This window comes from Carcharodon carcharias, chromosome 9 (genome assembly GCF_017639515.1).
Source record: "Carcharodon carcharias isolate sCarCar2 chromosome 9, sCarCar2.pri, whole genome shotgun sequence".
Lineage (NCBI taxonomy): Eukaryota > Metazoa > Chordata > Chondrichthyes > Lamniformes > Lamnidae > Carcharodon > Carcharodon carcharias.
Genome location: NC_054475.1, coordinates 128652956 through 128941313, shown reverse-complemented (window position 1 = coordinate 128941313; position 288358 = coordinate 128652956).

Below are 288358 nucleotides of genomic sequence, written 5' to 3'. Positions count from 1 at the left end.
GTGGCAGCCAGCTTCCTGCCCGCCTCTGCCGAGCCCGCCCAACAAGGGCTAAATTCTACCTTTAAGGTTTAACACATCTGACTGCAGACAATAGGTAACCTCCTGAAGAAAGAAATGGCTGGAGGAAGAAGAAAGGCACCATCCAGATACTCTGATAATGCTTTGGAGGCTTTAGTGCAGATAGTGGACAGGAAAAGAGACATTAAGCTGGATTTTTGCTCCCAAGGCAGACAATGAGAGCCTGGAAATTTCCCAGCTCGCTGCACCCACCTCAGGAAAACATTCTATCAGGCCAGATTTGTGTTCCAGGGGATGAGTGCGGGATGGACTCAGGCCCGCTACCCCCAGAAGCAGATCAGAGGTGGCCGCAGGGTCTGCTGAGTGCTGCTGAGAAGGCCCACCACACATCTCTGGGACTGCATCCAGTTGTTTTGTTATCCCTTTAACCTTTCATCCGCACCCATTCCCCGTGGCCCCTTATAACCCCCAAGCCAACTTAATACCAACTCATGACTCCGACCCATCCCCATGGTCCTTTTTAGCCCCCATGACCTCTCACCCAGTGTCGACCATGAGCAATCCTCCAGAGCCATGTTGAGATTAAATAAAATAAAGGTCTAAATATCTATTATCTAAATGTAGTACAAAACATTTCGATTCATGAAAGCCTATTCAAAACTTTAAAAGCCCCTCAAGTACTTCACCTTTACAAAAAGAGACTCATACCCATAAGACCACATCAAAGATAATTAATCCTCTTTGCGCTGTCAATCAAACTGTGAATTTACACTCCCCTGGAATAATTGTGAAAAGCAATCAAGCATAAAAAATGACATAATGATAACCCTCGGAGTAATGCCAACAAACAGCTATTGTAACTTGTCCAATGGATCTTTTTTCAACTCTCAGTGACACAGGCAGGCTGTTTCTTTTATTTTTAAAGGAATAGGGATTTAAATAACTTTACAGTTTGAGGTTTTTTAACTCTCGCTGACACAGATAGGCTGTTTTTTTATTTTAAAAGGCCTGGGGGTTTAAATAACTCCACAGTTTGACAGATCTTGATCGTATCTACCCTTCATGAGTCTTTACATATCTTCCATAAATTCGTAATTTCCACATTGTAAGTTAAGGCCCTTGCTACAGCGAAAATTTGGTGTGTTTGAAATCAACACTAAGTTCACATGGCCCTGCTCGATTAGATTCCCACCTGTGGGTCATGCCATCCCCTTTCTCCTAATGGCAAAAATATGATCTATCAGAAATGGAGTTGGGGCTTCTGAATCCAGTTCATACATGTCATTTTTAAAGGTCCACAGAGTCTTCCTGGCCCATCGTGTCCCTCACTGGGCAGGGAGAAAATCTTTCAGGCATCACCTTTGCCACAAATGCTATGATGCTGCAGAGAAGCACAGCTCCTAGGAAAGCAGCAAAGCTGAAACAAAGAAATTCAGTGGCCTCACCGGAGTTGTCACAATAACAATACTGTCCTCTTGCTCTCTGCTCACATGTCCATCAAATCTAGCTCAACTCGCCAAAATATTCCCCCCCTCATTCCTTTTAATCTCCATCAATCAACGTATAATACTTTACTCCACCTCCTTCTTCTCTGCCTTACCATTAATGCGAACTCCACTTCCCCACATTTCACATCTAACACAACACATATGAGTTACTCTACCATGACAGACTCATCCACTAACACCTCATAAGGGTGTCACTAACACTCTTTTCTTACTTGCAGAAGGAGCTCTCTAACATCTACAAACAGGAGACTGCCATCAGAAGAGACTGAGCTTGCCTGCATGCCCTCTTGCCCATCGAAGTATGCTGATCATCACAGACAGGGCTAGAGTTATGAACATGATGATTGGCAACCCTGGAAGAACACAGCCTTTCTGAAGATATACAAGTGCTTGATCTGACCCACACAAGCTTTAGTTCAGAGACGGGCATCATGAGTACAATGGAGGCTAGGCTAGTGAGCAGATTGTCACCTCGTGACTCACAGGTGCACGTGGGCTGGGATATGGAGGTAGAATGTTACAGATGCCAGGAAGGCCATTGGATGGTGGTAGTAAGGATGGTGATTAAAATGATTGTACGACTGTTGATGTATTGGGGATCGGAAGGAGGGTTCAGGCAAAGCACTTTTTGATGAGCTTCTGATTAATATCGTGTCTGCTGTTCATACACCTCCTCCAACTATTTTTTGTGCTGCAAGCATAGGATCCTTATTTAAGTGTCTCATTCAGCCTCTCTAATAGCTTGGATGTGCATTCTGGATGCCCATGGAGCAGCCTGAACAACTCTGATGGGTGGCACACCTTCAGTTCATAATGAGCACATGCCATATTGGATGGTTGGGCACCAGTGTTACACCTGAAAATGAGTGCAACGCCATTTGATCTCCAGAGCATGGAATCACAGAACATTCTTCATTTAGTTCATAGTTTTGTTGGTATAAGTTGTTTTGGAACAGGCATTTGACCTAAGTTAGAGTTTAATTTTTCAGATGACTACCAATTTGAAATACATTCAAAAATAGTCAAAAGAGTACAACAAACACAACAAAAATGAGGGAAGTATACAGAGCTGCATTCAATTTGCAGGGATTCATTGGGCATAAGTGTGATGAACCAAATGGTTTCCTTCTGTTCTATGATTCTATAATCTAAGAAAAGGCTCTCAGCAATCTCCTCCCACTTCCAAACAGTTCTAGATTCCTAAATTATATACCAGATCCAAATCTAGCTATTATTTCTGACCACCAGCCAGAAGGCTTGGAAGTCATCCACCATTACTTAGCCAACTTTGGATGTAAAACTCTTCCAAGGTATATCCCCCTGCTGGGGTAATATTGGAGCTATGGTAATGAACTGAACTTGCCCACATGTATCATTCTTCAAGTAGTGACATATGTGCTCAAAGGTGAGGAGGAAGAAAAATTAGTCTTATGCTGTCACCAAGGGGGAGCACTCAGCAATAAATGTTAGGCACATGTAAAGAGGATTGTACATTCTTCGGCTTAATTGAAGGTCTTGTCAATTGTTGCCTTTTGTACAAAAACATATGGCAGAATATTGAGCACGATGGGCGGTCATGCACCTGACCCGGCCAAGCGTAAAATGACGCATGATGACATCAGGCAAGCATCCCAACATCATCACGTAGTCCCACGATATTTCATTCAACAGGTGCGCGCCAGAGTCAGTAGCCCACCCGCCAACAATTAAAAGACCTATTAAGACCATTAAAAAGTCATTAAATTCAAATTTACATTGGCTTTCCAACCTTACAGTTGGCAGGCAGGCAAAAACATCAAGCGGCCTTTGCACTTTTTAGGAAACCTCAACCATGGGCAAGATGGAGTTTCCTAAAGCAAATAAAAGTAAAATAAAAATTTTACACTTGAATTAAAAACATGTCCCTGCTCAGTGCTTCAGAGAGATTGAAGTGCTCTTTCCCGCACATGTGTGAAGCTTGCGCTAGGCCCACTCATCCTGTTCCCTCCGCCCACACTGGCAGCACTGCCGCTTGCATTCCAACATGGGCGGGCCTAAATTGGCCCGCCCATGTAAAATTGTGATCTGGTGCCAATTGCGGGCAGCAGTCGGCTTCCCGACAGCCCCCACTGAGCACCCCCATCAAGGGCAAAATTCTGTCCTTGGTTTTTTTAAGGAATCTTCATCTTGATATGCACTTACTAGGGTTGCTCCTTCTATTCCAACTGCTTCATACCATGTCTCTTTGGATAAACATGAAAGAGATGGAAGTGAAGAAACCTCCTAATGAGTTTGTGAAACATCTATTGTGGTCCTATTCAAAGATGTCTTTTTGCTTAATCCTGCATCCTCTGATCTACATTCTGCTCAGGTGCCATCAGCGATGGTGACTGGAAAATGTATCCCTTGGGTACCATGTTAATGATGTCCAAGTTCTGGTAGAGTCTTTTTATTAGAGTAAAGCAACAGGCCATCTGTGATTATAAACTAAAAAAATTGAATTTGAATTTTTGTAAATCTGTGTTTTATAGGTTCCAATGTTTTCACTTCCCCTTCATTCTTAAACAAGACTTCCATAAACATTTTGTCCTTTTCATTCTGAATAGTGGCATGTCTTGGCTCGCAAACATTCTCTAAGGAGTTAGTGTAGAACAGTGATTAGGAACCTAGTCACAGTATTGATAATGTCTGTAACAGATGTCATACTGAAGCAATAAAACTGTCTGGGACACTGCCTTTACCCTCGGGAGCATTGAGTTCCCTAAGTGAGTAGGGAGGGGGAGGATAGAAGCTGGAAAAAATCAAAATGTTTGTCTGTCTCTTATTGTCCAGTTATTTCTGCAGAAACTAGGCTAAATTTGCCAGTCAGAGGAGCTTGGAAGCAATAGAGTATTAGAAATTACTGCTCATTTTCCAAGAGGCAGCAAATATTCATTAATCACTAATGGTCTTGACATTTAACCAAATATCGATCTACAATTGACAAAGGAAGAATAGTTACTATTGCATGCATCATGGAAAAAGAAAACACTTGCATTTGTGTTGTGTAGGAGATTTACGAAATTTGTACAACAGGCACTTGCTCCGTACACCATTGTACCCAGATGACATAGGGAATCACTGAAAGCTGGCTCCACTGTCATCAACACTACTTGTTTTGCTCTTCAATATTGGGTTCTTTACCACAATCAGTGTATTCCTTGCCTTGTTTCAGTTATACTGGAAATAACAGCTCAGAATTTGTCTTTAGACTTTCTCCCTGACCATTCGTTTTGCACGTTATACCCTAAAGGTTGCTGGAAGTCCAAATTGATAATGGTTGAATTGTCCATGCTGGCGTCAGGCATGCTTAGCGATGTGAGTGGACAATATGGTGAGAAGGCCAAAAATTGATTTCATGACATCGTGAAAGCAGTTTGCGATCATCCACTCAGCCCATCAATGGCGGGCTGTGTTTCCCACCATCGGACGTCGGGAACCTCATTGTCATACATCTGCATATCTTTATAAGGCTATCCCACTGGACACAGACTCCCTTATGCTGGGTTGCCCACCCACGTTGGCGTGATTGAACGCTGACGTATTTCACAACTACACATTAGTGACATCCACCTGGCGAAGCTGCTACTTCGTTCGGGAGTTCGAGGTTTCTTTGCCAATCTTGCTTCGGGCAGCAATCGCAGTCATCATCACCAGGCTTCACAGGCAGCACCACATCACTTTTAGGAGGGCTCATGAGCAAGTCTCTACCTACCAGACCAGCCATAAGACGGGCTTTGTATAACTGCAAGGCTGGGTTTGCTTGGGGAAGGGGCCTCAGGCAAGCGAAGGGGCTGCAGACTGAAGGCTGTACTGAGGAAGGGGGGTGTCCATGGTTTGTTTGGGGGCACAAGTTGATCTGTGCAAGTGGCCTCAGGATGGTGAGGGCTGAGCAAGTAGTCTCCAGAGCAGATGAAGCCAGTTGGAGATGTGGGGGTGTGTGTGAAAGAGTAAATGGCGATGTCTCTTGAGCTGGCAGTGAGTGAGATGCCAGTGAATGTGTGATGAGCTTGAGTGTGTGAGTTTAGAGTGATGAGATGGTTGCTATACGCAGGTTGCACAGATGAGATCATTGATCCTCTATCTGCATTGGATGGCCAACCTCTTCTGTGCAGCGTTGGCACTGATTGCCACTGCCATTGCCTACCAAGCCAGAGTGGTAATGTTGGTCAGGGTGGGGGTAGGGGGCATCATGGCCAGCTTCCACTGCACCCAAAAGGTGCTCGAGGGACACCTCACTAAACCTGAGGGCTGCAATCTTCTCGCCTTTTGGGGCCATGTCTTATTTGCAGCAGTCCTGGGCTGGAAGCACTGAGAGGTGTGCACGCAGCTGTACTTTAAATGTGGCAGCCAGCGTGATGAAGCAGTGAGATGATGGCTTGGCGGGTGAATCAGAGATTGCCCACCATGGAAACAACATGTTTCCAAGGAATGCATAATTAACGTAGCGGGTTTAAGAAAATACGGCGTGAGAAGCAGCCGTTGTGGCCAGCAGGTAAAACATCATTTTACCTGCCCGCTACCACACAGTGCAAATCTGGGATGATTCCATCCAATGTTGCAGCGAAAGCAATGGGGAATCCAGGACCTTGCTGAAATAACAGAACAATTTGTCTATCTCCTTAAATCAATGAGATTTAAGGATTGAGAAAGAAATAGAGGAGTGACAGAGAAGAAAAAAGGTTGAATTAGAATCAAACTAGATACAGAAAGGGAAATAAAGTGAGCAAAAGAAAGATTGAATTATGAAGGAGAGAAGAGCTTACAGAAAGGAAAGGTAAGAAAAAAATTAGGTTAAAATTTTAAATTAAGATCCGCTTAGCGCAATTGATTATTTATAGAAATGAGACTCCACAGCCCTGATTTTCACCACAATGGAGAGCCTCTCTTTCCATTTTCATCAGGGTGGGCTGTGTTTCACAGAGGCAGCTGGCCAGTTAAATCAGCAGCTGACCCCACTCTAGTTGGACTTCCGTAGTCTAGGACTGTGAAACCTGATGTGTGCAAAATGGAATTGCTAAGAGCATGTCTGAACTTGGTGGATTTCTTGGCTAGCCGGGGCAGTCACTTTGAGAGGTAGGAATTTCCAAATTTCTTCCCTTAAGCCAAGGGAAGGGCTCCAGTAGTCCATTTGCCCCTACTGACTTGTTCACCCAGTTGGCAGGAAGAACATTGTGCTGGTGAAGGGCACATAGCATTTCATGTGAAGGAACAGAGAAGATGGGCATGGAATCCTCACACATGTATGCCACAGAAGCAAGTCACTGTGAGCAGCTGGAGGCCAGACGGAGGGCAAAAGGTCAGAAGGAAGAGGCTGCTGTCTGAGCATCAGGAAGGAGGAGGAGGAAGAAAAGCAGGTCAACCATGCACCAATGTGTGGGAAGGGTGTACAGAGCTAGGACATCCTACCTCAATATGACAGACAATCAGTGTTGAAGGCAACTGATGCTAAGCTGTGAGGTGGTGACAGACGTATGTCGCTTGGTCCAGCAGCAACTCAAGCCATAATCCATTGACCCCATACCCTCCCAGTGGCTGTGAAAGTAACCATCATTCTCAACTTCTATGCCTCTTGACCTTTCCAGGGATCAACAGAGACTTGTTTGGCTTATCCCAGTCAGCAGCAGCACAGCTGCATTAGGTTGCAGCTAATGTCCTGTTTGCTCATGTGGGGATCACATTAATTTTCCTATGATTTGGCTCTCAGATGCTGAGAGCCAGGCTTTTGCTCAATTAGCAGGCTTCCCTCAGTCACTGGATGTTACTGATTGCAGCCATGTTAGCATAAAGGCCCCTACTTTTTCACCCTGAAGTCCTTCCACTGAATCAATGTGACCACCACAGTTTCTTCCTTCATGTGTGTGCATAGTTCCCTGACAGCTACCACGACTCCTTAATACTGTAGAGGCCCAAACCCCCTCAGCTATTTCAGCCACCAATGCAGATCCATGGTTGGCTTCTAGGGAAGAAGGGCTTCCCTTAAGAACTTGGTTAACGACTCCCACTAGGAGCCCAAAATAGAGGCAGAGCTCAACTGTAACAGCAGGCCTGTCTTCATTAGGACTCCATCAAACAGGCAATTGTCATTTTAACGATGTGCTTCAGGTACCTCGATTGCTCAGATGGAGCTGTGCAATATGCCCCAGCAAGGGTATCAGGAATAGTAGTCGTGGGCTACAGGCTGCACAATATTGTACAGTGGAGTGGCATACAAATCGATGGCGACGCCATGGTCAGAGCTCCAACCTCTGAAGAGGAGGAAGATGATGATGAGGAGGAAGCCCCTGTCCATTCAGCAGATTCCAAAATGAATGAGGAGATCTCCAATGGCGGAGCTGCTGAGAGGCGTGGCCATATAGCCAGAGCCGACTTTGTGCAGCAGCGATCATCACCAGCTGGGCCTTTGCGCAAAAAAGTTTCTCAAGCTCCTCCCATATCACAAGTGCCATCAGCCAGTCCGTGGTTACACACTTCCACCTAAAGAACCATGTAGTTGTCTCCAGAATTACTCAAAGGAATGCCCATCCCCTACAAGGAAAAGTGTAAACATCAATGAGTTGGACTCAGTCACATCCATATGACTAAAGCTCTCACCAACCTAACCATATGCCTCATCCTATTGCAAATCCACATGGTAATAAGTCATCCACAACCTGGCCCCCTCACATGAAGATCAATGACTGAAAATGGGGGGCCCATGATGCCAAATTGTCCATAATGAAACCATGCCCACAAAACTGAGAGTGGCACAATGTCAGATTTAAACCCTATACATACTGATAGAATTGGATGTTGTAGCAGACATGCAGATGAGTCATCTCATATATAAGGAGCCTATAACTGTGCAAAACAGGTTTTTGAAAGAACTTGAGCACCGCTCATCCTGGCCAATGGTCCAGTGTCTGACGTGGTCACCACATGCAATATTCCTGGTTTCCATATACCTCTGCTTACTGCACAAGGCACACCTTGTGACATCTGGAATGCCACACAGCCAAAGAAGTGGGCACAGCAGACAACCTGCATGATACTTGGCCTTTCAAGCTGTGATGCCTACATCTAGGCCAATGTGCGACACTGCAGTGCAGATGAGTGCCTTGCACCTAGCACTTATGCTTTTGAGGCACTTGCTGTCCAGCATCTGTTCATGGACTCTGATCATTGAGCCTCCCTTAAATCCAAGCTTGGATGGACAATGAAATATACAAGGATCGTCTCAATGTCTGAGCTTTTGAACCCTGGAATCTTATGTTGTAGACCAGAGAAGGAAGAAACGGCCAAAGCATCATAAGTCAACTGACAACCTTGATCCTTTTGATGGCAGCAAGCCTACCTCACTGCTGTGACCGCCTTCATAATGTTACCATTCTTTTTGAGCTCTCTAGTGTACAAAACACATCGAGTCATGTAAGTGAATATATTCAAAACATCTCAAATGTGCTGCATACAATGTGAAAAGTGTAACCACGGTGAACCCATTAGTGTTCAAGGTGAGACAGTGCCCTATCCTCTCATACACTTCTATGAAGTGCCCCCTCATGTTGCCTCAGAGGAGGTCAAGGCAGGCTGCTTGCTTCTCTGTCTAAACAGCAATCAGGAGCATGGTGGCCTGCCTTGTCATGCAGGCACCTGTTGGGGACCTCCTTCAGACTATAGGCTCTACATCTCTACATCATCAGCCATGGTCACTGGTACATGTACAGCAGATGAAGGGTCTGGCTGAGGGGCTGGGGAAGTGAAGGGAGATGGGGGTGCTGAGGAGCATTTGATACCTTTACCCTCTCAGTGACCAGCACAGCCCTGGGTTGGCCTTCAGGTGGAATTGATGGACCTGGCTATTGGTGCACAGCAGTCAGCTGTTCCAGCAACCACTGTGCCAACAGAGCAACCATCCTGTTAAGGGTATGCAGCTCCTCATGTATTCTATGGGTGTCAGTGTTCATACTTCGAGCAAATTGATCCAGGCTTGTACCCATTCCTGAACAAGATGCCACTCTTGCATCCACTCCAAGTGCTGCTGCATGTATCTCTGCATGAGATTGGCCAATCTCTCATGGTTGGAGTTTATGTACTTGAGTCCCTGGGACAATGTGGAGCTCACGACAGTGATGGACTCCTCCATTCACATTCCTAGAGCCCCCACTGCCTCAGGGAACTTTGTCAGATGTCCACACAACTGCCGCTGATTGTCCAAATACTATCCAAAAAGATGATTCCTGAGGCAGCACATTCCTGCGCACTGGACTATCATTATGACTTTCCTCCCTCCTTTGAGGGATATTGTGCATAGATGGCTCCGAATCTGACACCTGCCCTGCACTCTGGTGTGGTGTCTTCCACCCTGTGCCACTTACTCAAAACACACACTACACCCCTCCAAACTGCTTGTATCTGAATTGGCAGAGTGTGGACTACTCAAATTTGATGCTGCTTCTTTGGACATCTCTTCCTCCTCTTGATGCCACAAGGATGGTCTGGTCTGGGGCAAGTGAGGGAGCAGAGCTGGGACCTGTGTGAGACGCACAAGGAGTCATGTCAGTATAGCCCTTCTCATTGTGAATGCACTCTCTGATGCACAGCATTACCTGAACCAGGTTCAGGCTGCCCTTATGATGCAATCCCAAACTTACACTTGCACTTGCTCTCATGCCAACGTCCCTTTGTGCTCAGCAAAGTGACAGCATGACCTCCACCATAACTATTATGTGCCAAGATAATTTCAACATCACCTTTATGACCTGCTAATGCTGATTCACCATCACTAACAGACAGTTGCTCAGGCAACCTGGCAATCTCCATTGTCACCTGTCCCATGGGATAGATGTGTCTCAGCCAGGCTGACCCATGCCCAGTCCAGGCATCTCTGTGGCATTTTTCTCCCTTTTAGTCTGCAATAACAACATGAATATATCTTAGCCTAATATATAGTCCCTGGAGGGAAATTGCTCTTCACTGTGTCTGTGCTTCACACTGCTCATTCACATATGTTCTGTGCATACCTGCATGAGCTGTGTACACATACAAGCCTCAGTGCTGAAGCAGAGGTATGTACCATGTCTCGCACTTAGCTGCAACATGCAGATGTGACCCTTCCCTTGGACCTCTGAATGGATGAGCTAAGCTACTCACCCTGCTGAATGTAGTGGTCATTGAACCTTTTCCGGCACTGATTCCATGAGCACTGATGGTCTCCTGCTGCACTCACCACAGACACAATTTGAATCCCAGCCTCCTTGGTTGCTGCAGGGTCATCATGGTGATGGTAGGATAGGGGACTGCTCTCCCCTTCTGGACCACTTCCACCAAAATGCGAAGGTTCTGGTCAGAAAATCATGGGGTAGCTGGACTTATCCCTTGCCCTGCATCTCCTTTGTGTGACATTCTATGAATTAAAATGGAAAGAGAAAATGTTGTGAGCCATTCAGATTACACAGCTCTCATTTACTTTTGTGTCCTTACATGCATTAACTATTTCCACCATATCATCTTTAATTACTGGTAAGGTTTGGTGGAGAGAATGGCTCTACACAAATGCTTGGTGCCATGTATACTGCAGCTGTGACTCCGAGGTAACATGCTGGGCTCTGTGACCACCTACAGCCTACTGGTTTCCTCCCTCTTAATCACACTGTTATGCTGTGACAGTATGCAGCTGTGAGGGACCTGGTCAAGGGTCAAGAGTGTGAGTGCATCCTGATAGATGGGTGAAAAGACCGCAAGTGGATGGGATAATGAGCTGGCAGTGGTCATCATCCATCCACCCACTGAGTCTTGGCTGCTAACTTATGACTGCATAGTATCAAGTAGTGGTGGCAAGCGACACCATCTCCATGGCTGTGTCTTGTGAATCCACTCCACGCAGTGGTTCAGTAGAGTAAACTTGATTATGCAGCAACAACGACAATTCGTCCATAGAGAAAGCCCTTGATAGGCCATTCGTTCCAAGGTCAGCTAACTGTTGGACAACATTTACAGCTTGGACACTCACCTGACAAGGCAATGATGTCTCCTCTGAGGCACAGGGACTTCACCATGGATGACCTACCTCTCAAATGGGTCTTTTCTCAGCCTGCTTTTTATCTGCGCCTGAGCTGCCCAACACACGCCGGACCCACTTCTGACTCCTCGCTACTTACATGAATAACCCCACCCCCCCACCCCCTAATCTCATAGACTCATAGACGTCTACAGCACAGAGGAAGGCCATTCACAGCCCATTGTGTCAGCATTGGTCAACAAAGTTCTGACCACACTAAACCCATTTTCCAGTGCTTGGCTCATAGCCCTGGAGGCAATGCAAGTGAATATCTAAATACTTCTTAAATGTTATGAGAGTTTCTGAATCAAACATTCTTTCAGGCAGTGAGTTCCAGACTCCCATCACCCTCTGGGTAAAAAGCTTTCTCCTCAACTCCCCTCTTAGCCTTCTACTTCTTACCTTAAATCTATGCCCCCTGGTTATTGACCCTCTACTAATGGAAAAGGTTCCTTCCTATCCGCCCTATCTATGCCCCTCATAATCTTATACACCTCTATCAGGTCCCCTCTCAACCTTCATTGCTCAAAGGAAAACAACCTCAGCCTATCCAATCTTTCCTCATAGCTCAGACCCTCCAGTCCAGGCAGCATCCTGGTAAATCTTCTCTACACCCTCTCCAGTGCAATCACATCCTTCCTACAATGTAGTGACCAGCACTGCACACAGTATTCCAGTTCTGGCCTAACCAGCGTTTTATACAGTTCCAGTATAACCTCCCTGCTCTTGTATCCTTTGCCTCAGATAATAAAGGCAAGTATCCCATATGCCTTCTTAACCACCTTATCTACCTGCCCTGCTACCTTCAGGGATCTATGGATATGCACACCAAGGTCCCTCTGACCTTCCGTACTTTCCAGGGTCCTACCATTCATAGTGTAATGCCTTGCCTTGTTAGCCCTCCCCAAGTGCGTTACCTCACACTTTTCCAGGTTGAATTCCATTTGCCACTGCTCTGCCCACCTGGCCAATCCATTGATATCCTCCTGAAGTTTACGGCTATCTTCCTCACTGTTTATCATCCTACAAATTTTCATGTCACCTGCAACCTTCTTGATCATACCCCCTGTCCCACCAAGCGCAGATATATTCTGTCCCTCAGAATTCTTTCTATTAACTTCCTCATCACCCAGGTTAGACTGACTGGATTTTAATTTCCTGGCCTATCCATTCCTCTCTTTTGTAATAATGGGATAACGTTAGCAGTTCTCCAGTTCTCTGGCCTCAACTGTGGCCAGAGAGGATTTGAAAATTACTGCCAGGACCACTGACATCTCTTCCCTTGCCTTCCTCAACAACCTGGGATATATCTCATCTGAGCCTGTGGATTTATCCACTTTTAAGGCTGCTAAACACGTTAGGACCTCCTATCTCTCTATGTTAATTTCCTCTAATATTTCAAAGTCCTCCACCCTGATATCTATGCCTGCATTGTCCTTTTCCATTGTGAAGACCGACACAAAGTATTCATTGAGGGCTGCATCCATGTCTTTTGGTCCACACATAGATCACTTCTATGGTCCCTAACTGGCCCTACTCTTTCCCTAATTACTCTCTTGATCTTTAGATATTTAAAAAAAAACACTTTGAGTTTTCCTTTATTTCTACCCACCAATGATTTCTCATGCAATTTCTTAGCCTTCTTAATTTCCTTATTAAGTTCCCACCTGCACTTTTTATACTCCTCTAAGGACTCTGTTGTATTGAGCCCTTGGTATCTGCCACAGCAACCCCCCCCCCCCCCCCCCCCCCCCCCCCCCGCATAACCCCGCAACAGGGGAAAAATTCTACCCCACAGAGCTCTGAAGAAGAGTCATATGGACCCGGAATGTTAACTCTATTTCTCTCACCACAGATACTGCCAGACCTGCTGAGTTTTTCCAGCATTTTCTGCTTTCATGTCAAGATATGCTGTTTGCTCAATTTGCCAATGCAGATGGATTTTTCTGTCCAAGTTCAGTAATGTGAGCTAGTGCCAATGATTTTGCAGATAACAATTTTTGCATCTAACTTGCAGTAGTGTTTTGATATTAGTATCATGGCAGGGATGCTGAGAGAAGCCAATTAACATTTGCAAAGACTGCACACTCTGCAGCCCACCTTTTGAATATCCAATTGCGAGTAAAGTTTATACTGAGAGTATCACAACTGATTAAAAGATATTGATCACATAGAAAATAACAGAAACAACCAAGATCATGCTTCCATTGTCATAGCAACACAGTTGGAAAAGAAGCATGAAGGAGTAGCTTCAACTTTTTCTGTGGACTGTTTCATTAACAGATTTTTTTATTGACAACATCTTTTAAACAACTTAAATAAAAGAGCTACCATGGAAATCTAGAGAGCTAGACAAGTATCCTGCTTGTGAGGTAATTAATAAGTAAATGTTTCTGGACTGGAGTGAAATGCCACATTACAATTGACAAGGAAATGACAGCAGCACGACTGTGGTTCCAGCCCCGCTCCCCAGTGGAATTGATAGTAGTCATCATTGTAGAAGGTTTCTTGCTGCAAGGTTACTCATTATGACTGAAACAGAAGAGTTTGATTAGCTGTATACATCATTAGGTTTCCCCTTGAAGAAACAGTAAAAGAAAGGTTGACATTTATGTAGTGCTGTTCATGATCTTGGGACATCCCAAATTGCTTTACAGCCAACGAATTAATTTTGAAGTGAAGCCATTGTTGTAAAACAGGAATGAGGCAACAACTTGTGCACAGCAAGATTCCACAAAATGTGATAATGACCTTTTACATCCACCTGAGAGGACAGACAAATCCTTGGTTTAACATCTCAACCTAATGCCAGCACCTCCAACAAGCAGCACTCCCTTAGCACTGCACCAGGCCATCAGCCTAGATTTCAAAGTCTCTGGAGTGGGATTTAAACCCACAACCTTGTGACTCAAAAACAATAATGCTATGAACTGAACCACAGCAGACACCTCACTCAATGGTTGCTAATTGAGAAAGCAGTTGAAGCTGGTATTACTAATGATGAGCACTTACCGATTTTACCAATTTACTGTTTGCCTGCCAGCCTCCAACCTTGCCCTCTTCCACAGTTTCACCTGTCACCTGTTTAAAACACTTCCTCGAAAGTATGTAGAGTTTTCTGCATTATTACTCCTCCCTGGATTTTTGTTTTGCATTGGTTGTAGGTTAGATTTTCCTTTGGTGGGAGAGAAGACAATTTTCAAGGCATATGGGTGGCATGGGCAATTTTTCCATATATCTAAATGATAATGAGTGTAGGGTGTATTGGCCCTTTAAATCAAGTGTCCTTGAAGACTGACAGTAGCCCCTGAGGCAGACAGTGTGAATATGTGGAATGGTTTTGAGAAAAGAAGGCTGGGGTTAAATTGGATTGTGTCTATTTATGGACACAATGTAGTGACACAGACAGCATGCACTATAAGTGACCAGCCTCAACTTAACATTTTGGTCTATCTCCCTGCCTCCACAGGCAGCTCACCCAATTTACACTATTGAATATTTTTTCTTTGCTTATGGAATGTAAGTATCGCTAACTGGGCCATCATTTATTGCTCATCTCTATTTGCCCTCAAAAAGGTGGAGATGAGCTGCCTTCTTGAACTGCCGCAGGCCCTGTGGTGTAGATACACCCACAGTGCTGTTAGGGAGGGAATTCCAGGATTTTGACCCAGCGGCAGTGAAGGAACGGTGATATATTTCCAAGTCAGGGTGGTGAGTTACTTGGAGTCGAATCTCCAAGTGGTAGTGTTCCCATCTGTCGTGTTTCACAACTGCACATAAGGGACGTGTGCCTGGCGAGCTGCAGTTCACTTGGGGCTTCGAGGTTTGTTTGCCTGTCTTGCTTCAGGCAGCACTCACAGTCATCAGCACCAGGCTTCGCAGGCAGCACCACATCACTTTTAGGGGGGTTAAGGGCAGGCTTCTATCTACCAGACCAGCCATAAGTTGGGGTGTCTTTGTATAGCTGCAGGGCTAGGGCTTGCTTGGGGGGAAGGGGGTGAAGCATCCTCAGGCAAGGGGAGAGGCTGCAGGATGAGATCGGTACTGAGGAAGGAGGGTAACCCATGGTGTGTGGGGGGTCACAAGTTGATCTGTGCAAGTAGCCTCAAGATGGTGAGGGCTGAGGAGGCAGCCTCCAGAGGACATGAGGCCAGATGGCGATGTGAAGGTATGTGTGAAAGAGTCAGTGGTGATGTCCCTTGAGCTGGCAGTGAGTGAGATGCCAATGAATGTGTGATGGGCTTGAGTGTGTGAGTTTAGGGTGATGAGTTGGTTGCCTTACCCTGGCTTCATGGATGAGATCATTCATCCTCTATCTGCATTGGATGACCAACCTCTTCTGTGCAGCGTTGGTATTGATCACCATTGCCATTGCCTATCAAGCCAGAGTGGTAATGTTGCTGCCCCTCCTGAGCCCAAAGCAGGAGTACAGGACATCATGACAGGCTTCTACAATGTCCAAAAGATGTTTGAGGGGCACATCCCTAAATGGCTGCAGTCTTCTTGCCTTTTGTGGCCATGTCTTATTTGCAGCAGTCCTGGGCTGGAAGCACTGAGAGATGCTCATGCGGCTATACTTTAAATATTGCACCCAGCATGAAGAAGCAGTGAGGTGCAGGCGTGGTGGGTGAATCAGAGCCCGCCCAGTATGGAAACAGCATGTTTCCCAGGATTGCATAATTAGTGCAGCGAGTTTGGGGGGATACGGCCCACTATTGCAGCCGATGGGTAAAACAGCGTACTTAGTGCAAATTGAGGACAATTCCACCCACAGTCTAAGGAGACTTGCTGAGTTCCTGCAGTTCATCTTGTAGATGGTACACAATGCTGCCACTGTGTGTCAGTGGCGGAGGGAGTGAATGTTTGTGGATGGAGTGCCAATGCCAATCAAGCAGGCTGCTTTGTCCTGGATGGTGTCCAGCTTCTTAAGTGCTGTTTGAGCTGCACTCATCCAGACAAGCGGAGAGTATTCCATCACACTCCTGACTTGTGCCTTGTAGATGGTGGACCAGCTATGGAGAGTCAGGATATGAGTTACTCACTACAGAATTCCCAGCCGCTGACCTGCTCTTGTAGTCACAGTATTTATATGGCTAATTCAGTTCAGTTTCTGGTCAATGGTAACCCTCAAGATGTTATTAGTGAGGGAGTCAGTGATGGCAATGTCATTGAATGTCAAGGGAAATAGTTAGATTCTCTCTTGGTGGAGATGTTCATTGCCTGGCACTTATGTGGCATGAAGATTACTTGTTAGCCCAAGCCTGGATATTGTTCAGGTCTTGCTGAATTTAGACATGGAATGTGCGACCTGGTGAGTCACCAGCAGTATTACTAAGCTCCCAGGAGGAGTGTAGAGTGACTGGGGCTAAGTGGTCTATTGTGAGCATTGTAAAACTCGGGAAAGCACCCCTGTTCTTCCTGGTTCCCTAGCAATTCTTTCTGATTGTTTTTTTAAGCTTTTGGTAGCTGTTTCAGCATCTGATTAAGAGACCTGATCAGGGCAAGCTCTGTGTTTACTCAGCTGAACACAATCCAATTTGGTAGAGAAGGCCTAAAACAGGCATTAGGCTCATTACTAACCTAAGAGGCCTAACATTTGTTTTAGGAGTCCTCTGAAAAATTACCTGATCGAATATTGGAGCAGACATCTTTCAGGTATCCTGCTCAGGCTGTTTGGAGAAATGCCTTTGTACATGTTTGCTTGTTGTAGGCTTGACTTACCATAGGCATGTAACCTTTGAGTCATGTGACCTCTGATATCATTCCTTTGCGAGTAAAGGATTGAGGCAGAAGCCATTTTACAGTGCTCATAATAGACCCCTTAGCCCCAGTCACTCTACACACCTCCCGAGAACTTAGTAATACTGCCGTTGACTTAAGGCCTCATATTCCATGCCTAAATTCGGCAAGACCTGAACAATATCCAGGCTTGGACCACATGGAACTTGGTGTGAGGGGTGTGCAGCTGAAAAAAGAGTGTATTTTAATTGCTGGAAGAGAGCCAGCCACTGTAAGAAACAACAAAGAATAATTAAAACTTCAGTCTGCAACTTTGTACAGGACATTGACTGTTGGCTGAGCCAGTGAGGCTTTGAATATTCCAGTACCGGCTCCTATAGAAATGAAGGCAAATATGAGAATGAATTGGAAATTCTTCCAGTCTCAACGGCAGAACTATGAAATTGCCATAGTGTTTCACAAGAAACTTGAACAAATAAGAATAGCAACTCTGTCACCAGTGCCACAAGTTGAATTGAACCCTAGACCTCACTGAGGAGAAGAAAAGCCAGTCTTGTGAAATCTTGGACACCTTGAAGGCCCACTTTAAACCCTCTGCTAATGTTATTTATGAACGCTACGTGTTCAACACCAGAGCTCAGGAAGAGGGGGAGAATATTGATCACGCCTAGCTGAATCTTGTGAGTTTGAGCAACTGAAGGATGATATGATTGTCTTAGGAACAAGAGATTCCGCCATGAGAGCACATTTTCTGAGAGAAGAGAAACGTACTCTCAACAAACCTGTGCAGAAGCTCTGAAGTGGCTAATCATCAGCTGAAAAGTATTTGTTGATGGGAAAACCGATGAGGCTATGCACTACGTGGAGAAGCAGTTCAGCTCTTCTAAGCATAAGACAATGGAGAAAAGGAAGAACTTTTACAGAAGGGCCAGATGAAAGATCAAGGCCAGAGTACTGGAGACAAATATTGCAGAAGACACCATACAAAATGTAAAAGGAAACATGTCCAGCATGGGAAAAGCAGTGCTCTAATTGCAAGAAGCTGAATCACTTTGCATATAATTTTTCAGGAAAGAAAAAAAGCAAGCCTCTAAAGATGGTTCCTGGAGAAATGTGGGATGATTATTCTGATGAACCACTCTACATCCTAGAAAAAGTTGGCATCCTTAAGTCCCTAGGTAAAAAGAAGGTTTGTAACAATTGGAATGATGACTGCAGAAGGAGAGCATCAAGTTAATGTGAAGTGTCTGATTGAAACCAGTGTTACGTGCAATGTCATGAGCTTCACAGGCCTTTGTGGATGGCTCAAGATGCTGGTCCAAAAATTAAGCCATTGAAGATAATATTGAAGCTATATGATGGAATATTGCTCATTCCAAAAGGGCAAGCTAAGGTGAGAAACCAGTACAATGGGAAGAAAGAAGATATGCAGTTCCAGATCGTAAACGCTAAGAAAACCCCTTCATCTCAGCTGAAACAAGTCAAAAGCTTGGACTGGTAATACTCCATGTACCAGAAGAGATTTGCAGTGTTTCACATGGTGCCAAGCCATTGATTGCTGAACAAATCCTGACAAGTTACAAAGACATTTTCACAGGTTCTGAGAATGAATTTTTAAAAAAATATTTTGGGGAATATTGTGTTATTCTGTAAAGAAGGCTGGGGCCAGGATTTTCTGGTCGTTGGGAGGGCTCGTGGGGGTGAGCGGGACCAGCCGTGAATTGGACCGCTGCCCATGACCGACATTTCACGCTGGCTGGCCAATTGATGGATAGCTGGCGTGAATCGCACACTACAGCACTCAGCACTGCCTGTATAGGTGGGGGAGTAGGGCGAGCACGGAACTTCACGCATGCATGCTGGTGCACACAGTAAGAGCTGCTTCAGGGAGCTGAAACTTTTTGAAAATAAAAAATAAAGAATTTAAAAATGTTCATTACATGCCCCCTCATGTGACTCTGTCATATGAGCAAGGTCTTGTTACAAATTAGTTTGAAAAGTTTTTTTTAAATCATTGATTGAAGCATCATCCCACCCATGGATGAGGTTTCGCAAAAATCCAAAGGCTGCTTGGCATTTTTGCTAGTCCGCTGACCGTTAGGTTTGACGGGCCGTGAAAAATTTCATTTAATTACATCTTTAATGGCCTTAATAGGTCTGTTAATTGTCGGTGGGTGACTCCCGCATGTGACCACTGACCAAAATATCGTATGAGTACGTGATGATGTCAGTACACTCGCCCGATGTGTGCCCGCCCAACGAGCGCAATATTCGGCCCTGTGTATCTGTGCATGTTTGGGTGCTTTAATTAAGTTGAGCAAGAGGTTGATAGGATTCAGGCTGTCTGGGCGTTTGGAAACATGAAAAGGCTAAAGGTGTTAAGTTTGAGGTACAAGCAAATAGGTTACTTCTAACATTTGCATTTTTAGATAAGTTTGGAGGTTGTTCAAAGGAGAGTCAGAGGTAACAAGGAAAATGTTTGCTTCTGCCGGGAGTCCATGGATAAATAGCAGTGGGGATATCATATTTTTAATGACCAAAAACAAAGACAAGATGGTAACATGAAAGATCTTATGTTTGGAAGGGTTTAAGTTTCAAAGCGGTGTGAGAACAATGGGACTGAGATGAAAGGAGAAAAAGGTATATTAGAGCTATTGTGGATAGCTGTTGAGGTGGAGAGAGCTAGGAATAGCTATTGAGCTGTATAGCTGTTGAGCCGTTAAGCTGGAGATGGATGGAGATAGCTGGAGCTGTTTGAATTATTGAGAAGCCTTGGGTTGCAGAAAACAGTGTTATTCTGAATTGAATTCCATAGCAAAAGGGAAGAGGGTAAAGGTCATGTGGTACACCTTTATTGAAGCTACAGCAGGTCGCCTTGTGTGATATTTAAATATCTAAAAGGGAGTTTTGCCTTGACCAAGTAGAGTGTTTAGCGATTAGGTTTTGTAAGACTAACCTTAACTGTGTAACTGTAATCTTGTGTGCTTAAGTTTTCTTTTTTTTAATAAGAATTTTACTTTTAATTTTTTTAAAAACCCAAAAGTGTTACTTGACCTCTTACTGCTGAGATTGGTACATTTTCTTCTCGTTATCAGAATACAAATAAAATGGTTATAGACCGTAAGCCAAGTTTCTCTCTAGGATTTGGTTTGCACAGCAATTAACACCAGCTGTTGTCAGAACAAGGTCTTAAATGTCTACCTGGTGAATATCATCTTGAAGCAGATGATAGTGCGAAACCAACTCAGCATCTTCCAGGCAGAGTTTCTGCTGCCCTCAAATCCAGCCTGAAAGACAAGATAGAGGAGCTTGAAAAGATGGGAGTAATCAAGAAAGTTACAACTCCTACAGTCTGGATTAGCAGCATGGTGAAAAGCTGAGACAGTACTTAGATCTAAAGGACCTCAATAAAGCTTTGGAGAGACCCCACTACTCCACGCCAACCATGAAAGAAATTTTGCCACAACTTGCCAAGGCAAAGGACTTTACTACCATAGCTGTGAAAGATGGATACTGACAAGTGAAGTTGGATGAAAGCAGTAGCTTTCTGACCACGTTCTGGTTGCCATTTGGGAGGTACAGATGGTTGTGCATCCTGTTTGACATTTCCACTGCTCTGGAAGAGTATCAATGTGAACAGCATGAGATAGTCAATGATCCCCCAGGAGTAGAAGTGATCATGGTTGATCTGCTAGTCTATAGATGTGGAGATAAAATGGAAGAAGCCATAGCAGACTACGATCAGAACCTAGTGAGACTGCTAGCGAGGGCTCGCCGGAGAGACCTGAAGTTGAACAAAAAACAATTGCAGCTGAAGATGGCAGGTCAAGTAAATAGGTCGTGTGCTGACAGTGAAAGGACTTTCCCATGATCCTGATAAAGTGAGGGCTGTGGCAGAAATGCAGCGACCAGCAGATGTGAAGACGGTTCAATGGTTTGTAGGATTTGTGAACTACCTAGCAAAGTTTTTGCTCAATTTGTCATCAGAGTGTGAACCTGTACACAAGATCTCTGAAAAGGATGTTCAGTGGTATTAGTGCTCAGAAGAAAAAGCAGCTTTCACTCACATCAAACAACTAGTGACAACAGCATCAGTGTTGAAGTACTACAGTGTCTATGACTAAATCATCTTGCGGTGTGATGCCAGCGAAACAGGACTTGGAACAATTCTCATGCAGCAAGGACAACCAGTTGCGTCTGTATCCAGAATGTTAATGCAAACTGAACAATGCTATGCCCAGAATGAGAAAGAGTGCCTGGCTATTGTCTTTGCATGTGAGCATTTTAATCAGTACCTGTTTGGCAGAGACAAAGGGCAGAATTTTGCCCTTGATGGGTGGACGGGCCCTACCGGCTTGGCAGCAGGCAGGCAGTCAATCGCCGCCGCCGAAGTGGGCCCCGCCGCCATTTTAAGTGGGTGGGCCAATTAAGGCCTACCCAGCGGACTGCCTGACAGGAGCGCTTCCTGTGTGGGCAAGGGGGGATTTCCCCAACTGTCAGAGTGCGCTCTTTCACGCATGTGCATGAAAGAGCGTACATCTCTCTGAGGCAAAGTGCTGCCTCAGGGAGATCGCTGAAAGGCTGGCTAATATAAAAAATAGAACAATAAAAAATTCATTAACATGTCTCCCTCATGTGAAAATGTCACACGAGATGGGACATGTTAATGAAATAAACAAAAGCTTTATTAAACGTTTTAAAAACTGCTATCAAACTTCATCCCACCACTGGATGAAAATTGTAAAAAAAAATCACCTACCTGCCTACCCATTGGGCCCATGCACCGAGCCAAAGTTCACACGGGCCCCTCAAAATCATCGACAATTGGCAAATTAAGGGCCTTAACAAGGCCTTTAATTAATGGCATGCGTGCATCCCGCTGCATAGCGTGCCCGTCGACCGAAGTATCGCGATGCCATGCGCTGACATCAGGACGCTCACGTGACGTCAGTGCGCGACATTTTAAGCGCTGGCATGTGGGCTCTGCCACCCGTACACCAGCCAGACGATTCTGCCCAAAGTGATGGTAGAATCTGACCGCAAGCCACTTCAAAGCATCTTTCTCAAACTGCTTCTATCTGCTCCAAACTGTCTGCAAAGGATGTTCCTTTGCAGTGATATCATTTGGAAGTGAAGTACAAGCAAGGGAAGAAGATCTGCATTGCTGACATGCTGTTGAGAGCCGCACTCCCTTGGAACTAAGTTGATGACTCTAGTACAGAGTGTGAAGTCTTCCAGATTCAATGATGGTAACGGCATGACATGAGCTGGAAGTCATCGACCCAGCAGACACATTGGCCAGAATTGTCCACCCCAGTTGACAGTAGGTCTAATGGCGGGCGGGCAGGGGGAGAATTCTGCAGGAGGAGCAAAAATTGGTTTCACGCCGGTGTGAAATCACAGCCTGATCATCCAATGGTGTCCACCATAGTGGATTGGGAATCCTGCTGGAGGCTGGTATGAACCCGATTTGCATCCCGCTAATGGGATGTGAAGTGAGGCCCAACCAAAATCATCTCCCCATGCCTGGTGGCAAGGGGGCAAGGTTGAGAGGGAGAAGAAGGGTGTCCTGTTGGAGGAAAGAGTAAGGATGGAGGAAAGAGTAAAGGAGGTGTTGAATGTCCAAGTGAACATACAAGGGAGGGGCCTGTGGAATCAATGACAGCCTCTGGGGAGTGAACTCAGGGTAGGTGTGGTAGGATGAAATAGTGAACGTGAAAGGTGGAAGAGGGACCAGGTAGGGTGGAAGGGTGAGGGTACATCGGTACCAGGAGAAGGAGAGATAAGGGTGTTTGGTGGGGACGTGGAAGCAAACACGGACCCTGGAGGTGGGACAGAGGAGTTCTGGGAGGTCAATGTGGATGGGTGCGTTAGGAAGGTAGATAATGTATATGTTCACCTGGACATTCTGGAATATCAAGGGTTCAGGCTGTAGGGTAACAGTGAGGAGGTTGAAGGTGATGCCGGGGGGTGGACTGTGATGGGGAAATGACATGGATGACTGGGGGAGGGGAAAGGATGGGGAAGCAGTTCAAAAACTTTACTATGACCATTTCACACAAATCAAAAGTGAGCAGAGACTTTTGTTGGATGGGCACAGGTGCTGCATGGGGGTGCAGCAAAGATGGTGGGGCAAAGATGCAAGTCGGCTCAGATAGACAACTGAAAGAGAACCCCAGCAGGCAGCATTGAAAATGCTCAGGACCATAAGATGAGTGTAATGGATGAAGAATCCGCGTGCATGGGAGAGTGCTTGCATGGGTCTCTGAGAGGTCCTATCACACACACACTTCTCCCTCCAGAACCACTCGTGGCCTGGCTCTGTGCAACTGAATTGCTATTGGGGGGGTGCAGGGGGAGGACTCAGGAAGCCTGTCAATGAAACTGAAAGACAATGTTGCGCATTACTCAGTGAAAGTGAATATATTTTCAGATTATAAAGTGACAAAATGTGTTCACCTGTGCAGCCACTTGTGATCAGAATTTCTTAACTTTTCTAGGCCTATCCCTTCTTCTAGATGCTGCCCTGACATCTACAGCAGGGGCCGAGACAGCCTGTGCAATAATTAGCCCTGTTGCCTTTGATGACTTCAGCATGCATCCTCTGGAGAGCCGAAGTATTGAAGGCCCCGGCTTGCTTTGGCTGTCCTCCTGTGCGCCAGCTACTCCCTCTGTGGTGTCAGAGGACGAGGTTGAGGGGGTCTTAGGCAAAGGGGCCTCTGAGGGAGTGGACAGCCTCTGAGAATCCTAAGTGAATGAGCCAGCTGTGTCCAACTGCTGTTCCTCTTCTCTTCTGGTGCCTGAAGGCCCTGGCCTGACTCCTTGAGGGGAAGGAGCACCTGATGCTCCATTTCTTTCTCACCTTGCCACTGTAGGAACTCACCCATTGCTACCTCGATGGAGCACACATCTGCACACATCTCCACATTCTGCTGGACCAGTGTCTCCATGGCATCTTCCATCCTTATCATGGAGACCTCCATACAAGCACATGTGGGCACGACTTCATCAACGAGCAGGCGGACGCACTCCTGCAATGTGTGTGCCACTCCATTGAGGTCTTCCAATAACTCTGCATGATGTTCCCCCACCTTCCGCTGATTCTCCACAATGAGTTGGAAGGCCAAATCCAGAGGCTCATCATCTGACTCAGGCCTCATAGATGCCTCTTCCCCAGCAGTCCTCCAAGTGCTGAGGGAGTTTGGCTGAACCTGCCTCCATCTGCTGTAGCCACATGCCTGTACGATGACCACCAGATTGTGAACCTAAGCCTGCTCTAGATCTAGGTCCCACCGAGGTGTGTGTGGTGCAGGGTGTGGGTAAGCACTGTGAGGGATCTTCCAGGCTGCTGATTTCCAGTTCTTCAGTTAAGGAGGTGTCCCCTTGGCTGGTGGCAAGGACATGGATGGGGCTGAGGGATTGGCTGGCTGAGGATGTCAGTTGCTTGCAAGAGCAGAGGACCCTGTGAACCAAAGTAGAGCTAATTAGTGCATGGCAGCAGACTCAAAAGTGGGAGAGAGAGCACTCATAGTTGCATTGAGGGAGGGATGATCTGGTGCAGGATCCTCACGTGGGAGTTCCCCACTGATCTCACCATCGCCACAGGCACAGTCCACATATTTACCAGTCAGCGCAATGGCATGCTCATCAAAGTGAATGAGGGGCCAATCCACCCCTGGTCTGTGACCTCTCCCACCTGTTGTGAGCCAGCTTGTCCTGCGTGAAAACAGATGGTGAGATTGTGAGCAGGGCACCTTCCATGGCAAAGGATAAGGATGGGTAGAATGTTTGTGTGGTGAATGGAGACATGGATAGGATGAGGACGCAAGCCCCAGAGGATATGAGCCTAATGGAGATGTGAGGGTGTGTGTGAGAGCTAGTGGTGTTGTCCCTTGAGGTGTGAGATCCCTGTGGATGTGTAATAGGTTTGTGATTGTGTGAGTTGAGAGTGATGAGATGGTTGACTTACCCTCAGAACAGATGAGAGCATTCATCCTCTCCCTGCACTGGATGGCTGACCTCCTCTGTGCTCTGTTGACACTGACCGCAACTGGCACTGCCTCCCAGGCCAGATTGGTTACCCTGGTGGACGTCCTGTGGCCAGAGCGGGGATAGAGGAGCTTGCAGTGGCATTCCACTGTGTTCATCAGGTGTCCCAGAGAGAGGGCTGCCATCATCATTGCTTTCAGCGCCATCTGTCACCAGGAGCAGTCCTGGTCTGTAGACTGCGTTCTGGTGGTTTTTAAATATAGCACCCGGAGTGAGGAAGCGCTGAAGTCATGGTTTGGCGAGCAAATCCGAGCCCGCCTGCCAGTGATCCAGCATGTTTCCCATGAATGTATTATTAATGAGGTGGGATGTGCCAGGAAGGGGATGATATGGCGTGAAAATCCACCATTGTGGCCGACAGGTAAAACGTTGTTTATCATGCCGCGTACCATGCTTAAAAATCTGGGGCGATTCCGCCATTGAATGTGACAGACGAGCGTTTTGCTCAGGTCAAGCAAACTACACAATGAGATGCAACTTTCCAAGTGCTACAGGAAGTAGTGATGAAAGGATGGCCTGAAATCATCAAAGACACACCTATTGCTATGAGAGTATATTGGGCATAAACGGGTGAGGTATTGCCCAAGATGGCATTTTGTACAAAGGAACTAGATTCATCATCCCGAAGGAAATGAGAAAAGAGATGTTGAAGCAGATCCATGCAAGCCATCAAGAATTTGAGTCTAGTCTGAGGAAGGCAAGTGAAGTGCTCTACTGGCCAAATATGAGCAATGTGATTCAATGACATAACCGTTAGGCTGGGTCTGCGGCAGGTGGTGAGGGAACCAACAAGGGGGAAAAGCATACTTTACCTCAATCTCACCAACTTGCATTCCACACATGCATCTGTCCAAGACAGTATTGGTAGGACTGACCACCTCACAGTCCTTGTGGAGGCGAAGTCCTGCCTTCATGTTGAGGATGCCGTGCCTTGTGTTGTGTGGCACTATCACTATTCTAAATGGGATGGGATTTTGAACAGATCTGGCAACTCAAGACTGGGCAACCATGAGGTGCTGTGGGCCATCAGCAGCAGCAGAACTGTACTCGAACACAATCTGTAACCTCACGGCCCTGCATATTCTCCACTCTACCGTTACCACCAAGACAGGGGATTAACTATGGTTCAATGAAGAGTGCAGGAAGTTATGCCAGGAGGAGAACCAGACGTTCCTAACAATGAGGTGTCAATGAGGTGAAGCTACAGCACATAACCTACTTGCATGCCAAACAACATATGCAGCAGGTAACAGAGAGAGCTAAGTGATTCCACAATGAATGGGTCAGATCTAAGCTCTGCAGTCCTGCCACATCCACTTGCGAATAGCAGTAGATAATTAACCTCACTGGAGGAGGAGGGTCCACAAATATCCCCATCCTCAATAATGGAGGAGCCCAGCACATCAGCGCAAAGAATAAGGCTGAAGCGTACGCAACACTCTTCAGCAGAAGTGCCTAGTGGATGATCCTTCTCGGCCTGCTCCAGAGGTCTCCAGCATCACAGATGCCAATCTTCAAACAATTCGATTCACTCCACGTGATATCAAGAAATGGCTGAAGATGCTGGATAGCGTAAAGCTTATGGGCCCTGACAATATTCCGGCATTAATACTGAAGACTTGTGTTCCAGAACTTGCCGCACCCCTAGCCAAGCTATTTCAGTACAACTATGATGCTGGCATCTACCCAGCAATGTGGAAAATTGCCCAGGTATGTCCTGTGCACAAAAAGCAGGACAAATCCTACCCAACCAATTACCGCCCCATCTGTATACACTCCATCATCAGTGAAGTAAAGAAAGGGGTCATCAACAGTACTGTCAAGTGGCAGTTGTTTAACAATAACCTGTTCACTGATGCTCAGCTTCGATTCTGCCAGGCCCACTCAGCTCCTGACCTCATTACAGCCTTGGTTAAAACATGAACAAAAGAGCTGAACTCCTGAGATGAGAATAACTGCCCTTGACATCAAGGCTGCATTTAACTGAGTATGGCTTCACGGAGCCCTAGCAAAACTGGAGTCAATGGGAATCAGGGGGAAAACTTTCCGCTGGTTAGAGTCATACCTAACACAAAGGAAGATGGTTGTGGTTGTTGGGGGTCAGTCATCTCAGCTCCAGGACATCACTGCAGGAGTTCCTTAGGGTGGTGTCCTTGGCCCAACCGTCTCCAGCTGCTTCATCAATGATCTTCCATCCATCAAAAGGACAGAAGCAGGGATGGATGCTGATGATTGCATAATGTTCAGCACCATTCATGACTCCACAGATACTGAAGAAATCCATGTTCAAATGCAGCAAGATCTGGACAACATGCAGGCTTGGGCTGACAAGTGGCAAGTAACATTCGTGCCACACAAGTGCCAGGCAATGATCATCTTCAACAAGAGAGGATCTAACCATCACCCCTTGACATTCAATGGCATTATCATCTCTGAATCCCCCATGATCAACATCCTGTGGGTTACCATTGACCAGGATCTGAACTGAACTAGTCATATAAATACTGTGGCTACAAGAACAGGTCAAAGACTAGGAATCTTGCAGCGATTAACTCACTTCCTGACTCCCCAAAGCATGTCCAGAATATACAAGAAACAAGTCAGGAATGTGATGGAATACTCCCACTTGCCTGGATGAGTGCAGTTCCTACAACACTCAAGAAATTTTACACCATCCAGGACAAAGCAGCCCACTTGATTGGCACCCCATCTACAAGCATTCACTTCTTCCACCACCATCGCACCGTGGCATCAGTGTGTACCACCTACAAGATGTACTGCAGGAACTCACCAAACCTACTTAGGCAGCACCTTCTAATCCCACAACTGGTACCATCCAGAAGGACAAGGGCAGCAGATAGATGGGAACACCACCACCTGGAGGTTCCACCCCCAAGCCACTCACCATCCTGACTTGGAAATATATCGCCGTTCCTTCGCTGTCGCTGGTCAAAATCCTGGAACTCCCTCCCTAACAGCACTGTGGGTGTACCTACTTACATGGACTGCAGCGGTTCAAGAAGACAGCTCATCAATACCTTCTCAAGGGCAATTAGGGATAGACAATAAATTCTGGCCTAGCCAGCAAAGCCCACATCCCTTGAACGAACTAAAGAAAGACCACAGCGGCCAGTGCAGTGCTTGTAATGAACTTCAAGCTAAGCAAGTTAAGCATCCAGTCATGATTCATGAAATCACAGATGAACAACCAATAACAACCTGCATGTGTACCATTAGAAGACCTTAGTGCTTTAAAGTTTATGTGTGCAATGTGTTATGGAGACAGACAAAAGTAAGGCAGACTAGAATGAACGGTTTTCTGTTTGTACGTGATGACTTTCTTTATAGACTGTGTATGTGGGTAACTTGCAACTGCAAATGATGGTACATGCAGTGTTTTTTTTCTTTTCATGAAAATGGGGATGTTTGGAGAAATGTATTTATGCATGGTTGCCTATTGTATATTGTGGTTTGCTGTATTCATGTGACCCCTGTGCTATGTGGCCTCTGATGTTATCTCTTTGTGAGTAAAGGATTAAGGCAGGTGCCACATGGAACACAATTGGTTGAGCCTCGAAATAGACCCTTATGATGTCTGTTTTATACCAATTAAAAGGAGCAATATCTTCTCTGTTTGAGTGTTTTCAGAGGTTACCCCTTGAAGAAGTAGATTCCCCTGACACCTAGACATGGAGAGAGACAGCATGAGAATGAAGATGTGGCTGAAGTCTGTCTCACAACCTTTTATTGAGACTGCTACTTCAATCTCCAACAAGATTGTTATCCTGTCTCTGATCAACCAAAAGGACCAAGAATCTGGAAGTCCTTTCAACTGCTGGGGCAGAACTTTACCCTTGGCATGTGGGTGAGTGCCCGACACACCTGAGCATGAAATAAAGTGTGTTGGCGTTGGCCGAGCGTGCCGATGTCTATGCGCATTCTCGTGATATTTTGCTAGGCGGGCGCGTGATGAAGACAGAGGTGCACCCGCCATTAATTAGGTAGCCAGTTAAGTCCCTTCAAAGACCAATTGTCTCCGACTTTACATAGACCAAGCAATTCTCAGGCCATCGCATGGGCAAAATGGGCAAACGGGCAGGCTACAATTTGAAAAACCTCATCCATGGGTGGGATATGAGGGATCAGTGGCCTTGACAAAGCGATTAGCGAGGAGCTTTGGATAGCACTTGCTGCTGGTTGCTTCTGCAAATGGGACAGCTTCATTTCACGTCAGAGCTGCATTCAGAGCATTTAGGGGCTTCAGTTCAGGACTCAGTGTTGTCTTCCAGGCCCCCAGAGGATTCACATCATGTGGGTCTTCCTGGTATCAGACAGCTGTTCCTTACCCTGGTAATGGAGGTTGTGGTCTCCTCTGGAGGCACCTCCTCTGAGGACAAAGAGAGGGGCAGAAGGGAGAAGAGGTCATGTGTCCTATTCAGCTTCCAGGGGAGTGACCTGTGGGAGGAGAGGCAGAGGCACAAGTAGCACAGGGCCAACAGGAAGGCCAAGGCAGAAGGGGCCGCAGAAGACACTAATACCCTGCTGCCAGGGTTTACAGGCAGCGATGCAACTTCCTCAATATGTCTGAGTTGCAATGCCAAAGGAGGCTCCATCTCTCAAGGGACACAGTGACTTCCATTTGCCAGATGTTCGGCCCTGAGATCAGCTCAGACTGGGTGGGTGGTTACCCCATTCCAGTGGCTCTAAAGGTCACAGTGTCCCTCATCTTCCATGCCTCCGGCTCTTTCCAGGGCTCAGTGGGGGATCTGTGTGGAGTCTCCCAATCAGCTGTCCACAGTTGCATCAAACTGGTGACAGAAGCTCTGTTCAGGCGTGCATTGACTTTCATTCATTAACGTATGGGCGAGGTCAGCCAGACAAAGTGAGCAAGATGCTTCGTAGTCATTGCTGGGTCCCCCCCCCCCGTGTTCAGGGTGCAATTGACTGCACACATGTGGCTATCAAGGCCTAGTGGGTCAGCCAGGTGCCTTTGTCAACAGGAAGGGCTTCCACTCCATGAACGTGCAGATATTGTGTGATCACAGGATGCAGATTCTGCAAGTCTGTGCAAGGTACCCTGGCAGCTCCCATGATGCTTACATCGTGAGACACTCCCAGGTGCCGAGGCTCTTCAGTGCTCCAGCCTGGCTGAATGGATGGCTGCTGGGTGACAAGAGCTATGCCCTCAAGAGAGGGCTCATGCCTCCTCTCTGCCGCCCAAGAACAAAGGCCGAGCAGCGATACAACAGGAGCCATGGTCTACAAGGGCGGTGGTAAAAAGAAGCATCGGTCTTCTCAAGATACGCTCCCAATGCCTGGACCATTCAGGGGACGGACTGCAATACCCCCAGAGCCTGTGTCATTGATGGTGGTTGCATGCTGTGCTCTCCACAATCTGTCACTAGAAAGGGAGGATGCAGTGGATGAAGAAGACCTTGACGCAGTTGCACAGGCAACAGATGATGAGTTCAGTAGTAAGTCTGAGGATGAGCACGGTCAGGAGAACACGGAGGGCATGGATGCTGACCTGGATAACCTCCATGAAGGCAGGGACACCTGGGACACTTTGATACAACCACCACATACCAGGACTGCTGGCTCCATACTCGATCTCTGACAGGACCAGTTCCTTGGTCAACAACATACACTATATTCCATTGCAATAAAATTTAAGGACTCACATGTCCATCATAACATCATGGCTCACCCTGCACCTACAAAACAAATGAAGCATCCAGAAGCCAGTTGCAAAAACAATATATCATTTACTGTTGACTGACAAACATTGCAGAAATTAAAATTGACCAGTGTTTTACACCACACCATTAAAAAAAGAACAGAGAAATGGGAGAAACAAGTATCACCCGTGATCAGGCCATTTTGTGTTTAAGGTACTTTAAGTTTTCACTTACGGATGTTACATCTTGGTGCTCCCCCCTCGCTGGCATTGGCATGGGGGGACAGCCTGCTCACTCTGCTGTCTTGTTGGTCTTGATGACCTTGACGGGCGTCCTCTGGCCCATGGAGCTGGGCTGGCCTCACCTGGGAGGGAGCGGCCAGTGCCACGGTTGGCATCTCCTCAGTTGCTGCAGCCTCATCAGGTGCCACAGTCACTGGCAGAGGGGCAGAGGAGCTGCTGCCATCATCCAGAGCACCCTGAGAGGAGCCCGCAGAGATGACAGGCAGCTTGTAAGCCAAAGTGAGGCCCTTTTGAACCTCTCTGCTCACCATTGATGGATGGGCACCTAGCTGGGACAATGGGTGCCCAGTCCATCTCCCACACCGACACTGACTGGCTGAGATCATTGCCGGTGTGACGGCTTGCAGGTCCAAACACATCCCCAGGAATTGCTGATTGAATCCCTGGAGGAGCTTCTGTATGAGAGTCATCATTCTCTCCATGGAGGAAGCATTGCACTCAGCCATGAGGGTCAATGAAGTGCTTATGCTCCGCATGGACTCCTCCACAATTTTCACCAAGGCACGCATTCCCTCATGTATCTCCACCAGATCCTCCTGCACACCATGCTGGACATCCAGCATCTGCTGCCTCATGGGCAACTCCAGAGGCCCATCATCAGCCTTCGATTGAGCATTGCCTTGGTTCCCAACAGTCCTCCTACTGCTGGCATCCTGGGCACTCACTGCCTCCACCTGCACCTCAAGAGAGTGTGAAGTGCCCTCACCAATGTGCACCGAGATAATTGACGGCAATCTTATGCCCACCAAAGTGCTGGTATCTGTGCTGATGCCTGCTTGACAGAGATGGTGTAACGCTGGTGCGTACTCAGCATGTTGGTCTTCAGAGGTCAGCAGTGGGCCTTCAGGCTCCTCAGAATGAAGGGCTGCTGGTGCACCTAAAAGGGAGAAGAAGGACATGTCATTAGTTTAACTCATTAGAGTGTCAGTGTGCATGCCTGGCACCCTGATGAGACAGGAATCAGCATCATGGGTATTCCAGCTTCGAGGCTCACATCAATATAGAGACTACAATGGAATGGTTGCAAAAAAACCCCATATTTCTCACCTCAGTGCAATGCAATCTTACTTCCCCTCTGGTACCCCAACCTCACCGCAGCTGCTTGACCAAGGTACATGGAGCCTCTCCCCCTTGGCCAGATCCTGCCTCATTGACATTTGCCACTCACACTGTAACACCTCTGAGGTTGACAGTGATTACCTGTTCTGCAAAGTGACCCATGCCAACAGGGTACTCACACTTCCCGATCACAGGAGATAATTAAAGCGCTTCCAGCACTGCTCCCATGTGTACCTCACCATGTCGTGGCTGCTGACCCTGGATGCCACCTCCTCCCAGGCCTTTTTGGTGGGTGGGGGTGCCTCCTCCTCCCATCCCTGGGGAGAAGTGTTTCTCTCCTCACTGCCACCTCCTCCAGGAAGGCAGTGAGGCACTCATCTGAGAAACATGGGGCCAACTGCCCCACTGACCTGACCTCCCGCTTGCCATGTCCACCCTCTATGGTTTCCATTCACAGGACTTCCGCGTCCTTCAGTGGCAGCCTTCCAGGGGCTGCCGAGGCTGCATTTGAATCAGCTGCTGGGTTGCCATTGGACCAGGCGGACATTAAGCCCCTGCCTGCCCATTTGCGCTCATTCACAGGCCGTGTCTCATGCTGGGCAGGCCTTAATTTGCCTGCCCGCGTAAACTTGCGGTGCGCTTCCGATCGCAGGCGGCAGTCGGCTTCCCGACTGCCCCCGCCCACCCCTGCCAAGCAACCCCCGCCAACGGTAAAATTCTGGCTCTGAGGCTGTTGTTTCAAACGTTCATGCAAATAGATGTTGCTGCCCTCTAACAGGTTTCTGCCTTTTAAAGTCTTCCCAGAACTTGGCCTCCCTACCTCCTCCTTACAGGAAACCTACAAGGAGTAATATTGCTGCTCCAAATTGGCCATGCATTGCAAATAAGAGACATTGGGAAAACATTGCAGTCATCGATGTTCCACAGTCAAAGTGCTAACTCAGGCCTCCCTTTCTAAAACAAAGAATAGTTAACACAAAGAGGACCCAGAACCAATATTAGACCAAATACAGATTTTGAGAAACAAATCACAAAATGGCTGATTTAGTGCCATCATTTTAGGTTTGATATTTAATAGCTACAGTTGTCATTAATTTCATTTGTCAGAAGTAATGAAACTATTTTAAATCCAGAATATGTATTTTCTTTACTTCCAGATTTATCCTGCTCTGCTTGCCCAATGCTTAGCATCTGAAAAAGTGCATGAATATAATGTGGACAATAAAATTAATGATTAAGATCCTGCATTTGAACTTTGGAACACTAAGTTCTGATAATGGATCCATTAACTGGCATACTTTAAAATGTATGTTGTTAGGTCAAGTATTTATTGCAAGGCTATTGGCTTCAGGCTTGTGACCTGTGATGTCTATAAGTTAATGAGATCCTAGTGACCTTTTAATGCTTTTCTGTCATATTATAATGTCTGTAACGTTTTTGAGAAATATCAAGATGGTGAGGTCAAAATGTAAGTAAAAACCATTAAATGGAAAACATTCACCATCAGTTTCCATTATACCAGTAATAAGCTATGCTCTGTGTCAGCACTTGGCCTATTCTTTCCCTTCTGATCACAGTTGGTCTCTTTACCAAAAACGTCTCTTGTGCTCCTGGTCTCACACTTAGAACTGAACGACCAAGGTTTGAAGAAGTCAAAGTTGAAGTTTGGATCCTGAATATTGATTAATTTTGACCAGCTTTTATTTTCTGAGGTCAAAGTGCTAAAGCCCTGCATTGCCAGCTGATCTGCTGATCTCCAAACCAGACAACACTGAGGTATATAAGCTTGCTCCCAGGTGACATTGTTGAACTAACAATATCACTTGAAAGGGAAAATTTCATATGATTTTACTTATACATTTTTTTCTTGAGACACATATTATTTTGAAGACAATTATTTTCCAATCACGTTTACCCAAACTATCCGGGTTCAGCAATATTTGAAATCTGACCCGAACTTTTGATCTTCCTACACATGTTGCACCACCCAGTCCATCGCTGAGGGTAGGTTTATTCTGCTGTGCACCACCAAAACCTCCTTCACTGAACAGAGATAGTTTACAGTGAACCACCTTGGCACCATCAGAAAAATATTTTCTCGGAGCACTGGCCACATATCATTTCAGAAGAGAGATCTACACTCTGCACCCTTCAGTTCCCCACCAGGAGACATAATAGAAATATTAGGTAGTAAGTAATATGGGCCACAATTTTCAGCTCGGCAGACGGGCGCAATCAGCGGGTGCAGGATCAGCCAGGAAACGGACCACGGAAAATGATTGGCCCCCTGACCACGATTTCACGCTGGCTATCCAATTAACGGCCAGCCAGTGTGAAGAACGTGCTGAAAGCTCAGCGCTGCCAGGATGGGGCTGGGAGGAGGAGGGGCGATGATGTCAACGAGGGCAAGCGCTGAGAGAAAGCTTCCTGAAGGCAGAGAGCTGCCTCAGGGAGCTGAATAGCCAAAACCCAGGAAATATAGATTTTAAAATCAGGAAAAAAATGTCCAAGCATCACAATCAGGCACCTGAACATATAGATTATAAAATTGCTGTCCACAGATTTCTATTTTTATTTTATTTAATAACAGAAACCTCAGTCCACCCTTGGATGTGGTTTGATGAAAATTGTAAAGGCCGCCTGGCCGATTCACCTATCCGCCAACTAAGGTTGGGCGGGCTACACAAATGACAGGCAATTGCGCCGTTAATGGACTTAATTGCCCTCTTAATTGTTGGTGAGCGCGCTTCCAACTTTTGCGCGAAATATCGTGCAAGGATAGGATGAGGTTGGGACACTCGCCCAATGTCATCCCGTGATTTCATGCCCGCCAGATCAGCGTAAAATTCAGCCCCATGAGTTTCACAATCGTGCCACAATGCCAGTTAATTGATAAGTTAGATTGATAGCCAGCTAGTCCTGAGATCTGATAGTAGAGTAAAATCAATATTGGCTGAATCTCTTGCTATCCACCTTCACAAGATCACAAGGTAGATGCAGGTAAAGAAAGGTAAGAAAAAGTCATCATAACGTCTGGTTGTTTCCAGAAGTACTCTTTCCAGAAGTCCATGTACTCTTTGTGTAAAGAAGAGCCTGTGACATAAATTGTCACCTCCCCTGCCACCTATTGAACTAACAGTACTAAAATAGGCTATTAGGCCCAACAGGTTTATTATGCCTGTTGTCATGCTCCACTCGAGTCTCCTCTCATCGTACTTCATCTGAACATATTAGCATATCCTTCTCTTGCTTTCTCCCTCTTGTGTTTATCTAGCTTTCCCATAACTGCAACCACACTACCCGCCTCAACTACTCCATGTGATTTACAAGTTCTACATTCTAACCACTCTCTGAGTAAATATTTCATTCCTGAATACTTTATTGATTCATTATATTGTATGTATTATCTTCTATTTAAGTCTCCGATCTTTGGGTAGATCTTCTCTATGGCCTGAATCTTCTGGTCAATGTGACGGGGCAGGCCCTGCTCGCCAACATGTAAAGTGACGCGTGGTAACGTTGGGCATGTGTCCCGACGTCACCATGCGTCATTCTGATTTTCAGTTCGGTGGGTACGTACCGGATTCGGCTGTGCACTCGCTGAACTGTCAAAGGCCTATTAAGGCCATTTAAATAGCAGTTAAAATAATTAACAGAGCTGCCCTTCCAACCTTAAAGTTGGCGGGCAGGCGAAGAGCCCAGAGGGCCTTCGCATTTATCATGGAAACTCATCCATGGGCTGAATGAGGTTTCATGGAGGTTTTCAAACTTTAAGATACATTTTAAATAAAATTTGTAGACATATCCCAGCTCATGTGACACTGTCACATGAGAGGACATGTCCAAATAATTTTTAAAAATCTTTTATTCACTTTTTCACAATGAAATTAAACTTCCTGATGCAGCTCCATGAAAGAGTGCAGGCCCCGACTCAGCCTCCTCCCCTTGTCTGCACAGGGAGCGCTCAGTGCTTCAGGGTGCGCGTCACGCTGGGTGGGCCTTAATTGGCCAGCTCACAGAAAATGGCATTGCACAGCCAATCATGGGCAGCAATCAGCTGCACACCCGTTCCCACTCAGCCCTGCACCCCGACGGTGGAGAAAATTCTCCATTACATCTAACCTCTTCATAATTTTAAAGGCATCTATTAGGCCACTATTCTGACTTCTCTCTTCTACAGAAAAGATCCCAGGCTGTTCAGTCTTTCCCAACAATTATAGCCTCTCAGTTCTGCTATCATCCTTGTAACTTTTCTTTGTGCCTTCTCCAGTGTTTCAGAGCCACTGCATGCAAGTTCACTAGCATATTGCTCAATGGAATAAGCATTTCTGGCAGGGGGAGTCATATATTGCCCAGACCAGGTAAGGCTAGCAGATTTTCTTTCCCTAAAGGACATTAATAAACCAGATGGGATTTTGCAACAATAGGCAATGGCTTCATGGTTATCATTGGACTTTTAATTCCAGATTTTCTGCCATGGTGGGATTGGAACCCAGGCCCCCAGAGCATTACCCTGGGTCACTAGAACCAGTAACAATACCAATATGTCACCACCTCCCCATATTACAGTACAGGAGGAACCTATTGAGCTGTGCCAGTTCTCCACAAGAGCTATTTAGCTAATCCCATTTCCTTGTAGCCCAGCTTTTTTTTTTGCTTATCCAATTCCCTTTTGAAATCCGAGATTGAACCTGTTTCTACCGTGTTCTCAAGCAGTGCATCCCAGGTCCTAACCACTCATAAAAAAGTTTTTCCTCATGTCGCCATGGTTCTTTTGCCATTCGCCTTAACTCTGTGACCTCTGGTTCTCGACACTTCTGCTAATGGTAACCCCTCATGATTTTGAAAGCCTCTATCAAATTTTCTCTCAACCTTCTCTTCTCTAAGCAGGACAACTCCAGCTTCTCCAATCTATCCACATAACTGAAGTTCCTTATCCCTGAACAATTTTCTTAAATCCACCCACTAGCTATCTAATTAAATCTACCCACTTGCTATGGGGAGGTGGTGGCATAGTTGCATGGTCACTGACTAGTACTCTAGCAGCCCAGGGTCATATCCTGCCATGGCAGTTGGTGAAATTAGAACAAATAAAAATTTGGAATTAAAAGTCTGATGATGACCATGAAACCATTGCTGATTGTCATTAGTAACCCATCTGGCTGAGTAATGGCTTTTAGGGGAGGAAATCTGCTGTCCTTACCTTATCTGGCCTATATGTGACTCTTAAATAGAATGGCAATTAAGGATGGGCAATAAATGCTAGTGACACCTACATGAACAAATAGAAAAAATCTTTGTATTCTTCCTAAACTGTTGTACAATATTCCAGTTTAAAACGGTTCATCATATTCATTGTATTCTATGCCTTCATTTGTAAAGTCCCATATGCCTTTTTAACTGTTTTCTCACCCTGTCCTTCCTCCTTCAATGGGTTATACACACATTCTCCCCAGTTCCTCTGCTGCTGCAACCCTTTTATATTATGGGGAAGACTTTCCCCCCGTTGGGGCTAAGTTGAATTGTGGGCGCGCACAGGCGCGCCTCCGATCAGCATCCCCGATCGGGGGCACGGCCCCATTCTATGTGGGTGGGCCAATTAAGGCCCGCCCAGCGCGACATCCACACAGAAGCGCTATCTGCTCCATGTGTGGGCTGGGGTGGGTGGATTCACTAAACCCGAGAACGCGCTCTTTCACGCACGCGCACGAAAGAGCACACTCATCTTCATGAGGCTAAATGCTGCCTCAGGGAGATTGGCTGTTCTGTCACAAATATTAAAAATAGAGAAAAAAAAAAGTTCTTGACATGTGCCCTCATGTGACATTGTCACGTGAGTTGGGACATGCCCATAATTTAAAAAAAAAATTTAATAAAATTTTTTTGAAACTGACATGAAACCTCATCCTGCCCGTGGATGATGTTTCATGCTTTTTCTAATTCCCGCCGGGGCTCCTGGCCTGCCCACCAACCTTAAGGTTGGACAGGCAGGTCCATTAATTAGCTCAATTGGCCATTGACAGGTTGGCGGGTGCACAGCTGATTTTGCTGCGCCCTCACCTACCAGAAAATTTAAATGGGGCGTGGTGACGTTGGGAGTTCCGCCCGACCTCACCATGCATCATTTTACGCATCGGTCATTTTACGCGTCGGCAAGCAAGCCTCGCCCCCCGCTCGCCGATGGGAAAATCCTGTCCTTTGTATATCATGAACTTTTAGTCAATACTTTTTAAGCTGGACATAATCAGACCACTAAAATGGCTGCTGCAAATCATATGACCTTCGGCATTTTGATCTTTAGGCAGTCCAAAGTCTCAAGCAAATATATAGTTAAGTATAGACAGTCACAGCCATCCAGGGAATTCACATATCCCTTTGCTAAAGGATGGATCAACAAAACAGGACTATAGAATTCCAGTTGACCTGACTCTCTGTTTCGTCCAGGACAAAAGGGGACATAAAAACTCAATGTGTGTAGATAGATGTGAATGGATCCTATCAACCTTCCATTGTATTATGATAGTTTCCCTCACCCAAACAACCAGGGTAAATCTCAAGCCATCAGATGGGCTGCAAGTCATCTAAGCAGCCAAGGAAATAAACAGCAATACTTTGAAACTTGAAGATCCTAACAAAGAGAGAATGACTATCCAACTTGTTCCACTTAAAGTTCAGCTGAGAACCAAACTCCTGGAAATTCAACTACAGGAAGACTCACAGCTTCCTTGTAAAGCCAAGAATCCTTTGCTTTACCAGACCTTCACTTTAACTAAAGCACCAACTTCATCCAAGAAACTACAAGTCTGCCATAAACGAGACTTAGATAATTATAAGATGTAACAATATATTACCTTCATCTGTATCTACTCTTTGTGTGTTTGAGAGTGTGGGTGAGATGTGTGGAGGAAAATGTCGTGTTAAATTTGGGGTAAGTGTGTGATAATAAATAACCTTCTTTATTTTTTAAACTCATGAACAACGTGCTGCTGGAATTATTTAATTGGGATACTCACTCTGAGCGTATGAAAACATTCACCGCTTGGAAACACATAAATTCTGTCAATTCGATACTGCATCCAGAATATTAATTCTTTGCAAATGAGCCAAATCTGACACTAAAAATGAAATTGTCAGTGGAAGACAAAAGTATCATAGTCAAAATTGTGAACCAAAACCACATATAGGTTATAGCAGTAAGCTTTATGAATACTATTGTTATGGACAGGAAGGGGGTTAATTTCAACAGCACTAATCCCTCCTCTAAGTGCTCATGTGGAAACAAAAAGGTGTTTTTGATTTGTTTCCCTCTTTATAAGCGGTGGCATATTTCCTAACCCTTTGGTTTTTGTGTGCTCCAATTTTCCATTAATAGCCCCATAGCAAATCCAGGATGGGATGAATTCAAGGGGTTAGCTTATCTGTGCACACTCAAAATGCGGGAAGGAGGGTTTGCAATGTCACCTCCTCTCCACACTCAGACAGTAAAGAGAGGGATAGAGAAAAAAAGATTTCACAGTAAAGAGACCACAGAAAAAATAAATATTGGTTCACATGAGTTCCAGCGTCCAGAATAAAAGTCCAAGAAGATATTCTTTAAGGGAGGATGGCGGGCTGAAAACCAAGGTTATAAAATTTACTTTTCCACGTGTTGACTTCACAAGGTGGCAAAGGCATGCAGAGATAAATCAGTTTTGTAGGCAATGGTACAGAACTTCCAGCAGAAGCAGGGTAGATGGGTCCAGGTGTCCAACGTGGCCAGAGCTCCTTCCGTGTGGCCTGCCAGTCAGATATCAAAGCAGCAGAATGAGCGATTCAGCTCAGCAAGGCAATATTACTTGTTCCACAAGCCAGAGGCCTAGGTCATGTGATCTCCCACTTCTCCAACAGATATTCAACAAAGGATGTGCATCCATCATCTGGAGTTAGGCTTGATCTCAAAGACTGCTAAGTGTCCCAGCCATTATGAGTTGAAAGGAATGCTTGAGGGGTTTTTTGTCTTAGCAGACCCTCTATATCCTGCAGGCCAGTTGGGTTATCAAATGCAAATGGCCTTTGTATGTTTCTCTTGGAAGTTGGGCTATGCAGCCTCCAGCTGATCATTCATGGCTCCTCAGAGATACGAGGTGTGAGTTTCCGCTAAATTGCAAAGTGGCTTATTTTGTTCTGGGGTCACGGACAGCACATGTTCAGCCATGGTCCATTTTTAAAGCTTAGAAATAGCAATGAGTATATAGATTTATAGATATTACATATATATATATAGATATTACATACATACATATATATATATATTTATAAAAATCTGCAGTGCGAAGTCTTAGTCCATCACACTTTAAAAGAAAAAAATGACTAATTTTAAAGTAAAAACATTTATGCAAGGGTAGGACTTAACTTGGCCAAAATTAGCGTATTTAAACACAGAACAATTAAAATCCATAAAAGCAGATAGAGCTGAATATGCATAATAAAGCCAAAAGCCTGAGGTACTAAAGATGGTGGCTTAGCATCTTGGATCACCTCAGAATCAGAACAGGTAGAGGATCCATAACCTGAAACAGATCAGGTTAACTTAGCCAAAACTTGCCTAGAAGAGCAAAGGCTAGAGTTAGACTTTCAGGCAAGGGAGAAAAAAAGAAAAAGGGATGCCCAGAAGAAAATGGAGGAGAGAGAAAAAAGGAAAGAGAGAATTCAAAGAGAAAGAGACAGAGGAAGTGTTTTCCAGCCAGAAAAACTTGAGGGAGAGAGTTACAGGCATAGAAAGATAAGGCATTAAAAGGAAGCACTTAAATTCTGTCCATAACAGTATTTTCAAAAAATTTATAGTGCTTCTCCTCACTCTTCCAAGAAAAATGTACCACTTCTCTGCATGAATTTTTACCTGCCATGTGTCCTCCCCATTCCACTAGCCAGTCCTTTTCCTCTTGAAGTCTGACACTATCCTTCTCACAATCCACAATACTTCCAAGTTTTGTGTCATCTGCAAATTTTGAAACTGTGCCCTATACACCCAAGTCTAGTTTATTAATATACATCAAAAAAAGCAGTTGTCCTAGTTAGTACCCCTGAGGCACCCGGCTGTATATCTTCCTCCAGTCCAAAAAAGCAACTGTTCACTACTACTTTCTGTTTCCTGTTACTTAGTTAACTTCATATCCATGCTGCTGGTGTCTATTTCATTCATCGGCTTCAACTTTGCCGGCAAGCCTATTATGTGACACTTCAAAAGCCTTTTGGAATTTTATGTAGACAACATCAACCACAGAAACCTCATCAACCTTCTCTGTTACTTGATCAAAATATTCAATCAAGTTAGTTAAACACAATTTTGATTAACAGCCCTGTTCTGGCTTTTCTTAATTAGTCCACACTTGTCCAAATGATTGTTAATTTTGTCCTGGATTATCGTTTCTAAAAGCTTTTCCACCACCGAGGGTAAACTGAATGGCCTACAGTTACTGGGCTCATCTTTGCACCCTTTTCTGAACAAAGGTGCAACAAGTTGCAGTTCTACAGTCCTCTGGCACAATCCCTGTATTCGGCACTCTGCGATTTCCAACTTTACTTCCCTTAGTATCCTCCGATGCATCACATGCTGACTTACCAAATTTACGTACAGCGGGTGTGTCTAATACCACCTTTTTATCAGTTTTTAGCCCATCCAGTGCCTCAACTAGAATAGCTTATAGGAGACTGAAGGGAAGCAGGGAGAGGAGCATTGTATGTAGTATGGCTGTCTAGATGAGGTGAGTAATAGTGGCAAGCTGTCAAATTCCAACCACCACAACTCTGGTGGTCATGAAGTTTTCTTCAACATTAGAGCCATGTCCTGGGAACTTATCCCATGACACTGACTTTCTCAGTGATCTCTTCCCACTGACAAAAGCTTTGGCCAGAATCCTTTTTGTCAACTGGGAGAAGCAGAATCTCCTCCCGCCCATTGAAATGCTGGACAAGGTCCTCCAAAGCTACACCGGAGAACTTAGCCATCAACTCTTCCAGATGGTTTAGACAGGATTTTACTGCGGAGTTCGGGATGCTGACATTGGGATGACATGGGGGTCCCACACTTACCAAGACTGGGACCAGCTCTGCAATTTTCCCAAAGGCAGGCTCCGAATTGGCTACTTGCTGGCTCACCATCCAATTAAGAGTGGCAGACGGGCTCCCAATGCTACCAGCTCAGTCAAAGGGCCGGTAATTCGAAAGATTCAACAGCCCTATCTGGAGAGGTGGGCACTGCTGAGGCAGCTCAAAGATCATACTGCATTAGTATGAAGGCAACTCGGAGAGGTAAAGATAAAATTAAAAATTATGGAGGGCACATGGCAGGTCTCCCCAAGGGGCCGGGGGCCACTCTGCTACCAGTTCAATGCCAGCATGCTGAGAAACATCAGCTCTAATAGAGGCCTTAATTATTTAAATTGGCTGCCCACTTCCCAGCAGTAGCACATGCATATCTGGCCCCAATACTGGGAAACTTCACCGGTAGTGGGAATGCATCAGGGAGCCATCCCAATGTCTACCGTTCCCCCATCACCTCCCAGCCTGCCAACCTGGGGCGTGAAAAATCCTGTCCTTTACTTCTTTGAAAATGTTTCCTTGCTGCCTATAAATAGACTGCACCTTCCCTTTAAGAGGTGCTGGCTGCTTTTAAGTGGCATCAGTTAAACCTGATACCCGACAACACCCCACAGCCCAACTCCCAAAACAAGTACATAGCCATTAAAGTGAATGCACAGCTCTGACTGCATTCCTGACTAATAAGAAACAAAGGAACAGGTGCATTTATATAGCACTTTTGAAGCATACAATGTACCACACAAGTGCCAGGCGAGGGCCCATTGACACAACAGAAAATCTAACCATTGTCCATTGACATTCAATGGCATTATCATCGTTGAATCCCCCACTATCAATATCCTGAGTGTTACCATTGAACAGAAGCTGAACTGGCCGAGCCATAAAAATACTGTGGCTACAAGGGCAGGCCAGACTCAGAATCCTGTGGCCAGTAAATCACCTCCTGACACCCCAAAGCCTGTCCATCATTGACAAGGCACAAGTCAGGAGTGTGATGGAATACTCCCCACTTGCCTGGATGAGTGCAGCTTCCACAACACTCAAGAAGCTTGACATCATCCAGAACAAAGCTGCCCGCTTGATTGGCACCCCACCCACAAACATTCACTTGCTCCACCACTGAAGCACAGTGGCAGCATCTGCAAGATGCATTGCAGAAACTCACCAAGGTTCCTTAGATAGCACCCTCCAAACCCACAACTGCCACTATCTGGAAGGACAAGGGCAGCAGACAGATGGGAACACCACCACTGAAAGTTTCCCTCCAAGCCATTCACCATCCTGACTTGGAAATATATTGTCGTTCCTTCACTGTCACGGGGTCAAAATACTAGAAATCCCTCCCTGGCAGCACTGTGGGTGTACCGACAACTCATGGACTGCAGCGGTTCAACAATCAGCTCATCACTACCTTCTCAAGGACAATTAAGGATGGGCGATAAATGTTGGCCTAGCCAGCACACTAGCATTCCACGAATGAATTTTAAAAAAACACCAGGAGTGTCAAAGATCTTTACAGGAAATGAAGTACTTTTGAAGTGTAGTCACTGTTTTTAAGGTAGGAAATTTTAGTCTAATGAAAATTAGATGACATATTAATTTACTTTGGTCCTTGTCATCCAAGCTCACGAAACTCATGTGCCTCCTCCTTGCTCATTTTCAGGCACAATCGAAATTGATGAGCCAGGCCTCTGGCCATTAACTGGGCAATTCACAGGAATATCACAGCCTGGTTACTGTTCCCCACAAAGTGCTGGCTTCTGACCCCCATTTGACATACGAACATACAAAGTGGCATGAGTAGGCCACTTGGCTCCTCGAGCCTGCTCCACCATTTAAGAAGATCATGGTTGATCTGATTGTAATCACAACACCACAATCCCATCTACTCTCTTAACCTTTCACCCCCTTGCTTATCAAGAATCTGTCTAGCACTGCTGTGAAAATATTCAAAGGCTCTGCTTCCGCCATCCTTTGAGGAAGAGAGTTCCAAAGACCTTCTGAGAGAAACAATTTCTTCTCATCTCCGCTGTAGGCAAGCAACCCCTTTTTAAACAGTGGCCTCTAGTTCTGGATTCACCCACAAAAGGAAACATACTTTCTATATCTACCCTGTCAAGTCCCTCAGGATCTTATGTTTCAATCAAGTCACCTCTTACTCTTCTAAACTCCAGTGGATACAAGCCTAACCTATCCAACCTTTTCTTATAAGACAATCCATCCATTCCAGGTATTAGTCTGGTAAACCTTCTCTGAACTGCTTCCAACGCATTTACATCCTTCCTTAAATAAGGAGACCAATATTATACACAGTACTCCAGATGTGGTCTCATCAATGTCCTATATAAACTAAAGCATAACCTCCCTACCAATGTATGCAATTCACCTCACAATGAACAATAACTTTCTATTCAAAACAAAAACAGAATTACCTGGAAAAACTCAGCAGGTCCGGCAGCATCAGCAGAGAAGAAAAGAGTTGACGTTTCGAGTCCTCATGACCCTTCACCAGAACTTTCTATTAGCTTTCCTAATTACTTGCTGTACCTGCATACAAGCCTTTTTCAATTCATGCAATAGGACACCCAGATCCCTCTGCAACTCAGAGCCTGGCAATTTCTCACCATTCAAATAATATGTTTCTTATGTATTTTTCCTGCCAAAATGGACAATTACACATCTTCCCATGTTATACTTCATCTTCAAAATTTTACCCACTCACTCAACCTATCTATATCCCTTTGTAGCCTCCTCTTCACATCTTACTTTCCTATGTTTCTTTGTGTCATCAGCAAATTTAGCAACCATACCTTTGGTCCCTTCATCCAAGTCATCTACCTAAATTGTAAAAACTTGAGGCCCCTGCATTGATCCCTATGGTGCACCAGTAATTACATTGCCAAACCAGAAAAAGAGGGCATTTATACCTACCCCCTCTTTCTTGTTAGCTAGCCAATCTTCTTCCATGTCAATATGCTACCCCTTATGCCATGAGCTTTTATTTTTCACAATAACCTTTGATGTGGCACTTTATCAAATGCTTTCTGGAAATCTAAGTTCAGTACATCCACCGGTTCCCCTTTATCCACAGCATATGGGCAAAATTTTCCCCCTGGCGCGGGCAAAGTTGAAGTGCGAGAGCGCATAGGCGCTCCACACGGAAGTGCTATGAGCTCCCTGTGCGGCCAGGAGGGTATCTCTAAACCTGAGAGAGCGCTCTTTCACGCATGCACACAAAAGAGCGCACTCACCTCCCAGAGGCTAAGTGCTGCCTCAGGGAGATCGCCTCTACTGTCAAAAATATAAAAAATATAAAAAACAAATCCCTGAAATGTCCCCTCATGCTGTCACATGAGTTGGGACATGTCCATAATTTTTAAAAAAAACTTTAATTAAATTTTTAAAAACCTACATGAAACCTCATCCTGCCCATGGATGATGTTTCATGCTTTTTCTAATTCTCGCCGGGGCTCCTGGCCTGTCCGCCAACCTTAAGGTTGGAAGGGCAGGTCCATTAATTAGTTTAATGACTCTGTCAATGGCCTCAATTGGCCATTGGCAAGTCGACGGGCGCACAGCTGATTTTGCTGCACCCTCGTCTACGTGAAAATTTAAATGGAGCGCAGTGACATCGGGAGTGCCACCCGACATCACTGCGCGTCATTTTACATGTCGGCGAGCAGGCCCCGCCGACGGGAAAATCTTGCCCTTTGTTACTTCTTTAAAGGACTCCAATAAATTGGTTAAACATGATTTCCCTTTCACAAAACCACATTGACTCTGCCTGATTGCCTTGAATTTTTCTAAGTGCCCTGCTATAACCTTTTTAATAATAGATCCTAACATTTTCCCTATGACAGATAATAAGTTAACTGGCTTGTCATTTCCTGCTTTCTGTCTCTCTCCGTTTTTGCATAAAGGAGTTACCATGAAGTCGCACATAAAAGCAGCGTCCAAAAGGCTGCGAGTAAAATCCTGCCCACTGCTTCTCACCCATTGTGCAAGAAATGGTGAGAATGGGACCTGATCCCAGATATCTGACAGGAGATGCAACAAAGGAACCCATAAGAAATGACTCTTGTCTGGTAAGGCGGGTGAATGTGTCTGCAGAAAACAGCAGTGCAGGAATCTTTGGCAGAGAGGTAAGGGTGCATGAACACTCTGCAATTCTGTGTGATTACCTCTGTAGATCGAGCAATATTTATGCTGGCCTTTCCCTCAGGAAATTAATTCAGTGGGGTAGAAAGTATTGCCAACAATTTTTGCTAACAATTTTTTTATATTTATTGATCTTTTACTCTTTTATCTTGTGTGTCTTTTCTGGGAAGGAATGGAAATAGTAAAGTAATTTCTCCTGCTTTCCATCCTTCAATCACTATAAATCAAGAATATTAAAGCAATTTTGGAAAATCAACTAACTAAATTACAAGTGTGTATTATGTTGGGAAGACTCCTTCATAAGATAAATTATCACTTGGGCTTGATGGATCAAATGACTACTTTTTCTTTCATATTTTCATTTTTCATTTCAAAGTTCCATTATCCTATTTGTGCTACCATACTCTGGGATGCAGCAACACGAATATGACCCTGACTCTTTATCTTTAGCCCTTCAATTAATTTTTAGTTTAAAAAATTGCAAACACTTCATGAAAAAATTGGAAAAATCTGAATCCAATTAAATATTAAACACTGTCATGTTGAGTGTGTCTTTTGGGCATTCTTAAATGGGGATCAAGGGAATGGGAGTGCATGGAAGGTTAAGGTGGTAACTTAAGAGTTTATATTCTGTAGATTTGCACTTCCGGCAGACTTAAAGAGGACTCTGGGGATAACAATAGGAATCAAACACTCTCCTTTTAAAACGAAAACTTAAATGTCTGGCCAAGCTTGAGGTCCCAGTGTCTTGGTTTCACTGTTGTGGCAGCAAATCAAAATGCAGCCCAGTCCTGGAGCCATGTTGTTTCGCATTTTGATCTGCCCTGCTTTGTTGGTTTAATAATTCTCTATAATTTGGTTAATTAAGGTCCATACTTTGAGAAATGTTTGCAATTTCCTATGAGCGTTTGTGGTTTTCAGATCTTCCTCTCTGGGCCTGAGGCTTAGATTATATTGCTGGTGGGAGAGTTCAGAATCCTTTCCCAACAGAAGTGTTTTCTTAACAATCACCCTTAGAAGTTAACCCATTCTCACTTGGAGCCTTTCACAGTACACAGTCACTGCTTCTAGTGAGTCAAATCCTTTCTGAGCACATTTTCAAATACATTAGTTATTATGTTGAAGCTTTCCAGTGATTTGGATAAATAGGAAGAAGCATACAAAGCATTAACATCTATCAATACTTTGAAAAACTTTCAGGGTGATATTATTCTACACCAGCAGCATAAAATGGGTTGGTAGTGAATTGGTGGCTGATTTTTCACCACACTCGATCTTCTTTTCACTGAAGTTCACAGAATGAGAATTCAACTTCTTTTTGACGACTCATCTCCTAATCTCACTGTCACTTTTATTTCTTTGAATATTTTCCAAATCTATGGCAAATAACTGCCATGGTGAAAAATTGCTACAAGCCTGTTTCGCACTACAAAGAGGGCGAAACCAGGCTATTTAGGAGAGAAATCAGGCAAACCTTCTTCACATAAAGGATAATGGAAATTTTGAATTCTTCCCCTAAAAGGCAGTGAACGTCTGGGCAACTGGAACTTTCATAAGGAGCGAAGGCAGGTAAATGGAGTTAAGGTAGATCAGCCATGATATAACTAAATGGTGAAGCAGGCTTGCAGGGATGAATAGCTGACAAGCTGAGGTCTAACAATTTCAACCCCTTTGTGTCTTTGTCTTTGTAAGGATGTAATAGTGCAGATTACAGAGTCCTTCAGCATTGCTGAGAGTTTATGTTAACCACGTGACCTTATAATTAGAGCAAATAAATTGCATTCCCACAATCAAGTCCACAAGAACACACAATGCAGTCAAATTTTTTTGTATTTACCCTGTCCCAATTCCATGGCTTTTACCTCACTTCCCTCATTTTAAATTATTTATTTTTAGCTGTAAATTTTTAAATTATTTTTACAGTTCTATATGTTATTTTTCTACCAAATGATCAGGTCCCGGACAACATCATTTCTCTCCTCTGTTTGTCTCAAGCACAGCCATATGCTAAGAACCCAACCTGCTCAGCCTTTCTGCTCTGCCAACCTGAATCTGCAGCCTCCTCCCTTCTCCTCCTCTCTCCTCCAATTTCCTCCCCTCTTCTCCTAGCTTAAACACACACCAAGGTTCTTACCCATACACCATCTGTCTTCTTGCTCCCCAATCCATAATTTGTCTCCCTTTTTTATGTGGCCATGCACTGAGATCCTAACGCACCTAGGAAGACAACAGCCAATTTCCATTAGTGAAGGCCCAACTGGGGCCATTTTATGGTGCCTTCGGCATTTTGTCAACAGTGGATCAACTCCCACCACATGATAAGGTCGCCAGTTGGTGGAGGCGACCTTCCCAGTTGCAGCCTAAAAAGTAAGGATTTACAAGGAAAAGAGAGGGAGCAGGCAGGGAAGGCAGCCCCTGTAGCCCCAGAAATTTGCCAGGAAGGGTTCATGGGCTCTCTCATAAATTTAAATTTTGTCTTCGCCTATCTGCTGTAAGCCCCAGGTCTCCACCCTGCCTCAATAGCAACCACCATTCCTGGTGGCACTGCTGAGCTGCCAGCTCTCTGATTGGGCCAGCAGCTCTTACGGGCAGGCTGCCATTCAAAATAGGGCAGCAGCTACCTAATTGATTGCTACCCATAAAATGTTGGGGAAGTCCCACTGCCCAGCTGAGCGTGCCAGCAACAACCATTTTTTCCTGACATCGGAATCCCCCCACTAAATGTAAAATCTTGGCCTTAGTCTTTTCCCTGTGCCTTACTGACTCAGACTCCAAAGCTTAACTTGGTTCGATCTCAGCTTGTCAGCCATTCATCCCTGCAAACCTGCTTCATCATTCAGTTATCTCATGGCTGATCTACCATAACTCCATTTACCTGCCATTGTTCCTTATGAAAGCTCCAGTTGTCCTAACATCCACAGCTTTTTAGGGGAAGAATTCAATATTTCCTCTATCCGTTACTTGAAGAAGGTTTTCCTGATTTCTCTCCTAAATAGCCTGGTTTTACTTTGAAGATTTTCTGGCCTCTTTCTTGATTCCCGCACTGGAGGAAATAGTTTCCCTGTATCTAGCCTACGCATCCTTTGAACATTTTAAATGCCTTAATTAGATTACCTCTCAATCTTCCATACTAAACGCTTAGTTTAAAGTCTAAAGTTGACATATTGCTGTGCTCCCTTCAAACTGGCCTTTGCTTCTTTTGGTGCAGCAGTTGTGCTCCTGTTACAGCGCTGCCAGAGCATCTCTGTGACCAGGGCAGAAATCCTGCTAGGAGTGGCCCTACACACCTAACAGCCCGAATGCAGGAAAATTGGCTATGGTTGTGGCAGATTTGCGACCATGGTTGGAAGTTCAACCCCAATTCTCCTGGGGCAGGAAAAGGACAATCAAAGTTAGATTGTGAATTTCAGCAGTAAATAGGTGGAATTGAGCTTACAACAACATGCAGAGTGAGAGTTGACAGAGCAGAAGACCAGAAATAAGGAAGAAACAAGGCAAATTCAAAGATTTAAATGAGGGAGCAGGCAGGGAAGAGGGAAGCCACTAACAGAGCGGAAGAGTGTGAAACAGAAGGGACTTGCAAATAGCTTACATCTCCTTCTGGAAGTCATCTATAGGAGACCAAAAAGCAGCCCATAAGCAATTAGGATACCTGTCAGACAGAACAAAAAACTGAGGAAAGCTACCTGGAAATCACAGGCCAGATTTTGCTATGAGCAGCAAAACTAATGATGCTAGTCATTTATTTGACTTGCACTTGTCCATAGACTTTCAATGGCTTCTGCATGGTGAACAGCTGTCAACCAGTCAAACAGCTGTCATTCTCCATTGGGCATCTGGGATCTGTGTATTCAGGATAAGCAACTGTTTATCTCCCCAACTAATCAGATTGAAGAATCATTAATGAGCAGCTCAAAGTCTGAACCAAGAAATGTCATTTAGAATATTTAATCCAATATCGAAACAGGTATAGAAAGCAAAATTTTGGATAGTGGTGAAAGGAGTGCAGTCAGAGCCATGTCTGTGGCATCATGGGTGTCTCAGCTGCACAGGAGGGGAGGAAGAAGAGTGAAAGAGTAATAGTCACAGGGGATTCGATAATCAGGGGATCAGACAGGCATTTCTGTGGCTGTAAACATGACTTCATGATGGTGTGTTGCCTCCCTGGTGCCAGGGTCAACGATGTTACAGTGTGGCTGCAGGACATCCCTCTGGAGGAGGGTGAACAGCCAGAGGTTGTGGCCCACATTGGTACCAATGACATAGGTAGGAAGAGGGAGGAGGTCCCAAAAGCAAACTTTAGGGAATTAGGAAGAAAATTAAAAAGCAGGACCTCAGAAGCAGTAATCTCAGGATTTCTCCCAGTGCCACATGCTAGTGAGCATAGGAATGGGAAGATTGAACAATTGAACATGTGGCTGGGGAGTTGATGTAGGAGGGAGGGCATCAGATTTCCACGGCATCGAGACGAGTATTGGGGCAGGTCGGACCTGTACAAGATGGATGGGTTACGGCTTAACAGGACCGGGACTAATATTCTTGCAGGGAGATTTGCTAGTGTTGATGGGAAGGTTTTAAGCTAGCTTGTAAGGGGACGTGGGAGCCTGATGGGTAGCACAGAATGGAAAGAGTAAAAAAGCAAGTGAAATTAGAAGGCAGGTGTAATGAAGGTGAGCAACAACTAACTTAGAATGCGGAATGATGTTAAGAGCACCCTACCTGAATGCACACAGCATTCGCAATGAGGTGATTTAAAGGAACAAATAGAAGTAAATGGGCATGGTGTAATTGCCATTACAGAAACATGGCTACAGGTGGCCAAGACTGGATATTCAACATTTAGAAAGGGCAGGCATAAAAGAAAATTAGGTGGTGTTGCTCTGATAACAAAGGATGAGATCAGTACATTAATAAGGAAGGATCTCGGATTGGGTAGAGCTAAGAAACAGCAAGGAGCAGCAAACATTGGTAGGAGTTGTTTATAGGCCACGGAACAGTAGTGGTAGTGTGGGGCATGGTATTAATCAAGAGATTAGAGAAGCATGTAGCTGGGTAATACAGTAATCATAAGCGACTTCAATCTGCATCTAAATGGGTAAACCTAATGAACACTAATGCTGTGGAGGACAAGTTTCTGGAGTGTGTTAAGGATGGTTTTCTAGAGCAGTACGTTGAGGAACCAATGAGAGAACAGGCTATTTTAGATTTAGTATTATGTAACAAGAAAGGGCTAAATAATAATGTTGTAAAAGAGCCTTTAGGGATCAGTGACATTAATATGGTGGAATTTTACATTATGTTTAAAAGTGAGGTAGTTCAACTTGAAGCCAGGGTGTTAAAGTTGAACAAAGGAAATTCTGAAGGTATGAGAGGCAGATTGGCTGAGGTGGATTGGGAATATACATTAAAGAGTATCCCATATGCAATGGATAGTCTTTAAGGCGTTATTACATAGTTTACAGCAATTATACATTCCTTCAAAGCACAAAGCTCCAAAAAGAAAAGTCAATCAACCATGGCTAACAAAGGAAGTTAAGGGTTGTTTAAGACTAAAAGAAAAGGCCAATAAATCGTGATAAACCTGAGGATTGGGAGCATTTTAGAATGCAGCAAAGGAGGACCTAGAAACTGATAAAGAAAGGGAGAATAGAATATGAATGTAAACTATGAAGTAACATAAAAACAGACTGTAAACGCCTCTATAGGAGTGTAAAAAGGAAATATATGGCTAAGACAAATGTGGGTCCATTACAGGCAGAGTCAGGAGAATTTATAATGGGGAATTGAGAAGCGGCAGAGAAGCTAGATTATTACAGTGTGTCTGTCTAAACTAAGGAAGATACAAGAAATCTCTGAGAATTAGAGATCCAAGGGACTAGGGAGATTGAGGAATTTAGGGAAATTAGTATTAGTAAGAAGATTTATAGGGGAATTGATGGGACTGAAGGTTGATAACTCCCCAGGACCTGACATTCTGCATCCCAGAATGTTGAAGTAGCTATGGAAATGATGGATGCATTAGTGATCATCTTTCAAAATTCTATAGGGTCTGGTAAATTTCCTGCAGATTGTAAGGTAGCAAATGTCACCCCACTATTTAAGAAGGCAGGGAGAGAGAAAACAGGGAACTGCAGACCTGTTAGCCTTACATCAGTAGTAGGAAAAATGCTGGAATCTATTCTAAAGGATGTGATAAATGGACACTTGGATAATAATGACCTGACTGGGCATAGTCAACATGGATTTATGAATGGGAAATCATGTTTGATGAAACTGTTGGAGTTTTCTCAGGATGTTATGAACAGAATTGATAGAGTGGAGTCAGTGGACGTAGTGTAACTGGATTTTCAGAAAGCTTTTGATAAAATCCCTGACAAGTGGTTGTTTTTTTTTATTCATTCATGGGATATTGGCATCGCTGGATAGCTGCCATGTTTTGCCCATCCCTAATCGCCCTTGAGAAAATGGTGACAACTCAACTTCTTGAACTACTGCATTCCATGGGTACAGGTGCATACACTGTGCTGTTAGGGAGGGAGTTCCAGGAATTTGACCCAGCAACAGAGAAGAAATTGCAGTATAAGGCTCAATTTTCTATTTGGCGAGTGGGTGGAGCAGGACCGGGCATGGATGGGACCGGACCCTATCGCCCCCCCCGTGATCAGGCCCATGCCGCTATTTTACGCGGGTGGGCCAAATAAGGCCCGCCCAACGTAATGCCCAACTCCCGAGGATAGCGGGAGTGGGTGGGCAGCGATGAGAGTGCATTGTCCGCTGGGTCCAATGGTGATCTGGCGGCCTGTTTATATGAAGCACTGGCAGCTTTTGCAAGGCTGCACACAATGTAAAGTGGAAGGGCTCACCAGAGGGCTTCTGTTGAGCAGGCCAGTCCGGAGGGGAGGCCAGAGGAGCAGGCAAGGCTGGAGGGTAGGGTGAGGGACCAGTGTGTCCCTTGTTTCTCAAATGACTGCCTTGCTGCCCTCCTTGAGGAGGTGGTAGCATGGTGGGAGGTGCTGGTTCCCCAGGATGGGAGGAGGAGGCCCCCCCACATGATGAAACTAGTAGAGTTGATGAGGGGGAGCCAGTGGATCTGGTTTATTTGGACTTTCAGAAGGCTTTTAACAAAGTCCCACATAAGAGCTTGATGTGTAAAATTAAAGCGCATGGAATTGGGGGTAGTGTATTGAGATGGGTAGAAAACTGGTTGGCAGACAGGAAACAAAGAGTAGGAATAAACGGGTCTTTTTCCAAATTGTAGGCAGTGACTGGTGGGGTACCGCAAGGATCGGTGCTGGGACCCCAGCTATTCACAAAATAAATGATTTAATTGAAGGGGCTAAATGTAATATCTCCAAATTTGCAGATGACATAAAGTTGGGTGGGAGGGTGAGCTGTGAAGAGGATGAAAAGATGCTTCAGTGTGATTTGGACAAGCTGAGTGTGTGGGCAAATGCATGGCAGATGCATTATAATGTGGATAAATGTGAGGTTATCCACTTTGGTAGCAAAAACAGGAAGCCAGATTATTATCTGAATGGCTATAAATTGAGAGAGGGGAATGTACAATGAGACCTGGGTGCCCTTGTACACCAGTCACTGAAGGTAAGCATGCAGGCGGTAAAGAAGGCAAATGGTATGTTGGCCTTCTTGGCCAGAGGATTCGAGTACAGTTACAGGGATGTCTTGCTGCAATTGTACAGGGCCTTCGTGAGACCACACCTGGAATATTGTGTGCAGTTTTGGTCTCCTTATCTAAGGAAGGATGCACTTGCTATGGAGGGAGTGCAGCGAAGGTTTGCCTGACTGATTCCTGGGATGGCGGGACTGATATATGAGGAGAGATTGAGTCGGTTAGGATGATCTTCACTGGAGTTCAGAAGAATGATGGGGGATCTCATAGAAACCTATAACATTCTACCAGGAGTAGACAGGGTAGATGCAGGAAGGATGTTCCTGATGGTGGGGGAGTCCAGAACCAGGGGTCTCAGTCTGAGGATATGGGCCAGACCATTTAGAACTGAGTTGAGGAGAAATTTCTTCATCCAGAGAGTGGTGAGCCTGTGGAATTCATTACCACAGAAAGTAGTTGAGGCCAAAGCATTGTATGTTTTCAAGAAGGAGTTAGATATAGCTCTTGGGGCGAAAGGGATTAAAGGATATGGGGAGAAAGCGGGAGCAGGTTATTGAGTTGGATGATCAGCGATGATCATAATGAATGGCAGAGCAGGCTCAAAGGGCCAAATGACCTACACCTACTCCTAGTTTCTATGTTCTATGTTCTATGTTCTATGTTCTATAAAACGTGCCTGAGAGGAAGTGGCGGAGGCGGTGAGCTCCTGCGATGTGGTGCGGCCCACCTGGATCCAGTGTTACAAGCACTTCAACAACTTGTTGCGCTCTGGCAAGGTGAGTATCATGTCGGCATTGGTCATGTAACCCAGCAGGTTGGCTTACCCCTCTGCTCCCCCTGCCCTGCACCTCCCAAGTCTGAATGTAGTGACTGCATTGAGTTATTGAGAGCATTTGTCCTTTGCTGGGTGGGCCAGCAGATACTGCCCATTCTGAGGTCACCCTGAGAGGGTGATGCACAGATGTGTATTGCCCCTGCAGCATGTGTTACATGGAGTCCCACATGACTGGTTTGGGGGCAACCTGGAGGAGCTGCACCTGGGCGCTGTTCTTGAACTGCAGGATATGTCCACGTCAGGGTGATGACAGGCTGGGAGGGGAGCTTCAAGGTGGCATGGAATGAACCATCCGCTGCGCTCTGCGCTCCACATGCTTGTGCCTCCTTGCTATGGAAGGATATATGGTGTGGTGCCTAATGTGATGTAGCAGCATGTGTCCAAGGGGGAAGTTGGGGCTGGGGTGGGGGGGAAATTGGGGGGTGTGGAGCAGGCCTAGCATCTTTGTGTGAGTGTTCGGCAGCAGCGGGGTGAGGATGCTCTGGAGCCCTGATATGTCCCAATCTGGTTGGAGTGGGCGTGCACAATTTTCACTCATCAATGCTCATTTTTCATTTTCAGGAGAAGAATGCTCATAACGTGGCAGAGTGTGTGAGGACTGGTGGCGGCCAAGCGCAGTTAGTCATTCTTAGCCACTTTGAGCAGGAGGCCCTGGATCTGGAGAGGTGCCATGCGCCCAGGTCCACTGGTGTGAGTGAGGCTGGGATGCCATGGCCGGCTATATATGTCCAACAATGAGGTCAGCATTGTTCTCCCAACAGCCATGGCAGTGCTGAATGTTAGTTGATTTCATTTTGCAACATGGTTTGACCACTGGTTATGAAAGGATGAGCGCGTAGTGATCCGGGGGACAGGGATGCACTGTGTCATTGTCTCCACGTTAACTGATCCACTGTCCTTGTTCTTCCTTTCAGCATCATCGGAGCACGGCCGGGAGGAGGAGCAGCAGAGGCCCCCTCTCACACCTAAGCGGCCAGAAGTCTCACCAGCGCCACACCATTTCTGCGAGGCAGGCACCAACGCAGATACTAACACCTTGCAACATCGGCTAGTGTCCTGGGGCACAGTGGTGAGGGTACTTCACAGTCGCTGAAGGAGCTGGCAGAGACAGAGAGTGTCCATGGTGCCAGCAGTCAGAGGACTTCAGAGGATTAGGCACATGCTCAGTCAGTGCCTGATGATGTGCCTCTGGAGTCGTCCATGACATAGCAGGTGCAGAAAATACGGCCAGGTATGCGAGAACATCTGGGGGAGGTACATGAGGCTATGCTTGGCTTGGGCTCTGTGGCGGAGGAGTCGATGTGGATGATCACTGAAGCAATGAGCCACATGTCCGAGCGCCCTCCACGGAGAGGATAGCTACTCTTTTGGAGAGCCCGTTCCAGGAGACCTGTCAGGGCTTTCTGAGGATGCACTCTGATCAGCAAGCCCTCACATTGGCATTGACCTCAGCTGCTCAGTGCCAGTGTGGGAGATGGTTTAGGCATCAACTTTCCCAGCTCAGTGCCCATTCATCCACGGTGAGCAAGGAGGTCAGAAGTGACCTCAGGTTGGTGCAACAGCTGCCTGGTGTTTCTGTGGGCTCCTCTCAGGGCACTCCGGATGAGGGCGGCAGCTCCTCTGCCCCTCTCCCAGTGACCGTAGCATCCATGAGGCTGTGATGACTGGGGAAATGGCAGCTGTGCAACTGGCAGATCCCTCCCAGTCGGGGCCAACACTAGCTGCATGAGCCAGAGGATGTCCGCCAAGGTCATCGAGGCCAACAGGACAGCAAAGTCAGTAGGCTGTCTCAGATGCCACTCCGAGCGATGGGGCAGCACCAAGATGTAGCAGCCGGAAACGAAAACATAAGGCACCTGGATTTTTCACTGGTGCTTTTGTGTTGGCCCAAGTTGAGGTCCTAATGATTTGTTTTGTTTTGTAACACAATTCTCTTTTTTTTGGAATAAGTTGGTTTGCTTGACATAATAAATTCAGATATGTCACCATGGCAGAGGGTGCTTCTTTTCTTCTGCATGTGTATGGTTTCCAAAACTGTAATTAGTGCTTTGTTGGATATTCAGCTTTATTAACACGGCCCTTAGTGACTGTTCCTAACCTAGGAGATTTTGCACTTAGGTATCAAGTATCGAACCTACAGCTCAGGCTTGTCCTGGTGGTCCATCTGTAGTGTGCTCGCTGAAGGTAAATTGGATTAAAGTCTTTCCCATGTCCCTGCCTCCCTTGAGTATGGCCGGGTCAGTATCTACCCCCTCAGCATTTACCTGTGCATGCCCATCCTCGGACTCACTGCTGGACTCATCATGTGCAGCCACAGCCACTTCATCAATATCTTTATTGTCCACTTCGTCCCCCCTTTCCAGTGCAAGATTGTGGAGAGCACAGCATGCAACTGTTATCACCAAGACACGATCTGGAGGGTACTAGAGTGCGCCCCCTGAGCAGTCCAGGCATCGGAAACGCCTCTTGAGAAGACCGATGGTTCTCTCCACCATAGCCCTTGTGGAGCCTTGGCACCTTTTGTACCGTTGCTCAGCTTCTGTTCTTGGATGGCGGAGAGGCTTCATGAACCACCTTCTGAGGGGATAGCCCTTGTCACCCAGCAGCCATCCATCCAGCCGGGCTGGAGCACTGAAGAGCCCCGGTACCTGAGGATGTAGGCATCATGGGTGCTGCCTGGGTACCTTGCACAGACTTGTAGAATCAGCATCCTGTGATCACACACTATCTGCACGTTCATGGAGTGGAAGCCCTTCCTGTTGATGAAGGCACCGGGCTCACCTGCTGGTGCCTTGATGGCCACATGTGTGCAGCCTATTGCACCCTGGATGCGGGGGAAGCCAGCAATGGCCCCGAAGCCTCTGGCTCGCTGTTCCTGACTTGCCTGGTCCCAATGGTAGTGGATGAAGGTCAATGCAAGCCTAAACAGAGCATCTGTGACCTGCTTGACACAAGTGTGGACAGCTGATTGGGAGACACTGCAAAGATCACCCACAGACCCCTGGAAGGAGCCAGAGGCATAGAATTTGAGGGCAGCTGTGACCTACAGAGCCACTGGCATGGGATGTTCACCCACACAGTTAGCGGAGATCTTAGGCCCTATCATCTGACAGGTATAGTTGACTGTCTCCCTTGAGAGACGGAGCCTCCTTCGGCACTGCACATCAGACATATTGAGGTAGCTGCTTTGCTGCCTGTATATCCTGGCAGCAGGATAATGGCATCTTCTGCATCCCCTTCTGCCTTGGACTGCCTCGTGGCTCTGCGCCCCTTGTGCCTGCGCCTGTCCTCCCACAGGTGACTCCCCTGGAGGCTGAATGTGCATTCCTGGTCTCCTCCACCTTCTAGCCCTCCATTCCTCCTCAGAGGAGCTGCCTCCAGTGGACAGCTCAGCTCTCATTCCCAGGCCAAGGGAAGGCTTCCTGAAACTTGCAAGCCCAGAAAAGATTACTCACTGTAGAGGGCTGACCTGAAGGTTAACACTCCAGAAAAAGCAGCTGGTATGCGTTTTGAAGCACTGCAGATCACACAGACAAGTTTCAAAAACTTTCATAAAGAAATACTTGACCGTGCATGCCCGCAACCCCAGTGAGCCCTCTTATCCTGCCCGTGGATGAGGTTAATACAAATGTGTCCTACCCATCTGCCCGTTGCACCATTGCACTGACCCGAAGATTGCACGGGCACTGAGGAATTGGCATGGATTGGCACCTCAAGGACCTTAAGTGGCTCCATTAATTAATTGCAGGCGCGCATCAAACATCATCGCGTGTCCGCTCAGCAAAATATCATAATGGCGCGAGGTGACGTCGGGACACTCACCCGACATCACCACACATCATTTTATGTGTGAACGTGTGGGGCCCAGCCCCACATGCCAAAGGGAAAATTCTGCCCATAGTTCCAAGTCAGGATGAAGAGTGCCTTGGAGGGGAACTTCCAGGTGGTGGTGTTCCCATGTTCTGCTGCCCTTGTTCTTCTAGATGGTAGCAATTGTGAGTTTGGAAGGTGCTGCCTAAGGAGCCTTGGTAAGTTCCTGAAGTGCATCTTGTAGATGGTACACACTGCTGCTACTGTTTGTCAGTGGTGGATGGAGTGAATGTGGATGTGGTGCCAATCAAGCAGTCTGCTTTGTCCTGTATGGTTTCAAGCTTCTTGAGTGTTGTTGGAGCTGCATTCATCCAGGCAAATAGAGAGTGTTCCACACACTCCTGACTTGTGTCTTGTAGATGGCTTTGGGGTGTCAGGAGGTGAGCTACTTGCCACAGTTAGCAAAATTAAAGCACATGAGATTGGAGGTAATATACTGGCATGAATTAAGTATTGGTTAACAGGCAGAAAACAGCGTGTAGAAATAAATGGGCTGTTCCCCCATTGGCAGGCTGTGACTAGTGGGATACCACAAGCATCAGTGCGTGTGTCTGTCATGAAGCAGTTAATGTAAATAATATTATTGGAAAATATTTTTCTTTTAAAATAGAGATTTAGTCTGTGGGTGTGTCTTAATTGGATTAAAGCCAGCCAGTCTGGATGCTTTGATGTGTACTAGTTTTGACATGTAAGACAGGTGAAGTGCATTTGTATTTTTTGAATAAAGCATTCATGAAGGTGAGTGAAATCTGGAACCTACCTAGCAGAGACTAAGCAATATGTTTTTATTGCTAATAAAATTGGTACTATGAAAGGGGTTTTATTGTTATAAGAGGCTGGTGATACAATGAGAATTTACATTCAATGAGCTGTGCTAGGTATAAGGATAACAGTTTTTGTATGTGCAGAGCAGAGGCAATGTAAGATCAAAGTAGCTGTAAGCCTACAACTATCTCCACAGGAACCAAAGTGAGAGAAACCTCATTTTGAACTTGTAAGGTGAAAATGCTTTGCCTGGTGTCTGCTTAAAAATCAATGGGTTGCTGTTGCCTTAATGGAGATTAATTTTGGAATTTGTTAAAAATTATGATCATAATAGCTACATATATGTATTTAACTTGTGAAAATTAATAAAATGGTTCATTTAGTTCAACATAAAACCTCTCGAGAACTGATGGTCTGATTCCTGAATTTAGAGTTGCATCTCAAATATACCACTTAAAAATATAGGTTATGACAGTGTTTAAAGATTTCCTCTGGGATTTTTAAAGAACTCAGCTTTACCGAAAGGCTGTCTCATAACAGGACTCAGCTGTTCACAATATATATCAATGATTTGGATGTGGGGACCAAATTTAACATTTCCAAGTTCGCAGATGACACAAAGTTTCCTCATAATATTTAAGAAGTATTTGGATGCACACTTGCAATGCCATGGCATACAAGGCTATGGGCCTAGTGCTGGAAAATGGGATTAGAATAGCTAGGTACTTGTTTGACCAGCGCAGGCTCGATGGGCTGAAGGGCCTTTTTCTGTGCTGTAGACCTCTACGACTCTATGACAAAGCTAGGTTTCTTATATGTGTTGTAAGGAAGATGCATAGTAGCTTCAGGGGTATTTGGACAGACTTAGTGAGTGGGCCAGAACATGGCAGATAGAATATAATGTGGAAAGATGAGAGGTTATCCACTTTGGTACGAGGGGAAAAACTGTGCAGAGTATTTCTTAAATGGTGAGAGTTTGGAAAGTATAGATGTACAAAGGGACCTAAGTGCCCTTGTCAACAAGTCACTGAAAGCTAAAATGCAGGTGCAGCAAACAATTAGGAAGGCTAAAGGTATGTTGGCCTTTATCACAAGAGAATTTGAGTACAGAAGTAGCAAAATCTTGCTTCGATTGTACAGAACATTGGTTAGACCGCACCTGGAGTATTATGTGCATTTGGTCCCCTTACCTTAGAAAGGATATAATTGCCATAGTGGGAATGCACAAAGGTTCACCAGACTTGTTCCCAGGATGGCAGGACAGTCCTGTGAAGAGAGAATGGGGAAATGGGGCCTGTATTCTCTAGAATTTCAAAGAATGAGAGGTGATCTTATTGAAACCTACAAAATACTTAAAGGGATAGACAGGGTAGATGCAGGTAAAATGTTTCCCCTGGTGGGGAAGTCTAGAACCAGGGAACACAATTTCAAAATAAGGGCGAAGCTACTTAGTTAAGTAGAAAATCTTTCACTCTGAGAATTGTGAATCTTTGGAATTCTCTACCCCATAAAGGGATATGTGGATAGAGTAGGAAAAAGGCATTGGATCATCAGCCATGATCATATTGAATGGCAGAGCAGGCTCGATGAGTTAATTGGCCTACTCCTGTTCACATGTTCCTATGTTCCTAAAATAAAGTGTGTGAAATAAAGATTTAGAGAGAGAGAGATAAAAGAGTCAAAGCGAATTTATTCGCTATCCACAATAACAGTGCAGCAACAGTGCATTTAAAAGGGGAGCCAGATAGGGAGGTGTCGTTTTGCTTAGATTATGGAGGAGTGTGCATTGCAGACAGCAACTTTCATATGCACAATCCTAAAGTTGCTGTCCAATTTGCACACGGGACATTAAGCACCATTAGACTCTCTGTTATTTTCGCAGCAAAATCTGTCTCAATGTTTAAAGTGATTAACTTGATCAGGAAAGTATTTGTTTGGACTTTCATCTTTTATAAAAATGGGTTCTGCCTTCTAATACATTTAACGATCGATTTTTGTTATTTAAAAAAATAAATTTGGCACCGAGCTCAGTTAAGCCTCTCCTAAGGCAATTACAAGAAGAAAACACGGTAGTTTAGGAAAGCACCATGAAATTTACACAACTTACTCACTGCAATGTGTCTTTTCCTATAATTTGGAATATCACTTCCACTTCATAGTGAAACATAACCCTGTGTTTATGAGCTCGCTAGCTGGCAAATTGCTACTACTAAAGGAATCATACACTACTACTCTATAGATCTGAATGTCTTCATTGGTGGTCCTTCCACCTAGGTATTTGACTGCTTTGGGGCATTTAAGGCATTTGATGCATCATGCTTCCCTTGGCAATGTTCAACTCCTGTACTGTTTTATCACACCAGCATTTCGAGGCAAAATCTGTCACTATTGTCTCACTTTGAATGCACCAGTCTGTACTTGCACAGGCGGGATCCTGATGCTGCTGGGCCAATCAGAGGGCCAGCAGCTCCGTAGCCTCAGCAACACCAACAGGAGAGGTGGAGGCTGTTGAGACAGGCAGGAGGCCTCCAGGGCATCTCCAGGTAAACAAATTAAAAATAAAATATTCAGGGGCTAAGGGTTGTAGGGAAAATCCCTTCTGGGGGAACCATTGGGGTAATGGGGGCTGCCTTCCTTGCCCATGGCACTGTCCATGCCCATGGCATCTCTGCCTCCAATTCCTCTGGCTGCAGCAGGGAGCCTGTTTCTAAGGAACTGACAGCCTCCCCACATTCTGGGGGACCCCCTGCCACGAGCAATGCCCTTAATTAGGACCTTAAACTACTCTATTTGAATGCCCAACTCTGTGGAGCAGGCAGCCAAATCATACAGTAGCCCATCACTGGGCAACATCCCCAGCAGTGGGGGAGATTTGGGATGCTGAGCCGACACTGCTTCCCGCTATTTTACTGGCCTCCCCCGCCTCCATTCCTGCCACGCTGGTGCCGGTAAACTTCAGCCCATTATTATCTCTGTATCATTTGCTGTGATACTGCCAATTTCCTTGCACCAATTCACACAGGACACAAAGGGCTTTCTATTGGGAACATATCTATATCCTTCCTAAAGGTAAAAGAGGAGCAGTGACAGAGGAATGCTAGCTGGCACCTGGGTCACTCATCACCCATCTACAAATCCCCCCAGACTAGAAACTACAGGCTGAGGCACACATACCTCTTAGAGGACACTTCACTTTACAAGAAACATCATGGCTGAATTATGCTGCAAGCTACAAACTGACCTATAACCCATCTCCCCCAAAGGCAGAGTGCACTGCCAATGATTATCAAGATCACAGCTGGCCTTAACCTTCTTGCAAGAGGTTCATTCCAGGCTGTTGCTTAAACCTTTACTTGCATTAAGCAACCAGTTGTGCACAGATGCATGAAGCAAGTAATGGATATATTATTTGCTAGAATAAGCAATATTACCTCTTTCCTTATGGATAAGGAGGCACCGTGAGAGGGCACTGCAAATTTAGAGAGCAGCAGGATTTCTGATATCCCAGAGAATATCTGATTGCACCTTCAAGCTCCCTTACACTAAGCCTGCCTATTGGCCTGAAGAAGGAAGATGCCATTCTCTCAATGTACTGACTATTTGCCCTGAGCAGAACTGCCTTTATAATGTTCACTTTCTTAAGAGCTGCACCAATGCCCTGTGTCAAGTTAGTGCTGGAGTACTCCATGCTTCTTGACAGCAGGCTTTCTGGCAAGCCTGATAATGCACCAAATATTTTATAGTGTATACCCATCAGCTTTTTTCTGTATCCATCCCATCAAAGTCCTCATCTGAGTCCCCTGCAGCAGCCCTCTACGCAGTGCCCACAGACTCCCAACGCTGGCTGCAAGTACTTGTACCCTGTACCTTGATGTGCTGATCCTTCCTTTGTGCTACCCTCTACAGTTTGCACAGTGCCAGTACCTGAGTTTGTGACTGTGAGTGTGAGATTGAGTGACGGTGTTTCTTCATTGTCAATGCCCTCTTGCACTCCATGCTCCTGCTCCTATATTTGACCTGGTGGCAATTCTTGGGCTTCCAAAAAGAGAAAGACACAAGGGTAAGTAGTAGTGGGGGGGAAAGTGGGGAAAGCAAGAGGTGCATGCAGGCACAATCTGCAGTTTGTACATCGGAAAAGATTATGGGATGTGAGGAGGTACATTTGTTAGGAACATACCACCACTCTCTATGGTTTCAGCTCAACTGCCAGACATGGCTTCAGTTGTGACCACCCCAATGATTGCCAGCGCTGTCTCCTCCATGGCTAAGGATGTGCAGCTGTGCCTGTCCCCTGCCAGTTAGAGGCTGCAGCCTATGATTATGTATCGCCTTCTCCTGTAATAAAGAGGCAAGCATGTCAGTGCATATGGTGCAATATGCCTGTCATAGTTGAATAGCTATTAGTGTGCACAAGCTGAGAGATGTGAGTTTGTGGCTTGCAGCGATACTAAGTGTGTAAGGGTGAGGTGAGGTTATGACTGTTAGGAATAAGTCATAATTAGTAGAGAATGTTTGTAGATAAGTGAAAAAGGTGTGGTGAATGGAGCAGTGTGTGAGGCCAGCGGTTCATTTGTAAGGTTATGTCATTTGAAGATGCGTTCACTGACTCCTTCCACTCGTGTGAAATCACTGAACTTCTTGCACTGCATCCAGGTCCTTGGAGCTAGATTGCTGGCATTAACAGTGATGGTTATCAGTTCCCATTGCATTCTCAGTGTCTGTCTAAAGGGTCTCCTAGCTCCCTGTGGGAACTGGACCACTCTTGTCCTCTCCACCTCCTGCACCCAGGACCCCAGTGCTGCATCAGAGATCCTTGGAACACACTCTCTAACCTGTTGCACCATTTTCATTCTTCTTTCTGCACAGAGGCTCTTCCACAAACAGTTCTAGCACCTGCTGCAGCCAGAACATGCTTTCCCTTTAAGAGATGCAGGCTGCTTTAAGTAGAGCAGGTGAGAGCTTTAAGTGGTGTGAGCCTCATGCAAACTTGGGCTCCCTGCTGAGCTGTACTGTCATTCAGCAGCATATTTAATGCTGGGCTGCTCACTACCATCATTTAACATTAATAGGCAGTACAAAGTTTGTGTGCCACCTGCATTACTGCAAACAAGTCTGAGTTAATTACGCATCACAATTCCTGTGCACATTATTGTGCCTTATCAAACTCTGCCCACCGGAATTAGAATAAATGGGTGTTACTAGGATTAGGGGTAAATTGGAAGCAGTGTACCCAAGGGGTCACTGCTGGGTCCAAATGTTGTTCTTGGTATATTTCAATGATTTGAATTGGGACATAAGGGCACAATGCTGAAAGTTATTGAGGATAAACAAGTAGGTGATTTGGCAAACAGTGCAGAGGACTTCAAAAAGACATAAACAGGTTGCTAGAATAACACCAGGAAGAAAATAAAACTTAAAAAGGATAAGAGTAATACATTTTGGGAAATAAAACAAGAAAAACCTATATAAAGGAAAGGCGATGAAAGATGTATATTAACAAAAACCTATTGGTTCAAGTACATAATTGCCTGAAATGTTGGGTACAGGTAGGTAAAGCCATAAAAAACTGATCATTTGGAGTTTCATAAATATGGCATAGAGTACAAAAGAACAGACATAGTAATAATTTTTTACAAAACTTTGGTTAAGCCACAGTTAAGTGTGTGTACTTTGGCTACCCCACTATAAAAAGGATATTAGAGCAATTTTTTTTTCATTCATTCACAGGATGTGGGCTTACCTGGCTGGACCAGCATTTATCGCCCATTTGTAGTTGCCCTTGAGAAGATGGTGGTGAGCTGCCTTCTTGAACTGCTGCGGTCCATATGGTGTAGGTACATCCACAGTGCTGTTAGGAAGGGAGTTCCAGGATTTTGACCCAGCGACAGTGAAGGAACAGCGATATAATTCCAAGTCAGGGCGGTGAGTGATTTGAAGAGGAACTTCCAGTTGGTGGTGTTCCCATCTATCTGCTATCCTTGCCCTTCTAGGTGGTAATGGTCGTGGTTTTGGAAGGTGATATCTAACGAGCCTTGGTGAATTCCTGAGGGTGAACAAGGTAGATACAGCAGTATGATGCTAAGGATGGGGAAATATAGGGCAGAATTCTTAGCTCGGCAGGTGGGCACACACCTGACCCCATCGGATGCAAAATTGCACAAGATGATGTGCGGCAAGCATCCTGAAGTCATCCCACACTCGTGATTTCAGTCGGCGGGCGCACGCAAAAGTCAGAAGCGTGGCAGCCACCAATTAAGAGGCCAATTAAGTCAATAAAAGGAATAATTGTCTCCAATTTTTTGTGGTCCGTCCAATCTTATGGTTGGTGGATGGGTGAATCAGCTGGGTGTTCTTTATAAGAGCACAAGACATAGGAGCAGAAATTAGGCCATTCAGCCCATTGAGTCTGCTCCACCATTCAATCATGGCTGATAGGTTTCTCAACCCCATTCTCCCGCCTTCTCCCCGTAACCTTTGATCCCCTTAGCAATCACGAACCTATCTATCTCGGTCTTAAATGCACTCAATGACCTGACCTCCACAGCCTTCTGTGGCAATGAATTCCATAGATTCACCACTCTCTGGCTAAAGAAGTTTCTCCTCATCTCTGTTCTAAAAGGTCTTCCTTTTACTCTGAGGCTGTGCCCTCGGGTCCTAGTCTCTCCTACTAATGGAAACATCTTCCCCAAATCCAATCTATCCAGGCCTTTCAGTATTCTGTAAGTTTCAATCAGATCCCCCCTCATCCTTTTAAACTCCATTGAGTATAGACCCAGAGTCCTCAAATGTTCCTCATATGTTAAGCCTTTCATTCCTGGGATCATTCTCATGAACCTCCTCTGGACCCTCTCCAGGGCCAGCACATTCTTCCTGAGATACAGGGCCCAAAATTGCTCACAATATTCTAAATATGGTCTGACCAGAGCCTTATAAAGCTTCAGCAGCACATCCCTACTTTTATATTCTAGTCCTCTCGAAATAAATACCAACATTGCATTTGCCTTCCTAATTACCAACTCACCCTGCAAGTTAACTTTAAGAGAATCCTGGACTAGGAGTCCCAAGTCCCTTTGCACTCCAGATTTCTGAATTCTCTCCCCATTTAGAAAATAGTCTATGCCTCTATTCTTCTCTATTCTTCCTATGAAAGTGCATAACCTCACACTTCCCCACGTTGTATTCCATCTGCCACTTCTTTGCCCATTCTCCTAACCTGTCCAAATCCTTCTGCAGCCTCCCCGCCTCCTCAATACATCCTGTCCCTCCACCTATCTTTGCATCATCTGCAAACTTAGCCAGAATGCCCTCAGTTCCTTCATCTAGATCATTAATGTATAAAATGAAAAGTTGTGGTCCCAACACTGACCCCTGCGGAACTCCACTAGTCACCAGCCGCCATCCTGAGAGGGACCCCCTTATCCCCACTCTCTGCCTCCTGCCAGACAGCCAATCTTCTATCCATGCTAATACCTTGCCTCTAACACCATGGGCTCTTATCTTACTGAGCAGCCTCCTGTGCGGCACCTTGTCAAAGGCCTTCTGGAAGTTCAAGTAGATAACATCCATTGGCTCTCCTTTGTCTAACCTACTTGTTACCTCCTCAAAGAATTCTAACAGATTTGTCAGGCATGACCTCCCCTTGATGAAACCATGCTGACTTTACCCGATTTTACCATGAACTTCCAAGTATTCTGAAATCTCATCCTTAATAATGGACTCTTAAATCTTATCAACGACTGAGGTCAGGCTAATCGGCCTGTAATTTCCCGTCTTTTGTCTCACTCCCTTCTTAAACTGGGGGGGTTACATTAGCTATTTTCCAGTCCTCTGGGACCCGCCCTGACTCCAGTGATTCCTGAAAGATCACCACTAACGCCTCCACTATCTCTTCAGCTATCTCCTTCAGAATTCTGGGGTGTAATCCATCTGGTCCAGATGATTTATCCACCTTCAGACCTTTCAGTTTTCCTTCTACATTTATCATGAAACCTCATCCAAGGGCGGGATGAGGTTTCCGTTATTAAATGACAGACAAATAAAAATCTATAGACAACATTTCTATCATGTATATGTACAGGTGACTGATTGTGATGCTTTCACATTTTTTCCTGATTTTAAAAACTTTATTTAATGCTTTTCAGGTCTTCAGCTCCCTAAGGCAGCTCTCTGCCTTCTGGGAGCACTCTGTCAGTGCTTGCCCACGCCCATGCTAACATCAGGGCCTACCCTCTTCCTGCCCCACCCCTGCAGCACTGAGCTTCTCAGTGTGTGTTTCACGCATTAATTGTTAATTGGCCGGCCAGCTTGACATCGCAGTCGGTGGCCGATTGCAGTCGGTGACCCATTCCCCGGCAGATCCCAGACCTGTCAATCACGCCCACCCGCCTATTACCTTAATACTAAAAATTCTGCCCATAGTTTTGGAGAGGGACTTCAGATTCTGGGATTATTTTTCTGGAGCAGAGCAGGCTAAGAGCTCACTGCATAGAGGATAGCTAGCATTAATAAGTATTATTTCCTTTCATTTCAATTGCTAGAGCAGGCTAAGAGCTGACTGCACAGAGGATAGACAGTATTAAGAAGTATTATTTCCTTTCATTTCGATTGCCATTGAGTGTCAGAGCTGAGAGGCCAGGAGAATTTTTTTTTCAAAGGGTTACTGGAGCATGGAATGCTTTGCTGCAAAGAATGTTTGAGGCAGAGGTCAGTGCATTATTTGAAGGGAAATGGGATAAAAATGTAAGTCAAAAGAAGATACTTGTCTATGGGAGAGACCAGGGTAGTGAAATTAGTTTTAGATAGCTCAAAGAGCCCACATAGACACAATGGGCTGAACTGCCTTCTTCTTCAGCTGTTGCACTTCCATTTATATTGTTACAAGGAAGTGCTTTTTTTAAAAAAGGATGCAGTTTCTAATTTTCTCTTCTGGCTGGGTTTTAAAAATAAACTCATATCCTCTTAAGACAATGGGGACTTCTAGACAGCTACAATATACAAGCTTGCATTCCAACAAGTGGGATGAGGCCGATCAGACACTCAACCTCCTTAAGAGTTTAAAAGACCCCATTTCCTTTTGGCTTTACGCTATCTTTAAACTTTTCACATATCTCAGAGATGAGAAAGAATTACCCAGAAAAACTCAGCAGGTCTGGCAGCATTGGCAGAGAAGAAAAGAGTTGACGTTTCGAGTCCTCATGATCCTTCGACAGAACTAAGTAGAAATAGGAAAGGAGTGAAATATAAGCTGGTTTAAGGTGTGGGGGTGGGGTGCGTTGGGTCGGGGGAGAGAAGTGGAGGGGGGGTGTGGTTGTAGGGACAAGCAAGCAGTGACAGGAGCAGATCATCAAAAGATGTCACAGACAACAGAACAAAAGAACACATAGGTGTTGAAGTTGGTGATATATATCTAAACGAATGTGCTAATTAAGAATGGATGGTAGGGCACTCAAGGTATAGCTCTAGTGGGGGTGGGGGGAGCATAAAAGATTTAAAAATATTTAAAAATAATGGAAATAGGTGGGAAAAAGAAAAATCTATATAATTTAGTGGAAAAAACAAGCATAAGGAAGGGGGAAGAAACAGAAAGGGGGTGGGGATGGAGGAGGGAGGTCAAGACCTAAAGTTGTTGAATTCAATATTCAGTCCGGAAGACTGTAAAGTGCCTAGTCGGAAGATGAGGTGTTGTTCCTCCAGTTTGCGTTGGGCTTCACTGGAACAATGCAGCAAGCCAAGGACAGACATGTGGGCAAGAGAGCAGGGTGGAGTGTTGAATTGGCAAGCGACAGGGCCCAACCTCGGAACTCAAAATTCTGGCCATGGAAATCTGCTCCATACAACTACGCCCAGGAAGACAACTGAGTAAAATAGTCACAACATGGAATCACCGCATCGAGACCAGCCAAAGGACAGCTGACCATATGTTCCTTTACTTTATCTTCTTCACGAACTGGAAAGAATGCTTGCTATCCACTTACTCTGTCATCTGTACGAGTGTGTGTGTGTGTCTGTGTCTATGTGTGTCTGTCTGTGTGTATCTGTGGGCCATATGAATGGTGCTTGTAACTTACCTAGCTTTTTTTTAAACTTTGGGAAATATTTTCAATAAACTGTTATTTGTTTAAATTAAGAACATCTGTCTGACTAATTCTTCACAATCTGAAAGCATAAATAGTGGGACTTCTGCAGCATTGGCAAAGCACATTCTCTCTATAGGCTCAGACTTTGTTCTGATATGGCAGATTATGCGTGTTACACCCCCTTTAAGGCAGTGATTCAAAAATAGATTTTAGCTTTTAAACTAAAGCTACATCCAGCAAATTAACCCAATACCCTGGACAGTGGAATTCAAAGTGACTCTCTCCAGCTTCGGTGTCTGTAGACAGCAGGTTTATGCACAAATGCTGGAAGCTTCACACCCTTCTGTTAGATCTTAGCATGCCTTACCCTGACACATAGCCTCATTCTCCTTTATTTATGTTTCTCCCTTTCTAATATGTAAATTCCATTGTTTCATAAGTCTTTGAAACTGTATCTCCCTCATAACATAAAAACTTTCATGTTGTCACTATTCTCATTAACCTTTTTGAAATTCAAACCTTTCTTCATCTATCTAAAACTGAAAATTTTCTTTACACGTTACATGCTAAGACCCAAACCTTGTTTACTCATTAGGATATTAAAGACAGTTCTACACCTTACTTATTTTTATAACTTCAGCTTGTAGTCTGCTTAGCTACAAAATGTAAATAAATCACACGGACAGAACCACACAACCCCCCATAAACCTACTTTACAATAAACCAGAGCAATATTATGAAAATTATCAAACTCTCATGACACCTCCCTTCTTATTGAAAAATGAACCATCATAATTTAAAAAGATGACTTCATTTTCTTAACCCATCTTACACTACCTTCTATACTTATCTATATGCTCACATTATTACATTACCAGATGCATGCATTAACATAACTAGATATATAAATATCTATATACACAGAAATTCTTGGTATCATCAGAAGTCATTTCAGTCCAGTGTCCAGGTTTTAAATGTCCAATTTACATTTGAGCTTTAAGCTCTCAACAAAGCATCTGTAATTAGATTTTCTCATCCAGCCACATGTATAATCTATAGATTAAATGGTTGCAGTAATAAACTCCACCTGAATAGCCTTGGAATTCGGTCTCGAAATCTGTCCAGCAACTTTAAAGGATTGTGGTCTGTATATACAATTGTTTCTGACAAATTGTTCGCAACATAAACCTCAGATGCTCCAATGATAACATCATTCCCAGAGTTTCCTTTTCGATTGTTGAATATTTTCTCTGTTGTACATTCAGCTTTCATGAAAAATACCCTATCAGTTTCTCAATCACAGTTTCATCTTCTTGCAACAGGGCGGCCCCAGTGCCTATATCACTTGCGTCAACGGTCAACTTAAATTGCTTGGCATAATTGGGTACTGTCAAAACTGGTGTCATAGTCAATATAGTTTTTAATTTGTCAAATGCCTTTTGACACTCCTGTGTCCATTGAAACTTCGTGATCTTTTTCTAATAGTTCAGACAAAGGAGCAACCACACAACTAAAATTTGATTCAAATTTCCGGTAAAACCCACTCATATCCAGAAATCTCGAAGCTTCTCCTTTTATCGTAGGCATGGGGAAATCCAAGAAAGCTTTAACTTTCACATCTCTAGGAGCCACCATACCATGTCTAATGGTATGGCCTAGATATGTAACTTGCGCTTTCGCAAAATTACTTTTAGCCAAGTTCGTCACCAAATTAGCTTCTCGCCATGGACTAAATAATTCTTCCAAATGTTTTAAATGCTCCTCCCACGTTTGACTGAAAAATATCAAGTTGTCTATGTAAACAGCACAATTGCTCAGTCCTGATATTACTTTGTCAGTCTTTGAAATGTCGCAAGTGCATTTTTCGTAACAAATGGCATGACTTTAAGCTGATATGGTCCATCTGGTGTCACGAAAGCTGATATCTCCTTTGCTCTCTCTGATAACAGTACTTGCCAATATCCTCTCAGCAAGTCAATCTTTGTGATAAACTTTGATTGCCCCACTTTCTCAATGCAATATTCCAACCATGGTATAGGGTATGAATCTGCTTTTGTCACTACATTCACCTTTCTATAGTCCACACACAGTTTTTGTGTTCTATTTGGTTTTGGTACCAGTACAATAGGTGAACTCTAGACTCAATGATGTCACTTTGAAGCATGAATTCAATTTCTTTCTGTACTTGTGATAACTTGGTTGGATTTATAACAACTATAAGGATGTTGCTATACTCTTCTACACTCACATCATGCAGAACTAAATTTGTCCTTCCCAGCTAAATTCCACAAATAGCTTTGTGTGACTGCAATAACTTTTCCAAATCGCTTTGACACTTGTCTGGAAGGTAACTCAATATTACATTTAAATTTTCAAGTACATCCCCATTATCTAACTTTATTAGTGGAAAATCAATTTCAGATTCCTTCATTTCTACCTCATTCTCCTTATGTACCACCACTAATGCCTCCTTTTGGTCCTTTTCCTTGTCAAAGTACTTTTTAAGTATATTTGCATGACATGCCCTCTGCTTCTTTCTTCTATGTGGAGCATTTATTAAATAATTTACTTCACTCAGTTTCTTTTCAATCCTGTAAGGCCCACTAAACCTTGCTTTTAACGAGTCAACTAGTACTGGTAACAAAACGAACAGTAGGAGTATCCCTAATAGCAAATAACAAGAATGGAATTCCCCATTCCAATCCTGTGGATAATCCTGGCTATACATCCTCATCATGACTTTTAAAGTTTAATGCCATCTTTCCAAAGCCCCTTTTGATTCAGGATGATAAGCTGTTGACTTAAACTGTTTCATCCACAAACTGTTCATTACTTCCTTAAACAACTGTGAGATGAAATTTGAACACTGATCTGATTGTATTTATTTTGGTAATCTGTATCTTGTAAAAAATTTAGTCAACTCTTCCGCTATTCTCTTTGTTGTAATACATCTCAAAGGTATCACTTTAGGAAATCTTGTAAACACATCTATTATTGTCAGCGAGTACTGATTTCCACTTTTAGTCTGAGGGAGGGGTCTGATACAATCAATCATGACCCTAGTAAAAGGTTCCTCAAATGCTTGAATTGGTACTAAATGTGTCAGTTTAATCATTGCTTGTGGTTTTCCATTACTTGACATGTGTGACATGTTCTATAGAATTTACTGCATCTCTATACAATGCAGGCCAATAAAAATGTTATTATATTTTTGCCTGTATCTTTCTAATCCCTAAATGTCCCCCTATTAGAATTCCATGAACTATTCTCACTATCTCATTTCTAAATCTAAATGGTATAACAATCTGATGCATTTCCATCCATTCTTCATCTGCTGAAATCTGATACGGTCACCACTTTCTTTTTAACACATTACCCTTAAGGTAATTACATTCTGCAATACATTCTGCCTCTGTTTCTGAGTAAGCTGTCTGATATAACTGTTTTATTTGTGGATCCTTTTTCTGTAAATTTACCAACTGCCTTGAGCTAAACATTTCAACTGCATTCTCTACCATTCTTTCTTCCTGAACAATCTTATCAAAGATAGTGTCAGCTTATTGAACTTCAACACTTTTCCCCTGCCTTTTAACTTCCTCTTCTTCCTGTTTCAACCTATGAGCTTGTGATCTTGTTACCACACAATCTGGAAACAATCCGGGATGCTCTGGCTACAAGAAGGTCACAGGCTGAGTATTCTGTGGTGAATGACTCACTGTCTGACTTCCCAAACCTTTTTCAGTACCAACAAGGCATAAGTTAGGGGTGTGACGGAGTACTCTCTACTTGCCTGGATGAGTGCAATTTCATCAACACTTAAGAAGCTCAACACCATCCAAGCCAAAGCAGCTTGCTTGATCAGCACCCCACCTTCCAACTTAAGCATTCACTCCACCACCAGTGCACAGTTGCTGAAGTGTGTACCATATATGGGACGCAGTGCCACAATTCCCCAAGTTTCCTTCAAGACCACTTCCAAACATGCAACCACTATTCATCTAGAAGAACAAGGGCAGCAGACTTATGGGAATATCACCATCTCCAAGAGACACACAATCCTGACTTGGAACTATATGGCTATTTCTTCAATGTTATTGGGGCAAAATCCTGGAATGTTCTCCCTAACAGCTCTGCGGGTATACCTAGACCACAAGGACAGTAGCAAGTCAAGCAAGCAGCTCACCACCACCATCTTAAGGGCAGTTGGGAATGGGCAACAAATGTTGGCCTTGCCAGCGATCTTCACATCCCATCTACGAATATTAAAAAAAATCATTAGAGCTATTTGCTTGTTTACAGGCTAAACACTGACATGTACCAATAGGATCAAATGGCCTATTTCAATGTGGAAACTTCCATGTATTTCTACATAAGCAGCATACAAAGAGTTTATGCTGCATTTGACCTAGGAATGTTTGATGGAAAATCATATTCAATCTTTATGGTGCATTAGCCTCTGCTGCTCCTGACTCGGAAGTGTTTGTTTTTTGGAACAGCTGAATCTAACACATCCTGTATCTGAATTAGGAATGTTTCATGAGACACATTAAGACAGCTTTATGTTGTACCTAAGTTATGGTGAGGTGAATAGCAGAGATGCCCTTATGGAAAAGCTACATAGGTACATGAGGGAGACAGGAAAAAGAAGTATGCAGGTAGCGTTAGGTGAGGTAATGTGGGAGGAGACTCATGTAGAACACAAGTACCAACACAATTCAGCTACACTGAATTAAAACACAAAAATGTAAAGAGAAAGGAATACAGGTAATTAATACCTTTTGTAAAACTACAAATCATCTTTCTGAATTATTTTGCAGAAAAAAGTTCTATGTAGAATCCCATGGCTCTTCATTGTTATTCTGATAGATTTGTGTGTGGGGGTAAGCCTATTACAAATAAAATGATTTTAGGATTAAAATGTCACATTTATTGCAGAATACTCTTCATTCTATGTAAGGAATTCACTCTAATTTTATCTCTCACTGTGCAGCAATATGTTTGGCATGTTGAAGAGTCCACCTTTATCTCTGGCCTTGGCTTCACACACTATTTCCACACTCCATGCTAGCACCAAATTACACTTGTAAAGTACTTGCAAGTTTTGGATTAACAGATTTTTTCCAAAACAATTTAAATGTAACTTTTTTCTTTTCTCCTGGTGCTATTGACTTGCTGCTGTGGTACGTTTCCATATGCATCAGCCAGCCCCATTACCTTTCTCAAATGGCTATTCTGAACCCAGAGAATGAGTATTAACAGGTTATTCCACCAGGGGGAGCATTGCAGCTCAGACCAAAATTGTTTGCAATTAAATCATTACACTTCCTCTCCATCCCCCACCCCCCAAACAACACACACCCACCCCCAGAAAAACTTTCCAGTGTGAATCCCTGGCATGTTCAAGAACTCTGGCTGTTTTTTCTGACTCACTAGCCAGGACTGTTGAGATAAGTTGTAGCATACTAATTCTTGGTTCAGCTGAGGTTGACTAATTCAGCATCAAGTGCTAAATTAGTGCTAAAAATCTGAGATCTCTGTACCTCAGCATCGCACTCAAAACAGGGTTGTTGGCTTTACAGCGTTGGCTTGACGCAGCAACTTAATTTAAAAATGGGCCTACGGCCAGTGAGCTGAAGCGCCTGCCTGTTTTATCATGCACAGGTTAAATCAAGTTTTAATTCATGGCACCCAAACACATGTGCTAACAGGCCCAATTTCTCACCAAGCTGTCCACACATATCTATCTGGAGAGGACACTGTGTAGCAGTGATTACAGTGTGAAAATACAAATTAAAACTCTTCCTCTTATGTTATGGGATTGTCATTATTTGGCATAAACTACGCTTTGTCACTCAGAGGCCCTAAAGTTACACAATGGGATACCAGTATACAAATATTTAATGTGTTCATCAGAAATTCCTTGCTCCACTATTTTAATAGTGGTGTTATCCCATTTAAAATAAAAGGGTGAATAGATAATGAAAGATTCAAGGTTGCAAGCTCTGCATGCCAAGGGAAAGTAAACAAAGCACAATAGGATTGTAGTGTAAAGAGTTAATGTATACAGACAGTATCCATCACCAGTGATGAAAGATCATGTGACAGAGTGAGAGATAGTTCTACGTGAAGTCTCGTGCTGAACCTTACCCTGTAGATAGTTAGAAGAATGTTTAATAAAGCTTAAAGTTTACCAACAGCAGTCTCAATCGACCGACCCCAGGACAACCTCAAGTAAGTTGCACAACAATGATAGCAGATGGTGACAGGGTTAAAGACAATGGAAAAAGCACAAAGGAAACAGCCCAACAACTGAAAAGGCAGCAAGCAAAACAACTGTGAGGAAAGGACAGTGTGGGAACAATTAAACGTCAACAGAGCTTGAAGAAAGGCTGGAGAGAAGAAGAGCCATGGAGAAAATCTTACCCTTACCAGAGTGCTTTGAAGACATGAAAGTCCCGGATCAAGCCGGGAAGTGGCAGAACTGGCATCATAGGTTTGCCAGATACAGAACCGCTTTGGAATTAGCAGAGAAGCCTAGTAAGGAACAGGTGAAATAATGGACAGACAGGGCATAAATGAAGAAACAACAACACATGCGATGTTATAAAAGCTTTTGATACATACCTTAGCCTTAGCAAGAACACAATCAGGCAAAGGGTGAAGTTCAATAGATGTACCCAAATACCAGGAGAGAGTGTAAATTCCTTTGTTAATTATTTATATCGACTTGCTGAGATTTTGTTTTAATTTTTTTGTTCATGGGATGTTGGCATCGCTGGCTACAGTAACATTTCTTTCCCATCCCTAATTGCCCTTGAGATGGCTTCTTAAACTGCTGCAACCCATCTGATGTTGGTACACCCACAATGCTGTTAGGAAGTGAGTTCCAGGATTTTGACCCAGCAACAATGAAGGAATGCCGATATATTTCCAAGTCCGGGTGGTTGGTGAGTGACTTAGAGGGGAACTTCCAGGTGGCAGTGTTCCCATCCATCTGCTGACCTTGTCCTTCTAGATAGTAGAGGTCGTGGGTTTGAAAGGTGCTGTCTAAGGGAGCCTTGGTGAATTCTTTGCAGTGCATCTTATAGATGGTACAAGCTGCTGCCACTGTGCCTTAGTGGTGGAGGAAGTGAATGTTTAAAGTGGTGGATGGGTATCAATCAAGTGGGCTGCTTTGTCCTGGATGGTTTTGAATTTCTTGAGTGTTGCTGGATCTACGCTCATCAGGCAAGTGGGGAGTATTCCATCACACTCTTGACTGTGCTTTGTAGATGATGGACAGGGTTTGGGGAGTCAGGGGGTGAGTTAACTTCTGCAGAAATCCCAGCCTCTGACCTGTTATTGTAGCCACAGTATTTACATGGCTGGTCCAGTTAAGTTTCTGGTCAATGGTAACCTCCAGGATGTTGATAGAGGGGGATTCATCAATGGTAATGCCATTGAATGTCAAGGGGCGATGGTTAGATTCTCTTTCGTTGGAGACGGTCAGTGCCTGGCACTTTAGTGGCACATGTGTTGCTCGTGAATATGGGCCCCTGGAAGATGAATTGTTGTAGGAGTCCTACTCTTAGAGGATGCTTTAACAGATTTCCTACAGTCAAGGGAGGATTTAATGCTATCGAAAGCTGTGCAGTTAACAGGCAGGCTGAAGTGAGAAGAAGAAAATTGTGTATTCATTCGAGGCGACAGGGAGATTTCATGGAGAAAAATGACAGACACAGTGCAGTCTGTAGGACATAGAAGTAGCAGTGCACCTACTCAAAATCAGGGAAAGAGTGAAAAGAGGGTGGCATGCGCCATTACTCAGCATTCTCACTGTGACGGAAAAGGTTGCATTGCTTCGAAGAATGTCCAGCCAAAAATGTGGAGTGCCATTCTTTTAAGGGGAGAGAACATTATATGCATGCTGCAGCAAAAAGCTCCTATCTCCAAAATTTAAGGAGAAACCAAATGAAGCATGTAGCACTCAAGAAATTGAAGATGCAAAAGATAATAATGCAGGAGACATTCTTAGGAGAAATGAGAGGATCTAATGAGAACTATTGGAGCGCAGACATTATGATCAACGGACATAAAACAAATTTCAAATTAAACACTGAAGCCGGAGTTTCAGTTCTTTCAGATATAAAACAATGGCTCAAGCAATAGTTTCCCCAGCCATCAACCATACAACTCCACAGTCCAGGAGGCATTCAATTGAAGGTCAAGGGACAGTTTACTGCTAAACTTCAGTAGAAAGGAAGAGAAATCACAGAAACTTTGTACATGACCCATAGCCAAGAGTGTTTACTCATAAACTGAAAAGCATGCACAGATCTACAACTCATCTATTAAGTGGATGAATTGGGATCCCATGACAAACTGAAGGAATTCAGGACAGAACTTCCAAACTTATTTTGAGGTCCTGAGGAGACTGAAACAAGTGCTCTGAAGCGGGAGCACTAGAAGCTAATAGAATCAAGTGAAAACCTTGAGAAAAACAGGCATTAGATTTCCCAGGAACTAAGATGAAGGAATCACAAGTTTATTACCAGGAAGGGCAGCTTGCATTAAGCAAGAAGTGGATGGACAAACTTGAGCACAAGAGAGACAAGCCTGAACAAGAGAACATAAATTTTGTTGAAGCTGTGGAGTCCTATACTTCATTGACCACAATGTTTCTGCCAGCAACTACACAGAGGCTAAATGAAATTTGAAAGGTACAAAAAGCAGGTGAACAATGCTCAAAAACAGGAACACTGCATCAAAGGATGGCCAGAATACATCCCAGATAATCTCATCCTGAAGCAATACTTCGATGAACAAAGACTTCTCAGTGTCATGGACGAGTAGATGAGTTGTTAATTTATTGTGAAATTGGTCCTCCAACTCAGGATCCTTCAGAGAATGCACCAGGATAGCTGGGCTTAACAAAGTGTTGTGCTAGAGCATGAAATTCTGTTTGGTGACCAGGAATCTCAAATTCATTGGAAGAAATTATTTTGAGCTGCATCACCTGTGCAATCCATTGCCAGGACCAAAGGGAACCACTGATGGTATCCCCATTTCCATCCAGACTGTGGGAACGTTTCAGGATGGATCATTTTGTGCTGGGAGGGAAGACGTATCTCATAGCTGTTGACAGTTATCCAGGATTGAGTTTACATGGCTACATGTACCACCTCAGAAGCTGGTTTTACATTAATAAAATAAATTTTTGTCACACCCAGCATTCCAGACCTAGTCGTTTCAGACAATGGCCCACAGTTTGTCAACAAATGTTTTAATCAGTTCACACGACTAGCTTACCCAGATACCCGCAAACTAATGGGGAGGCCAAACAAGGAGTAAGGATGGTGAAGTCTTTAATTAAGAAAAATGAAGATATCAACCTGGCAGTGTTGAGTTACTATTCCACATCATTCCAGAATAGTCTGACTCCATTCAAACTTTTAAGGGGAAGATGACTGTGGACTTACCTTCCTACTCTCCTACACACACTTATGCCATGCCTCAAAACAATAGCTATAGAGAGAGTAAGAGCGAAGGAGGATGAGTATTGTGCAAAGCAAACCAGAAACTATAATAAATGTCATAGAGTACATTAACAGAACTCCAGGCAAGGGAGTCAGTATGGATTCGCGAGCAAAATGGCGAAGGCCAGGTTTTGGAAAAAAACACTTCATCCATGATCTTATCTTGTGGAAACTGAAAGTTGGATAGTGAGAAGAAACAGAAGCACACTCATATCTATAAGAAGAAGACCTTCAATGGAATAGACCAGTTACTCAAAAGATCATGAAGGCAGCCTGAACAAAGAGCCAATAGTCTCTGATGGTAAACACACTGCTCCACTGAGCTTCAGAGAGAACATGGGGAAGTTGAATCTGATACATGCTCTGAGAGAGCTGAGAACAAGGTCAGGGAGATTGGTGAAACCAACACAATGGTTATCCCTGTGAACCAGGGATGAAGGCAGAGATTTCAGGGGGAGATATAGGTTAATGTAACAAATATATTGAATAGATTCAGAGACTTGGGGGGAAATGTAATGTAAAGGGTTAATGTAAAAGTAATGTAAAGTAAGAACACATTACAACAGAGTAGGCTGAGAGTTGGTTCCAAGTCAAGCCTCATGCTAAGCCTTATCCAGTTCATAGTTAGAAGAATGTTTAATCGAAGATTACCAACAGCCATGCTTCCAGCAGTCTCTATTGAACCTAACCAAGGACAACCTCAGCTACGACCCCCAACGATAATAACAGAGGAATATGCTGCTCCCTTCCAGGTTGGAGCATGGAATGCAAACTATCAGGATTATATAATAGTTATGGAAAGACAGATAGATTCCTGGAATCTTGTTCAATCCCTTTGAGGGCCATTTTTCCAAAGGAGATTAAATGTATAGCTAGAATCCTTGATAGGTAGAATGATGATCTGAATGGCCTTAATTGTTTGAAAAGCAGAATATTGCAAATACTGGAAATTTGAAATAAAAACAGAAAATGCTGGAAAAAAACTCTGCAGGTTAGGCAGTGTCTGTGTAGAGACAGAAGCATAGGGCAGAATCTTCTGTCCTGGAGTCCAAGTCTGGTGATAGGCAGGAAATTTGGAGTAATTTCCGCTGGGCAGCGGGACAGCTGAACATGCATGGTCTTCCTCTGTTCAACTCTTTAATTATGCATCTTTGAGGAGCACAGAGAATCTTGTGGCAATGCGGACAGGAAGTTTCTTGCCCCAGCGTTAGCTTATCGAAGGTCCTGGCAGCACATTTAAACAGCATCTGGACAGCCTTTCACTCAATGCAGGATAGAAGCTCTGCTTTACTTCTCCAGAGACCTTGAGGCCGCAGCTTGACCTAAAGCAGCTGGCAGATGTGAGCAAGTGCATCTCAGGACATATGAAGGCACCTCCTACATTGTCTATTGCATGTTTCTAGATAAGAACACCACCTGCAATGCACTCATGGTCGGGCCAATGCTCACTGTTGCAGTGTTCGTCAGCATCTTGACCTTCTTTAGGCCCCACTGCTTCTTGCTGTTCAAGTCCTGGCTTCTCTTGGCCCTGTGCCAAACTACAATGGGCCTTCCTTCTCCTCATTTGGATGAGAGCTCGTATCAAGGCAGGTTGCCTGCAGCCTGCATCATCGATACCTCAGTGAATCTGTGAACAAATTGAAGTGATAAATATATTGAGCATATTCTTTCCAAATTCCCCTCCATCTCAAAGCCAGCAGGCCAACACTAAGCCCTTCACCTGGCCTCTGTCCAGACATGGCAACCTCACCCCACCCCTTTCAGGTGAAGGACATTCGGCAAGACCAGTGATGGGTGTTCCTCCTGTTCATGCATGACTGCACATGGAGACATTGCTCTTTGACCCCCCAGGGTGATGAAACTTAACTCTGATAACACCATTTTGCTTGTCTCCATTGCCCTCAAGACTCAATAACCATTGCCTTAGCAGCATGGATAAACTAACCACATGAGCCTTTGTGAGCCTTGACCATTCACCGGGAGGATGTAGGTTTGGAATCAGGAGTTTGCTGCTGTCCACCAGCTATGCCCTTTAGAGGCATCCACCTCCCTCCCTCCCTTCATCTGTGCCTCTGACAGTAGCAGATGGCAAATGGCACAGAATGAATGGCAGCTCCACACCTTGCTGGGATCTCAATGTTATGAGACCAAAGAGTGGGAAACAAACCTGTTGCCATGTGGGTTTCACCATAGGAAAGAGAACACAACTGAATATGATTGACATCCAATTCCCTCTTAATTATTAGGGTGTCATTTTAGTTCGCCGTTTATGCTGACCTTGAACTCCAACCACCTGAAAAGCCCCACACTCGACTTCAAGGGATCTCACTTACTGACTAACTATGTGGTCAAAGTCAGATTTGACAAATGGTGCTCTTCACCTTACAAAATTGGCCCACCACCCTCTGGCCTCACCCACCAGCTTCCCCAACATCACCCTTGCCCCACCAAATATCATCATTCCTCTACCCTCAGGCACCCTTGATCCTCCCTCTGTTACCCTGGGCCCTAATACAATCATCTCCATTTGCCTTCCCTCCCCTCAGAGCCAACATCCATTACCATGTCCCTGCCCACCATTACCCTGCTCTCTCCCATTATCCAAGCCACCTGTCTTGTCCCCCTTTGTGACCCGTTTGTGAAACCTTCATCTACCAAACTGTCACCCCGAACCTGCCACCCTACTGCATCCCACTTCCCACTCTGAATGTGACTGTTCCCTTCTCTTACAAGGACACTGAATTCAACCCCAGGACCCCACCATCGACACCACCAACTGCTCAATTTCCTAGATACTCTTATCCCACTTCCCCAGACCATCTCCCCCCAACCTACTCTGGACACTCTCTCCACCTAGCCCAGTTAGCCTGTCTTCCCTGTCCAGCCTTCGATCCACCCTACCCCACTTTCCAGCCTTCGCCTGCCTCCCGTGTCCAGCCTTTGCAACCAGGGCTCGATATGAGTGAAGGCGAAAGCAGCATCTACTGACATCAAAGTCATGGAAGAAGTGAAGCTCGCCCGGTGCACACCAGTTATACACAGTTGTAAAAATGGACATTCTAATTTTTTTGCTGGCAGGGAAAATAATTTAAAGGTGAATTTAATTCTGGCATGGTGGCCTTTTAATGAACATGCATGAGATGCCATTGCATGCAAATGACGTTCAAGAAATTGTTCATCAGGAAGCTTGCCCCATTTTCCACCCACCTTGAAAGTCAGGAGAACAAAATTCCAACAGTTAACCCACCATTAATTTGGTGGGAGGCAAAAAAGCTGTTTCCCATCCACCCTGATTCCCACTGCTGGCAGGACCAGAAGATTCTGCCCATAGTTAACTTTTTAGGTCTATGGCCTTTCATCAAAACTGGAAAATGTTAGAGATGTAATAGATTTTGAAAAAGGGGTGGGACAAGGATAAAAGGAAAGTCTATGATAGGGTGGAAGACAGGAGAGATTGAATGACTGAAAAGTTAATCTTTCAGGGACAAAGGGAATGGACATGGGGCTATAAATACAACAAAGAAACAAAATATATGCATAAAGCAAGTTTGCTGCTAACTAGGAGAAAAGTGAAACAAACAGAGTTTACAGTCTGAAATTGTTTAATTCAGCATTGAGTCTAGAAGGATGTAAACTGCCTAATTAAAAGATGAGGTGTTCTTCCTGAAGCTTATTTGAGCCTACTGCACTGTTCCAGTGAGCCCAGACACCCATTACTCTGTTGAAACAGCTGCTTCCCAAGGAAAACATTGCTTTATTGACAGCTCTTTCTCTCTGATCTATTCTGTCAATTGCACAACCTTTAAATAAAGAATTCAAGGTAAAGAACTTTCAAGTGCTTGTAGTTTCTGCTACTGATAGTTTAAATGGTCTGGATGATTGACACTCTAATATGGTTGTAGCATAATTAATTTTTATGAATGAATGACTGTTTTTCTCAGCATTTTCACAAACGCTATTGTTACTATAGGGTTCAGTGGTTCTGCAAACAGTGTATACCTGGTGAATTGGTATAGAAGTGCCATAGTTTGCCATGGAGGGTATGAGGCACCATAGAGGTGTGTGGAGGGGAATAGGTTGGAAAGGGGGCATGGGTAATGCCTTTTGAATTTAACTTACAAGAGGTTCCCTCATCCAGACTATGGTTCACGACACCTCTGAGGGGTTGTGAACCACGAGTCTTTGCAAAGCTAGCCCAATGCCATGAAAATTGCGGAGGGCTAGGAGATGCCTATCCCCGCATTGGAGCCAGTCAGGTTAGGAGTGCAGTTTGTGGGCCCGTGACCCACACCAGACTATACACAAATCCCACACTGGTGAAAATTGGGTCTGGGAACGGGGCCAGAAATCCCGGAATCAGGCCCGACTACCATTTTTAAAGGTTTGCAGAGTCTCCCTGGCTCAGCAAAAATTTCAGCCCATTAACTCTGTTTCTCTACACAGATGCTGCCTAACCAGGTGAGATTTTTGCAGAGCTTTCTGTTTTTATTTCAGACCTCAATTGTTCCATTTTTTTGTGTTGCATTTAATGTTTTACTTATATTGAACATATGAGACTTGAAATTATTCTTGATGATTACAGAGGACAAAAGCTTAGCAGGTTCATATGATACTCCTTTGTCTGCAATATCAACAGAAGTGTTAATACATTTTATTTAAATGGCTTAATGTCCTGATGAGAAAGGAATGGTATTAAAAAAAAATACAATTATGCTATTAATAACGTTAACTTTTATTCTGCATTTTAATAAAATTGCTCTTTTTATCCAGTACTCTTTCAGTTAATTTTTAAATTTCATTTAATTTGGAATAGAACAATATGCCTATTGTTCTATTAAATATATTCCTTTGCAGATTAGATTTGAGATAGGAGATTATGAACACTTCCTTCAGTTTCAACTCAACATGCATCATTAAGGCAATCTGCACTGAATCTGCAACCACCACAGAAAGTAAACCTTCTTAATAAGTGTGACTAACAACAGGAACTGAAGAAGTGGAAATACAATGAACATTGTAAATCTTTACTCAGTGTCTGTCCTTACAGTACCCTGTTTAGAAATGCCAGCTGGGCAGTAAAAGAGCCTCTTCAGATTTGATAGCAGTATTCAAGTCTTGGGCTTTGTGGAGGGTTAAGAGCCATTGAGAAGAATTACAATTATCCAAGGAAACAGGGCCACCGAGCATGTCAACCAAAAGCCGTATAATCCAAAATGGATAGCAAAGAATATGTTATCAAAATTTTGGAAATTAAAATCCCCCTGAATAAGGGGGAAAAATGGATTGGATAAAAATTTGCTTGGGTCAGGAATCTGCCAGGAATTCTTTCACATCCGCTGCATGTAGACAGAGACCATATTTAAGAAAAAGAGAGAGAGAGAGGAAACAGCTAAATTATGAATGCCAAGGATTAATTGGATCTGTTACACTCTCCATCTAAAATAAATGCAATGAATACATCATAGTAATAGCAGTTTATATTGAACAGGGGATGGAGCTGAGCCAAGTAACCCTTGGCAATCATTAAGGAAACGCTTATCTTACATTTTTTTTAACTCTCTGTCTAGTTTCATTAACAATAAAGTGGTTTTAATTTCTGCAAAACCATGCCATCCCTGTTCCTAAGATAGTTTCATGTAGCTGATTCCATTTCTTACCAAACATTGAGAACTTTTGTAACTGATCACATTATGGGTTGAACTCTATTTTATCCATTCACAGGATGTGGGCATCGCTGCCAAATCCAAGTTGACTACATTTAATTGCTCTTGAGAAGGTGGTGGAGAGTCAACTACTTGAACCACTGCAGTCTATGAGGCAAAGGTCCTCCCACAGTTCTTTTAGGGTGGGAGCTTCAGGATTTGTCCCAGCAATGATGAAGGAAGACTGATAAACTTCCAAGTCAGGATGGTGGGTGACTTGGAGAGAAACTTGCAGGTGATAATATTCCCATACACCTGTTGCCTATGCCCTTCTAAGCGGTTAAGGTCATGTGTTTGTGAAGTGCTGTCAAAGAAGCTTTGCCGAGTTGCAACAGTACTATTGTCAGACTGCTATTGGAAGGACACTCACCCAGGTGGGTAGAGCATGTTCCAGCACACCTGTGTCTTGTGTCTTGTAGGTGGTGGACAGGCTTTGGGTAGTCAGGAGGTGAGTTACTCTGCGGAGAATTCCCAGCCACTGACTTGCTCTTGTAGAAACAGTATTTATATGGCGGTCTCAGTCAACCCCTAAGATGTTGATGATGGGGGTTGTAGCAATGATAATACCATTGAAGGTCAAGGATCTTTAGATTCTCTCTTGTCGGAAATAATCATTGCTTGGTACTTGTGTCTTACATCAGAGGTTAGGTAGAAGCAAGAGAAAAGACGAGTATTAGATGAAAGGGAGAAAGGGTAACACACCAACACTAGCAGGGCATAAGAACTAAAGGAACAATATTGAAATTTGTTGAAAACATCTAATTCAAGATATGCCTCAATAGGAGGAAGATTATGAAAGACTGAAGAAGTAGATAGATAGAGAATATTGAGAGAAGAGCAGGATGGGTTGATAGGTGGTAAATGCAGTTCAATGTAGAAATATGTGAAATAACACATTTTGGAAAGAAGAGTAGGGAAATTAAATATATCTTAAATGGTAAGATTTTTATGGAATATAGTAGGAGAGGAACCTTGGTTTGCAAATATTTATTACAGTAAAATTGGTAGTGCAAGTTGAAATGGCCACAAAGAGCCAAACAGATCCTTGCTTTGGTACTTGAGAACATAAAAGCAGGGAAGTAATATTGAACTTGCACAGAATCATAGTTGGGCTACAGTTCAAGTATTTTTTACAGTTTTAGACGCCATGAAGGAAATAGAAACATAGAAAAGATGAAGCATAGATTCACTGTAACACTAATAGAGATGCAGGTTTATAAGATATGAAGGAATCATAACTACTCAAGTAGTTATGAGTAGTTAAGACTTTTTTACATTGGAATTAAGAAAATGGAAGTGCAAATTTACAGAGGTATTCAACATTATGAAGGCTACAGACCAGGTGCTGGAAAGTGGGATTAAAATGAATGGCCAGTTTCTTTTTTTCTTCTTTTTTGGCAGTGCAGACATGATGAGCTGAGTGGTCTCTTTCTGCATCATAGCTTTTCTATGGTTCTATTATGATGGCAAAAAGAGTGATGAATTGTTTCTACTGGTTAGCAAGACAGTAATATAAGGGCCCAAAAGTAAGACAATGTCATAAAGATTTCAAAAGGAAGTTAGAAAAAACCTTTAAATATAGGGTTACAAGAATGTAAAATTATCTGCCACATGCCATTTTTGAAACAGAATCCATATTTTCTTTTAAAAGAAGATTAGAAAGTTGCTTGAAAAGCAAAAGGGAACAGGTGAGCAGGAGGAGTGAGATTAAATACAATAGGCTAAATTTTGTCAGGGTGGCAGTAGCCCCATGATGGGCCAGAAAGCCAGGGGCAACCCTAGGCATTTTTCTGGAGCCCCAGCCCAATTCTGTGACCATCAGACAATTAATTGTCTGATGTCAGGGGTCCCATCTCTTTAAGGATGAAATCATACCTGTAAGAGTTGTCAACCAATCAGAGCACCAGCGTCTTCAGTCCCAGCAATGCTACCAGGAGGAGTGGCCACTGCTCAGATTTCATCCACCTCAGAGTAGCAGCATGGATGGTGTCCAGGAACCAAGGTAATTGGGGCCTGGGTCCTAAGTGTCTCAGTCAGTCAGTCAGGCCCCATTGAGAGGTTGGTGGAGTGGGAGTTGGGGGGTGGGGGGGGGGTGTGGTGTTGGGGGGGGTGGTTGGCCATTGATGAAATCAGGAGTAATTGTTTCTGCAAGAATGGCCCCTGTCTCCAGTGACCCTCTGTGGGCCACACAATGCCCAAACAGGAGGTCACTGAGATTAATAGACTTTTGGATACGAAGTGAGCCATTGGGTATGGGAAAAGAGTAAGAAAATAAAGTTGAGGTAGAAGATCAGCCATGATCTTATTGAATGTCAGGGCAAGTTCAAGGGGAAATATAGTCTGCTGCTGGAGTGGCACTCACCTTCCTGATACTCCTCCTGGTAGCACTGCTTGGACTGAAGACGCTGGTGCTCTGTTTGGTTGACAACTCTTAGAGGCATGACTTCATCGATAAAGAGATGGGAGCCCTGACGTCAGACAATTAATTGACAAAATTTGGCCTATTGTGTTTAATCTCACTCCTCCCGCTCACCTGTTCCCTTTTGCTTTTCAAGCAACTTTCTAATCTTCTTTTAAAAGAAAATATGGATTCTGTTTCAAAAATGGCATGTGACAGATAATTTTACATTCTTGTAACCCTGCAGAGAGGCAGAGGCCCCTCACCTTACCTTCTGATGGAATGACAGCAGGAACAGGAAGACATCCTTAAGTGGCTTTTAATTGGCCACTTAAGAGCCTCAACTTGTCTCTGGGCAGGAAGGCCAAGCTCACCCTTCCCCGTCCGTCAAGGAATTGCACAATGTCAGGAAGGTGAGTGCCACTCCAGTAGCAGACTATATTTCCCCTTGAACTTGCTCTGACATTCAATAAGATCATGGCTGATCTTCTACCTCAACTTTATTTTCTCACTCTTTTCCAATACCCAATGGTTCACTTAGTATCCAAAAATCTACTAATCTCAGTCTAGTCTGTGGTCTGAACATTCACAACCCTCTGGGACATAGAGAATTACAAAGATTCACAACACTTTTGAGTGAAGAAATTTCTTCTCATTTCAGTCCTAAATGGTGATCCTTCATCCTGAGAGTCTGGCCCCTCATTCTAGATTCTCCATCCAGGGTAAGCAGCCTCTCAGCATCTACCCTGACAAGCCTGGAAAAATGTTTCAATAAGATTTCAGAGAATTTAGGCTCTATATTCTGAAAAAGATTATATTTACGATTTGAAATCAATGCTATCAGCAAGTCCACATACAATTATTCCAACAGTCTGAGGCTACTTACAACCCCTAATTCAACCATTGACCTCTTACTTAAAGGAGCACTAAGCTCATATGCGCCCCATGCTTCCCATAAAGAAAACAATCAAGCTGCGTTGTTAGGTATCTCTATCATCATTAATTCCTCTTCTCAACAAAGGTCGATCTTTTTAAAGGTATTAATTGACCCTAAATCAGCTACTTTCTTTGGTAGCTAGTTATACATATACACTAACCTATGGGGAAAGAATATATTTTTCTCACAACTAATCCTGCTCAGGTCTTCTGAATTTTCTACCTTTTCATGTCTAGCATCCAAGTAGCCTGATTACTTCAACCTTACCTATCCATTTAATTATTTGAAAGGTATGCCTCCTCTCAGTCAGAATGCAAATACTAACAAATACTAGAGACAAAGAGATGGAGCCAACAAAACACAATGGGGGCAACAACAGCATGAATATTAACTCCCCCAAAAACAGATGGATTGAGGTAAGAAGTTAAAACTTTTTAGAATCTCAAACATATACCCAATCTGCCTCCAATATGCCCCTTTCGGGTTTAGCAGAGGCAGCACAAGGGCTGGAAATCAACCCTTTCCCAGTAGACAGATAGCAATTTAAATATTTAAATGAGGCTGACAGCTTTAGATTGACCCTTGCTGATTGTAGGGTATGGGGTTAACATCAGGAGCACCTGATATTGATGTAACTACTGATGTGACTATGATTCAATGTCACATGATCAAGTAACTGAGATCTGATGAGAAGCAGATGTGCAACCTCGTGTGGAGTACTGAGATATACATAGATCTGTAAATAAACAAGAATGTTGTTTTTAATGAATAACAGTCTATGGCAGCATTCTTATGGTAGCAGGCAACCCAAAACAATCCCATTTAGACACCAAACGCAAGACAAACCATGGTGGTAGTGGACAACACATAAAGATCCAGAAAGACTCCAAGAGTAGATTGCAGACCTGAAAGACCTACAAATCCTTGGGGAAAGGACAAGAAGAAAAAAGATTTAAGACTCACTTGAGAACAGAGCCTCATGGTGCTGCAGATGCAAGCAGACATACAGACCCAGACTCCAGATGGCAGTGAGTACAGATCACAATCTACAAGCCAAACTACTGAAGCAGCAACAGGTGTCGAGCTTAGGGTAAACATGGAGTTTACATTGCCATGCCCAAAACTGTTTGAAAACACTGAAGGCTCACAACAGGTTCAATACTGGGACAATTGGAGGAATCTATTCTATAGATACAGAACAGCTTCAAGTTTGCTCAAGAAGGACAAGAGGGATCAGGTTAGTACTTTATGTAATAGGGGCCATAGAAAATGATGTTATTGAAAGACAGCCTGTTGATGAGGCTTTAATCTCATATGATGAACTCCTCCAACCACCTGATTCATGCTTCAGTGTTCAAAAAATATTGATCACTGGGCGGGCAAAATTTAATAAGAGAAGGCAAAAGCTGGGTGAATCCATGGATTCATTTATAAATGACCTACACAGACTCTTGGAGAATTGCGATTATGGGATCCTCATGAGATGAATTAATATGCCATCGTACAACAGTCAGGATCTTGGATGCAAATGAGGAAAGATTTAACTCTCACAAAGGAAGTGCAAGTAGTACAACAGACTAAGCTTAGGAAGCAAAGCACAACAGTTGTTTGTGGGGAAAATGATGTTCCTTGGAAAAAAATGAATGAAGCCATTCAATATGTTGAACAGAAAAGAGAGAGTGCAGTGAAGCAAAACCCCACAAAATCAGGAAAAATTATGCCAACCGCCTTCTTAAGATGTTCTTGGTGTGGCAGGAAAAGACTGCATATGCGGGCAGAATGCCGAGTAGAGAGAGTTGAGAGCCACTGTGGAAAGTTAGGACACTTTAAAAATGCTTGCCAATCTAAAATGCAGGTAGCTCACAAGAAGAAACAGAAAATAACAAGGTCGAATCAAATTCAAGAGCAGAAGAGCCACAGAAAAAACAAATAACCTTCCTAGGAGAAGTTAACGAAAGAGAAAGTAATTACTGGAGCATTAAATTAGAAGTTGATGGTCACTCCGCAGAATTCAAGCAGCAAGTATTTCAGTGTTATCAAATGAAGTAAAGTAGCTTAAAAATATCACTTTACAGCCATCGCCCAACCAGTTGCAAGGTCCAAGAGGGACTATGTTGAAAATAATAGACCAACACTTGGCAATATTAAGATACAACTATGAAGAAATTATTGAAACCTTGCATGTTTACAGAACCAGGAATCATCATTATTGAACAGAAAAGCATGCTTGCAGATGAGGCTGATTTACAAGGCTGATGAAATTGCTGATGAGCAGTATAGTAATGTATTCAGAAATGAATGACCATCCGTATTTTCAGGCTTAGGAAAGTTGAAAACAGAATATCATGTAACCCTAAAAGTGAATGTTAAGCCTATATGTCTCTTCACAGTGAGGAACAGTCAAGATAAAGTCAAGAACAAGATTTAACACGTGTTAGAACAAGGGTCGTCTCTCAAGTAACCATACTGTCGAAATGGTGCTCTGGAATGGTCACAGTACCAAAATTAATTATCCAATGTGGACTTGACTCAATTAAACAAGTCAGTAGAGTGCAAGATCCACCCGATGGCATCAGCAGATGAAAGTCTCACCAAATGAGCAAAAAGCACCGTCATCACAAAATTGGTCTTTGGCAGTTGCCTCTGGACAAAGAATCCAGAGTGTTAACTACTTTTATCACTCTGTTTGGTCATTATTGTTTAATAGGTGACTATTCAGAATTGCTTCTGAACCTGAGATATTCCAAAGAACAAAGTCTCAGATCCTGGAAGGCATCGAAGGAGTAATATGCCATAACAACAACATTCTCATACATGGATTATAGAGGGAAGAACTTGACCATCAAGTGAGAGCAGTTCTCAAAGTTCTACAAGAAGCAGTTTTGACATTAAACAACAGATGTGAATTTACAAAGCATATGATAAAAATCTTAGGGCACATTGTGCAAGCTTCAGGAATTACTGTTGACCAAAGAAAGAAGCCAAGGTGATTAGAGAGTTCCTGTAGCCTAAAAACATCACAGATTTCCAAAGATTCCTTGGGATGGTCAACCAAGTAGGCAAGTTCCTACCAAACTTGGTATAAATCAACAAAACATTACAACAGCTGTTGAGATAAGGTCAACAGTGGTGCTGCAGCATGGACCAGCAACATTCTTTTGACAAGATTAAAAATCTCCTAGTTTCACCAGAAATTCTAGTGCACTACGATCTAGAATTGCCAACAGCTGTAGCAGTGGAGACATCATCTACAGGCCTAGTTGCAGTGCAAAATAAGTTCAAAATAATGGACAAAGACCTGTTTATTATGCCTCAGGTCTCTCACAGACCCAAAGAAGAGATATGCAACTATTGAGAAAGAGGCATTAGAAGCCTCATGGGACAATGAGAAGTTCTCTGATTATGTCATGGGATTAAGGTTTAAAATTGAAACTGACCACAAACCTTTGGTTACTCTTTTTGACCTAAAGGAAATTTCAAAAATGCTAAGACTCATGAGATACAATTCAGTTACTGAATTCATTCAAAGGAAGTACCAGGCGACAGCAGGTACATTATCAAGAATACCAGTGGAAGGAGTCAAACTGGAAGATTTAAATATTATTGAGGAAGCGGGAGCATATACTTCACCCATTACTAAATGCTTAGCAGAAAAGAAATTACAATAAATAAAACAAGCACAACAGTAGGATGACGAATGCATTCAAATAAAACAGTATTGCCAGAATGGATGACCAGATTATACTCCTAAAAACCCAGTACTTCATCAATATTTTGAACAAAGAAAACATCCCACAATCATCAATGATTTCTTAGTTTTAATGACAGACTAGCCATCCCAAAACACTTCAACTCAACGTTCTCCAGAAACTCCATCAAGGTCACTTGGGAATAGCCAAGCATGAGCCCAGCAGACAGTCTGGCGGCCAGGCACCAGTCAGTCCATTGTAAAGTTAATCATGAATTGGCTTACATGTGTGGTGAATAGCCAACAGCAGACCAATCTCTAGTATCCTCCACTTTTCCTTCGAGACCATGGCAGTGACTGGGAATGAATTTATTTGAGTTCAAAGGCAAAGTTTTCATCATCATCATTGATTCGTACTCCACATGATTGAAGTGAGTAGACTGCACAGCATCATAGCAAAGGCAGCCATTGCAACACTAGAAAGAATTTTCATGACACATGGCATCCTGAACATTGTGGTGTCAGATAACCATTCTCAGATTGCTAACAAACTATTCCGTAACTTTGCACAGTAACATGGGGCTGAATTTTACATACTCATCGCAGTGGGGGTGGGGCCATAAAATGCAGCAAGCCGTTCAAAAGTCCAGTGACTTTGGCGAGACTGGAAAATCCCACTGGCGAAAGGGTCCATAAAATTCCACCCATGGTTTCTTGCATGTGACTAGTTCACCTAGATATCCTCAGTCATCGGAGAAACAGGAAGAGGAGTTCAAAACATGAAGGAATTGATGAAAAAGAACAGAGATATTAATTTGGTTCCATTAACTACTGAAACTTACAACTACAAAACGGGTTCTCGCCATCAGAAACATTGATGGAAAGATGGCTGCAAACACAACTTTCAACTCTGCAACAAAAAATACAAGCTAAGATTACCTCATGATCATGAGAAAGTTAGGATGCGTGAGAAGCAACAAAGATATTCAAGTTCAAAATTTCAACTTCAGGCACAGAGCACGAGCTTTGAAAGTGCTACAGTCCAGGGAGAGAGTATGAATATGAGATCAGCAGAACAAAGGCATTGTAATAGAAAGACCTCCACAGTCAAGATTTTACAGAACTGAGATGGAGAAGGGAAATATCAGAAGAAGTGAAGAGCTTTGATATCATTGGGAAGGAAACCAATGGAACTTTGGACATATTATTTCAATCCAGATAGAGACAATAACCTAGAAACAATTAGAAACTCCACAATCACCCATGTGGAAGACATTCCTATCGAATGGCAAGAGGGTGCAATTCATCCTCAACCTCAAAATAAAATCAGGACCAGATCAGGGAGATTGGTCAAGGTGCCACAGATACTAATCCGTGAAATCTAAGACTTTTTGGGGAGATGTAGGAGGATGTATATATTTAGAATATAGTCTTGGGGGGAGATGTAGAGTAAAGGGTTAACATCAGGAGTACCTGATGCTGATGTGACTATGATGTTACATGTCATGTAATGTCACATGATTAAGAAACTGAGATCTGGTGGGAAGCAGAAGTACAACCTCGTGTAGAGTACTGACATGTATATTGATGTGTAAATAAACAAGAATGTTTTTTTATGAATAACAGTCTATGGTAGCATTCTTAATGTAATAGGCAAACCCTAAAGAAACCCTGTCTAGACCCTGAGTTGAAAAACTGAGCAGGTTTAACTCTAACTGGCCACATTTCCCAGGTTCCCAGAAGCACACCAGCTCAAGGGAAGCGAGGAAACAGGTAACACTGCCTGTGGACCAGAAGGAGCAGGAGGGCTTCTCCTCGGCCTTCCAAGCTTGACCTTTAACTTGGCTTGACCTTTTCCCTATTAGGTACCCCTTCCACCAACACCATCCTCCCATACAAAGACTCCCCTGGGATCACATTCACTGGGGATTGGGATCAGACACCCACACCCCCAGTAGTAGCTCCAGGCTACAGACCTGGGGCTGTGGCCTTCTCCAGAATGATCATGGCCAGACTGAAAACAAATCTGTCCATTAGGCTGACTTCTGGGTGGAATTAAAATGTAGCAAAACCCAGTTTCCAGGTTTTCCATTCGAAAATCTATGCCCCACTGCCAATCCACAATGCAACCTGCCCCTTTCAATATTGAGTCCAAAGGAAGTAATAGGAAGGACAGCAAGAATCAACCAACAAAGTATTGGCAAAGAAAAGAAGGGGAAAAGGGAGAAAGAATATTTTTTGACAGAAAGTAGACCATGAATAGAAAGAAGGAAAAAGAGAGAAAGAATGAAGCGAGAAAGGCAAGAGAGAGAAAACATGCTACCATCTTATACGTTGATAACCTGTTTCAGCTGACAGACCAGGCTGGATTTTCCTCTTCAGGCTGGATCTCCACTCTATGGTGTTCTGGCATGGTTGTGGGAGGGATTTTGATATCAGCAGTGAAGCAGCAGTTAGAATTATGACTTCACTTTCCCATTCTTTCAGCTGGATTATGGAGAAAAATCCAGTCATAAAGTTTAAATTCCATCTGTAAGAAATTACCAGTTTACTGCTTAATATTTAAATAACAAGTTGAGGAGACTTGTATATGCCTTTAACATATTTAACTTTTTTAAAAAAATAGGTATTTAACTAATATCAAATGTAAAATTAACCCTAGCCCTAATTTAAGTAATAAATGGCACAAGAGCTGCAGTAATTTCACTGCTGTAGAGATGGTGTGCCATCTTCAGGCAATGTACTGTAACACTTCTAATGATCCCACTTGACAAGATGTAAACTGTGGCTGAACTTCATGTGAGACAATAAATGGGCTTCAGTACCTTAAACACTGTCCTTTCACCTTTTGGGCCTGTCTTTGAACCCAGTCTGGCCTGAGAAGAACATTTCCTCTCTGTCAACTGTAGGGAAAAATAACTGAAATTGTGTCAATCAGGATCATGGACATGGGTTCGAACCACAAAACTAACTGGGAGTCTGATTCAGAAAGGCCATAAGATGGATGAAAAATGTAAGACTAGTGCATTACAGGATAATCTTCTGAGGCAACAAATGCCTTGTTGGAACATAGTAGAGGGAGCTTTACTCTGCATCCAACCCTATGATTATACTTGACCTGGGAGTGCTTGGTGGAATAATGTGAAGGCTGTATTACCTGATTCTAGCCTGTGCTGTCCAAACTATATTCCGGACCCAACAGGGAGAGAACAAAAACAGAGTTACCTGGAAAAACTCAGCAGGTCTGGCAGCATCGGAGGAGAAGAAAAGAGTTGACGTTTCGAGTCCTCATGACCCTTCAACAGAACTGGGTGAATCCAAGGAGAGGGGTGAAATATAAGCTGGTTTAAGGTGGGGGGGGGGGGGGGGGGGGGGGGGGGGGTGGCGGTGGTGGGGGTTAGGTGGGGGAGGGGGAGAGAAGTGGAGGGAGGGTGGTGTGGTTGTAGGGACAAGCAAGCAGTGATAGGAGCAGATCATCAAAAGATGTCACAGACAAAAGAACAAAAGAACACAGGTGTTGAAGTTGGTGATATTTTCTAAACAAATGTGCCAATTAAGAATAGATGGTAGGGCACTCAAGGTATAGCTCTAGTGGGGGTGGGGGGGCATAAAAGATTTACAAATAATGGAAATAGGTGGGAAAAGAAAAATCGATATAAATTATTGGAAAAAACAAAAGGAAGGGGGAAGAAACAGAAAGGGGGTGGGGATGGAGGAGGGAGTTCAAGATCTAAAGTTGTTGAATTCAATATTCAGTCCGGAAGGCTGTAAAGTGCCTAGTCAGAAGATGAGGTGCTGTTCCTCCAGTTTGCGTTGGGCTTCACTGGAACAATGCAACAAGCCAAGGACAGACATGTGGGCAAGAGAGCAGGGTGGAGTGTTAAAATGGCAAGCGACAAGGAGGTTTGGGTCATTCTTGTGGAGAGACCGCAGGTGTTCTGCAAAGCGGTCGCCCAGTTTACGTTTGGTCTCTCCAATGTAGAGGAGACCACATTGGGAGCAACGAATGCAGTAGACTAAGTTGGGGGAAATGCAAGTGAAATGCTGCTTCACTTGAAAGGAGTGTTTGGGCACTTGGACGGTGAGGAGAGAGGAAGTGAAGGGGCAGCTGTTGCATCTTTTGTGTGGGCATGGGGAGGTGCCATATGTGTGGGTTGAGGAGTAGGGGTGATGAAGGAGTGGACCAGAGGGAACAATCCCTATGGAATGCCGCCAGGAGGGGTGAAGGGAAGATTTGTTTGGTGGTGGCATCATGCTGGAGTTGGTGGAAATGGCGGAGGATTATCCTTTGAATGTGGAGGCTGGTGGGGTGATAAGTGAGGACAAGGGGGGACCCTGTCATGTTTCTGGAAGGGAGGAGAAGGCATGAGGGCGGATGCGCGGGAGATGGGCCGGACACAGTTGAGGTCCCTGTCAACGACCGTGGGTGGAAAACCTCAGTTAAGGAAGAAGGAGGACATGTCAGAGAAACTGTTTTTGAAGGTAGCATCATCAGAACAGATGCGACGGAGGCGAAGGAACTGAGAGAATGGGATGGAGTCCTTACAGGAAGCGGAGTATGAGGAGCTGTATTCGAGGTAGCTGTGGGAGTCGGTAGGCTTGTAATGGATATTGGTGGACAGTCTATCACCAGAGATTGAGACAGAGAGGTCAAGGAAGGGAAGGGAAGATTCAGAGATGGACCATGTGAAAATGATGGAGGGGTGGAGATTGGAAGCAAAATTAATAAATTTTTCCAAGTCCAGACGAGAGCATGAAGCAACACCAAAGTAATCATCGATGTACCGGAGAAAGAGTTGTGGAAGGGGGCTGTAGTAGGACTGGAACAAGGAATGTTCCACATACCCCATAAAGAGACAGGCATAGCTGGGGCCCATGCGGGTACCCATAGCCACACCTTTTATTTGGAGGAAGTGAGAGGTGTTGAAGGAGAAATTGTTCAGTGTGAGATCAAGTTCAGCCAGACGAAGGAGAGTAGTGGTGGATGGGGATTGTTCGGGCCTCTGTTCGAGGAAGAAGCTAAGGGCCCTCAGACCATCCAGTTCCCTGGCCCCAACTGCTTCCTCTTCACCATGTACGTCCAATCCCCCTACACCTCCATCTTCCACCAGGATGGTCTGTTTTTGTTCTGGATTTCCAGCATCCGCAGTTTTTTGTTTTTACCAACTGGGAGAGATGTTTGATGAAACAGCTTAGGAGGAACTTTGCTTTACATCCAGCTGCAATTATATCTAAGCTGACGGTATTAGTTAGAGCAGTGCAAAGTTTGGTTAGAGGCTGAATGCTTACACTCGGGGCTGAATTTTGCCAATCAGACAGATGGTCTGACATCAGCTGGAAAAGTGGTCGCCGTCACACACAGGACTTAACCTTCATTTTTAGGGGCGGTAGCCAAGTGGCTGCTGCTGGGAATGCAGCCTTATGCAGTGTGGCAGGCCGACCCCATGAGCTGCCAGACTAATCAGGGGGCCGGCAGCCAAGGAGCTTCAACACCACCACCAGGAATGGTGATAGCTTCAGAGGCAGGCAGGTCCCTGGAGCCTGCAGCGAGTAGGCTGAAAAAAATTAATTCAAAGTTAAATGTTCAAGTGATGGAGGAGAAACCCTTCTGAGGAAATCGCTACCTTCCCTGACCACGACCCACTCCATGTGTCAAAAATACTTCCCCCTCCCGGGCTGCCGTTGGGAGGCCACCTCCATTCAGCTGGCATCCTCCCCATGCAATCGGGCGTCAATCCGCCATCGGCAAAATGCTGACAGCCTAGCAATATGACCCTTAATTGTACCTTTGCATATTTAAATTGGCTGCCCACCTCCTTGTGGAAGGTAGCCTACCAGATTCTGGTCCTGCTCTCAGCAAAATTCCCCAACAGTGCGACATGGTAAGGGGGCTGATCAGCCACGGCTCCCTGTGATTTTACTGCCCCCGCACCCCACTGCCCCCCGCAGCCTCCACCACACTTGCCACCTCCTAGTTGTCAGTAAGATTCTGCCCTATGTGCCTTAGATGGGAAAGTGTTCCAGTTCGCCGCACTGGCAGTTTTCCCCTTTGTTGAGCTCAACAATTAAAACAACAACTTGCATTCATATAGTCCCTTTAACATCGAAAAATGTCCCAAGGTGCTTAAACATCTGATCCATTAGGATTTGATGCATTACCAAAACAAGAAAGCTTCTGTGCATTAGCACACATAAATCAGCTTTGAAAGTCAGCTATCCAGCCAAATATAACAGATTTACATTTTATGAATACAGTGAACAGGTGTAATATTAACAAATATTCAAATATATACATTTGTTCAAACAGTGCTGTTCAAAGGATTTCCAGCATCCGCATTATCAATCACAAATATTAATTTTATAAATTAACTTTCTAAAGTTTCACTTAATTCACAGCTTTCCAACCATTCACAATAAACCCACCAATAGTTTATTCAACATACAGGAAATCCCCACTACTTATTTTGATGACATCATTAATTGTTTGAACTGACCTAAATTCAGAAGTGTTGTCAACTCATGAATTAAAAAAAAATGAAAAAGAAATTGCCCTCCCACTCACGTCAGGGTTCCTGCAGATGTCCCATATTTGTGGGGGAGTTTTAACCTGTAAGGGAGTTGGGGTTATGGCGGGGAGGGGTGCGGTGGGAGGGGTAAAGAGGGGTGCAGTTGGGTGTCAGCACATGTGGAAAGAAGCAAAAAATATTGAGAGGTTAAGAACTCAACTGGAACCCACTGACTTCCACATTTAATCATTGTTGTTTCGGAGACATGCAGGAAACCCCATGGCACATTTGGAAAAGTGGTGTAAATATATTAAAAACCTGTAGACAGAATATTGAATCCTGTATTCTTGCTTTCACTCAGTGGAGTTTGTGAAACTCGCCAGGATCAGCAAGGAGAGAGCACAAAGGAGATTGATGGGGCTATGAAATTGACAGGCTGGAAAGCTTTTAACTACTAAACCAGGACAGCTGCTTTTTGCCTAAATGAAAGGCTCTTATTCACAGGACTCATTCTGAACATGTTCTTTCATGACCCTGCAGTTGATTTCCAACACTTTGGAGGCCATTTCTGCTAACACTTGGAGCATGGATAACCTCTGTCTAGGTTCCTTTAAATAGGATTATATAGGAGGTACAGCACAGAAACAGGTCTTTCGGTCCAGTCAGTCCATGTCGGTGTTTATGTTCCACTCGAACCTCATCCCATCTTTTCTTATCTGAATCTACCATCATAATCATTTATTCCTTTCTCCCTCATATGCTTGTCTATTTCCTCTTAAAAGTATCTAGACAATTCAATTCAACCCCTCTCTGTGGTGGCAAGTTCAATATTCTTACCCACTTTGGGTGAAATCTGCTCTTGGAGGTGGCGAGCTTGGAGGAGGGAAGGGCACTTAATTAGGCAGGGTGGTACCTAAACCTGCAGCCTTCCTGCCTCAGGAATTAAGTTCTGGGTGGGAAGGCCCATGGTCAACTTCCTGCCCCACCACCAGTTAAGATGCTTAAATGGCCAGATATTGACCACTTAAGGGCCTCTTCACACCACTGCTAAGATTAACCCAGGCGGGCCTAATGACACGCAGCCTCCACAACTGGTAAAAGGGTGCAGACCGCCTTTCACCTGAGGGGTGGAGGGTGTTCCCTCAATCAAAGGCACTCAGTGCTTGATCAAGGGCATGGGCATCGGGCAAGGAGGTACCTGCTGAGAACAACCCACCCACCCACAACTCCCCTGTCCCCTCTCCCTGTGCCCCCATGAGAAGAACTCCCCCCTCCTTTGCTTACCTTTCTCCTGGGTCCTGGGACAATGGGGGGTGCTGTTCTGACAGCAGCCGTAGCCCTCTCTGTGGCATCAGCAATCACAGGAGCCTTTGATTGACCAGCAGCTATTGGTGAGTGGGACTTCAGCCTTTGGGAGCTTGATTCTAGAGGAATTCCCACTGGTGTCCACAGATCTTACTGATTAGCATAAAATCCAGTGAGCCTTCCATAGAAAAGGCAGCACAGGTATCTCGCCATCTCTCCAGCCGGGAGGCGAGGCATTCACCGCCAATGGAGGATTCTGCCCTAGGGGTGAATAAGTTTCTACTGAATTTCCGATTGGATGTTCTGGTGACTATTTTATATGGATGGCCTCTGGTTATGCACTTTCCCACAAGAGGAAACTTTCTCCCTGTATCCACTCTATCAAAACCTTTCATAATTTTAAAGACATCTAATAGGTCACTCCCCAGCCATTTTTTGTCAACAGAGAATAGACCAAACCTGTTAATACTTTTCTGATAGTATACCCATCTATTTTAATATTCAAGGGATGTGGGCTTCGCTGGCTCGACCAGCCTTTATTGCCCATCCTTAATTGCCCTTGAGAACGTGGTGGTGAGCTGACTTCTTGAGCCATTACAGTCCATCTGGTGTAGGTACACCTACAGTGCTGTTAGGGTGGGAGTTCCAGGATTTCTACCCAGCGACATTGAAGGAATAAAAATAAATATAAAAACAAAAAACTGCGGATGCTGGAAATCCAAAACAAAAACAGAATTACCTGGAAAAACTCAGTAGGTCCGGCAGCATCGGCGGAGCTCCGCCGATGCTGCCAGACCTGCTGAGTTTTTCCAGGTAATTCTGTTTTTTTTTGACATTAAAGGAATATCAGGATGGTGAGTGGCTTGGAGGGGACCTTCCAGGTAGTGCTATTCCCATGTATTTGCTGCCCTTTTCCTTCTAGATAGTAGTGGTCATGGGTTTAGGAGGTGCTGTCTAAGGAGTCTTGGTGAGTTCTTGCAGTGTATCTTGTAGATGGTACATACTGTTGGCACTGTGACTTGGCGGTGGAGGGAGTGAATGTTTGTAGATGGAGTGCCAATCAAGAGGGCTGCTTTGCCTTGGATGGTGCCAAACTTCTTGACTGTTGTTGGAGCTGCACTCATCCTGGTGGGATAGAGTATTCCATCACACTCCTGCTCTTGTGCCTTGTGATTGTGGACAGACTTTGGGGAGTCAGGAGGTGAGTTACTCACTGCAGGATTCCTAGCCTCTGACCTGCTCTTGTAGCCACAGTATTTATATTGCAAGTCTAGTTCAGTTTCTTGTCAATGGTAACCCCCAGGATGTTGATAGTGGGGGATTCAGCGATGGTCATGCCATTGAATGTCATTGGGCAATGGTTAGATTCTCTCTTGTTGGAAATGATCAATGCCTGGCAGTTGTGTGGTGTGAATGTTACCTGCCACTTGTCAGCCCAAGCCTTGATGTTGTCCAGGTCTTGCTGCATTTGGACATGGACTGCTTCAGTATCTGAGGAGTCGCGAATGGTGTTGAACATTGTACAATCATTAGTAAACATCCCCACTCCTGACGTTATATTGGAAGGAACGTCATTGATGAAGCAGCTGAAGATGGTTGGGCCTAGGGCACTACCCTGAGGAACTTCTGCAGTGATGTCCTGGAATTGAGATGATTGACCTCCAGCAACAACAACCATCTTCCTTTGCGTTAGGTATGACTCCAACTAGTGGAGTGTTTTCCTCCTGATCCCCATTGGCTCTAATTTTGGTTGGGCTCCCTGATACCACACTCAGTCAACTGTGGCCTTGATGTCAAGAGCAGTCACTTTCATCTGGAACTCCCACCCTAACAGCACAGTGGGTGTACCTACACCACAGGGACTGCAGTTGCTCAAGAAAGCAGCTCACCACCACCTTCTCTAGGACAATTAGGGATGGGCAATAAATGCTGACCTAGCCAGCAATGTCCACTCCCCATGAATGAATTAACAAAAAGCTCATAAAGCCATTCATTGGCATCTCACTCAGTTCCAGCTCAAGGGACCTCACCATTCACTTGTTCACACAAACCCTCACATCTCCATCTGGCCTCATCTCCTCTGGAGACTGCCTCCTCAGCCCTCACTACCTTGAGGCCGCTTGCACAGATCGATATGTCCCCCCAACACACACCTTGGGTTATCTCTCTTGCCCAAGCAAGCCCTAGCCCTGCAGCCATTGAAAAGCCACCCCTGCTTTACAGCTGGTCTGGTAGGTAGACCCCTTCCTGTGAGTCCCTCTAATACCGATGTGGTGCTGCCCTGTGAAGCCCTGGCACTGATGATTGCAAATGTTGCCCAAAGTAAGTTAGGCAGACAAACTTCGAAGTCCTGAGCCAAGTGCAGGTCACCAGGTGCACGACACTTATGTACCATTGTGCAACACATTGGCATGCAATCATGCTGATGTGAGCTCATACCCAGCGTGGAGGGATGATTCTGGCGAGCATGGCTTATAATGTGATGCTAAAGCATTGAAATTAGGTTCCTGACATGTGGCAGTGGGAAACACAGCCCGCCACTGACGGGTGGAGCGGACGAAGATAAACTGGTTTTACGATGACGTGAAACCGATTTTTGCGATTTTCCAATATTTTCTACTCACAGCTGCTATGATGCCTGCCGCAAACTGGAGTGGAATATCCTGGACAAAGAACCTCACTAATTTATCTATCTCCATGAAAATTGCACACGTGGCCTATTCATAGATTAAAATGCAAATTAACTGTCTTTTAATTCCAAAGCTCTGTTTAATTCTGGGAAACCACATGAATAATTTATCTTCATTACTGGAGTAACTGCAGGCGCCATGTCTCCAGTTCCTTAGCTAAGTAAAACCGCCTGCCATTTTATGCCTCACCTTTTAACTCTAACTTTATCCAGTAAAAACATTACCTTTTGAATTGTAATTATTAAGTCTGTGTGGTATGCCAGCCTCTTGATGTTTACCAGAGTTTTTCCCCAGTGAACTTACATTTAAAACTAAACTTCTAAAACTAAAAAATGTATGAACTATGACATTATGCATTTGTAACACTCTACCTGACCTGGACTCTCAGCTTCCAAGTAATAAGTGACTTCCCTACTCTACCTAACAAAATGCACTGCCTCACATTTATCTGTATTGAACTTAATTTGCCAACTATTTACCCATTCTGCAAAATTATTAATGTTTTGCTGTAATTTTTTGCACCCCTCCTCAGCATTGATAATTGCCCCAATTTGGTGTTATCCTCCAACTGAGAAATTGTATTATTGATTCCAAATTCCAAATTGTTAATGTCAATTATGAACAGCAGTGGTCTCAGCACTGATCCTTGCAGAACACCACATCCTACTTGCTGCCATTTTGAATAATGACCCTTTATTCCCACTCTCTGCTTTCTTTCTTGAAGTCAGCTAGCAAACCTTTCTGCCACTTCCCTCAACTCCACATTCCCTGATCTCATTCATTAGTCTGTTATGCAGCACCTTATCGAAGATCTTTTTAAAATCCATATAAATTACATCTACTGCATTACTATTGTCTACTCTCTCTGTTACCTCCTTAAAAAATTCAATAAAGTTAATCAAGCAAGATTTTCCCTTTTAAAATCCATGCTGACTATTCAGTATGATACTCATTTCTAGATGTTCTTCTATCCTACCTTTAACAGGGATTCTATTATTCCTACCACAGGTAGAAAAAGTAAGTTACCTTGGTCCATAGTTCCCTGAATATGTTCTGTTCCCATTCTTAAATATATCATTCACATTAGTTATCCTCCAGTCCTCTGTCATGACACCTTTTTCTAACTAGTTACTAAATATGAGCAGTAATGCCACTGCTTTCACGTCCTTGGATTCTTTTAAAATACATAGGTGTAAGCTTCCAGTTCCGGGGTTTTATCCTCTTTGAGTTTGTTTGGTTTATTCAATACATCTACTTTTTTTATTTTAAATGCATGTATCTCATCATTCAAAGTCGCATCTACTTGTTCTATCTCCCTGGTAAATGCTGAAGCAAAATAATTGATTAATATTTCTGCATCTCTCTATTGTTAACTGTGGTATGATCTATTATATCAGTTAATGGTCCTATTCCTCGTTTTTTAATATATTTTAATACTTGTTATATGTTCCTTGATAATTTAATTTCACAGTTTCCCTTTGTTTTTCTACTGATTTTTTAAAAATTTCTCCTAATTTTTTTTCTTATTCTCTCTCATCCTGCACTCCTGTTATCTACGTACATAATGTATGTCTCTTTCCTAACCCTCAGCTGTTCCCTTATGCCTTTATTGATCCATGGAGATCCACTAGTGTTTAGTTTTTTCTTTCCTTTCAGTGGAATATATTTTTCCTGCACCCTGTTGAACACTGTTTTAAGCATTTCCCATTGTCGTTCTACAAAATTGTTTGCCAACATTTTTGCCCGTTTTATTTTCCCAAGTTCTATTCTCAGTCCCCCAAAATCAGCCTTTCTCCAGTCTATTAACTTGGTTTGATGATTCTTATGTCCTTCTCTATCATTATTTTAAAGCTTATTATATTGCAGCCACTACTGCTTAGATGTTCCCCTACATTTACTTCTCTTATTGGTTCATTCTCCTTACTAGATCCAACAGCGAATCTCCCCTTTTTGGGCTTTTCACATGTTGGGCTAGAAAGCAGTCCAGCACACATTGTAAGAATTCCATTCTCTTCTCCCCTTTACCTACCTCTTCTTTCCATTTAATATCAGAATCGTTGCAATCCCCCATGATCATTGTTCTACGGGCTGAATTTTACTTCTCCACCCCACCCAGAAAAAAAGCCTGTCCCGAATCGACTGACTTTAAACAAGGCTGGCCTGAAGTAATAATGTGCTCGGGATGGCTTTAGGGTTGGGCTTTCACCACTCAGTGGAAGGAATTTCTGCCCTCGAGAGCTGTCGACCAATCTAATTGGCCAGCAGCTCTAGTAATCCCAGCAGTGTTAGAACTGAGCTGCGGGTGCTGTTGGGATTGCAAGGAGTACCCACGATGAAGAGGACATGGCAACCGGACTTTAGTACATCTGAGGTTTTGGATGAGGAGGGATGGGGGGGCCTGGGGTGGGGTACAAGGGGAATGGTTGGGCGAGGATTGAAGGTCAGGCAGGAAAGTACAAAGGGAGAATAAGTTGTTGGGGATGGGTGACCCCAATACACAGAGGTTACCCCGACACCTCACCCCACCCTACAAAGGAGGTAACCCACTTCCTTCCTGCCCACTCTAGTCTGTCTTCCACCAGCTAGTATATTATGGCAGCGGAGATGGATTGAGAGCCTTAAGTGGGCAATAATTGGCCACTTAAGGCCTCAATAGGTTATTGGGCAGGCTACCTAGTGGGTGCCCAACAGACCCTTCATATTATGTGGACGGTTTGGGCGTGGGTGGGAAGGCGGTGGGCTCATCACCGGGTATATTTTATTGCCCCACACACCCAACTACTGAAATAGGCCCGGTAGATAAAATGCAGCCTTATGTTTTTTGCTCCATTCCCTAATTTGTCGGCATATATCTTCCTCTGCCTCCCTTCCACTATTAGGTGATTTGTAGACTTCAACAATGGGTGCAATTGATCCTTTTTACCTTTTATCTCCAACAAAATGGATTCTACTTTTGCTTTACTGAATGCTGCATCCATTTTTTCTGCTGCTGCTATGTTAACCCTAGTAAGTACAGCTACTCCACTTCCCCTTTATCCGCACTATCTTGTCTAAATATATGAAATCCTGCACTGTTTACCTCTCAGTCTTTATTTTTCTTTAGCCATGTTTCAGTAATTCCCATGTCGGGTTCCTCCCAATGTATGATTGCTTTCAGTTCCCTGTTTCACTAGAGACACTCAGCGGAATCATCCCAGATTTGTACTAAATGCAGTAGCGGGCAGGTAAAATGATGTTTTACCCGTCGGCCATGATGGCAGGCTTTCACGCCGTATCATCTCAAACCCACCGCATTACTTATGCATTCCCGGGAACACACCGTTTCAAAGATGGGTGGGCTCTCATTCTCCCACCATGCCATCACCTCGCTGCTTCATCATGCCGGGTGCCATATTTAAAGTCTAGTTGCGCAAGCACATCTCAGTGCTTCCAGCCCACGACTGTTGCAGGGAAGATGTTCATAAAAGGCAAAAAGGCTGCAGCCCCCAGGTTTAGCAGCATGTCACTGGAACACCTTTTGGATACTGTGGAGGCCTGCCTTGATGTCCTCCACCCCCACTCCGGCTGCAGGATGAGCAGTGGCATTACCAACTGGGCTTGGGAGGCGGTGGCAGCTGTGATCAGTGTCAACACCCTTCAGAAGAGGACAGCAACCCAGTTCTGCAAGAGAATGAATGATCTCCTCTGTTCCACCAGGGTAAGTCACTTTTCCCACACTCTTAATTCACACACTAACAAACCCATCACACATTCACATGGGTCTCACTCATTGCCAGTTCAAGGGACATCACCATTCTTTGTCTCACACACACCTCCATAGTCCTCATCCCATCCATGGGAACACTCACCACCCTCACATGCCAAGCATACTTATCATCTTATGTGGCAGGTGTCCTGCTTACACTCTCTCCATCTCTATTCAAGCTGGACAAGCTGACACACAAGAGTGAGAGGTCACAAACCGCTGGAAGAATGCCTGAAATCAAGGTCCTCACAGACTTAGGAAACAGAACCATCCAGCTGGCCGGTGACAATCTGGACCATTCCTGTGCTGACGGTGAGGTTGGCAGTGCTCTACCAAATGAGGATCCAGCAGTGCAACATCCATCAGACAACCATTCCGTGAGTGATGTGTCCTGTTCCAAGACACTGCCATGCAATAATTATCTCCCCTTGTTTCCTCAGGCACATCTAGAAAACAGCCGATGGAGTCCATAACCCAGGCCTCCAGTCAAGCCCCGAAGAAATCTCTGAAGAGGAATCTGGAGGCACCCTCCTTGAAGTCCCGTCACAGCACTCACCCACACCCTCCACCAGAGCAGAGACACACACATCAGTGGGATCTAGCTTTAGAATAGCCTTGGGATCACAATCTGTTGAGCATATCACACTATCTGATCCACAGCAGGTGGTGGTAGGGACCTCCCAGGTCCCCAGCACTCAGAGGACTGCTGGAGGCCAGAAATTTGCTGAGTCCAAGTCAGATGATGAGCCTTTGGACTCAATCATGTCACAGTTGCTGGAGCTGCAAAGGCAAGTTCAGGAACATCAGGAAGGGATGTCTGCTGTACTTCTCAGGTTGCAAGGCACGATGGAGGAGTCTGTCACCTTCAGGCTGAGGTGATGGTGTTTGGCATGCCAATGCACTGAGATCAACACTGGTAGGATGGTGGCTGCCAGGGAGACCTTGGTCCAGGACATTGGTCCTGCACTGCTGCGCGGGCTCAACTCCATCACTGATGCCATAGCTGGCCTCCAACAGTGTGTGCGCGAAAGGAGTGCAGAGCAACTCAATCTCATTCCCCTTCTCCTTGGCCACCCATAGGAAGGAGGATCAGCAGGTGTACTACCTGGGGCCATCCACTCAGGTGACACTGAGGGTGACCAGCCCATCTGAATCCTCTCTTCCTGTGATCTCAGCAGCTACAGCTCCACATGCTGAAGACAGTGCCACTGCCACACAGCAGGACCCCGAAAGCAGGCTGGGACCAGGTCTCAGCCCACAAGAGGATGCTCGCCAAGGTCATCACAGACAGGGCGTAGCAGTCAGCAGGCTGCCTTACCTCTGCTGTGGATGTCAGGGGAGCATCAAGACCTAGCAATAGGGTTAGAAAAGTTAAGAAGATATAGTTGCACAGCCTGTACATACTGTATGCTTGTACATACTGTTCCCTATTACCAATAAACTCCCTAGAATGTCTTCCTGCCTATGGCTCTTTGTTCTGATGAGCAGTGTTTGTGTCACTCAGATGCGAAACCTTTCTTCGCAAGACAAAGGCAGGTGTCTTGGCCCAGGGCCTCTTCCCTGTGCTTTGGACAGCCTTCAGACCTCACACTCCCTGGACACATTACTGATACTTGCACCTCGATGGTGCTCGTCATTGCTGCCAGAATGTAGTGCACAGATGTCACAGATTTCCATCATTTTCTCTGAATGCTCTCAGCACCTTTAAGGTAGGGCTGACTCCCATCTCTTCACCATCTGTGACCAGTGATGCTGTGCTCCTGAAGGGGTCAGGTGCTGAAGGCAGACAAAGGATCAGCTGCTTCTAAAATTTCATGGCTGCATCTCTATGATATGACCCTGATCACAGAGAACAAGCGAGCTGCCCTTGGCCACACAGGAGTCAGGCATTCTCAGAGGCTATGTGAAGACCAATGGAGCGTCCTCACTGTATGTCATCATCACCCTCCTGCAATCGAGCAACTATTAGGGCCTCCACTGTATCTCCATGAGAGGAATATTATCACAGAGTGTATGCACACTGCCTTAAGCCAGTCTGGAATCAGACATTCACAGATGCAATGTGAGGATCTATGTAGTCTTCTCATTGCATGTCGTCATCATTCTCCAAAGATCTAGCAGCTATGAGGGCCTCCCAAGCATGCCAGCCTCACCTGGTCAGTGCAAGGGCCTCATCCCCCTCATCCCCATTGGTGTCCTCCTCATCGGAGGAGACCTCCAGCTCCTCATCTCTTCCTCAGCCAGCATCTCTCTCCATTGCAACTCCAAGTTGTAAATGGTGCAGTAGGCGACGACAATGCATGACACCCTATGTGGATTATATTTCAGGGCTCCACCAGACCAGCCCAGGCACCGGAACATCATTTTCAGAATCCCGATGGTCTGCTCCACCAAGTTGTGAGTTGCTGCATGAGCTTCGTTGCATCTTCACTCTGCTGCAGTCTGAGGCCACTGCACACGTGTCATCAGCCTTGTCCCTGAGGAACCATCCCTGCAGCTTCTGTGGACCCTGGAATACATCAGGGATCTGTGGCCAACTAAGAATGTAGGAGTCGTGCACACTCCCTTGGAAATGTGCACAGACATGCAGGTGGTCGCACACCAGCTGCACATTCAGCAAATGGAATCCCTTGTCGTTCATGTAGTTGACCATGTGTTATGACGGAGACCTGAGCACCATGTGAGCACAGTCAATGGCACCCTGCACCTGTGGGAAACCTGAGATCTGGGCAAATCCAATCGCTCTTGCATCCTGGTTCTCCTGGTCCCGGGCAAAATGCACAAAGTTGAGTCCTCGCAAAGATGGCATCCGTGACGTCATGGATACATTTGTGGGTTGTAGGGGTTGGTGGTGTGTGTCAGTTTCACTTCTGACTTCTGAGCAGTCCGAATTGCTCCCACTCGCTGGGTTCTAGACCTTGGACTTATTTGGGGGCTGTGACAAAGTGCAGCAGACAACTGGTTTTGGTGCAAGAAAAAAACTGGGTTTATTGAAATCACAAATGAACTTATAACATTAGGATTACACTGAGATTATACAGACCTACAAAGTACACTTAGTTAAGAATGGAGAACACACGGCATAACGAGGGAAAATCACGCTACTAATCCCCTTAACCTTGTCCCACCCCCAAAACCTAACTAAATTGAACTAGGAGAGGTCATGGATCATGCTTACCAACCCAGGGTTCCTTGACAGTTCAAAATCCAGCCAGGTAAGCCGGTTGCAGTTTTGTGGCATGCTCTTTGTGTCCTATGGGTCCTGCCGTCCCAACGTGGTCCTGGTCTGTGGAATCTGCGAAGGTTCTTCAGTTGGGTGGAGTACGCGGTTGTGGATGGTTGATCTTCATGGAGGTCTGCGGTTGCGGCCTTGTTGTCTTCGGTTGAGCCTGCCACCCCGTGCCCCTCACCGTGATGTTGCCTGCGGGCCTGCAAACCTCCAGATCTCCTTCCTCCGCTTGGCTCAGCTACAACTGCTCCAAACTGCTCACAGCCAAAAACTGCTCACCCTCCTGTGTCAGCCTCCCCTTTGTAACTTGTGGCCCAGTTATACTGTTTTTTTCAAATTTCTTATCTGAAAGCAAATCAAGGTTAGTTCTTTGTCTGATTTGGGCTTCTTCAGGTGATTGTTGTCTCATTGTTTTTAATGGGCTCGCATGATGTTTATCATTGTCTTCCTGTCCCTTCAGTCTTGAACTGAAAGCCATTGTATCGTTGGAGTATTGATGGGTTGCATCCTTGTATTGATTGTGGCCTTTCTGCATTAGTAGTTAGTAGCGATTATTTATTCAAGATTTTGATGGGCTTTAGTTTCGTGTAAGATAAAGTCTTTCTCTGGGTTGATTGTTTTAAAAGGAAGAATGCATATTCTGTCTCCTCTCATCCTAGCCTCCTGTCTGCATGGTTCTACACTTAACCCAGCAGTTGCTTCCTCTGCCATAAAAGTCCAAAAGTTAAATCCTTGTTGATGATATGAAAAATGTGGGAATTTTGAGAACCCTTCAGGTGGAGGCTTGTGATATAACACAGGGGTTACCTGGAGCTCTGAGAGAAGCCATGGTGTGGAAATTGAGTGCCGTGGTCATTTTCATAGCACTGGCAGTGGATGCTCTCCATGACCCCCAGCACGAAATCCTGCAGCAGGTGACAAATGTAACCAATGAATTCCCTAGACACATGCAGTCTTTGACAACAATGGCTCTCAGTCATCTACAGGAATAAAAGGTGATATTTATAGACCCTGGGTGTCGCAAAGCGCTGACCAGTGATGGCTTGCTGTAGCTCTTTAGCAGCGTGTGCGGGAGCCCCAGCCGCTTCTTCTTCCTGAGGGTGCTGCTCCTCCCTCTGTGCAGCCAGGAGCCTCAGTCACTCTCTCCTCCGTCATCTTCGCTTTCTGTATGCCACTCGTTCACCACACTCCATGTTCCTGATATACTCTTCCTGCAGGTTGAAAATGAGAGACACGTGGGTTAGCATAGGTGTAATAAGAACCTGTCCTGGTTAAGTGTAAAGGCCACTTAATGCAACACGGAGAGTGCTGACCACTTGGACTTGGATGGCCAGAGATTAGCGCGCGGCATGGCTGCCTGAAACCCACTCGCTTCCACCCTACTCCACCTGACCAATTGCTGCAGCTTTGCCCATTGGACTGCAGGCTGCGCTCTCAGCTCAGGTGCAGACATTCTCCTAAACCACGCTGCATGGTTACCTTGAACTATGGGGGAGACTGGTCCAAATCGGGATGACGACATTGCAAGGGGCTGTGGGTGCCTCCACCAGTGACTGCTCCATGGCCAGCTTTAGCAAGGAGATGATACAGTGTGTGCAGTCATCCAACTGTTCTGCAGCCCACTAAAATGCTCATTACTTTGCAGTCTGTGCTTGAGGGGTGAAAAGCTCTGGAGCACTTGGTGGTACTTTGATGTCTCTGTGTTGCCTGAGTGGGCGGATAAGCTAGAGTCCCAACTCCAATCACATCCATGTGGCTGCGCTTGAACTGTCTTAGTTGCAGAGGAATGGTCACTTTACATCATGTGTCCCTAATGCGTGGCCTCTTCCCTTGCCCACCCTACCCTCCACCCCAAATGCTTGCACGCTATATTCAACCGCAGGGCAACCCCAGCCACTCCTCCCAGCACCCCCTTCCCCCAAGTCAACTCAACCACAGGGCTGCCCTTGCACCCCGCCCCACCCCCAAACTCACCTAAACTGCAGGGCTGCCCTTGCCACTTCCACCCAACATACCTCAAGCTTGAAGTCCTGGTGAATGCTGCGCAATGTTACTGTGTACTCACCTCTGAGTTCTCTTCAAAGTGCAGCCCACCAAGTGCACACCTTTTATCTGCTGTTGCAAAACACGTCGGCATGCTTTCACGCTCCAGCGGGGTTGGGGGTTGGAGGAACAATTCCGATGCGCAGGCCTAATAATGAAATGCAAACATGTTACAATGACGTTCCCAACATCCGATGGAGGGAAACGTGGCCCTCCATCCGTGGGCTGAGCAGACAATCGCAAACTGGCTTCACGTTGTGAAACCAATCGCATTCATGCCACCGAACATGCTCAATGCCAGGCGCACAGAAAATCCCAACCACTGTGTGCATTACTGTACAGATATTTTAATTCTTTTTTAATTGGATTTGCTCTCACTTACGTTTAACCATCTTCTGAGACTCCCATTTTATATATCTACTTATTCTCTTGACATCAATGTTCTTCCTAACTTAATTTTTTCCTATGTCTTCCTGTCCTGTTCTTGTTATATGTTGGCTGGTTATTTTTCTAGTAGATCCCTCCCACTTCTTAGTGTTTAGAGCATTTGCCACTTCCATATTAACCCTTTTCTCTAGGACATAGATCCTATCCCGGTTCAGTGGAAACCATGCCATCAGTTTGGCTCTTTCCTGTCCCAGAACTCGTGCCACTATTCCATGAATAGGAACTCCTCTTTTCCACACCAGCCCTTTATCTGTATTAATTCTCCTGATCTATCTGCTCCTATGCTAACTTGGACATGGCTCGCATAATAATCCAGATTTTTTTACCTTGAGGTCCTGCTGGAAAACTGTTAGGAATTAGGCTCCAAGTTAAAAAGCATCCTGTCCTTACCTTTGTTGTTTGTTCCAGCATGGACCAAGGCAACTGGATTTACCCCTTCCCTTTCCAAGTTTCCCTCCAGCCACCATGAGATATCACTTATCCTGTCACCAGCTAGGCAACATATTCTTTGGGATTGTCATTGTGGCTGCAAAGGACACTATCTATCCTCCTAATTATATTGTAGATTCTCCGATTACTACCACATTCCTATTTTGCTCTCCACTCAACAATATTCCCTCCCACCTCCCCCACCAGATAGCCTTTTGAGCCACATTGCCTTGGTCTGCATTATGACTGTCCTCCCTGCAATCTTCACAGGTAGTAAGTATTTTGTACCTGTTAGACAGGACCTCCTTCTCAATCTTTCTAAATCCCCACTACTCGGCTCCCTATCAGTCACATTCTTCTTTCCTGAACCTGCATTTTCCCTGGGATGTGACTATATTCTGGATGAAATTGTCAAGAAATTCCTCCTCCTCCTCCCTCATGTGTCAGAGTTTCTTCAACTCACTCTAGCTCAATGATTCTGAGCTGGAGAGGTTCAAAATGGAGACATCTCCTGCAGACAAATTTGCTTCGTATGGCCTGGCTGTCCACTAACTCCCACATTCTGCAGTCCAGATATTCAGTCTACTCTGCCTTCTCTTAGACTAGCCTTATTTTATTTATTTAATTAATTAAAATCTTTACCCAAAGATCATTTGTAGTTATAGCAAATAACTTAATTCGTATTAATATTAAATATTAATTTAATAGCCTATATACACTTTCCTGGCCCTAGTTTAAACTGTTGCCCTAGTTTAGAGAAGAAAAGAACCTTAAAACTCGCCAGCCAATTACCCATCTGCCTACCTAATTAAGGTCTCTGGACTTCTGCTGTCAGGTCTTGCTGTCTCTCGCTCCCTCTCTCAGGCCACTCCATGTTCTGTAACTGACCAGAACAACACCTCTTCCCTCACTGCACCATATTCCCTCACTCACCAAATTCCCCAAGATAAGCAAGTAATCTGTCTAGCCACATTCTATTAAGTAAAACTAGAAATCCTTTGGCAGTCAGATGTGAGTCACGTTCACTTGCTCTGATTAAATGGGAAACCCAGAACTGGGATGTTAATGTCGTGGCTAAGTTAAAAAGCCATGGAAAAGCCCACTTCTTGATCCCTTGGATTCCCAATCAGCTGCCAGCCTTTTTAAAAATTCATTTATGGGATGTGGGTGTCGCTGGCTAGGTCAGCATTTATTATCCATTCCTAACTGCCCCTGAGAAGATGGTGGTGAGCTGCCTCACCCACTGGAAACAGGTATAGATATTAAAATGCTGGCCTTGGTGTCCACACAAGCCAACTCTGTATAGCATTCTTCCTGCAATAATTTATTTGTATTGCCATCTGCTATTCCCTTCCTCTGTTGGCTGGCCATATCGGATGCCTACAATAGGGTACCCTAGAGTAACAACTGTGCTAAAGACTTACTAAGATGAATTTAACCACATTATGTGATTGCGGTCAGGATATTCTGTAATAGGTATTTTGGAAGAATGATTGGACTCTGTTTTGCTCACACTAACACATTCGCTGAGCATGGCAATTTCTTCTGGCAATAGTTTTCAGCCCAGTTTTACTTTGGAATGTTAACTGCCTTAGTCATTCACCTGCTCCTAGACTCTTGTCTGATGCATCCACTTGAATCATAAATTTTCAGCTAGGCTAAAACTAGATATATGTGCAGCATCTCTTTTACCTACTTAAAAACATTGCTGCAACCAAGCAACCAGAGCATCTTGTTCAGGAACTTTTTTTCAGTAAAGCTGTGAAGTTATATCTAATATATAATCCCAATAACACTGATAAATATTGAGGAATGTCTTTATTGTGGGTAGGATTATTGTCTTATATTCACACACTCTCCCCACCAACACAATTTCTGAGATATAGCACCTCTGCTGTACGAATCTGGAGTTTTTCAGTCCAGCCTTTATAACTGAGTAAATAATATCTTGGATGTAAAAATCAATTTTTGAATAGTTTTAGTAAAATTATTTAGAACAGTAAAAGGGTTGAGCAACACTTGGACTTACATAATAATTTATCATATTGTCAAAGAGCTACACGCAAGGAATTACTTTTTATGGTGCAGCGACTGTTGTTATCTAGACATGCAGAGCAGCCATTCTGCACCAGCTGTGCCCACAAAGAGCAAGAAGGTGAATGACAAATTAATCTAAAACAAAAAAACTGCGAATGCTGGAAATCCAAAACAAAAACAGAATTACCTGGAAAAACTCAGCAGGTCTGGCAGCATCGGCGGAGAAGAAAAGAGTTGACGTTTCGAGTCCTCATGATCCTTCGACAGAACTTGAGTTTGAGTCCAAGAAAGAGTTGAAATATAAGCTGGTTTAAGGTGTGTGTGTGGGGGGCGGAGAGATAGAGAGAGAGAGAGAGATGGGGGAGTGGTTGTAGGGACAAACAAGCAGTGATAGAAGCAGATCATCAAAAGATGTCAACGACAATAGTACAATAGAACACATAGGTGTTAAAGTTAAAGTTGGTGATATTATCTAAACGAATGTGCTAATTAAGAATGGATGGTAGGGCACTCAAGGTATAGCTCTAGTGGGGTTTTTTTTATATAATGGAAATAGGTGGGCAAAGGAAAATCTTTATAATTTATTGGAAAAAAAAGGAAGGGGGAAACAGAAAGGGGTTGGGGATGGGGAAGGGAGCTCACGACCTAAAGTTGTTGAATTCAATATTCAGTCCGGAAGGCTGTAAAGTCCCTAGTCGGAAGATGAGGTGTTGTTCTTCCAGTTTACGTTGAGCTTCACTGGAACAATGCAGCAAGCCAAGGACAGACATGTGGGCAAGAGAGCAGGGTGGAGTGTTAAAATGGCAAGCGACAGGGAGGTTTGGGTCATTCTTGCGGACAGACCGCAGGTGTTCTGCAAAGCGGTCGCCCAGTTTACGTTTGGTCTCTCCAATGTAGAGGAGACCACATTGGGAGCAACGAATGCAGTAGACTAAGTTGGGGGAAATGCAAGTGAAATGCTGCTTCACTTGAAAGGAGTGTTTGGGTCCTTGGACGGTGAGGAGAGAGGAAGTGAAGGGGCAGGTGTTGCATCTTTTGCGTGGGCATGGGATGGTGCCATAGGAGGGGATTGAGGAGTAGGGGGTGATGGACCAGGGTGTCCCGGAGGGAGCGATCCCTACGGAATGCCGATAAGGGGGGTGAAGGGAAGATGTGTTTGGTGGTGGCATCATGCTGGAGTTGGCGGAAATGGCGGAGGATGATCCTTTGAATGCGGAGGCTGGTGGGGTGATAAGTGAGGACAAGGGGGACCCTATCATGTTTCTGGGAGGGAGGAGAAGGCGTGAGGGCAGATGCGCGGGAGATGGGCCGGACACGGTTGAGGGCCCTGTCAACGACCGTGGGTGGAAAACCTCGGTTAAGGAAGAAGGAGGACATGTCAGAGGAACTCTCTACCTCTCCGCCCCCCACACACACACCTTAAACCAGCTTATATTTCAACTCTTTCTTGGACTCAAACTCAAGTTCTGTCGAAGGGTCATGAGGACTCGAAACGTCAGCTCTTTTCTTCTCCGCCGATGCTGCCAGACCTGTTGAGTTTTTACAGGTAATTCTGTTTTTGTTTTGGATTTCCAGCATCCGCAGTTTTTTTGTTTTTATCTCTGTGTTTAATTGACTGCCACTGCTCTTCAAGAAATGCCTACCTCCTTGAAGAAGTTCTGTTCCTCTCTGCGACAAGATTTCCGTATCTCTCTGTTGTCTTGCTCACCTTCGTTGCTTTCCATTTCCCTCCTAGTGTTTGACAAGGTGTTTACTAAAACCCGCTTTCACAGCCATATCTCCTTTCTCAGTGACTGTCTCCGTCTCCGACTTACCCCACGTGGATTTCAACTGAAATTCCACCCCTAATGTTTCGAACCCACCCAGGATTACAGGTATCTCCGGGACATAAAACGTTTCTCGGACTGCTGTTCCCGTCACATTCTGAAATCCACACTCAGTGCCATGCGCCGCCATATGAACACACTCGACCTCTCCCTCCAGCAGCACCGCCGTACCCTTTTTCAAAGCTGCGCGTGCCCCCAGTTTCATTTTATCCTTCGGCTCATCCGACGCCTCAACAAGAAACTTTTTCTCTTTCTCTCAAGTGCTAAGGAACACAAACTCCAACAACTCATCGACACCAACACCCATCTAGGACCCTCCACCCCTGCCTGTCCCTCCGTCCCCACCCTTTCTTCCAATCCCAACCCCAGCCGTGTATTCACTATACCCCCTGACCTTCCCCTCTCCGATGCTGAACGTTCAGTGCTCAGCAAAGGATTTAGTTTCATACCCTTACGCCCTCACCTCAATGAATTTCGGGCTCGGCATGATACTGAACTCTTCTTCCGCCGTCTTCGTCTCCGGGCTCACTTCTTTGGGCAGGAGTCCTCTCCCAGTTCAACGGATCCTTTTACCCATCTCCAATATTCTCCCTCCACCTGGACCCCTCCCTCTGGATTCTTACCTTCTCTCGATCTTTTCATTGAGAACTGTCGGCGCGACATTAGTCGTCTCAATTTCTCTGCTCCTCTCACCCATTCTAACCTGTCTCTCTCTGAACTTACTGCACTCCATTCTCTCAGGTCCAACCCTGACATTGTCATCAAATCCGCTGACAAGGGTGGTGCTGTTGTTGTCTGGCGCACTGACCTCTACCTCGCGGAGGCTGAGCGTCAACTCGCAGACACTTCCTCCTACCTTTCCCTGGACCATGACCCCACCACTGAACATCAAGCCATTGTTTCCAGGACTGTCACTGACCTCATCTCCTCTGGGGATCCCCCTCCCACAGCTTCCAACCTGATAGTCGCCCAACCTCGGACGGCCCGCTTCTATCTCCTACCCAAAATCCACAAACAGAACTGCCCCGGTAGACCGATCGTCTCAGCTTGCTCCTGCCCCACAGAACTCATTTCTCGTTATCTTGACTCCCTTCTCTCTCCCCTTGTCCAGTCCCTTCCCACCTACATCCGTGATTCCTCTGACACCTTACGTCACATCAACAATTTCCAGTTCCCTGGCCCCAACCGCTTCCTCTTCACCATGGACGTCCAATCCCTCTACACCTCCATCCCCCACCAGGATGGTCTGAGGGCCCTTAGCTTCTTCCTCGAACAGAGGCCCGAACAATCCCCATCCACCACTACTCTCCTCCGTCTGGCTGAACTTGTTCTCACACTGAACAATTTCTCCTTCAACTCCTCTCACTTCCTCCAAATAAAAGGTGTGGCTATGGGTACCCGCATGGGCCCCAGCTATGCCTGTCTCTTTATGGGGTATGTGGAACATTCCTTGTTGCAGTCCTACTCCGGCCCCCTTCCACAACTCTTTCTCCGGTACATCGATGATTACTTCGGTGCCGCTTCATGCTCTCATCGGGACTTCGAAAAATTTATTAATTTTACTTCCAATCTCCACCCCTCCATCATTTTCACATGGTCCATCTCTGACACTTCCCTTCCCTTCCTTGACTTCTGTGTCTCAGTCTCTGGTGATAGACTGTCCACCAATATCCATTACAAACCCACCGACTCCCACAGCTATCTCGACTACAGCTCCTCACACCCCGCTTCCTGTATGGACTCCATCCCATTCTCTCAGTTCCTTCGCCTCCGTCGCATCTGTTCCGATGATGCTACATTCAAAAACAGTTCCTCTGACGTGTCCTCCTTCTTCCTTAACCGAGGTTTTCCACCCACGGTCGTTGACAGGGCCCTCAACCGTGTCTGGCCCATCTGCCGCGCATCCGCCCTCACGCCTTCTCCTCCCTCCCAGAAACATGATAGGGTCCCCCTTGTCCTCACTTATCACCCCACCAGCCTCCGCATTCAAAGGATCATCCTCTGCCATTTCCGCCAACTCCAGCATGATGCCACCACCAAACACATCTTCCCTTCACCCCCCTTATCGGCATTCCGTAGGTATCGCTCCCTCCGGGACACCCTGGTCCACTCCTCCATCACCCCCTACTCCTCAACCCCCTCCTATGGCACCACCCCATGCCCACGCAAAAGATGCAACACCTGCCCCTTCACTTCCTCTCTCCTCACCGTCCAAGTGCCCAAACACTCCTTTCAAGTGAAGCAGCATTTCACTTGCATTTCCCCCAACTTAGTCTACTGCATTCGTTGCTCCCAATGTGGTCTCCTCTACATTGGAGAGACCAAACGTAAACTGGGCGACCGCTTTGCAGAACACCTGCGGTCTGTCCGCAAGAATGACCCAAACCTCCCTGTCGCTTGCCATTTTAACACTCCACCCTGCTCTCTTGCCCACATGTCTGTCCTTGGCTTGCTGTATTGTTCCAGTGAAGCCCAACGCAAACTGGAGGAACAACAACTCATCTTCCGACTAGGGACTTTACAGCCTTCCGGACTGAATATTGAATTCAACAACTTTAGGTCGTGAGCTCCCTCCCCCATCCCCACCCCCTTTCTGTTTCCCCCTTCCTTTTTTTTCCAATAAATTATAAAGATTTTCCTTTTCCCACCTATTTCCATTATATAAAAAAAACCCACTAGAGCTATAGCTTGAGTGCCCTACCATCCATTCTTAATTAGCACATTCGTTTAGATAATATCACCAACTTTAACTTTAACACCTATGTGTTCTATTGTACTATTGTCGTTGACATCTTTTGATGACAAATTAATCTGTTGCTTGAATGAGATATTTTAATCAAAAACATTCGTAACCTTCTTTGAATAAAGCCTTTGCTTTTAAGAAGACAATCAAATTTCCAAGGAATAGAATATATAGCATATAAACCATTACAATCACTTGTCTATATCACCCAGCTTCATTAACAGGAGGGCTTACCACTCCCTGAATGTGCAGCTGGTCTGTGTTCACAAGTAGAGCTTCCTTCATCTGTGTGCAGACTTTCCTGGTATCTGTCATGACACTGTCATTTCTTACAGTCAAGCTTTCTGCAGCTGCTTCATCTCACAGTGGATGGATTTTAGGGAGGTATCCTTTGAGGAGATTGCTTTTCATCCCTCTACAAGTGACACAACAAGAGGCACAGAGATGTTACAATGAGAGTCACTTGTTAACCAGAATCTTCTTTGAGCAGTCCATTGGACTGCTAAAGATGTTCTTTTGCTTTCTGGACCGCTCAGGTGGAGCCTTGCAATATTAACCAAAAAAGAGGAGTGATCCTTAAGGATGCTGAGACAGTGGAAGGCCTGAGCTCATCAGAGGAAGAGCAGAATATAGGAGAGGATGAGCAGAGAACGAGGAGGGGGATCCATTGTTGCGCTAGTTGATCCAGCTGAACATGGAGGTGTCCAGATCTGGGATATGAGAATGTGGTCTTTACAGGAAACCATGATGTGAAGAATCATCTGGTCCAGCAGAGGTTCTCCTAATATACTGCAAGGCCCTGGGGACTTACCACAAGGATGTGAATGCTCCAAACCTGCACTTTGTCAAGAAATGACAATCATTCTTCAGGACTATGCAATATTCCCCTCACAAAGTGCTGCATTACTGCCTAGAGCCTTTACTGTCACCAGTGAGGAGCCACCTTTTTTGTTCACACACAAATTACTGTTTTGCATAATCTCAGGATGATGAGAAGAAAGTTTATTTACAGTGTGCTCTTAATTGTCTATCAACAGGTGGCATCTACATAACACCACAGTGACCCACTCAATGATCTGCTGAACTATGTGTCCTCCACACTCAAACAACTCTATGGAGTACGCCCCTTGTTGCCTTGGAGGATGTGGACGCAGCATGCTCATTTCTGTGGCTTCACAGCTGTGATGACTTTAGTGGTCACCCTTGTTTTGGAAGGACCCATTCAGGCCTCTCCTGGGACTGCTCTGCCTGCATCTCTGCAGAGGAAGCCCTCATCACTAGGCCCTGCTGCACTGATGCGCCCTCTGTCAGAGAGGCCAAGGAAGCCAGGGATAACGAGGGTTCCATGAAAGGTGTTCTTCTAGGTTTATGTGTGTTCCTGGTCAGTATAGAGAGGTGTGGTCCTCTAGCACATCCTTAGCCTTTGGTTGGCCATGCTGCTGACTTGAGTCACTGGGGCACAACTGGCATCCCTGCCAGCCAGCTCTGGGCCACCTGTGCAAGTGATCTGCCAAGCGGTTCATGTATTCCACGGACATGGTTGCTCAAGTTCTGAACTGACTGGTCCAAGTGACATAAGCGCTATGCATCATGTGCAGGTTGTACGTTGCTCCTGCATGTACACCAGGTGCTGCTGTATATGAATCTCCATGAGGTTAGCCACCCTCTTGTCTGAGGAGCTATGTGCTGGAAGCCCTGGGACATGGTAGAGCTCAGCTGCTGCATGGACTCCACCATTCATTGATGATGAGCACGCATAGCCTCAGGGAACTTTGCCAGGTAGGAATGCATCTGCTGCAGCTGCTCCAAGTACTAAGCCCCAATCTGTGACTCCTGAGACCCTTCATCAGTATATTTCTGAACATAACTGTGACTGTCCCCTGCACCTCTGACAGGGACTATCCACAGAATCCTTTGCCTCAGATACCTCCTCCTGCACACAGGTGCTGTGCTCCTCACCCAATGCCACCATCTCCAACTGTGCTGAAGGACCCACCATGGTGAAAGTATTTGCACTCATGGCTGGTGTGCTAGTCAGATATGATGCTACATCTTCAGACATCTCTTACCTCTCTGCCTGTCCAAAGAACAACAGTGGGGAATAGGGTCTAGAGATGCTGTTGGAACCTGTGTGAGACACAAGAGGAATTGATGAGAGTTAACCTCGGAGACCCTGAAGGCTTTGTTGTGCTGAAGCCTTCCACATCACCCAGTGCTCAGCATGCTTTCAAACAAGGTATCACATGAACACCACCACCAGCCCCACCCCCACCAACCAACACCCCCCCCCCCCCCCCCCCCACCCCCCAACACCCAAGTAATGCATACAATTCAATGACCATTTGCATTATGTTCCCATTTCTCCTGTGAGGACATGGCAAAGAGGAAGATAAGGCACTAAGGTCCACCATGGAGAAGGGCAAATTTGTCCATAACGTCAATTGTAGAACGTTGCCATGCTCATGTTATGGTACAGCAGATGATAAATGCTGAGCTGCTCAAATCCCAGAGGGAAACTTGAAACAACTGTTTTGCAATTTGTATTTTTTATTTTGAGATGCGTGCCTTGAATTTAGTAGTAATAAGTCTGCTGAGTCTTAGAGGTTTTTTACAAAACATTTATTAACAAAGTAAATAATTTTAAGCCATACATAGGTCTACAAATTATTACTAAAATAACTCCTAGTTAATCTGACTCCCATTTACACCCCCGTTAAGGCAACAGTAAAAACAAAATAGATTTTAACAAACCCAAGCAAAGCACACAATATCCTGGACAGGGATATTCACAGTGAATACTCTTAGTTTCAGTTCCTATAGGCAACAGCTTGGTACATAGAGGCTGGAGGCTTTTCAGACCTGTTAGATTTTAGAAGCCTTCCTCTTATACATAGCCTTTTCTCCTTTATACATATTTTGCCCTTTGAATGCAAATTTCATTGTTTCAATATGTCTTTGGGCTTTATCTTTCTAATAATAAAAATATTTCATAGTACCAATTTTATCAGTAAGCTTTGGGAAAAATAAACACACTGTTTGGCTTCTTCCGGCTAAGTATAACATTTCACCTCTCTTTTGAAATTCAAACTACCCTGGCTTATCTAAAAATGCAAATTTTCCTTTACACCTCACGTTCTAAAACTTCAGCCATGTTTACTTATTTAGCATTTCAAACCTAGCTTCTGTTCTGATGCATCAAAGCCTTCAGACCTGCTGTCTTTAATTCAATTAAGTCAAACACAGACAGACACACACAGACACATGGGGCAGAATATTGCCGTTGGAGTGTGGGGGCGGGCCTGACATACCGATGCGTGAAATGACGCGAGATGACATTGGGCGTGTGCCCCGAGGTCATTGCACATCATTTCAATATTGTGCTCTAGCGTGTGCTTGCCGAACTGTCAACGGCCTATTAAGGCCATTAAGAAAGCAAATTACCCTATTAACAATGCTGCTTGCCCTATCTTAATGTTGGCAGGGAGGCGAAGAGCCCAAGCGACCTTCGCATTTTCCAGAAAACCTCATCCACTGGCAGGATATGGTTTCCTGAAGGTTTTATAAACTTAACAAATAAATTTTGTCAACTTCACAAACATGTCCCAGCTCATGTGACACTGTCACATAAGGGGACATGTTTGATTAATTTTTTACTTGATTTTTAAAAAACTTTTATTATCTACTAAATCTCCCTGATACAGCTCCGTGCATCAGGGAGATTGCAGTGCTCTTTCTCACACATACACAAAAAATCACAGGCCCAGACTCTCTCTACTCCCCCTGTCCGCACAGGTAGCACTGAGCACTACCGGCTGCGCGTTATGCTGGGTGGGCCTTAATTGGCCCACTTGCGTAAAATGGCAGTGCACAGCCAATCACGAGCGGTGATCGGTTCTGCACCCGCCCCACCCGATCCCACCCAGCCCGCCCACCATAGGCAAGATTCAACCCATGGACAGACTGTCCAGACCCCACTTTTCCTGCTTTACAATAAATCCCAATAACCTTATGAAAATTATTATATCTTCATGACACTCACCTGTTCCCAGAAGCATTAGCTTCAGAGCTCCTCCATGGACTAAGCAAGTGTCCTGCGCACGAACTATTCCAAAGCTGAGGAGCAACATGTACCCTATGGTTCCTCAGCTGCTGTGATTGTTTAGGATCTAAGTCCAGGAGTCTGTCCTATTTGGTAGGGGTCACACTCACCTTTCCAGACCAAATAAGCCATCAAAGTATTTGCAACACGAAATCTATCTTCGCTGCACCGCTCCAGGGCACTGACCAGGTTGGCAATTTCCAACCAAGCCTTTTTGCGTGTGGCTGGGAGTATTTTTCTCCCCTCTGAAAAGAGGATGTCCCTTCTCTCTCTTACAACATGCACGAGTGCCTAGAGGTCAGAATCTGAAAACCTGGAGGTACCCCTGCCCTGGGTCTCCTAGCTGCTGGTCTGCTGCAACATTCTAACATTGGAGTGGAAGAGTTACAGATGTCAAATGTGTATCCGATTTATTCAGATATAGCATCAGCAAGGAAATATTGCAAGAATTTGAGCAGCTAATCAGTTATAGGTAACAGACAAGTGATGGGTACCTCAGATGTGAGAGTGGTTGTTTCACTATTAATGTGTGAAGGCCATCATGGAATGGCGTCCTGCTGTGTGGCAAGGTTTATAAGTTGTTGACCGTATTGAGTTCCTTAACCCCAAGGGATGTTGTGCAGTTAGCTGTGCCAAAGGCATTGTACATTCAGGGGCTTCACAACATTAAAATTTCCACATGGGTTATTTTGGGAAATGCATTTAATTCAGATCATATACCCACAGAGCCCTCTAAAAACAGCTGGCCTCTTTAATTTCATTACCCTAATGTCACTTGCATTATTTGTACATTACAGTTTACACCCAAATGCTAGAGAGAAGAGAAAAAGCAAAGCACCCTATCATTCATACATAGTATCTGAAGAAAACCCTGAACAAGCAAGGTAAAGATTCAAACCAATGTACTTAGCAAAGGCTCTGGGCAGGATTATCCAGCCTTAACACCCAGCAGGCATTGTCGCGAGAGGGACAGGAAAATTTGGAGAGCCATTAAAAACCAACAGCTCTCCAAATTTTCCCATCCTGCCCATAATGATGGCCGCCGCTGACAGGACCAGAAAATCCCAGTCTTTATCTTTGAATTCTTGGCCCATTAGAAAGGGGACTTTCCAGAGCATGTTGTAGACAAAATGCAGCAAAGAAAGGTAGCAGGACAATATTTTAATTGCCTTCCACACACTTGGCATTGCTTCAATCAGAGTTCTAAGCAGTAGCCACAACAATGGCTGCCAAGGTGGACCTAATATCTTGCCCACTCCAGGGTCTCCATTCCCACTTCCTACCTGCCTGCTTAGGCAGTAAATCTGTCCATCCCTAAGCTCATGAAAGCCCCAACCCTGGTCATATCACAACCAATGCTGGTTTTCTGAGAGAAACAGATTCATGATACACAATTGAATCCGTCTCCTGTTTCCCATTGCTAATGGGAAAATCCAGCCCAAAGTCTCTGATCGTTTAATGGACTCCTAAATATCAAATCCATTTAATCAGGAAAGTGATATGTTTAAATTCACAGTCTCACTGAGTGTCTCTACTGTAATTATTGCAATCCCTTTTCTGGAGGCTTGCTTGTTCTGTGCTTCCTAAAGGTAGAAGGTTTGTGTTAAAATCATGTGGTTTATAATATTGTTATGTTTCACAGCTTTGTCTTTAATTTAAGGTCAAACATAGGAGGTCATGTGACTTGTTCGGAAGTCTGCTTGGCAACTAGCCTGGACCAATCAAAGGGAGGCCTGGTCTGTGTTACTGGGCCGATGGTGTTGGTGTGCGCAAGGGCAGAAGACAAGGGCAGCAAAATTTGTGTTCATTATGGGCAGACTCTGAGTCTCCCAAAGTCCTAGAAACGTGTTGAAAATATTGGGTTGTAAACAGCTGTGCTGTAAACTGTCCATTTACTTTTAAGGTGAAAGAGAGTTGGCGGTCAAGCTTGGCTAATCAGCATTTCGACCTGAATGCAAGGCTAATGTGTTTCATGCTGCAATGGGGAAGAGTGCAGAGGAAGCCATTTGTGAGATCAAGTTTCAGGCTTCCCTACAAATTAATGAATATCACAGACAGACAGCAGTTTTGTGTTGTCAGCTGAGAGAAAGCTATTTAGCTTTATGAACTACCACAGCTAGATGCGGGAGGGTGACAGTCTCTAGTGGAAGAGATGCATCCCAGAGCCATCCAAGGATTCAGGGAGATGCATGCTGGTCTGGCCAAAGGGGAATAATCATCAGGACAGGCTTTACTGTAGGTAGTGGCTTAGGGAATGCTCCAACTTCTAAGGGAAGTCCCTGGAGGCAGTCATTCAAAGGTACTACTCAGCAAAACAGGAAAATGGGAACCGATGGGAAGCGAGGAGCATCTGTGGAGTGTTTACAATAAGGACTTTAATTCTATGGAGAGTGTGATGTGTGATAAGAATAAAAGGGGCACACTCCTTTCTGTCGTTTAAAGTATAAGTTGCCTACAAAAAGAAAATAGAGTTTAGTGAATGATGTTTTTTTTATTCATTTGTTACAGTAAAAGTTTCACAGTGTATAATCTTGTCATGTCATTCTTTCAGTTAGTAACTGGGAGTTTGATTTTTTTTTAAAGTTATTGATCTCTAAGGAAATAGCGTCATTCTTCAAGAAGTGTTCAAATCCACTCAAGATGGCAGAATGACTCAAATTCTAGATTTATTCTATTATTCACAAAGTCCATCCAATGTGTATGGATGGCTAATAAAAATCTTTCAGGCCACTACCAGGACTCTTCCGTTCAGTACAAATGAATTAGACAGCGCACATTTTAATATTTATTTTTCCCACAACTTGTCCTCTTTTCTCTTTCTTACCTGATGATGCTTACTCATATTGGAAAATGGCACCACAGGTGACTGCAGTTCTTTGGTCCCTGATCCAAGTTCTCACACTAAGCCAAGACAATAAATATGAAGAGGTTGCATCTTTCCACTCTCTATATAGACATAAGCATGAGAAACATGTACTTAGGCAAGATAAAGGTAAATGATGGCATGAATCGAATGGTACCAAATATATGTCATCATCCTGAAAGCAAAAAAAAAAAGGATAAGTTCACTGGAATTGTTTTGGGTGTGAAGACTTTCAGGTAACAAGAGAAATGTCAAATTTCTTTATTTTGCATGGACAAAATAATCCAACAGCTAAAGGCATTAATACCAAGATGATCTATTTTTGATTACTAATTCAGACACATCATTTTGGAATCAATTCAATGTTCAATAGAAGGGCTAATCTTTTACAGTCAGAAGCTGTACAATATTATATGGGAACAAATCATTTTCTTTAAGCTGTTTTGTGCAGGAGTTGTTATTAAGATACACATCAACCATACTGTGCAAGGTTCCATAAGACCATAAGACATAGGAACAGAAATTAGGCCATTCGGCCCATCGAGTCTGCTCCGCCATTCAATCATGGCTGATAAGTTTCTCAACCCCATTCTCCTGCCTTCGCACCATAACATTTGATCCCCTTACCAATCAAGAACCTATCTATCTTGGTCTTCAATACACTCAATGACCTGGCCTCCATAGCCTTCTCTGGCAATGAATTCCATAGATTCACCACTCTCTGGCTAAAGAAGTTTCTCCTCATCTCTGTTCTAAAAGGTCTTCCCTTTACTCTGAGGTTGTGCGCTCGGGTCCTAGTCTTTCCTATTAATGGAAACATCTTCCCCATGTCCACTCTATTCAGGCCTTTCAGTATTCTGTAAGTTTCAATCAAATCCCCCCTCATCCTTCTAAACTCCATCGAGTATAGACCCAGAGTCCTCAAACATTCCTCATATATTAAGCCTTTCATTCCTGGGATCATTCTCATGAACATCCTCTGGACCCTCTCCAGGGCCAGCACATCCTTCCTGAGATACAGGGCCCAAAACTGATCACAATATTCTAAATATGGTCTGACCAGAGCCTTATAAAGCCTCAGCAGCACATCCCTGCTTTTATATTCTAGTCCTCTTGAAATAAATGCCAACATTGCATTTGCCTTCCTAACTATCGACTCAACCTGCAAATTAACCTTAAGAGAACCCTGGACTAGGACTCCCAAGTCCCTTTGCACTCCAGATTTCTGAATTCTCTCCCCATTTAGAAAATAATCTATGCATCTATTCTTCCTACCAAAGTGCATGACTTCACACTTCCCCACGTTGTATTCCATCTGCCAGTCCTTTGCCCATTCTCCTAACCTGTCCAAATCCTTCTGCAGCCTCCTTGCCTCCTCAATACTACCTGTCCCTCCACCTATCTTTGTATCATCTGCAAACTTAGCCAGGATGCCCTCAGATCACTAATGTATAAAGTGAAAAGTTGTGGTCCCAACACTGACCTCTGCGGAACTCCACTAGTCACCGGCCGCCATCCTTAGAAGGACCCCCTTATCCCCACTCCCTGCCTCCTGCCAGACAGCCAATCTTCTATCCATGCTAGTACCTTGCTTCTAACACCATGGGCTCTTATCTTACTGAGCAGCCTCCTGTGCGGCACTTTGTCAAAGGCCTTCTGGAAGTCCAAGTAGATAACATCCATTGTCTCTCCTTTGTCTAACCTACTTGTTACCTCCTCAAAGAATTCTAACAGATCTGTCAGGCATGACCTCCCCTTGATGAAACCATGCTGACTTTGCCCGATTTTACCATGCATTTCCAAGTATTATGAAATCTCATCCTTAATAATGGACTCTAAAATCTTACCAACGACCGAGGTCAGGCTAATTGGCCTGTAATTTCCCATCTTTTGCCCCACTCCCTTCTTAAACAGGGGGGGTTACATTAGCGATTTTCCAGTCCTCTGGGACCCTCCCTGACTCCAGTGATTCCTGAAAGATCGCCACTAACGCCTCTACTATCTCTTCAGCTATCTCCTTCAGAACACTGGGGTGTAATCCATCTGGTCCAGGTGATTTATCCACCTTCAGACCTTTCAGTTTTCCTAGCACCTTCTCCTTGGTAATGGCCACCATACTCACTTCTGCCCCCCAACTTTTTTGAACTTTGGGGATGTCACTCGTGTTTTCCACTGTGAAGACTGATGCAAAGTAGCTATTCAGTTCCTCCGCCATTTCTTTGTTCCCCACTACTACTTCTCCAGTGTCATTTTCCAGCGGCCCAATGTCCACTTTTGCCTCTCTCTTACTCTTTATATATCTAAAAAAACTCTTGCAATCTTCTTTTATATTACTGGCCAGTTTACCCTCATATTTAATCTTCTCCCTTCTTATTTCTTTTTTAGTTGTCCTCTGTTGGTCTTTGTAGGCTTCCCAATCCCCTGGTTTCCCACTGCGCTTCGCCGCATTGTATGCTTGCTCTTTAGCTTTTATGCTGTCCCTGACTTCCCTTGTCAGCCATGGTTGCCTTGTCCTCCCTTTAGTATGCTTCTTCTTCCTCGGGATGAATTTTTGCTGTGTTTCCCAAATTACTCCCAGAAACTCCTGCCATTGCTGTTCCACTGTCTTTCCTGCTAGGCTTATCTCCTAGTCAATTCTGGCCAGCTCCTCCCTCATGCCTCTGCAGTTGCCTTTATTCAACTGTAATACCGTTACATCTGATTCCAGCTTTTTCCTCTCAAATTGCAGGGTAAATTCTATCATATTATGGCCACTTCCTCCTAAGGGTTCCTTCACCTTAAGCTCCCTTATCAAATCTGCCTCATTACACATCATTAAATCTAGAGTTGCCTGTTCCCTTGTGGGCTCTACCATAAGCTGCTCCAAAAAGCCATCTCGTAGACATTCCATAAATTCCTTTTCTTGGGATCCACTACCAACCTGATTTTCCCAGTCTACTTGCATATTGAAATCCCCCATGATCACTGTAACCTTACCTTTCTTACACACCTTTTCTATCTCCTGGTGCATCTCGTGCCCCACATCCTGACTACTGTTCGGAGGTCTGTACATAACTCCCATTATGGTTTCTTTACCTTTGCGGTTCCTCAGCTCTACCCACACAGATTCTACATCATCTGACCCTACATCATTTCTTGCTATTGATTTAATTTCATTTCTTACTAACAAAGCAATACCACCCCCTCTGCCAACCTGCCTATCTTTTCGATAGGATGTATATCCTTGGATATTTAGCTCCCAGTCCTGATCCCCTTGCAGCCATGTCTCCATAATGCCCACCACATCATACCTGCCAACTTCAATCTGCACCACAAGCTCATTTACCTTACTTCGTATACTGCATGCATTCAGATACAACACCTTCAGTCCTGTATTTCCCGTCCCCTTTCTCACTGTCGTCCCTTTATCTGAATTATTGCTTTTTATTTACTTTAATTTATAATTATTCAACTGAATAATTGCTTTTTACCCACTGTGTACTGTACATGTGCAGGAACTGTTAATGATTCACGCTTATTTTTTCAAAAGATCTTCTAAGGATCATTTCTACAATTTGTAACTTGACAAAATGTGCTCTGTAGTGTCAGATCTATTCATACAAGTAATTGAATCATGGTAGCATAAAACACAGGAGGCCTGGGCTGAACCTTTGAAAGAGCTAGCCAATGAGTCACATTCTTCTACTTATTCACCATAATCTTACAAATGTTTCCTGTTCAGTTATTTATCCAACTGTCTGTTTAAAGTTACTATTGAATCTGCTTCCACCACTGTTCCAGACAGTATATAGCAGATCTCAACGGCTCACTGTGTTAAAAAATATTCTCATCCTTCCTCTGGTTCTTTTGAGAATTAGCTTAAATATGTGTCCTGTCATTACCAATTCTCTTGCAAGTGGAAACTTTTTTTTCTCTATGTACTGCAGCAAAACCCCACACTATTTTAAACCTCTCTATTAAATCTCTGCTGTAAAGAGAACAATTTCAGTTTCTCTAATCTATCTACATATCTGAAGTCCCCTATCCCTAATGGCACTACAGCAAATCTCCTCTGCACCCTCTTCACGATCTTGTCTTCCTTCAGAAATTATGGTGCCTAGAATTGGCCTAACCAGAAATTTATCAAGATTTAGCATAGTTTCTTTTCTCTGGTGTTCTGTTCGTCTATTGATGAAGCCAAGAATCCCTTTTTAACAGTCTTATCAAGTTGTCCTCCCATAATCAAAGATTTGTATATATAACCCCCAGGTCATATACTTCTTTAAAATTGTAGTTTAGCTCAGGTTGCTTCTCTTCACTTTTCTTTCCAAAATCCATCACTTCCCCACATTAACTTTTATCTGCCATTTATCACCACTGTTTTGCTTTCTGTCCCTAATCTCATGGGTTTAATTTTTGTAACAAGTTTATCATGTGCTAATATATCAAACACTTAATTCCATCAAGGTTTTCAAACAAAATTTGTCTTTAACAATTCCATGCTAGCTGTCATTTATCAACCCGTGTCTTTCGAAAATGACAATTAACTTTTCCCCAGATTACTATCATTGTTAGGCTGATAGGCCTGTAATTGCTGGATTATCCCTCTTCCCCTTTTTTGAATAGACATGTAACAGTTTCAACCTCCAGTCCTCTGGCACCGCTCCCATATTTAAGAAGGATTGAAGGATTGTGGCCAGACCCTCTGCTATTTCCATCCTTATTTCCCTCAGCAACCTAGGAAGCATCCCATGCAGATGGGGTGGTTTCTCCACCTTGCACAATGTCAACATTTTAAGTGCTTTCTCCTTATCCATTTTTTATCCTATCCTATTTCTTTCTTTCCTCTTATTCTACTGTGACATTGGAAGCATCTTTTTGTTTTGTGTGAACAGATGCAAATTATTTATTTATTACCTCTGCCACACTCTGCCTCCAAGGAAGGTCTCCCCCCCCCCCACCCCCACCCACCCCCCTTTTGGTCTCTAGTCAGCCCTACCTTTCCTTTGACTATCTCTTTACTAGTTATATATAGTGTTCCATTTAATGTTACTAATCTTTCCTCATACATTCACTTTGCCCCTCTTATTTTCTTTTTCAGTTGTCTGCTGTATTTTCTGCTTGATTCTCCATTGTATTTTGAATCTGATATTTATCATTAGCCTCCTTTTTTGTTTCGTTTTAGTCTCTGTATCTTTAGACATCCAGGAACTTCTAGCTTTTGATACCCTTCCGTTCTCTCTCATAGGAATGTATTTAATCTGTACCTGAACGATCTCTTCCTTGAAGGCCTGTCATTTCGCATTTGAGTATTGCTGAAAACGAGAGACTTTTGGTCGAAGCTTTTCATCTTCCACTCATCAGAACAATTCGCAGGAAAATGCCAATGCCAGGGAAAGTGACAAATTTATACAGCACTGTCACTCATGGGAATTTACCTGCTTATTCCACTCTGTGGCTTTTATTGCATTGTTTTGATTTTTTTTAAAAAGCAAGCACAATTTAAAAAAGTAAAAACGGGCAAAAAAAATTGGAACGAGAAGAGATTGCTGATTGGTTGGAATGTGGTCTCTGACTGGTAGTGGCATTGCCATGGATAATGCACCAGTTGATGGTGACCAACAGTTAACTGCCAAGAATTGTTTGAAATTTAAATTAAATTTAAACCAGGCAACTTCAATCAAGACATTGCCCTGAGGAACTAGCATTTGGCTGTTACTTATTTTGTTTAGCTGAAACAGGCAAAATGTGTGTACATGTTCTTTCTGTCTGCAAATGTGTATTAATGTATGTAGCTTATAATAGATGAAAATGCTCCATACTGCAAGCCCAAATGACAATCTTAAATTGGCTTTCAGCATAATTCTTAGCATACTGAGGATTATTTAGTAAATGTTATCCAATTGCAGAATCACATCTAATATTGGACAGTGTTTTGAGCTTTCCAAGCATGGGCTGGTTGGGTATGGTCTGTACCTTGTCCATTGCAATCAGCGAGGTGGTCATGTTGTTCAATACGATCCACTAGTCTTTGGGACGTAGGGCCAAATGCCTAGCATCATACTGCGACTTAAATTCATATACCATATCAGTCATTTGTGTGATACGCAGAACTTATTTTTGGCTTGATGGCAGCATCCTGTTAATGGCAAATACCACTCATGTTGCTACTTCATAGTAGCAGAGTGAAACAGCTAGCTTTACCTGTTACTCAAATTTTTAAGATACCTTGCCCTTCCGGGGTAACCTGAGGTAGACAGGGTGTTTTTCAGGGCCGAAAGTGACAGCCTTGGGCCCATTCAGGGGTTTGTGCGATACAGCATGAAATAATCTGTCTCTGATGTGCCCTATTTCAGCATCAAGTTTGCATTGTGAGCAAATGGATTGGGCCCTATTTACAAGGCTGCCAATAAGGCCAATCTTATAGTGCGTAGAACTGTAAGAATCCTAACACGTATATTGACCAGAGATGGTAGGCTTGCAGTAGACTGTGGTAGAGAACCCCCAGCAGATTTCTCAACTAGTCTGTCAAGCAACGCAAGTTTATTTGACTACTCAATTTCAAAGGCGAATTTGGAGCCCATTAAGACATGCAAGGAAATTATTACATGCAGCTGCGGATTTAAATATAGCAAGCGTATCATCCTCATATCAGAAATATGCAAGGAATAGGAGATTAGGTGTCATTCCATCGAAGACTCATTTATCATAGAGCCCAACAAAGATGTTTGCGAGAGCTGGGCCTGGAGGGGATCCCATGGCCACACCGTCTAGTTGGGCATACATGGTGTTATTAAAACTGAATTCAACCGTACAAATTGCAGAATTCATAAGCTCAATGAATGCTGATTCACACCATGGTGGCAGGTCTAGATTGCCATGATATAGTGCTGGAGCACAAGTATCTATGGCATCCTTAATTGGAACATGGGTGAATAGACTAGTAATGTCAAATGAGCACATGGACACAGTATCACTGTCGATATGCAATTCCTGTATGGTCCTCGCAAGTGTGAAGCAATCCTTCACCATGTATTTGGAAAACTTGCTCAAAACTGGTTGTGACAATTCGCCCAATCATTTGGCCAATTCATGTTGTGCAGAACCGGTCACAGGACATAAAGGGGCATCACTTTTGTGTGTCTTAGTCAGCCCATACAACTGTCAGTCACCATCAACTGGTGCATTCACCATGGCAATGCCTCTACCAATCAGAGTCCAACAAGTCAGCACTCTCCTCTCATACAGTATAAACATGTTGTTTCCCCTGATATTGACATTTTCTTGTAAATTGTCCTGATGAGTGCAAGACAAAAAGCTTTGACAAAAAATGTATCTTTTTTTCAACAATACTCAAGTTCTGTACTACCAAACATTTCCCATTTACTGTTTTACCTGTTTGCAATCTACCTAGGTTAGATCCGTTTCCAGTTAAGTGCACAAAATGCGGTCTCATGGGATTGGGGGCAGGGGGAGGCAGTATGAGGTGGTTTTGTCACTAGACTGGTAATCCAGAAACCCAGGGATATTACTCTGTGGGGATCAAGTTTCGAATCCCGCCATGGCAGATGTCGGAATCTGAATCCAATAAAAATCTGGAATTAAAAGTCTAATAATGACTGTGAAACCATTGCTGATTATCATAAAAACTCATCTGGTTCACTAAAGTCCATTAGGGAAGGAAATCTGCCGTCCTTACCTGGTCTGGCCTATATGTGACTCTAGATCCACAGCAATGTGGTTGACTCTTAAATGCCCTCTGAACGAGGGCAATTAGGGATGGGCAATAAATGCTGGCCAAGCCAGTGACGTCAACATCCTGTGAATGAATTTTTTAAAAATCATCATGGATTGAGAATTTGTTAATCGACAGAAAACAAAGGCCTGAATTTTCCAGCCCTGCCCGCCTGTGGGATCTTCTGATCTGGCTGAAGTCAATGGACTTTTGGCTGGCTCACTGCATTTTCGGGCCCCCCTGTCACTGTGAAAATTCCGCCCAAAGAGTAGGAATAAACACATCATTTTCAGGTTGGCATGGTGCAACTTGCAAGTGTATCAAGCGTATTGCATCCTAGCTTGCTGACAATGCATAGCTAAGTCAGAAAGTACCTGTGAGGAGGATGCAAAGAAGCTACAAGGGGATATCAACAGATTAAGTGATTGGGAAAGAACATGCCAGCTGGGATATAATGTGGAGAAATGTTAAGCTATCCACTTTGGGTGGAAAAATAGGAAAACAATATTTTTTAAATTATAAGACACTGGGAAATGTTGGATTCCAGGGGCATGGTTATACTTGTGCACAAATCACAGAAAGATAACATGCAGGTGCACCAAGCAATCAGGAAAGCAAATGTATGTTAGCTTTTAGTACAAAGTAACTGAAGTTTAAGAGAAAGGAAAAGTTATTGAAACTGAATGGGGCCTTGGTGATTCTGCACCTGGGGTGTTGTATATAGTTTTGGTCTCCTTACCTAAGAAAGGATTTACTTCACTAGAAGGACTGCCATGAAGGTTTCTGGGATGAGGGGATTGTCCTGTGAAGACGGATTGAGTGAATGAGGCCTATATTCCCGAGAGTGTAGAAGAATAAGAGGTGATCTAATTGAAACATGCAAACTCTTAAGGGCTTGAGAAGATGGATGCTGGGACGAAGCTTCCACTGGCCAGGGAAACTAGAATTAGGGGTAACAGTCTCAGAATGAGGGGTTAGCTATTTAGGACTGAGATAAGGAGCTATTTCATCACTCAAAAGGTTGTGAATCATTGAAATTCTCCACTGCAGAAGGTTTTGGATGTTCAGTCATTGAATATACTCAAGACAGATCCATGGGTTTTGGGTAATAGGGGTATCAATAGATATGAAGAACATAAGAGCATAAGAAATAGGAACAAGGGTAGACCATTCGGCCCCTCAGCCTGCTCCACCATTCAATAAGATAACGGCTGATCTTCCTCTGTTTCAATTTCCACGTTCCCATCTAACCTCAATGACCTTTGATTCCCTTGCCTAACAAGAATCTATCTACCTCTGTCTTAAAAATATTCAATGACCCCACCTCCACCACCTTCTGCGGCAGAGAATTCCAAAGTCACACAACCCTCTGAGAGAAAAAAAAATTCTCCTCATCCCTGTCCTAAAAGGGCAACCCTTAATTTTAAAACAATGCCCCCTAGTTCTGGACTCACCCACAAGAGGAAACATCCTTTCAATGTCCACCTTGTCGAGTTCATTCAGGGTCTTGTGTACTTCAATCAAATCACCCCTCGCTCTTCTAAACTCTAGTGGAAACAAGCCCAGTCTGTCCAACCTTCCCTCATAAGACAACCCACTTATTCCAGGTATCAATCTAATAAACCTTCTTTGAACCACCTCCAATGCATTTACATCCTTCCTTAAATAAGGAGACCAAAACTGCACACAGTATTCGAGTTGCAGTCTCACCAATGCCCTGTATAACTGAAGCATAACATCCTTACTTTTATGTTCATTCCCTCTCATAATAAAGGGTAGCATTCCATTAGCCTTCTAAATTACTTGCTATACCTGCATACTAACTTCTTGTGACTCATATACTAGAATACCTAGATCCCTCTGCACCTCTGAATTATGCAGCCATTATCCATTTAAGTAATACTCTGCTTTTTTTTTTTTCCTGCCAAAGTGAAAAACTTCACATTTTCCCACATTAAACTCCATTTGCCGGGTTTTTTCCACTCACTTAGCCTATTTATATCCATCTGTAACTTCCTCATGTCCTCTTCACAACATACTTCGCTACCTATCTTTGTATCAACTGCAAGTTTCGCAACCATGTCTTCACTCCCCTCATCTAATTCATTGATGTAAATCATAAAAAGTTGAGGCCCCAGCACAGACCCCTGTGGGACTCCAGTCATCACATCCTGCCAATCCAAAGAAGACCCATTTATGCATACTCTCTGCTTTCTACCAGCCAGCTAATCTTCTATCTATACTAATTTGTTACCACCTACACCATGTGCTTTTATCTTCCATAATGATCCTTGATGTGGCACCTTATCAAATACCTTCTGGAAATCCAAGTACATTACGTCTACAGGCTCTCCTTTATCCATTGTGCATGTTATTCCTCCAAAAAAACCCAATAAATTGGTTAAACATGATTTTTCTTTCACAGAACTATGCTGACTCTTCCCGATTGCCTTGAGCTCTTCTACGTGCCCAGCTATAACCTCCTTAATGTTCGATTCTAATAATTTCCCCATGACAGTCATCAAGCTAACTAGCTCTGCAGAGCGCATATCTGTTGTCCTTTCTCAGGAAGACAGCTTTCATCCTCCCACCACTGCCACTCTGCCAATACCCTTGCTGTTGCCCCATAGCAAACCAGCCAAGACCGCTGCCACCCATGCCATGCAGTCTGCAGTCAGGCTTTCTAAGCCCAAGCCTGCGTGATGTCACCCAAGGCCATCTGCATCCTCCTCCACTAAAAGTCAGAACCTTCCACACTACAGCCATTGAGGCAGCAAGTACTAGGACAAATAAAGTCATAGAAAGGGCAAGCACTAAGGGAGTGCACAAGGGTGATTTATTTGCTTTGTTTTTAATTGCAATATGGCATGATTTCATTTAGAAATGTGGTTTGGAATGTTTATTTTGTGAGGGATTTTATTTCTGTATTGTGCCAAGTGAATGCCGTGATGGTCAGTGACAGAGGTAAGTAAGGTTTGGGACAGTTGGTGAATGGGGAATTGAAGTTTTAATTGCCCTCAGACTTGAATGAGTATGCACTATGCCCTCATAAATATGCCATCAGGTGCTATTTGCCCTACAGGTACTGTGTGAGTATGTTGCTGACACCCTATTGGAGCTCATAGGACATTATTAACACTCAAAAAACAAGCATGAATTAGCCCAACTTCTCACCCTTTTCCAGACTTTGTTTCCTCAGTACTGCTCTCAGACATCCTTCTCTACAAGCACCATCCAATGATATTCTTATCTCTGCCCAACACCTGTCTTGGAGTTTTCTCTCTTCCCCATCTTCTCACCCAGGGTTGCACTCAATTTTTCATTACTTCAGGGCTCTAGATCCTATAGCAATTCAGATTTTGAGTATGGTCTAAGGGTTTTCTATTCAAAATTAGGGCATCAACAACAAGGAATAAGAGTTTTGAGTGGCACTGACTTGGGAATCCCAGAGTTGAATGTGGAGCAGGTCTAACAGCAGCGCAGAAACAGAGGAGTACAATGCTGACTGTCCATTTTGAATTCAGACAGCTGTTATGTGTTTGTGTACATATTGTAACTATTTGCTGGCTTGGAGGGATGGCACTTCAACATTCTTTATTTCTTTGGTCAAGGAGAAGTTTTGCTGATTTTCAAACAGTATCTCTGTGCACATGTCTATGTGTGTCTAGCACAAGCATGTACACCATTTCCCAATAGTTTGTGTAGAGTGATTGCCCAATACCTCTGTTGGTGCTTCTAAGTGCTTGGATCCAGTTCTTAATCGGTAGACATGAGATAGAATGAATTAGTCCAAGCTCAGAATTTTTGTCTGGGTCCGAATAGCTCCAATATTCCCTAACAATCTGAACGTAATCATAATCCACCACTAAGATCACATCTGTAGGCACTTTTACACAGAAAGTGGAACCAAACGCATTCATTAGGATTAATTGAAGCTGATCCCTAGAGCAACAACGCACTATCAATTCTGATGAGCACTGAGCAGATAGAGTAGGCCTTGCATGTTTCATATATTACATGGATATAAAAATACATTTTAAAGCAGCATGAAAGAATTTAATGGCCGTGAGTGCCCATTGTTCTGAACGTCATTAACACATAACTGAGGTTGGTATGCAAACTGAGAGATTCCCATTTTAACACCTATATGCTAAAATCTTTCTGATATGCATGAGCTGGGTTCTGACCTTTAGCATTGTGTACCAGCCTTCTCCCAGGAAGATGTAAAGTCTATGGGGTCTTGCCAGAGCAATAAGAGGACAAAATAAACTCCTCTATCAAAAGCACTCTTAGCAACAAAATCACTGGTGTCAAATTGTCTTAGAAATGGGTGATTGATTAAGAGTGGCTCCACTTAAATTAATAGTCATCATGGAGACATCAACAAGCTTGACAATACCACAGGAAATATTAGAAAAATAATGATAGAGAAGCATGGCTAGAATACTGACAGCAAATGCACTGCAGTCTTTGATTCAATCTCGGTTCTCTACTAATCGAGCTGATCTCAGCCTAAAATTGACCTTAGCATAGATGGTAAGGAAGAGAAAAGTTAGCCACTTTTCTGTTCCTGATACCAGAGCTCAAGTAACAAAAACAGAATTACCTGGAAAAACTCAGCAGGTCTGGCAGCATCGGCGGAGAAGAACAAAGTAGATGTTTCAAGTCCTCATGACCCTTCAACAGAACTAAGTAAAAATAGGAGACGGGTGAAATATAAACTGGTTTAAGGTGGGAGGTTGGGGGGGAGAGAAGTGGGGGCGGGGTGGTGGTTGTAGGGACGCAAGCAGATAATCAAAAGATGTCACAGACAAAAGAACATAGTTCTGTTGAAGGGTCATGAGGACTCGAAACGTCAACTCTTTTCTTCTCCGCCGATGCTGCCAGACCTGCTGAGTTTTTCTAGGTAATTCTGTTTTTGTTTTGGATTTCCAGTATCCGCAGTTTTTTGTTTTTACTCAAGTGCTTCAGCTACATGGGAAGATTAGACAAAATTGGGACTGTTCTGCTTAGAGCAGAGAAGGTAAGGCGAGACTGAATAGGGGTAATCAAAATAATAAAGGGCTCTGATAAAGCAAGTAGGGAGAAATCGTTTCTTCTGGTAAATGGGTTGGGAAAAGTTACGTTCTTCTATTTATTGCAAATGTATCAATCATATGACAAGGATTGGTAAAACAATAATGTGTGTTCTTAATTAGAAGATGATGCTATAAAACTACAGTGTGAACTGGGAGGTTGAGAAGGCACATCTGTCTTTCAGGACTGCTGCTGTATACTGAATACAAAGTCATGGGGTTACACATCCTGTCTAGTGGTGGGCAATGATAGACAGCAGTTTAAGATATATACCGTTAAAGGCACATTTACATCATATCACAACATCTCCCTTTTTCCTAAACTTTACCTTCAAAGAATCAAACAATTTACTTGACAGCAAAAGAAAATAACATTGTGTCTGAGTATACCCTTATACATTGCAATAACTTACAAGTTTGCCGTCCAGACTTAACTACAGTGATTGTAGTTGGAGACTGCTGTATGTTTTCTGAATGCTGGTTAGGGTTCTATATTTGTGCTGCGTCTTAGACTGTGTTCAGTTCGCAATAAGTTTATCAGTGTTTCTGGTTGTGGTATTCCTCTGATCTGGCATCTGTTTCATCACACTGTCATGCCATTTGGTGTTCGTACTTGAAGTGATATGAGTTCTGTGCACATGCTGATGATTTCTGCTGGATTCCATGTGCCATCAGTTGGGTGTTGTTCTTGAAGTTTTTGAATGACATTCAGATTGGATGATTCATTACCCACATGCTGGTAATGGACGTCTTTCATCTTCTCCTGTTGTTCGATTAGTGCATCTCGTACTCCTGGGAGTATTGATGAGTGATGACTGGGTAGGGTTGTCCACGCTTTTCTGCCAGATAGTGATTTTCCATTAGCTCCATAGCATGATGAAGTTTGCAAGTTCGGAAAAGGTATACGTATTCAGTTCAAACTTTGCCACGTAGCCTGTTGGTCGATGAGCTGCATTACAGAGTTAGTTGGTCTTCTCCCATTGTAAGCATGGGATTTTCAAAGGCACTGCTTGTGGTCTGTGGTCCTCATCATTGGTTTGATGATACCATGGGTGGTGACCAAGGACAGGTCTTTGCATGGCAACAGGCCTGTGATCACTGGATACCTGCCACAGAATTTTACTCTCGTCAGGCAGGCACACGCCCAATCCAAACGAGCGTAAAATGGTGCGCGATAAAGTCTGGCGAACATCCCGCGTCATTGCACTCTCGCACGATATTTCAGTCAATGGGCGCGTGCAGGATTCGACAGCGCACCCTCCGACAATTAAGTGGCCTATTAAGGCCGTTAATGAACTAATTGACTCGAATTTTTCACTGCCTGCCCAACCATTCAATTAGTGGGTGGACGAAAAGGCCAAGCAGCCTTTGCATTTTTGGTGGAACCTCATCCACCGGTTTGATGAGGTTTCGACCAGTGATTGAAAAGTAAATTAAAAACTTTTAACACTCATATTTAACATGTCCCTGATCATGTGACAGAGTCACATGAAGGGGCATGTTTTCATTCTTTTTAATATCTTTATTTTTATTGTTAAAAATCTTCAGCTCCTTGAGGCAGCTCTGTGCCTCAGGGAGATTTTACTGCACCCACCCCACACATGCACCACGATATTACGCACTCGCGCTCCTCCAACCCCCACCCAGGCAGCGCTGAGCACTTCAGTGCATGTTTCACACTGGCTGGCCGTTAATTGTCCAGCCAGCATGAAATCCATGTCAGGGCCTGGTTGCGGGCAGCGTTTGGCTTCGCAACTGTTCCCGGGCCCACCCACCACGCATGCCTAATAAGGGCAAAATTCTGCCCCTGCTGTCCACAACATAAAATATCTGGGGTGACCATGGTGAGTCTTTGTAGCAACACTTGAATGGATCCCATAGACAGAATCCCCATGCCATTATACGTGGTGAGTTTGGCAGTGGTTGGTTGAACATTTTCTGTGGATACATACATTCCAGTGTGCAAAATGGAAGGATGGCTGCACCTGCACCGGTACCCAGTCCTGCATGCAATTTGTATTGTCCCTGCATCTGTGGGCATATAAACTGGATGGTACCACTTGCCAACACATTCTTTGATGGTCACTGTGTGAAATTTCTTCTCACTTTGTGTATCAGTGGTCTAGTTATCCTCACCATCTGACCATAACCCTTCGCTAAGCATTTCGTGGACCTTGCCTCGATGCTTCTGGTATGTGCTTTTCTTTGGTTAGAATGCAGTATCTGTCTGGCCTCTGGTTGTGGCTTCTTGTGACATCAAACCATCTATTCCAGCCTTACCTTTTTGCATTGGGCTTCCAGCGTCCTCCAGTAGCACATGCCTTGTATAAATCGTTAAAAGCTAGGAAATTTCTGGGTGCATATATGAGACTGCATCACCCACATTGCTTACTAGTCTTGCTATCCTGCCAATGGTGGATGAATTATGCATAGCCTCTAGGGTTACTGTTGCATGCTGAAAACAAGGTCATGGGGTTACACTTCACATCCTGTCTTGAGGTAGGTAATGATTGGCAGCAAGTTAAGATATGGTCCCTTCAAGGTATATCTACATCATATCACAACAGGAACCAGAGATCACAGGTTTCAAATAATTGGCTAAAGAACCTACTCACTGCATAAAAAAAAAACTTCTTCCTTATATCATTCAGTTCTTTAGTCAATCACTTAAAATCTGTATTGGTTCTCCCACCAATGGAAGCAGTTTCTCTCTCTACTGTGCCTAAACCCCTTATGATTTTGAATACCTTTATCAAATCTCCTCTCAATCTTCTCTTCTCTAAGGACAACAAACCCAGCTTCTCTAATCTTACCACATAATTGAAGTCCCTCATCCCTGAAACCATTCTCGCAAATCTTTTCTTCACCCTCTCTAAAGCTTTTGTATCCTTTCTAAAGTGCAGTGCCTAGAATTGGTCACAATGTTCCAGTTGAGGCTGGACCTTAAAAAAAATTTCCTTACAACTTCCTTGCTTTTGTACTGTATGCCTCTATTTATAAAGTTTGGGATCCTGTAAGCCTTTTCTCAACCTACCCTACCTTCAAATATTTGTGCATATACATCCCAGCTTTCTCTGTTCCTGCACCCACTTTAGAATTGTACCCTTAAGTTTATATTACTTCTTCTCATTCTTCCTACCAAAATGCATTTCTGTGTTAAAGGACATAGGGAGGTTGCAGATAGATATAGAAATGTCGAGTGAATGGGCAAATATCTGGCAGATGGAATATAATGTGGGAAAATGTAAAGTTGTTCACTGGCAGGAAGAATAAAAAAGCAGGGTATTACTTAAACGGAGAACAGCTACAGAACTCCAAGGTGCAGAGGGATCCAGGTGTTCTCATGCATGAGTCACATAAAGTTATTATGCAGGTAAGCTAAGTAATTGAGAAGGCTAATGGAATGCTATCCTTTATTATGAGAGGAATTTAACAGAAAAGTAAGGATGTTATGCTTCAATTGTGCAGGACACTGGTGAGACCACATCTCAAATATTGAGTGTCATTTTGGTCTCCTTATTTAAGATAGAATGTAAATGCATTGGAGGAGGTTTACTGGATTGATATCTGGAATGAGCGCGTTGTCTTATGAGGAAAGATTAGACAGACAGGGCTTGTTTCCACTGGAGTTTAGAAGAGTGATGGGTGACTTGATTGAAGTATATAAGATCCTGAATGATCTTGACAAAGTGGATGTGGAAAGGATGTTTCCTCTTGTGGGTGAGTCCAGAACAAGGGGACACTGATTTAAAAGTATGGGTCACCCTTTTAGGACAGGGATGAGGAGAATTGTTTTCTCTCGGAGGGTTGTGTAGCTTTGGAACTCTCTGCCTCAGAAGATGGTGGAGGCAGGGTCACTGAATATTTTTAAGGCAGGGGTAGATAGATTCTTATTAGGCAAGGGAATCAGAGGTTATCGGGGGTAGATAGAAACGTGGAATTCCAAACACAAACAGATCAGCCATGATCTTATTGAATGGTAGAGCAGGCTCAAGGGGCCAAATGGCCTACTTCTGCTCCTATTTCATATGTTCATATATAAATTGCCTCTATCATGAGCAAACCCATTCCACCAGCTTGTCTACATCCTTTTGTAGCCTATCACCATACTTGTCTCAGTTCACTATATTTCTGACGTAAGCCTTGTAGGTAATAATAGTGCTATAATTCTAAAATCTGCCAGTTTCAAAAAATATAAATCAATTGAATATCAATTGGTGTGGAAGGTGAATGGATACATACAGCTAATTTGGGGTGGAGTGGAGATGGAAGAAGATAGCTTAACGGGTTTAAGTATTGGGTGGAAACTGTTTCCACCCAAGTAAGAAGATGAACTGATAGACTTATTTATACTCAAAATTCAATTTTCTGCTTGGCTGAAGTTGATGGGAAAATTTGTTGATACCCGACAGATAAGCACACAGTTTGTTCCGGTACTTCACATCTACCTACTACAAACTCCAGAATTGTTAAATTATAACAATACTGCTAACCAGTGCTACAAATATGTAAAATTAGAGGGTGCCTTTCTGGCTTTAAGTGCTGGGTGTACAGGTTAAGTTTTACGTAAAGAACCTGACATCATTACAATGTTGGTGCAAACATAGATAAAAGAGCAGAACTCCTCAGGTGAGTTAAGAGCGACTGCACTTAGCATCAAGGCATCATTTAATTGAATGTGGCATCAAGGAGCCTGAGCAAAACTGAAGCCAATGGAAATCAGGAGGAAAACTCTTTGCTGGTTCAAATCATACCTAGCACAAAGGAAAATGGTTGTAGTTGTTGGAGGCCAATCATCTCAGTTACATCGCTGCAGGAGTTCCTCAGGGTGGTATTCCAGGCCCAAGCATCTTCAACTGCTTCATCAATGACCTTCCTTCCATCATAAGATCAGAAGTGGGGATGTTCGCTGATGATTGCACAATGTTCAGCACCATTTGTGACTCCTTGTTACTGAAGCAGTCCATGTCTAAATGCAGCAAGACCTGGACCATATCTAGGCTTGGGCTGACAAGTGGCAAGGAACATTCGTGCCACACAAGTACCAGGAAATGACCATCTCCAACAAGAGAGAATCTAACCATCACCCCTTGACATTCAATGGCATTACCATTGCTGAATCACCCACTATCAACATCCTGGGAGTTACCATTGACCAGAAACTAAACTGGACTAACCATATAAATATGTTGGCTACATGAGCAGGTCAGAGGCTAGGAATCCAGCGGTGAATAACTCACCGCCTGACTCCAAAAAGCCTGTCCACCATCTACAAGGCACAAGTCAGGAGTATGATGGAATACTCCCCACTTGCCTGGATGAGTGCAGCTGCAACAACACGCAAGAACTCGCTCCCTAACAGCACCGTGGATGTACCTACACCACATGGGCTGCGGCAGTTCAGGAAGGTGGCTTGCTACTACCTTCTCAAGGGCAATTAGGGATGGACAATAAATGCTGGCCTAGCCAGTGATGCCCACATCCCATAAATGAATAGAAAAAAAGTCTTACATTTAGCATGCGAGCTTCAGGTATCGCCATCCATAGCTTCCTTGGGGTTTGCTAATTGCCAAAATTATAAAGAGGTAGAGATAAAGCCACTCATTTCTGATGATCTATCTAACCTTGTTAATATTGATTCTCCCCAAGAGGTTAGATATTTAGAAGCAAATGCCAATCTACAGAAACTGCCTCTCAAAGTTAGCTTCTAACTGACCTTAGGACACACTCTTAGGGTAAGTTCCTTCAAAGAGTGTCTGAGATGGGGCTATAAAGGAACAGGTTTAAACACAGCCCCCTCATAATGCAGAGTTCCAGATTCAGACTACCTGTGGGTAAAAACACGAGAAATTCATCAGAGAAATAGATAGGCTCCTGTTGGTTAGGTAATAGCTTTCCACTTTCTGACCAACTTAAATTAAAGGAGATGAAATGATTTGAATGTCTCCTGAATGTGGAGCTGAATGCAGGATAACCCTCTTCTTAATTTTAATTTTTTCTGAGATGTTAAAAGTAACATTCCAAAATAATGTTTAGATGATATCATGGGCAGAATTTTGCCCTCGTCGGGTGAGCTCGGCCGGTGGGGGGGTGAGAGGGGTGGGCAGGAGCGGTCGGGAAGCTGACCGTTGCCTGCGATCAGGGCTGGACTGCGATTTCATGCTGGGGGCCATTTAACGTCTGCCCAGCATGAAACATGTGAATCAGTGCTCAGCGCTGCCTGTGCAGGGGGCGAAGGGGAGGAGGGCAAGCATGCAGCTTCGCACATGTGAAAGGGTGCGCACTGGAAAAGCTCCCTGTTGAACAGCTTTGAAAATGGAAAATAAAGCATTGTAAGATGTTAAAACAACATGTCCCCTCATGAGCAGGGACATGTTAAAAATTAGTATGAAAATCTTTTATTTTCTTTTTAATGACGGATCGAAAACTCATCCCGCTTGTGGATGAGGTTTTGCAAAAAATGCAAAGATGCAAAAAGTCAGTTGGATTGTTAATGGTCTTGATAGGCCTATTAATTGTCAGCGGGCGCGCTACCAACTCCCATGTGCGCCCGCCAACTGAAATATTGTGCAAAGTCATTGTGCATCATTTTACACTTGTTCGGGTCGGGTACACGCCCACCTAATGAGCGGAAAATTGTGCCCCATGTTACTGAAATAAATTGTAAAGGGGAAGAAAAAATGTCATGGGGCTGATGATGAGGTCTAGGTACAGTGATGTTGGGTTAATTGCTGATCAGGTGATGCAATTGCCTATGCCCCATGTTATAAGACAGTTAGCACGTTTAAACACATTTTTGAAACCCAGAACAAATAGAATATGAACTATGATGCACAGGAAGCACCGAGAAGTTGGGTCATGTTTTCCAAGGATAGCAACTCCTATAGGGCTGTTGCTGATCACTCTTGGAGAAATAGTTTTCAAATATAACATATGGCAGAAGCAATGCATGAAGGTAGAACAGCACTATTCCAAAACGTTACTGCAGTAGATGCTACAGAAAAGCGGGAACATAGTTAACAGTAAGGACATCCTCCAGTCTCCATGGACTCTCCACTTGGCCTGGATGAGTGCAGCTCCAACAACACTCAAGAAGCTTGATACCGTCCAGAAAGCAGCCCGCTTGATTGGCACCCCATATGCAAACATTTGCTTCTTCTACCACTGACGCACAGTAGAGCAGTATGTACAATCTGCAAGATGCACTGCAGGAACTCACTAAGGCTCCTTCGACAGCACCTTCCAAACCCATGACTGCTATTATCTAGAAGGACAAGGGCAGTAGACACAAAGGAACACCACCACCTAGAAGTTTCCTCTAAGCCACTCACCATCCTGACTTGGAAATATATCACCGTTCCTTCACTGTCGCTGGGTCAAAATCCTGGAACACCCTCCCTAACAGCACTGTGGGTGTACCTACACCACATGGACTGCAGCAGTTTAAGAAGGCAGCTCACCACCATCTTCTCAAGGGATGGGCAATAAATGCTGGCTTAACCAGCAATGCTCACATCATATGAATGAATCAAAAAAAAGTCATAATTATTTCCAGAGTAGTGTTGTTGGAGATGACAGACAGAATTAATACTGCCTCACCTGTTACTAGAACTGTGGGTGTAGGTTTGGAAGAAAGTTATGAGATTTGTAAATTTGAGAAGACACGTGTTCAAACTTTGACTAATTTAATTGTATTGTTTGGTAATACTTCAATATAAGCATGTACAACATCATAGACAGACAAGACCTAACTATTTTCCAAATGTTCATAAGCTTCCTAAATGCACAAAACATGAAGGCCAAAAATTCACCCAATCTACAACAGAAAATCTAGAGGATTGGGAGTGGGAACCACTGCTAGGCCTGTGACTTCCTCCCAGAATCAGAATAGCATTTATTAATTGTAGTATTTCTGGCAGGCTCTCATTCCAGTAAGGACACAACTTCAATGTTTACCGAATGGATGGGAAGCAGTTCAGGAAAGGAAAGTTTCTACACTGGCAGGGCATCCAAGGGAACAAGTCAACTACCTCAAGAATTTTTTTTTTAAAATGCAATGACCACAAACCCACCCCCACCACCACCCTTTAATAGAGGGCTAATTTACCTAATGCTCCCAGCAGTTCCTGGGTGTTCTAGGCCTATAGCCAAGCCTAGACTTCCCACTTGCACCAGCTACTTGTCCAAAATACCGAGTATCCTTCTGGTGTCCACACTGCAGGACACTCAGATGGGTAGGAGCAGAGGAATTCCAGCTCAAAAGTCAGTCTATCTGGCTCCATTTCTCTTGATGTTAGGGATCTGCTGGAACTTTTACTGCCCTAGCTTCTCCCAGAACCGCACAATAATAAAGGGTCAGCGAATGTTGCACAGTCAAATAAAAATCTTGAGAATGAACAATGCATCTTTAATACCAAGGATCTGAATGAAGGGAAGCAATATCACAGGCAGCACTGTGCATTTAGAGTGAAGTGGTGTTAAATGCTTTATGGAGATATCTCCAAATTTGCCAAAAATATGGGGTCCTAATGAGTCTCAAGGCACAGCACTTGTATAAGTTATAACTGCCACAGAAGATTCTAGATTGTACTATCATTCACCTGGTCCATTAGCCAGTTGCAAGGCAACAGGCATGTATGTGCAGAACACAGGGACTGGTGCCCAATGCACTGCAACCCTGCAGGGAGAAGACTGCATTCATGGCCTCAAAAAAATCGTATGGAAGGATATTTTTTAAAATTGCATTCTCAGCTTTAGGCAACAGTAACACACAGCAAAACTTCGCATGGTTGTCATGTTTGATCTTCTATACATTTGGGAAGAAATTATTCAGGGTGAAATTTTTAAAAACTTGATGCGCTGTATTTTAGCTAAATCAGTAAACTATTTGTTTTAAAATAACACTCGCCAGGCATTTATACAAGCATGTTCAACAAGTCATTAATAATCGCAACAATAAGAAAAAGGTAGAGATTCTGGGAATGCACACCAAATTCTTCAGGAAAGAAAAAAGATGGGTTAACATTTCAGCTGGAGAACATTCATCAGAGTGGAACACTAACACTCAGAATATTTCCTACCCTGGGTTGTCACTGAAAAGCACACCATGTCAGTTCAAATGAAATATAGCTTATTTACTTTTGTTTCCTCAGTGACCACTTTACTCATGACCTTGTCAAAAGAGCAAACAGAGACAGTGCACCTGAACTGCAACACAGGCGAGACGGATTGTCTAATGTATCATGTCAGCTGTGCTGTGTTAGCCAGTCATTTATACTCCCCAGCAACCAACAGAGTGGAGCGTGAAATCAGTATTGACAATGCTCTCAATCTCACTCAGTCACAGATCAGCAAAATGGAACGTTGCTTTTAACAAGCTAATCTCACTAACACCAGCCCATCAACCTTTGAGTTCTTTTGTACTTAGCAGCGTGACATGTTGCTTAGTGGAGGTCAGATGAAATCTGTACTTGATTAAGGGAAGCCTCTGGAGTCTGAATAACTCGAGGAAGATCAATACTTTCCTATCCCAATACTGGCATTTTCCTTCCTGGAACTGTGCTGCAATTTTCCTTGATTTTTCTGTGTAAAACTATCCGGTTCCGTGTACTATAATCGTCACATTTACATCCATTCCATTAATTTTCATTTTTTTACCCTCCTTCTTTGAATGTGTTGACCCTTGCTGGGCATAGCATTATCAGCAACAACTCCTCTCGTTCAACTTGGCCATTGTTGATTGCATGGAATACAGACTAAGCTTGCTGGTAGGCTCAAATTTAAAATTCTCATCCTTGTGTTTAAATCCTTCCTTGAGCTCAGTACATCAGCACTACAACGCAACCCACTTCCATGAACTCTACAACTCACTATCTCTGGTATTTTGTGATTTCTTTTATATTTTCTTGGCTAGGCCAGCATTTGTTACCCATCCCTAATTGCCCTTGATAAGATGCCGGTGAGTCGCCTTCTTTAAACATTGCAGTCCATGTGGCGTAGGTCACAGTGCCGTTAGGAAGGGGGTTTGGAGTTGTATAGAACTTTGGTGAGGCCACAGCTGGAGTACTGTGTGCAGTTCTGGTCGCCACATTATAGGAAGGATGTGATTGCACTGGAGGGGTTGCAGAGGAGATTCACCAGTAAGTTGCCTGGGATGAAACATTTAAGTTATGAAGAGAGATTGGATAAACTTAGGTTTTTTTTGGTTGGAGCAGAGAAGACTGAGGGACGACCTGATTGAGGTGTACAAGATTATGAGGGGCATGGACAGGGTGGACAGGGAGCAGCTGTTCCCCTTATTCGAAGGGTCAGTCACAAGGGGACACAAGTTCAAGGTGAGGGGCAGGAGGTTTAGGGGATATGTGAGAAAAAAACTTTTTTACCCTGAGGGTGGTGATGGTCTGGAACGCGCTGCCTGGGAGGGTGGTGGAGGCGGGTTGCCTCACATCCTTTAAAAAGTACCTGGATGAGAACTTGGCGCGTCATAACATTCAAAGCTATGCTGGTAAATGGGATTAGGCAGGTAGGTCAGGTGTTTCTCACGTGTCGGTGCAGACTCGATGGGCTGAAGGGCCTCTTCTGCATTGTGAGATTCTGTGATTCTGTGTGCTCCAGGATTTTGACCCAGCAACAGTGAAGGAATGGTGATAAACTCTAAGTCAGGATGGTGTGTAGCTTGAAGGGGAACTAGCAGTTGGCTGTGTTCCCATGCACCTGCTGCCCTTATCTTTCTAGGTGGTAGAGATTGCGGATGTTATGTTCCATCTCTGTTGACTTGCTTGCTCAGCAAACACAGTTGCACGCCTATTTAGTGGTGAGTGAGTTGGTAAAGAAGATACTGCAGGTGCAGAGACCAACATAAGATGAAGCACATGCTTTTTATTAACACAAGGAACAGAGCACTAACAAGTGTGCTTCTCCAACCAGACCCTATTCAAAACTACTGTTAACATTGTAGCCCATGCGACATATCAATCGGGTCTTATAGTCACATGGTCAATCTGCTCATATTCTCTTAAAGGTCTATTGCACCTCAGGTTACCGCATCCCTCCCACTTTACTCGAAAGTACAATTTACAATCTTTACATTATATCAACAATTTTCATAAATAAACTATTTACAAATTCAGTCTCTCTGGAGGATTCTTCAAACATGTCGAACGTCATAGTTCTACAATTTCAGATGGTTTATTTGAGGCCCCCTTCTCAGGAGTTATCTGTCTACTAGCTCTCCAGTAAGGAGCCGGTAAGTTTGTTTTTTCAACTCTCTCAGGCTCAACGGATCCTACAAGCGCTTTCAAACCAAGTGGAGTCCCTTCTGCATGTGGTGCATCCTTTCTTGTAGATCTGTTTCCCTTTTCCTGAGGTGATCTATGTGTCTCCTAATTATCCGACCTTCGACCGATATGTGATAGGAAAGGGGTCCTGTCATCGCACTAACTTCACCTGATAACCATTTGGGCCCATCTCCAAAGTTCTCTGCAAAAACTGTGTTTCCAACAGTGAAGTTTCTTTCATGATTGTGGTAATTGTGTCCATTTTTCTAGGCCTCCTGACTTCTCTCTACCCTCCCCCTAAATTTAGCCTTATGAGATTCAAACGTGTCCTGAGACATCTCTTCATCAACAACCCTGCAGGGGCAATACTGGTGGTCGTGTATGACGCAGTCCTAAAGCTGAGTAGGAAAAGTGAATCTATTTGCAAAAGAGTCTCCATCCAGTTTTTCGTTCCGGACTTGAAGGTCTGTACTGTCCTCTCGGCCAACCCATTAGATGCAGGGTGGTATGGCAAGGTCTTAACGTGTGTTATGCCATTGAGACTTGTAAATCTTCAGAACTCCCTGCCAGTGAATGCCATTCCATTATCAGACACTATTATCTCTGGTAACCCGTGTATCGCAAAACTCTGACGCAATCTGTCAATGGTGGTGGCAGGTGTGGGTGATCTCACTTCGTATACATCCATCCACTTCAAGTGAGCATTTATAATCGGGAGGAACATTGTACCCAAAAAAGGCCCCACGTAGTCAATGTGGAGGCGGACTCATGGCCTTCCTGGCCATTCCCAGGGATACCATGGAACAGAAGGGGACAATTTCTGTACCTGTTGGCACTGCATGCAGCTTTTAAATAAGTTTTCGATTCCTGTATCCATCCCTGGCCACCATAAGTAGCTGCACACCAACATTTTCATTCTAGAGATGCCGGGGTGAGTACAATGCAATTCAGTCAAAAATGGCTTTCTTCCTCTCGGAAGCACAATAACTCTCGCTCCCCACAGCAAGATGCTATCCTGGCAGGTGAGCTCGTATCTCCTATTAAAATAGGGCTTCATTTCATCAGACTTTGGCTCATTAGACCATTCCTGTAAGACTTGTTCCCTTACATGACAGAAAACTGGATCACGGTCTGTCCACTCTCATTTGTTTGGCATGTACTGCTGACAAATCCAGAAAGTTTAATGACAAGACAAGTTCTTGAGGAATTGGGACATTCACATTGCTGTCTTTTAGAGGTAATTGGTTCAGTGCGTCAGCATTTTCAACCTGGCTTCCCAGCCGGTGGATAAAAGTACATTCGTTAAGCAGCTAGAGTCAGTGCCCACCTTTGGATGCATGCAGAGGCAATTGAGGGCAATATCTTACACGAGCAAGCCTAGTAGTGGCTTGTGGTCAGATACAATAGTAAAGTGGCGACCAAGGGTGTATTGGTGGAACTTAATGCTAAATACAATGGATAAGCCTTCTTTCTCTATTTGGGAGTATCTTCATTCTGCCACACTGAGTGTTCTTGAGACGTAGCCGATAGGCCATTCAGAGCCATCTGCCATCCGATGGGAGAGTACTGCCCCTATTCTGTAAGGGGATGCATCGCAGGTTAAAATGAATACTTTCTTTGGGTCGAAATGTGCCAACAGGGCCGATGAATGTAGCAACTGTTTTACTGTCATTAAAGCCTGTTGTTGTGGAGCTTTCCAAGTCCACCTGTGGTTTTTCTTGAGTAACCCGTGTAATGGAGCTAGTAGTGTTGACAAATTTAGGAGAAAACAGCCATAATAGTTAACCATTCCCAAGAAGGATTTGAGTTCTATGGCGTTTTTTGTTGCTGGCGCTTATGAATAGCTCTCACCTTGTCCTCTACTGGGTGAAGGCTCTGCGAGTCGACCTTATGACCCAGATAAACCACTTCTTTTGCTTGGAGGTTACATTCTCTTTTCAAACGTATTCCAGCTTGTGAGAAACGCTTCAATAGCCAGGTATTCTTCATCAGTTAGTCCTGTTACTAGGACACCATCGAGATATACCACAACATGGGGCAGACATGGAAGTAAATTTTCCATTGTCCATTGGAAAATGACGCAAGCTGATGAGACTCCGAAGGGTAACCTGGTATATTGGCATAACCCCATATTTGTGTTGAAAGTCACAAAATCCCAAGAGGCTTTTTCTACCACAACTTGCTGGTAAACATAGCTCATGCCAAACTTCGCATATGCAGATTCCCTTGCCACTCTGGAGTACAGTTCATCAATTTTCAGTATAGGATGCCTGTCAAGTCTTGCCACTTCGTTAACAGTCAACTTGGAGTCCCCACATATTTGCCCACTCTGGTCAGGCTTTAGTACTGGCTGTCCATTTGGAAAAATTTACAGGTTGTAAGACTCCCAACCTTTCCAGCCTGCCTAATTCAACATCAACATTTTCTTGTAATGCATCGGGGATTGGCTTCACCTTCAAGAATCTAGGGGTTGCCCCAGGATCCACGTGGATTTTAGCTTGTAGCCCCTGAATCTTCCAAAGCTCTTCCCTGAAAATGGCAGCATATTTCCATAATAGTTCTTGCAGGTCTTTCATTCTGAGTTGAAAAATCTCAGTCCACTCCAACTTTATTTCCTTAAGCCAGTTCCAACCAAATAGACTTGGACATTCCCCTGCTACCACTATTAGGGGTAAATTAACACTGAATACATACTGCACTGGAACATTGCATATACCTCTTACTCGTATGCCTTCACCAGTACAAGTCTTTAACTTAGCATCTGAATTTTCCAGATTTGATGGGTGGTCTCCTCCATTCAGGTATTTGAACTTATGTTCCACTATAACTGTCATGGATGCCCCTAGTATCCACCTTCATTCATATGGGTTTCATGTTGACTTCCACTGTCACGTAGATTGACTCTGTTTTACCCATTTTTTAAGTTGTGTAGTGATTAAATATCTAACTCTGTTTCTTCTAGTTCCTCTATTATGTGGATTTCACAATTTCTACCTTATTGCTTAATGTTTTGTCTTAACCTGTCTTTACAATATCTTTACAATAATGTGCCCATTACGATGGCAGTAGAAACACTCGATTCTTTTAAGTTGTCGTTCGCTTGTCTGGTTCCACTCTGCCATTACTATTGTGGGTTTTTGCTGTTAAACCATTGCTTTTTGCTAATATGCTAGTGGTGGCTGTTTCCTGCATTTCTGCGGAGCCCTGAGCTTCTGTGTCATTTCTAACCGGTGCTTTCCTCCCGGCATGAAGGACGGTGCCATTGTGCTCCCATGATTGCTTCTGAATCCTTGACTGTGCTCTCCATCGCGAGCACCAACTGCAGCGCCTTGCTAAAGTCTGAATTCGTTTCTGGCAACAACCATTTTTGAATGGTGTCTTCATTAATCACACATACTAATTGGTCTCTTAACATATCGTTTATCAACATCCCAAACTCACAGTGCTCTGTTAGTTGTTTTAAGGCTGATACATAGCAAGTGACTGTCTCTCCAGGTGTGTGACACCTCGAATTAAATTTAAAATGCTGCATTATTACTGAGGGTTGCAGCTAAAAATGGCTTTTCACAAGATTTACCAACTCAAAGTTCTTGGAATCTGGGGCGTTGGGTGCCACTAGACTGTAAATTAGGCCATATGTTTTACTGCCACTTGTTGATAAGAGGATCGCTTGCCGCTTCTCCTCCCCTGATATGTCATTTGCCAAAAAGAAGAATGTGAGGCATTCAATATAATGTGATCAGTTGTCGGTGATCTGATCAAACTGTTCACTATGGCCGAGCTGTGATATACTGGAGGGAGATAACTTCGACGACTACGATGAAAGCTGTATTTACAATCATCTTGCAAGGTACGGCTAATTTACTTCTATTTAATTTTCACAGCCTTCTTTGTTGTTGTCGACTGGTCATGCTTTGCCTCGTAGCCAGTTGTTATATTCCTTCTCTGTGCTTTGCTCAATGAACATGGTTGCACGCCTATCTACTGGTGTGTGAGTTGGTAAACAATATGCCGCAGATGCAGACACCAATGTAAGCTGAAGCACATGCTGTTTATTAACACAAATAACAGAGCACTAACACATGTGTGCTTCTCCAACCAGACTCTATTCTAAACTATTTATTAACATTGTAGCCCGCGCTACATAGCCGTTGGGTAATACAGTCACATGGTCAACCTGCTCACATTCTGTTAAAGGTGTATTGCATCTCAAATTACCACAGCAGGTTTGGAAGGTGCTGTCAAAGGAGACTTGTCAAGTTGCTGACTGTATTCTGTGTGTGATATACACTGCATGCACTGTGTGTCGGTTGTGGAGGGAGTGAATGTTTAAGGTAGTAGGTGAGGTACCAATCAAGTGGGTGGCTTTGCTCAGAATGGCATCAAGATTCTTGAGTGTTTTTGAGCTGCCCTCATCCAGGCAAGTGGAAAGTATTCCATCACACTCCTGATTTGTGCCGTGTAAATGGATGAACCCTGGGGGGATCAGGAGGTGAGTTACTTGCCGCAGAGCTGCCTCTGACATTAGCCACAGTACTTATATGACTGGTCCAGTTAAAATTCTGGTCAAGGGTAGGATGTTGATACTGGGGGATTCAGCGATGGCAATGCTATTGAATGCCAAAGGGAAATTGTCAGATTCTTGCTTTTTGGAAATGGTTATTGTCTAGAATTTCTGTGGTGCAAATGTAACATTGCACTTGAATGCTTAAGTTTTGCTGCATGTGGGCACGGACTGCTCCATTACAATGTACAATGTGCAAATATCCCTACTTCTGATGGTGAGCCTAGGACTGGAAAAACTATTGCAGTGATGCCCTGGAGCTGAGATCTGATATCCCTTCACCTCACCATTAATAGCCAATTTTCACCACCTGACCCCCACAACCTGAAAATCTCTTTCTAAATCCCTCTGGCTTTCCATCTCTTCCTTTAAGACAAATCTTAAAGCCCACCTCTTCAACCAAATATTTGGTCACTCCTCCTAATACCTCCTCCTTTGGCTTGAGGTACAATTTTATTTTCTTTATATTATTGTGAAGTACTTTGTGATATTTTTCAACCTCAAAGACACAACATTAAAAGTATATAAATACAAGTGATCATTGTAGTAATAGCAGCGGTATGCAGGTGAACACCAACAGCTCGTCTTAAGTATATGGTTGAGTGTAGGGGGTGGTGGTGTGTGTCAGTTTCACCTCTGACTTCTGAGCGGTTCAAATCGCTACCCCTCCCTGGGTTCTAGACCTTGGACTTAATTGGGGGTTCTGACAAGGTGCAGCAGACAACTGGTTTTGGTGCAAGAAAAACTAAGTTTATTGAAGTCACAAATGAACTTATAATATTAGGATTACACTGAGATTAGACAGACTTACAAAGTACACTAAGTTAAGAATGGGGAACTCACGGCATAATGAGGGAAAAATCACGCTACTAATCCCCTTACCCTTGTCCCACCCCCAATACCTAACTAAATTGAACTAGGAGAGGTCAGGGATCATGCTCACCAACTAGGGTTCCTTGACAGTTCAAAATCCAGCCAGGTAAGCCGGTTGCCGTTTTGGGGTACGCTCTTTGTGTCCTCTGGGGCCTGCCGTCCCCACGTGGTCCTGGCCTGTGGAATCTGCGAAGGTTCTTCAGTTGAGTGGAGGACGCGGTTGTGGGTGGTCAGATCGACTCATGGAGGGCTGCGGTTGCGGCCTTGTTGTCTTTGGTTGGGCCTACCACCCCGTGCCCCTCGCCATGATGTTGCCTGTGGGCCTGCAAACCTCAAGATCTTCTTGCTTAAACTCTGTTTCAACCGCTCCCAACTGCTCACTGCCCTGTGTCAGCTTTCAAAACTGCTTACCCTTCTGCTAGCTAGTTTCTCTTTCTCTCCTTCGCAACTGACTGGGCCAGTCATACTGTCTTTCGAATTTCTTATCAGAATCCAAATCAAGGTTAGTTCTTTGTTTGATTTTGGTGGGCTTCCCCTGGTGATTGTTGTCTCATTGTTTTTAATGGGCTCGCATAATGTTTATCATTGTCTTCCTGCCTAGTATCTAGTTTTGAACTGAAAGCCATTGTATATGTGGAGTATTGATGGGTTCGCATAATTGAATTGATTGTGTCTTCCTGCCTTAGTAGTTAGTAGCGATTATTTATGCAAGAATTTTGATGGGCTTCAGTTTCATGTGAGGTGAAGTCTTTCTCTGGGCTGATTGTATTAAAGGGAAGAATGCGTATTCTGTCTCCTCTCGTTGTCTGGTTTCAGGCAAAACAATCCACACTGCACTCAAAAAGCCCGGGCATGTGCAGCCCCAGGCCTTCATGGGCCCAGCCTCCTGTCTGCAGGGTTTTACACTTAACTCAGCAGTTTAAAAGTCCAAAAGTCATATCCTTGTTGATGATATAAAAAATGTGGGAATTTAGAGAAACCTTCAGTCCCCCCTGTGATACCTAAACCTGAAAAAAAACAAAATTCCCGAACCTCTATAGTCAATCTTCCCCTGTAATTACCTAGCTAAAATCTCACGACACATACATTCCCCATTCTTTAAAATGTGGTGTACATAAGCATACATAGGCAAAATACAGTTATTTACATACATCCAGACACTTAAGGGGTCCAACACCCCACTTGGTGCACATACATCTTTATTAAGAGAAAACAACATGTAAAAACCTTTATTAAAAATAACCAAACGCACAAAAAAAACAATCTTTATTCAGGAACACAAAAAAAATATATGAAAGGTTCAAACAGGTGTATCTCTCTCCACCTTAGCATAATGCTTCTTCCAGATCCTTTCATTTTGGAACTCTAGGATTTTGCCTTTTCCCTTGCACTGAGAGCACAACAGGTACAACACTATTCCCAGCTGACTAACCACCAGGATGTGGGAAACCATTCTGACTCATGAAGGGACCTCTATGTTTTCGAAAATGTCCCACCAGGTTGGGACTGTGATACCTTGAATCTCTCCTTCTATCTCGTGTGTTTTCTGTTCCAAAGTATAGAAATACTTTTGTGATAACTCTACAGCTTTTAGTAGTTTAGTAAGATGTTCTGGTAGAGGGGGAATTTCGTAACCAAAATGTGTGACAGAGCTTTGCAGGTTGGTAATGTTTTCCCTAACAGTGAGGTGAAGAGTGGAGGGTTCAGGAATGGGGACAATCTGTTCCTGGGCTACTTGAACTTCTGCCTCGCATTTAAAACAAAAACTGCTGTCACTTACCAAACACCGGAGGTGCTGTCCAAATTGGTAGTGGGGCGCACTTGTGGTGATACAATATGTGCCACCCTCTATATATGCTACCTGTGGGGGAACAAGGCCTTGTGCCATTACCTCCATGGTACAGTTTATAGGCCATGCACCAGCAGTTTTAAACCCGCACTGTGGTCTGGAATAGGCATTCAAGTGCTGAAGAGACAGTACTACGTGTCCACCCTGGCTCTGGCACCCAGAGAGGTCTGTACCTGTCATCATGTGCTCCCACTTTATGAGGTAAGATGGGATCACTGCGAAACGGATATGTGTACCCCCTTGAATGACTCCAATGTTCTCCAACCTATATACCAGTGCAAGTCAGGCTGTCCCACCCATGACCATTATCCACACTACTGTACCCATGATGGTGTGGTTGGAGTGCCCACAATCTACTGGGACAGGGTAGGCTTGAGAGGCTAGGCTGAACTGACATGGGCTTAGCGAATTCTCAAATGGGTTGAGGGCTGTGAGGTGCTTGTTGCTGATCCAGGAGGGGACTAAACCTTGCTTTAAATCCTCCAGGTTGCTGCGGCCCTTGCCCAGCAACCATACTGCACGCAAACCTCATTCTGTGCAGCCTGGTCTGATGCATTCCTATCATCTCGAATGAGTGCATTCACTCTTTTGGCGTGCCTTTCCAGCTCAGCAATAATCTCCTTTAAATGGACTGTCATGGCCTGGTCCTTGTGTAGCTCTGAGCCTATCGTATGTTCTCCTCTGTTATGACTTTTCCTAATTGTGTTTTTAAACTGTTTATTTGTGTCTGCAATTCTCTGTCATCCAGACTGTTTATCACAGAGGATCCTGTATTATATGCTGTGAAAACATCATTCCCGGTTCCCTCCTTTGTCTCCCCGCATTGCTAAAGTACTCAGTTTGGGAAGTGTACAGTTCTGTTTTGTCTACATTGGCAAAATCAAACTCATAGAATTTCCTGAACATTTCTCTTAACAGGACCTGGTATAGCTGTTCTGTCTCCTTGGGGCACCACTCAGGTAAGTGTACCTCTGTGAAGTTTACAATCATGGAAGCTACCGCGTAGTGTATAGTACTACCACGTAGTATATAGTGTCCCCTGGTATTGCACCTTTTCGGTTGGCACTAGTACCAGCCCATTCCCTGATCCCTTGGTGGTGGGAGGGCACTTCTCCATATGTGTCCTTACTGTCAGGGTCATGGGCAGGGGCTTTTGGGCGTGTGCCACGAGTTCCGTGGCCTTAACTGAGGCTGGAGAGGATGGGGTTATACAAGTGTGTAGGTGGGGATCCCATTCCACCCCCTTTCCCTTGTTCAGCCACGCTGCGGAAAAGATAATTGGTACGCCTGTGGGGCAGGTCTTCCGCGATCCCCACATGCAGATATAGATTCCCTGTTCCGATATCCACCACTTGTCCCAGCACACGCTCACCACCCCCCCCCGCCATGGTTCCCAGTAATCGTCCAATGGATGTCGTTCCCCAATCGCTCCCAGTCAGCTGTACCATCCCCCATGTCTCTGCTCAGCTTCCTGAGCCACCACCACCTTGCCAGGGGAGTCTGTCCTCTGCAGGTCAGGCACACGCAAAAGTCATATCCTTGTTGATGATATGAAAAATGTGGGAATTTTGAGAACCCTTCATGAGGCCTGAGGACCAATTGCTACATAGCCATGAATCAGGCTACTCACATAATGCCAAGCCTGGCCAATCTGATTTTTATTTGAAGGAATTACTTTTAACGAGAGTAATATTGTACTGCAGGCTAACAAGTCAGCTATTCTATGCACTGATACTATGAGCTGTTAATGATCAGTTAGTTGGGGGCTTTTTTCATTGTTTCGATGGGGGTAGGAATATTGACCAGCACATCATTGGTCTCCTCCAAATGGCATCTTGGAATCTTTTCTGTTCATCTGAATATCCAGATGGGCTTCTGTTGAGCATCTCTTCCAAAGGATGGCACTTCCAACAATACAACATTCCCTTAATATTCCATTGGAGCACCAACCTTGATTGTGATATTCCCAGAATGAGGTTGAAACCATAAACCCTGACACAAATTTTACAGCATTACTTGCTCACCCACACTGTAGTAGCAAAACAGGCCTCCCTACTCTGACTCCCTCCTCTGACAGTGGCCCATACATATTTGAACTGACAGATATTAAATAATGTCAATTGGAGCTGTGAAAGCCATGGAAGAGTCAGTCATTCATACTTGCTGTTCATTGGAACCAGTGGAGAAAGATTAAAAATGCAGAATTGTCTGATAGGGTGAGTACTGTCTGAATTTTAAAGAACACATTGTTAGGTCGGATTCCCTTTAATTTATGTTGGAGATTAGGAAACTCTGGTGCTGACACATCCCTCAATTGACAGAGATGAACTTGAATGCACAATGATGCTCTCAGCCTCCTGCAGTGCCCATTCTAAGACAGGGATGAGTAGCTCCAACTAAATGTTTCATTAAGCATTTAATACAAATTAGTTACATTATTATTAGTACATATTATTTGCTATTTCTCTGCTCCAGCAAGCTTTGCTTTTAAGAAGGCGAGGAGGGTGGTTCCCTTTTTCAGTTAATAACCTTCTCCAGCACAACTCACATCTTTCCCCTCTTATGCAGCCAAAATCTCAGGGGAAATTGGGCTGAGGCTAGGGAATGGACAGACGGCAATCATAGCCCAAACCTCCATGACAGGTACACTGCAACACGATTGCACACTGAGCCTCATGAACACTGCACATTCCAAGGAATTTCACTGGGAATTTGGGTTTTATCTTTCTGCTGCACATCACCTCAGCTGTTTTGTGTTATATCTGGCAATTGTTTTTTTCCTCTAAAAAAGTGATGAGACAACAAATATTCAAAGTATTATTTTGTTCATCCTATCATTACATCATTGGCGGCCTGGTTGAGGAATCATCCAATGTTCCATTTACTTTTGAGGTGAATGTTAAAGGTCCCATGGTAATATTCAAAGAAAAAAGCATCAGTGTCTCAGCCAACATTTCTCTCTCAACCAACATCATCTGAAACAAATTATGTTGTCACTGTTGCTTGTGGGGCATTTCTGGCATGGAATGTTTTGCCTCCTTTACTGACAGTTACTGCATTTCAAAAATAATTGTATATGTATGTGAAGTGATTTGTTAAGTAACTGTTTGAAAGCAAATATTTTTTTGTCATCTTGTAACAACAAGCTTCAGAAGAAAAATGACTTAATATATATCCACTTTACAGGGAATTTTATAAATGTGTGCCATGCATTCCATACCGGTCTATCATGAAGCTGATGTGCATGGTAGTTGGTAGCTTTCTTCTCAATATTTTCCCTATCATCCTTTCATAGATTTTTAAAAATATTCATTCTGGGAAAGTAGGCATTGCTGGCAAGTCCAGCATTTATTTCCCACCCTTAATTATCCTTGAGAAGGTTGTGGTGAGCCATATTCCTGAACCGATGGATATACGCACAGTGCTGTTAGGGAGGGAGTACCAGATTTTGACCCAGCGATGATGAAGGAATGGCGGTATAGTTCCAGGATGGTATGTGACTTGGAGAGGAACTTGCATGTTGTGGTGTTCCTCTGTTGTCCTTGTTCTTCTAGCTTGCAGAGGCTGTGGGTTTGGAAGGAGCCTTGGCAATTTACTGCTGTGCGTCCTGTAGACGTACACACTGCTGGCACTCTGCATTGGTAGGGGAAGGTGTGAATGTCTAAGGGGAAGGATGGGATGTTATTCAACTGGGTTGCTTTGTCTTGGATGGTGTTGAGCTTTTTGAGCGCTTGGCCAGTCTGTGGAACAGCCTTCCCAACTGTGGCATGAGTCTCCATGGGCAGAACTTTTTGTCCCACGGGGGCGCGTGCCTGACCTGAACGGGGGTAAAATAGTGAACAATGATGTTAGGTGAGCGTACCGACGTCATCACACACTCATGTGATATTTCGCTCAGCAGGCTCACATGGGTGCTGGACTGGCGCCCAGCATTAATTAACAGACCAATTGATTGAAACTTTTCCTTGCCTGTGAGATTTTCTGCTCATCGCACGGGCAAAATGGGCAGGTGGCCAACAGCATTTTCACAAACCTCATCCAAGGCCAGGATAAAAATGGTCAGCATCATTGCCAGTGCGAGTAGTGAGGAGTTTGAATTTGCAGCTGGTTGCTTATTGGTACTTGTCAGTTTCATCTCTGCTCAGGGCTTTATTCTTAGCATTTCCAATCTTCATTTCAGGGCTCATTGCTATCATCAAGGCCTCTGGAGCATTCAGACAGCATGGTATCAGACAGCCTTCCCTTACTCTGGTAATGGGGATTGTGGTCTCCGCTGGAGGCACCTCCTCTTAGGAGAAAGAGAAGGGCAGAAGGGAAAAGAGGCCAGATGTCTCAGTGCAGCTTCTAGAGAGGAACCTGTGGGAGGAGAGGTGCAGGCACAAGGAGAGCAGGACCAGTAGTAGTCCAAGGTGGAAGGGGCCACAGAAGACACCACTATCCTGCTGCCAGGGTTTACAGGCAGTGCTACAGCTACCTCAGTATATCCAAGGTGCAATGCCGAAGGAGGCTTCAGCTCTCAAGGGAGACAGCGACCTCATTTGCCAGATGATTGAGCCTGAGATCAGCTCCGACTGTGTGGGTGGACACCCCATGCCAGTGGCTCTGAAGGTCACAGTGGCCCTCAACTTCAGCTGGCTCTTTCTAGGTCTCAGTGCAGAATCTGTATGGAGTGTCCCAATCAGCTGTACACAGTTGCGTCAAGCTGGTGACAGAAGCTCTGTTCAGGTGGGTACTGACCTTTATTCTTTACCGTATGGACAAGGCTAGCCAGGCCGAGCGAGCCAGAGGCCTTAGATCGATTGGTCAGTTCCCCCGCATCCAGTGTACCATTGACTGCACATGTGGCCATCAAGGCACCAGCGGGTCAGCTGGGTACCTTCATCAAGAGGAAGAGATTCCACTCTATGAACGTGCCTTTATAGTTTCTGGTGCCTTGGTGGATGTTAGATGATCCATCCGGTTTTATTCTTATTCAACTTTTCTATAAGGGTTTGATACAACTATGTAGATTGCTAGGCCACTTCAGGTGGGCATTTAACAGTCAACCATATTGCTGTCAATCTGGAGTCACATGTAGATCAGAACAGAGTTCCTATCCTGAAGGAAGGATATTAGTGAACTTGATGGGTTTCTATGAAAATCCAGTAGGTTCATGGTCACCATTACTGAGACTAGCTTTTTATTCCAGAATTATTAATGAAATTTAAATTCCCAAGCTGCCATGGTGGGATTTGAAGCATTAATCCAGGCCAGGATTACTCATTCAGTAACATTTCCACTCTGCTGCTAATTTGTTAAATAATTTACATTTACGTGAAACCTTCATTCCCAGCAATCTGAGTAATCTTGGCTACGATGCAAGCATTCTAAAATTGCAAGCCGTGCGTAAATTGAGACAATTACCTATACAGGTACCGGGTTGTAACTTTCCACTACCATTGTCATTGCTGGGGTCCTGCAGTTTATAATGGGGCCTGAATTCATGCGAACCAATGACATTGCAACCGTATCACAGATCAAAAATAATGCAAGTCTTTTCTTTTGAATTCTGTGGCAATTATTTTCCTTTCTTTTACTCTCTTATCTCTTAAAGTGACTTACTCATGTTGGGGAACAGTTCCAGACATCCATCATTCTCCACTAACTCAATTAATCAGCCATTTTTCATTTCAGTATTGACAGATTATTTTACTATGTTTGCCATGCACAAGCAGGTCCAATTCTGTCCCCAACCAGCTTCACACATGTATACTTTCCAGCAGGATTGTCCATTCTTCTGGCCTCAAATGTCAGCAGTGCATATCTCCCGGTAACTCTGAAGAAGAGTCATGTAGACTCAAAACATTAACTGTATCTCTCTCCACGGATGCTGCCAGACCTGCTGAGTTTTTCCAGCATTTTCTGTTTTCGTATCTCCTTGTATATCATTTCATCAGCAATCCTGAATCCAGTGCAGCACAAGTGCAAAGTAAAGCTCCTTCGACATTACCCCCAAAAATGTTCCTTAAAGCAGTCAGCATTTATTTCTTGAACAAGAACAAAAATACCTGGAAAAACTCAGCGGGTCTGACAGCATCTGCGGAGAGGGATACAGTTGACGGTTCAAGTCCATATGACCCTTCATCAGAACTAAGACATGTAGAAATGAGATGAAATATAAGCTGGTAGAAGGGGATGGGACAGGAGAGCTCGATAGGGGGCCAGTGATAGGTGGAGGCCAAGAAGAGACTGCCAATGATGTCAGTCTCTATCATTGGCCCCCTATCAAGCTCTCCGGTCCCACCCCCTGCTACCAGCTTATATTTCATCTCATTTCTATATGTCTTAGTTCTGATGAAGGGTCATACAGACTCGAAACATCAACTGTATCCCTCTCCACAGATGCTGTCAGACCTGCTGAGTTTTTCCAGGTATTTTTGTTTTTGTTCTAGATTTCCAGCATCTGCAGTATTTTGCCTTTAACATTTATTTCTTACTTGTTACAAACACATGGCACTATGGGCAGAATTTGAACCTGCAAGGTGTGGGGAGGTAGTGTGGTGGGTGCTAGTGTGAGCAAAGGGTTTAAGTTTCAAACAATGCCAGCATGCCAGAAACCCGACTTGATCCCACTCACTTCCGCCTTTTGTGTGTATTTGGAGGTGCGCAGGAACCTTTCTGCACCCCCGCCATGAGAATGATGTGTCTGATATTTAATATGTTAAAAGGTAATTAAATTGAAATGTAACCCAACACTATGGCTTTAACTGCCAGCACATGCACTTCCAGGGTTTCAGGAGACTCGTACTTTCACGGCAGGTCGTTGCTGACTCCTGCAGCCTCCTCCAAAAGACCTCCTTCCAAGTGGACCTGGTGGGCACAATTGCCAGTGGTGGTTAAGGTCACCATAGCCCTGAATTCATTTACTTCCAGCTCCTTCCAGGGATTTGCCAGCAATATCTGTAGAATAGTTATCTCCTGTGCACAGGTCTATCTCCTAGTTGAAGGATGCCTTGTTTACTAGGGATGCTACCTACATCCAATTTGTTACTGTTGAGTCCAATAAGCACAAGAGAGCCTTCACATTTTCTACAGTGACCGGATTCCGAAAGTCACAGGGAGTCATCAAATGTGCACATGTGGCAATTAAGGTGTCCTCAGGACAACCAGCAGTATTTGTCTGTAGAAAGGGATTCCACTCCATCAGTGTTCATCTGGCATGTAACCTCAGAAGGTTTGCTTGCATGTCTGTGCAATATATCCTGAAAGTTGCCATTATGCCTTCATTCTGCACCAGTCACATCTCGCATAGGTCTTTCCACATCAAACAAACTGGATGGATAGTTCCTTGGGGACAAGGGTTACTCTCTGAGGATATAGTGATTAACTCCTGTGAGGAGCCCAACCACTGATGCAGAGGAAAGGTACAACCTGACCCACATTAACACAAGGGTGACCACTGAGTAAGTAATTGGGTTGCCAAAGATGCAATTCAGGTGCCCTGGCAGATCTAAGGCCTTCAGCATGCACCAACAAGGTCTGCAGTGCTTTACACAAGATAGCGCTGTAGAGAGTTCTGGAGCTGCATCCTTGGAGGGGAAGAGGAGGAGGAGAAGAAGGAAAAGCACAAAGAGGAGGAGGAGCCTGAGGTGGCCAGGGTGCCTCCGCTGCTCACCTAGTTGCTAGAGAAGCCCTCAACAGACTTAAACAAGCACAGTTCGGGTGTGCAAAGTGATACCGCACAGCAATGCTGAACGCACTGCTGCCATCCCCATCCCCAAGCCCCCAAACAGAAATCATTCCTAAATCATTAATCCCTCCACCTCATTCACATCCTTTGTCTGTCTTCTATTCTAGTCACATATCCCCTCATGGCCAGTGGCCATTTGGAAGGCAGGAGGCGACAGTGAAGATGATTGGACAATAGAGACTTAAAGCTTATGATTAATTAACATTATCAAATAAATGAAGGCAATGAAATGGTTATAAGCAAGTGAATCTCCATTCCTATTATTCTGTAGTGCCATCTCTGAATTAGGACTGACATGAGAAGATGGTTCAAAACCATTCTTGCGCAGATGCTCATATTTCAGTTAATGGTGACAGCAAATTCACACGAGTGATTGTCATGTAACATGCGGCAGTGTGATATATACTCCTGTTACCAGTTACCTGGAAGACCCCCATCTCTCCATTACCAAAGGTCATGCACTTTTCCACCCTCCCAATCTTCATTGTCTCCTCATCCACAGTGATCAGAGTGGCTATTATTAGAGGGCAATCCCTGGTCCTCTGTCTCTCCTTGGCATTCTCTTCCCCTGTAAGGAGACAAAGCTGAGAGTTATGAGTGAAAAATTGAGAGTTTGGAGAGGATGGAATGATAACATTTGTGGAGAGCGACAATGAGGGATAGGTGCTGCATGGCAATAAGATGAGGGTTACTGTTATTGTTGGATATTCAGGTGAGAATGTGAGGAGATGCCTCAAGAAAGATGAGTGAATGGAGCTGAAACATGTGTTGGTCTGAGGAGTGCCGTGCAGGAGAAGACTGGAGGTATCAGAGTGAGAGCCTTGCCCTTGAAGGTAGCATGTCACTCAGCTTCCCTCTCCTGATGAAGTCATTGAATATATTGGGGCACTGTATCCAGCTGTGAGGCAACACACTCCTTCTGCTCTCTTCAGTTACTTCCATCCAGGCCTGTTTGGCATCTTTCTTTCATCCAGGGAGGACAATACAGCTGTTTGGGTCCTCACAGCCCGCAACACGACTTCCATGGAAACAATAGAGAATTGGAGAGAGGAGAGGACCTTCTCACATCAGGCATCCATCCTTCTTCTGGCTCTAACCTCAGTGGAAGACCTGCCATGAAGCCAATCTCAACCCTGCCAGGGTCATTTTAAATAGAGATATCTTAATCATGTTTGCATTCTGTGATTGGTCGTGAAACCTGGGAGCAGGATTCTGTTCATAATTATCCCATTCCTACCAACCCCCATCACACCTCCCATCCCTTCCCACCCACCCCCCATAGCACCACCAGATAGTTATTGTGGAGACAGAAGTCCCACCTTCGCATTGAGGATACCCTCCAACGTGTTGTGTGGCACCACCACTGTGCTAAATAGGGTAGATTTCAAACAGATCTAGCAACTCAAGACGAGGCATCCATGAGGCGCTGTGGGCAGCAATAGAATGGAACTCGAACACAATTTGTAACCTCATGGCCCAGCATATCCCCCAATCTACCATTACCAGCAAGGCAGGGGATCAACCCTGGTTCAATGAAGAGTGCAGGAGGGCATGCCAGAAGCAGCACCAGGCATACCTGAAAAAGAAGTGTCAACCTGGTGAAACTATAACACAGGACTACTTGCTGCTTATGCTGTTTGGCACACATAGACAGAGCTAAGCGATCCCACAACCAACAGATCAGATCTAAGCTCTGCAGTCCTGCAACATCCAATTGTGAATGGTGGTGGACAATTAAATAACTCACTGGAGGAGGCAGCTGCACAAATATCCCCATCCTCAATGATGGAGGAGTCCAGCACATCATTGCAAAAGATAAGGCTGAAGCATTTGCTACAATCTTCAGCCAGAAGTGACGAGTGGATGATCCATCTCCGCCATCTTTTGGGGTCCCCAGCATCACAGATGCTGGTCTTTAGCCAATTCAATTCACTTCCATTTCAATTCCATGTGATATCAAGAAACAGCTGAAGGCACTGGATAGTGCAAAGGCTATGGGCCCTGACAATATTCCGGCAATAGTACTGAATACTTGTGCGCCAGAACTTGCCGTGCCCCTAGCCAAGCTGCTCTAATACAGCCACAACACTGGCATCAACCCAACTATGTGGAAAATTGTCCAAATATGTCCTGTACACAAAAAGCAGGACAAATCCAACCCGGCCAATTAGTCTACTCGCGATCATCAGTAACATAATGGAAGGGGTCATCAACAATGCTATCATGTGGCACTTGCTTAGCAATAACCTGCTCACTGATGCACAGTTTGGGTTCCGCCAGGGCCACTTAACTCCTGACCTCATTACAGCCTTGATTCAAACATGGACAAAAGAGCTGAATTCCTGAGGTGAGGGGAGAGTGACTGTCCTTGATATCAAGGCCGCATTTAACAGAGTGGCATCAAGAAGTTCTAGCAAAACTGCAGTCAATGGGAATCAGGGAGAATTCTCTGCTGGTTGGAGTCCTACCTAGCACGAAGGAAGATGGCTGTGGTTGTTGGAGGTCAGTCATCTCAGCTCCAGGTCATCACTGCAGGAGTTCCTCAGGGTAGTGTCCTTGATCCAACAATCTTCAGCTGCTTCATCAATGACCTTCCCCCCATCATAAGGTCAGAAGTGATCAGTTCACTGATGATTGCACAATGTTCAGCACTATTCGCAGCTCCTCAGGTACTGAGGCAGTCCATGTCCAAATGCAGCAAGACTTGGAAAATATCCAGGCTTGGGCTGGCAAGTGGCAAGTAACATTTGTGCCACACAAGTGCCAGGCTATGACCTTCTCCAATAAAGAGAGAATCCAATCATCGCCCCTTGATGTTCAGTGGCATACCATCACTGAATCCCCCACTATCATCCTGGTCATCTGGTCCCACTGCGGATACACCTCCGCTGACGGGAGACCCCTCACAGTGAACCTCTTGCTGGAGAAAATCTTAGCAGCAGTGGGAGAGGAACCATAAGGTGAAAGCCCATTCCTCCGCAGAACCCCGGAGTGAGGGCAACCGGCAGGCCGACGTGCTAGCTAAGGAGGGTGCCCACACAGGCATTTTCTGGGACCCATATCGGTCCCGTCCTATAGCAGCAGTCACGGATAGGAATGGGACACGGGGGACTGCAGGGGCAGCTTTGACCCCGGACCTTAAGATTGTCCAAACCCAAGACCCCGTCCTCAAGGCAGTCCTCAGTGCAGTGGCAGAAGGGAAAAGGGTAGAGGGCTCTTACAGCACAGCAGCCCTCTCTGTAAAGGGAGACAATGCTGTTTAGGGGAGAACAATAGGTAGTACCACAGCAGCACAGGAGGGAATTCCTTCAACTGGCCCATGAGAGTCCAGGAGCGGGGCATCCCGGGCCTGAGACCACCCGGCAGGACTCAGAGAAGATGTTCGCGAGTCTGTGCCAGCTGTCTGGTGCGTGCTGCTAACAACCCTGACCCGCACAAAAAGAAGGTACCTATGAGGCACATCAGGAGGGTAGAGGGACCTTGGTAGTTGATCCAGGTCGACTATACCGGGCCCCTACCCAGCACCCAGAGAGGCTATAAGTACTACCTAGTTCTGGTGGATGTGTTCACAAAGTGGGTAGAAGCCTTCCCCTCCCGAACAGCCACGGCTCTGAGTACAGCCAGGATCCTGGTCAGGGAGGTGTTCTCACGATGGGGGCTACCACAATACGTGGAGTCCGACCAAGGGAGCCACTTTACTGGGCAGGTCATGCAGAATGCCCTTATGGTACTTAGCATAGAGGGGAAATGGCACATTGCACACAACCCACAGCCCTCAGGGATTGTAGAGAGGATGAACAGAACCTTGAAAGAAAGGCTGAGGAAAGAGACAGTAGACTCACATAGAAAGTGGGTAGAAGTCTTACCGTTAGTCCTAATGGGGATCCGAGCCAGCCAGTCAAAAAGTACGGGGTATTCCCCACACAAGCTCATGACTGGTAGGGTTATGTGGATCCCCACCCATGTGCTAGCCCCGCTGCTCACGGAGGGTCAGCTCAGAGAAGTGAACCGGGACAGCTTTGTCAGGAATCTGTTTGAACACCTTAAACAGGTTCACTGTCAGGCTGCTAGCAACATGGGAAAACAGCATCGGAGTAACCGACTGCTGCTAGAACCCCGTACGCACCACGAGTGGGGGATAGGGGAGTCCAGTTATGGTTAGGAATTTTGCTCGGGTAGGCAGCCTAGAACCATTATACATGGGGCCCTACGGCATTGAAGATAAGGCAAGCCCCATAGTATATGCCATAAAGCTTCCTCGGTCCAGAGTCCCTAAAAGGTCCCCACGAATGCCACAGCTAAAGAAAGCGTGGTCACCGACTCCCCAGTTTAAAAGGGCAGCCCCTCAAGTCAGGGATCGATCTGAGGACAGAGGTCCCCAGCCAACAGCCACAGGCTGCGAGGGACCAAAGGTACAGGACAGGGAGGCCACACCGAAGGGAGTAGTGTGCTGTAGCCCGAACAGGGATTAACTTGACTGCCCAGGGACAGGCGACGAATGTACATAGCTTCTGTTATTTAATTTTGAGATTGTTAAGTTTGGGTGTTTTAGTTAAATTTTAAAAAAGGTGGTTGGTAGTTTAAGTATTATTGTTTAAGAGTGTTTGTATTGAGTCGAGGTTGCAAGACTCGATTATGCTTTATCCAAGCCAGTGAATCTGTTCGGGACCTGGCTGTATGCTCGTATGTCTCCCTACAGAAAGGATTTCAATAGGATGGGGGGCATAATCCGACTCACCCTGATAGGAATGGCCACTGGGAGGCGAGGTGACGTGGAGGACTCCCACATTTTTGGGAGCTCAGGGAAAAGAGCACCAGTTATGACTACGAGGGGCAGCGATGGTAATGTGGAGGAGATCACTACCTATTCCATGTGGGAAGATGGCCAGGGTTGCTGGGATTTAACTCCCATCAGACCAGGTTCACCTACGGGGAGGACTCCCTCCCCTGTCCCAGCAGACAGCTTGTGGCCACACGGGTCGGGGTCACTGAGGGGAAACGCGTGTGCCTGACCTGCAGAGGACAGATTCCCCTGGGAAGGTGGTGGTGGCTTAGGAAGCTGAGCAGAGACTTGGGGGATGGTACAGCTGACTGGCAGCAACTGGGGAACGACACCCTTTGGACCATTACTGGGAACCATGGGGAGGTGAGCATGTGCTGGGACAAGTGGTGGAAATCGGAACAGGGAATCTATATCTGCATGTGGGGATCGCGGAAGACCTGCCCCATGGGCGTATCCATTATCTTTTCCACAGTGTGGCTGGACAAGGGGAAGGGGGTGGAATGGGATCCCCACGTACACATTGCATAACTCCATCCTCTCCAGCCTCAGTGAAGGCCACGGAACTCGTGGCACATGCCCAAAAGCCCCTGTCCATGGCCCCTACACTAAGGACAAATATGGAGAAGTGCCCTGTCATCACCAAGGGACCAGAGAATGGGCTGGTGCTAGTGCTGGAAGAAAAGGTGCTATACCAGGGGGTACACTATGCGGTAGTTTCCATGATTCTAAACCTCACAGCGGTATACTTACCTGAGTGGTGAGTGGTGCCCCAAGGAGACAGAACAGCTATACCAGGCCCTGTTAAGAGAAAAGTTCAGGGAATTCTAAGAGTTTGATTTTGCCAGTGTAGACAAAATAGAACTGTACACTACAACAAAAACAGAATTACCTGGAAAAACTCAGCAGGTCTGGCAGCATCCAGCATCGGCGGAGAAGAAAAGAGTTGATGTTTCGAGTCCTCATGACCCTTCAGCAGAACTGGGTGAATCCAAGGAGAGAAGTGAAATATAACTGATTTAAGGTGGGGGGGTGGGGATTGGGCTGGGTGGGGGGAGAGAAGTGGAGGGGGATGGGGTGGTTGTAGGGACAAGCAAGCAGTGATAGGAGCAGATCATCAAAAGATGTCACAGACAAAAGAACAAAAGAACACAGAGGTGTTGAAGTTGGTGATATTATCTAAACAAATGTGCTAATTAAGAATGGATGGTAGGGCACTCAAGGTATAGCTCTAGTGGGAGTGGGGGGGCAGAAAAGATTTAAAAATAATAGAAATAGGTGGGAAAAAAATCTATATAAATTATTGGAAAAAACAAAAGGAAGGGGGAAGAAACAGAAAAGGGGTGGGGATGGAGGAGGGAGTTCAAGATGTAAGGTTGTTGAATTCAATATTCAGTCAGGAAGGCTGTAAAGTGCCTAGTCGGAAGATGAGGTGCTGTTCCTCCAGTCTGCGTTGGGCTTCACTGGAACAATGCAACAAGCCAAGGACAGACATGTGGGCAAGAGAGCAGGGTGGAGTGTTGAAATGGCAAGCGACAGGGAGGTTTGGGTCATTCTTGCGGACAGACCGTAGGTGTTCTGCAAAGATGTCGCCCAGTTTACGTTTGGTCTCTCCAATGTAGAGGAGACCACATTGGGAGCAATGAATAAAGTCGACTATGTTGGGGGAAATGCAAGTGAAATGCTGCTTCACTTGAAAGGAGTGTTTGGGCCCTTGGACGGTGAGGAGAGAGGAAGTGAAGGGGCAGGTGATGCATCTTTTGCGAGGGCATGGGAAGGTGCCATAGGTGGGGGTTGATGAGTAGGGGGTGATGGAGGAGTGGACCAGGGTGTCCCGGAGAGAATGATCCCTACAGAATGCCGACAGGGATGGGTGAAGGGAAGATGTGTCTGGTGGTGGCATCATGCTGGAGTTGGCGGAAATGGCGGAGGATGATCCTTTGAATGCGGAGGCTGGTGGGGTGATAAGTGAGGACAAGGGGGACCCTATCATGTTTCTGGGAGGGAGAAGAAGGTGTGAGGGCGGATACGCGGGAGGTGGGCCCTGTCAACGACCGTGGGTAGAAAACCTCGGTTAAGAAAGAAGGAGGACATGTCAGAGGAACTGTTTTTGAAGGTAGCATCATCAGAACAGATGCGACGGAGGCAAAGGAACTGAGAGAATGGGATGGAGTCCTTACAGGAAGCGGAGTATGAGGAGCTGTATTCGAGGTAGCTGTGGGAGTCGGTAGGCTTGTAATGGATATTGGTGGACAGTCTATCACCAGAGATTGAGACAGAGAGGTCAAGGAAGGGAAGGGAAGTGTCAGAGATGGACCACGTGAAAATGATGGAGGGGTGGAGATTGGAAGCAAAATTAATAAAGTTTTCCAAGTCCCGACAAGAACATGAAGCAGCATTGAAGTAATCATCGATGTACCGGAGAAAGAGTTGTGGAAGGGGACCGGAGTAGGATTGGAACAAGGAATGTTCCACATACCCCCTAAGGAGACAGGCATAGCTGGGGCCCATGCGGGTACCCATAGCCACACCTCTTATTTGGAGGAAGTGAGAGGATTTGAAGGAGAAATTGTTCAGTGTGGGAACAAGTTCAGCCAGACGGAGGAGAGTAGTGGTGGATGGGGATTGTTCTGGCTTCTGTTCGACGAAGAAGCTAAGGGGCCTCAGACCATCCTGGTGGGGGATGGAGGTTGGGGCCAGGGAACTGGAAATTGTTGATGTGATGTAAGGTGTCAGAGGAATCACGGATGTAGGTGGGAAGGGACTGGACAAGGGGAGAGAGAAGGGAGTCACGATAACGAGAAATGAGTTCCGTGGGGCAGGAGCAAGCTGACATGATCGGTCTGCCGGGACAGTCCTGTTTGTGGATTTTGGGTAGGAGGTAGAAGCAGGCCGTCCGAGGATGGGCGACTATCAGGTTGGAAGCTGTGGGAGGAAGATCTCCAGAGGAGCTGAGGTCAGTCACAGTCCTGGAAACAATGGCTTGATGTTCAGTGGTAGGGTCATGGTCCAGGAAGAGGTAGGAGGAAGTGGCTGTGAGTTGACGCTCAGCCTCCACGAGGTAGAGATCAGTGCGCCAGACAACTACAGCACCACCCTTGTCAATGGGTTTGATGACAATGTTGTGATTGGACCTGAGAGAATGGAGTGCACTAAGTTCAGCGAGAGAGAGATTAGAATGGGTGAGAGGAGCAGAGAAATTGAGACAACTAATGTCGCGCTGACAGTTCTCAATGAAAAGCTCAAGAGAAGGTAAGAATCCAGAGGAAGGGGTCCAGGTGGAGGGAGAATATTGGAGATGGTTAAAAGGATCCATTGAACGGGGAGAGGACTCCTGCCCAAAGAAGTGAGCCCGGAGACGAAGACGGCAGAAGAAGAGTTCAGCATCGTGCTGAGCCTGAAATTCATTGAGATGAGGGCGTAAGGGTATGAAACTAAGTCCTTTGCTGAGCACTGAATGTCCAGCATCGGAGAGGGGAATGTCAGGGGGTATAGTGAATACACGGCTGGGTCTGTGATTGGAAGATGGGGTGGGGACGGAGGGACAGGCAGGGGTGGAGGGTCCTAGATGGGTGTTTGTGTTGATGAGTTGTTGGAGTTTGCGTTCCTGAGCACTTAAGAGAAAGAGAAAAAATTTCTTGTTGAGGCGTCGGATGAGATGAAGAATAAAATGAAACTGGGGGCACGCGCAGCTTTGTGAAAGGGTATGGCGGTGCTGCTGGAGGGAGAAGTCGAATGTGTTCATATGGAGGCGCATGGCACTGAGTGTGGATCTCAGAATGTGACGGGAACAGCAGTCCGAGAAACGTTTTATGTCCCGGAGATACCTGTAATCCTGGGTGGGTTCGAAACAAGAGGGATGGAATTTCAGTTGAAATCCACGTGGGGTAAGTTGGAGACGGAGACGGTCACTGAGAAAGGAGATATGGCTGTGAAAGCGGGTTTTACTAAACACCTTGTCAAACACCAGGAGGGAAATAGAAAGCAAGGAAGGTGAACAAGGCAAAAGAGAGATTCGGAAATCTTGTTGCAGAGATAAACAATACTTCTTCAAGGTAGGCATTTCTTGAAGAGCAGTGGCAGTCAATTAAACAAAGAGATAAAAACAAAAAACTGCGGATGCTGGAAATCCAAAACAAAAACAGAATTACCTGGAAAAACTCAGGAGGTCTGGCAGCATCGGCGGGGAAGAAAAAAGTTGACGTTTCGAGTCCTCATGACCCTTCAGCAGAACTGGGTGAATCCAAGGAGAGGGGTGAAATATAAGCTGGTTTAAGGTGGGGAGGGGGTGGGGGGGGGCTGTTGGGTGGGGGGAGAGAAGTGGAGGGGGGTGGTTGGTTGTAGGGACAAACAAGCAGTGATAGGAGCAGATCATTAAAAGATGTCACAGACAAAAGAACAAAAGAACACAGAGGTGTTGAAGTTGGTGATATTATCTAAATGAATGTGCTAATTAAGAATGGATGGTGGGGCACTCAAAGTATAGCTCTAGTGGGGGTGGGGGGGCATAAAAGATTTAAAAATAATGGAAATAGGTGGGAAAAGAAAAATCGATATAATTTATTGGAAAAAAACAAAAGGAAGGGGGAATAAACAGAAAGGGGGTGGGGATGGAGGAGGGAGTTCAAGATCTAAAGTTGTTGAATTCAATATTCAGTCCGGAAGGCTGTAAAGTGCCTAGTCGGAAGATGAGGTGCTGTTCCTCCAGTTTGCGTTGGGCTTCACTGGAATAATGCAGCAAGCCAAGGACAGACATGTGGGCAAGAGAGCAGGGTGAAGTGTTAAAATGGCAAGCGACAGGGAGGTTTGGGTCATTCTTGCAGACAGACCCTAGGGGTTCTGCAAAGCTGTCGCCCAGTTTATGTTTGGTCTCTCCAATGTAGAGGAGACCACATTGGGAGCAATGAATGCAGTAGACTAAGTTAGGGGAAATGCAAGTGAAATGCTGCTTCACTTGAAAGGAGTGTTTTGGCCTTTGGATGGTGAGGAGAGAGGAAGTGAAGGGGCAGGTGTTACATCTTTTGCGTGGGCATGGGGAGGTGCTATATGTGGGGGTTGAGTAGTAGGGGGTGATGGAGGAGTGGACCAGTGTGTTCCGGAGAGAACGATCCTTATGGAATGGCGCCGGGGTGGGGGGGGGTGGTGAAGCGAAGATGTGTTTGGTGGTGGCATCATGCTGGAGTTGGCGGAAATGTCAGAGGATGATCCTTTGAATGCGAAGGCTGGTGGGGTGATAAGTGAGGACAAGGGGGACCTTATCATGTTTCTGGGAGGGAGGAGAAGGCGTGAGGGCAGATGCGCGGGAGATGGGCCGGACACGGTTGAGGGCCCTGTCAACGACCGTGTGTGGAAAACCTCAGTTAAGGAAGAAGGAGGACATGTCACAGGAACTATTTTTGAAGGTAGCATCATCAGAACAGATGCGATGAAGGCGAAGGAAATGAAAGAATGGGATGGAGTCCTTACAGGAGGCAGGGTGTGAGGAGCTGTAGTCGAGCTAGTTGTGGGAGTCGGTAGGCTTGTAATGGATATTGGTGGACAGTCTATCACCAGAGACAGAGAGATCAAGGAAGGGAAGGGAAGTGTCAGAGATGGACCACGTGAAAATGATGGAGGGGTGGAGATTGGAAGCAAAATTAATAAATTTTTCTGGCACACTGAACTCTACCTCGCGGACGGTGAGCATCAACTCACAGACACTTGCTCCTACCTCTCCCTGGACCATGACCCCACCACTGAACATCAAGCCATTGTTTCCATGACTGTTACTGACCTCATCTCCTCTGGAGATCTTCCTCCCACAGCTTCCAACTTGATAGTCGCCCAACCTCGGACGGTCCGCTTCTGCCTCAACAAATCAACAAACAGAACTGTCCCAGTAGACCGATCATGTCAGCATGCTCCTGCCCCACGGAACTCATTTCTCGTTATCTTGACTCCTTTCTCTTTCCTCTCGTCCCGTACCTTCCCACCTACATCCGTGATTCCTCTGAAACCTTACGTCACATCAACAATTTCCAGTTCCAGTTTCCAACCACCTCCTCTTCACCATAGACGTCAAATCCCTCTACACCTCCATCCCCCATCAGGATGGTCTGAGGGCCCTTAGCTTCTTCCTCGAACAGAGTCCAGAACAGTCCCCATCCACCATTACTCTCCTCCGTCTGGCTGAACTTGTTCCCACACTGAACAATTTTTCCTTCAACACCTCTCACTTCCTCCGAATAAAAGGTGTGGCTATGGGTACCCACATGGGCCCCAGCTATGCCTGTCTCTTTATGGGGTATGTGGAACATTCCTTGTTCCAGTCCTACTCCGGCCCTCTTCCACAACTCTTTCTCCGGTACATCGATGATTACTTTAGTGCTGCTTCATGCTCTTGTCGGGACTTGGAAAAACTTATTAATTTTGCTTCCAATCTCCACTCCTCCATCACTTTCATGTGGTCCATCTCTGACACTTCCCTTCCCTTCCTTGACCTCTCTGTCTCAATCCCTGGTGATAGACTGTCCACCAATATCCATTACAAGCCTACCGACTCCCACAGCTAGCTCGACTACAGCTCCTCACACCCCGCTTCCTGTAAGGACTCCATCCCATTCTCTCAGTTCCTTTGCCTCCGTCGTATCTGTTCTGATGATGCTACCTTCAAAAACAGTTCCTCTTACATGTCCTCCTTCTTCCTTAACCGAGGTTTTCTACCCACGGTCATTGACAGGGCCCTCAACCGTGTCTGGCCCATCTCCCACACATCTGCCCTCACGCCTTCTGCTCCCTCCTAGAAACATGATAGGGTCCCCCTTGTCCTCACTTATCACCCCACCAGCCTCCGCATTCAAAGGATCATCCTCCGCCATTTCCGCCAACTCCAGCATGATGCCAGCACCAAACACATCTTCCCTTCATCCCCCCTGTCGGCATTCGGTAGGGATTGTTCGCTCCAGGACACCCTGGTCCACTCATCCTTCACCCCCTACTCCTCAACCCCCACCTATGGCACCTCCCCATGCCCACGCAAAAGATGTAACACCTGCCCCTTCATTTCTTCTCTCCTCACCGTCCAAGGGCCCAAACACTCCTTTCAAGTGAAGCAGCATTTCACTTGCATTTCCCCCAGCTTAGTCTACTGTATTCATTGCTCCCAATGCGGTCTCCTCTATATTGGAGAGACCAAAGGTAAACTGGGCGACCGCTTTGCAGAACACCTGCGGTCTGTCCGCAAGAATGACCCAAACCTCCCTGTCGCTTGCCATTTCAACACTCCACCCTGCTCTCTTGCCCACATGTCTGTCCTTGGCTTGCTGCATTGTTCCAGTGAAGCCCAACGCAAACTGGAGGAACAGCACCTCATCTTCTGACTAGGCACTTTACAGCCTTCCGGACTGAATATTGAATTCAACAACTTTAGATCTTGAACTCCCTCCTCAATGCCCACCTCCTTTCTGTTTCTTCTTCCTTTTGTTTTTTCCAATAATTTATATAGATTTTTCTTTTCCCACCTATTTCCATTATTTTTAAATCTTTTATGCCTCCCACCCCGACTAGAGCTATACCTTGAGTGCCCTACCATCCATTCTTAATTAGCAGATTCGTTTGGATAATATCACCAACTTCAACACCTCTGTGTTCTTTTGTTCTTTTGTCCGTGATATCTTTTGATGATCTGCTCCTATCACTGCTTGCTTGTCCCTACAACCACACCACCCCCTCCACTTCTCTCCCCCCACCCAACCACCCCCCCTCCACCCCCCCACCTTAAACCAGCTTATATTTCACCCCTCTCCTTGGATTCACCCAGTTCTGCTGAAGGGTCATGAGGACTCGAAACATCAAATCTTTTCTTCTCCGCCGATGCTGCCAGACCTGCTGAGTTTTTCCAGGCAATTCTGTTTATGTTTTGGATTTCCAGCATCTGCAGTTTTTTGTTTTTATAGAACTGTACCCTACCCACACTGAGTACTTTAGCAATGCGGGGAGACAAAGAAGGGGAACCTGGAATGACGTTTTCACAGCATAAAATACAGAATCCTCTTTGATAAACGTTCTGGATGACATAGAATTGCAGACACAAATAAACAGTTTAAAAAAAAAATTACGAAAAATCTTTACAGAGGAGAAAACAGTGATAGGCTCAGAGCTACACCAGGACCAGGCCATGACGGTCCATTTAAAGGAGATTATTGCTGAGTTGGAAAGGCACGCCAAAACAGTAAATGCACTCATTTGGGAGGATAGGAATGCATCAAACCAGGCTGCACTGAATGAGGGCCGCAGCAACCTGGAGGATTTAAAGCAAGGTTTAGTCCCCTCCTGGATCAGCAACAAGCACCTCGCAGCCCTCCACCCATTTGCGAATTCACTAAGCCCGTGTCAGTTCTCCCTAGCCTCTCAAGCCTACCCTGTCCCAGTAGATTGTGGGCACTCCAACCACACCATCATGGGTTTACTAGTGAGGATGCCGGTCAAGGGTGGGACAGCCCGACCTGCATCGGTATATAGGGTGGAGAACATTGGAGTCATTCAAGGGGGTGCATACATCTGTTTCGCAGTGATCCCACCTTACCTCATGAAGTGGGAGCACATGATGACAAGTACAGACCTCTCTGGGTGCTGGAGCTGGGGAGCACAAGTAGTACTCTGTCCCCAGCACTTGAACGCCTATTCCAGACCACAGTGCGGGTTTAAAACTGCTGATGCATGGCCTATAAACTGTACCACGGAGGTAATGGCACAAGGCCTTGTTCCCCCACAGGTAGCATATATAGGGGGTGGCACATATTGTGTCACCATAAGTGCACCCCACTACCAGTTTGGACAGTACATCCAGTGTCTGGTAAGAGACAGCAGTTTTTGTTTTAAACCCGAGGCAGAAGTTCAAGTAGCCTAGGAATGGATTGTCCCCATTCCTGAACTCTCCACTCTTCACCTCACTGTTGGGGAAAACATTACCAACCTGCAGAGCTGTCACACATTTCGGTTACGAAATTCCCCCTCTACCAGAACATCTTACTAAACTATTAAAAGCTGTAGACTTATCACAAAAGTATTTCTATACTTTGGAACAGAAAACATACAAGATGGAGGGAGAGATTCAAGGTATCACAGTCCCAACCTGGTGGGACATTTTCGAAAACATAGAGGTCCTTTCATGGGTCAGAATGGTTTCCCACATCCTGGTGGTTTGCCAGCTGGGAATAGTGTTGTACCTGTTGTGCTCTCAGTGCAAGGGAAAAGGCAAAATCCTAGAGTTCCAAAATGAAAGGACCCGGAAGAAGCATTATGCTAAGGTGGAGAGAGATACACCTGTTTAAACCTTTCATATTTTTTTTATGTTCCTGAATAAAGTTTGTTGTTTCTTTTTTGTGTTCGGTTATTTTTAAGAAAGGCTTTTACATGTTGTTTTCTTTTAATATAATGTATGTGCACCAAGTGGGGTGTTGGACCCCCTAAATGTTTGGATGTATGCAATTAACTGTATTTTGCCTATGTATGCTTATGTACACCACATTTTAATGAATGGGGAATGTATGTATCATGAGATCTTAGATAGGTAATTACAGGGGAAGATTGACTATGGAGTGTTGGGAATTTTGTTTCTTTTTTCCTCTATGATACTTGAAGCAAGGTTTAAGTATCACAGTGGGGGCTGAAGGGTTCTCAAATTTCCCACATTTTTCATATCATCAAGGATATGACTTTTGGACTTTTACCTGAAACCAGACAACGAGGGGAGACAGAATATGCATTCTGCCCTTTAAAACAATCAACACGAAACTAAAGCCCATCAAAATCTTCCATAAATAATCATTACTAACTACTAAGGCAGGAAGACCACAACCTGCAATTATGCGAATCCTTCAATACTCCACACATACAATGGCTTTCAGTTCAAGACTAGTTACGGGGGCAGGAAGACAATGATAAACATGTGAGCCCATTAAAAACAATGAGACAACAATCACTGGGGGAAGCCCACAAAAATCAAACAAAGAACTAACCTTGATTTGGATTGAGATAAGAAATTTAAAAAAAAACAGTATGACTGGACCAGGAGATCTGAGGTGAGCAGGGCAGTTTTGGGCAGGGACACAGAAGGAGTGAGCAGTTTGTTTCTGGGCAGTGAGGAGTTTAAGCAGGGAGCTGAGCCAAGTGGAGGAAGGAGATCTGGAGGTTTGCAGGCCCACAGGCAACATAATGGCGAGGGGCACGGTGTGGCAGCCTCAACCAAAGACAACAAGGCCGCAACTGTAGCCCTCCATGAAGATCAACCATCCACAACCGCGTACTCCACCCAACTGAAGAACCTTCGCAGATTCCACAGACCAGGACCATGTTGGGTAGGCAGGCCCCAGAGGACACAAAGAGCGTACCCCAAAACTGCAACCGGCTTACCTGGCCGGATTTCGAACAGTCAAGGAACCCTAGTTGGTGAGCATGATCCCTGACCTCTCCTAGTTATATTTAGTTAGGTTTGGGGGAGGGACAAGGGTAAAGGGATTAGTAACATGATTTTCCCTCGTTATGCCGTGTGTTCTCCATTCTTAACTAAGTGTACTTTGTAAGACTGTATAATCTCAGTGTAATCCTAATATTATAAATTCATTTCTGACTTTGATAAACTCAGTTTCTTTCTTGCACCAAAACCAGTTGTCTGCTGCACTTTGTCACAACCCCCAAATAAGTCCAAGGTCAGGGAGTGGGAGCGATTCAAACCGCTCAGAGTCAGAGGTGAAGCTGACACACACACCCCCACCCCCTACAAAATTAAATAAAAGACAAAGGACTGATCATACTTTCTCAGCATACAGGGTGTACTGAGAAGACCATACCAGGGATGGAATTTTACGACAGCGGGATTTTACATTCCCGGTGTTGTCAATGGGGTTTAGAATGTCTCGCCGCATTTTATGTCCCCATCCCCGCCGAAACAGGGCTGTAAAATTCTGCCCCAGGAGTTTCTTTGCAAGTAATGGGCCAGTTTGATTAGCTAGACACTGTTAAGTGATAATGGTTATTTTCTACATTAATATAAGCATGCCTCAAGCTGTAAATAACATGGTGGTGATCATTACAATATACAAATTACCTGACCGATGAAATATGCAAGCAAGTCTCTTAGGCCAATTTAGAAAGCAAAGAAATAAGATTTTCTGCTGTGCAGTCTGAGAGCTGAGAGAAGCAATACTAAGGTGCTACAGGAATTTTAGGAATTCTTAATCTATCCTTAAGGGAGAGAAAGCAAAGTGTGAGTCATCTCAAATGATTATTGCACAACTTCTAGCTTTTTCTTCTGTGCAACAGCATAAACTGAGTACATAAGCTGACCAAGTGGCTTCTGTAAGAACAAGGAGGAACTGAAGAGTAAAGCTTCGTGCAAAAAGGCAAAAAAGAACTCTGAATCATTTTGTTCTTTTCTTGTGAGACATTGATAAGTTTTACTGTCTGACTTTATATTTGGTGGTATAAATAGCAAACAGATGCAAGTGGAGAGAAGCATTTCTCTAAACCTAAATTTGGGTCTGTGCTGTTGAAAGGATTGAAGCTAAATCAAACTGACCATAGACGCAATGGTGCATGAGGCTCTTCAAGTTGATTAAATTCTCATATTTTACTCTCTTGTACCTTTTACTCTTTTTTTCATGCCATGTTAAATTACATTTTTTAATGAGATGTCTGTTCTGTTTGATATCTCCAAGCAAGGCCATAAGCTCTGTTGGCTACAATTTTTGCTGCTGAAACCTTTCTGCCTTGTTAGGTTTGTTTATCACATAGTCATTAGCTCATGGTCGACTGGAAAATTCAAGTAAGTCAAATGAAAAATACCCAAAAAAGTGTAGACAGTGACATTACATTGTTATAGCCACTGGCTGGTTTTTAAAAAATTCAAATTGAGCTCTTAACATGCCACATGCAAACTCATCTTTTCTAGCACAGGCATGCCCCTTGATCTGACAACTATAGCTCAGTAAAAGGGATGGGGTAACTGAGTCAATGTGAGACATGATGCATCAATAAAATGCAATCTAGCCTGAAGCCAAAGCATTTGTCTGTGAAATGGGACAACATGAGATGGTCGACAAGGGAGGGTTCAGCTAGAGTCCAAGGATAAAAGTTTGAAGCAGATTGATAAACAAAAGCTCCATTTGCCTTCAGACGAAACAAAGGTCAGCCAATTATGCACAGACTTTCACTAACGAGACAAATGCCACAGCATCATCAACAAAGGTACAGGACCATATTTGCCATTTGTTGAAAATTGAGATAAATGCCTCTTTTTCATCATTATTTCCAATTCACTATCAAAATAGTAGAAGTGATCCATTTTGAAACATGAAAGTTCATCATTAGTGGGATCGAGGAAAAACAAAGTACACCTGTAATAATAATAATTTCACAGTTCTGATACAATGAAGAAGCTGTTTACCCTAGTGAGAATATGAAAGGTTTATTACTCCAGGAAGGACAAAGTCATTTTCTTTTAAAGAGATGACCAATGTACTTCAAATCCTGTTAACCCATTTTGCTTTATATGTGCTTATGAGCTGTTTTATGGAGAATTTTATGTTTTGGGTAAATGAGTTCATTGGCCAACTGAACTCTAACTGCATGCCTGCCTATATTCTTCTCAATTGCTGCTTGCAATCAATGATACAGAGAGAGTGATGTAAGAATAAACAGTGATGGTTTATTGAGACATAAGGCAGAGCACCAGATCATATGTGCTCACTCAGAAACCTCCAGAACTAGCGCAGTTGCCTGCGCTGTACAGTGATTCATCAGCGCTGTCACATGATCAGTATACCTGCATTCTCTTAAAGGGACAGGGGTACCTAATTTTACTACATCCCTCCCTCTTTATTTCAAAGTACAACTAACAAGCTTCAAACACATTAGCTATTTACACAATAACCATTTACAGGTCATGTCTCTCAGGATGCCTTTGACAGGTTGAGTGTCATAGCCCAACAATTTTGGATGGTGTTTCTGAGACCTTTTAGGGCAGTTGCCCACTATGTCCCTCAGTGGATGATTTCACCATCATCTAGGTGCAGTCACGTTCACTCCAGCTGCCCCTCTCCTCCAAGCTTAAACAGATAATGGGCAACAAGCACAAAGCAACACAGCAATGAGCTACATGCTATGTGAGGAGAAAGAGGAACAGGAAAAAAAAACATTGTTTTTCTTTCTGAGGACTGTCAACAATTTCTTTCTTCCTGTGTGTCCTTTTCTTGGTAGCACTGACCTGTATCTCTGTCTTCTCTTTAATTTTGCTGCTGGCTGGACTAGACTCAGGTGCAAGCTGAACATGAATGAGCTTAGTAGTTGGGTTTTCCGACAGCTCTCTGAGAATTCAGGGCTTTCCAGCTTTAAAACTTCAGGGCTTTTACACAGCTGCTGCTTCAGCTCTTCCAATTCATTCCTATTCTCATCAATAGTTTCCTGGAGAATCGCATTTGTTGCCCTTTCTCAGCTAATTTTTTCCTTAACTCAGCCAAGGACAGGCTGAACTCTTCCTTTTCTTCTTCGTATCTATTTTGTGGCACAAATGGGAGTTGATTGAATTTGGTAATGCAAAATAGATTTTCCAACGCAAAATAGATTTTCCATTTCCTTTCAAAGGATGCTGACTTCAGCTTGAACTCTGCCCCAGTGTAACACTTCTACAGGCTTTTATCTTTGGGTCCTTGTGCAGCAACATTTCTGGATTCGAATTAGGAAGTTCGCAGGTCCTCAAGATTTATCTCTCCCAGCCAGTTCCTTCCAAGGAGACTCGGCCCCCTGCCTGACATTACAAATAGGGATAATTTTGCAGACTGTTCCTTAACTTGACATACCCCTTTCGCATTTATTTCTTCACCAGTGTATGCCCTCAGCTTTGTGTCAGAAACTTCTAACTTCAAAGGATGGGTTCCTTTACTCAGAATCTAAATGTATGCTCTCCAATGATGGACATCAACACTCCATATCAACTTCCACCTTAATGGGTTGTCTGTTAACTGTAATGACTGCTTAGGTTGGCTCGGTTCTACCATTTTGAGGTTATATAATGGATAGATGTCTGATACTATTTCTTCTGGCTCTTCCATGAGGGATATTTCACGATTTTTCCTTCTGCCTTTATAGTGTTGTTTTAGCCTTTCTCTGCAGTGCCACCTTATGCGGCCTCGGTGGTGGCAAAAAAAACACTCTACTTGTTTGAGTTGTCGTTCACTCACTGGAGGCCTGGCTGTATTTCTCTCATTCATTTTGTGGGTTTTCACTGCAGTACCATCATTTTTCAATCGTCTAGACCGAGAGAACTTTTCCCGTCTTTCCGTGGAGTCCAAAGTTTTTGTGCCTTTTGTTGTTAAATCCTCCTGCTCTACTAGATGGTTGGTGCCATTTTGAGCATCTTTTATCACTTCGGAATTTCTAACAGCATTCTCCATTGTGGTAGCTAATTCTAATGCCTTATGGAAGTCTAGACTAGGTTCGGCTAGCAAACGCCTTTGGATAGTATCATCTCCAATCCCTTATATCAGCCGATCTGTCAGCATATCACTAATGTACTTTCTGAATTCGCAATGCTCAGTTAATACCTTCAAAATGGCTACATAGTCAACTATTGTCTCCTCCAGAAGCCTGTTCCCTGAATTGAACTTGAAGCGCTGCATAATAACTGAGGTCTTTGGTCTCAGGTGGTTCTGTACAATTTTTATTAACTCGTCAAAAGTCCTCGAATCTGGGGTTCTAGGTGATGTAAGGCTGCGGATCAGCCCATACATTTTGCTCCCTCGTGAGGACAAAAGAATTGCCCTCTTCTCCTCCCCCGCCATGTTGTTAGCGGTAAAAATTAACGCGAGGCATTTGACATACTGAGGCCAGTCATCTGAAATGATGTCAAATGGATCAACACGCCTGAACTGCGACATCGTGAATGACTGCAAGGGGACTGCACTTCTGATAGGCTTTCCAGGTAGTGATGAACTTAGGTATTTGGCTTACCAGAAAGTTGCCCTCTCTCTGGGGTCTCTTATAATTTTCTGTCCATAGCCATTTTTCTTGTATTTATCCTTTTAAATGTATAGCTGCTTTAAGAGCAGTCACCTTTTTTTTTACTGTGTCTCTGTGACTGTCGTTTTTTCTCTGGGTTTCACGGTCTTTGAGTTTTGGTAGGATCTCCGCAATCGTGATTCTGAAGAGTTTTTTAAAATTTTCAACTGCAGCACTGCTTTCTGCTCCGATTGCCAGCTGTCACCTATTTTACAAGAGCACAGATGCTCTTTCCAATGTTTTGCTCACCCGTCTTGAAATTTATTTTCTTTTGTTCTTTATCCTCGTCGCCACTTTTATGATTTGGGTAAATGAGTTCATTGGCCAAACAAACTCTAACTGCACACCTCCCTACATTCTCATCAATTGCTGCTTGCAATCAATAATGGGGAGAGACTGATGCAAGAATAAACAGTGACGGTTTATTGAGACAGAGGACCAGGCAGAGCACCAGGTCATATGTGCTCACTCAGAAGCCTCCAGAACTAGAGACTTAGAGTTCCCAGTTTCCCACGCTGTATAGTCATTCGCCAGTGCTGTCACATGATCAGTATACTTGTATTCTCTTAAATCTCACTTTAACACAGAAATACAGGACCATTTTACTCTGATAGGTTGACACTCAAATATGATTCAAAAGCCACTAGCATAGAATATGTGACAGAGATTGAAACCTGAGCATTTAGTGCTATTAGGACCTGGCAGGGAGTACAGAAGAAGGTGTAAAACATAAAAAAGGCTAAATATTACTGTAAAAAGGAGAATGATAAGAAGTACACCACAAGAGTACTTGGAGGTAAAGAAAGAGACTTTTTCACCCCGTAGGAATTTGATGGTGTAATTGAGGATGTTATGCCAGGGGCAGAATTTTTCGTCCTGCAGGCATGTGCGCTCCCAACCCGAATGGGAGCAAAAGAGTGTACAATGACACAGGCAAGCATCCCGACGTCATTGCACACTCTGGTGATCTTTTGGTCAGCGGGCACACATGAGAGGCAGCAATTAAGAGGCCTATTAAGGCCCTTAAGTAATTAATGAATGCATTTGTCACTGCCCGCTCAACTGTTCAGTAGGCGGGCAAACGAATGGGCCGGGCGATCTTTGCATCTTTAACGAAACCCATCTACTGGCGGGATGAGGTTTCCAGTGCTTTAAGAAAACCCAAAAATTTTAACATCCTGTTTTACATGACCCTCTTCATGTGACTGAATCACACGTGGGAACATGTTTATCTCATATGTAAAAAGTTTATTTTTGTACTTAAAACCCGTCAGCTCCCTTAGGCAGCTATGTGCCTTCAGGGAGCTGTCAGCGCGCGCTCCCTGCGCAAGCGCACCCTTCAGCACCCGTGCCCCCACCCCAGCGTTAATTGGCCAGCCAGCGTGAATTCACGGTCAGAGCCTGATCGCGGGCAGTCTCGCAGCCATTCCCAGGCTCGCCCACGGAGGGGAAAATCGTCCCCCAGGTAAGTGACAAGACACCATGGAGCCAAAAGGAGGAGGAATCCCTGAGAATGTGCCAGCTTCCCAGTGGAAGGTGCAAAGAAAGCTGTAATAGATTTCCAAGTTATGGGACCTGGATATCACACAGGTACTTGCCTGAAAAGAAAAATGCTTGAGAAACATCACAGATATGCACAGGCTCCGAAGTCAGGAGGGATTTTGAATTAGAGGCACTCAGTCATAATCACACAGATGGTTGCTTCGCACTATTGGCTCCTCAGTCAAGTACATACATCAAATGCCTGAATCTGCAGTTCCTCTCATGCTGAGCAGGATTACTATTACAGCACAATCAGCAATAGGGTAAAACTAACACATCTCATGATGATCTAAACCCAACTCAAGTTCTTTATTAGTGGGTGAACAATCCAACGCTTGGTGAATTCTGCTTCACAATGATAGGAAGAGCCAACATTAGAGGATCAAAAAACGTCATTTTGAACACTCGGCTACCACAAGTAACTTTTGACAGCCAAAGGTCAGAAGGATCAAGTATGCATGAATGACCGGTATAACTCTGGTGGCTACAGCCCTCATTTGTGGCAGCATCAGGGATATGTTGTCCTTGCAAGCTTCAGTATATGGTGGCTTCAGTGTGGCCTGTGACATTCTCCCAACAAAGAAGCAGCTGGGGTCCAGAGGGTAACTTCATCTACGCAGGAGTACAGACCAAAGTAGGCCAGGATTTTCTGGGTCCACCTGCAGCGGGAATCGTCATGGGCAGGATGGAAAATTTGACAGATCAGCCAAAGGTCCATTGCCTTCGGGCAGGAATTTCCTCCCATCCTGAGTGACAGCGAGGGACAGTTTAGAAGGAACTTTGCAAAGTGCCCTCAGAGACTTAGAGCTGTGATACAGGTTGTTGTCTCTCAAGACTTTCAGAATTTGATAGCTGCCATTGAGGAGCTATTCCATAAGGCAGTGGACAACATTTGCAATTGCAGGGCCCAGTAGAATGATAGCGGCTGGGGTGGAACTGCATGAGATTGTCATTTGTCAGGACAGGGATACATGCTGGTTACCTGAATGATCCCTTCAGAGTATCATACAAAAGGCATGTAGAAAGTAACCACACACTGCTTAGGAAGAATGCTGAACCCTGCAGTGAGTTTGTCCAAGGCCAAACAGTCATCCCTTGCAACAAAAATCATAAATTCATGCCTGGTGAAGCATTCGAATTGGAGGAATAAAAGTATGTTTAAATATCCAGGTGTAACTCAGTGTGAATAAGGAGTAGGACGGCTAGAAATTGTTGCAATAAATGAAAAGATGCACTTTATTCAAGCTCAATTATAAAGACTTGCATAGTGAGATAGGACAATAAGGCCTGAAGTGCTATGAGATTCTAAGGTATGGATGATTTTAAAAATATATAAATTCTCTGAACCAGCATCTTAGCCTTACTTTCTTCAACAAACCCTTTCAGCTGAAGTAAAATTTCTTTGGCCTAGCTAGATCTTTCCAGGAACGCTCAGATGTATAAAGACGTCTGGACCTACTGAGTAGCTTATTTCCTGACTCGCTGTCATGTTGATAAATAACAAATCGTATGACAATTTCGCAGTATAGTTCAAAACAAAAAATTATTTCATTGCAAGCTGAACGAACAGAAGTTTGTGTGTGTAAAGGTAACGCTGTCAATGAAGGACTGTGAGCATTGTGATGGGAGAGGTGAAGTGAGAGATTTGGAGATATGAGGATGTTAAGTAGTTGTGCAAAACACTTGGGACAAGACTTTCAAAGAGGGATCAAGAACCCGACATTCAAATGAATGACAGATCCTAACCAGATCGCTCTTACAATGCTATTCTAAATTATACATGCCCTAATTAGCAGGAGGCAAATTCAGCACCCAATTAGTGGCGCCAAGTGCCTCAGGAGGTGGTAGCTGCCCACATGCAAGGCAACCTGCAGCCATATTGAGGCCAGTTGCTGCCTTGATAAAGAGAGCATTCTCAGAAGTGGCCCTGGAGGTTAACTATTAAGAGGGTGTCCAGGCTAAACCAAGGCAGTGCATACGTTTCAGCATAAATTACCCGCAGGTCCACTAACATTCTCTGTCACAAGAGGAACTTTTCTTTAGCCTTGCAGCGAATCCAACAGCTGTGTACTAACATGCACCAAACTGTTCACCAAAATTAACATTAAAAATTGCATTCCTGATTTCACAGATCCCTTAGCAAGCTCCAAAAGGAGCTTTCTGATGAAAGGTCACAAACTTGAATCATTAGCTCTGTTTCTCTCTCCACAGATGCTGCCAGATCTGCTGAGTATTTCCAGCATTTTCTGATTTTATGTTTTGTTCTTAAAGGTTCTTGCCCCCTCATCACCCCCAGCCCTTGAAAATTTCAAACCATCTTGGGATCCCAAGAAGACTTCCAGGGTCGCAATTTTGAAATCTTGTGCACGCCGGCTCCTGAGCCTGCAACCATTTGAAAATCCAGCCCCTCGTGTAAGGAATTGTCGGTGCCTTGGTTCAGGATGTCATGTGAAGAGTTAGTAATGTGACTATTGCTTTAAGAGGGTGGATATTTAAAGTGCTGCCTAAGAGCTCTACCATACTGTTGCACAGTGACTTGCTGGAGAGAAATCAGCAACTTACACTGTCTCTTCACTGCAGTTACACCAGAGCTGTACCAAAAACGTTTCCAAGAATTTACTCCAAGAAATGTGCATGAACTCCCTCTGCTGGTGAATGGCCTGTCTAGCATAAAAACAGCACAATACTTCTTCATAGGCAGTCCCCCAGGAACCAAGGATGGCTTTCTTCCAACTCGGGGTTTGCGGATCCTGAAGTGACTAAAAAGTCCAATGCTGGATCCGCACACTTGGCCACAGGTGGGGAAGGTAGTGTTTGGCGAGGCAGGTTGGGTGGGATGCTTGGATTTTGATGCACTCCTTCCGCTGTTTGAGCTTGGCCTCCACCTGGGCCTGTCGGAGACATTTGAAATGGTTGGCATCTTCGCGGATGCTTCTTCTCTATCTTGGGCGGTCTCAAGCATGAGATTCCTACAAACTGCTGGGGAAGTTGTATTTTTTCAGGGAGGCTTGGAGGATGTCCCCAAAATGTTCCCTTTGCCCTCCTGGTAACTGCTTGCCATGACAAAGCTCGAAGTAGAGATATTATTTGGGGAGTCTTGTGTCAGGCATGCGGACGATGTGACCCACCCAAAGTAGCTGATTAACCATAACCAATGCCTCAATACTCGATGTGTTAGCCTGCGAGAGAGGACACTGATATTGGAGCACCTATCCTGCTATTGAATTTGCAGTGTTTTGCGGAGGCATCATTGGTGATATTTCTCTGCAATGCATTGATTATGTCTCTGATACCTACAGAAGGGCATGTAACGCAGCCCTGCAGACCATGAGCTTGGTGCTAGGTTTGGAGTTCTTTGTCATCAAATACTATTTTCCTCATACGCTGGAAGCAAAGTTTAGTTTCATCGTCGATGTCTGCCCTTACTGAGAGGAGGCTCCCAAGTTATGAGAAATGATCAATCCTGTCCAATACTTCACTGTGGAACTTGATATTCAGAGAGGGGCAGTGTTGCACAGCAGGTGCAGGCTAGTAAAAGATCTTTGTCTTCCAAATGTTTAACCCAAGGCCCATTCTTTCATACATCTTCGTGAAGGCATTGATGCATAATAATGGCAAAACTGATATCAAGGAAATTCAGGATTTCAGCCCAAGTTAACAAGGGTGCATTGGAAGCATAAATCTAGGAAGCTTAGAGCTGCTGCAGTAATTACCCTCATTTTGATGTATAATTGTAAGACCAGTGGAAAATCACAGGAAGGTTCAAAGTGCTAGAGAACTCAGGAGGAGCATTTTAATGGTGCAAATTGCCTCTGTCCAAATTAGCTGCCTAAAATAAATTCTGTACCATTTATACAGCAGTAATGCACTGAAAATAAAGAAAAAATTCACCCCACTATCTTTATAATTCATCATATTTCTCGTGTTGGAGATGAGAAGCTTCTTTTCTTATGCTTCCTACCCCATTGCTGTCAGGTACAAGTACACAGACTCTTTGTACAACTGCTTTGCTGCCTATTCATGTGGGAATGATAAAATCAGACAATGGAGAAGTACCAACAAAGAAACAGGAAATAGATCTCATCAGCATCAATTAGATCAGATTGTCTCAAATCAGTGAAACTACTTAGCCTGCCAATGACCTAATTCATCTATTAAAGAGGACCTACTCTGTTTAGTAAAAATCTCCTGTCAATTATAAATATGGAAAAATTATGATTAATTTTTTTTGTGTTTTCAGTGATGGTACCCAGGTTTAAACAGAGTTGAATCGGTCCTGGAGTCTCTCCATGTTGTGCAAGTTCACAATGAAATGAAGGTGCATTATGTGAAACCACTTCTAACAGTGAACATGAAGCCACAACATAACACTGCTCGTAATTTGGTACCAGTCGGTCGGTCAATCCGAATGGAATATTGGGTGCTGTGGAGGGACTGAAATACCACACATTCCTACTTGGGGCATGGAAGGTTATAGCACATTGTTAAGGAAAAGCACTACAAATCTGCTCTAAACTCAATAATTCACTCAATATTGCATTGTTCATTCCTCAGCAGTGTATTCTCTCATCTTGATAAATGCATTAGGGTTTTTAATTTATTTGACCTCAGATCACATCACGTTGAGATTCATCTCTCTTCTCAGTGTACAGTACTGGAGCTCTAACATGCTTCATCCCTTCCTCTGTTTCCTCAACTCATGCTTTCCAGGTTCCTGTAGAATAGGTTGGTTATTTCTCACACAGGGCACATGCAGCAACATGGTGCAGTCATTTATACCTTGTCAAGTTCATAACCACTCCCAGTGAACTACACATCTGAATAAGAGGGCCATCAAATTTTACAGAGAGGCTGCAGGTGCCACATACAATTGACTGCATCCTTATTAGAATGCAACCAACATTTTAGTCAGAAGAGGGTGTGATTATAACCATTTCATAATGTATGTGAATTTCCTACTGTCGAGAGAGCTGCTATGATTCTTCTGTTTTAAAGTGCACTATGGAAACTCAAAGGAAGATTCACAAAGTGCTAGAGAACTCAGGAGGAGCATTTTAATGGTGCAATTTCTGAAAAGCAGTTACCAGGATAGATGATCAGAGAGGGCTATCCTCTGCACCAGTGGCTGATCTCAAATTCACTTCCCTGCTACCCCTACTGAACATCAATGAAGTTCATAGGATGGTAAATGAACAGCCCACTAGTACTCAAAAGGCAGCCTCGGGTGCTTTGAAGATATAAAAGGGGAAGCTCTTTAATACAATCTAACCAAGGTATCTGGGACCATTGCATTTTGCTGCATGCTGCATAATTTTACTATTAATAAATAACTCTGGATTAATGTCTCAGATGATGAGGAAGGTGAAGAATTTTCAATAGCCTACATGTGCTCACCTTGTGGTCTATATCTTTAATACTCATCCCTCTGTCATGACAGAAAATGAAGAACATACTTTAATATTAGGTGTGACAAAGTCTTTGTGCAGAGGGCAGTGTAGTCTTTATCAATCTTACAGTGTGAACTCACTTCTAGGGAGTAGATACTGACAATCAGTGCAGAAAATTATTTTTTAATGAGTTTAATGCAATGGTAACTCCTCAGGGGGATAATTAATCGCAGGACAGGCTAAAGGTTCCTGAATCAGCCTCTGCAGAGATGGTGAAAAACCAGCAAATCTTGCAACAAGGCAGGAGTGGACCATTATTCAATGTGCCTCTCAACGACCTTCTCCCTGCAACCTTAGTATGGCTAATTGTCCCGTAAGTTAATAGCATACCTGACATTCATTAAGTTATTTTTTCTCTGATCAAATATTATTGTTGTTTAAAGGAGTTGGGGGATTACTGTTCACAGTTCAATCTGTTTCATTGTTCTTAATTTTTTCCCATGAAAAGAAAAGGCTATTAATATAGTTATTATAGTGAACTTCAAGGTGACCTAACTGAAATGTTCAATATTATGAAAAATACTGGTGCTCAGCAGGAGTAGCAGGGATCTAACTTAGTCAACAGGCACTGATACAGAATTCACAAAGTTGATTCCAGCAAATTAATCATTATATGTCAAAAAATCAAATATGTATAAAAGTAGAGGAAACTGGGAGTAAGAAGGGATGCTCGTCAGAGAGAGAAAGAATTAATAGGAGAGATGGATGTTTATTAATTATCTAATTGTTGTCTTCTGGCCTTGTGTTTGATCCAGGACAAAGCAGTCATTAATTGGCACGCAATCCACCACCTTAACCATTCACTCCCTCTACCATCGGTACACTGTGGCTGCAGTGTGTTCCATCTACAAAATGCATTACAGCAACTCACCAAGTCTTCTGCAAGATTATCTTCCAAACCCTGAGCTTCTAAGAACAAGGTCAGAGGGTGTATGGGAACACCAGCATCTGCAGGGTCTCTTCCGAGTCACATAACATCCCGGCTTGGAACTATATAGATGTTTCTTTACTGTCGCTGGGTCAAAATCCTGGAACTACCTACTTAGCAGCACTATGGGCGTACCTATACCACACAGAGTGCAGTGGTTTAAGATGGTGGCTCACCAGCACCTTTTCAAGAATAATTAGGGTTTGACATTAAATACCTACCTTCCAGTGATGTCCACATCCCATTAGCAAATAAAACAAAGGTTGTGCAATTAGTTAACTGAGAAGGCCTTTGAAATGGACAGTATAGAATGTGACAAAGGGAAAACTAAATGAATTTTCGCAGAGTGGATGGATTGATAGATATGAAGAAAAGGAGGTCAGTGGTTCTTATCAATGAAAAAAAAGAGATGGCTTTGTTAGGTCTAATTGGCATTTCCTGTTAATAAAAGTTCTTATAGTCTACTGTTTGATCTCAAATCAAAAATCATGCATGAAGTCAAGCATGGAGGGTATTTAACAGTGAATGGGGGTCTTAAATCTGGTGTCATTACAATTACCTGCTGTTTGTAGCCTGACCATGACATGTTACAGATGCCTGTGGCACACTGGTAATCATTAACAATTTAATTGATACTGAGATAATACAAGAAATGTCACTGTGTCACTGTTAGACCTGAGCCAGTAATTTTCCCTTGATGGGTGGGCTCGGCGATGGCAGGCAGGGGTGGTTGGGAAGCCGACCCTGATCCGATCCACTTTGTGAATTCATGAGGGTGGGCCAATTAAGGATCATGGATTGTGAGCGGCAGCGCTCAGCACTACCTGTGTGGGTGGGAGGGGGAGGAGGGAGAGCGGGCCTGGCACGCAGTTCGCTTTTTAAAAAATTAATAAAGACAGTAAAAATGTAAAAAAGCATGCCCCCTCATGTGACTTTGTCATATGAGCTGGGACATGTCTTTAATTCAAAAATAAAGTCTTTAGTTAATATTTGCTTGCATTAGGAAACCTCATCCTGCTCGTGAATGAGGTTTCCTAAAAAATGTAAAGGCCGCTTGGCTTTTTTGTCTGCCCACCAACCATAAGGTTGGACGGGCAGCGTTAATTTGGTTTTAATTAGCTTGTTAATGGCCTTAATAGGCCTTTCAATTATCGGCGGACATGCAGCCAGCTCTGGTGCACGCCCGGCAAATGAAATATCGCCCAAGTGCACGATGATGTCAAGACGCATGCCCGACGTCATTGCACGTCATATTACACTTAGGCATGTCGGGCGCGTGCACGCACACAAATTCTGCCCCTGGGGTGGAATCTTATGGTCCCAGAAAATCTTGCCAGTGGTAGCAACCGTAAAATTCCGCCCCTGCAGTAATTCAACTTATCAAAGCACAGCGTGATTGAAAGTCACCATAAGTTCCACCAGTCTTCTACCATTAAAACCCCGGGAAAACGATGGACTTCGCCAGTTCCATCATTTCCCTCAGGGTCTCCTACCAAAGTTGAGGCAGCAGGTCCGTGAAGCCTGAAAAAATTCAACCCCAATGTGAAAAACGTCACTTTGTCACACTTGTTTGTGTCAGTAAATCTATTTATACAGTGTGAAAAGCATCAGTTTATCACACAGGTACCTGTCAGTGAATCCATTATATACAGTGAGAGAAATGTCACCTCTCATCTGACTAGAGCGTTTTTGATTCATGTCAATTTTTTTTTCTAAATATTAATTTCAGTTGAAGTGTTTCAGCCCTTTTCTGCTAGAAAGAAGAAAGTGTATTTCAGATGTCCTCCAGTCCCTTACTGATGGAGGCCTGTTGACATTTCTGTGATGGACATTGTGCCAATAGTTACTGCAGCCGTCAGTGCAATTCTAATTAGTGCTGCAGCCTCACCAATACCATTTCATGCCAGACTAATCATCCGCCAACTCCAGCATGATGCCACCACCAAACACATCTTCCCTTCACCCCCCTATCGGCATTCCGTAGGGATCGCTCCCTCCGGGACACCCTGGTCCACTCCTCTATCACCCCCTACTCCTCAACCCCCTCCTATGGCACCACCCCATGCCCTCGCAAAAGATGCAACACCTGCCCCTTCACTTCCTCTCTCCTCACCGTCCAAGGGCTCAAACACTCCTTTCAAGTGAAGCAGCATTTCACTTGCATTTCCCCCAAATTAGTCTACTGCATTCGTTGCTCCCAATGTGGTCTCCTCTACATTGGAGAGACCAAACGTAAACTGGGCGACCGCTTTGCAGAACACCTGTGGTCTGTCCGCAAGAATGACCCAAACCTCCTTGTTGCTTGCCATTTTAACACTCCACCCTGCTCTCTTGCCCACATGTCTGTCCTTGGCTTGCTGCATTGTTCCAGTGAAGCCCAACGCAAACTGGAGGAACAACACCTCATCTTCCGACTAGGCACTTTACAGCCTTCCGGACTGAATATTGAATTCAACAACTTTAGGTCGTGAGCTCCCTCCCCCATCCCCACCCCCTTTCTGTTTCCCCCTTCCTTTTTTTTCTAATAAATTATATCGATTTTTCTTTTCCCACCTACTTCCATTATTTTTAAATATCTTAAAATCTTTTATGCTCTCCCCACCCCCACTAGAGCTATACCTTGAGTGCCCTACCATCCATTCTTAATTAGCACATTCGTTTAGATGATATCACCAACTTTAACACCTATGTGTTCTTTTGTTCTATTGTTGTTGACATCTTTTGATGATCTGCTTCTATCACTGCTTGTTTGTCCCTACAACCACACCCCCCCTCCACTTCTCTCTCTCTCTCCGCCCCCCCCCCCCCCACCACACACCTTAAACCAGCTTATATTTCAACTCTTTCTTGGACTCGAACTCAAGTTCTGTCGAAGGGTCATGAGGACTCGAAACGTCAACTGTTTTCTTCTCCGCAGATGCTGCCAGACCTGCTGAGTTTTTCCAGGTAATTCTGTTTTTGTTTTGGATTTCCAGCATCCACAGTTTTTTTGTTTTTATAATCATCCATCCTTCTAAGTAGCACAGAATGGGTTCAAGGCACTTGTCCACACCATCCAACTGTTCCGAAAACTTCTTTTGAAATGCAAAGAAACAAAATACTATAGCCAGAAGACTCTGGAAGGGACCAACTGATACAATCAGCACCCATGTGCTGTCAACTATTGTGGTAGCCATCCATTTAAATGTGTTCCCTAAAGTATTTTAAACAATATCTATACTTTAAATTCTATTCAAAAAAGGTCAAAAATATCCCAGCCTATTTTGCTAATCAAAGAAACAACAAAAACCCTATAGCACTTTTAATATAGTAAAATGTTTCAAGGTGCTTCAGAGGAGCATTATCATCCAAAATTTGACACTGAGTCACATAAACGATGATATCATGGCAGTTGACCAAAAGCCTGGTCAAAGATGCATGTTTAAAGGAGCATCTTAAAGGGGGAAAGTGAGGTAGAGAAACAGAGGCTGATGGAAGAAATTCCAGAGATTCAGGCTGAGGCAGCCACCAATGGTAGAGTGATTGAAATGGGGAATGTTCATGAAGTCAGAATTGGAGAAGCTTATGTATCTCAGTGGGTTGTAGGGCTGGAGGAGAATACAGAAGCAGGGAGTGGTGAGGCTTGAAGGAATTTCAAAATTTTAAAATCAAACTGTTGCTTAACCTGAGCATCAGATATGTTACTGAGCACAAGGGTGATGGATGAACGGGCTTTGGATCAGCTTAAGCTTTTGGAGCATGGAAAGCGAGAGGCCAGCTGCGAATGTACTGGAATAGTCATGTCTGGAGGCAAAAAATGGCTGAGATTTTCAGCATCTAAGAGGAGGTGGAGTCAGACAATGTTATGGAGGTGGAAATAGGTGGTCTTTAGTGATGGCACAGATATCTGGTTGGAAGCTGATCTCAGTGTGAAAAATGTCCTCAAGGTTATGAATGGTAATTCAGCCTCTCAAATGCAAGTGAAAGAGATGGCATCTGTGGCTAGAGAATGGAATTCCTGACAGGGACTGAAGACAAATGACTTTGGCCTTCATAATACTTAGATGAGGAAATTTCTGCTCATCCAGTGCTGGATAAGCAGTCTGACAATTCAGCGATGGTGGAAGCTTCAAGAGAGTGGTGGTGAGGCAGAGCTGGGTGTCATCAGCGCACATGTGGACTCTAACATTGTGTTTTTGAATGGTGTCACCGATGGGCAGCATGTAGATGAGAATTAGTCTGGGAGTGGGAAGAGCTTATATCTGGCTATATGGATGGATAATAAAGGAACCAGATGGGTGCAATTCCACCTAGCTGGACAACGGAGAAGAGGCAGAGAATAATGGTGTGGTCAACCGTGTTAAAGACTGCAGACGGGTCAAGAAGGAGGAGGAGGGGTAGTTTACCTCGGTAACAGTTATAAAATATGTCATTTGTCATTTGTCATTTTGATAAATGCCATGTCAGTCATGTGATAGGGGCAAAAACCTGATTGGAGGGATTCCAACATGAAGCTTGTAGAAACATGCCCTGGGAGGCTTCTTAGTCAAACAAAGCAAAACGAAACAAAACAAACTTTATTTACCCGAGACCTTCCATGGTTGCTTGTATCCAGCCAGCCCCACATACAGCCATCTTCTTTTTCCTAGGCAACCCCTCCTAGAATTTATTCCCTGCACTAGCCACACATTGATTTAACAAATTATGTGAACAGATCTTAAAGTGACAGTCATCGCATCCCTCCCCACTTAACTCCTTCGTACATCTTTTAATTTAACAATTGTTTTATACAATTGAACCAAGAATTTGGTGAATTCTAGAAATAATTACATATGTCATTAGCCTGGACTTAAATTACACAATGCTTAAAATAGACCCCATTGTAATAGATTAAGTTTTTGGGGTGGTTTTCGAGGTCATATCGAGTGACGTGGTTCAACAGGTTGGGAGGCTTCTACGGGATCGACATTTTCTGGAATTGCACTAATGGGCACCTCCTGGAGGACCACCAGCTCCGGCTCAGCCCTAGCCCTTTTGACTGGGCATGTGGGCTCTGCTATCCCCTGCTCAGAGCTCCTCCTTTTGTAGGGCCATGACATGTCACCTCCTGCTCCCTGGCAGTCCTCCGCTCCAGCTGCCCTGGACTTGCAGCCACATTTGGTACAAACAGTTCATTATCATTAACTTCCACAGGGATGTCCTTGACGTTTACAAGTCGACCAGAACCTTCAGTGTACACAGGTTCACCAACAGTCAGTGGTAACACTGACTGTGAGTGTGCCTCTCTATCCCTCAAATGGTCAACATGCTTGTGAACAATCCATCCCTCTATCCTTACTTGATACGAAAGAGGTCCGATTTCAGAGAGACTACCCTTCCGGGAATCCACCAAGGACCGCTACTAAGATTTCTCATGTACACATTTTCATTAGTCAAGAAATTACTAACTTTACTGTGACAATCATGACTTGTCTTCTGGTTGCAATGACTTGACTCTACCCTCCCCTGCAAATTTGGAAACACAAGAACTTTAACCTCGTCCTGAGACGACACTTCATGAACAGTTCAGCAGGAGGAACACCTTCCGTTGCATGTGGGGTGGTACAGTAACTCAGCAGAAAATGTGAGGGTTTTGTTGTTAAAGATCCACCTGATAACTTCTTCAGACCAGATTTAAAAGTTTGGATGGCTCTCTCAGCTAAGCCGTCCGATGCTGGTTGGTAGAACGCCGTCTTTATTAACAGCTCGACCTTACGGTTGGCGGACGGGTGAATCGACCAGGCGGCCCTTACATTTTTCATGAAACTTCATCCAAGGGCGGGATAAAATCTCTGTTAGAAAATAAAATAAAAAGGAATATCTGGGGGCAGCACTTTTATGAAGTATGCTTTCAGGTGCTTGATTGTGCTGCATGGACATTTTTTGCAGCTTTTTTTAATGCTTTCCTTTATTATTTGCAGGTCTGCTGCTCCCTGAGGTAGCTGTCTGTCTTCAGGGAGCTCTCTCGCAGCACTTACCCACACTCACAGTGACATCATCGCCCACTCTCTTCCCGTCCCCATCCTGGCAGCGCTGAGCTTTTCAGTGTGCGTTTCATGCTGGCAGGCCATTAATTGGCCAGCCAGTGAGAAATTGCGGTCGAGGGCTCATTTCCTGACTGTTCCCGGGACGGCCAAGGGAAAAATTCAGGCCTGTGTGTTTTATACCATTGAGTGGTGAGGGTTTGAAACTCCATACTCATGAACACTGCCCCATTAAAATCAGACACAATGATTTTGTCCAGGCAGACCATGAGTTGCAAAACAGTGCCGCAGCTTTCGATAGTCGCCATCGATGTCGGTGTTTTCACCGCAAATTTCTATCCACTCTTGCATCAATTTCAAGGAGGAACATTGTACCCATAAATGGTCCTACATAAAAGCGACATAAATGTGAACTCACGATTGCCCAGGCCATTCCCAAGCATGTAGTGGCACTGTGGCTGGCAAGTTCTGCTGCAACTGGCACTGTTGACAGCGCCTTACCATGTCCTGAGTATCGGTGTTGATTCTGAACCACCATACTTAACTCTTGGCTAACATTTTCATTTTCAAGATACCAGGTTGGCCACTGACATTCCATCAGGAGGAGATTCTGGCCTGGCAGAGGAACAACCACTCATGCTCCCCATAGCACAATAGCATCTTGACAACTAAGTTCATGTTTACAGATGGAGTAGGGTTTCATATCCCCTGAAACTGCTTCATTTCCCCATCCCATAAGGATTTCATCTCATACTCTGTATAACAGTGGATCCTGACTGGTCCAGGTTTTGATTTGTTTCACATAGACTGGTAGCGTATCCAAAAAGTTTAAGGCCAAGACAATTTCTTGAGGAATAGGTGTACATGTAATACTTTCTCTCAAGGGCAGGTGACTCAAGGTGTCTGCATTTGCAAAATGTACCCCTTGTTGGCATTTGAAGGTGTATTCATATGCGGCCAGGATCAATGCCCACTTCTGAATTCTCAGAGGCAATGGGTGGTATAGCCTTGTTCTTCTTAAAAAGGCCTAACAGCGGCTTGTGGTCTGAAACAATAGTGAAGTGCCTCCCATGTAGATATTGATGGAACCTTTAATGCCAAAAACTATTGATAGGCCCTCTTTTACGATTTCTGAGTAGCCTCTTTCAGCTACTGATAGTATTCTTGACACACCCTATCAGCCTTTCCGAGCTGTCAGCTATTTCATGGGACAACACTGCCCCAATGCCAAATAGAGAGGCGTCATACGTCAGTATTAGTTCCTTCAAAGGGCCGAAGTGTACAAGTAGGCTTGAAGGCTGCAGCAATTGCTTCACCTTGTTGAAAGCTGTTCCCTGAGGAACTCCCCAAAACCAGCAGTGGTGCTTCTTTAGCAGGGCGTGTAAGGGGGGCAGCACAGTGGATAGATTTGGCAAAAACCACCATAATAATTGACTATTCCTAGAAACAATTCAAGTTCAAGCATGTTCGTGAGGAAAGGTGCTTCTCTTATAGCCTAACTTTCTACTCAACAGGGTGTAACCCTTGAGCATTGATCCTGTGTCTCAGGTAAGTCATATCCCTGGCTTGAAAAGTGCACTTTTGTTTCTTGAAGTGAACTGCAGCCTCCCAAAATCTTTTTTAACACTTCTTCTAAATTTGCCAGATGTTTTGCTTATGTTGCCCCAGTAATGAGTATATCAACAAGGTATATCACAACCTGTGGCAACCCCTGTGGTAGGCTCTCCATTGTGCATTGGAATAATGCGCATGCCGATGAGACACCAAAAGGTAGGCAGTGTACTGAAAAAACCCTTTGTGGGTGTTTATCGTGACATATCCTCAGGAACCATCATCCAACTCAAGTTGTTGATAAGCATGACTCATGTCCAGTTCGGTATATGACTGGTTCCTGGCCAGTTTTGCATAAAGATATTTTGTGGCCTGATTGATGGTTCGTTTGTAATCAACGTGAATGCGGATAATATTGTCGGGCTTCAAGATGTGGATGATGGGTGCAGCCCATTCTGAAATCTGAACCAGCTGGATAACACCTAGTTCCTCTAATCTCTTTAGTTCAGCCCCCACTTTCTCATGCAGGGCATATGGTATGGGTCATGCTCTGAAAAATCAAGTGATGGCTTCCAGATTCAAGTGGGTTTTAGCTTGTAAACCCTTAATTTTGCCTAACTCGTCCCAGAAGACACTGTCATATTTTCTTAACAATTCTGACAATCTCCTATCCTCACCTGGAAAATGTCAGTCCAATTGAATTTTATTAACTTGAGCCAGTCACAGCCCAGAAGGCTTGGTCTACAATAATAGATACTACTATTACTACAGTAGGTAGCTGGGCAGACTGCTGCTCATGGCTTACATTTACAATGGTGGTACCCCCTCACCTTTACTTCCTCTTCAGTGTATGTTTTCAGCTTGGTTGAAATGCTCTTTAAATTTAAAGGCTGGGCATCCCTCTCAAATACTCGAATGTGTGCTCGCCCATCACAGTGACTGATGCATCTGTATCTAGTTCCATATTTAGAGGCTTCCCATTTACATGGAGTGTTACTGTGATTGGGTCTGGCTTAACATCCTTGAGGTTGGAAAGAGTGAATATCAGACTTACTGGTACCAGGGTTTTCCACACTGCATACTTGTAACATCTTGTTGGATTGGCTATTCGATTGCCTGGACCTAGCCCTACAATGTCTCCTCAGGTGTCCTTTTTTCCCACAATAATCGCACTCAGCCTCCTTAAATTGACAAGATTCAGGAGTATGGTTACTCTCATATCAATAACATTGGACCTTAGGAATCACTGCCTGACTGTCTCTGCTGTATCTTTTAGTTCCAAAGCTTACTGGAACTGCTTCCCTTTTTCCAGTGGCCTTAGCCGATTTGGTACCACAGCTGGCTGCCAGTTCCCACGCTAACTGGTGCATGGCACCACTTTGTGCTCCCTGCAGTTCCAATGCATCTGCCTCAGTGCTTTCTATAGTGAGCACAATCTCTATCACATATTTGAAATCGATATCAACTTCCAGTAACAACTGACATTGTATGGTATTGTTACACATGCCACAGGCTAATCGATTCTGCAGCATATCACTTAGGGTTGTACCAAAATTGCAATGCTCTGATAATTGTTTGAGTTTCACAATGTACATTGCAATCGACTTCCCCGGAGCTCTCACTCATGAATTAAACTTATAACATTGCATTAAGACTGAAGGTTTTGGTTGGAAATGACCCCATTCCTGTACAGAGGAATCGAATCTGTCTATCCGGCCAAAAAGCGGCATCTCAGTGAGTAATATAATTTCTTATTTACAGTCATCGATTAAACATGATACTCACAGATGCAGGTGGGCGACAGTGCCATGACAGTTTTTTCTTCTCGTTGCCAGATGTAGAATCGTGGCCTGAGAAGCTTCTTAGTCAAACAAAACAAATTGTATTTACACAAGAGATTCTGTGGCTGCTTGTATCTAGCCAGCCCCTCATACAGCTGTCTTCTTTTTCCTAGGAAGCCCCTCTCTAGAATTTATTTCCCCGCGCTAGCCACACATTGGTCAAACAAATCACGTGATCCCTATTCCGTTGAACTGACCTTAAAATGACAGTCATCACAGAGCTCTTGAAAAAACGGGCATGGATTTGAGAGATGACAAATGTTCAAGGATTTTGGAGAGGAAAGGGAGGTTGGGATGCTAGTTTACAAGGACATGCACTGTGTGCAATGTGTTTGACAGCCAGTTACTTTGAATCACACTTTCAGTTGCCAATATAAAACTGAGTTCCAAAGAAGAGCCATATTGAACTCAAAATATTAACTATGTTTTTCTCCTACAGATGCTGTTAGACCTGTTGAGTTTTTCCAGCATTTTTTGTTTTCAGTATAGAACTGTCAGGGTATGCATGTAAAATATAGTAAAAAATGCCAAATATATATAGACTGAGCAATTGAGTTGAGTGGAATCGAGTGGAAAATTTTTTGAACCCGTCAAGAAGTAAAGCTATTTCAACTTCCACAGTGGTGATAAATATTTTTAAAGATCAGTGTAAGTAAAAAATTAATTTGAAAGAATGATAATTTAGTTAGATATTGCATCCTTTTATTGTGTTCCATTTGATCAGTAGTAAAACATTTAATTTAGATATATAAGTTGTTTTGCTTGTTCACCTCTTCTTACAAAGGACTGCCTGATCAGCAACCTCCCTTTCCACTCTAAAGTTCATGGGCATGCTGTTTTCTCCCAAATCCTGTAATTCTCTGCTTGAATTTCTCCAATCAGGTTTCTGCCCCTACTACAGCATGAAATGATTATAACCAAAGTCACAATCAATCTTCTGTGACTGTGACTGTGGTTGCGACCATGGTACATTTTCCTTTAAGCTCTCTGCTGCTTTTAACATAATTGACTAAACTATCCTCCTCCAACAACTCCCCTCTATTACCCAATTCAGTAGGACAACTCTTGAGAATAATTGAGAATGAGAAAGTTCTTACCATTGTGAGAAAAACAGGAAGGAGCAGAATATTCAGGAGAATCTCAGCCTGAAGTATTGCTTTATTGCCATGAAAGGGAAAATGGACACATTATCTATTCTCTGATCTCTCATCCCTCATTCTAATACAAATCAGTGTGTTTGGAAGGATTGATTTACTCACCGTGGTATCTCCTCCTTTTACCCATAATGTAAAATGCCTTCCAGTGCCTCATTTTTTAAGTCAACTTCAAATCCCTGTGTTCCCCTGTGAAATCTATATCAGTTACAAGCAATTTTTCTACACGCTGGCTTCAATTCACTTTTTGCTTTCTTTCCTAAAGCACTGACTGCTCTGATCCTATCAAAGTGCATCAGCATTATCATTGTCTCACTTTTCTAGGATGCTGGCAGCCTCCCTACAGCATGATTCTATGGGACTCTTAGTCTTCCAGCACCGGCTCCACATTGCAGGCCTGCAAGGTCACTGTCAAAAGATGAAACATTAATGTACCCTTGATGTGTCATTGCCAATCTATCACTGGGTAGACATGCCATCGTCTTTAACAATCATAAAGTATCTTAAACAGCAGCTGTGCTAATACAAGGCCAATTGCACAACACAAACACATTGGGCAGAATCTTTTGCTCTTGAAATACTTGAAGGTGTTGCATTTTGGGCTCCTGAACTTGCACAGGTCAGGGTTGCACTGACAGGGGGAATCTTTCAGGGAGCGGTCAATTAAAGATGATGGGAGACCTACTGAGATTTTCCAGAATTTTCTGTTTTTGTTTCGGGGATAACTCCACAGGTGATCTTCAAAATAGCAACTGTGAGGCCAGTGGGAGCACTGCTTGAGGGCCAGACTGATGGAGCAGCAGGGACAGCACTGCAGCTGTAATTAGCACCTGTGAAGCCATGGCCAATGCAACGTCCAGACGACCTAGGAGGTCACCAATGGCTGCAAGATTTTTCGGGGGAGGGGAAGGGGGGGCAGCAAGCTGGCATTGGCACAGCAGCAAACAACTGAACTGAAACTACATAGAGGTTTAAAATTATATGAGCAATTTTCCATGAGTGTCCGGAGCATCCGTGGAAAGGTGCTCATATTAGTTTACAGCTCCATGGACATAAAGCATTAAGCTGACCTGGAGCATCTTCGCTGGGAAAGTTTAAAAAGTACTCAGGAGGTAGGAGAGATTCAGCACTTCTTCAACCACCTCCCTGGCCTTGCTACTGACGCCCATCTCCCCAGCTCTCAAGGCCTTCACCCACGACACCCTCCCGCCATCATCGCCTGTGGCCTGGAATCCAGTGACAATCCTAGATCTCAGGTCAGCCTCGTACTGGCAGCAGCCACCCTCCCTGGTGCTGCTGCCATTCAAATAGAGCTGCCAATCTCCAGTTGATGAGGAGAACTTGGTGGGCAGGACATCCCACACCCACCCCCCCCCCCCCACCCCCATCCCTGGCATCGTTGATTCAGGGTGAAGGACCGCTGCTGGCTTGTCAAGTGCCTGAGTAGCGCATGTTGCGGCAGACATTCCCAAAATGAGGTGATACGTGGCTCTTGCCGCTATAAGATTCCAGCCATTAACCCTGTTTCTTGCTCAACTGATGCTGCCAGACCTGCTGCATTTATCTAGAATTTTCTGTTTTTATTTCAAATTTCCGGCATTTGCAGTGTGTTGCTTTTGTATTATTTCTTAGTTTGCCTGGTATACCCCTGGTATGCTTGTATAGATTCCTCATTGAACCAGGGTTAGTCCACTGGCTTGATGATAACAGTATAGTGAGGGATACACCAGGCCATGAGATTACAGATTGTGGTGGAATAGAATTCTGCTGCTGCTGATGGCTCACGCTGCCTCAGGAATACCAATTTTTGAACTTTCAGATTTGTTTTGAACCCATCCCATTTAACATAATGGTGCCCTCAGTTTGGCTCCAGGACTTTGTCTGCACAAGGGCTATGCAGTGGTCACTCCTACCAAAGTTGTCATGGGTAGACATAATTGCAACAGGTAGGTAAGTGAGGACAAGATCAAGTCGGGTTTTCCCTCATCAAAAGCACAATCTGGTGTTCAGAACTCTGTCAGCTTGGTCAGTCGTGGTGCTACCGAGTGACTCAGTGACAGGCATTGAAGTTCCCCATGCAGTATATGTTCTGTGCCCGTCAGTGCTTATTCCAAATGGTGTTCAACATGGAAACTCACTTATTCATCAGCGGAAGGAGGACAATAGGTGTTAATTAGTAGCAAACTTCCTTGCCTGTCAGTGGGACAAGATATATATACCCAGCAATGATGATTGTGACATTGGCTTATAGGTGTGATCGTATGAATATGACTGTCAGGCTGTTGCTTTACTGGTCTGTCAGACAGCTCTTCCACTTTTGGCACAAGTCCTGAGGTGTTATTGAGGAAAGTGTTGCAGGGTTAGTCAAATCATTTTGCCTGAATCCAATGCCCAGGTTGATTTTAAGTGGTCTGTCAGGTTTTATTCTTATTATAATATTTGTGAAGCTGTTTGATAAAAATAAGGAGATTTTAAGGGCTATTTCAGAAGTCAGTTAAGAGCCGGTCACATTACTGTGGCTCTGGAGTCATACACAGGCAGATCAGACTTTCTACCATGAAGGGCATTAATCAGCCAGTTGAGTTTATACGACAGTACAACAGCCTCATGGTGGCCATTGCTGATAACTTTTATTCCAGATCATTTAATAAATGGAATTGAAATCCACAACTTCGATGGGTGGGATTTGAACTTATATTTCCAGATAATTAGTCCACACCTCTGGATTAATAGTCCAGTAACCAGACTATTTTATGACCTTATCCAATTTATCTGCCATAGGAGGTCTTGTAGCACAGTGGTAGCATCTATCCCGCTAGGCCAAAAGTTCTGGGTTCAAGTTCCCCCACCAGGGTTTGTTGGCAATGGAAGGAGCGCTCATGATGTGGTTTAATGGATGGATAATCAGCCTGGGAATCCTTCCACTACTTCCCCCAAAAAGTGTGTGTGATGATACACTGAAAAAAATACTTTGCCTGCCAGAGTCCGGTGTGAACCAATTTCTTGGCATTGAAATTGTATCATAAGATATGAGTGTATGGATACTTTGATGTGTTTGTCTGAAGCTTCTCTCACTGTCATTTTAGTGGAGCTATTTACACACTCAGTTTTAAATGAAACTTCAGATATTTACTATAAGTATTAATCTGCTGGCAACTAACAATGCAGTTTTAAGGTTCTATTTAATAATTCAATTAGAATTTAACACTTAATACATACCAGATGGGAGTGAATTTTTTCCTGTGTATACTGTACTTTTAGAGGAGCTGGCAGTGAGATACATATTTTCTGTCAAGTGCTCGTCAGGAGTGCAATGCTCCTTTCACAAGGGCAATTAGACATGCCCAATAAATATTGGCCTTGTCAGTTTTGCCCATGTTTCATGATTTTTTTTAATTTATTCATTGGATGTGGGCATCACTGGCTAGGCCAGCAATTATTGCCCATCCCTAATTGCCCTTGAAAAGGTGGTGGTGAGCTGCCTCCTTGAACTGCTGCAGTCTATGTGGTGCAGGAATGCCCCAGTGTAGATAGGGAGGGAGTTACAGGATTTTGACCCAGTTTCAGTGAAGGAACAGCAACATATTTCCACATCAAGATGGTGTGTGGCTTGGAGGGGAACTTGGTGGTGGTGTTCCCATGTGTCTGTTGCCCTTGTCCTTCTAGTTGGTAGTGGGTTTGGAAGGTGCTGTCTAAAGGGCGTTGGTGAATTGTTGCAGTACATCTTGTAGCTGGTACACACTGCTGCCACGTCAGTTCTGGAGGGAGTGAATGTTTGTGGATGGGGTACCAATCAGGCAGGCTGCTTTGTCTGTATGGTATCAAGCTTGAGTGTTGTTGGAGCTGCATTCATCAAGGCAAGTGGGGAGTATTCCATCACATTCCTGACTTGTGCTTTGTAGATGGTGGACAGGCTTTGAGGGCCCTAGAGTAATTGATTTAAAAGATTTAGTTTAAAGGGATAAGTCAAGGCAGCAGAGCTCAAAGCTGTGGTGTGCTCCTTGTGTTCCATGTGGGAAGCCGGGGACATTTCCAATGCCCGGGACTAGCATGTGTGCAGGAAGTGTGTCCAGCTGCAGCTCCTGGAAGCTCGGGTTTCAGAGCTGGAACTGCGGCTGGGGACACTGTGGAGCATCCGCAAGTCTGAGAGCATCGTAAATAGCACGTTTAGAGAGGTGGTCACACCATAGATGAAGGGACCTGAGGAAGGAAGGGAATGGGCGACCACCAGTCAGTCCAAGAGAAACAGGCAGGTAGTTCAGGAGTCCTCTGGGGTCCCACTCGCAAATCTGGATTCCATTTTGGAGGCTGATGAAGGTGTTGGTTCCTCCAGGGAGTGCAGACAGAGCCAAGCTTCTGCCAAGCATCACAAGCAACCTGTCCGTACAGGAGGGGAGGAAGGGAGGAAGACCAATAGTAATAGAGGATTGTATAGTCAAGGGAACAGATAGGCGTTACTGTGGCAGTCAACTTCACTCCAGGATGGTATGTTGCCTCCCTGGTGCCAGGGTCCGGATGTCACTGAATGGTTGTAGTGCATCCTGAAGGGGGAGGGTGATAAGACATTGGTCATGGTACATGTTGGTACTAATGATATAGGTAGAAAGAAGGATGAGGTCTTGCATCAAGAATTCAGGGAGTTAGGCAGTCGACTAAAAAGCAAGACCTCTCAGTTTATAATCTCTGGATTACTCCCAGTGCCACGTGCTAGCGAGCTCAGAAATAGGAGAATAGCACAGATGAATACGTGGCTTAAGAGCTGGTGCAGCAGGGAGGGGTTTAGATTCCTGTTTCACTGGGATCATTTCTGGGGAAGGTGGGACCTGTACAAGTGGGACGGTCTACATCTGAACCAGAGTGGGACTAACATCCTTGCGGGCATGTTTGCTTGTGCTGTTGGGAGGGGGAGGGGGACACAGAATGTCAGCAGAATAGGGACACATCATAATACAGTAAAACAATCAAGTTAGAGGGAGTACAGCTGCATTAAGTTTCAATGGAGTAAGGCAAGGCTGGATGGCCTCTCCTTTAATGGCAGGAGTATTACAGGTAAAACAGATGAGTTAAAGTTGAGGATTGGCACATGGAATTGTGATGTAGTAGCCATCACTGAGACGTGGTTGAGGGAGGGGCAGGATTGGCAGCTCAACATTCCGGGATATAGAAACTTCAGGTGTGACAGAGAAGGGGGTAAAAGAGGAGGAGGCATTGCATTATTAGTTAAGGAGTCAGTTACTGCAGTAAGGAGAGTTGATGTCTTGGAGGGGACATCGAATGAAGCTTTGTGGGTAGAGCTTAGGAATAAAAAAGGGGCAGCCACATTGTTAGGTGTTTATTATAGACCCCCAGAGAGTCAGTGGGCAATTGAGGAGCAAATATGTGCACAATTTGCGGAGGTGTGTAAAAACAATAACAAGAGGGTAATTATATTTGGTGATTTCAACTTTACCAACCTTAATTGGGATAGACATAGTGTTAAGGGCTTGGATGGAATGGATTTCTTGAAATGTGTACAGGAGAACTTTTTGGGTCAATATGCAGAGGGTTCAACAAGACATGGCACGGTGCTGGACCTAATTCTGGGGAATGAAGCCGGACAGGTGGCTGAGGTGGTTGTGGGTGAGCATTTTAGTGATAGCGACCATAACATTGTACAGTTTAAGTTTGTTATGGACAAAGGAATAGAAAAGTGGCAAAAAAATGGATTGGGGGAGAGTAGATTTTAGTAAAATAAGGCAGGATTTGGCCAAGGTAGAGTGGGAACAGCTACTTGTGGGGAAATCTACAGAGGAGTAGTGGGGGCCGTTCAAAAAGGAAATGGGGAGGGTACAGGCTCAACATGTTCCCTCTTGGGTGATAGGAAGGTGTAACAAGCCCAGACAACGATGGAAGTCCAGAGATATTCCGGTTACGATGAGAAGGAAAAGAGGCTTTTGGTAGGTACAAGGGAAGTAAATCAGCGGAGGCATTAGTGGAGTACAGAAAGTGCAAGGTGGAGCTTAAGAAAGAAATTAGGAGAGCAAAGAGGGGATATGAGAAAGCTCTGGCTGGTAAAAGTAGGAAAAATCCCAAGATATTCTCTAAGTAAATCAGTGGGAAGAGGATAACCAGGGAAAGAGTGGGGCCCATAAGGGACCAAGGGGGCAATCTATGGGTGGAGCCAGAGGACATCGGTAGAGTGTTGAATGAATACTTCACATCCGTCTTCACCCAAGAGAATGAGGATGAAGGTATGGAATTCGGGGAGAGAGTCTGCGAGGTTCTTAATTGATATGAGGAGCGACATATTGGATGTGCTGGCAGGCTTAAAAGTGGACAAATCTCCAGGTCCAGATGATTTGTGACCCAGACTGCTGAGGGAGGCGAGGGAGGAGATCGCAGGTGTTCTGGCCCAAATTTTTTATTCCTCTATGGCCACAGGGGACATGCCAGAAGACTGGAGAATAGCTAATGTTGTTCTGCTATTTAAGAAGGGTTGTGGAGATAAGCTAGGGAACTACAGGCCAGTGAGTCTCACGTCAGTGGTAGGGAAAGTATTGGAGAAAATTCTGAAGGAGAGAATCTATCTTCACTTGGAGAGGCAAGGTTTGATCAGAGATAATCAGCATGGCTTTGTCAGAGGGAGGTCATGCCTAACAGATTTGAATTTTGTGAGGAGGTGACCAAGTGTGTGGATGAGTAGAGTGCAGTTGATGTAGTTTATATGGATTTCAGCAAAGCCTTTGACAAGGTCCCACATGGGAAATTTATAAAGAAGGCAAATACACTTGGGATACAGGGTAATTTGATAAGATGGATTCAAAATTGGCTTAGGTCTAAGAGACAGAGTGTCTGGAAGCCAGTATCCAATGGCGTACCACAGGGATCTGTGCTGAGTATCCTATTATTTGTCTTTTAAATAAACAACATAGATGACCATGTAGGGGGTAGGATTAGTCAGTTTACGGATGACACAAAGAATGGTCGGGAGGTTAACAGTGAGGTTGAGTGTCTTGGGCTACAGGAAAATATAGACGGGATGGTCAAATGGGCAGATAAGTGGCAGATGGCATTTAATCCTGAAAAGTGTAAGATGATACACTTTGGAAGGAGTAATTTGACAAGGAAGTATTCAATGAACGGCATGACATTAGGAAGTTCTGAGGAACAAAGAGACCTTGGCATGTGTGTCTATAGATCTCTGAAGGCAGAGGGGCATATTAGTGGGTTGGTGAAAAAGGCATATGGGACACTTGCCTTTATCAATTGAGGCATAGGTTGCAAAAGTAGGGCTGTCATGCTGGAGTTGTATAGAACCTTCATGAGACCACAGCTGGAGTACTGTGTGCAGTTCTGGTCGCCATATTATAGGAATGACGTGATTGCACTGGAGGGAGTGCAGAGGAGATTCACCAGGATGTTGCCTGGGATGAAACATTTAAGTTATGAAGAGAAGTTGGATAGACTTGGATTGTTTTTGTTGGAGCAGAGAAGACTGAGGGGTGACCTGATCAAGATGTACAAGATTATGAGGGGCATGGACAGGGTGGATAGGGAGCAACTGTTCCCCTTAGTTGAAGGGTCAGTCACAAGGGGTTATAACTTCAAAGTAAGGGGCAGGAGGTTTAGGGGAGATGTGAGGAAAAATGTTTTTACCCAGAGGGTTGTGACGGTCTGGAATGCACTGTCAGGGAGGGTGGTGGTGCTGGGTTGCCTCACATCCTTGAAAAAGTACCTGGATGAGCACTTGGCATGTTGTAACATTCAAGGCTATGAGCTAAGTGCTGGTAAATGGGGTTAGGTTGGTAGATCAGGTGTTTCCCACATATCGGTGCAGACTCGATGGGCCGAAGGGCCTCTTCTGCACTGTGATTCTGTGATTCTCTGTGATTCTGGGTCAGGAGAGGGGTTACTCGCCATAGGAATTCTAGACTCTGAGCTGCTCTTGCAACCACACCATTTATATGACTAGCTTAATTCAGTTTCTGGTCAATGGTAACACCCAGGATGTTGATCGGGGAGTATTCAGTGATACCATTGTCATTTAATGTTAATGAATGTTAGATCCTCTCTTGTTGGAGATGATCATTACCTGGCACTTGTGTGGCGCAAATGTCGCTTGTCACTTGTCAGCCCACCGTGGGTATTGTCCAGGTCTTGCTGAATTTGGACATGGACTGCTTCAGTATCTGAGGAGTGGCAAATGGTGCTGAACATTATGCAATCATCAGTGAACATCCCCCCTTCTGAACTTATGGCAGAAGGAAGGTCATTGATGAAGCAGCTGAAGATGGTTGGGCCCTAATGCACTATCCTGAGGAACTCCTGTTGTGATGTCCTGGAACTGAGATGATTGACCTCCAACAACCACAAACATCTTCCTTTGTGCTAGATATGACTCCAACCAGTGGAGAGCTTCCCCCCTGATTCCCATTGACTCTAGTTTTGCTCAGGTTCCTTGATGACACACTCGGTCAAATGCTGCCTTGATGTCAAGGGCAGTCACTCTCACCTCACCTCTGGATTCAGCTCTTTTGTCCATGTTTGAACCAAGGCTGTAATGAGGTCAGGAGCTAAATGGCCCTGACAGAACCCTAACTGGGCATCAACCAAGGTTATTGCTAAGCAAATGCCGCTTGATAGCACTATTGATGACCCCTTCCATCACTTTACTGATGATCGAGAGTAGACTGATGGGGCAGTAATTGGCCAGGCTGGATTCATCTTGCTTTTTGTGTACAGGATATACCTGGAACATTTTGCACATTGCCAGATAGACACTAGTGTTATAGCTGTGCTGGAGCAGCTTGGCTAGGGGCGCAGAAAGCTGTGGAGCACAAGTCTTCAATACTATTTTTGGAATATTGTCAGGGCCTATAATCTTTGCATTATCCAGTGCCTTCAGCTGTTTCTTGACATCACAAGGGGTGAATTGAATTGGCTGAAGACTGGCGTCTGTGATACTAGGGACTTCAGGAGGGGGCCAAGATAGATCATCCACTCGGCACTTCTGGCTGAAGATTGTAGCAAATGCTTCAGCCTTATCTTTTGCACTGCTGTGCTGGGCTCCTCCACCATTGAGGATGGGGACATATGTGAAGCCTCCCCCTCCAGTGAATTGTTTAATTGTTCATCACCATTCATGACTAAATGTGGCAGGACTGCAGAGCTTAGATATGATCCATTGGTTGTGGCATCGCTCATCTCTGTCTATCACTTGTTGCTTCTGCTGTTTGGGATGCAAGCTGTCCAGTATTGTCGCTTCACCTGGTTGACACCTCATTTTTAGGCATGCCTGGTTCTGCTCCTGGCATGCCCTCCTGCACTCTTCATTGAACCAGGGTTAATCCCCTGGGTGGGTGGTAATGTTAGAGTGGGAGAAATGCCTGGTTATGATGTTACAGATTGTGGTTGAGTTCAGTTCTGCTGCTGTTGGTGGACCACAGCGCCTCATGGTTGCCCCGTCTTGAGTTGCTAGATCTATTCAAAATCTATCCTATTTAGCAAGTGGCACTGCCCCACAACACAACAGAGTTATCCTCAATGTGAAGACAGGACTTCATCTCCACAAGGACTGTGCAATGGTCTATAGCTCATTATGTACGTGTCTATTGACTTTTTTTCTGTTATGAGTGCTGTTAGTCAATACCAGGTATCGTTACTGAAAATGAGAGCCCAAACTGAAAGAAGCAGTGAGAATCATGAGAGCAGACTTTTTAAAAGAACTGTAAATACAATTCCTGTTTAGATATAGAAGCTGGTGTCATCTCTGTATATCTTCAAGGCATAAAACACAACATCTGATGATGAAGATGATGAAAAATAATTCAAATTTACGGCTCCAGCACCTTCACTGTGAGAATGACCCATGCCAAGGGATCGTTGGATTGGGGTTCAAAATCTACTTGCTCACCACAGAAATGGACAGTCCAGATGTAGCAGCCACCTGCAAGTCAGCAGTACTCGTACATTGTCTCAGAGCAGAAAGCCAGTAAGTATTCAAGTGACTCACAGAAGACACATCCACATTTGATAGAGTAGTACGTGCCCTCGAAAAATTCTGCAGGCCAAAGAAAAGTGTGATGTTTGAACGCTATACATTCCGCCAGAGATGCTGGAGAGCCCATCATAATGTTGTACCCTCAAAAATGTGTCCAAATGGTGGCGGCACCCATTGGTTCCCAACACCATGTCCAGCTTGAAAGAAAAAGTGTAATTCATGCATAAAGTGGAAATGCTCCGCAAAGGTGTACAGGTCATCAATGAAGTAGACGTCATTGGTTTGGCACATGGGGGAGTCTCTTGCCAAGAGTGAGGATATGGCACCTAGATAAATCACACACAGCAAAGCGCCAGGTCATTTTAAGGAATACTCAGTCAAAATTGTGGGCATTTCAGTGTGGATCCTCATAGATGTTGGTGCAAAAGTACCTATTTTGTACAACAAACTCTACCACTGCTATTTTTTGCAACTTTTTCTCACTCATACGACTGACACTCTCCAAGGTAACAACGAATTGATCATTCCAATTTTGGGAACTATCACAGTTTCAGTGCACTAGAAAAATGTCACCTGAGACAGCTTCACATTTTATGGAGCCAAAGGCAGAAAACTTATGGGCTAAACCTTTTCGACAGGCTTGGACTCAAGCTTCAAGATCCCACCGGAGGATACATTAATATGATTGATTACACTGACTATGTACAATGTTATCCTTCCTTACTCACCAAATTTGGTGAGGTTAAGAGGCATAGTCAAAACATCAATTCTATCAAGTTTGCAAAATCTGACATGGTTGCCATTTGCAATCCATGCCGAAATGTCACAGGAGCTGAAATGACTTGAAGCAGATGGTGTCATTTAACAAAACCACTCACCACCATTGAAATGGCAAATTTAGACTATGTATCAACCTTTAGGCAGTCAATAAAGCAATCAATCCAGGCAAGTATCCACTTCCTACAATCAAAGAACACTCAGCATCATTTCATGACTCCACAGACTTCACAAAGCTCAACTTATGTTAGGACTATCTTAGCGGAGCAAAGCTGATATATTTTATTACTCACAAAGGTGTAATTCAGTACTGAAGAATGCTCTACAGAAATTCAACACCTAGCACATTCCAAAAGATCATTTTTCAGTCTTGTCAGGTGTTGAGGGGACACTCAACCTACTTGAAGATGTCATCTTCCATAGAACAGACAAAGCAGAACACGATCAGTGATTCTCAGAGGTGCTCACTTGATTCGCATTACACAATTTAACACTCAACAAGGACAAATGCACATTCATGGCATCAAGATTGAGGGTAAAGAGTGACAGCAGCTGGAGTAAACCCACAGACATTCATGAGCTTCCAACCCTGTATAAGGTGAAAGCGTTGGCATCATTCTTTGATACTACCAACTTTTATCAGAGATGCATTCCTACCTACGCAGATTGCATTAATAGGCCTCTGTAGAAGCTATTGCATAAAGATGCACAATGGGAATAGACATTTGTACAACAAACAGCATTTAAAGATAGCATCTCTGCCAGTCCTCACACATTTCAACCCACATGTGGAAACGTGTGTCACAACTGATGCATCAGAAATGTGATTGGAGCTGTACTCTCATAGTACGTTGAAGGAAGTGAACAACCAATTGCTTTAATGTCACGCCTGTTGTCAGAAACTGAACACAAATACTCTACCGGAAAATAGGAAGCACTAGCCTGCATCTGCACATGTGAACATTGGCACATATATCTCTATGGTAGAAAACTCACTCTCCACACCAATCACCAGGAACTTCGATACAACCCACAATTAAATGGTGGCATCAAACAATTCAACAGGTTGATCAAGGACATTTTGAGAGACAGTATATTTAGGGGAAAAAATTCTGAACAGTCCAATTAATGGCCAGCCAATATGAAACGTGTGTGAAAGGCTCAGTAATGCCGGGGTGGGTGCGGGAGGCGTGTAAGTGCAGAAGTCTGCGCATGCACACTGAAAGCTCCCTGAAGGCAGGGAGCTGCCTCAGAGAGCTGAAAAATTTTAAAATCAAAAATAAAGACTTTTAGAATCTGAAAAAGATTTCATGGGACATGGGAAGAAAAAAGAACCATGGGACTAACTCACAATAACATGAACAGAGCAAAAATCCTGCCTCAAAATTTATATCTATTTTTTATTTAATTGTAGAAACCTGATCCCGCCTGTGGATGAGGTTTGCTAAAAAAATCAAAAGGCCGCCTGGCCAATTTGTCGGCCCGCCAACCGTAAGGTTGGATGAGCAGCGAAAAACATGCTTAAATTAATTGATTAAGGGCCTTAATAGGCCTCTTAATAGTCAGCAGGTGCACTGCCAACTCTCACGTGCGCCTGCCGACTGAAATGTGCATGATAACGTCAGGACGCGCCCGATATCATCGCGCACTATTTTATGCCCAATCGGGTCAGGCGCACGCGCACCTGTAAAACCTGTCCCATGTGTCTGTTACCTCTTCCCTGTTCTGTGTGCAGTTAGCCAAGCCTGGTTGCTAAAAAAGAGAATCTAAACTGAAAGAAGCAGCTGGAAGCATGACAGCAGACATTTTAAAAGCACTGCAAATAAAACTCCTGTTTAGACATAGAAGCTAGTGTTAGCTCTGCATATCTACAAGGCATAAAACACATCAGGATCCTGATGAAATTTTGAAGTAGCCTAACACAGCAGTCCTTAAGATAAAAGCAAAATACTGCAGGTGCTGGAAATCTGAAACAAAAGCAGAAAATGCTGGAAAAACTCAGCAGGTCTGATAGCATCTGTGGAGAGAAAGACAGAGTTAACATTTCGAGTCCATATGACTTCTTCAGAGCTGAACAATTTTAAAATCAAAAATAACGGCCAGAGTATAATGAGAGTTTCAGAAGAATAACAAGAGTTGGCAGCGCACCTGCCGACTATTAAGGGGCCTATGAAGGCCCTTAATCTATTAATTTAAGCATATTTTTCGCTACCCGTCCAACCTTATGGCTGGCGGGCAGGCGAATTGGCCAGGCGGCCTTTTGATTTTTTAGCAAATCTCATCCACAGGCGGGATCAGGTTTCTGCAATTAAATAAAAAATAGATATAAATTTTAGGACAGAATTTTTATTCTGTTCTGTTCTGTTCAGAACTCTGAAGAAGAGTCATATGGACTCGAAATGTTAACTCTGTCTTTCTCTCTATAGATGCTGTTAGGCCTGCTGAGTTTTTCCAGCATTTTCTGTTTTTGTTCCAGCAGTCCTTAAAGTCATTGGTGCAGGCCACTCAAAAAATAAGTAACAGAAAGATTTTCAAAAGATGTTTGTGAGGTCAGAAGGAGCATTAATACTCCAGGTCCAACAAAAATCTCCCCTTAAAAAATTCCCAACCCTCTGTACACAATCCTGCAAACATCCCCATCTGCAATGATCATCTCTTCCCTTTTTAATCTACCTGCATGGGCTGGAATCTGTATGGTCGGTGTCCCGCTTCCTGTGATTGGTCACCATAATGAACCCCACAGCCTCTGACTCTAAAGCCCTAATATTTGCTGGGGGTGGGATTTCCAAGCAGTGAGTGGGTGAATACAAGTTCTGGTCTTTAATTCCACAGCATGAACTTTTTTTTAAAACTGGGTACCCAGCTGGAAGCCAGCCTGATTGATAGGATTGGAACTGGTGATTGCTGCAGCAGAGACCATAGCTATTTTGTGACGCTCGGGTAGAGATTTTGGGAATGTTGCAGAATGGCCTGCATTGTCAGAATTTACTGTGTGGCATTAGAGGCAGATCACGGGCAGCGATGGCCATTTGGGAGGGTGGGTGAGTAGAGATCACTGGGAGGGTGGGGTCCGATCATGGAGCAGGGGGTGCTCTGATTTGGGGATTCGGCAATCGCTGATGTTCGGGTCATGGGGATAGAAGCAAGTTAGCTTGGTAGTCTTGGATGAAGCATTTATTCACCTCCTGACCCACAGGCACTCCTTGAAAGAGACTTAACTTTCCCACACAGCAGTCTTCACCTCCCTCTAGCTGCCACATTTCCCGAAGCACCCTCATTAAAATATTGAAATGAACCACCCATCTCCTGGGAGTACATTGATCATCTGCTTTCAGTCCTATCTCCGCAAATCTCAAAATGACTGGTTTGAGGTAGGTTAAGTATGGATTGAAACCCATCCCAAGCCCAGCCATTTTGGGGGGTTAAAATTAGCCTATAACTTTCCTGGCACATGAAAAATACGGACCGTCTTGCCTCACTCAGCCTTCCTACAATCTATAGACTTTTAAAACACAAACTTGTTGTTAGCCATATAGCTCATCCTGACTACCACATCATCTCTCTGAATTTTCCACCTTGGTGGTGTCATGCACTTTGAGTCTCAGTCTTTACCTCAGTTTCTAAATAAGTAAATGAATAAGTTGCACATGTCAAACTTGCTGGGAGCTAAAATTCAGATAAGGTGAGAGGCATCTACAGGATTTCAAGGTGATTTGTGAAGATTGGAGTTGTGTGTGCCACAGGCAGGCTTAGAATCAGACACACATACTATTTTGAAGTTGAAAATCTAAGGAAATATTCAGTGATTTTTTTTTCTTCTTTCCCACCATTAAGTCATCCATATCAATAATTATATCTTTCATTCGCAGTGAGCTCTGTTATCATGGCTGATGCAGAAATGACAGGCAGCAGCAGTGATGGTTTTGGACACAACTGACAACTCAGAACACCTTGAGCCTAGATTATGTGCTTAAATCCATAGTTGGGCTTAAACTCCCAATCCTTTAACTCAGTGGTGAGTTCCAAGCTCACACTCAATACTAATTACTAGACAGTGATCAACCACAAGTTTAGTGGAACATTGAGCAGCGAATCCAACCACATATCCATGCCATCACTAAGACCATTATTTCCACCTCTGTAACATCACCTGACCTTGCTTCTGCCTCAGCTAATCTGCTGCTGAAACCTTCATCTATGCCTTTGTTACCTCCAAACTTTATCAATCTAATGCAATCCTGCTGTCCTCTCATATTCTACCCTCCGTAAACTTGATGTCATTCAAAACTCTGCTGGCCATGTTGTAACTCGCATAAGGCCCGTTCATTCATCAGCTGTGTGCTCACTGGCTATGTTGGCTCCCAGTTAAGCAAGGCCTGAATTTTCACATTCTCATCCTCCTTGCTTTCAAATCTCTCCATGGCTTTGCCCCTCCCTACCTCTGTTACTTCTTGAAACTCAACAACTCTGAGTTTTCTGTGCTCAACCAACTCTGGTTTTATGAACAATTCCAATTTTAATCCTGCCGGCATTGGTGGTTGTGCTTTCCCCTACCTAGGTCCTAAGCTCTGGAATCCCTTCCATAAACCTCTCCACTTCTCCCCCTTTTAAAACACATTGTAAATCTTCTTTGACCAAGCTTTGGGCTTTCTTTCTAATGCCCTGGATTTTCATCCTCTAGTTGGGTAGCGGGAGTTGGAGAATTCCCTACTTGTAAAAAAGTGCCCACAAGGATGGGACTTTCATTGTGGGAAGGTGGGAGGGGTAGGCGGGGTGGATAGATACAGACTGCAATCGGGCCATCCCACCCGAGAAAAAGTTTGGAGGCAGCCACAGGGGGCTGTCGGGGCTGAGGTGGTCTGTTTAAAAGGCTTACCTCAGTGCTGTGGGCCTTCATTCCAATTAAAGTAAAAACAGAAAAGCCCTTCCGTCCTCACTCCTCATATCCGCTGATCCCCACACACTCCACATGTCCCATCCATGCCACCTCATGCACCCCACCCATCACCCATGATTCCTCATGCCCCCTACACCAGGCTATGTCCCACCACCCAGCCCCCATAGCCCCTCATGCTCCCTATGTCAAGAAATACCCTCACACCCAAACCCCATGACCCTTCATGCCCCAATGCCAAGCCGTGGCACTTCTACACCCATTAACACAATATGTACCATCTTGAACCAATGAAACCTATGGTGACAAAAGGATGTGTTAAAAAAGCCTTTATAAAGAAACAGATTCATTCATAACTTTCCATTATGTAAAAAAAAATGTCATCTTACTACAGGGAAATAAAAGTGCTAATCACCCAAGCCCTTTAAAGTTTTGATATCTGAAACTGCAAGCACTTGAAACTTATTAATCTTGTATAAGTAAAAATTGTGCAATGACAGCATTGGGCAGAGAGCCAGAACTGCCAATCAAGCAACACTTTCTCTGGGGCTCGGGTTTTTTAGTACTCTAATGGATGTCTGGATGTCAGAGAAAACATTACTTGATTGACAGCTCTGACTCTGATCTCTGCTCTCAAGAGGTTTCAAGTGCTTGCAATTTAAGTTATTGAAACTTGAAAGGGTGTGAATGATTTACACTTCTATTGCCCTGTAGTGAAAGGACTTTTTTAAAAATATTGGAAAGTTATGAATGAATTACTGTTTTTTTTTAAAGCTGTTTTTATATATCCTATTGTCACAATAGGGTCCAGAGGTTCTATACAATGTATAGTGGGTAAATGGGCATGGAAGTGCCAAAGCCTGTCATAGGGGGTTGAGAGGTCATAGAGGGTGGATGGAGGGGCATAACTTGTCTTAAGGGCATGAAGGCTGTGGGGATGGGTGGAAGAGCATAGCTTGGCATGGGGGCCTGAGGAGCCATGGGAGGTGGGTGGAGGGACATGACTTGGCATAGGGGGCAAGGGATCATAGGGGTTGTTTGGGGGGGGCACACCTTAGCATGGAGGGCATAAGGAGGACCTTTTGAATTTACCTTTAAAAGGAACCCTTATGCAGACTATGGTTCATGAGACCTCTGAGGTGCCATGAACCAGAACTCATTGAAAAGCTGGCCCAACTCTATGAAAACTGCGGAGGACTAGAACATGCCTATCCCCACAATGGTTCCAGCCAGGTCAGGTGCAGGCTTGTGGCTCAAAATCAGCCTGCATCCTTAAGATGCACTCCCAAAAATCGGAAACCCCAGGAATGGGGTTGGGAATCCAGAATCAAGTCCCGTCCACCATATTTAAAAGGCTCCCCAGTCATCTGGACTTGGTGAAAATCCAGCTTAATATCTCTTTATGTGGCTCAGTGTCAAGTTTTGTTTTCTAATGCTCCACTGAAGTGCTTTGGGATGTTTTACTATGTTAAAGGAGCTACATAAATACAAATAGTTGCTGTTAATAAGTTAAAACGGGGCAAAATCAGGGAGAAAAATTAATAGTAAGATAGCGAGTTCTACCAAACTGTTCAGAATTTTAGACTCCACCTGTGGAGTGTATAGGGGGTTGGAAGTTCCCAGGCTTTCCCGAGACATTCTAAACTGTTTGCCCTTGAAAGGCCCTAGCAAAATTGAGACTTTCTAAAGGCTGTAAGTTTTCACTAGGTTATAAGTGATCCTGAAGGGCATTGGTTCCATTTTCCAGCTGAAGTGTTTCCAGTGGGAGCAGAAACATTTTGATAAATTAACTCTCCAGTCTGTTAGACCTCCAGAGGATTCTGCTTCAATTTGTAAGAGATGATCAGCTTAAGTTAGGATAGTTTCCATTGATTCAACTTTGCAAGTGCTGGTGGCTTGCCCCATTGGTGTAGATTCCCTGGAATCTGGAAATGAGCCTCTGGTTTTCATCAAGAACTGGTGGGGGTTCTGCTCCACTAAGCTAACAGAAGAAGGTACCCAAGCATTTCCAAGCCACAATGATATCATATAAGGAAGTTCTGTGCAAAATGTCTACTAGCCTGACTTTAGCTGGCAGTACTAAATTTGAGTAGAAATCAGGTGTTCAAATCTTCAGGGTGTTGTGTTGCCGTGGCCCATCTGGATGCGGCTTGTGCAACCACAACACCGCCCACCCCCCACCTCCGCCCCCCCCCGCCCCCCAACCCCCCCCCCCCCCCCACCCCCCGCCCACCCCCCACCCCAGTTAAAACACACTTGCATTTTCAAGCAGTGAGGATGCAGGTCGGAGAAAGGGTGTGTATTTGTGATTTAGGAAGGACAAAAGAGGAAAACCAAAGGAATACTGACTGTAGGAGTATTGATAAACCAGAGTAGTTCTTTTCTGCTTACCTGCAGCAAAACAATTATTAGGGGACAATTCAGACTCTTAAACAAGAAATAAAGGACAAATATCATGTTTTCAAAGCAGAATATGGTTGGCATTTTTTAACTTTAAGATATGGCCAATCGCAGAGGCATTGCAGATGATGACTGATGTGTACATGAATTGTTCACGCACATGACTGAATAAAATGAATACTATTAAAGTAATTTATGTCAGACCTGTCGGGTGCTTTGTGTTCATGCTTTAAGATTTAATCACTTTCAGCAGCACCTTCACTGTAAAATAACTCTCCCGTAATTTCACCCAAAAGGTTTGTTGCGAGTGGAGTAGAGCTCACAAGCAACACAGTGACTGATTTCAAGTCAAGAGCCCACCCCACAAATAAGCACCAGACTCTCTCTGCCCTGTTCCATTGCACATTCAACTTTGTGTACAAGCAAATCTACTGAGCTGTTGCAGCGGCCTCTGTGCCTGGTCAAAACTGAAGTTGATTTGTCCCATCTGGTCTCACTCCACTACAGAAGAATAACAAAAGATATATTTGCTGCCAACTGCCAGGAAATCTTGCCATGCTTATTGTGCAATCCATGACTTTTCTAATCCCATATTCTTACTCCAAAAATGTATTATTCTATATTTCTCTTAAGACCAAAAATGCAGCTTACTAATTTAACTTACAGACGGACTGTAAGAACTGAGTAGAAAGTTCTTTTCATAATTTTGTTCCAGATCCAAGTATTACAAGGTCAGCCAGTCACACAGAGATGAGGATGTATTGCCAGGGAGTGAGTCAGTCAGTCACACACTGCTGAAGCGGTATTACCATGGGATCGATCAGTCAGTCAGTCAGTCAGTCAGTCACGCAATTTAGCAGTTGTATTATCAGAGAGTCAGTCAGTCAGTTACATAGTGGACAGAGTTTTAAGCCCTCCACCAAGAAGGTTTTGGAGGCAGGGTGGCAGTAAGTGGGAGGGGAGGGTGCCAGCTTCTGGTTGGCCTTCCCGACAAGCCACCAATTGAGATCCTTAAGTGGGGAATTACCTTAATAGTATTCATATTATTCAGTCATGTGCGTGAACAATTCATGTACACATCAGTCATCATCTACAATGTCTCAGAGATTGGCGACATCTTAAAGTTAAAAAATGCCAACCACATTTGAAAACATGATATGTGTCCTTTATTTCTTGTATAAGAGGCTTGAATTGTCCCCCAGTAATTGCTTTGCTGCAGACAAGCGGAGAAGAACTATTCTGTTTTATCAACGCTCCTACAGTCAGCATTCCTTTATTTTTCCTCTTTTGTCCTTCCTAATTCACAAATACACAGTCCTTTCTCCTACCTGCATCCTCACTGCTTCAAAATTAAGGGCCTTAACCCGCTGATGCTGGTATTCAGTCGACATTGGGTGGGGAACTCACCATGCAGGGAGCCCAAAAAGAAAAAACCTGTCAGGTTTACTTGCAGGCTCCCAGTGGGGATTTCTCGTTGCCTGATCGAGGCACCCGGCATCAGAAAGGGGATGAGGTGCTGAAAGCCAACCTCCAACTTTACTGCTGACCCCTGTCCCTCCCCCTCAACCCCACTCCCTGACCCGCATTCCACTCTCACTCACCTGTGACCTTGGTCCCTCACTGATCCTGCGCCTCTAGTAGCTGCATTGCCAGCAGCCACCACCACTCCCACTGCCACTGCCTGCAATAGACAGCAATTGGCTGGCATTTCTCAGGGGTGCCTGATCCTGGGGAAGGCCCACCGCAGCCTACTTGGCCATTAATGTGGCAGGACATCCTCAAAAGAGGTGGTGCAATGCTCTCTCCGCCTCTCCAGCCAGCGGGCAAGACCCCCATCATGTGGATTAAATTCCATCCAGCATTGCAGTTGAGTTGCCAGGGGGTCAGTCACAGAGTGTTGCAGCTGTATTACCAGGGAGGCAGGCAGTCAGTCACACAGAGATGGCACTGCATTATAAGGGAATCAGTCAGTGACTGGGCTTTGTTATTGTGGATCAGTCAGTCAGTCACACAGTGACAGATCTGCATTATCCAGAGATCAGGCCGTCAGTCACGCAATGGCAGGGTTGCATTATTGTGGGTCAGTCAATCAGTCAGTCGCAAGGTAACATGGCTGCATTATTGTGGGTGAATCAGTCAGTCACACACTGATGCAGCTGTATTAACACTCAATAAGTCCGCCAGACATATAGAGATGGGACTATATTACCAGGGAGTCAGTCAAACAGAGATGAGGTTGTACTAATAGGGAGTCAATTATTCAGTTGCATGTTAATGAGGCTGTACTTTGGAGGATCAGGTGGTCAGTTGCACAGCAAGAGGGCTGCAATACAAAATATTACAAACTATTTACAGCATGGAAACAGGCCATTTGGCACTAGACATTTATGCTGGTGTTTATACTCTACACTTTCCACCCTGATTTGCCTAACCCTATCAGTATGTCATCCTATTCCTTACTCCCTCATGTATTTATCTAGCTTCCTCTTAAATGCACCATGCTTTTTGGCTCATCTATCCCTTTTGGTAGCAAGTTTCACTTTCAAACCACCCACTGCATTAAGAATTTTCTCCTGAACTCCTTATTGGATTTATTAGTGACTGATTTATATTTATGACCCCATTTCTGGATTCACTCTCAAGTTGAAACATCCTCTCTACATGTACCCTATCAAATATTTGAATGAATTTGCAGGCCCCTATCAGAACACTCCTTTTCTAGACAAACGAGCTTGAACCTGGTTCAGTGGCATTGTGGATCATTCAGTTAATCAGACATTTACCAGGCTGCATCATATGAGAATCAGTCAGTCACACAGCGACAGGGTTACGTTATCCGGGGATCAGTCAGTCAGTAACACAGTGAAAGGGCTACATTATCCAGGGATCAGTCAGTCAGTCACACACTGACAGGGCTGTATTATCCAGGGGTCAGTCAGTCAGTCACACAGTGACAGGGCTACGTTATCCGGGAATCAGTCAGCCAGTCACACAATGAAAGGGCTACGTTATCCAGGGATCAGTCAGTCAGTCACACAGTGACAGGGTTACATTGGGGAGAATTTATCCAATGGCGGGCGGGCTTGGTGGGAGCGGGCACAGAGCCGATCGCTGCCTGCGATTCGTTGTGCGCTCCCATTTTACGCAGGCAGGCCAGTTAAGGCCCGCCCAGCATAATGCATGGCCAGTGGGGCCAAGCTTCTTGAGTGTTGTGGGAGCTGTACTCATTCAGGCAAGTGGGGAATATTCCATCACACTCCTGATTTGTGCCTTGTAGATGGTGGACAGGCTTTGGGGAGTCAGGGGGTGAGTTACTCATCGCATGATTCATTGCGTCTGGCCTGCTCTTGTAGCCACAGTATTTATGTGGCTAGTCCAGTTCAGTTTCTGGTCAATGGTAACCCCCAGGATGTTGATAGTGGGGGATTCAGGATGGTAATGCCATTGAACATCATGGGGTGATGGTTGGATTCTCTCTTGTTAGAGATGGTCATTGCCTGACACTTGTGTGGCACGAATATTACTTGCCACTTGTCAGCCCAAGCATGGATATTGTCCAGGTCATGCTGCATTTGGATATGGACTGCTTCAGTATCTGAGGAGTCGTGAATGGTGCGGAACATTGTGCAATCATTAGCGAACATCCCCACTTCTGACCTTATGATGGAAGGAAGGTCATTGATGAAGCAGCTGAAGATGGTTGAGTCGAGGACACTACCCTGAGGAACTCCTGCAGTGATGTCCTGGAGCTCAGATGACTGACCACTAACAACCACAACCATCTTCCTTTGTGCTAGGCATGACTCCAACCAGTGGGAAACCTGATTCCTATTGACCCCAGTTTTGCTAGGGCTCCTTGATGCCACACTCAGTCAAATGCAGCCTTGAAATCAAGGACAGTCACTCACACCATGGGAGTTCAGCTCTTTTGTCCATGTTTGAACAAAGGCTGTAATGAGGTCAGGGGCTGAGCACCCTGGCGGAACCCAAACTGTGCATCAGTGAGCAGGTGATTGCTAAGCAAGTACCGCTTGAATATCGTCAGGACCCATAGCTTTTGCAGTAACCAGTGCCTTCAGCCATTTCTTGATATCAAGTCAAGTGAAATATTTCTTATTTAGCACGGTGGTAGTGCCACACAACACGATGGAGGGCATTGTCAATGTGAAGACAGGACATCATCTCCACAACGACTGTGCGGTGGTCACTCCTACTGATGTGTCATGGGCAGATGCACCTGCGGCAGGCAGGTTAGTGAGAATGAAGTTTAGTATGTTTCTCCCTCTTTTTGGTTCCTTCACCACCTGCCGCAGACCCAGTCTAGCAGCTATATCCTTTAGGACTTGGCCAGCTCATTCAGTAGCGGTGCTACCGAGCCACTCTTGGTGATGGACATTGAAGCCCCTCAGCCAGAGTACATTCTGCGTCCTTGCCACCCTCAGTGCTTCCTCCAAGTGGTGTTCAACATAGAGGAGTACTGATTCATCAGCTGAGAGAGGGCGGTACATGGTAATCAGCAGGCGGTTTTTTTGCCCATGTTTGACCTGACGCCATAGGTCTGGAGTTGAGGAGTCCCGGGGCAATTCCCTCCTGACTGTATACTACTGTGCTGCCACTTCTGCGCTGCAAGTGGGACAGGACATACCCAGGGTTGGTGGTGTCTGGGGCATTGTCTGTAAGATATAATTCCGTGAGGATGACCATGTCAGGCTGTTGCATGACTAGTCTATGAGACAGCTCTCCCAATTTTGGCACTAGCCCCCAGATGTTAGTAAGGAGGACTTTGCAGGATCGACAGGGCTGAGATTGCCATTGTCATTTCCGGTGCCTAAGCCAATGCTGGGTGGTCCGTCCGGTTTCATTTCACTTTTTGTGACTTTGTAGCAGTTTGATCCAACTGAGTGGCTTGCTAGGCCATTTCAGAGGGCATTTAATAGTCAACCACATTGCTGTGGTTCTGGAGTCACATGTAGGCCAGACCAGGTAAGGACAACAGATTTCCTTCCCTAGAGGACATTCATGAACTAGATGGATTTTTACAAAAATCAATAATGATGTTATGGTCATCATTCGACTTTCATCGAATTTTTATTGAATTCAAATTCCACCATCTGCGGGATTCAAACTCAGGTCCTCAGAGTATTTCCTCCATCTTTGGATTACTAGTCCAGCGACAATACCACTATGCTATTGCCTCCCCCAATGAACTTCATTTGCCACCCTTCTGCCCACTCTACCAATGTGTCAATGTCCTTTTGAAGTTCTACACTGTCCTCCTCACTTTTACAATTCTCCCAAGTTTTGTGTCGTCCACAAAATTTGAAATTGTCCCCTGCACACCAATATCCAGATCATTTACATATGTCAAGAAGAACTAGTGTCCCAATATCAATCCCTGGGGAACTCCATTACAACCTTCTTCCAGCTAGAAAAATATCCATTAATCATTACTCTGTTTCCTAACCCTCAGCCAATTTTTTATCCACGTTGCTACTGTCCCTTTTATCCTATGACCTATAGCTTTCCTTACAAGTCTCTTGTGTGGCACCGTATCGAACGCCTTTTGAAAGTCCATATACACCACATCAACAGCCTTGCCCTCATCAACCATCTCTGTTACATCTTCAAAAAACTCCAACAAGTTATTTAGACATGATTTTCCTTTAAAAAAGTCCATGTTGACTCATCTGAATCAATCCACAATTTTCCATGTGACCATTAATTCTATCCCAAATAATTGTTTCTAGAAGATTCCTCACCACTGAAGTTAAACTGACTAGTATGTAATTGCAGGGCAGATCTTTACAATCTTTTTTGAACAAGGGCATAATGTTTGCATTTCTCCAGTCCTCCGGCACCTCCCCCGAATCCAGGGAACATTGAAAGATCATTGCCAGCATCCCTGCAATTTTCACTCTCACTTCCTTCAATATTCTTGGATCCATTTCATCCGGTCTCAGTGCCTTATCAACTTTAAATACTGACAGCTTATCCAATACCTCCTCCTTATCAATTTTAAACCCTTCTAGCGACTGAGTTTCCTCCTCTGTCTCCATGCCCTGGGCAGCATCGACCTCGTAGGTAAAGACAGAGACAAAGTATTCATTTAACAGCTCAACCATGCCTCCTGCCTTTATGTGTAAATCCCCTTTATGGCCCCTTATTGGCCCTACTCCTTTTATCACTCTTTTACTATTGAAGTGCTTATAGAATACTTTGGGATTTATTTTACTGTTAGCTTCCAATCTTGTATTTGTTTATTCACATCCTTTCTGAACCTTCTGTATTCAGCTTGGTTCTCAATTGTATTTGCTACCTGACACCTGTCATAAACACATTTATTCTTCTTTAACTTCATTTCTATCTCCTTTGTCATCCAGGGAGCTCTGGATTTGTTTGTCCTACCCTTCCCTTTTGAGGGAACATACCTTGACTGTGCCCAAACCATCTCCTCTTAGAAGGTAGCCCATTGTTCAGCGACTGTCTTTCCCACCAACCTTTGGTTCCAGTCTATCCAGCCCAGGTCCATTCTTGCCCCATTGAAGGCTGCTCTCTGCCAGTTGATTATTCTTACTCTAGGTTGACCAATGTCATTTTCCACCATCATCCTAACCCTTACGGTGCAATGATCACTGTACTCTAAATGATCCCCCCTGTCACTTGATCAACTTGGCCAACCTCATTCCCAAGAACCAGGTCTAGCAGTGTCTCATTTCTTGTTGGACTGGGCACATATTTCTGTAGGAAATTCCCCTGAACACAATCTAGGAAAGCTTGTCCCTCGCTGCCCCTTACACTACCACTATCCCAGTCTAAATAGGGGTAATTAAAGTCCCCCAATATATCTATTCTATGATGTTTATGCCTCTGTAATTTCCTAGCAGATTTGTTCCTCTATATCCTTCCCACTAGCTGGTGATCTATATATTACGCCGAGCAATGTAATTGCACCCTTCTTAATCCTTAGCTCTAGCCAAGTCAATTCTGTCCTCAAATCCTCTGACACTCCCTTTCTCTCCAGTACCACAATATTTTCCTTAAACAAAAACGCCACCCCTCTTCATTTTTTCCTTTTCCTATCTTTTGTGGACACATTTTAACTAGGGTTATTTAATACCCAAACCTGCCTTTCCTTAAGCCAGGTCGCCATTATCATGAGGGGGCTATGTTATCCAGGCGTCAGTCATCAAGTCACATAGTGGCAGGATTGCAATATTGTGGATCAGTCAATCAATTAATCACAAAGTGCCTTATTGTGGATCAGACAGTAAGTCACACAGTGACAGGACTGTGATTCCACCAGGGCCACTCAGCTCCTGACCTCCTTACAACCTTGGTCCAAACATGGACAAAAGAGTTGAATTCAAGAGGTGAGATGAGAGTGGCTGCCCTTGACATCAAAACAGTATTTGACCGAGTATGGTATCAAGGAGAACCTAGCAAAACTGAAGTCAATGGCAATCAGGGGGAAAATTCTCCACTGCTTGGAGTCTTAAATAGCACAAAAGAAGATGGTTGTGGTTGTTGGAGGTTAATCATCTCAGTCCCAGGACATCTTTGTAGAAGTTCTTCAAGGTAGTGTCCTAGGCCCAACCAACTTCAGCTGTTTCAACAATGACCTTACTTCCACCATAAGATCCGAAGTGGGGATGTTCACTGATGATTGCACAATATTCAGTGCCATTAGTGACTCCTCAGACATTGAAGCAGTCCGCTTGCATATGCAGCAAGACCTGGACAACATCTAGGCTTAGGCTGATAAATGGCAAGTAATATTTGCACCACACTAGTGCCAGCAATGACTATCTCCAACAAGAGAGAATCCAACCATCTTGCCTTGACATTCAATGACATTACCATCACTGAATCCCCTACTATCAACAACCATTGACCAGAAATTGAACTGGACCAGCTGTATAAATACTGTGGCTACAAGAGCAAGTCAGAGGCTCTGAATTCTGCAAGGAGTAACTCAATTCCTGACTCCCCAAAGCCAGTCCACCATCTACAAGACACAAGTCAGGAGTGTGATGGAATACTCTTCACTTGCCTGGATGAATGCAGCTCCAACAACACTCAAGAAGCTTGACACATCAAGGACAAAGCAGCCCACTTGATTGAGACCTCATCCACCAGCTAAAACACTCAATCCTTCCATCACTGATGCACAGTGGCAGCAGTGTGTACTATCTACAAGATGCACTGCAGCAACTCACCAAGGCTCCTTCAACAGCAACTTCCAAACCCACGATCTCTACCACCTAGAAGGACAAGGGCAGCAGATACCTGGAGACACCACCACCTGGGAGTTCCCCTCCAAGCCACTCACCATCCTGGCTTGGAAATATATTGCTGTTGCTTCACTGTCACTATGTCAAAATCCTGGAACTCCCTCCCTAACAACACTATAAGTGTACCTACGCCAGATGGATTGCAGTGGTTCAAGATGCAGCTCACCACCACCTTCTCAAGGGCACTTAAGTTTGGCCAACAAACGCTGGCTAGCCAGTGATGCTCACATCCTGTGAAAGAATTTTTAAAAAGTCAATCAGTTCAACTGTAACAAAGCTGCATTATTACGGATCCACCCACCGGCCTATCAGTCAGTCAGTCACATAATGGCAAGGCTGCATTAATGTGGATCATTCAGTTTAAACCTATCCCTACCCATCATCCACATGCAGTTTCCAGGGAGAATTGCAATCAGGATCATGGACCCTGGCCAATTTTAATACCTTAAGTGGCATTTCTACCTTGTGAATTAGTATTTTGTAAGCCTGCGTTACTTCAAATGTGACACATACCATTTTTCTCGTTGGTTTTCCTCTTATCTTTCAGGTCAAGCACTTCCCACTACCAATAGGTTCAGTGAGCTGCTGAATCCTGAACCCCCCAAAAATGTAACAGCCTCCTCACAGGGAAACACTGGTGTCTCGGTCTGGGTCCACCTCAGCTCAGTGCAAATTGGGAGCTATGCAGATTAGGGCAATAACATATGCATTGACAGTGCCAACCTGCCTATAGTCCAGCAGCACATTAACAATTTCACTCAGAAAGACAGCAAGAATTAATGGTGTGGGAAATAGAAATATGTCACTGATGTAGTGGCAGATCTTTTTAATGTTATATCTAGACAGCAATAACTAGATGGTGCAGTGTAGAAGACATTTTAATCTGTGTCTAGCCTGTTCTGCACTTAACCCTGAGAATACTTAATAGGCAATGAGGAGAAAACTTTACTCTGGATCTAGCTTATGTTGTACCTGACTTAGAAGCACTTATTGAGATAATGTAAAGGGAGACTTATCATACAGCCAATTCATTCAGTCTGTGTTGTGAGTGTTTGATACTGGCTCTTGGCTAAAATAAAGTGGAAAATAATTTCCCTTCTGTAATAGTGCCATGTCACTCCACAATAAGTATTAACATTCACAAAAACAGAAGAATAATGCTAACAGCTTCAGAGCCTTGGGGAGAATCAAATTAGAAAAAAGATTACAATGCAGCCTTATAGAACTAGACAGAATATTCCCACATCCCAATATGACATTGTCAAGTAGAATTTACAAACCCTGGTCAGGAAAAATATAAATATTGAGGAGAGAAAAAATAAATCAGTAGAGGAAAAATAGAACAAGTTTAATGACAAGGTAAATACAAACTTTGCCCAATATGGTACTAAGACTGGTCCTGGTGGAATTCATCCTCGGTTATTAAAAGAGGTAGCTAGAGAGACAGTTGATGTCTTGATTTTAATTTTCCAAAATTCCCTGCATTTGCAAAAGGTTCTATTAGACTGGAAAATAGCAAATGTAATTCCTTGGGTGGAATTGTCCCAAATTTACACTAAGTGCAATAGCGGGTATGAAAAAAGACATTTTACTTGCCAGCCGCAATGGCGGGCATTCACGGGAAACACTCTGGATCATTGGCGGGCAGGCTCAGATTTGCCCACCCTGCTGTGACCTAAGCACTTCCTCGTTCCAGGCACCATATTTAAAGCATACCAGAGCGCATCCTACTTCATGGCTGCAGACCAGGACTGCTCTAGACAAAGGATGGCCCGAAAGGAAAGGTAACGGCAGCCCCCGAGTTTAGTGATGCCTCTCTGGTATGCCTGCTGGACACAGTGGAAGGCCACTGCAATGTCCTCTACTCTGGCTCTGCCCGCAGGAGATCCATCAGAGTCATCAATTCAACCAGGGAGACGGTGGCAGCGGCGGCTAGTGCCGCTGGAACACAGAGGAGGTCAGTCATCCAGTGCAGGAAGAGGTTGAATGCTCTCATCCATTCCATCAGGGTAAGTCAACCACCTTATCACTCTCAACTCACACACTCACAAACCCATCACACATCCACAGGGATCTCACACCTCAAGGGACATCACCACTAACTGTCACACACACCCTCACATCTCCATCAGGCTCATATCCTCTGGAGCTCAAGTCCTCATCCCATCCATGGCGCCGCTCACTACACAAACATTCCACAGAGTGCCATGTGTCCTGCTCACACTCTCTCCATCTGTTTTCATGCAAGAGAAGCTGGCCCATGACACCAGATCAGGGGTGGAGTGGCCCACATTAGGCCCCTCACTCACTTTGAGGAGCCAGTCATTGCGCTGACTGGTGAGGATGTGGACTCTGTCTGTGGTGATGTTGAGGTCAGCAGTGAACACCCACATGATGATCCTGCACCACATCATCCCTTTCTCAACACAACTGTGAGTGCTCTCTCTTCTGCTTTTGACTCTGCTGCCATGCACTAATTACCTCTCCTTTGGTTCACAGGGAGCACTGCCAAGCAACTGCCATCCTCTGCCAACCAATTCCTCAGCTCCATCCAGGTCCTCACCTCCAGCAAAGAGGACTCCTCCTCCATTGGAGAGCTGGAAATAAGCAACCTGGAAGCCTCATTACAGCACTTACCCACACCCTGCACCAGCGCAGAGACACACACCTCGGTGCAACCTAGCTCTAGAGCAGGCTCGAGTTCACAATCTGGTGGAGACTGCACGGACATGTGTCCACAGCTGGAGGAGGCAGGTTCAGTGGAGCTCCCAGTACTCGGACGATTGCTGTGGAAGAAGCATCTGTGAGGTCTGGGTCAAATGATGAGCCTCTGCATTTGGCCTTCCAACTCATCCTGGTGAGTCAGCAGAAGGCAGGGGAACATCATGCAGAGCTGTTGGAAGCCATCAACAGAGTGGCACAAAAGTCAGAGGAGTGTGTCTGCCTGCTCTCCGATGAAGTGGTGCCACATGTGCGTGTATGGAGGTCTCCATGGGGTGGATCCTGGTCCAACAGAACACGGAGATGTGTGCAACATGCACTCCATCGCGGTAGCCATGGGTGAGTTCCTACAGTGGCAACACGAGAGGGAAATGGGACACCTCGATGTCCCTCCAGATGCTCCTTCCCCTCATGGAGTCAGGTCGGGGTCCCCGGAACCCAAAAGGAGGAGGAGCGGCAGCTGAACATCCCTGGGTCATCTATTCAGGGACCTCAGAGGTTGTCCTCTCCCACCTAGTCCTCTTTACCTATGAGCCCATCAGCCTAGTACTCTGTTGCCACAGAGGGAGCAGCTGGCCCACAGGAGGACAGCCAAAGCAAGCCAAGGCCCCCAAAGCCTCAGCTCTCAAGAGGATGCATGCCAAAGTCATCAGAGGCAACAGGGCCAATCACTGCACAGGCTGTCTCCACCAATGCTGCAGAAATCAGGGCAGAGCCTAGAAATGATAGGCCTAGAAAAGTTAATAAATTCTGATCACAAGTGGATGTACAGGTGAATATATTTTGTCATGTTATAATCTGAAAATATATTCACTTTTACTAAATAATGTTTTCTTTCACTTCATTGAAGGCTTCGCGAGTCCTCCCCCTGTATCCACACTGCCCCATTCCCACTCCCCCACCCCTAACTATCAGTTCAGCTGCACGCAGCCAGACCACAAGTGATTCTGGAGGGAGAAGTGTGTGTGTAGCATGGCCTTTCGGAGCCTCATGCACGTACTCTCCCAAATACATGGAGCGTTCACCCATCACACTCATCTCACTGTCCTGAGCATTTTCATTGCTGCTCGCTGGGGTTCTCTTTCAGTTGTCCATCTGAGCCAACCTGCATCTCCGCCCCTGGCACTGACTGCACTCCCATGCAGCACCTGCGCCCGTCCAAATGGAGGCTCTGCTCACTTTTGATTTCTGCAAAATGATAGTTGTCAAGTTTGAGCTATGTTCCCCCATCCTTTCCCCTCCCCCAGTCACTCACGTCCTTGCCCCCATTGCTGTAGACCTCCCGGCATCACCTTCGACCTACCCACTATCACCTATCAACTTCAAACCCTTGTCATTCCAGGATGCCCAAGTGAACTTGCAGATCCCTACATTCCTGACAATCCCACATCACCATCCACATTGACCTCCCTGACCTCTTCCTTCCCATGCCCAGGGTCCGTGTCTGCCTCCGAGTCCCACCAACTACTCTTACTGTTCCTTTTACCTTCATCGATGCAACCTCACCCTCCGACCCTACCGGCTCCCTCTGCACCCCCTCACACTCTCCATTCCCTCCTGCCATGCCCACCCTCAGTTCGCTCCCCAAGAGGCAGTCATTGAATCCACAGAACCTTCCCTTGAACATTCACCTGGACATCCCCCCTTCCCTTACTCCCTCCTCTACCCTTACTCACTCCTCCACCCTTACTCCCTTCTCCACCCTTACACCCTCCTCACCCAAGACACATTCCCCCCTTCCAACTCCCTCCTCCCCTTGGACACCTTCCCCTCTCTGAACTCACTCTTCCCCCGGGCACCATCCCCCCTCCAAACTCCCTCTCTTTAACCTTCCTCCCCAACTTGCACTTACCTCCCCACTTGCCACATTCTTCCCCAATACACCCTCCTCGCCCTGTCCTCTCTTTCCTCCCCCCATACTCTCTCTTCCCCATGGACATGTTGTAGAGATAAGCCAGGAAACTACAGGCCAGTGAGTCTTACGTCAGTGGTTGGGAAACTATTAGAGAAAATTCTGAAGGAGAGAATCTATCTCCACTTGGAGAGGCAAGGTTTGTTCAGGGATAATCAGCATGGCTTTGTCAGAGGGAGGTCATGCCTGACAAATTTGATTGAGGAGTAGGGAGGAGGTGACCAGTTGTGTAGATTAGGGTAGAGTCGTTGATGTAGTCTATATGGATTTCAGCAAAGCCTTTGACAAGGTCCCACATGGGAGACTTATAAAGAAAGCAAATACACATGGGATACAGAGTAATTTGATAAGGTGGATTCAAAATTGGCTTAGTTGTAGGAGACAGAGTGATGACAGAAGGATCCTTTAGTGACTGGAAGCCAGTGTCCAGTGGCGTACCACAGGGATCTGTGCTGGGTCCCCTATTACTTGTCATTTACATAAACAACATAGATGACTATTTGGGGGGTCGGATTAGTCAGTTTGCGGATGACACAAAGATTGGTTGGGTGGTTAACAGTGAGGTTGAGTGTCTTGGGCTACAGGAAGATATAGAAGAGATGGTCAAATGGGCAGATAAGTGGCAGATGGAATTTAACCCTGAAATGTGTAAGGTGATACACTTTGGAAGGAGTAATTTGACAAGGAAGTATTCAATGAATGGCATGACATTATGAAGTTCTGAGGAACAAAGGGACCTTGGTGTGTGTGTCCATAGATCCCTGAAGGCAGAGGGGCATGTTAGTGGGGTGGTGAAAGAGGCATTTGGGACACTTGCCTTTATCAATCTAGGCATAAATTACAAAAGTAGGGAGGTCATGTTGGAGTTGTATAGAACCTTGGTGAGGCCACAGCTGGAGTACTGTGTGCAGTTCTGGTCGCCACATTATAGGAAGGATGCAATTGCACTGGAGGGAGTGCAGAGGAGATTCACCAGGATGTTGCCTGTGGTGAAACATTTAAGTTATGGTGAGAGGTTGGATAGACTTAGGTTATTTTCATTGGAGCAGAGAAGACTGAGGGGTGACCTGATCAAGATGTACAAGATTATGAGGGGCATGGACAAGGTGGATAGGGAGCAGCTGTTTCCCTTAGTTAAAAGGTCAGTCACAAGGGGACATAATTTCAAGGTGAGGGGCAGGAGGTTTAGGGCCGATGTGAGGAAAAACGCTTTTACCAAGAGGGTGGTGACGGTCTGGAATGCACAGCCTGGGAGGGTGATGGAGGTGGGTTGCCTCATATCCTTTAAAAAGTACCTGGATGAGCACTTGGCCTGTCATAACATTCAAGGCTATGGGCCAAGTGCTGGTAAATGGGATTTGGTAGGTAGGTCAGGTGTTTCTGACGTGTCGATGCAGACTCGATTGGCTGAAGGGTCTCTTCTGCACTGTGTGATTCTGCGATTCTGTGATGTGCATGCCAATTCTTGTTAAGTATAGAACTCAAATGAAAGAATTGTCTATAATTGTAGTTACAGGCAAAGGTTCCTCACTAATGGGCTGAGATTGGTTGTGGAGCCTGGGCCAATGTTACAAAGATCACCACACCAGACCCCTTGGATGTACTCATGGAAGAGTGCATGTTATTATTCATGAGAAATTTGGTATAGCAGAAGTATGCCCTGGTTCACCTCACTGTGAAGGATGGGGGGCAAAATATTTTTAAGCCTGGACCAGTATTCTACACTCTGAAGGAAAGGGTCTCCTCTGTGTTAAAAACTTGAACAGAGTGGTTTGGACACCATCTCGGAAAGGAGAGCACCAAGGTCAACATCGAAGAAAGCCCTGAATACAGCTTGGTGTGTGGTGGAAGCTGTGAGGGAGAGGAGGGAGGTTCCTCTATCCAGAGGATGGAAGGGGAAAGCCATCCAACGAAACAAAGCTGGCATGGCAGGAGGTGGCTGAAACGGTCAGTAGCTGAGGTGTGGTCTGGAGGAATTTGGTCCAGTGCCATAAAAGGTTCATTGACTTTATTCAATCTGGTAAGAGGCTCTGATAAGACTCCTCTGGGTATTCAATCTCCAGCAGACACTCCAGCTGAGGAAACTGAGGGTATGTGATCCTCCTGACCATGGGACCAATGTGTGCCTAGACTGCTTACTGGCTCTTCAGCAAGGCTCATGAGGAACTGCTGTGACTGATACATGCAGCTTCTTATGTCAATGAGCCACTAGCACTGGTCAGAGAGGCCAGCATATCCTTATCTCTCTCTCTCTTGCCTTGCAAGAGAAGAGGGCTCACAATGCCAGGGAGAGGGTTCTGACTGACGGAGAAGTACCTCCTCTCCACATCATGATTGCCATGGAAATCACAAGGGTGGCCCCACAGGAGCAAGCTGAGATGGAGACATTCCTGGCAGAGAGGATGACAAGATATTGCTATCTGTAGATGAAGTGGGTGGAGTGCACTCCTCCCTGTCTAATAGCATGCCAAAAACTCAGCTGCATTGGGAAGCACCTTATCTGTGCAGAAGTTTCTGCTCTGAAAGGTTAATTCTCATGATCTTTTCTTCTGTCTTCCACAGGTTCTGACATGGAGGATGAACACCTGAGTCTTTTCATGGCAATGGGCCATCGCAAGAAACTGAAACAGCAGATCCAGCACATCTTACATGCACACATTCCACCAGTTAAGGTAATCACTTCAGTGGGTCCTCATGTGTACTCATATACAGTAGCACAGGGTGAAGAGCATGGCATTAGTGAACAGGAGAAGGCGAGAGTGGCAGAGGCAATTCTAAGCAGTCTCCCTTAGAGAAGAGAGGACAGGTATAGGCAGCTGGATAGGTGCAGGACTTTGGGTCACAGGAAAGCTCTTAGCAATAACAGATGTGTACCCTCATGTCAGAGTTCACTTCGGCAGTGCTGAGTTATGGAGATATAATGGAAGAGTCCATTCATATCATGTGCACCACCTTGGCTCGGGGCATTGAATACAAGAGCTCCTCCACTGAGGCTATGGCCAACCTCATGGAGAGCCATGTATAGTAGCATTCAGATTGGATGCAGCTAAAGCACACTGTCATGCACCAGTCAGTAGTACAAAGACGAATGAAGGGAATGTCAGTTGCTCTCCAGCCGGTGGTCCGCTTCAGTGCTCCAGAGGACCATTCAAGGGCTGAGCAGTTACTGAAGAGGATGAGGGTGCTACCTTTCACAGGCCACCAACATCATCAGGTCTCTGACTCAGGGATCAAATATACAGCAGGGCTATGTAACAGAGGCTGCACCTACACTGGCAACATTGCAGCAGCCTCTGGAGATGCCCACTGACACCACAATGATGAGGACAACTGCCACATGTAACTTAGCCACAGGCAGAGAAAAGTGAGCAGCTGCCTCCACCTCATCTGAGGCCACAAGGAGAGCACTATGTAGCAGACTAGATGGTGATCTAAGCTGTGAGGAGGACACAAAGAGGCTGCAAAGGAATGTCGACATTCCTTTGGTTAAGTGAATGACAACAAGGCGACAAATGGACTATAGTTTAAGGTTATTCACTTTGGTTCTAAGAATAGAAAAGCAGAATATTTTTTAAAACATATGAAACTGAAAATGTTGATGGGCAGAGGGTCTTAGGTGTACTTGTATGAGGAACATGGAAAGTTAGTATGCAGGTACAGCAAGCAATTAAGAAGGCAAATGGCATGTTGGCCTTTATGGCAAAGGAATTGGAGTACAAGAATCAGGAAATCTTGCCACAATTGTACAGGTGTGATAAAGTGGAGTGCTATGTACAATTAAGAGAATGTAGTTAGTTGACCATGTGACTGTGTTGACCAATCGCTACACAGCACGAGCTTCTTGGGTAACTCTAAGTCTAGAGCTGAGGTGATTGAAGAAGCACACTTGGTGTTAGTTCTCTGTTCTTAATTCCAATAAACTACCAGTGTTTGTTCAGTTAATCAGTCTCTCAGCTTCTATTGTTTGAAACACCAACTAATGTGTTAATATCAAGGGTGCAGCTAGCATTCGGCGGACAAAGCGAACCTGATAACCAAAAACATAAAACTGGCAATGAGGATAAACCGGATCAATTGACGGCAAGCAAGAAAGCCACTATGTTACTTCACCACTACCTTGAAAGCTGTTTAAAAGCACAGTTTCCTTAGTCATTGATTATGCCGCAGTTTGGGCATCTTGAACCATTCAACCCCATTTCCGATGACTGGTCTCATTACTTCGAATGCCTATCATTCTTCTTTACTGCTAATTAGATCACGGGGGAGGACAAGAAGAGGGTGATTCCTTTGTCCACATGTGGCGCAAAATGTATGGGCTGATCTGCAGCCTCACGTCATCTAACACCCCCGATATGAGTACTTTCGACGAGTCAGTAATTTTTGTCTAAAACCAACTGAAGCCAAAGCCCTCAGTCACTGTGCACCGTTTTAAATTCAATTCAAGGAATAGGCTTCCAGCAGAGACAATTGCTGGCTGTGCAGCTGCTTTAAATGGCTTAACGGAATATTGTAAATTTGGAACTTCAGTTAATGACACGTTGAGAGACCGATTGATATGCAGAATCTGGGACGATGCCATTCAAAAGTGATTGCTATCTGAAACTAATCTAGACTTCAGTAAGGCATCAGAATTGGCAACAGCCATGGAGGGAACTGTTAAAGACTCAGAGGCAAATAAAAGCTACACAAAATGGCACCGTCCATTTTGTAAGGGAGGAAGGGCCAGTAAGAAAAGGCACGAAAACATCGGACTCCACAGAAAAGCGGGAAATGCCCTCTATGTACAGACCTTTGAAAAACAACAGTACTATAGTGAAAACCCACGACATTAATGAGAGAAATGTATCCAGGCAGCCTGCAGGCACTTGACAGTTCAGAAATATCGCATGCTTTTTCTGCCACCACAATGGTCAGATAATGCGGCACTGTCAAGATAGACCGAGACAGCCTTTTAAAAACAACGGTACAAATCACAAAATCTGTCTTGTTGAAGAACCAGAGGAAGCAGAATCTGACACCTATTCATTATACAACCTGAGAATGGGTAGAACTGAGCCACTCCGAGTAGTCATTAGAGTCAATGAACAACCCATCAAGATGGAAGTTGATACTAGGGCATCAATGTCTGTCATAAGAGAATATCCATTCATACACTTGAATAAAGGAGTCTATCCTTTAAGTTTGGAACAATTGAGCATTAAATTAAAAACATATACGGATGAAGAAAAAAGAGTGAAAGGGATATGCCAAGTCCTGGTACAGTATGGGGATCAGTCTCCAAATTTACCCCATACAGAAGTAGCTGGGGCGGGCCCTAGTTTAATTGGTCGGAACTGGCTCAAAAAGATTAAATTGCAATGGGTCGAGATTTTTCAAATCAGAACGAGAAACTTACAGGAATTGTTACAAAAGTACGCTTCCATTTTCAGTGACGAGCTAGGAAGGATTCATGGGCTTCAAGCCAAAATCCACGTAGACCCTAACGAAACCCCTATATTTATCAGAACCAGATCAGTCCCTAATGATCTGCAGGACAAGGTCGAGACCGAGGTAAGCAGGCTGGAAAAGTTGGGTATCTTACAACCAGTGCAATTTTCTGAGTGGGCAGCACCCATAGTACCTGCACTGAAGCCAGACCAAAATGTTTGCTTACACGGTGACTATAAGTTAACTGTAAACAGAGTGGCCAAACTAGATAGAAACCAGATACCGAAGATTGATGAATTATATTTGAAATTGGCAGGGGGCATCACATATTCAAAACTCGACATAAGCCACGCCTACCAGCAGGTAGAGTTGGAAGAAGGTTCTAGGGAATTCGTGACCATCAATACGCATCGAAGATTGTATCAATATACTCGAATATCCTTTGGGGTCTCATCGGCATGTGCTATTTTCCAGTGTACCATGGAAACTCTGCTTCAGGGACTGCCCATGTTGTTGTTTAACAGGATGATGTCTTAGTCACTGGGCGAACTGACGAAGAATTCTTAGCTAATTTGGGGGAGGTGCTGAAACACTTCTCACAAGTGGGGGTACGCTTGAAGTGAGAAAAATGCCTTTTCCAAGCCAAAGAAGTAGCTTAAAATCAAAATACTGCGGGTGTCGGAAATCTGAAATACAAACAGAAAATGCTGGAAAAACTCAACAGGTCTAGCAGCATCTGTGGAGAGAGAAACAGAGTTAACATTTCAAGTCCATATGAAGAGCTGAAGAGAAGTGGAAATGTGATAAAATTTATACGGATAAAGGGGAGCTGGATAGAAGGCCAGTAATAGGTGGGGACAAAGGAGGGATTGACAAAGATGTCATGGACTAAAGGACAAAGAGAGTGTTCATGGTAGTGTTTAGTACTAAAAAAGTGCAGATATTGGCATAAAAGTAACAGATGGTCATGAAGGGGATGGGATGTGGGGAGGAGGTGGTGTTGGGGAAGAAAAAGAAATGATATAAAATGGGATAGAAGGGGATATAAAAAAGGGGATAACACCATGGATAAATGAATAAAATTAAAAATGGATAGAAAATTAAAAAATACAGAAAAAACGGGATTAAAAAAAAAGGATTAAAAAAGGGGGTGAGGATGGAGGAGCGAGCTCATGGTCTGAAGTTGTTGAACTCAATGTTAAGTCCGGAAGACTGTAAAGTGCCTAATCGGAAGATGAAGTGCTGTTCCTCCAGTTTGCGTTGGGCTTCACTGGAACATTGCAACAGGCCAAGTATGTGATGGTGTGTTGAAATGGCAAGCGACCAGAAGGCCTGGGTCATGCTTGTGGACAGACCAGAGGTGTTCCCCAAAACGGTCACCCGGTCTGCGTTTGGTCTCCCCAATGTAGAGGAGACTGCATTGGGAGCAGCGGATGCAGTAGACTAAATTGAAGGAGGTGCAAGTGAAGTTCTGCTTCACCTAAAAGGAATGTTTGGGCCCTTGGACGATGAGGATGGAGGAGGTAAAGGGGCAAGTACTGCACCTTCTGCGAAGGTATGCGAAGCTGCTGTGGGAAAGGGATGAGGAATTGGGGGTGATAGAGGAGTGGCCAGGGTGTCCCAGAGGGAATGGACCCTACGGAATGCTCAGGAGGGTGAGGGGAAGATGTGTTTGGTGGTGGCATCATACTGGAGTTGGCTGAAATGGCAGAGGATGATCATTGAATAAGGAGGCTGGTGGGGTGAAAAGTGAGGACAAAGGGGATCCTATCATGGTTCTGGGAGGAAGGGGAAGGTGTGAGGGCAGAGGCGGGGGAGATGGATCGACCACGGCTGAGGGCTCTGCCAACCACAGAAACCTTGTTTAAGGAAGAAGGAAGACATGTCAAAAGTGCCATTGGGAAAGTGGCATAATCAGAACAGATGCAACTGAGGTGAAGGAACTGAGGGAATGGGATGGAGTCCTTACAGGAAGTGGGGTGTGCGGAGCTGTAGTCGAGGTAGCTGTGGGAGTTGGTAGGCTTGTAATGAATATTGTGGTCAATCTATCACCAGAAATGGAGACAGGAAGGTCAAGGAAGGGAAGGGAAGTGTCAGAGATGGACCATGTGAAGGTGATAGAGGGGTGGAAATTGGAAGCAAAATAAATAAATTTTTCCAGGTCCAGACAAGAGCATGAAGTGGCACCAAACTGTCATCGATGCACTGAAGAAAGAGTTATGGGGAGGGGCCTTCGTAGGACTGGTACAAGGAATGTTCCACATACCCCATGAAGAGACAGGCATAACTGGGACCCATGCGAGTACCCATAGCAGCACCTTTTATTCAGGGGAAGTGGGACAAGTTTAAGGAGAAATTGTTCAGTGAGAGAACAAGTTCAACCAGACGGAGGAGAGTGGTGGTGGATGGGGATTATTTGGGACTTTGTACAAGGAAGAAGTGGAGAGTCCTCAGACCATCCTGGTGGGGGATGGAGGTGTAGAGGGATTGGACGCCCATGGTGAAGATGAGGCGGGTAGGAACTGGAAATTTTTAATGACGTAAGGCATCAGAGGAATCATGGATGTAGGTGGGAAGAGACTAGACAAGGGAGGAGAGAACGAAGTCAAGATAAGAACAAATGATTTCCATAGGGCAGGAACAGGCTGACATGATCGGTCTACCAGGACAATCCTGTTTGTGGATTTTGGGAAGGAGGTAGAAGTGGGCTGTCCGGGGTTGCGAGAATATGAAATTGGAAGCTGTGGATGGAAGATCTCCAAAGGAGATGAGGTTAATGACAGTCCTGGAAACAATGGCTTGATGTTCAGCTTTATGCAAGCTCCAACAGTTTATCGATACCTACGCCCATCCAGGACACTCCACCCCTTCCCATCCCTTTGACCCCATCTCGTCTTCTAATCCCAGCCCTTGCCATGAATTCACCATACTCTCTGACCTTCCCCTTTCTGATGTTGAACATTCTGTACTCAGCAGAGGACTCACTTTCATCCCCTTATGCCCTCATCTGAATGAATTTCAGGCTCGGCACGATGCTGAACTCTTCTCCTGCCGCCTTCGTCTGTATGCTCACTACTTTGGGCAGGAGTCCTCCCCCCAGTTCCATGGGTCCTTTCACCTGCCTCCAGTATTCTCCCTCCACCTGGACCCCTCCCTCTGGCCTCTTACCTACTCTCGATCTTTTTATTGAGAAATGTTGGCGTGATATCGGCCGCCTCAATTTCTCTGCCCCTCACATCCACTCTAACCTGTCTCCTTCTGAACTTGCTGCACTCCATTCTCTTAGGTCCAATCTTGACTTTGTTATCAAACTTGCTGACCAGGATGATGCTGTTGTTGTCTAGCATACTGACCTCTACCTCGCAGAGGCTGAGCGCCAACTCTCGGACACTCCTTCCTCCGTCCCCCTGGACCATGACCCCATCACCGAACATCAAGTTATTGTTTCCAGGACTGTCATGTCACAGGTTGACAGGGCAACCATGCAGTGCACTCATCTCTGGCCATCCGAGGGGAGACCAGCACACTCTGGAAACATTAAGTGTCTGTCTCACAGGGCCAGGAATCATGTTAAGTACAGCCATGATAACCACGTCTCTCTCTCTCTTTCATTCTGCAGGAATACCACATCAGGATCATGGATCCTGGTGACCTAGCTGTATGCCTGATGGTTTACAGAGACTGTAGAAGATGGAGGAGCAAGCGACTAAGGCACTTGGCTGTTCAAAGGCAGGAGAAGCAACCTCATATAGAAGGGGCAACAGGGGCTCCCGCACACGCTGCCCAGGAGCGACAGCGAGCCGTGGCTGGTTGGTGCCTAGCAATACCCAGGATCTATAGATACCGCCTGCCATTCCTGCAGATGACTGAGAACCAGTGTCGCCGATGACTGCACATCTCACATCTGCCACTTATTACAGGACTTGCCGCCAAGGGGACATGGACGGCATCCACTGCCAGTGGCTGTGAAAGTGACCATGGCGCTCAATTTCTATGCTAGTGACTCCTTTCAGGGCTCCACAGGTGACCTCTGTGGGATTTCACAATCCTTCACTCACAAATGCATCCATGAGGTCACGGATGCCAGCTTCTCCATGACACACAACTTTGTGCATTTTGCCCAGGACCAGGACAGCCAGGATGTAAGGATCATTGGATTTGTCCTGATCTTGGGATTCCCACAGATGCAGGGTGCGATTGACTGCACTCATGTGGTGCTCAGGTCTCCATCGCTACACTCAGTGAACTTCATCAACCGCAGGGGCTTCCACTCACTGAACATGCAGCTAGCAAGCGACCACCAGAAATGTATCCTGCAGGTACGCGCACAGTTTCCAAGGATTGAGCATGATGCCTACATCCTGAGTCACTCGCAGATCCCTGAAGTCTTCCAGGGTCTACAGAGGCTGCAGGGTTGGCTACTTGGGGACAAGGGCTACCCACAGAGGCTGTGGTTGATGACACCCATGTGGCAGCCTCAGACTGCACCAGAGTGACACTATAATGAGGCTCATGCAGCAGCTCGCAACTTGGTGGAGCAGACCATTGGGATGCTGAAGATGCTGTTCTGGTGCCTGGACCGGTCTGGTGGAGCCCAGAATACAGTCCACAGAGAGTGTCATGCATTGTTGTTGTCTGCTGTGCCCTTTACAACCTGGTGCTGCAATAGGGTGAGGAGCTGGCTGAGGAGGAGGTGGAGGAGCTGCACGTCTCCTCTGGTCAGGAGGACGCTGATGGGGATGAGGGTGAGGGGGTCCTAGGTGGTGATGACGATGGGGTTGAGGGTCTCGCACTGGCTAGACAAGGCAGGCACACTTGGGAGGCCCTCATTGCTGCCAGATTTTTAGAAGATGATGACGACATGCAGTGAAGTGTCACTGTAGATCCTCATGTCACAGTTGTAAATGTTTGACTGTGAGAATGCTCCTGTCATGGAGATGCTGTGGAGGCCCTAATAGCTGCTCGATTGCAGGAGGATAATGACAACTTGCAGTGAGGACAGTCATTAGATCTTCACATAGCCTCTGAGAATGTTTGACTCCTGTCTGGCTGAGGGCAGATCGCTTGCTCTCCAAGATCAGGGCCATCTCATGAAACTGTAGATGTACCTGATGCTGTGTCCACCTTCAGCATCTCAGCCCTTCAGGAGCTGGTGCACAGCATCACTGGTCACAGATACTGGTGTGATGGGGGCCAGCCTCACCTTAAGTGTGCTGAGAGCACACCGAGAGAATGAATGAACTCTGTGGCGCCTGCCCACTACATTCTGGCAGTGCTGACGAGGTGCAGGCATCAGTAATGTCTCCAGGGCATGTGAGGCTGGACCATTACTGTTGCCTGAAGGCTGCACAAAGCAGGGGGAAAAGGTCCTAGACTGAGAAACCTGCCTTTTTTCTTTTGCAGAAAGATTTTGCATCTGAGCGACAAGAACACTGCTCATCAGGACAAGGAGCCACAGGCAGAGTGACATTCTTAGGAGTTTATTGACAATAATGAATAATATGTACAAGTGATCAACACCCGTGGCCAGGCTGTGCAATTACTTTTACATAACTTTCCTAACCCTGCCATTACGTCTTGGTGCTCCCTGGACATCTACAACAGAGGTGGAGGCAGCCTGCTGACTGTGAAGCCCTGTTTGTGATGAGATTGGCGGTCATCCTCTGGAGGGCTGTAGCCTGCTTTTGGGGTCCTGCTGTGTGGCAGTGGGACCCTCCTTGGTTTGTGAAGCTGGATCTGCAGAAGTCACAGGGCAATCAGATGGGCCAGTCAATCCCAGAGTCACCTGGGCAGATGGCCCCAGAGTGTGCACCCACTGGTCCTCCTCCCTATGGGTGCCCGAGGGCCCCAGGCTGACTCCTTCAGGAGCAGTGGTAGCTGGAGTGAGATCAAGCTGTCCAGCACCCCTCTCATGTACACACTGTTGGAGGCCAACTATGGCATCTGCAATGGAGTTAAGCCCGCACAGCAGTGCAGGAGCAACATCCTGGACCAAGGTCTCCATGGCAGCGTCATACTGCCAGTGTTGACCTTGGTGCGTTGCAATACCAGCGCTATCACCTCAGCCTGAAGACAGACGGACTCCTCCATTGTGCCTTGCAATCTGAGGAATGTAGCAGACAACCCTTCCAGTTGTTCCTTAGCTTGCATTTGCAGGTCCAGCAACTGTGACATGACCAAGTCCAGAGACTCATCACCTGACTCGGACTCAGCAATGTTCTGGTCTCCAGCAATCCCCCAAGTAGCGGGGATCTGGGAAGACCCTGTCTCTGCCTACTGTGGATCAGAAAGTGCGATGTGCTCAGCAGATTATGATCCCAAGGCTCCTCTAAAGCTAGGTCCCACCGAGGGATGTGTCTGTGCGTTGGTGGAGGGTGTGGGTAAGCGCATGACTTCAGAGAGGGTGCCTTCGGATTCCTCTTCAGAGGTTTCTTCGGAGCTTGATTGGAGGCCCTGGGTCATGGACTTTCTCAGCTATTTGGCAGATGTGCGAGAGCAAGGGGAGATAATTAATGCATGACAGTGGCCTCTGAAAGAGGACACGTCACTCATGGCATGGTTGTCTGATGGATGTTACACTGCTGGATCCTCACTTGGTAGACCAGCGCTGACCTCACCATCAGCACAGGACTGGTCCCAGTCATCGCCGGCCAGCCGGATGGCTCTGTTTTCGAATTCTGTCAGGACTTTGATTTCCGGCATCCCTCCACCTGTCTGCAACCTTTCCCTCCTGTTGTGTGCCAGTTTGTCCTGCATGGATAGAGAAAGGGAAAGCGTATCAGGATGCCTGCCGGGCCAGATGATAAGTATGCCTGGCCTGTGTGGGTGGTGAGTGGTCCCATGGACTGGATGAGGATAATGACGGTGTGTGTGGAAGAGTGAATGGTGATACATCTTTCACTGACAGTGAATGAGGGCCCTGTGGATGTATGATGGGTTTGTGAGTGTGCGAGTTGGGAGTGATGAAATGAGTGACTTACCCTGGCGGAACGGAGGAGATAATTCGTCCTTTTGCGGCACTGCATGACTGTCCTGCTCTGCAGGGCATTCGCACTGACCACCTCTGCAGCTGCCTCCCAAGCCGAGTTGGTGACATTGCTACCCGTCCTGCGGCCAGAGCCGGGGTAAAGCACATCCTGTTGGGCCTCCACGGCATCCAGCAATCACTCGAGGGACCTGTTGTTGAAGCGGGGGCTGCAGTCTTTTTTCCTTTGCTGTCCATGTCTCCCAGGTAGCGGTGGTGAGCTGGTGGCGGTGAGCACTTTGCTGGTGGTACCTTTTAAAGATGGCAGCCAGCCTGATGCAACAGGTGGGTGATGGCAAGCGAGTGAATGAGAGCCCGCCCACCATGGAAACAACGTGTTTTGCGGGAGTTAATATATAATGAGGCGGGATTAGAAAGATACAGTATGAAAACCTGTCATTTTCATTGGCAAGTAGGACTCCATTTTACCCCCACCCGCTGCCGCACTTAGTGCAATTCTGGGAAAATTCCACCTAAAGTCTGATGATATGGAGTCCTATTTCAATCGCAGATATGAGCTCACCTGTCAGGACGGCATATTGCTCTGAGGAGCAAGGGTTATCGTGCCCCTGAGAGGATGAAGGCCATTACTGGCCAAATTACATAGCGCTCACCCTAGCATTAGTAGGATGAAGATGCTGACGTGCAGCTACTTGCGGGGTCCAGGGATGGACACGGGCATCAAAACCCTAGTCAAAAGTTGTCTTCAATGCCAGCAGATACAAAAGCTACCCCACCAGGGAAATGGCCAGGGCGGCCATGGGTTCACCTCCACATTGACTCCATGGGGCCCTTATTGGGCATGATGTTCCATTTACTAATAGACTCCCACTCGAAGTGGATGGATGTCTATGAAGTCCAGCCACCCATGTCTGCTGCCATCATTGATCATTTGCGACAGAGTTTTACAGTATACCAGTTTCAAGAGGTGCTCGTGTCAGACAATGGGGCTACATTTACCAGCAGGAAGTTTCACAGGTTTACAACCCTCAATGGAATAACTGATATAAAAACCTTGTCTTATCATCTCACTTCTAATGGTTTGGCTGAGCGGGCAGTCCAAACTTTTAAGTCCGGGCTGAAAAAGCTGGACGGGGATTCCATCAGCACCAGATTGTCATGGTTATTGTTCACATACGAGGCGATGCCACACATGACCACTAGTATTGCCCCCACTAAATTACTAATGAAGAGACGTCTCTGCACCCGTCTAACTCTTAACAGGCCAAATTTAGGCGGAAGGGTGGAGAGAGGTCAAGAGGTCCAGAAGGCTAGGCATGATGGCCACAATCATGAAAGAAATTTCACAGTGGGGACTTTGGAGATGGGCCCAATTGGTGATTAGACGAAGTGAGCTCCGTGACAGGACCTCTCTCTTATAATTTGTCAGTAAATGGCCCAATAATTAGACCACACGTGGATCATCTCTGGAGAATAGAGACAGTCCCAGAAGAAGGAATGCCGTCATCATTTGCGTTTGGGTCTGCACTGCACATGGAAGAAATGTCACACAATTTGTAATTACCAGTGGGGCCTGTTGGACCCATGAGGGTCGAAGACACAAATATACCCACATCCACTGAAGAGCCTGGTGGACAATTGACCCCTGAGAAGGGGGGGTCTCAGAAAAACCATCTGAGGTTGTTGAGCTACGGCACTTGAAACATCTGAGGAAGCCTCCTGAGAGATTTGACTTGTAAATAGTTATTCATGTAAATAATTGGGTTGTTGTCATGCTTATCAATTTTACTTTCAAGTAAAATGGGAGGGGTATGGTAAAGTGGAGAGCTATGTACCTTTCAGAGAATGTAGTTAGTTGACCATGTGACTACATTGGCCAATCATTACATGGTGTGGGTTTCTTGGTAACTGTAAGTCTAGAACTGGAGGTGATTGAAGAAGCACACATTGTGTTTGTGTTCTGTTCTTGGTTCCAATAAATCACCAGTGTTTGCTCAATTAATCGGTCTCTCTGCTTCTATTGCTTCAGGAACCAACAAATGTATTAATATCAAGGGCGCAGCTCGTGCTCGCTGGACAAAGTGAACCTGATAACCAAAAAAATAAAAAGAGGGCTTTGGTGAGACCTCACCTGGAGTACTGTGCACAGTTTTGGTCTTATATCAAAGGAAGAATATACCTGCCTTGGGGGCAGTACAGCAAAGGTTCACTAGCTTGGTGCCTGGGGTGAGAGTTTTGTCCTATGAGTAAATTGGGCCCATACTCTGGAGTTTAGGAGATGATTTAATTGAAACATACAAGATTCTGAAGTGCTGAACAGGGTAGATACTGAGAGGTTATTTCCCCTGGCTGGGGAATCCAGAAGATACATGTGCAGTCTCAGGATAGAGCATCAACAATATAGGACTGAAATGAGGAGAGACTTCTTTACTCAAAGGATAGTAAATCTTTGGAATTCTCTAATCCAGAGGGTTGTGGATGGTCCATTGTATTAAAGTTTAAGGTAGAAAGATTTTTAGTCAGTTAGGGAGTCAAGGCAGAAGATCAGCTATGATTGTATTGAATGGAGGAGCTTGAGGCATAGCCTGCATATATTTCTTACGTTCTTGTATTCTTATGTTAACCTGTGTACACCTGATAGCACCTGCGTGCATGTGACTGATGGCCCTCTCAGCTGCGCTCCCTTTTATGGGCCCGCTAATATCATGATGCAGCCATGGCTGACTCTGCACTGTGTTACCACCTTCTTGCACCTAGTCTGTCCCTGATCCAGTTTGTAACTCTTTTGAGTACAAACATGTTTCCATCTGTTTCCAGATGAAGTTACATTGTTTCATAGTTTGCCAAGAGATTTGAACTCTTGATCTTGGGGTTACAAGCCCAGTACCATAACCACTTGGCTATTTAGGCCAAGCCCCTGATCCCGTTTGTACCTGTGCGCTGCCCAAATTTGCCCTTAAGGAGCTAGCAATGAGCTTGTTTTTAGAGTTAATTGGTCTCATTCCCAATTTGGGTGTATTTCTGGGACCCCCTTCCCCCATCCTGAAGAAAATCGCTGGGAGAAATGGCAACATACAATCAACACGATGGTCAGCGACACTGTTTTTAGCATCTGTCTGCCTCCATTCCTGCTCCTATTGGACTGAAAAACCCTAACCTAAGCAGTTATCCATTTCCACTTGAAGGTTATCATTCAATCTGCTTCCACTACCCTATCAGACAGTGCTTCGCAGATTGTTATGTGAAAAAAAATCCTCATGGCAACTCCAGCTCTTTTGTCAATTACCTGAATATCCTTTGGTTACTGATCCTTCTGACATTGGAAACAATTCCTCCCTATTCATCCCATTAAAAGGGCTTCACAATATTGAGCAGTTATAGTCAATATCTTCTTAACCTTCACTACTCTAAGGTGAACAATTCCAGTTTCTCCAGTCTTTCCACATAACTAAACTATTCCATTCCTGGTACCATTCTAGTAAATCTCCGCTGCACCCACTCTTAACTCCTTGATACACTTCCAAAGTGCAGTGGCTAGAATTGGCCACAATACTCCAGCTGGATCCTAACCAGTGTCTCATAAAGTGTCTCATAACTTTCTTGTTTTTGTACTCTATGCATCTGTGAATAAAGTCAAGGGTCTTGTATGCCTTTCTAAGAGCCTTGTCAATTTTCCTGTCACCTTCAAAGTCTTATGTACATACACCCCCAAGTCTTTATGTTCTGGCATCCCCTTTAAAGTTCTACATTTAGTTTATATTGTCTTACCTCATTTTACAACCAAAATGAATCACTTCACACTTCCCTACATTAATTTTCATCTGCCACATCTTTGCCTATTTAATTGGTCTGTCTACACCCTCCTGAAGTCTGTTATTATCATCCTCATGGTTTACTACATTTCTAAGATTTATGTCATCCGCAAACTTTGAAATTATGCCTTGTATACCCAAATCTAGGTTATTAATATACATCAAAATGAGCAGTGGTCCCAACACCAACTGGTGGGACATCACTACACACTTCCCTCCATTTTAAGGAACAACCATTCACCACTACTGTCTGCTTTCTGTCTCTTAGCCAATTTCATAGTCAAGCAGCCACCCCCCTTTAATGCCATGGGCTTCAAAGAAGAACAGAGAAAATTGCTCAATTCAAAGGACAAGGAGCAATATAATTGTAATTTCTCCTTCATTTCCAGTTTATACCAGCCAGTATCTAGAAACCAGATGTTTTGCCGACAATCAGCAATATTTTTCTTGAGGAAAAAAATGACAGGACCTTTGAGTTCCTCACAAGCAATGTCCAGGTGCCTAGACTTAACAATATCTGACAGATATTTTGGAAAACAGTTATTAAGTGAAAATAATAAGTTCTTGATAATCTGGAAATACAAAACAAAGCTGCTATTCCAAAAACAGTCATGGAACCTGACTGTGTTGAAACCAATCCTGAAAAGTTACATTCTACTGCTAGTCCCAGTTTACCCATTGTCAATCTACTTTAAGATATCCATAAAATTCCTTCACTGTCGTTGTGTCAAAATCCTGGAACTCCTTTCCTAACAGCATCGTGCGTGTTCCTACAACACGTGGACTGCAGCAGTTCAAGAAGGCAGCTCACCACCTACCACCTTCTCAAAGGCAATTAGGGATGAGTAATAAATGCTGGCCTAGCCAGCAACACCCACATCCCATGAATGAATTTAAAACAAATCAAGGAATTCTCCAAATCATTTGAACTTGTGAATACTTATGAATGTAGTGGTTTTTCACTATGGTTCTAGTGTTGGCAAGATCCATCTTTTAAAGTTGGTTAGTTGAGTTGTTTAGAGCAAAGTGCTTAATAATACCAACAATGTGGGTTTAATTCCTACAGTGGCTGAGGTAGTTCTTGGCATCTGCCTCTTCTACTTGCTCCATTGTGATATTATGAAATCATTGAACCATGATTAACAACCTCTGGAACATGGAGGACGCTATATTGAGAGAATTAAGCCATCACTCTTACATCTGGGAGAATGCTATGGTTTTTTTAAATGCATTTTTGTAAGATGTTGTTGCTGTATTTTGTTTCTTCTTTTTAAACTGCTGAATGTACTCTGCCTTTGAGATGGCAATTTTCACCAAGTAGAAAGTTATGGTACCTATATATTTTTAATTGAACACTAGGTGCAACCCACTACCACGATCCTGCCCCATCCCCACTGCATGATGCCTGTAAGTTCAAAGTAGCAATTATGATACATTACTTAATTATTCTTTAATTAAATGTTCTAGACGATCTGGAAATAAAAGGGTAATAATTATTCCTGGATACAAGGTATTCAGGAAAGATAGGGTGGAGAAGGGGTGGCAGTATTGATTAAGAATAATATTGTGGTGCTGGAGAGAGAGGATGTCCTTGAGGGGTCAAGGACAGAATATATTTGGTTAAAGCTAAGAAATAACAGAGGTGCCTTTACACTACCAGGTATATTCTATAGACCACCAATCAGTGGGAAAGATATGGAGGAACCAGTTGCAAGGAAATCAAAGACAGATGAAAAAACTATAGATTGGTTATAATGGGGGACTTTAATTATTTTAATATGTGATTGTACTGAAGAAAGGGCAGAGAGGGGATGAGTTTCTGAAGTGTGTTCAGGCAAATTTTCTACCTTAGTATGTTTCTGGCCCAACAAGGAAGTAGGCATTGCTGGATCTGGTTCCAGGGAATAAGGATGGATTGAGTGTCAGTCGGGGAACATTTAGGAGGCAGTGAACATAGTATCATGAGGTTTAGATTGCCTATGGAAAAGGAAAAAGAGCAATACAGGGTAAAAATAAATAATCAGTCTAATGAGAACAGGTCTGGCCCAGGTAAATTGGAATTAATGAATGGCAGGCAAAATTGTAACACAATGGATTTCCCTAAAGAGGAGATAGTTTGAATGCTGTTGAGATGTATTCCCACAAAGGTGAAAGGTAGAATCAACAAAGCCAGAGCACCATGGATGACATAAGAGGTAGAGAGTAAGATGGAACAGAAAAAGGCTGCATACAACAGATCTCGGATAGATAATATAAGTGAGAACCAGGCTGAATATAGAAAGTTCAGAGGGGGAAGTGAAAAGAGAGTATGAGAAAGGATTGGTAGATAACATAAAAGGGAATCCAAAAGTCTACTATAGGCACATTAATAGTAAAAAGCGAGCAACTATAGGGAAGGCCAATTTGACGAAAAAAAATGCATGGAGGCATTGGGAATGGCTGAGGTACTAAATGAGTAATTTGTATTTGTCTTTACCAAGAAGAAAGGTGTTGCCAAAGTCTGGGTGAAAAAGGTGTTGATTGAGACACTAAATGGGTTAAAAATTGATAAAATGGGATATTTTAGAAAAACTGGTTGTACTTAAAAATTGATAAGTCATCAGGTCCAGATCAGATGCATCAGAGGATGCTGAGGGAGTAGGGGTGGAAATTGTGAAATACTGGCACCCATCTTTCAATCCTCTTCAACTACAGGGTTGGCGCCAGAGGAGTAGGGAATTGGAAATGTTACAGCTTGGTCAAAAAAGAACATAACAGTAAACCACCAACTACGGGCCAGTCAGTTTAACCATGATGGTGGAAAGCTAATGGAAATAATAATCCAGGACAAAATTAACAGTCACCTGGACACATGTTGATTAATTAAGGAAAGCCAAAACTGGTTTGTGAAAGGCAAATTGTGTTTAACTAACCTGACTTAATTTTTTTGATCACTTAGCAGAGAGAGGTGTTAAGATAATGCAGTTAATGTGGTGTACATAGACTTCCGAAAGGTATTTGATAATGTGCCACATAACAAACTTTTCCGTAAACTCAAAGCCATGGAAGAAAAGGAACAGTGGCAGCATGAATACAATGTTGGCTGAGACATAGAAAACACAAGAGTAGTGCTGAATGGTTGATTTTCAAACCGGAAGAAGGTACACAGTGGGTTTCCCAAGGGGTTGGAATGAGGACCAGTGTTTTTCTTGATATATATTAATGACCTAGATTTGGGTGTGTAGGGCACAATTTCAAAATTTACAGATGACACATAACTTGGAAGAATTGTGAAATGTGAGAAGGCTAGTGATAGATTTCAAGTGGACATAGATTGGTGGAATGGGCGGACATGTGGCAGATGAAATTTAATGTAGAGAAGTGTGAAGGGATATATTTTGATAGAAAGAATGAGGAGAGACATTAGAAAATAAAGGATATAAATCTAAAAGTGTTACAGGAGCAGTGGGACCTGGGGGCTTATTTATACAAATCATTGAATGTGGAAGGACAGATTGAGAAAGGCATGCTGGGTCCTGGGTTTATTAATAGAGGCATACAGTAGAGAAGCAAGGAAAATGTGCTAAACTTTTATAAAACACTGGTTTGGCCTGAAATGGAATATTATATCCAATTCTAGGCACTAATTTAGGAAGAATATGAAGGCATTGGAGGGTATGCAGAATAAAAGACTTCACTTACGTAGATAGATTGGAGAAACTGGAGTTGTTCTCCTTAGATAAGAGAAGGTTGAGAGGAGATTTGATAGAGGTGTTCAAAATCATGAGGGAGCTAGATAGAGTAGATAGGGGCAAACTCTTCCCATTGGCAGAAGGATCAAGAACCAGAGGACGTTGATTTTAGGTGATTACTGAAAGAACCAAAGAGCCAAACAGCCAAAGATGGCATGGGAAAAAAACCTTTTTACGCAGTCAGTGGTTAGGGTTTGGAATGCCTGAGAGTATGGTGGAGGCAGATTCGATCATGGCTTTCAAAATGAATTGGATAATTATCTGAAGGGAAAAAGTTTGCAGAGCCACAGGAAAAGGCCGAGTGAGTGAAAGTAGCTAGTTGCTCTTGCAGAGAGCCTGCATGGATAAGTTGGGCTAAATGGCCTCCTTCTGTGCTGTTTATACAATTTTATTCTAAAAGCAGCCAATTTGTGTACTTATTTGTGCATAACACAAGACAGTGATAAATGCTAGAGTTAGGGTATTGGAGAGATAAATTTTAATGAGTTAAATAGTCGTTTATTTTTCTAAGGTGGTCACTTTATAAGCCCAGAAGACACAGCAGTTTGGCTCCTCACTGAGGATAGGCATCAGCTAGTCATTTCCATTGGAGGAGTGAGGCTACTGGGATGCACTGTGATTTAGCTGGGAGCTGAAATTGCACCAACCACACTTCAGTGCCACAAAGTGGCTCAGATACTTGTGATGAGCCTTCCTTTTTAGCAGTCCATTTCTTTAACACTTATCACTTCCCAGTGTAAATAAATTGAAGACCTATCCTATAATTAGGGACATATGGATTAGAGACATTCTGTTAAACAAGTTTCAGCTGTGCTTGATCCCTGACCATTAAGACTAAGTAAGAATGGATACAGATTGCTAAATGTTTCTTGTAAACTATCACCCAGAGGATATATGCGAAATTGACTCCATATAATCTAACTTTGTCCAAGACTGCAATATTGCTTCCTATATTTGGACAGGCTTTGCTATACCTCTTCTTGTACACAAAGAAAGCTGGTCATCTGATTGCAATGTTTATTTCACCCCTCGCTATTAATCTGTTTCCCTATTTTATCAACATAGCCATGCCCATAATTCTTCTGAATTTTCTTTTCAATTAGAGGATTATTATTCAGATCCTTGAAGTTATTCTCCTCCTTCCACCAGACTCAAAACAGAAACACACACACACAGACACAAGACAAACAGGCATGCACACACAAACAAACACACGGACACAGGCACACATACAAAAACAGTCACACACACACACAAGGCAAACAGACACACATACACCCAAACAAACATACAGACACAAACACAGACACAGAAACAGACATACAGACACAGGCACACACTCAGAAACAGACACACGTGCGCACACACACTGACACACACACGGGCACACACACAGACATATGCAGACACACGCACAGAGGCACATACACAGACACACATGCACAGACAAATCCCACTCTGTGAGTCTGTGTGCTGTTTGTGTGTGTGTGTGTCTGTTTGTGTGTATGTGTGTTGTTATGTTTTGAGTTCATTTGGTGACTCATTGATGAGATCTTGAGACTTGTATGTTTAAACATGAACCCATTCATTTACTGATAAACCTTAACTATGTACAGATCCCAGTTACTGCCACGCATGGTACTGCTCCAATACAGATTACCTCTAGACTGTTCTCCGAATCTATTATCACGTGACTCTATAAATCATACTGTAAATCACACATGTTAAGGCTTGCTCTGCCGAGCATCTTTACATTACAGTGGCATGCAGGCAAACACAACATACCCCTTTCTTATCAAAAGAAAACTTCCCTCCCTTCTAATGGACCACAGCTACTTACAATACAACCTTGCTATCCCTTAACCTCCAACCCAAATAGCAGAATTTTTCATGCTCACTGGCATCGGTTGTGTTCGGTGGCATGAGCAGACAAAACAGCGAGAATGCCAAACATCGTTTCATGACATTGTGAAACCAGTTTGCGATCGTTCACTCAGCCTGTCAATGGCAGTTCTCGTTTCCCACCATTGGATGTCGGGAACCTAATTATATTATAAGACCAGCCCACTGGGCTTATCCCCCCACTGCTGGATCACCCAACCACGTAAGCGTGAATGCATGTTTCACGTGTTTCGCCACAGCATATAAAAGGCATGCACTTGGTGGGCTGCACTTTGAGGGAAACTCGGAGGTGAGTGCACAGTAATGTTTTACAGCATTCGCAAAGCTGCCTGTTGGACTTCAAGGTTGAAATACATTGGACGGGCGGGGGGGTGGGGGTGGTGGTGATGGGCGGAGGCTTCCCTGCAGTTGAGGCAACTTTTGAGGGGAGCAAAGGCTGCCCTGCAGCCAGGTGACTTTCATGGGGGGGCAGGGAATGTGGCCCTGCAGCTGAGGCGACATGGAGAGGGGGGGAGGCTGCCCTGCAGTTGAGGTGAGTTTAGGAGGGGGGGTGGGGGGTGGGGGGGTGTTGCAAAGGCTGCCCTGCTGTTGAAGGTAGCGCACAAGCAGTTGTGTGGTGGGTGAGGGAAGCAGGCATGCATTACGGACACCTTGTATGAAGTGACCATTCCTCTGCAGCTGAGATAGTTCAGGTGCAGCCACATTGATATAATTGGAGTTGGGCTTCTAGTTTATCTGCCCTCTCAGCAATGCAGAGGCCTGAAAGTGCCACCAACTGCTGCAGATCTTCTCACCTGTCGGCACAGACTGCAAAGTAATGAGCGTTTTAGTGGACTGAAGAACAGTTGAATGACTGGGCACTTCGTACAAACTCCTTACTAAAGCTGACCATGGAGCAGTCACTGGTGGATGTGCGCACAGCCCCTTGCAATGTCATCATTCCGGTTTGGGCTAGTCTCCACCATGGTTTAAGCTAACAGTACGGCCTTGCAGGGTGGGTTAGGAGAATGCCTGCGCCTGAGCTGAGAGCACAGTATGTGGTCCAATGGGCAAGGCTACCGCCAATTGGTCAGGTGGAATGGGGCGAAGGTGAGTGGGATTTCAGGCAGCCGTGCAGTGCACTAAACTCTGGCCATCTAAGTGGTGGCCAGCACTCTCCAGGATGCATTATGGGGCCTTCAAGAGCAGTTCTTAGTACACCCATGCTAACTCACGTGTCTCTCTCTTTCATCCTGCGGGAGGAATACATCAGGATCAAGGAGCCTGTTGACCTAGCTGTATGCCTCGTGGCTTACAGAGAGTGAAGACGACACGGAAGAGAACAACTGAAGTGTCTGGCTGTTCAGAGGAAGGAGCAGCACCCTTAGGAAGGAGGGGCAGCTGGGGCTCATTCACACGCTGCTGAAGGGCCACAGCGAGCCGTCACTGGTCGGTGCCAAGCTAGACCCAGGGTCTATAGAGGCCGCCTTTCATTACTGCAGATGACCAAGAACCATTGTCACTGAAGACTGCGCATGTCTAGGGAACTTGTCGGTCACATCTTCCACTTGCTGCAGGATTTGGTGCCACATGGACATGAAGGGCAGTGGCCGTGAAAGTGACAGTGGCACTTAATTTCTATGCCATGTTTCCTTTCAGGGCTCCACAGGTGACCTCTGTGGGGTATCACAAGCCTCCACCCACAGATGCATCCATGAGATTAGGGATGTCACCTTTGCAAGTGTCCATAACTTTGTGCATTTTACCCAGGACCAAGAGAGCCAGGATGCAATTTGCATTTGAATAGGCCCAGATCTCGGGTTTCCCACAGATGTAGGGTGCCATTGACTGCATTCACGTGGCACTCAGATCTCTGTTGCAACATATGGTCAACTATGTCAACCGCTAGGGATTCTATTCGTTGAATGTGCAGCTAGTGTACAACCACCAGAAACACATCCTGCAGGTCTGCGCATGGTTTCCAGGAAGTGTGCATGACACCTCAGTCAGTAACAGACCCCTGACATCTTCCAGGTCTACAGAAGCTGCAGGGATGGCTCCTCAGCGACAAGGGCTACCCGCAGAGGACATGGCTGATTGCACCCGTGCGGCGGCCTCAGACTGCAGCAGAGCGATGGTATAATGAGGCTCATGCTGCAGCTCGCAACTTGGTAGAGCAAATCATTGGGATGCTGAAAATAAGGTTCCGGTGCCTGGACCGGTCTGGTGGAGCCCTGCAGTATAGTCCACAGAGGGTGTCACTCATCGTTGTTGTCTGCTGCACTCTTTACAAACTGGCGCTGCAACAGGGAGAGGAGCTGGCTGAGGAGATATTGGAGGAGCTGAAGGTCTCCTTGAATGAGGAGAGCGTCGATAGGGATGTCCTCATAGGTGGCAATGACGCGAATGAGGCCCTCGCACTGGCCAGATGAGGCAGGTGCACTCGGGAGGCCCTCATAGCTGCTAGATTTGTGGAGGATGATAATAACATGCAATGAGGAGACTCCATAAGATCCTCACATTGCATCTATGAACGTTTGACTCCTGTCTGGCTTATGGCAGTGCACATACCCACTGTAATAATGCTCCTGTCATGGAGATGTAATGGAGAGCCTAATAATCGCTCAATTGCAGGAGAATGATGATGACGTGCAGTGAGGACACTCCTTACATCTTCACATAGCCTCTGAGAATGTTTGACTCCAGTCTGTTGAGGGCAGCTTGCTTGCGCTCCATGATCAGGGTCATATCACAGAGACGCAGCCATTAAACTTTGGTGGACCCTTTGTCCACCTTCAGTACCTGACACCTTCAGGAACACAGTGCCACTGGTCATGGATGCTGAAGAAATGGGGGTCAGACCCACGTAAAGGTCCTGAGAGCTCACAGAGAGAATGGTGGAGCTCGGTAATGCCTGCCCGCAATATTCTGGCAGCAATGATAAGCACCATCGAGGTGCAGGCATCGGTAATGTGTCCAGGGAGTGTGAGGCTGGACCATCACTTTGGTCTGAAGGCTGCACAGAGCACAGGGAAGAGGCCTGGACTGAGAAACCTGCCTTTATCTTGTGCAGAAATGTTTCACACCTGTGTGACATGAATACTGCTCATCACACTAAGGAGCCATAGGCAGGGAGACTTTCTTGGGAGTTTATGTATGATAGTGAACTTTATGTACAAGTGATTAACGCCCATGCCCAGGCTGTAATTCCTGATTGGGCTCAGCTACAGCTCGTCCCTTCCTGAGTGGGAGTTGTTGCTGTGTGCTGGCTGTGGCTGCTGCTACTGTTGCTTTTTCTAACATACTCCTCTGGACTTCTACAAGCTGCTCTGGTTTTGCTGCTGCCCAAGGGACACTAGAAGCCTGCTGCTGGTTTTGTTGCCAAGGCTGCAGGTGCCTGGATCCTGCAAGGCCTGAGGCCTGAAGAATTGGAGGAGAGAGAGAGAGAAGGCACTGCAAGACAGGGAGGCCAGGAGGCAAGAACTTTTTTCATTACATTTGCAGTGGGTGTCTGGACTTTTGTTTGGTGGGGGCTATGAAGACACTGTTGCTTTGTAAGGGGAGGAAGATGGCTGTTGAAGGGGCTTGGGGAGAAGCATGCATATGTTCATTTTGCCCCCTCACCCACTTCCAAGTGATGAACAGGGACAGACCTGACTTCCATGTGCCAGGCAGTACTGGATGCCTGGCAAACACGTCGTCCTCTACCTATGGGCAGAACATCTAGGACCCATCACCCACTCCGCTCCACCCAGCGACACTCACCCTGCACCCATTACCCTTTCCCCTTCTGTGCCTCCCTGTCCTTTTTCCCTTTCTCTCTCATCCCCTTCTGTCTTTGGACACCATCAGGAGGGAGAGGGTAATCCTTCTTTTCCCCCTATCCCCCTTTCTGAATGCTGATGCTACCACCGACAGAACTCGGCGTGGGTGTGGCTCATTCCCCAATGGCTGCATTGGGATCACCAGTGGCCAAGACCTCCCAGGGCTGTGGAGGTGGCGCTATCACTAGTGGCGGGCCCACCAAGAAGACCTATGTGAGAGTGACTGCTTCTGTGGCCTCAGCTGCTCCCGCAGCCTCAGCTGCTCCCGTGGCCCCATCATCATTTCCCCTCCTGACCAGGGCCATGGGGGTAAAGAGCTACACTCACCCCGAGATGACTGTAGAAACATGCATGAAGACTTTGGCCGGGGTTGTCGGCCCTTCAGCCATTGTTGCAGCCTCGAGCATGCATGGGAAGGCGGTGTTCTCCCTGAGGTCCAAGCAGGCAGTACACCTGGCCCTGGCCAAGGGGCTCACCGGAGGTGGGACCTATCTGGCAATGGATCCTCTTGAGGCCACTATGGAGAGGTTTGTTTCATCCAACATCCTGCCCTTTGTTCCCAGTGAGCTCCTCCTCCCCCACCTTCACAAGCTGGGGAAGGTCAGGTCCGGGTGTGCCGATCACACTCTGCTTCAGGGAGCCCAGTCTCTGTTATGTGTACTCTTTCCGGTGCCAGGCCTTTGTTCATCTTGCCTGGGAGAAGTGCACGGAGAGACGGTTTGATGTCACTTTTAAGGGGGCTGCCTACCTCGTCTTCTGGTTGGCGGATGGTTTGTGGTGTCATGTTTGGCCAGTGGAGCACTTCTCTTGCCTTTCTTAGGCTTGGTTAAATTCCTTGATAGCTTGCATGGATGCACTTCAGCATCTCTCATTTCATCTCCTTAGGGATGATGACTATTTCCTTTGTACAAGATGCCTTCTTGGGATGTCAGTTCATCCTGTTATGCCCAATATGTTGGACAACAGGTGTCTCCTGGATGCTCTTAGGCCATCCTTTGACTACTGCTGCTTGTAGCACTTGGAGAGTTGTATCATGTTGGGTGGTTCACTTGATTTGAACAAGGTGCTTGTCTGTCAGATTCAGCGTCTTTGCTGGGTTGATGACTTCCAGGTCATGTCAAGCTGCTGCTTCTCATTGAATCTGGAAGATTTCACGTTCCGTTATAGCATCCTCAACTTTTATCATGGCGAGTGCTGTTCTTGACAGCATGTCAGCGATGTACATCTGTTTCCGTTGCTTATATGTCATGTCTGGATGATATCTTCGTAAATGAAGTAACATTCTTTGCAGAAGCTTTGGAGTAGATAGTAGAGGTTTGAGAAAACTGCTCTGAAGTGCCTTGTGGTCAGACTCCACTGCTACTTTGTCTCTCCCAAGCAGGTATTGATGAAAATGCTCACAAGCAAAAACAATAGCCAGGCACTCTTTCTCAATCTGAGCGTAGCGTCGTTCCATTGGCATTAATGCCCTGGATGTAAATGTGACTAAAGAAAGCCAGCTAGGACATGTAGAGCTGATTGCATTTCAAAGCCAAACATACTCTGAAGTGAGAATCGACCAATGGTGAAACAGCATGCTGTATCTATGTTAAAATCATCTACCGATAAGATGATCTTGGTATTGAGCATCTCTGAGTTTCCTACAATTTCTCTCAACAGGCTGGGAAAAATCAGCAAAGATTCATCCTCCTGACCACTATCCAAAGATTCTTACTGGAAAGTTTACAAAATATAGCAGTCTAATATATTCAAGAAAGAGTTCAGAAGAAACTTCTTTACATGGAGAGTGATTAAAATGTGGAACCTGGAGTAGTTGAGGCAGATAACATAAATGTTTTAAGGGGAAGTTAGATAAGTACATTGAGGAGAAAGTAATAGAAGGGTATGCTGATGGGATGTAAAGATGTTTGGTAGGGAGAAGGATTGTGCAGAGCATAAACACCAGCGAACAGACCAGAATCACCTGTTTATATGCCACAAATCCTATGTAATTCAGTGTATTATTTGAAATGTTGGGTAAGAACAGGAATGGATTCACCTGTAATGTCTCTTCCAGTTTAACTTGCGAAGACCATCAAATCTCAGAAATGGAGGTTGGCCACTAGAATGAGATGCAACAGATACATGGAACCATACCCCACAATGAATAAGGAGGTTGAAAAGATTTTCTAAAATAAAGTATATTATCTTCTCACTTATATAGATACACACTGTGGGATGGTTTATACTGTTAACCAACAACATCAACAATAGCATCAAACAGTCTCAAAACCCAGGTGCCTCAAGAAAGGTAGAGTGCAAGCAGCTGCAAATATAACCCAAACTATACCTTCAGAAATACCATTAAATGATGAATAGGATTACACTGAAACTCAGCTGACCTCTCAAGATGCCAGGTAGTTCAGGAAATGGAAAATGACAGGTGCAAAGGAGGCCTTGATATTTTCAGCTGACAGATAGTGCTGATATTTTTAATTCCAGCAAAGTTGAGGGGATTTAATGGAAAAGCATTCTATAGACATTGAGCTGTCTCATTGCCAATCTGAATTTCGAACTGTCAACTACTTCTCCTTGGTGCAGCAGAAGGCCAGGATCATGGGCGACAATTGAGTCATCATGTTCCAGCAAAAGCTCATGGGACTGAGGTGGTTATCATCTCATGACTGCCAGCACTTGGCAGGGAGTCACTGTTGCCAGCAACACTGGTTGCTTTCCATTGACAGCCTGCTTCCCATGTTCCACTGGCGTGGTGCTCTGAGAAGGCCGATCGCCTGTCACTTGCTGTTGTCTGAGAGCCAGTATCACAAAGATGGACTTGACCCATCACTATCCCACTGAGCCCTAGTTCCATGGCTTCACTAATCACTGGAATGGCTGATTTAATGGCAGCTATCAAATCCAAATAGCCCTGAGACAGCAGCATGCATTGCAGCATGTTGTGTAAGCCACTGTGCAGGCTGCAGGCTGGTCTAAGGAAAAGAAGGCACTGGTTGCTATCTATTCGTAGCTGGAGATCTGCTTCAAAGTCCAACGAAGCCCAGATTCCATTTGTTCCTGCAGCGAAAACAAAGCTTCCACGATATTGCCACAAGTGTGAATTGTAGGCTTAAGGGTCACACCTGTCATTGCTGTACATATTTGGAGACTGACCTCAAAGCCTACACATTAGGTGTGATGTTTCTTGCGGATCCCCCTTTACATGTAAGAACTCATGAGACCTGGGTAACATGATTCTGAAGTCCTAACCAGTCTTCTCCATGAATAGATGTTGCAACCTCAGAATTGCTATGTAGTCACCAAGTGAAAGAATCAGAGCTGATATCTGAAAGTGAAGGAGCAATGCAGGAGGCTAGAGGAACATGAATGGTAACCTTGCAGAGCAGACGATCTGCCTGTTGTCAAACCTGCCTGATAGTCAACCCATTGAAATAAATCTATCTGCTCTGCCAGGTTGGCACCTAGACAATGAAGCAAATAATTGTCACCAAAGTCTCTGGAGAAGTCTATGGGTAGACTGCAGACTGCTGTCATCTCCCTCTTTATCATTAGCATCCTTGTCATTATCATCATCATCATCAGTTGGCAAGGAGATAATTGTGTTTCTGTTCTTCCTGCTCATCATCATCATCATCATCATCATCATCATCTGTATGATCCTATTACCTACATACCTGTTCTAGGACTGCAAAAAAGAGAATGGAAGCTATTAATGAATGAGCGTTATCCCCTTGGCACTAAGAAGACCGAGAATGGGGTGAAAGACTTTCTCTGTGTGGTGCTTCACGAAAATATCATGGCAACACTGTAGGCGTTCAGTCACTAACATGGTGCCAGTAATATGGAGCAAACCTTAATCTTTCCCATGGCAAGAGCAGTACTTCCCTTGAATTCTATGACCTTCTCATCATAGGACTTGAGGGATTTAATTGCAGGAAAGTTTTCTCTGACAGTGTCTTTCGCAGGCATTTTGTACCCTTTTCTTCTGCTGGAGGATTGAGCACATGAGAAGGCTAGTAGCTGAGGAGTGTGTGCCAATATGGGAAAACTGAAGTAAGAGAGTGGGTGTACCAGCCTGTTAAAAGGGAGGAAGGGGTTTTAAGGGTTTATATGTAAGTAATTATTGTCAAGAAAAATGGATAGCCATAGTGCAAGATCATGAATTAGAGATCCCTGCCCAACTCCTAGTTAACTGAAGTACATTGTGAAGGATTAATTATAGATGTGCTGTTTCACATAGTTGAAGATTGGTTTGGACCCAGAATGGGCAAGTGTTGTTACCTTTCTTGCCCTAGTGATCTTGTTGACCTTCTTGGGCTACTGATTGGCAGCCCTGGGGTGAGAGAGTTGGAAACCAATGCAATCTCACCCCCCACCCCACCGTCACCCGCCTCCCCCCACCCCCCCACCTCCCCAGGTGACACTAGTAACATTCCTGGCGGACCTATTGGCACCAAGAACACTGGGCCTAATTAAATCAGTTTCCTCAAAGAGGACTTCGAGGCCTGAGAAAGAAAAAATATAGAGGGCAGAACTTTTGCTTCGATATGGGGACAGGGACAGAAGTGGGCACATATGCTAGCACATTCTGCCCACAGGTAATTTTCTTAAAGGCGGTATGGCTACCTGCCTGCAAGCGTAGCCAATGATGCAATTAAAAAGGCAATTAAAGCCATTGATCATAGGCCAGAATTTCCAACAAACGTTAGGGATTCTGAAAGACCTTCACACATGATACAGTTGGGCAGCTAAATAGCCTGCGTAGGTGAAGCCATTTACTGTATAACATATTATAAATGTTACAAAATAGTATTGGTACTGAATGCTGCACTTGAGCCAGACAGAAACTTTGCTATGTTCCAGTACATCACACTTTGCTGAGATGCCTTGCTTCTGAAGAACAATGTCAATGTGAAGGACTAAGAGCAGCAGCTGTTAAGCCGGCAGGTCTAAGCTGCTATCACCATCTGTTTCATTCACTTAGCAAAATGTGTGAGCTCTCCCCAACTTGTTTGGTAAATACACTGTCAGCCCAGCATGCTATTAAACCACACAGATTAGGAACAACCCAGTTGCCGAGTTGAAGATTGCACAACATGCTGTGTTTTTGTGATTGAAGATGTTGGCCAGAAAATATGTGTAATTCTGGTCACCTAATCATAGGAAAGAATAGAGACGGCCTTGAGAGGGCAGAAAAAAAAATTGACATTTATGTAAGACCTCATAACGTGTTTCAGAAATATGTCAAAGTCTCACATGCAATGAATTATCTTGAACCCTAGTGAAAACTTCAGGTGCTGAACATAAATGCTCTGTTAACTATTCTAGTGCTCCTGTAAGGCACTTCACCAGTGGCTGCAGCTTGGGAGATGAAAGATTGCTGCAGCTCAGCTAAGGACTCTTGTGATGGTTATGGTCGGCAAACTCTCCAAGTTCAGCCCTGTGAGTCTTTGGTTGCATCTCCACGGCTGCCAATAGGAAGTCTAGCTGGCTTCCTGGCATTGAAATAGAGGGAAAGGCAGGGGGATTGGTGCACACCCAGTGTGAGAGAGGGTGCCACTCTATTGCAACTGTGGGTCAGTATACTGCAGAGAATGGCAATCTGATTGAAACCCCTGATACAATCTGTTTGAAAATTTGCTCACCTAGCGTGTCCAAAGCTGTGGGGAGAGTGAAGCTCAGACATTGCAATGGTCAAGCATTGCCATTTTAGAGAGATGTTTGTCTAACGCCAGCAATATCTGCATTGATGGCCCAGCTGCAGCATCCATTGGTTAACTACATGTTGGTGGATGACATGTTGCAATGTTTTGATGTGCTAGAGTTCACATAAGTTGATGATGGATTTCTCCACATTTTCCAAGATATTCTTGGTTTTCATAATTTTCAGTTACCACACACCGGTCACTAAACAATCTGGGCTATGCTTGCATACTTTACAAGGTAAAAAGGAATGAGAAAGAGCCTGCTCCTTACTCAGAACACCTGTATTCTGAATAATCATAGAAACAGTATTGCAAAAATATAGGGCAGAATTTTCCATTTGCCGGTTGGGTGGACCCGACTGACTCAGCTGCAGGCGGGCAGCCGATTGCCACTGTATAAAGAGTGGCCAGGAAGCCTGCTTGAGGCAGTGCACCATGGCCACTCAAGAATGCTGGATTGAGGGCAGAGGAGGAGGAGGAGGGGGTAAGGCTGCATGAGAGGCCAGCGGGGGGCCACTGTGTCCCCCGATTTTCAGATGCATGCCTTGCTGTCCTCCTGCAAGAGGTGGGCATCCGTCGGCACCTTCTGTATCTGGAGGATGGGAGGAGGAGGGCCCCCCATGTCATCAGCCAGGCCTGGGAGGAGGTGGGTGACGCTGTCAGTGCCCATGATGATGTGCGGTGCACTGGCACACAGTGCAGGAAAAGATTCAATGATTTGCTGCGCTCTGGACGAGTGAGTACCATGTCTGTCTTGGCCATTTGAGCCAGAAGGCAGCCGTAGCCTTTGACTACCCCCCCCCCCCGCAACCACCACCATGTCTTGCTGTCATTGCTGCATAGGGCATCTGTCGCACGCTGGGTGGGCAAATGGGTACTGACCATGCTTACATCAGCCTTAGTGGTTCTCCCCGCAGCATATGATGGTGTTTGAGGCATTTGAATAGTCTGGGGGCAACCTGCAGGGGAGGCCGCACGACACATACTCAGAACTCCAACACATGTCATATTGATGGTAATGAGATGGTGGAAGGGGAGTCTCAAGATGTTTTGGACAAGTGCCATCTGCTGGCATCGGTGCCGCACCTAGTTGCACCTCCTTGCGATGGGCACAAAGACCCGTGTGCTATTCAAAGTGATGGAAGCCGAATGTGTCCAAGGTGGCCATTGGGGGAGGGGGGTTAGGACCAGCCGTATTATCTTCTGGGGACTGATCACCAGTAATGTGGACAGGAGCTGCTGGAGGCCTCAGATGGGTCAGTGTGGTTGGGGTGCATCGTGCACGTGCAGACTGCATGAGCGAGCAGCCCCAATAAATCCTCTTCTCTGTTTTGCAGGCAAAAAGTCACCACAATGGCTGGGAGCGCCAGAGGACTGGAGGTGGGTGCCCCCTCCTCCAGCGTCTCACACCTTTTGAAGAGCAGGCCATGGAGCTGGGCAGGAGTCAGGAGGCCAGGGTGGCTGGGGGTGGCGAGGCTGGGGTCCGGTGGCCAGGTATTTGAGGTCCATAGACCCATCCACTCTATCTGCCCACCATCCAAGCCACTGATGGTTGCTGCAATTGTTAATGCTGAAACACTGCTCATTCGCAGACTCAGACATTCTGACGTGTGGGTCATACAGGAGGGACCCTTGTCTCCTTGAGGAATCGCGTCTCCACCACCTTCCAAAGTCACCTTATCCCATTTGTGACCACTATCGCCATGGTCTAACATGCCATTGGATCGCTGCTGCACAGCCAAAGACTTATTTCATCTGAGAGGGTTTGGAACCTCCAGCACTCTTTCAGCCAGCGTACCCCACATTACTCTGTCCACAAGGTCCTCAGCACCTCAGCTGTGAACCTCATGGCACTCAACTTAGATAAATGTCACCACGTTACTCATCCCTGCGCCAAGGGGAAATGTTGCCTTCTACCCACTCGGTCTATGCCCCTCCTTACGGAATGAAGGCCAATAATGTGACCTCTCGATCTCCTGTGATCGACGGCAAATGTCACAACCGTTTGCGATGTTTCTTCAGTCCCGCAACTATCCAGGCCACAATGCATCCAGGTCAGGTACCTCTGCACTCTCCCCACTCCTATGGTACATAACATGCCATGTGACATTCCTGAGGCCATCTGACCAGCCTGTCTGCATGTGTGTTTAATGTTTGGGACTCGTCTTGACTCTATTCCACCTCACCAATGTTCTTCTCCATAGGGTCTTGAAAGGTGAGTGACTTATGAGTCTGGGGGGGAAAGGGATGAAAGGTTGAACTGAATGTACGCTAACTGATGCACTGTCCTTGTTAATTTCAGCATCACCATCAGAGAGACCCCCACCTCGACCCCGTGGTGCCCACTCCACACCTGAGGGCCAACATGTGCAAGTTGCAGCACATCATTTTAGCCAGCCAGGCACCGGCAAAGACACACACACCTCGGTGGGGACTTTACCGTCGGCTCGTGTCCTGGGTCACAATGGAGAGGGCACATCACAATCGCTGGAGGAGATGGTCGGGGCAGAGAGTGCCGATGGCGCCAACAGCCGGGGACGAGGCACATGCTGAGTCCGGCACTGATGACGTACCTCTGGAGTTGTCCCCAATGCAGCAGCTGCAGGACAGGTGGCAGGAAGGGCATTTGCATCTGGCAGGGTTACATGAGGGAATGGTTCAGTTGCTCTCTGCAACGGAGGAATCCAGGCAAAGTGAATGTGAAAGTTTGGCCTCAGGGCAGAGCTTCAGGCTTCCTCCAATGAGGGATTGGCGACTCTCATAGAGAGGGGCTTCAATTGAATGGAACATTTTATGATTGGGATATGCTCTGACATGTAATCCTCACAGCGGTACAGGCCATGGGTGGTCATTCCCAATGTGGGAGATGTTGTGGACACCAAATATCAGCACTTGGTTCCCATGCATCTGCGGTGAGCAGGGAGGTCGAAAGGGACCTCATGTCGGCGCAGCAGCTGCCTATCGTCACTGCGAGCTCCTCTCAGGGCGCTCCGGATGAGGACAGCAGCTCCTGCGCCCCTCTGCCAGTCAACATTTCTTCCACTCAGGCTGCGACAACTGGGGAGGTGCCAGTTCTGGAACTGGCCACTTCTTCCCAGGTAGGGCCATCACAGGCTCCATGGGCCAGAGGACGCCAGCCAAGTTCATCGAGCCCAATAGGACAGCAGAGTCAGCAGGCTGTCTCTCAAGCCACTCTGAGGGATGGGGCGGCACCTAGACGTAGCACCCAAAAATGTAAGCATAAGTCACCTTAGGCACTCCACGGGTATGTCACTGGTGATTTTGTGTTGGCCTTAGAATAGGCACCCATATTTTTCTTATCGGAAAAAAGTGCTGTGTGCTTTGCTTTTGGACACAGTAAAGTCCACCTTTGTGACCATGGCTGAGGGTCTTTTGTTTATGGTGCATTTTTCTTTTTCACATATTTATCATGAGTGTTTGAGTGGACATTGATGTTTCTGTACTAAGCCCTTATTTGCAGCTGAACAGGTGGAAGATGTGGTACCTAAGTGCCACCTGTGGAAGTCCCAGGCAATGATTTTCCTGCTGATCCATGTGTGTGGAGCTAACTGAAGGTTCTTTGGATTAAATTGTCACGGGTGTCCCTGCCTCCTTGGTGTAAATGCGGGTCATCGTTCTGCCCCTCATCATCGCCCTGTGATTCCTCATCCTCTGAGGCACTGCTGGATTCATCATGTGCAGCCTCATCCAGGGCATCAAGGTCTTCATCGTCAATTCCATTCGCCCTTTCCAGCGCAAGATTGCGCAGGGCACAGCAGACTACCACTATCACGGAGACGCGATCTGGTGAGTACTGGAGTGTGCCCCCTGAGCGGTCCAGGCAACGGAAGTGCATCTTGAGAAGACCGATGGCTCTCTCCACCACAGCCTTTGTGGTGCCCTGGCTCCTATTGTACCAATGCTCAGATTCTGTTCTTGGATGGCGTACTGGCATCATGAGCCACCTTCGCAGGAGATAGCCCTTGTCACCCAGCAGCCATCCATCCAGCCGTGCTGGAGCACTGAAGAGCCCCGGTACCTGTGAGTGTCTGAGGGTGCAGGTGTCGTGGGAGCTGCCTGGGTATCTTGCACAGACTTGTAGAATCAGCATCCTGTGATCACACACTATCTGCACGTTCATGAGGTGGAAGTCCTTCCTATTGACGAAGGCACCGGGCTCACCTGCTGTTCAGTCTATTGCACCCAGGACACGGGGGAAGCCAGCAATGGCCGCGAAGCCTCTGGCTCGCTGTGCCTGACTTGCCTGGTCTCAGCGGAAGTGGATGAAGGTGGATACCCGTCTAAACAGAGCGTCTGTAACCTGCTTGACACATGTGTGGACAGCTGATTGGGAGACACGGCAAAGATCAGCCGTCGAGCCCTGGGAGGAGCCAGAGCCTTAGAAATGGAGGGCAACTGTGAGCTTCAGAGTCGCTGGCATGGGATGTTAGCCCACACAGTTAGGATAGATGTCAGAGCCAATCATCTGATAAATATAGTTGACTGTGTCCCTTGAGTGTCGGAGCCTTGTTCGGCACTGCACCTCAGACATATTGAGGTAGCTGCTTCGCCGCCGGTATACCCTAGTAGCAGGATAGTGGCGTCTTCTGCAGCCCCTTGCACCTTGGACAACCTCTTGGCCCTGTATCCCTTGTGCCTGCGCCTGGCCAAAGGTGGCTCCCCTGGAGGCTGATTGTCCAGTCCTGGCCTCCTCATTATTCTATCCCTCCCTTCCTCCTTAGGGGAGCTGCCTCCAGTGGAGAGGTCAGAACCCATACCCCCAGGCTAAATGGAGGCCTCCAGAAAGCTGCAGGCTAAATGGAGGCCTCCGGAAAGCACGTCGTCAGAGCTGAAGAGTTCTCAAAATTCCCACATTTTTCATATCACCAACAAGGATATGACTTTTGGACTTTTATGGCAGAGGACCCAACTGCTGAGTTAAGTTTAGAACACTGCAGACAGGAGGCAAGACCCATAGAGGCCTGAGACAAGACATGCCCGGGCTTGTTGAGTGCTGTGCGGATTGTTGCCTGGAACCAGACAACGAGAAGAGACAGCATATGCATTCTTCCCTTTAACACAATCAACCCAGAGAAAGACTTCATCTGACACAAAACTAAAGCCCATCAGAATCTTGCATAAATAATCGCTACTAAATACTAAGGCAGGAAGGCAGCAATCAATGCAATTATGCGAACCTATCAATACTCCACATGTACAATGACTAACAGTTCAAGCCTAGTTATGGGGACAGGAAGACAACGATAAACTGCATGCAAGCCCATTAAAAACAAAGAGATAACAATCACCTGAAGAAGCCCACCAAAATCAGACAAAGAACTAACCTTGATTTGAATTCAGATAAGAAATTTGAAAAACAGTATAACTGGGCCACGAGTTACGAAGGAGAGGAGCATGAGCAGTTTTGGAGTGGTTGAAGCAGAATTTAAGCAGGGAGGAGATCTGGATGTTTGCAGGCCCGCAGGCAACATCACAGCGAGGGGCATGGGGCAGCAGGCTCAACCGAAGACAACAAGGCTGCAACCGCAGCCCTCCATGAAGATCAACCACCCACAACAGTGCCCTCCAACCAACTGAAGAACCTTTGCAGATTCCACAGACCAGGACCACGTGGGGATGGCAGGCCCCAGAGGACACAAAGAGCGTACCCCAAAACTGCAACCGGCTTACCTGGCTAGATTTCGGACTGTCAAGGAACTCTGGTTGGTGAGCATGATCCCTGACCTCTCCTAGTTCAATTTAGTTAGGTTTTGGGGGTGGGACAAGGGTAAGGGGATTAGTAGCATGATTTTCCCCCGTTATGCCATGTGTTCTCCATTCTTAACTAATTGTACTTTGTAGGTCTGTATAATCTCAGTGTAATCCTAGTGTTATAAGTTCATTTGTGACGTCAATAAACCAGTTTTTTTTCTTGCACCAAAACCAGTTGTCTGCTGCACTTTGTCACTGCCCCCAAATAAGTCCAAGGTCTAGAACCCAGGGAGCGGGAGCGATTTGGATTGCTCAGATGTCAGAGGTGAAGCTGAAACACACCACCACCCCCTACAGCCTTGGCGTTTGTGTGGACCTTCTAGGGACTCTGGCTGGTGGGGGTTTTCTGGCTGGTGAGTCTTCAACCTGAACCATTGTCCCCTCTTGTGCGGTCTGTAGAATCTGCACTGCCAATGGCTGGGGATTTCTATCTTCAGGCTGTACCACTTTCTAAGTCTGCCCTCAGGTCCCACCCCGTCTGCATCCCAGATAAGCGGGGGAGTGTCCCAAATGGTGGGTGGGATGGCCCTTCCCTTAAAACAAGCCACTGCACCTGCTTGTGCAGTCTGTAAGTTTGCTTCTGCTGCAGGCTGAGGATTTTTATCCTCAGACCTTGCCCCAACTGGCTGCTCCCTTCTCTCGGATTTAAACAACTTACATTGGTTAATGTGGAATCATTTGGTGCGCCGAGGCAGCTTTCTGGCGTATACCATGGGGCTTGCCTTATCTACAATGCTGTAGGGCCCCATGTATAATGGTTCTAGGCTGCCTACCCGAGCAAAATTGCTAACCATAACCTGATCCCCTATCTCCCACTCGTGGTGCGTACGGGGTTCTAGCAGCAGTCGGTTACTCCGATGCTGTTTTCCCATGTTGCTAGCAGCCTGCCAGTGAACCTGTTTAAGGTAAAAACAGAATTACGTGGAAAAACTCAGCAGGTCTGGCAGCATCGGCGGAGAAGAAAAGAGTTGACGTTTCGAGTCCTCATAGCCCTTCGACAGAACTTGAGTTCAAGTCCAAGAAAGATTTGAAATATAAGCTGGTTTATGGTGTGTGTGTGGGGGGTAGAGAGAGAGAGAGAGAAAGAAATGGAGGGGGGGTGTGGTTGTAGGGACAAACAAGCAGTGATGGAAGCAGATCATCAAAAGATGTCAACAACAATAGAACAAAAGAACACATAGGTGTTAAAGTTGGTGATATCATCTAAACGAATGTGCTAATTAAGAATGGATGGTAGGGCACTCAAGGTATAGCTCTAGTGGGGGTGGGGAGAGCATAAAAGATTTTAAGATATTTAAAAATAATGGAAATAGGTGGGAAAAGAAAAATCGATATAATTTATTGGAAAAAAAAGGAAGGGGGAAACAGAAAGGGGGTGGGGATGGGGGAGGGAGCTCACGACCTAAAGTTGTTGAATTCAATATTCAGTCCGGAAGGCTGTAAAGTCCCTAGTCGGAAGATGAGGTGTTGTTCCTCCAGTTTGCGTTGGGCTTCACTGGAACAATGCAGCAAGCCAAGGACAGACATGTGGGCAAGAGAGCAGGGTGGAGTGTTAAAATGGCAAGCGACAGGGAGGCTTGGGTCATTCTTGCGGACAGACCGCAGGTGTTCTGCAAAGCGGTCGCCCAGTTTACGTTTGGTCTCTCCAATGTAGAGGAGACCGCATTGGGAGCAACGAATGCAGTAGACTAATTTGGGGGAAATGCAAGTGAAATGCTGCTTCACTTGAAAGGAGTGTTTGGGCCCTTGGACGGTGAGGAGAGAGGAAGTGAAGGGGCAGGTGTTGCATCTTTTGCGTGGGCATGGGGTGGTGCCATAGGAGGGGGTTGAGGAGTAGGGGGTGATGGAGGAGTGGACCAGGGTGTCCCGGAGGGAGCGATCCCTATGGAATGCCGATAGGGGGGTTGAAGGGAAGATGTGTTTGGTGGTGGCATCATGCTGGAGTTGGCAGAAATGGCGGAGGATGATCCTTTGAATGCGGAGGCTGGTGGGGTAATAAATGAGGACAAGGGGGATCCTATCATGTTTCTGGGAGGGAGGAGAAAGCATGAGGGCGGATACGCGGGAGATGGGCCGGACACGGTTGAGGGCCCTGTCAACGACCGTGGGTGGAACACCTCGGTTAAGGAAGAAGGAGGACATGTCAGAGGAACTGTTTTTGAAGGTAGCATCATCAGAACGGATGTGACGGAGGCGAAGGAACTGAGAGAATGGGATGGAGTCCTTACAGGAAGTGGGGTGTGAGGAGCTGTAGTCGAGGTAGCTGTGGGAGTCAATGGGTTTCTGCTGCTTTCATCCAGCTTCACTTTGCCATTAACCATCCTTCGCAGTAGCGTTCTAACAACATTCTGGATGCCGTTCAGGAGTTACAGATGGTTGTGTGTGCCATAAGGCGTTTCCACAGCTCCAGATGATTATCAATGCGGACAACATGAGATAATCACTGATCTCCTGGAGTGGAAGCCATAGTGGATGATCTATTAGCCTATGGATGTGGTGAGACAATGGAAGAAGCCACAGCTGACCATAATCAGAAGTTGTCTGTTGTTTGTTATGGAAAGGAGGTTGTTTGTGTTTTGAAATGCACTTATTGCCACATGATCTATCTGGCTTGCCATAGTCATGTGACCTCTGCCATGACCGAATGTCTAGGGGTAGCTGTGATACAAGCATTTCCATAAAGACACCACACTAAAAAGACTGCAGTCTTTGAGCTCGTAACAGAGGACTTGTAGGAGCAAAGTAAACCATGACCTTAGTCTCGGTTTGAGAATTAACCTTGATTTGGATTGAGATAAGAAATTCGAAAAAACAGTATAAATGAGCCACCAGTTATGAAAGGGAGCAGATCTAAAGTGAGCAGTTTTGGAGGGTGAGCAGGGTGAGCGATTTTCTGCTCTCTTGGCCTGAAATGTCTCTCCTGGTATGTTCTGTGCTCTAGCTGGCATGTTACAACCTCCCTGTTTCTGCACATGTCTATCACTTTCTTGAGAGTAAGTTTCCCCTCTCTCAGCAGACTTGTTCTCACTGTCGGATCTATGCCTAAGACAATCCTATCTTTAATGAGATCATCTTTTAGTTGCCAAAATTCACAGGATACTGTGAACTGTGTTACTGCAGTCACTTACTGATTAATGGATTCTTTTTTACCTTGAGCCCTAATATTGAACACATACGGTCCATAAGTTACATTCACTTGGAGTTCAAAGTTTGCCTTCAAGGCTTTCAAAATGTCTGTTGTCTGTTTTTGCTGTGTTTTGGATAGGTTTAGGGTGGAATACAATTTGTAGCAGACTCTCCTCAGCAGTGTTAAGTGTTGCTACTTGTTTTGGCTCCAGCTTGTTAATTTACTCTGTTGCAATCTCGTAGTTTTGCCACTGCAAATGGAAAAATTGCCAGTTCTGTTGCATATCTCCTTTCATTTCGACAGGAGCTGGGAGAGGAAAATTTATAGCCATTTTTGTTTCACCCAATATTTTATTTGCAGCCTTCCAATTGTGTTTGCTTTTCCTTGTCTTGTGTTTTTTTTTCAGCAGCTTTTAACAGGTTGGAACATTTCAGTGCTTCTCTTTCAGTAGCTGTGACTTCTCTTCAAGCTTTTCAAAATTCAATCTCAGCTCCACCTCTGACACAATGTTACAAGTTGAAATATTACAGTCTTTCTAGTATAGTGTCTTTATTGAACTACTTATATCACGGCTACCCCCAGGCGTTCCTTCATGGCAGAGGTGACAGTACTATGTCAAGCCAGGTAGGACCTTCTGGAGACTTGGACAAACTACAGCATGCACCTCAAAGCAATGGAGAAGTACTGCTGTTGGTACCTTCACAAGATCCCCCAAATCCAGTAGCAACAACAGCATCATCTTCCAAGCCAACATGCCCAGCATTGAAATGCTCATCACTCAAATGCAGCTCTGCAGGGCAAGTGTCATTCATATGCCTGACACCTGATTCCAGGAGCAACTGCTCTACTTGGAACTTGATTATGGTAGGATGCTTCCAGGAAGACAGTAGTAAGGCTTTACGGATCCCCTCAAAACATCCCTGAAGAAGTCAAAATTCCCCACTGACTCATGAGAGTCCCTGGCCTATGGTCAACCAAAATGGAGAAGGTTTATTCTGGAAGGCACCGAACACATCAAGAGACTTCATCAGGAACACACAGAAGCAAAGTTGAGCAACAAAGAAAGTGCACAAACCTCCCAACAACTCAACTGTCTGAGCTACCAAGCACCACTTGCCCTGCAGGTGGTAGAATCTGCAGATCACGCATTGGATTTATCAGTCATCTCAGAACCCAACGATCTGGAATTGGAGCAAGTCATATTCGATCCTGAAGAACTGCCTAAGAAGAAGTAATGGCCAACAAGAGTTTTGCCCGCCAGCTGGAAAGCCAGTGGGAACCCCATATTGTCTCTGTTATGGTAGACCTGCCGAATTAAGTGCCACTCAGGCAATTAACTGGGCAGTGGTGAGCCTTCCTTGGTATCAATGACCGTGGGGATGGAACTTAAAAGCTACTGGCTAATCCAAGGCCTGCGGCTCTATTGAACAGCAGCACTATTGGGCAGGCAGTGGCTGCTGCCAGTATGACATCTTGCCAAGGCCCAGAATCAGCAGCATAAGCACGAGAGGTTCTCAGGGATCCACCACCTTCCCTGTGGTGGGTCCCTCAATCCAAAGTTGAGTGCCTTTGAATGAGGGAACTCTTAGTGCCAGGAGCCTGCAAGAACCCTGCATGGGTTTGCTTGTCATACTCCCTGCATGGCGAACCACCCACCCGCTGCTGGGTGAAAACCAGTGGTGATGAGATGAGCCACTTAAGTGGGCATTAATTGCCCTCTTAAGGGCCTCAATTGGCGACAGGGCAAAAAGGCTGCCCCAAAGGCCTTTCTGTCACGGACTTAATCGGGGTGGAAGCAGGAAAGCAGTTGGGTCCCATCCCGCTATCATCCTGTTTGATTAAATGCCCTTGCCACCAAATTCACCATGGGGAAGGGCATTGAACTTCACCCAATGTGTTCATATTAAATTCCTCTCTACATTATTCCAGCACATTAATTTACCTACTTAAAATGCAGTTTAAAAATTACATTAATGTAGCACACTCAATTTTACTTTGCCTCTAGGCTTGGGGGGAGATGATGGCATAGTGGTAACATCACTAGACTAGCAATCCAGAGGCCCCAGCTAATGCTCTGGGAACATGGGTTTAAATCTCACCACAGCAGCTGGTGGAATTTAGAAAATAGTTGAGACCAAAAACATTGTATGTTTTCAAGGAGTTAGATATAGCTCTTGGGGCAAAAGGGATCAAAAGGTATGGGGAGAAGGCAGTAGTAGGCTATTGAGTTGGATGATCGAATGGCCTACTCCAGCTCCTAGTTTCTATGTTAACAGGTAGAGAAATAATTGGCACCAAGATTGAGCACAATGTTGGGATAACTGAGTTAGTCCAACTTATCTCTTTGAGAACACAGCACTTGAAAGTATCTTGCACATGAATTCCTTTGCCCACTATTTTAACAAAGTAAAGTATTTATTTGAAATGGATTACTATGTCCTATTAAAAATTGGGCAAAGTGGTTTCATATGAAAATGTTGAGCACACAGATGCGCAGTGCAATTTCAAAGCCACAGGATGAAATCGTCCCACATTTGCACTATGTGCGGCAGCGGGCGTGAAAAATGACATTTTACAATGGCGGCAGCCGGTTTCTTCACCAAAATGCATGTTAAAATGAACTGATAGGATGTAATGACAGACCAGACGGGTTTCAACAAGAAACAGGTAAACTTTTTCACAGAGAGCTTTTCAGGTACTACGTACTTGATCAGGATCCTTGCCAGAAAGCCCCACCCCCTTGATTACCCATGCTTAGGACTCATTGGTCGGAGCTGCCAAGAACATCATGTGACCACAATGGACAACAGGAGAGGCTATACCTTCAGTTACTACATTTCCTCCCCCTTCAGTTATTTTTACAGTTTCTATTTACAGAGAACATTTGAATATCCCACAACATATACATATATACAATGCAGATGATTAAAGATTAAGGGCAAGATATTGTGCTCATTGGGCGGGCACTTACCTGACCCGTATGAGCTTAAAATGATACAATGATGTCAGATGAGTGTATCAACATCATTGCACATCGCATGTTATTTCGGTAGGTGAGAGCATGCAGGAGTCGGCAGCACACCAGCCGACAATTAACAGGCCTGTGAAGGCCATATAAATTCTAATTAAATGAAATTTTTCGCTGCTCGTCCAACCTTACAGTTGTGCAGACGCAAAGGCCAAGTGGCCTTTGGATTTTTTGCAAAACCTCATCCAGGAGCGGGATAAGTTTTCTATCAGTAATTAAAACAAAAATAAAAAATTTTCAAACTAATTTCTAACATGTCCCTTCTCATGTGACAGAGTAACATGAGGGGACATTATTAACATTTTTAATTTTTTTTTTATTTTCAAAATTCTTCAGCTCCTGGGGCAGCTCTGTGCCTCAGGGAGCTTTTACTGTGGGCACCCAATGCATGCATACACTTCTGTGCTCGCACTCCTCCCGCACCATCTCAGCAGCGCTGAGTACTGCAATGCCATTAATTGGCCAGCCAGTGTGAAATCCATGTCAGAGCCCAACTGCGGGCGGTAGTCGGCTTCACGACAGCTCCCGGCCCACCCACCGCACCCGGCCGATGAGGGCAAAATTCTGCCCTAAGTCTCTGAGGTTCTTTCCTTATTCAGTTAGAGCGATGTAGCTCTATCACTTGAGGCTCCTCCTTAGGATCGACATGATCAGGAATTACAACATGAGATACATCCTTAGAAAGTGGAATTTCAGGGTAAGGCAATTCTACAGAGATATCGGGCATGTCTATTCTAGGTCGATCTATCACCTCAGGGATTGATAGCTCGATGATGATCATAGGCTGAATAGCTGGTTGTTGGAATGTCTCTCTATCATGAATATGGTCCACATATTTTCAGACAATTCTGTCTCCCTTTTCTATCTGGAAGGATAAGGAACCAGACGCTGAGACAATAGTTCGAGGAACCCAACAAGGTCCACTTCCAAAATTCTGCACAAATACAGTGTCTCCTATAGTGAATGTGTGAGCTTTGCTATGACTATCGTGATTCAAGTTTTGATTACTCTGATTCCTCTCTACCTTCCCCTTTAAGTTTGGAAACAGCCGACTTAACCTTACACGTAGGTGGTGTGAAAAGGTGCAGGAAATGGTGGAATTTCTTCACTCCGAACACCATTGATAAACTTTCATTTTCTACCTGGGAATAACCCTTCTCAACTGTGGAGGGGGTTCTCGAGACATAGCCAATGGGCCTTTCTGATCCATCTTCCATTCTATGTGATAACACTGCTCCTACATCATAAGGAGAAGCATCACATGTTAATACCAATTCTTTCAATGGGTCGTAGTGTACCAATAAACATGGCAAATGCAACAGCTTCTTTACTTTCACAAAGGTTTCTTCCTGTTGTGAATTCCACGACCAACGGCGATTCTTTTTTATGTGTAATGGTGCTAACACTTTTGATAAATTTGATAAGAAGTGGCTATAGTTGTTGATCATACCCAGGAAAGACTTAAGTTTGTTTACATTGGATGGGAGGGCACATCTATGCCCGAACTTTCTCTTCTATCCGATGCAAACCCATGGCGTTCACCCTGTGACCCAGGTAAGTAACTTCTGAAACTTGGAATGTACATTTTTCTTTCTTTAATTGTATGCCAGTTTCCATGAAACTTCTTGGCACCTCCTCCAGGTTGATCAGAACTTCATTTGGGTATACTACCACTTGGGGAAGTCCTTGCAAAAGACTCTCCATTGTCCTTTTGAAGACAGCACATGCAGACAATACTCCAAATGGTAGGCGAGTATATTGATAAAGGCCCTTGTGAGTATTGATAGTCACATATCCTCTAGACGTGAAATCCAGCTCTAATTGTTGGTAGGTATGGCTCATATCCAATTTTGTATAGGATTTGCCTCCGGCTAGCTTTGCATATAAGTCATCTATCCTTAGAATGGGGAACTTTTCTAGTTTTGCTGCCTTCATGGTCAATTTATAGTCCCCACAAATGCATATGGTTTGTTTAGGCTTATCCACTGGAACTATGGGTGCTGCCTATTCCGAGAATTGGACAGGTTGGATAATGCCCAGCTTTTCTAATTGACACAATTCTGCATCCACCTTCTCCTTCAATGCATAAGGCACAGGTCTGGCCTTAAAGAAACGTGGTGTCACCTGAGGATTCACATATATTTTTTGCTTGGAAGCCTTTTATCTTCCCTAATTTGTTCTGAAATACACTGTTGTATTTTGTTAGCAGTTCAGGAACTCCTCCTGTTCTCAAGTGAAATATCTCAGACCAGTCAAACTTGATTTTCTGTAACCAATCTCAGCCCAGAAGACTAGGTCCTTCTCCTGTCACTATTAATGCTGGAAGTTGCACTGTCTGTTGCCTATAAGACACTGGTACTGTGGCGATGCCCTTTTCCTGTATGGATTCTCCTGTGTATGTCTTCACTTTACTGGTTGTCTGCTCCAGATTCAGTGGTTGAGTACTTTCTTTTAGGTATTTAAACATATGTGTTCTCCCAACACCCCTGTGGTTGAAGCTCCCATATCTACCTCCATTATTAATGGCTTCCATTCACCTGGGTTGTGACGGGAGTATATTTTTTTTTACAGCTGTGACGTTATACAGCGAATATATGTTGGTATTGGCAGCTTCAGATCCTGCTGTATTTCTTAATTTAATTAAGTTGTTTTGCTGATTTATGGGCTGTTTTGACTTCGCCCTATATTGCCTTACTACGAGATCTTTCTTAAGGCAGTAATGGCATTCTGCCTCCTTGAATTTACAGGGGTGCAGCCTACGGTCACCCCCACATCTATAACAAATTAACCTTTGAGTCACTGCTGAAGAATTTTTACTAGGCCTTTTCGTGTTTCTAACAGCGGACATTGCCTCTTGCTTCAATGCTGTGTCCCTGGTTTTTGCACCACATGAAGTACTGCACCATGTTAAAAGTGTTGTAAGGGCTACAAGTCTCTCACAGCACTTCCATGGCAAGTGATATTTCTAGAGTGCACTTCAAATCAATGTCAACTTCTGCGAGTAAACGATGTTGAATGGCATCATTGTGAACTCCACAAACTAAGCGGCCCCGCAGCATATCATTTAGTGTGTCCCCGAGGTCGCAGCACTCAGTCCACTGCTTCAGTTTCACTACAGGTTGCGATGGAATCTCTCTGGGCCCTAACTCTGGAATTAAACTTAAACCACTCAATTATTACGGATGACTTCGGCTGAAACTGTGTTTTCATGAAGTCCACTAATTCATTAAAGGACCTAGAATTGGCTGCGTTCAGGGCAGTCAGACTGCAGATGAGATTATATGTCTTGCTACCACATACCAAGGCGCTCTACATACTGGTTCCAGAATGCATAAGGATCGATTCTGCTGAAGAGTGGCATCACTGGAGAGTAGTCTGTTCTTTTTTCTTAAGATTCGATGTACTCGCGTTAACAAGGCGAGGTGCAGCGTCAGAGCTATTTTACCCTCATCACCAAATGTAATGACTTGGCGGACCAGACAGGTTTTAACAAGAAACAGATAAACTTTATTGCAGAGAGCTTTTCAGATGCTACATGCTCCATCAGGACTCTCATCAGGAAGCCCTAACTGATTGCCTATGCTCAGGGCTCATTGGTCGGAGCCTTCAAGAACATCACGTGACCCCGATAGACAGCAGGAGAGGCTATATCTTCAGTTACTACATAGGACAACTCAAAGCTTCCAATCAAAGAGAGAAGAGAAAAAGTGCTAGCGTAGCCGAATGACAAACTTGACTATCTCAGAAATGGCAAGCAGGACATCAGCTTTAAGCTAAGCTAGTTCTATTCCAGCATAATTGAAATAGAACAGAGTCTCTTTGGAACTCTCTTCCTCAAAAGGTGGTGGAAGCAGAGTCTGTGAATATTTTTAAGGCAGTGGTAGATAGATTCTTGATAAGCAATTGGTGAAAGGTCAACGGGGGTAGGCAGGAACGTGGAGTTGAGGTTACATCAGGTTAGCTATGATCTTATTGAATGGCGGAGCAGTCTCAAGGGGCCGAGTGGCCTACTGCTCCTAATTCGTATGTTCATATGTATAACAATTATGTTTTTAAGTATGAGTCTGAAACTTTTGACTGGGGAGAACGCCACTGGAAGCTATTCAACAAAGTGCTTTAGAGGCATAAAGAGAGCCTCATCCTAAGTATTCTGAAGCCTTTCTACCAGAATCTTGCTCTTGCTACCAGCTGCTCTTGCAATGTACAAATGGAGTGATTTTGTTTCAACAGGTAATATAATACACCATAATGGATGAACACCCATCAGACTAATTTAAAAACCCATCAGGGACACAGGCAAACAGTCTCTGAGTGAAAAATGTTTTAACTCATTCATGTACAAACCACAAGACCTGACATCACTGTGCATTCGGACAGAGTACTGAGAAGACTAATAGCAAAAGGAGAGAAAAAAATAAATACCTGGATCCTGATTTATGGCTTCCCCTTTTTCAACTGTGGAGCTTCTTGAAGTAATTATGTCAATTTTTTTGACATAATGATGATAATTTTGGATTCCTGATATAGTATCCACTCATCTGTCACCACTTTTCCTTCCGAAGGATTTTAACCCTTTCAGTCAAATGTTATCAGAGAGTTTCATCTTCCAGACCAGATTTAATTTGGAAAGTGGTGAGAGGAAACAAGACGGCTCTTTGTATCACAGCTGCACAAAAAATTTCTGCCCAAAGCCCAAGGGTCAAAACAGTTCATGAGGCCAGATGTGGCCTTTCCAGCACCTTTATTTCTTACAATTGTCAGTAGGCCCACGATTTTCACAATCTGAGGGCTCATTCTTAGTCAGTGCACCTAGTGAAAGCAGTAAGCAACTGAAGGGCTTCCTCATTACAAACAAAAAGGTTAGTTAACCCATATCACATTTTCCAAAAACCTGACTTAAGAGCCCTGTACATTAAATGGTTTACTATTTCAAACAGCAGAACCTGGAAACCCAAAATGGTGAAAAACACCTTAAAAGCCAGGAGGATTAATTACTATCTAATTTTATAATACACCTACTTTTAAAACTGGCACATTGCATATCTCAAAATTAAATTAGCAATTTCTCACAAAGAGGCCATAAGGGAGCTGGGTTTTAAATGTAAAAATATCACATTGGTGCCATAGAGGTCAATCTTCTGAGGTTCGAACTTACTTGAATCTGCCTACTGTTTCTGTTGGAAAAAGCACAAGTCCCAACATGGTCCATTTACTGAAATGAATTTGGGTAATGGGCTCTATTTAATGGATGCTCCGTTAAGTGAGCAACAAGCTTTTAGCTATAGCTGCAGTAATTGGAACATTCGAACTGCTTTAGTTGTCAGGCAGAACAATTGAATTCAGGGCCTCTCAATCAATAATTTAGACAACATACGGTGCTATCCTGCCACTCGATATACAAGCAGAAAAGTGCATTACATTGGTAAAATCACTCACTGGCAGTGTAATGATCAGCTTTATCTGTTAGTCCATCTCAGTGCAGCTCACATTTCTAAATCAAAAGCCAAACGTGATGTTGGCATGATTACCGAGGTCCCAATGGCTTACACTGAATGACTCAGCTCAGCACTGTCACAGGCTCCACTGACAAGATTGTCTGCTTTTAGTTAATGAAACTTTTTTTTTGCTAATTTTCTGTCTTCCTTCTTTCCTAACAAAATTTGTCAAGACTTTCTGATGTGTTATTTTCATGTCAGTGTTGACCTCTTTAAAATAGCTATTTTAATGCCAGTGATCTGTGTCTTTACTCAATAAACAATCAGAGATAGAGGACAGACCAGGAATTAGTGCCTAAACCTACTGACCCATAGAGGGAACTCATTAAAGAAAAGAACAATAGGCATAGCGGTGATGTTAATCAACGGTAATCCAGAGGCCCAAACTAAAACTCCATGAGACTTGAGTTGAAATCTCGCCATAGCAACTGGAGGAATTTACATTCAATTAAGTAATTAAATAAATCTGGAAAAGAATGCTAGTCTCATTAATAATAATTATGAAACTACTGGATTGTCATAAAAGTCCATTTGGTTCAATAATGCCCTTTGGGGAAGGAAATTTTTACCTACTCTGGCCTACATGTGGCTCTGAACTCACAGCAATGTGTTTATCTCTTAACTGCCCTTTGAAATGACTAATTAGCTGTAGGTGGCTCATCACCATGTGCTCAAGGACAACTAGGGATGGGCATTAAAAGCTAGTCTTGCTAGTGATGTCCACATCCCAAGACTGAATAAACAAAAAAATCAGTTTCATCATAGGCCTTGATCTGTGGAGTGTTTTAATGTTGGTTCAGGTTGATTATTTGAAGCTTTACACCCCGTAGGGCTCACAATTGGTAAATCAGATATTGTGACATACGATACCCATACCGAGTGTCACGCCCTTTGATCCATATAACAGAAGGCACCTGGATTAAGGGGGAAGATATTCTGTTCATGAAAGGGATATTTCTTCTGATCTCGGCCATGTCTGTATGTAAATCAAAATTCCATTCACAAATGAATTGTGGCTGTCACTTGAGCACAGTGCTTCCATCTCCCATCTTTCCTCCTGGTATTTCTGAGACCCTTCTCTTCTGTTTCTTGCCCTTCTTGTTGCCCAGTTATGCCACTTTTCATTACTTCTGAGAATTTAACTCCCCCCCACCCCCCACCCCAATCCCTACCTCAAACCATCTCTACTCCACTGCCTTCCAATTCTGTTGTAGTCATTTCAAGTTTGAGTCTCCCTTGATTAATCCTACATTTAATCACTGTGCCTCTCTTGACATCCTCCAAAGGGCTCATTGAGACACACATCATGGACACCACTTTATGAACAGAAACCCCAAATGTCACATACTCCTCTTATGCTAAGCTTTCTTCCCCGATTACATCTAGGAACAACCCAGAAAGCACCTCAACAGCTGAGCGCAATCCTTTTCTCACACAACGTACGCACTCACAATTTTCCAGCAGAGGGCACTAGACAATGATCAGGAGCAGAAATCCTTCCTATTTCAGGTGGAGTTTTAGCAGCCAATAAATCCACCAATTTATATCAGTTGTCTTAGTATAGGAAATGATGGAACCTGAGACTTACTAGTCTGTAAGGTTTAGCTACTCACTGCATTGGCTAACTGTACCATCAGCAGAGCTTCATGACATATTTCATCATTTTTCTCTATTGATTGAGTTAAATATTCATAAGTTAGAATGTATTTCTATTTGTTTTTACATCCAATATCAGCAACATGTTTGTGTTTTGCGGTGCAGTGGTACCGTTCCTACCACTAAGCCAGGAGCTCCAGGTTCAAGTACCACTCTGGGACTTGATGGCCACTGAAGGTGCATGCATAATGTGACCACACAGTTTTATTATCAACCTGTAAATCCTTCCAATATGCCTAAGACAGGCTGTAAGTGCGGAAAAGTCTCCTGGTCAGCCATAACCTGCAGAAGGCAATGGCAAACTGCTGCAGAGCTTTACTAAGCATAACAATGCACCTGAACGTCAATGAAAGTCAATGTTGCCAATGGCCTCTTAGGGCTTGATACCTGAAAAGACAAAGAGATCAGCATCACATTCGCCCAGGTCAGATATGGCATGAGTCAGAGGCAACATGGACCTCCCTCTACCTTGTTCTTTCAAGTTCTGCACTGCCAGGTAAGTGAGCAACATGATTATAATCATAGGACCTAAAATTGGATCTTGATTACAAGACAAGAAGAATTGCCTGATGGGGACCAAAAAATGATATGAAAACCAGTTTTGGTGGGATTTCACTCTAACAAATTGCTCTGAAAAATTCTAATGGGGGTGATGGGCAAGAGGGTGAATCATTGGCTCATTCCTACCCACTGTCATGATGATAACTGGTTGTATCTGTGGACTTGTGCATTAGGTATTATACAGTACTCAGATAAAATACTGTAAAGAACACTCTATACTATATATGGGGTCACCTGACCTGGGGCAGAAGGTTATATAGCACATATAGAGAAGCATGGGAGATTAAATAATGTTATTCTTGCAGTTAAATCTGTGATTTCAAGTGTTGTTCTTTCAGCCTGAAATGTGACATTGGTGACTAGGATAAATACCGAGATATTAAGCATTGTGTCATGGCATTTGCTGCAGCTGATATATTTGAAGTCTGGGTGATTCCAGTACCATCAGTATGAAAAGGAAAGCCTGGCTGGAGGCTTTCAAAGTGTATACTGGCAGTCAAGCCTGATTTTGGATGGGGCAATGGTGGCACATAAAGCACAGCGATGGGTCTTATTGCTTGTTGTTCAATGTGGGTGCTTTGGAGAGGGAGACTTTCATGATGTTGCCTGGTACGGGAAAAAAAGCAGATTATGAATGTCCAGTGAAAGCTTTGGAGGACCATTATGCGGCGACACCAAATGCCACATTCCAAAGGCATATATTCCATCAGATGAGACAGAAAGAGGGGGAAACTGTGGGAATTTGTGACGCGTTTGATGCAAGCATCAGATTTTTTGTTATTCTTTTGATGGGATGTGGGCATTGCTAGCAAGGCCAGCTTTTGTTACCCATCCCTAATTACCCTTCAACCGAGTGGCTTGTAGTGCCATTTCAGAGGGCAGTTAAGAACCAACCACCCTGCTGCAGATCTGGAGTCATATGTAGGCCAGACCAGGTAAGGATGGCAGATTTCCTTCCCTAAAGAGCATTGGTGAGCCAGACAGGTTTGTATGACAATCAATGATAGTTTGATGACACTTCATTTCTGAGACCAGTTTTCAATTTTATTAATTGAATTTTAATTCCACCAGCTGCTACAGTGAGATTTGAACCCATGTCCACAGAGTATTAGCCTGGGACTCTGAATTACCAGCCCAGTGACATTACCCCCACCCCTTCCTCCCTGGATGGATGTAATTATGTTGCGACAGACCTGAATAGCCAGGTAGTGGATCGGGTGATCCGGCATTGCAAGTCAGTAAGTTAACATTTGTCAACACTTTGAAAATAGCAGCTGCATTGGAAGCAGTGGATGGGTAATTCCACACCATGAAACCTGGACCCATTTCTGCCAGTGGCACAACAAAAGTTGAGATAACTGCTTTGCACAATAGAAATAGGTACGTGTAAATGTAAACAGCAAAAGTCTGAGAGGATTTCAGATGTGGCAACTTGGGGCACTATGGGAAAGGTGCCTGCTGCCCTGCCAAGGGAAAGATACAAAGAAAATATGTGGGCAAAGACCATTTTGCCAAAAAGTGCAGAAGCAAAGCTGAACAGAGAGGGAAGCCCAACCATGTAAAGGCAAGAGAGATGAAGAAGATACAGAGAGCGAGGACATGGGTGGCATCATGGATATCTGTTTTCTGTCAACAGGAGCAACCATGAGAAAGTTCCAATGATTGGTGGTGCTGAAGTGAGCATTATTGTAGATTCAGACATTGACAGAGCAGCGCGGAAGGAACTGAAGACAAAGAGAATCAAGTGTGCATCTCAAATGTGTCAAAAAGATCTATCCTTACACAAATAAAACCCCACTTCAAACTGTTGGATGTTTCATTGCAGATGTGAAAGCTGGGATTGGAATGCAGAGGCAGAATTTGTAGTGGAGGAGGAGGCAGAGGTGGTGGCAGTGGCATGGTGGTATTATCATCAGACGAGCAATCCAGAGACCCAGGGTAATAGGTCTGGGGACTTGGGTTCAAACCCTACCAAAATAAATTTTGAATTAAAAGTCATAATGAGACCATGAAACCATTGTCATAAAAACTCATCTGGTTCACTAATGCCCTTTAGGAAAGGAAATCTGCCACCCTTACCTGGTCTGGCCTACATGTGACTCCAGATCCATGGCAATGTGATTGACTCTTGACTACCTCCTGGAATGGCCTAGCAAGCCACTCAGTTGTATCAAACCACTAAAAAGCCTAAAAGGAATAAAACCAGATGAGCTTCCTAGCATCAACCGAGGCACCAGAAACAACGATGGCAAACTTAGCCCTGTTAACCCTGCAAAGTCGGCCTTACTAACATTTGGGGGCTTGTGCCAAATTTGGGAGAGCTGTCTCACAGACTATTCAAGCAACACATAGTCATCCTCACTGAACCATACAGATAATGTCACAGACACCACCATCACCATCCCTGGGTAAGTCCTGTCCCACTGGCAAGACAGATCCAGCTGAGATGGTGGTACAGTGGTATACAGTCAGGTGGAAATTGTTCTGGGAGTCCTCAACATTGAATCTGGAACCCATGAATTCAGGTCAAACATGGGCAAGGAAACTTCCTGCTGATTATCACGTACCATCCCCCCTCAGCTGATGAATCAGTGCTCCTCCATGTCAAAAACCACCTGAAGGAAGCACTGAGGGTAGCAAAGGCACAGGATGTGTTCTGGCTGGTGGACTTCAAGGTCCATCGTCAAGAGTGGCTTGGTAGCACATCCACTGACTAAGCTGGCTGAATCCTAAAGGACATAGATGCTAGACTGGGTCTGCAGCAGGTGGTGAGGGAACCAACAAGAGGGAAAAACATACTTGACCCCATCCTCGCCAATCTGCCTGCCACAGATGGATATGCCCATGACAGTATCAGTAGGAGTGACCATTGCACAGTGCTTGAGGAGATGAAGTCCCGCCCTCACATTGAGGATACCCTCCATCATGTTGTGTGGCACTACCACCGTGCTAAATGGGAAACATTTCACTCCATGTGATATCAAGAAATGGCTGAAGGCACT